The sequence below is a fragment of the Schistocerca piceifrons genome, chromosome 4 (genome assembly GCF_021461385.2).
Source record: "Schistocerca piceifrons isolate TAMUIC-IGC-003096 chromosome 4, iqSchPice1.1, whole genome shotgun sequence".
In the NCBI taxonomy this organism is placed as follows: domain Eukaryota; kingdom Metazoa; phylum Arthropoda; class Insecta; order Orthoptera; family Acrididae; genus Schistocerca; species Schistocerca piceifrons.
In genome coordinates, this window is record NC_060141.1 from 569248164 (window position 1) to 569536521 (window position 288358).

At 42.0% G+C, this 288358-nt stretch overlaps 2 protein-coding genes across 2 annotated transcripts; both read right to left on the bottom strand.

Moving 5' to 3' along the window:
* Positions 1 to 8493: 8493 nt before the first annotated feature.
* LOC124796009 (facilitated trehalose transporter Tret1-like) lies at positions 8494 to 157489 on the bottom strand. The gene is made up of 6 exons (XM_047260091.1): positions 157351 to 157489; positions 92866 to 92922; positions 45338 to 45576; positions 38830 to 39238; positions 25423 to 25817; positions 8494 to 8799 (listed from the first exon to the last, which is right to left on the bottom strand). Exons 1-6 carry the CDS (start codon positions 157487 to 157489, stop codon positions 8494 to 8496), a joined length of 1545 nt encoding a protein of 514 aa, XP_047116047.1.
* An 18907-nt stretch (positions 157490 to 176396) lies between these two features.
* On the bottom strand, positions 176397 to 197670 carry LOC124796010 (facilitated trehalose transporter Tret1-like). Its single transcript, XM_047260092.1, has 4 exons — positions 197590 to 197670; positions 188870 to 189313; positions 184449 to 184826; positions 176397 to 177095 (listed from the first exon to the last, which is right to left on the bottom strand). The coding sequence occupies exons 1-4, from the start codon at positions 197668 to 197670 to the stop codon at positions 176790 to 176792; spliced, it is 1209 nt and encodes a 402-aa protein (XP_047116048.1). The 3' UTR covers positions 176397 to 176789.
* Between the last annotated feature and the right edge of the window lie 90688 nt (positions 197671 to 288358).

Below are 288358 nucleotides of genomic sequence, written 5' to 3' on the forward strand. Positions count from 1 at the left end.
TGAGTGGCCTTGGAAGGACAGCAGGGAGTGCCAGCTACCACCTGTCTCTCAGCAGGTGTCTCGAATGTGGTCCTGGGCAGCCTTTTGTGGGCACAGGGGGGGGGGGGGGAGGGGGGGTAGCAGGAAGTGTCTGGGATGGATTCCACCATCATATATCTGCGAACATTTGCCATTCCTGTGAGGGCGAGGTCTGCGTGGATGGATGTTGGTAAAACCTAGAGCGAAATCCTCGCAGCTACAGCGTGAGTTGCAATTGAAGCCTCACAGTCCTTGCAGCATGGAGGGGGATGGCAGCAGAAAACCACCTGACCATTTGCACCTCACGTGGATGATGGCTCCTGCTGTGTGTGGTTCAAGCGCTGCATGGCTAATAAAAATGTCAAATTGTTTAAATAATAACACCATACTGTTTAAATAAAAATGTCCCTGCTCAGCATTACGGCAATTGTTTGACTCAAATGCTAGGGGAAGTAATCTGTCTCCACCAATTGTGTTTTGAAGAGGGAGAAATGGATGGAGAGGAGGTGGACGGGGAACAGGGAGGGTTGGAAGTGGGAAGAAGGTGCAGATATGATAGGGAGGGGGAGGCGGATGATGACCAAATATTTTGGTTTTTCCAACGCTCCCTTCAAGCGTTATTCTGTCATCGAGCAGCTGTTTGGTGTAAATAGGAACTCTAGGTCGTGCAGTGCCACTACCATTACTACTGCACCCTATGAAGATTGCCACCTTGACCCAGTCTGCTTACCTTAGGCAAATCCTATTCAGATGCCACTACGAAGTCACTTTTGTTACGCCTGTTGCATACAGGCAACATTGAAATTTACAGAAGTGTTTGTTTTTCAGCTATAAGTGGAGCATTTTGGAGTTTTCAAGCAAATAACGGATCCTGTCCACTAAAATTCGTTTATAACGGGCGTTCAAAAAGAAACGACCTACAGTCTGGAATGCGCAAACCGATGACAGGATGGTGGCGTGTGTAACGAGGTGTGGTTCCGACCAGAGCGTGGAAGTTCACAGCCTGTCGCTAGAGGTTCAAATGGAGTTGACTATCGTCATTCAGCGGTTCCTGGTCCATCAAATGGTTCAAATTCCTCTGAGCACTATGGGACTTAGCATCTGAGGTCATCAGTCCCCTAGACTTAGAACTACTTAAACCTAACTAATCTAAAGACATCACACACATCCATGCTCGAGGCAGGATTGTAACCTGAGACCGTGGCAGCAGCGCGGTTCAGGACTGAAGCGTCTAGAACCGCTCGGCCACAGCGGCCGGCTGTCGCTAGAGGGCACATGTGCACGTCACGTGACTATACAGAGCTAGCAGCAGCATCCATAAATCGTCCAACGCTGTCAGTCGCAGCGCAAACAGTTACATGGCGACGTCTACAGAAGAGCAAAGAGGTGTTGTTCGTTTTCTGACAGCGGAAGGAGTAGGAGGAACAGATATTCATCAACAAATGTCACAAGTGTACAGTGAACACTGCATGTCCCTTGCAAGGGTCAAGGTGTGTCATAAGCACTTCAGGGAAGAAAATGTGTCGTTAGCCGATGATGCGCAGTCTGGAGCACCACACTGCATTCCCGATGACGTTGTCCAGCTGGTGGCTGCGCTCATTACTCAGGACCGCTGAGGTACAGTGAAAGCCATAGCCGCCGTGGTCGGATTGAGTGACAGAAGTGTTCACACCATCATGAAGGAACGACTGCACATGCGCAAAGTGTGTGCCCAATGCGTCCTCCACAGTCTTCAACCACACCAGGAAGTATGCCGAATAGCCCAGTGTCTTGCTCATCTGAAGCACTATGCTCGGTAAGGGAATGCATTCGTGGCATGAGTGGTGGCTGGAGATGAGTCATGGTGTCATCACTTCGAATCAGAATCAAAACGACAAAGTCTCCACAGTGGAAGCACCCAGGGTCACCACCACCAAAAAAAGCCAAGGCCATCCACATGAGTGCAGGAAAGGTTATGCTGGCATTCTTCTTTGACCAAGATGGCCCCCCTCTGATTCACTTCCTGCAGCATGGGACAACAGTGAATGCCCAGCGTTGCTCATAAATCTTGATCACCCTTTGCCAAGCAATCAAATCAAAACGACCAGGCAATCTCACCTGTGGGGTCATTTGCTCCACGACAGTGCAAAAGCTCGTACGCCCAACACAGTCGCGGCACTCCAGCAGAAATTCAGATGGGAGGTTCTTGGCCACCTTCCATACAGTCTGGACCTCTCTCCCTGTGATTACGCCATTTTTGGTCCCCTTAAAAAGGCTGTGAGGGACAAACGATACTCCTCAGACAACGACGTCCAGCTGTACGTGCGGAACTGGTTAACTTCGCAGCCCCGGGAATTTTATGAGACAGCCATTCACCACCTTGTGTCACAGTTGGACAAGTGTCTCAACAGCCAGGGCCAATACTTCTAACATACAGGTACTGGTTTCTGTAATTATGCCTCTGGCTCGTTTATTTTTGAATGCCCCTTATAGAAACCATAGAAATAACGTTACACCCAAGAATTTAAAAGGACATAAGGTGTTTATGGGAAAAATAACGATTTAATACCAATCATTCCACATCCTTAAGCTCCATAAAAGAAGTTGAATACAATGGTGTTCAATATCGGTAGATACCAGCTTACGAACATTTTTCTGAACGCTGCTACAGTAATTTACCCTGTTCCCTTCCTTGTTCCATACATCCCCAGCAAGCCCTTAGCAGTGGCAACTGATGCTTGGTATTGTGTTGTTGGGATGACAGATGGCATGGAGCATCAGATAGTGTATACATACAATACTTTAAACATCGCCCGATAAATTTACTAACCAACAGAAATAGATTATTTAATCATGTATGTATGTTTGTATTTATGTATTAAGCCAGGGACCTAGAAACGCTGGAGAGGCTTCGTCCCGCTGTAGCCCTCAGTGGTTCACAACCCCGCAACAGGCCACAGCAGTCCACTCACCCCACCGCCGCCCCACACCGAACCCAGGGTTATTGTGCGGTTGGGCACCCAATGAACCCTCCTGGGAACGTCTCATACCAGACGAGTGTAACCCCAAATGTTTGCATGTTAGAATAATTATGGTGTACACATACGTGGAAATGATGTTTGCACAGCAATCACTGACACAGTGTAACTGAGGCAGAATACTGGGAACCAGCCCGCATTCACCGAGGTAGATGAAAAACCGCCTTAAAGACCATCCACAGACTGGCCGGCACACCTGACCTCGACACTATCCGCCAGGCGGATTTGTGCCTGGGACCGGCACTCCTTCCCGCTCGGGAAGCAGTGCGTTATACTACGCGGCTAGCCGGGTGGCCTTCTTTAATCATTATTTATGTGGTTCTGAAATTCCGACTGTGTCTGTGCTGAATGGAATTCCAGTTGGCAACGGGCTGTAGATCTTTGCTGATATTGTGGACACTTAAACTACTCGTCCTCGCTTCCTGACAACATGCCTACAACATTGGGAACTGTTTCTGTGTTTACTAAATTGTATTGTACAAACACCAGAAGAACATCATACACTTTGCCCTCTTTCAGCCTTTGTACTGGCTTACCCAAGTAGTTACAGCTACAGTTTAAAGCGTCGTCTGAGCCACAGTGCAGCTCGGTTTTCTTTGCATCAACAAGTCATTGCCAAAAGCGAATCAAGGGATAAGTGTCAGAAAAAAATCCTAGGACGGACTAAAGATTGAAATCCATACCAGATATGTAATCTGACTCTTACCCACTGAGCTACCAGCCCTCAGTGTAGAATTTGTGCAGTTCTGCAGTCATAAATATTAAGTTTGTTACGCAGGTTTCTCTGTGGTATCCTTCTTTATGTAGTAATTTTCTTAAATTTTAGCGTCGTAGAACTTCCTCTGATGTTGAATTTCTCTTAAGTCGAGTTTATGAACATCGCAAAAATATTTCATTATGCTTGTATATTAATGTGAACATAAAAATAATCTAGTAAGTACATGTAGTTTGTCTTAATTTTTAACTAAGTGAAAGCTAGAAATTAGAAGAGTATCTTATTTTTATTATTATAGTATGGTATATACTTCTGAGGTTTACATATCTGTTTATAACAATAGAAAATATTTTTGTTGACTTTCATAGATCTCACTTAGTTGCTACAGTGTATGTACTATAGTTTCTTCTGTGAACTAAGTATTGATTGATTTTTGTTTCTTTTAAGGACCACCCATAATATTCATTAAATGTTTTACGAAAGGAATTTTTGATCATTTCCCTGATGGATTCATGGGGAACTGAGTGTTACACTGAGTTACATGAGATGCATTCATTCAAAACTCTTAAGTTACACACATATATCACTTTACAGTTACAGATAAAATCGTTGTAGCCTAAACTAGGACAGAATACTGTCTTCTGTTTCACAAACGTGTGAAGCAGAGGCGAGTAACAGAAAAAGTATGCTCTGAACATCTGAAGCCCTGCTGTCAGAGACGACTTACATAGCACGGAGGTGCTGTAAGCAAACACCACATACACACTCATGTGTAAAGTTCTCGGTGCTACACTGCCAGATTGTTATATCTTTTTGGCACAAAATTTCCACACTGTAGCTCGCTGTCATCTTTGGGGTCTGTCTAGCATATTGAGGTGCCATGGAGCCTGGTCTTTCTGATATACCCGGTATATATATAAAAGGAAGGAGTCATTATCATGTTTGAAAGGATGCACGGCAAGATTACACAACAATCAGGCAGCTTACTCACGAGAACATTATACGCTGTCAACGCCTTCCAGACATGAGATCGGAGACACATTCATGTCGTATACGAACAGTATCTCATTATGTGATCATAAACTTCGCTGCGATGCCACAGTAAATCAGTAAGTGGCCGCGCATTTCGAGCTTTGCAACCAAATGTGCCTTGCTTTTTGCAAGATGACGAGCCTCAGAGTTTAGTCTGTGGGCCATCCTTGGAGTTGTCCCAAAGTCCGAAGACTTTTGTTGTTTATTTATTTATTCTTGTGGCTTTTAGTCAATTGACATACGGGAACGAAACGATCGGGACATTATTTGTCACGCCGTTTAGATGCACCAGTGTCGTTCTTCTTTGTACTGCGTCCTTGTGCGGTGACAAATTTTATCAAAGTCGATCGAGTCAGCAGTTGTGGACGAGTAGTTCATCCCAGATGTAACGTTGCGCTCCTGAGAAAACAAAAAACATTGGAACTGCTGTCAGTCTCGTTCTTATTCGGGAAGTAACTCGTTCCTAATCCATTTCGCCGTATCTCATTCCCGCCTGATCTCGTTCTGTTTCGCGGGTCACTATTCCTCGCTCCAGTTCCACTGTTCCTCGTTCGTACTGAGTTGTAGTTCCTTTCGTTTATTGCGTTCCCCTCTCTTAATCAATCCAAATAGTTTTCAGAATCACAACTTGGAGTTCTAAGTGTATGCCGCTCAGCATCCAAGAACGGTAATTTATAACTGTGTTGTAGTTATATACTAACAGTAAAACAAGAAATCCCAGATTGCTTAACTCGCTTTTCGGCATACAGTACCGTGTTTTTGAAAACAAAGTCATCATTACCTCCACTTTGGCTTTCACAAATAATGTTTCAAAAATGGCTCTGAGCACTATGGGACTCAACTGCTGAGGTCATTAGTCCCCTAGAACTTAGAACTAGTTAAACCTAACTAACCTAAGGACATCACAAACATCCATGCCCGAGGCAGGATTCGAACCTGCGACCGTAGCGGTCTTGCGGTTCCAGACTGCAGCGCCTTTAACCGCACGGCCACTTCGGCCGGCCACAAATAATGTTTATCAATGGAAATGTTTCAGTTTGTAAATACAAGGTTATTAACGAGAATCTCCAGGGTTTCAGAAGACGACTGCACGATAACCGCAAACCATACAGAAAAAGGACACACATCAATGGATAGAGAAGCTCTTCAAGTTTCGATTCGTAATACTCCCCGCAGCATACCTGCACCAGGAGCAGGTATGTCAGAACATGTTGGCAAATCATCCGTTTCGCATTATCGCACTGAATTAGTTCGTGCATACGGAGAGGATAACCAATGAACAGATTTCCAAAGCAAGCTACTGTCGTGTCTTCTCGGGCAACTCGTGTCAGCAGATTCAATATATTGCACGCACGTATTGACTTTTGCCACGACTCAAACGGTGCCCATATTGGGCATCTGCCATGTGAGTTAGAAACTTGGAGGGATGCTCTGTCTATTGGCACGTATCTATTTTCTGCAGATCTTGAAGTTGCACACAGTTGTCTCCTGAGAACCCAGTGGCATTTATGTGCTTCTGAGGCACAGCTGACAATCATTGGAAGGGATTAAAGTGTAATCGTGCTCCCTAGTGACCATTCTCACCTCAGTTTTGTTCGCTCATGCCATCAACATTTTTGATTCGAATTTTGAAAGTTTTTGATCCCTCTTGTTCTTGACATAAAAACGATATTCGTCAAAATATTTCAATTTTTAAAATTACAACTCTTTTAGTTGCTTATATTTACTTGATACTTGGAGTAGAATGCGTGTCACAAAAGAAAGAGATTTTTTCTTGACGTAGATGAATTTTATTTTAAAAAATTCTGCATGAGAGTACCTAGCGATGGCCAGGGACAGTGAGGGAATTGTGTGTGGTTCCCCACCCTTAATAACATCTAACTACCGCCATGCACTGCCACGCAGACAGATGTACAATATAAATCCAGTACGAGTTAGAAGGTAGAATATGTAAGCTAGGATACGCAGAAACATTGATTGTGAAATCTCAAAACTATTTCGTCGCTCAGAGCGAAATCAATGACTTACACCCTCCCCCTCCCACCCAATTCACGTGCTGCATGCGCTGTTGTTACTGGGTACAGGACTTTTCCACTTCGCCTGTTTCAAAATCTATACAAGATCCCACAATTACATAAAAAATGAACGGTAAACGGCAAAAATGAACAGGTGCCTAAAACTACCTATCACGAAAGAAGTAGTTCCACAAAATCAACTAGTTTGTGCATCTCTAATATAGACGGTGACCTCCACTAATAAAAAAGAACACAAATTTTCGATATCTATCTCATTCGTTTTCTGTCACATTTCGTGCAGAGCTTTCGCGTTGGAGAGCTAGAACTGACTTGGTCAGCTTTGATGAAACTTGTCACAGCATAAGGGTACTATTCAAAGACAAAAAACCCTCGTACAAGAGCACATTACATTAAGTGATTCCTTAGTAATTCTATCAGTCTCATTTCCTATGTATTGAGTACTGAGTAACCTGAATTTCTACCCTGAATAGATAACAGATTTCTTAACACAATGTAATATCACATATAGTAACTTCCATGTGAGAAGTGAACAACTGGAATCACAAATATTCATAGACCTTCAACATATACAAGCTTCAAATTAAGAAAAAGTTTTAAACATGTATATAAATAATTTTTAAACTTATTTTAGAACGCTAATAATAGTACAACATATAAAATAGATCTGTGTGCTGATATAATTTACATGATAACATTTCATAACATAAAATAGTATAATGATTAAAATTTTGTTAAGCTTATGTTACTTTCAGATAAGAGCATGGAAGGAGGTCTGTACACCTTATATTTGCAGTTTGGTGAAAGGATATCATTGATAAAGTTACCCTATGACATTGTAGTACTTAGAGAAAGTCAGGATGAATTACAAGCCTCACTGACTAGACCGAAAAGTTCAATAAACACACAATATGGATAGAGTAAACCAAAGAAGGAAGAAAGTCATTAGGAATAGCAGGAACGAAATTTATGATAAACTTGACACCAAAATCAGGTACAACGTAATAGATGAAGTGAAGGAGGAAGAAGATACAAGAAGAAGACTAGCAGTGGCAAAGGGAGTAGTACTTGTCAAAATAGCGCAGCTAATATCAGACGTAGACATGGAGAAAGATATTTTTATGAATGTACATACTGGGCACAGCATTCTATGAAAATGAATCATTGGCGGTGGAAATACGGAACAATAAGAAGACCATTACGTTTGAGACATAGTGTTACAGGGGATGTTGAAAATCAGATGAACAAATATGATCAGAAATGAGGAGGTACTCAAGAGTTTCCACAGAATCAGCGATAGAAGGAATATTTGGAAAACACTGAATTAAAGAAGGGACAGGATGATAGTACAGGTGTTAAGGCATTCACGCTACTAGTGTTAGATATTAGAACATATGTAACAAATAATTCAGGACGTTTGATGAAGGTGCTAATCTGAGATAAAGAGATTGACGCTGGAGAGGATACTGTGCCCGCCCCCACAAAACCAGTCAGATGACTGACTACACAAACGAAACACATACACCTTGCATCGATGTAGAGAGCTTAACAAATATTTTTTTCTTTCTTTGGTTTAATGTTAATACAATAAATTACGTGCAATTTTAATTTCCAACTGAATTTTAGTTGCACTCGGGCAAATTTGAGTTCTTTATTTGAGCCAGAGTCAGAAAAATGGCTACTTTGTCTCTTCGCCTTCTTCGCCCTCGAAGTGCCGTGTGATTTCTATGAAGGTGCGGCCCCTGGTCTCAGGCAGAAAGAAGAATGTGAAGACGAGGCCGGCGAATGCGCTGGCCATGAAGAGGAAGAAGGCGGTGTACATGCCCGTGGCATCGCTGATCACCTGGAAAAGCTTGCTGAGCACTGCGAAAAGGACGGATTGCAACACCGACACGATTGCTATGGCCATGCCCTTCACATCTGACTGGAACACCTCGCCCACGATGGCCCACGGCAGTGGGCCCACCCCTAGGATGTTGAACACCTGTGCAGGCAAAGACTCTCATCAGCCAGAGCCATGTTGGACCGTAGAAATTAATGCGAGGAAGGAGAAAGGGGGGAGCAATATTCTACTGTTATCATTTCTTTAAATAACTGAATCCTTCGGCTTGAAAATGTATTACAGAACTGCGTTTAATAGGAAGAATAAGAAATGTAGGTGAGATACCCAATCAATGTTTTAAGATAGATTATTTTCATACTTAAATGGCATAAATATTTCAATAGTGTGAGCAATGCACATCTTTCCTATTATTAAGGGAGATAGTACGTCAAATGGGCCGACTTGGTGTAGGAGAGGCACCACAGGACATTTTAATTTCCAGTGTCAATACTTTACAAATAAATTCATAAAACTTTCTCAGAATGACCAAGAAGGATTTATGATTCACATCATACCAGTGGAAGTTCAAAAACATAACAAAATAAATTTTTTTACATGCGAAATTTCATCATTTTTTTCACTTACTATTGCCTGCATTTGTTGCTATAGGTACACTTTTCTCCATAAGTAAGAGAGATTCTTGGATGAATTTTGCACAGCATACAAAACGTACAGGTGTACGAAACTCTAAAATTTTCCAAATCTGTTAAAAAATGAGGTAAAAATTGAGATAATAAACTATACAATTTTAGTTTTTCTAAACATGAAGTTTAAAATGTAACAGCTCAGTCATTTTTTCATGAATTAAATAAATTCTAGAGTATAAGAAACCTGTAACTATGGCTTGTATGCTGGGCAAAATTCATCAAAGAACCTCTCATAAAGAAAAGTGTACTTGTAGCAACAAATGCAGCCAATATTAAGTGAAAAAATGATGAAACTTCAAATGTAAAAAAAATTATTTTGTTATGTTTTTGAACTTCCACTGCTATCCGTGTGAATCCTGAACCCTGCCTGGTCATGCTGACAAAGTTTTATGAATTTATTTTTAAAAGTAAAGACGGTGGAAATTAAAATGTCTTGTGGTGCCTCTCCTGCTCCAAGTCAGCCCGTTTGACGTCCTACCCCCCTTAATGCAAACATGAATGCAATCTTTTTGATTCAACAATTTAGAATTGTAAGTTTCCTTTAATTTACGTCTAAGGTCACAAACTTTTTGTTATCAGATTACCGGTTTCGGTCTATAATGACCATCATCAGAGCTGTTTTATAAAAACAAAGTCATAATGTACTGCAGCCATAATGGCATCGTCAAATGTTAAATGAAAAATCAGCGCCAGCATCGTCAAATATATATATATATATATATATATATATATATATATATATATATATATATATATATATATATATACAGGGTGTTTCAAAAATTACCTGTATATTTGAAACGGCAATAAAAACTAAACGAGCAGCGATAGAAATACACCGTTTGTTGCAATATGCTTGGGACAACAGTACATTTTCAGGCAGACAAACTTTCGAAATTACAGTAGTTACAATTTTCAACAACAGATGGCACTGCGGTCTGGGAAACTCTATAGTACGATATTTTCCACATATCCACCATGCGTAGCAATAATATGGCGTAGTCTCTGAATGAAATTACCCGAAACCTTTGACAACGTGTCTGGCGGAATGGCTTCACATGCAGATGAGATGTACTGCTTCAGCTGTTCAATTGTTTCTGGATTCTGGCGGTACACCTGGTCTTTCAAGTGTCCCCACAGAAAGAAGTCACAGGGGTTCATGTCTGGCGAATAGGGAGGCCAATCCACGCCGCCTCCTGTATGTTTCGGATAGCCCAAAGCAATCACACGATCATCGAAATATTCATTCAGGAAATTAAAGACGTCGGCCGTGCGATGTGGCCGGGCACCATCTTGCATAAACCACGAGGTGTTCGCAGTGTCGTCTAAGGCAGTTTGTACCGCCACAAATTCACAAAGAATGTCCAGATAGCGTGATGCAGTAATCGTTTCGGATCTGAAAAATGGGCCAATGATTCCTTTGGAAGAAATGGCGGCCCAGACCAGTACTTTTTGAGGATGCAGGGACGATGGGACTGCAACATGGGGCTTTTCGGTTCCCCATATGCGCCAGTTCTGTTTATTGACGAAGCCGTCCAGGTAAAAATAAGCTTCGTCAGTAAACCAAATGCTGCCCACATGCATATCGCCGTCATCAATCCTGTGCACTATATCGTTAGCGAATGTCTCTCGTGCAGCAACGGTAGCAGCGCTGAGGGGTTGCCGCGTTTGAATTTTGTATGGATAGAGGTGTAAACTCTGGCGCATGAGACGATACGTGGACGTTGGCGTCATTTGGACCGCAGCTGCAACACGGCGAACGGAAACCCGAGGCCGCTGTTGGATCACCTGCTGCACTAGCTGCGCGTTGCCCTCTGTGGTTGCCGTACACGGTCGCCCTACCTTTCCAGCACGTTCATCCGTCACGTTCCCAGTCCGTTGAAATTTTTCAAACAGATCCTTTATTGTATCGCTTTTCGGTCCTTTGGTTACATTAAGCCTCCGTTGAAAACTTCGTCTTGTTGCAACAACACTGTGTTCTAGGCGGTGGAATTTCAACACCAGAAAAATCCTCTGTTCTAAGGAATAAACCATGTTGTCTACAGCACACTTGCACGTTGTGAACAGCACACGCTTACAGCAGAAAGACGACGTACAAAATGGTGCACCCACAGACTGCGTTGTCTTCTATATCGTTCACATTACTTGCAGCGCCATCTGTTGTTGAAAATTGTAACTACTGTAATTTCGAAAGTTTATCCGCCTGAAAATGTACTGTTGTTCCAAGCATATTGCAACAAACGGTGTATTTCTATCGCTGCTCGTTTAGTTTTTATTGCCGTTTCAAATATACTGGTCATTTTTGAAACACCCTGTATAATCTGTTAACAAAACGTTTGTGACCATAGACGTAAATGACTAGTTATTTTCAAAAAAAATATTTTATGCATATACTAACGTTTTAGATTGACACTGAAAACTACAAAAAAATACACAGAATGAGAAAATACTATTGGTTAGCGATAGAAATAACCAGCAAACAGGTGACACATTAATACAGTTAAAGTGGGAAAACATGAAGACAGCAATATGAGTTCACTATCGCACACCTCAAATCACAGTAGCACAATTCTGGCCTTGTGATACGAACCATTATCCTGGTAGATGATGCCATCGCCTTCAGGAAAGAAACCAGGTATGAAGGGGTGCAGATGGTCCACAATAATGTTCACCCAACCCGCAGTTCTCACAGTGCCTTCGATTACTACTAAAGGTCCAATAGAAACCCAGTTGAATGTCACGTGTAGCATAATAAAGCCACCACTGGCCTCTATCTGTGGTACAGTGTGTGTTTAGAGCAAATGGTCTCCTGGATAACGGCGTATCTGACCACTAACATTGACCTGGTGTAACAAGAACCGAGATTCGTCCAACAAGGCGACATATTTCAATTCATACATGGTCGAGCCTTGATGAACTTGTGCCCGCTGCGAATCGCGGGTGAACTTGGTAAAACTAAGGGGTTGTCTCCAGCAGAGCCCCAGTTCAATAATGTGCGCTGAGCGGTGTGTTCCATTAAACTAGACCCTGCACCAGCTTTGTATTCTGTCGCTAGTTTTGCCGTAGATGGCTACACATCCACCTTTATATAGTGGACAGCTCTCCACCTTCACGTTCTGTGATGACACCTGGTCTTTCAACACCTCCTTGCGTACTCATGGTTTCATCGCCCTTCAATTATTTTCCATATACACTTACGGCCGTAACACGAGACAGTCATTCCTAGGTGTCTGACTATCTGCCATTTGCCAAAGCCGCTAATGTCAGTGGATTTCCGTATTTGCAGCCCCTGTCGTTGCTAGAACGATTTCCCATTCGTCTTGGCACCGCATATATACATGGTGCAGTCACATGTGATACCGTATCAAAAAACTAAATAAGAATCTTTTGCAGCACAGACATGCAGTAAGGGAGTGAGCAAGATTCTGACAGGGATGTGCAACCGTTGCGGTTCTAGTGCTGTGACGTGCTGCGGTAGATTTCTCGGTTGAGGATCCATGGCACGAAAAACCCAATCAAGGTGGTCCTTTAGATCCTCGACTGGATTTAAATACAGAGAGTTTGGCGACAGGGAAGTACAGTAAGCTCAGTCTGGTGCTTTTCAAACGACGAACGTATACTGCGAGCTATGTTACAAGTTGTATTGTCCTGCTGGTAGATGCAATCATGCTGAGGAAATACAAACTGCACTTAGGGGTGCAGATGGTCCCCGAGGATAGATGCATGCTAGTGTTGATCAATTGTGCCTTCCAGTATGACAAGATCACCCAAAGAAAGCCACGAAAATATTCCCCAGACCACAATGCTCCCTCCTCCAGCCTGGATGTTTCCGATGATTGCTGCAGTGCTTTACACGCAAACGGCCATCTGTCCCATGGAGCCTTAAACGTGAGTCGTCCGAAAATGGCCACCTCTGTCACCACTCAATGAACGTGCAGTTGCAGTATTGCCGTACCAGTTCTAGCCTTCGTAGCCAGTGAACAGCAGTCAGTATGGGTACTTGAATCAGGTGCCTGCTGCAGTGGTCAGCCGGCCGCGATGGTCTCGCGGTTCTAGGCGCGCCGTCCGGAACCGTGCGACTGCTACGGTCGCAGTTTCGAATCCTGCCTCGGGCATGGATGTGTGTGATGTCCTTAGGTTAGTTAGGTTTAAGTAGTTCTAAGTTCTAGGGGACTGATGACCACAGATGTTAAGTCCCATAGTGCTCAGAACCATTTGAACCATTTTTTTTTTTTTTTTTTTTGCAGTGGTCAATAGAGCAGCATTAACTGAACAATCATTGAAGATACATTGTTGGTAGCCACTTCGTTCGTCGGGTGTGGGGGGGGGGGGGGGGAGGGGTCAGTTGCTTAATAGGTGCACTTCTATTTACCCGTTTACATCTCTGTAACCATCATTCACCCCTGTCATCTATGGACCATGATGCAGTTGCCTCAGCGGCGGTTCTGGATACCACAATTTTACCATTCATGTTGTACTTAAACACGGCAGCATGCGAAAAATCTACAATCTTAGCAATTGGCTCGACAGCTAATTTTCATGCCCTTTTGGACATCAGACAAATCGTTCCAGTTCTGCAATATGATAACACTATTTTCCACATCCCCCCGACACGCTTTACATACCCTTCACAGCTAGTCCTGACGCCTGCCGTCAGTGATTGATTATTGCACATTGACATCAAGCATAGGTGGTGGTCACATTACTGTGACTCGACCGTGTACTTCGAATACTGCAGTACCACCAACAGGTGGTATTCAGTCTGTCGGTGGGTAGTGGTCATAGCGGGCAGTCTCATCAGTATATACTGTATAACATGTCCTTGTTCTTCAGAATATACTAAAGGAGCTCTGACATGTAAGACATAATGTGGATTCAGATAGCCATCAGTGGATAAACGGTAGATAAACGGTAGACTACTGCTGTGATTAACTTGTACAGTAGGGGGAAGTTGTGGGAAATGGGAACGGATGTCGGGCGGATGAAGTCCAGCTACGTTTATGTTGTGCTGGCAATTGCTGCCGCAAACAGCGCGAGAGCTGTCCCAGTCATTTTCTGCGGCTCAATAACGGCTGTACCAGCAAAGTAAGAGATTGGTGATTTTATTCCGACTTTGCTCTGCAAGGATTTGCATCTGCCATAACGGCCGTTGCACCAAGGAGACGGCATAATTTCCCGTGAAGAGCTTGACAACCAAACAAACCCAAGCTACGAGGGCTATCTACAAAGTACATTACGTTTTGGAATTAAAAATAAATAAAGTATTGGAAATTTTTTTATTATATACAGATGAAAGCCACAATTAAATACTACTTTTCTACATAGTTGCCATTTAAATTAAGGCACTTATCGTAGCGATGGACGAGCTTGGAAATTCCTTCGTCGTAAAATTCAGCCGCCTTCTTGAAGCTGTGCGTCGTCATCAAAACGCTGCATAGCCAACCACTTCTTCATTGCTGGGAATAAGTGGAAGTCGCTCGGTGCCAGGTCGGGACTGTACGACGGATGAGGAAATAACTCCCACTTAAAAGATTCGAGAACTTCACGAGTGGCATTTGCCGTGTGGCCCGGGCGTTGTCGTGAATCAGCAAGATCTTTGAGCCCAACGCTTGTTTTGTATTGCTCTTCTGAGGCTGTGCCGAGTTTGGCAATACCTTTGAGAGTTTATTGTAGTGAATCTTTCCAGGAAACCCACAAAAATCACACCTTTTCTGTCCCAAAAGACAGTCGCCACGTGGTTGAAGGCGCAGGCGGCCGAATTTTACGACGAAGGAATTTCCAAGCTCGTCAATCGCTACGATAATTGCCTTAATTTAAACAGCAACTATGTAGAAAAGTAGTATTTAAGTGTGGCTTTCATCTGTATATAATAAAAAAAATTCCAATACTTTATTTATTTATAATTCCAAAACGTAATGTACTTTGTGGATAGCCCTCGTATATACCGATTGCCAAAACCACAGTATTTCACCGCACCAGGCAATGCTAAATTTGTATTATTTTTGGAAACATTACTGGAGAAAGTCAGTGGTTACAATGTAATATTTGAAATTTATTATGCAACAGTTTAGATCGTAAAGCACCTTTAAATGGAACAATGGAACGGCATCTACTATCTCCATAGAAAGCATCAATATCGTAATTATTTTTTTAGCGTGCCCGTAGGGGGCAACCTATACACAATGAATGTCATATTTATTTGTTTCTTTTACAGCCCTTAGAATTTTTATTAGACTATAGCTACATTAACTAGCTTTTTCTTCTTCATCACAAAATTATTCTACGTAATTTTGACGTTCTGTTTGCTAATACGTACATATTTTTGTACATAATTCTCTCGACTTATACCTCATTGGCTAATGCCTTCAGTATTTAAGAAAGAGTTTTACTGCTCTCTGTAGCAGTTGACTATCGTCATTCAGCGGTTCCTGACCCGTGCAGGACCATTGATCATCAATATGGGTATATCTGTGATTTGTAATTTTATAACTAATTTTAAATTCTTTTGATGTATATAGGACCATTGATCATCAATATGGGTATATCTGTGATTTGTAATTTTATAACTAATTTTAAATTCTTTTGATGTATACAGGCCTGAAGATGATCATGATCATGTGATGATCAAAACTGGTGCCCTATTTATAAAGGTGCTTTGTGACCTAGACTATTTTAAATTAATATCGGCTAAATTCGTAGTGTACTAGAAATGTGTGAAAAATTTCTGGTGTATAAAAGGTTCATATTACAGATTCCACGAGGATTCAAATGTCATATCTTTGCCATTTGTCAACACCTCCCCCTTGCTCACGCCTATGACGACTCTGAAACATTACACATTATTAATAACTATGTAGAGAGCAGCTAGAGAAAACCCAGTCCTAATGCCACTATCATCAGCAAGACTTCCTAGGTTCTTTGTTTAGGGATATCTTTCAACTCTCATTTAAATTACCTGTTATGTGACGTTTGTTGCGTGATGCTGTAGCATTTCCGTATCTGCTGTCATCTGGGCCCTGTTTAAGGTTCCATTAGGAAGCAGATTGTCAGCATGGGCAGAGAGCGTTTTTTCCCTCTACAACCAACACAAGTAAATGGGCTACCGGCGAGGTACGACCACTCATGCTACTTAAACAATGGTCTATTTTGTGGAGTATTTGCAGTTCCAGATATTTAACTTTGGGTGATAAGAGCTCCGACTGGAGTGACTAAGTCCCATGGCATGAACTGTCGACTAACAAGTATTAATTTAGCCATGTTAATGGCCGTTGAGCTCTGTAGTTGTGAATTGAATTACATGTACAAATAGGGCCGAATGCTGCGCTGCATAATTGCTGCTCAAAGCATTAATACTACGCATATAAAGCTGGAAAGAGAAACCACAAACTGCAGGATAAAGAGCAGCTGTTCCGTTCAAAATGCAAATCGTAAAAACGCTATACTCACGAAGGTAACAATGTATAACACTCATTGAAGGTGGGTGAAGGTCCTAAACGCGTCTTGGCGTAAATAAAACTCTACAAGGAAGTGACGTTTTGCTGAACACCATTTGATCAAAATTACACGGTCACCTATTACTAGACATTAATTGGAGTGTGTCCACCCTTCGGCTTTATGATGTCTTGAACTCTCTCCCTGCTGGGGAAACTTTTAATGACGTGTCTGAGTACCTGGGGAGAAATGGCAGCCCATTCTCCATCAAGAGCCAAAACCAGAGATTATAATGCAATACGGAGACAGTTAAACACGGACTAGATGTTTTCGATTGCAACACTTTTAAATTTCTATAGAGTATTTCTATAGAGTATATCTAGGTACATGACCATGTTGTACCTTCGAACAGTTTTTCGAATTTGGAAAAACCTTACTTTTCTGGAGTAATTTTTGCAACTTCAGAAAAGGACTGCAGCTCACATAAAGTGAATGCTATTTATCGTAAATATAATGTACTTGGTTTATTATGTAAATCTTTAGGTACTATGTTTTAACTAGAAATATTAAATGTTCTGTAACCTGCATGAATAACTTTTTGTAATGATTTATTTACTCTGGGTTAATGTAGTTAGGGAAAGTTAGGAAAAGCGAAATCATTGGCAGAGAGTAAAGGTCTGTGGACGCGAGTGTGATGTCAGAGCAGAGCTTAGGAGACATACGAGTACTTGTTTGTGAGATGTACAAGTGAACACACGCAAGTGGGTTGCACTGGGCCTGTATGAAGTGCAGTTTTACTACCGAAGTACCAAGAGCATAACGACTGTGGGCAATTGTAGGAGGCTCCAGTAACAGCAAGATCCCGTTCCATATTTGGTCACAGTGGATCAAAGTATGCCCGCGGTATTGCCTGGAGTAGTAGCAGCATTGTAACAACAACAAAGACGACAGCTTAACATCAGTAACGAGCTGTGAGGTGGTTTTATTTGCGTTCACGTTAAAAACTTTCTGATACATAACCCAGTGACATTCTCAATGAATTTTACATCACTTAATAAGTCTTACACGTAAAAACTGCAGGTACTTGGTCTTGTCAGTAGTGCGGCAATGGGGCTCCGACGCCAATTTTGATACCTAATTAATTGATCAATAAGTTACTCCCACCCCCAGATGACGTCATGGGTCTTCCCCAGCTGGCATGTGGGTCCCCACCCTTCGCCCTTCCCTTCCCTCCCCCTCCCCCATCTGCTCTATCGGCGGTAATTTCGAATTTTTGCGATAAATACAAAAAATTGTGGGAACTTAAAAAATGATGGGGATTTCTTCGTCCCCAATCTTTGCTGATGTCCTACCACTGTCTCCACTCAAGAACTGGTGACAAATTAATAAGACAGGTTGCCTTCCCTGGACTCGAATCGCAGTCCTTCTGGGTGGAAAGACCAAGTGCAACACAGAGAAACGGTCGAACTGCAGGAGTGGGAGCTTAGGTTAGTGTATTTTAGTTATTTTGGGTAGGAAACTGAAGTAAAGATCAGTCCTAATTACACATCTATATGCATAGTGCTACACAAGGAGCACATAAAATCGCAATACAGCTCAAAAATTGACGATATCTTACAGCTGGTGTTATCCTGCTGCGAAAAAAGTTCAGAATACCGCTCGAGACTAGTAGCAGACGTAGGACGATTCGTTCACCTACAACCTGGCGGGAAAGAGGCTGGAGTGGAAGCTACTGTCTTTATTTTAGGCGGGAAATGTGTAGAACTGATGAGATGTTGATGTAGGACAGAGAGTAGTTTAAAAAGTGTATTACCTGTAAGCATATAGCCGAGGACTGTGTCTATTGCTGTTTGACATCGAAGTTCGCTACAGACGCCTCCCGCTGCATTGCTCAACGAACATCCCGGTGCTCGAAATTCAAATAAACAGTGCTCTCTTTATTTTTCGAGAACTTCATCCTGTGCCATTGCCCCCGAGAGGCCACTATGGTATAGCTGCTATGTAACTTGTACATAGTAAGAAGAAATAGGGCAGCAAACCTTCTCTCAAGTGTCGATAGGCCACACAACCACAGTTGTTGGAAAATGCTTCACTGTTCTGATTAGACATAGAAACTGTCGTGGAAAAAGTTAGCACTCTTAAACAATGGGTCATAATGCAATACATGCACTGGGGATTGAGAAAAAATCATTGTAATAACCACCGCAAAAACCGACCCCTAAAGAGCGCACCAGGACAGAAGGGCGGCAGCTGCACATGGGTTCAGGGCAATGTGCGCTCATGGACTAACCAGCTTAGAGCCAGTCTTACCTCACCACCCCCCTCCCCCCCCCCACAACACCTCATCCCCCATCTCCTCACCATAGGTGAGGATGCAGGCTTGTTCTACACTGTTGCTCATGGTCTACAAAGGGATCCATGCGGTGGCACTGGTATGCTGTCTCCAGTCTGCGGAAATCAGTCACAGATGCCTCCTGAAAGCTGTTAAATACATTTCTCAGAAAGACTGCCCCCTTCCCTTGGAACAACAACGAAATTCTGAGAACTCTCCTGAATGTTTTTCTAATGTCCGCTGATTGGGAAACGAGGACCCTTTTAACGCCTCTGCTGGCGCTGCCTTATGTAGGAGCATGGTCTTCAGACCACTGCATTTCCAGGAGAACTGGTGGCTGGGGGTGGTCAACACCATCGATGTCGACAAAAGCTACACATACAAAATAGGTTGTGATGCCAGTGAGCCACAGAACAAAGCGAGATAAATGACAGCTATCCCGACCATTTGTTACTTGACTAACAAGTAGGTGCAGCTGCGGCAGCACCCCTCTGCCGGACCTGGCTGCTTCCGGTGGCGTCCACCATTCGGCAAGAAACAATTCACTGTAACATCTGTATTGAATGTCAACGCACCTCTTATGAGCGAGTGTCTATTTAAAAAAACACAACCGTGATCACAATAAAAAACAGTTTTGTTTCAACGAAAATAGGAGCAATCCATTTTCTTTTAGTTTTATGAGCAAAATTGGTACATTAGACAGCATTCCTCATGTTCAAATTAGAAATTGTCATGCACAGGGGCATTACATTCATTTCAGCAGTTGTCTTATCAATGTAGAACGGCATCTATACAGTCATTCTTTTACATTCGAATACAGCATACAGTTTACATCTCTCTCTCTCCCCCGCCACCACATCTCTCTCTCTCTCTCTCTCTCTCTCTCTCTCTCTCCCTCTCTTTCCCCCCACCTCCCGTTATTTTGTGACATCAAACGACGCGAAAAAAAAGCTACTGCACTGCCTTCAATACAGATGAGTAAACAGCAACGGTCAGAGCTCTACAACAATGCATGTGACAGATGTATTAACTTAGCTCTCATCTGCTACACATGTCCCCTCTATGTGAAATCGAAAAAATTTTCACTATTTTGCTGCAAAAACTACCGATCACTGCAGAATGTCCTCATCATTTCGAAACTTTCATTGGAGTAAAGAAAACGAGAATTTAAACTCAGAAGAAAAAAAATACATATACAATCTAACGAAATGTCTATGCTAAGCGATTTCTTTCAGTTCGATGGACCAAATTACATACTTTGGGAACTTCACTGGCGTTTAAATCAGTGTCTGTAAATAAACTGCCATGCATTTCAGACACATGAAATAACAGTGTCTGTAAATAAACTGCCATGCATTTCAGACACACGAAATAACATTTCAGAGTACAGTCCTTCACGTTATCTGCTCACATGTTGGAAAAACAATTATTTTACGTTCAGCAACTGCAAGCTATAATTCAAAAGTATGTTGTTGTTTCATACACTACGGCAGGTCCTGTTTTACCAAGGCAATGGTATACCGTCCTGGCGCTTACGAACTGTGAAAAATAAATCAAGAGAGCATGCCCTGTGATGGAACCACCTAACATCACAAAGTAGAAAATCCTATAATGCTACACCGATACATCAAAAACAAATACCACCTGTGTGCTGAAATCTGACATTTTTGCTCCACAACTCGCCTCTACCGATGTGTGAGTAAGGTTTCTGTCACCCAGCAGATTATAATTCCCAGTAGCAGCATATTCTTGCGTTGTAGTTTCGTAAGCAATATGGTCATCACAGAACAGCCCATTTCGCGCAACCTAATAATATTTCGTGAAAAACACTATCATTTCTACATTCTACAATGAGCTATAATTAACTGATGGCTACTTTATAATTATAGGTTATAAAGTATGAAGTAACACAGGACGTGCAATAATACATATTTTTAAAAATATAATCATGAGAATAATTATGAAACAGTCATGATTCTGTGAGAATAGATACAGTCGATTTCTATTAGTTTTATGAGGAAAATGAGTTAAGTTTGAGAATATTCTGCATGCTCAAAATACAATTTTTCGTGCACAAGGGCAATATATTCATTTAAGATGTATGAAATACCGGTACTTATCAGCATCTACACAGTCATTTGTTACGTTCAAGAGCACTAATAATCATTATTTTGTAACATCTAGAGTAGGTAAAAAAAGGAACTACAAACTATCTGTACCCAAACTTTAACCAGTCATACCACTCCTTGTAATAGAACCTCCCATAACATTTTACTGCATCTCTCACTTCTGATATATTGAAAGACAAATACCGTCTGCAAGCTGACATTGCCCATATTTCATATACACGTATTGGTCCACTGGAGCAAGTGGCCAGTGGTCAAAGTCACTTGCACAGACCTTTGTAAAGTTTTTTCACCTGTACTGACGCCAAAGAAAGCAGGTGTTGACAGATCTGAAAATTACCGAACTATCAGTTTAATAAGTCACAGCTGCAAAATACTAACGCGAATTCTTTACAGACGAATGGAAAAACCGATAAAAGCCAACCTCGGGGAAGATCAGTTTGGATTCCGTAGAAATGTTGGAACACGTGAGGCAATACTGACCTTATCACTTATCTTAGAAGAAAGATTAAGGAAAGGCAAACCTACGTTTCTAGCATTTTTAGACTTAGAGAAAGCTTTTGACAATGTTGACTGGAATACTCTCTTTCAAATTCTAAAGGTGGTAGGGGTAAAATACAGGGAGCGAAAGGCTATTTGCAATTTGTACAGAAACCAGATGGCAGTTATAAGAGTCGAGGGGCATGAAAGGGAAGCAGTGGTTGGGAAGGGAGTGAAACAGGGTTGTAGCCTCTCCCCGATGTTATTCAATCTGTATATTGGGCAAGCAGTAGAGGAAACAAAAGAAAAAATCGGAGTAGGTATTAAAATCCATGGAGAAGAAATAAAAACTTTGAGGTTCGCCGATGACATTGTAATTCTATCAGAGACAGCAAAGGACTTGGAAGAGCAGTTCAACGGAATGGACAGTGTCTTGAAAGAAGGAGATAAGATGAACATCAACAAAAGCAAAACGAGGATAATGGAATGTAGTCGAATTAAGTCGGGTGATGCTGAGCGAATTAGATTAGGAAATGAGGCACTTAAAGTAGTAAAGGAGTTTTGCTATTTGGGGAGCAAAATAACTGATGATGGTCGAAGTAGAGAAGATATCAAATGTAGACTGGCAATGGCAAGAAAAGCGTTTCTGAAGAAGAGAAATTTGTTAACGTCGAGTATAGATTTAAGTGTCAGGAAGTCGTTTCTGAAAGTATTTGTATGTAGTGTAGCTATGTATGGAAGTGAAACATGGACGATAAATAGTTTGGACAAGAAGAGAATAGAAGCTTTCGAAATGTGGTGCTACAGAAGAATGCTGAAGATTAGATGGGTAGACCACATAGCTAATGATGAAGTATTGAATAGAATTAGGGAGAAGAGGAGTATGTGGCATAATCTGACAAAAAGAAGGGACTGGTTAGTAGGACATGTTCTGAGGCATCAAGGGATCACAAATTTAGCATTGGAGGTCAGCGTGGAGGGTAAAAATCGTAGAGGGAGACCAAGAGATGAATACACTAAGCAGATTCAGAAGGATGTGGGTTGCAATAAGTACTGGGAGATGAAGAAGCTTGCACAGGATAGGGTAGCATGGAGAGCTGCATCAAACCAGTCTCAGGACTGAAGACCACAACAACAACAACAACAACTGGAGGAAGGCCGCATCCCACAGACTATCAGTCACAAGAGAGGCTACCTGTGTTGTTCTGTCATAAGCAGTTTGATACGTTGTTTTTCGGCTGTAACACATCCAAGCAGTGTACGACTACAGCTTTGTACACGATCATACACTTTGTTTTTCTATGATGACTTCGAGAGCTGTGTTGTGTGCTAAATCGGATATCATATGGTGTAAACTATGCTGCTCCCACAACACACAGGATGGTAGAAATAAAACACAGGTTATTGGCAAACATGCTGAAGACATTGCCACATATGGTAACTGGAAGAGTTTGAGGGGTTGTGCAGCATTTCCAAATAGCTGTCTGAAGATCATGACCTCTACATTTAATCTCATCTTCCGCAGTGATCGGATAGCAGATCTCTTGGTGTTCCATTTCGAAGAGCATTGTTTCCTTACACTGTAGCCATGCATATGATCATTGTTCCAAAGTTGACAACCCCTGGAAGGTGCTGTTCACAACATGCATGGATAGTAGAAATAAAGTGGTATTGTTATCTTGTTGACAAAAAAAAAAGAAAAATAATGTGGCGGGCATCACAGCATATGGAAATACGATGAGTCTGTAACATTGAGAAACATCTCCAAAAAGCTGTCCAAAAATGATGACCTCTACATTTAATCCCATATTCCACAGTGACAAGTGGTAGATGTCCAGTGTTCTGCCAAGACTCACTCCATCTCAAACAAGTGGTGTCAGTCAGTCATTAGGTGGTAACCAACCGTGCACAAGTGGACAGGTGGCATGGTAAAGACACTGTTGATGTGGGATGATGTACAGTAATAAGCACCGCAGTTGATAGTGCGATCAATTTTACCAGTTTTTCCATAATTTCAATGCCAGCCAATGACACAGCAGAATGCATCCCAATTCCCATATCTCCACTAAACCACCCCTAAACTACTTTACAAGTACCATATACTACCCTAAGACTCTCGATAAATGAATGTGCAGTATGCCCATCGGTTCATAAACACCAAAGTATATCAGAGAGCATCCTATACCAGTGCAGTTAGGTGATCTACATATTTCTAGAACATGACCAGCCATCTTCCCCTATGTGGAGGGGAGTCACAGAGTACTCTCGTGTTCATAGCATAAAGCTGGAGATTGAAAGATCTCCCTGCATTGTCCTTAACCAACCCTCCCTGCACCACTGTCGCCATGTAACTGGCAAGATGTAGGAGCATACTATACCAGCTACCTTCCACGTCTCGTGAAGAAGCAGAGGAAACTTATGCACCAATCTTACTTACAGCACCCACCAAGTGCACAAGATCTCTCCATAAGTGTGCATGTCAAGGAGATTACCACACCTTATTGGTGTATACTAGACATGAGATTGCTGTGGAGATATAACAGACGGTTAAGAAGAAATGTGCGGTTTATGGATGATGGAGCTCCAGACGCATAGAGTTTGAAACATTTTACATAAATCAACTGTGCTATCAATCTGGGGTCTTATTCCAGTGTCGCGAGGCAGCACCAAGAAGGTACCAGCAAGAGGGAAATGATCGCCTTGGGCTACATGCTTCTGCACCTAAAAACGCTGTATTGTGAAAGCCATATGGTTTCTGAAGTATTAGTCGTGTGGACTGCAACACTCTTAATACTCTAATGCAGTACATACATGTCCATATCTGACGTATGAGCACAAGTTTTCTATCCCAATCACTACGGCGACAAACTTTAAGATTGAAAACTACTTCCTTCTACACTATTCAGGGGTCCTAGGAAGTGATGGAGCTGTTGGTGTATATACACCGCTCGAACTGCTTATAAACCAACTAGAATCAAGTCGGGAGACTGCTGATCTGCCTCTTAAGAAGCTGACAGATTTTATAAGTCTTTTTAAGTCGCGAAGGTACATACCCTCAATCACATTTCCCATGGTAACCGTGCTTATTCGAAGTAGTAGGGGTTTTGGCGGATACAGCCATGCCTCACTAGGGAACAGAGCGTGAAAAACGATATGAATAGTCAATACATTATCACCCACGCCCTGTTGCATGAAAATGCACATAAAGAAACAGCGACATCTTACAAGGGAGTAAGCAGGACAATCAACAGCAAGAGGAAATGTAACAGTCTTATTGCTGTTTACAGTAGCATAAACACGGCCCTTGTAGCCTTCCTCTTGCAGCAAACACATTGCATTAAGCTATTATTAAACAAATGGCTATCTAATACTTCCTTTACATTGGCCTGTGTACATCGTAAGCTGGTATTTTGTGGAACTTTCTCAAATCTCTCTGAAAGTGAAGGATCATGACATGAACTTGGGCGTGATTGTCTGCAACATTGTCGATGTCCTGGACAAACATAAACCGAATCGTTGCTGCCATGATGCGAGATATTATGGTGCACTGCAAGAGCATGCGCAGGTTCTGAGCTGACTCAATTAGTTTGTCAGTGGTGTGACGAAATAGTTTTGATTTTTGCAGCGATTCTTTTGTATTAGTGCCATGGAGGGCAGTTGCCGAGTATGCCCTTTGAGCGCAGTCTGTGTGGATTGTGAAGGGACTCACGAGAAATGCGACTGTGGCGGCGAGGGGCAGCCACTGCACAGCGGTGAGGTCTGTGCGCGCCACGTCCTTCAGGTAGAAACAGGTGCCGAGCACGGCCATGGTGGCGCTGCAGCCGGCGAGTGAGAGCAGCATCAGCGGCCGGCGGCCGGCGCGGTCTACCAGCAGCGACGTGGCAACGCTGGTCATCGTCTGCACTGCTGCCACGATGATGGCACACACGTCTGCATCAAGCGCCACGCCCGACTGCCGGAAGATGTCTGTGGCGTAGGCCAAGAGCACAGACAGCCCCGCGAACACCTGCGTCACGATCAGCACCACGCACACCACCAGCGCACGCCAGCTGCCACGCCGAAGCACCAGCTGGCGCAGCAGCTCCAGTTGCGACTGCCTGGCCTCTGACCCAACAATGTACTGTCAGCTCCCACTCCTCTGCAGCTGCACTGCTATCACAAAATTTCACTATTCAACAAAGTTAAAGGATCACTTTCTCGAAAGCCTGCAATTGTCTTCCATTGTGATACATAAGTTTGAAATTTTGCTCAAAGGTGCCTACAACCTCCCTCTGTAATGTTGCACGAGCGAGGCACCCCACGAGCTCCACGGTGGTTCAAACAGCAACGTGTCAATACACACCAGAAAAAGGTCACATCTCAGAAGTTCATGTTAGCTGTAAGGTAGGTTAATGATGTCACTTTGGCACCAAATTTCACCAAAATTCTCCCCAAAGTCACCGTGTATGTATCAAACACCATCGGAAGGTCGTTACAGTTCATCTTATCCACATTTCACCCCTTACTTTGACGCCTCTGCAATGGAGTTCACAACCATGACACCCAGCTTTGAAATCACACGATTTTCTTATAGGTGGCCGAGAAAAACATTTTAGGCACGGAAAGGCCTCAGGGAGTGGCATAAAGGGCGTCAATGAGACCACCAAAGCCCCTGGCGCTGATTCCCTCACATTTCACAGTCTAAAACGACAATTCGCAGTGTGATAAGCAATGGGAAGACATTCTTGATTACCTTTGATTCTGTAGAGTCCCCTGGATGTTGCAATCGTTCTGTAAGGACATTTTGGAGCTACATCTCCACTGAATGTGTTCGCACTCCTTTCGAGTGCAGTGCGATGGAAATTTTTGCTCTCTTGCACAGGTTGTAACTACTAGACGAAAGCATTCGACGAAACTTAAACATGATATGAAGCAGCAAAGTGTACTTCAGCTTTCTTGTCTCTCCTGTTTCACGCTCACCTGTGGTGGGATCATGGTGAAGTCCAACATTAACATGTGCGTGAATAAAATAACAAAGAGTCCATCCCTTAGTTTGCCAACACCTTCAGTGTGTCAACCATGCACTTTTGTTGACTATGTTGCAAATGTACCTGTCACAGAATTCGACACCAATTCTGCCTTGTGACTGCTCTAGCGCCTGAAGGCAAATTCCGCCTAAGAGGTGCCGAAGGTGTTGCCTAACCATCAGGTGCTAGAGTAGTCACAAGGGTGAATCGGCATCGAAATTTGTCAGGTATATTTGTAATCGGGGGGGGGGGGGGGAGAGTTTTAGAGAGATCCTTTGCAGTTTTATTCATGCACTTATTAATGTTGCACTATTCTCCCGTGGTCATGCCACAGGAGGGCAGAAAACAGAAGGACTGAAAAGTGTAAGTAATCTTTGCTGCTTCAGGTCACATTCAGATTTCTTCAAATGATTTTGAGCGGTCTCTAATGGTTCCCCTGTGTAAACAAGACCAAAAATTTCGATTACACTGCACTCTAAATGGTTGCAATCATGTTCAATGGGGAGGCAGCTCCACAGTATCCTTACAGAAGGGTGAAAACGTCTGAGGATGTCAGCGGTTGGTTGGTCATCGCACTGCGAACTGTCGCTTTCGATGAGAAATCTGTGGGAATCAATGCCCCAAGACTTCTACCTCACCATCTATAATCATCCTATCTGATTAACAAAAACATTGAAATACCTTGAACTAACCCTCGAATGTAAACTAACATACAAGCTACACCTACCAACCACTCAACATAAATCCTACAATAAGCTGAGATTAATAAAACTACTAAATGACTGAACATGGAGACTGCATACTTCCACTATCCTTCACACATACAAAGCATTAGTCCAACCAATCCTCTCTTACCCCAACATCACAAGGATTTCTTCTACACATAAACTTTATCAGTCTCTCTGAATCTTGAAATGCTGTGTACTGCTTTAGCCTTCCTTGCCCATCTAATATCTACCAGCGTAATTCTGTATGAACATTCTAATTTCCGCTCTCTTCTCTCCCAAAAAGAAACTATACCTGTTAAGCGTTTCATATATATCCTACGATGGACTGGAACTACTGAAACGCCTGAATGGCTTATTCCTCTCTGTCCTCTCCCACGATGAACACCTCTGAGTTTCCTGTATTTACCAATACCACCACACTCTACACAGAATACCTTGATCAGACTAACCCCCCTTATATCAATGTCACAAGGGTTTCCGAATTACATAAACCGTACCAGTCCCTCCAGACCTTCAAACGCCATGCACTCCTCTCACCTTCCTTGCTCGATTATCACCCCCACCCCCTACGGTGATTCCATGTGAGATTCTTAATTTCCCCTCTCTCCTCTCCTAAACTGAATTACACCTAGTACAGATTCAACTTAAATCCTACAGTGATTGATACTATTGAAATAACCAAGGACACTACTGACCATTAAAATTGCCACACCAAGAAGAAATGCAGATGATAAACGGGTATTCATTGGAGAAATATATTATATTAGAACTGAGATGTGATTACATTTTCACGCAATTTGGTGCATAGATCCTGAGACATCAGTACCCAGAACAACCACCTCTGGCCGTAATAACGGCCTTGATACACCTGGGCATTGAGCCAAACAGAGCTTGGATGGCGTGTACAGGTACAGCTGCCCATGCAGCTACAACACCATACCACAGTTCATCAAGAGTAGTCACTGGCGTATTGTGACGAGCCAGTTGCTTGGCCATCATTGACCACACGTTTTCAGTTGGTGAGATATCTGGAGAATGTGCTGGCCAGTGCAGCAGTCGAACATTTTCTGTAGCCAGAAAGGCCTGCACAGGACCTGCAACATGCGCTCGTGCATTATCCTGCCGAAATGTCGGGTTTCGCAGGGATCGAATGAAGGGTAGAGCCACGGGTCGTAACACATCTGAAATCTAACGTCCACTGTTCAAAGTGCCGTTAATGCCAACAAGAGGTGACCGAGACGTGTAACCAATGGCACCCCATACCATCACGCCGGGTGATACGGCAGTATGGCGATGACGAATACACGCTTCCAATGTATGTTCACCGCGATGTCGCCAAACAAGGATGCGACCATCATGATGCTGTAAACAGAACCGGGATTCATCCGAAAATATGACGTTTTGCCATTCGTGCACCCAGGTTTGTCGTTGAGTACACCATCTCAGGTTCTCCTATCTGTGATTCAGCATCAAGGGTAACCGCAGCCATGGTCTCCGAGCTGATAGTCCATGCTGCTGCAAACACCGTCGAACTGTTCGTGCAGATGGTTGTTGTCTTGCAAACGTGTTGACTCAGGGATCGAGACGTGGCTGCATGATGCGTTACAGCCATGCGGATAAGATGCCTGCCATGTCGACTGCTAGTGATACGAGGCCGTTGGGATCCAGCACGGCGTTCCGTATTACCCTCCTGATCTCGACCAACGCGAGCAGCAATGTCGCGATACGATAAACCGCAATCGCGATAGGCTACAATCCGACCTTTATCAAAGTCGGAAACGTGATGGTACGCATTTCTCCTCCTTGTATTAGGCACCACAACAACGTTTCACCCGGCAACCTTGTGTGAATGCTCTGAAAAGCTAATAATTTGCATATCACAGCATCTTCTTCTTGTCGGTTAAATTTCGCGTCTGTAGCACGTCATCTTCATGGTGTAGCAATTTTAACGGCCAGTAGTATAGTTGCACATGAGGGCTGCATTCCTCCAACATATTCCTTAATCCAACCCATCCTTTCTTAAGCCAATGTTACAAGAATTTCTGCTGCGTATAAATTTCATAATTCCTTTCAAACCCTCAGATGCCATGCACTCCACCTCACCAAGGAGGTGATTCCAAATGGGCTTATCCTCCTCTCTCCTCTCCCACAATGAATGCCTTCAGGTTTACCATATTTACTCCAAACTTTATACCCGAAACGGTGTCATTTCATTCCTGTTGTTAACCCTCTAACTCTATTATACCAACGAATTTCCCCAACTTTACATCTTCACTCTCTCCCCGTCTTGTACCCACAAAAATTTAATTGTTTACCCCTACCATAACCTAAAATTTGCCCAGAGATCTACCCATCCTTCTGGCTTTGACAGAACTCTCCTATTATTCTCCATTTCTTCGTCTTCTCCACCACTTTCCGAACTCCCTTTACAACACTTGGACCAGGCGTCCCCTCCCCAATTCTTCCAACCCACATCCTTTCTAAAGCACACGCTCTCTGACAATTCCCCTCACCCTCAACTCACTTCCCGCAATCCAGTCCAGTAAAATGAGGTGCTTTATCTTTTTGTAGATAATTTTTAGTAATTTTAAAGATCATATATATAATTTTGAATGGAAAGGGTCTCAGTTGCAGAACTATTTTTATTAATAACAATTGTAAGGCATCATCAGATTATGTAATGATGCCTTATAAGGCTAAAAAGCGTAAGTATTATTAATGAAAACAATTCTGGAACAGAGACCGTTTTCGTTCAAAAATATTCATAACCAATTGCTGCATCAATCAGAATGGAGTGGAACCAATATCACGTATATCCTTTACATTTAAAAATTTTTCAGAAGCTCTCCATAGTTTATTAACATTTTCGCTGCCACCTCAGCCTCAGCCTGATGAGCGAAGGAATGAAATAACGAAAAGGAAATGAATTATGTCTGATTACACCACTTTCCTAGTCCTCATCATCACATTACAGAAGTCCTAACAATTCCCCCAACTCCCTCTTAATCAAGTTACATCCTGGTGAAACCAGTGGTTCCTCAAGATTTGTCCTTCCAAAATCTGGGTGATAATTAGAGCACACGCCACTCGCAGCTTCTGTTTTGGAGAAAGGCTATTGAGAAAATTTAGAGACCCGGCATTTGAAGCCAACTGCCGAACGATTTTACTGCCGCCAGCACACATATCGCATAAGGACACGACGATACGAGAAATTAGGACTCATACAGAGATGTACAGACAGTCGTTTTTCCCTCGCTCTGTTTGCGAGTGGAACAAGAAAAGAAATGACAAATAGTGGTACAGGGTACCCTCCGCCACGCACCGTACGGTGGCTTGCGGAGTATCTATGTAGATATAGACGTAGATGTAGATGACTTCTACATAAACATTTATGACTGCCTATTTCATTAATTAACACACTAAAAACTTCAGACTAGCACTACACCATAAACTAACATGAGAATCCCATCTCTTAATCATTCAACAGAAAGACCATAACAATCTATAATTGCTGACTGGTCATGTTGGCTGTATCCCTTCCCTTTCACGATCTCCGTGCCTATTAAACCTAAAGGCAATGGACGTTCAAAAAGGTTTGCATAGTCGTCTCTATTTTTTTTTTTATTTTTTGCGGGAGGAGAATGAATTTTTTTTGAACGTACTTGGAACATTTAGCTATAAGTTGGTATATAAAATTATTTTCTTTTACTTACATGTGGACCATAATGGACCATGTCAGGGTGCTACAACGATCGGTGATGGAGATCCTCTTCAAGACCGGCGATGACTCTGTCACATCGATTCACAGGAAAAAATGGTTCAAATGGCTCTGAGCACTATGGGACTTAACATCTGAGGTCATCAGTCCCCTAGAACTTAGAGCTACTTAAACCTAACTAACCTAAGAACATCACATACATCCATGCCCGAGGCAGGATTCGAACCTGCGACCGTAGCAGTCGCACGGTTCCGTACTGAAGCGCCTAGAACCGCTGGGCCACCACGGCCGGCGATTCACAGGAAGTTGCTCCCTGTTTATGGGCAGGACACAGTGGATCACAGCAGTATCCAGCGGTGATTGCAGAGGTTAAAAGAGAGTGATTTCTCTCTACTGGACAATCCAAGATGCGGTAGACCATTGACGGCAGTGAGTAATGTGAATAAGGAGACCATTGATCAAATCATCCAAAATGACAGATGTGTGACGACACGACAGCTTGCTGAAGTGACTCGTTTGTCATTGGGTAGTGTGGTATCACTGGTACAGTCACTAGTGTACATAAAAATCTGTGCACGTTGGGTGCCTAGGTTATTGACAAGAGGAATGAAAACGATGAAGAAGAAGGTGTGCGAGGGTCTCATGAAGACCAATCCATGGCGTGGCGTCATCCGAGTTCCTCTCGGAAGAAGAAACCAAGACTATCACGAACAGCTGGCCGAAAGGTGATGGTAGTGTAGTGTCATTTTCACTGACTTTTTGGAACCTGGCTCCACAATTAACCATAACCGTTACTGTTTGTCATTAGACAAGCTGCGACGTGCCACCAAGACCAACAGATCACAACATCAGGGTCAGCTCATCAGACTACACCATGACAGTGCCAAACTCCATACAGCCCTTATGACGCAGAAGAAAATCACGAAAGTGGATTGGAAAATTGTTCCTTATCCTCCCTACAGTCCGGACTTGGCTCCATCTCGTTTTTGCCTCTTTGGTCATCTGCAGGTCCACCTGTGCGGTGAAACATTTGTTAGTGAGAAAGACCTTATTTCCTGTGTCAAACGATGGTGTAAAAGTCAGTCCCCAAAATTTTACCAAAGTGCATTTACATCATGAAAAGAACGTTGGGCCAGATGCGTCACAGCTGATGGAGGCTACATTGAGTAGGCTCAATGTATAGCTAAATGTTCCAAGTATGTTCACAAAAAAATTCACTCTTCTCCTACAAAAAATAAAAAACATTAGAGACGACTGTGCAAAACTTTTTGAACGCCCTTTGTATCACCAATCTTGTTCCTTCCTAAATTTGTCTGGATATCTGCTCCGCCAAAGTTTCATCACTCCTTCCAAATCCTTGAACCAAAATTATCCTGTGTTGCAGATAGCATCTGTTTATCTTTCCCCTCATGAATCCTTTAGCATCTCATCAAATTCCCATCCCCTCACTCACATCGAATACCTCTGTGTACTACCTACAATCTCGACTCCAACAAGTGCATTGTTTCCCCTCTAACTTCCCATCCTGGTTTCTTTTTGCTCCTGTTCTGGCACATATTACCAGTCCTACATCTACACACACTCTGTATATCGTCTTTCAAAATTCAACTGCCTCCCTCTCTTAGACAATGGAAACCATACCAATACTTCTTCATGGTAACACCTCTCTTCCCTCCACACCCCACCAGGCTCAGGGTACACACTTCCCTCTCTATCCTTCCCTTCTACTTTCCTCTTCGATCATAGCCGATCAAACACCTTAGTCCCCTGCTCCATTTCTATCGCCGGCGACGGTGGCCGAGCGGTTCTAGGCGCTTCAGTCCTGACCGCGCACCTGCTACAGTCGCAGGTTCGAATCCTGCCTCGAGCATGGATGTGTGTGATGTCCTTAGGTTAGTTAGGTTTAAGTAGTTCTAAGTTCTAGGGGACTGATGACCTCAGATGTTAACTTCCATAGTGCTCAGAGACATTTGAACCATTTCTGTCTCCTGCCGTCAACCTCCATCTATCCTTATGTCAAGAGTTGTAATCCACTGGTCCACTTGGCTTTATCCTGATACACTAAGCACTACAATATGTCTAATGTTCCCTCTCCTATCTCTACCCACAGGAAGTCTATCAATTTCAAGTGAATATGTGGAGTTCCTTTTTAAGATCTTTACCTTTCTGCACCATGGCCACTATATGTCTTAATACCATCTAGAACAATATATCTCATTAGTGTTAAAATCCTATGTAAATGCCTCACTTGTTTTAGTTACATTGCCTGCCAAAAATAGAGTTGCACTCAGAAGGGGAAGAGAAAATGAAATGAAACTTCACAGGTTCAAAGTCTATATGAAATTATTTCAGTGATTATAAAACCGAGTCAGATATACAAAAAAAAAAACTTGGCAGAATGATTCAGCTTTTCAGTATGACATTTCATCCCATTTGGCCTGGATGCATGCCCGCAACTGATATAACAAGCCCTTGAGATCCTGGAAATTGGCACTGGCACAGAGTTGATGCTCCATCTGGTCCTACACCTACCTATCAGGAACTCGTTTGGTGATCTCGCTGACCATGGGAGTGCCTCAACATCACTCAGACAGTTCATATATACAAGTATTGTCATTTTGAAAAATGGAACCACGATACTGCCACATGTTGTGCCTTCAGAGTCCCCTCAATCGCTAGCACCCGTGTCCTGAAGTCATACCCGATGTTGTAGGCAGTCTGTTACTTGTTCTCAGATGACAGGTGTAGATGTGAAAGGGTTACATGTGCTTGGTGCACAGCACAGCCATCCTACCTTGTGGTGGTCAGACGTGGGCGACCACAGCCTTGACGTGGAGTATGGCTGCCCTCACATTCTCATGCAGTCCAATTTCAGGCCACTGTCACATCCGAATTCTCCATAAATCTGGGTAGTGTACGATTCGAACCGCCTGTGAAATGGAGAGCCACAACGAGATCCCTTTCCAACGCTATCAGGTGATGATAATTCTGTCCCACACGAGGACGTGGCACCTCCATGATCTTCACAGTGATAACACATGACGCTGTTCATGCCCTACTGGACCTGGTAACAATACTAAACACGAACGACTGTAATCCAGTCTCGGTACCATTCTACCTTTAACAGAGAACTGCACTCTGATCATTTACATTCCTACTGATGGTGCACTTGCGTACAAAGTTACATTGACATCAGACCATGTCATCTGGGTATTTAACTTTATTCTCAGGCAGTGTACGTTGCATCAACTGTGTGTATTATAATACCAATTTAGATGAAGAGCATGATCCTTGTACCACTGACAGCCCATCACCCCACCTATGTAGATAAGGGGGATAGTCAAATGGTTCAAATGGCTCTGAGCACTATGGGACTTAACATCTGTGGTCATCAGTCCCCTAGAACTTAGAACTACTTAAACCTAACTAACCTAAGGACATCACACACATCCATGCCCGAGGCAGGATTCGAACCTGCGACCGTAGCTGTCGCGCGGTTCCGGACTGCGCGCCTAGAACCGCTAGACCACCGCGGCCGGCGGGGGATAGTCAATAATAAAGATACCTATCTACAAGAAAGTTCGTGTAATATGTCACATGAGCAGTGGAAACGACCTACCTGAGCTGCAAAAAGAATTGTCATTGCTTTATAATTTCAATGGGATCGTATTTGTGGAAGTGACAAGACTAAAAAAACTCTACAGTTAAAGCTTTCGTGAGATGTAACAACTGATCATCTCTTGTGACTGGAAAAAGGAATGGATTATTCTATCTCTTTAAAAGGAATCCTAGGACACATTGACAAAGCCTCGGATCATCATGTAACTGTTGTCAGTTTGGTTTATAGCTATGAAACGTATTTTTTGTTCATGTATAAACATTTTTTGGAGACCCATCATTGCCGTCTCCAAAATATCAACCAATTGCTAGACAACTGTTGCAAATAATTCGAAAGCAGCGAATCGAAATAGTTTACTATAAACACCGAAATTTAAATTGATACTCTTCACTCTGGATAACAGATCATTAATTATTGCCTCACTACTTGAAAAGCAAAGACTGTTGATTTTCCTGACGCAAACAGAAATTCCACCATCACGGTTATCCAATGCACTCCCGGTGACATACTCCGCATACATGTTATATAGATGAGGTGACATTATACAACCTTGTCTGATTCCATTAGTTACATCGAGAAACTCCCGAGTATTCCTCATCCACCTTTTCTGTCGCAGCATGAATCTTATAATGACCTTATCCCTGATTTCTCTTATTGCGATGGTGATTTCTACACATGTAGGTGGAAATGGACAAAATATTTGCACGTTTGGAGAAGAAAGTTGGTGATTGAAATTTCGTGAAAAGATATCACTGCTACAGAAAACGACTTTGTTTCAATAATTGACACGTGTCATACACGTAACAGTCTTTCCCCTATTTTGCGCTAGTAGAAAAGAAGTTCCCTTCTTTGAACCCTTTCGATATCCTCCGTCAGTGCTATAACGTAAGGATATCGCAACCTTAAATCAGCACTCCAGAACAGAATAGACAAGTGTATTGTGGGCAGTCTCTTTAGCAAAGTAATTAATTTTTTAATGGATAACAATCATCAATTCACCCCTGATACACAATACATCAATTTTATGGAAATAAAAGCAGTTACAATAAATTTCAATGAAATTCACACAGCTGGAATACTAAATCCCTTTATTGATTATTGATTAAAAATTCCAACTAAAATTTATTACTTACAATTAGCAAACACAGTTAACATAAATAAGTTTACCGCAGCTGGATTCAAAGACAATAGCCCTTCATAATTATTAAGATCCTCAGGGTAAGAAGACATGACAAAACTGTTCCACACGGTATGTAGGAAACATGTGACGCGCGAAACACCCTTGGACTTCAAGAAGATTGTAATAATGCCAATACTAAACACAGGTGCTGAAAGGTGTGTTCTTAATCGTCATGGTTCCCAAATACCAATACGAATAGTTATCTACAAAAGAATGTAACAAGTGATAGAGGCTGATACAGGGGAAAATCCATTTGGATTTGAGAGAAATGTAGGTACATGTAAAGTAATATTTCCCATATGACTTATCTGAGGAGATAGATTCAAGAGGGGCTAACTCATATTTACAGTGTTTGTATAAGAGCAAAAATTCCTTTTGACAGTGTTGGTAATGTATTCTTCCAAATTCTTAAGTTATAAAGTGTAAAATAAAGAAACCAGACTGCAGTTAGGACATGATGGGAAAGAGGAGGTTTGAAGCTAATCCTCCATGTTATTCATTAATTTAGGAATTAAATTTGAGTAAGAAGAATTCAGTTTCTCGAAGGCATAATAATTCTGCAAGAGATGGCAAAGCATAGAATAAGAGAATAAAGTAGCAAAACTTCTGTTGACGGTGTTGACTGGAATAGTCTTTCCAATTCTGAAGATATGAAGTATAAAATACAGAAATCAGACTGCGGTTAGGACATGATGAGCGTGAAAGAGAGACACTAGTGGCAAAGAAATGGGACAGGTTTTCAGTTTATCAACCATGTTACTCAGTTTCTGTATTGAGCAAGCCGTAAAGAATACCAGATGAAATTATGAAATTTGGGAGGGGGGGGGGGGGGAGAAAGAAGAAGAAGTAAAACAAGATTAGACTTTGCCAATGACATTAAGGAATGGGACATATTTTCAGTTTATCAACCATGTTATTCAGTTCCTATATTGAGCAAGCCGTAAAGAATACTAATGTGATATTTGGGCGGAAGAAGAAGAAAAACAAGATTAGACTTTGCCATTGACATTATAATTGTGCAAGAGATGGCTAATAATTTTATTATCCCTTGAATTGAATCGAAAATGCCTTGAACATGGATTAAGAGATAGACATTAACAAAACTGAAACGAGGATGATGGAGTGTAATCGAAATAAATCATGCAAGGAATGGGACATATTTTCAGTTTATCAACCATGTTATTCAGTTCCTATATTGAGCAAGCCGTAAAGAATACTAAGGTGATATTCGGGGGGAAGAAGAAGTAAAACAAGATTAGACTTTGCCAATGACATTATAATTGTGCAAGAGATGGCAAATAATTTGATTATCCCTTGAATTGACTAGAAAATGCCTTGAACATAGGTTAAGAGGTAGACATCAACAAAACTGAAACGAGGATGATGGAGTGTAATCGAATTAAATCATGCACTATTGAAGGAACTGCGCTAGGAACAGAGGCACAGAAAGTAATGGACGAGTTCTGCTATTTTAGAAGCAAAATAACCAATAATTGAAAAAGTAAAGAGGATGTAAAATACAGACTTGCGACAGCAACAAAAGCGTTCCTGAAAAAGAGACATTTGTTAATATCTAATACAAATGTACATGTTAGAAAGTGGTTTCTGAAAATATATGTCTGGTGAGTAGCTTTGTATGGAAGCAGAATGCGAACGAAGGTTGTGAAATGTGATGTTCCAGAAAAATGCTGAAGGTTAGATGAATATCTTGGGTATTAATAACCGCTTCAGCTGTATTTGGTTCTTTATTACTGTACCAGTACCGGTTTCGTTGCGCTAAAGTCACATCTTCAGGTAACGTATAATTAAAACATTAGAGCGGAAAAGCTCGGAATCTTTTTTCCCAACGTTCGTTGTCTGTCAAAACAAGACACCATAAAAGACGGTATGTCATGGATTAATAACTGCCAGATCCCAATATAGTGGACGGGTCCAAAAAAAAATCGTACCATAGTGATCGCTTCTCCGAATTCGATCAAGCCCGCGCATCATCAGGGCATGCGCGAGGCGTCTGCAGGCAAGCTTTTTATTTTCTTGTCGTCAGTATGACAGAGCACGCGGACGCGTCCCCTGTATGCGGTTCCATATAGATTGGAGAAGTGAGCACTATGGTACTATTTGGTTAGAACCCACCCACTATATGGAATCTGGCAGTTTTTAATCCATGACATACCATCTTTTACCGATGTTTTGTTGGGAAAAAAGATTCCGAGCTTCTCCGCTCTAATGTTTTAATCATATGTCACCTGAAGATGTGACTTTAGCGCCACGAAACCGGTAGTGGTACAGTGATAAAGGAGCAAATACAGCTGAATCTGTTGTTAATACCCGAGATGAATACTCGTAGCTGTGGTTGCACCACCTAAAAGGTAGTCTGCAGTTATATGAATAGATCAGATGGCTAATGACGTGGTAGTGAATCGAATACGGGAGAAAAGAAATGTATCTCATATCTCGAATAAATGTACGGATCCGTTGATGGAACACATCCAGAGACAACAAGGAATCCTCAGTTCGGGAATCGAGATATGTGTGTCTGTTTGGGGACGGGAAGGGGGGCGCGGAGAGTAAAATTTGTATAGGGAGATCAAGTGTGGACTACAATAAATAGGTTTAAGTAAATGTAGGTTGCAATAATTAAGCAGGCTTGCACAGGATGGCCCAGCCTGAAGAACTATAACAAACCAGTCTTTGATTCAGAGACTCGAAAACAACACATTTTGATGGGGTGTAAAACTTACTTTCTGAATAATCCTCGTCGCATATTCAGCCAATGGCATCACATAATTATGTACCAAGAAGCGAGACATCGCTTATAAGTACAGCTGTCTGACGTAAGATGTGAAGTAATCTGCACCCACTCACCTCGCTGCTCCTTGACGTACTTCTGCACAATGTCGAGCTCCTCCTGGATGGCTTCCTCAGACACGGCACCTCGCAATCGCCTCAACACACTCTCAGCTTCCTCGTTCCTGGAACGCAGCGCCAGGAAGTATGGTGATTCGGGCATCCAGAGAAAGCCCAGCATGAAGATGACAGGTACTGCAGCCGACACGATGGCCACAGCCGAGTAGGACATGTAGGGGCCCATGCAGTAGGAGGCGAGCCCACCCGCGCTCAGTGCGAACTGGAAGACGGTGCCCAGCATACCTCGTATCTTGGTCTCGGCAATCTCCGCTACGTACATCGCTACCAGGGACAAACAGGAACCTGTACCCAGACCAGCCACCAGGCGCGATGCTATCAGCATGCCTGCTGAGTCGGCAAACAGCACCTGTCGGCCAAGAGCACATTTCTGTCACTTCTGGCTACCTTTAGCCAAATTGGAAAAACGATTGCTGCCAGGCTGCATGTGGGCCAAGTGACAGCTGTCTGGTGATGTCTTTCTGTTAAAAATTTACAATTTCATTTCCAGAACTTTTTATACAGGATGTCCCAGGAGGACTTGGCAGTATTCAGGGATACGACAGGAAAGATCTCTTGAAGCAAAATACTGTGCATGGACATATGCCCTAATCCGAATGGTTTCTGAGATAGATGACACGTAGTGTACATTTGCTTTTAGGCTAGCAGCGTGCACGTATGTATTTTACGCTCCAAACCTCTTTTACGTTTTATTCTAGCCAAACCTACCTTATCGCCTTCAAACTATTTGCTCAGGATGTCTTTCTGCCAGTAAACTAGCCCATTCAACAAGCAGTTGTCCGTGAAGTGTTAGGAATGATGTAGTCTGAGGGACTGAGAGTGTATCGAATAAAAGCATCAGTTCACTGTATTGGTATACGCGCTGGCTAAAAAGACCCACATCTAATCCAAAGAAGAATATGTAGATTTGATGTATATTTATGGGTTCTTTTATGGCACTGGTCCTACTACTGTAGGAAAACATCATTGGTGCTTTCCGATACATCAAAGTTCTGGTTGTACGAGGGGCGTTTCAAAAGTCTGTGCAAAAATAAAAACCACTTACATTTTGGGGCTAAAACTTTTTTATTTTTCGACATAGTCTCCTTCTAGACTTATACACTTCGTCCAACGCTGTTCTAATTTGTTGATCCCTTCCGAATAATAGGAATTGTCCAAGTCTGCAAAATAGCTATTAGTTGCTGCAATCACTTCTTTGTTTGAATAAAATCTTTCTCCCACCAGCCATTTCTTCAAATTGAGGAACAAATAGTAGTGTGAGGGAGCCAAGTCTGGAGAATATGGGGGATGTGAAACGAGTTGGAATCCTACTTCCATTAATTTTGCGACCACAACTGCTGAGGTGTGTACTGGTGCATTGTCGTGATCGAAAAGGAATTTTTTGCATTCCAATCGCCGACATTTTTCTTGCAGCTCGGTTTTCAATCAAACGGTCCGATAACGATGAATAATATTCACCTGTAACAGTTTCATCCTTTTCTGGATAGTCGATGTGGGTTATCCCTTGCGAATCCCAAAAGACAATCGCCATAAATTTTCCAGCCGAAGGAAGGGTCTTAGCCTTTTTTGGTGCAGATTCTCCCTTGGTAAGCCATTGTTTACATTAATGTTTGGTCTCAGGAGTAGAGTAATGTATCCATGTTTCATCCACAGTGACGAAACGACGCTTAAAGTCCTGCGGCTTCTTCCTCAACAGCTGCAAACCATCCTTGTAACACTTCACACGATTCCGTTTTTCGTCAAGCTTGAGCAATCCGGAACCCATCTAGCGGATAGCTTCCTCATGTCCAAATGTTTATGCAAAATATTATGTACCCGTTCATTTGAGATGTCAACAGCACTAGCAATCTCACGCACCTTACCTCTTCTGTCATCGATCACCATATCATGGATTTTATCAATGATTTCTGGAGTCGTAACCTCCACAGGGCTTCCAGACCGTTCAGCAATACTTGTACCCGTATGGCCACTCCGAAAATTATGAAACCACTTATAAACTCTTCTAATCGAAGGTGCAGAGTCGCCGTAATGTTTATCAAGCTTCTCCTTAGTCTCCTGAGGCGTTTTGCCTTCCATAAATTAATGTTTAATCACCACACGAAATACTTTTTCGTCCATTTTTGACAATGACTCGACTTCCTTGATTCACACGAGGGCCAAACACGAAGAAATAGACCAATATGGTTGAAACGTGGTGTGCATTCTTTCCAAAGATGTTACTAACTAAACATGACCTCGATACGCACCGGTGGTGCCATCTCTCGGACTTTGCACGGACTTTTCAAACGCCCCTCGTAGAGTGTTTTCAGCTCATTGCTTGAAACAGGTATTCTGCCACGTTTCCATTATCCTTCTGAACGTTTTGTTGAACAACCTGCACAGGAACTGCAACATGTTGTTGAAATGGTGCAGCGTACTGACAAGCATGATAATTCTTACAGGTGAATGTGTTAAAATCGCATTTTCCAATTTATACTTTGTGTAATGCATGTTGTCGTGTTTACTAATTGCTGTACATGTGTGCATGAGTAAACCTGACAACTTACTGAATAGTACAGAAAATAAATAACAGTGTTTAGTAGGTGTGTTCTGTTCAGAAGCCATTCGGAATGGGGCAGTTGTCCATATGAAATTTTTTGCCCTAAATGATCGGTCCTGTCATATCTCTGAATATTGACCACCATCTGTTCAGCAACTTGTGTCCCACATGCTTTCTATTTCATAAATGAATATAGTTTTCAGGTGCATTTTTTTCTATTCTTTGGATTAGTAGCTGAATTTAATGGTTATTCAGTGGCTCCGTAACAGTCGCCAAAGTTTCAGGTAAAGGAGACTAGACTGTAATCTAACTAATGAAACTACAACAGATACCACACTTGCCTCTTCCTGCAACATATTGACCTTAGTGCTACTCACTTGTTGGCACCCCCGTCCTTGATGATCCCTAATATTGTGCTGTGGATTTCTCTTGCCATTTTTCTTCCACCTGGAAGTTCGTATATTATTCAACAGTTCAGATCGCATATTCCACACTAAATTCGGGTTAAAATAGTAGAGATACAAAAAGGCTTTAGTAATGCTCGGAGAACGTCGTCATTTTGTTTCAACTGGGTAAAAGACCTTCTTCCCTCTCTTAGTGACCATTTCGAAAAAAATTCGATATTTTTTACGACTTTTCTTCTGTGCCACAATAAATATTTTAAACCATGAAACAAACGATATTTTCAAATTGTTTTAGGGTAAAGAAGTATTTGATAGCTTGATTTACTTGAACAGGAAGATAAATATAGAGGATTGAATTAAATATTTTATTTTCCCATTCACAACCTGCAAGCAAATAAAGAATTCTGTTGTACTTCAATATTGGATTTATGTTAGTACTGTTTATTTTTACGATATTGGAAAAGACAGATCTTTGTCATCTTGCCACACTAATTGGATTCCTTTTTAAAACAAGTTGTCAATTCTTCTGTTACGTGAGACAGCTTTTGAAAGTGCATGTTTCTTTAACAGCATTTCGTTTTTCACACAAGCCCATCAAATGAATGGCAAATGATTTTTGGGTCTCAGAATAAAGGAACTGAGGTAAACGTTACGCAGCATTGAATGACACACCATATAGGCTTAGCATACTAAATTACCTTCTGAATGGAGTTCATGAAGCAGGCACCGAAAATCAGGCAGCAATTTAATTGTATGAGCTAGGGCTAAATGAAAGTCAGGTGGTCTTGAGTGGTATCACTGTGCACTTTTATAGAATTACTATGTAAATTATTGTGGCATATTGACACTGCAATATGACAGGTATCTGGCCAAAAGTGCTGTCTCTGGTAATCTCTGTACTTTAAAATGGCTCATCGACCACATCTCATGAACTGACTTATATCTTCAGTGTGCAGTTTGATCTTGAAGGGAGTCTACTTAACTCTTCTCTTTCTATCACCTCTCAAGTTTTCCATCGTGTGCAAATTGCCACTTGATAAATTTCGCTCTTCTGAACTTGTGGCAAATAGGTAATGGGTGCACCAAATTCTTTGCTGCAATAGTGCTACAGGGTGATGAGGTTACCTCTGTGTTCGCTTCAGCTGTAAACTCTAACAGGAACTAGCTTCGCCCACCATGCACAGCCGTTGAGTGCTACAGACTGGCAAAAGTCGCGCAGAAGTCTGATTCACTATGTTCCTTTTGTTCCTTCCAATCATTCATATTGCCAGTTTTCATGAAAATTATAAATCGAACACCTTGGCATTACAGTGGAATGATCAGAGCAACATTATGAAAGAGAGAAAAATATTAATGTCAATAATACACTCCTGGAAATTGAAATAAGAACACCGTGAATTCATTGTCCCAGGAAGGGGAAACTTTATTGACACATTCCTGGGGTCAGATACATCACATGATCACACTGACAGAACCACAGGCACATAGACACAGGCAACAGAGCATGCACAATGTCGGCACTAGTACAGTGTATATCCACCTTTCGCAGCAATGCAGGCTGCTATTCTCCCATGGAGACGATCGTAGAGATGCTGGATGTAGTCCTGTGGAACGGCTTGCCATGCCATTTTCACCTGGCGCCCCAGTTGGACCAGCGTTCGTGCTGGACGTGCAGACCGCGTGAGACGACGCTTCATCCAGTCCCAAACATGTTCAATGGGGGACAGATTCGGAGATCTTGCTGGCCAGGGTAGCTGACTTACACCTTCTAGAGCACGTTGGGTGGCACGGGATACATGCGGACGTGCATTGTCCTGTTGGAACAGCAAGTTCCCTTGCCGGTCTAGGAATGGTAGAACGATGGGTTCGATGACGGTTTGGATGTACCGTGCACTATTCAGTGTCCCCTCGACGATCACCAGTGGTGTACGGCCAGTGTAGGAGATCGCTCCCCACACCATGATGCCGGGTGTTGGCCCTGTGTGCCTCGATCGTATGCAGTCCTGATTGTGGCGCTCACCTGCATGGCGCCAAACACGCATACGACCATCATTGGCACCAAGGCAGAAGCGACTCTCATCGCTGAAGACGACACGTCTCCATTCGTCCCTCCATTCACGCCTGTCGCGACACCACTGGAGGCGGGCTGCACGATGTTGGGGCGTGAGCGGAAGACGGCCTAACGGTGTGCGGGACCGTAGCCCAGCTTCATGGAGACGGTTGCGAGTGGTCCTCGCCGATACCCCAGGAGCAACAGTGTCCCTAATTTGCTGGGAAGTGGCGGTGCGGTCCCCTACGGCACTGCGTAGGATCCTACGGTCTTGGCGTGCATCCGTGCGTCGCTGCGGTCCGGTCCCAGGTCGACGGGCACGTGCACCTTCCGCCGACCACTGGCGACAACATCGATGTACTGTGGAGACCTCACGCCCCACGTGTTGAGCAATTCGGCGGTACGTCCACCCGGCCTCCCGCATGCCCACTATACGCCCTCGCTCAAAGTCCGTCAACTGCACATACGGTTCACGTTCACGCTGTCGCGGCATGCTACCAGTGTTAAAGACTGCGATGGAGCTCCGTATGCCACGGCAAACTGGCTGACACTGACGGCGGCGGTGCACAAATGCTGCGCAGCTAGCGCCATTCGCCGGCCAACACCGCGGTTCCTGGTGTGTCCATTGTGCCGTGCGTGTGATCATTGCTTGTACAGCCCTCTCGCAGTGTCCGGAGCAAGTATGGTGGGTCTGACACACCGGTGTCAATGTGTTCTTTTTTCCATTTCCAGGAGTGTACTTTCAGGATTTAAACATTCAGTTATTAAACCATAAAATTAATATCAAAGCAACACAGGACCGTCACGCCATTTCAGCACAGCTTATACATATTTTTTCTTATTGTTGGCACTTAAATGCTTCTGTTTGATTAAGTACGTATTGTGGACTCCAGGTTACACTACCTCAGGTGCTAATTTTCTTTGTCAAATTAAGGTGTACGTACTGCTCTTGCTATTTTAATATTTCGATGCAGATGACTTCCCTCATGAAATTTTCATGTGATACGACTTTAAAATCTGAGTCGGTTTTCAAAAAGCATCAGATGAAGCGTCAGAGATAAAAGGAAGATATCTCGTTCTGAGTTCTAGCACATCAACAATATTGATCAGGCAACAAAATACATACGAGGCTTTCTTCGATCTACGGAAAAAGAATTATACATGCATTATTACATTTGAAAGTCTTTAGCTTACAGTACTGCTACATATATTACTCAAAATTTAACTTCCAAAAAAATATCGGCAGAAGTTTCTTCGCTTCATAACATGGAATGATGTAAAATGAACTGAAAAAAGAATCAGAATTAACTGAACAGTAATTAATTGTTATTAAGTAGATCCCTCTACAACACAATTTTATGTGCAATTAAACTCCACAAAGAATATTCTTGTTAAAACATGTACTCCTGCCATTGTGCACATCAGCCGAAGAAACGCATTAAATTAAGTACAGACCATAAGCCAGGAAGCAAACACCGGAAGCCCAGATGTGATGAGCAGCATCTTGCGACCGACGATGTCGACGATTATTGGCACACCTATGATGGGTATCACGGACGAGATAGCCGTGCAGAAGACGATCCAGGAGGCCTCGTCTGCTGTCAGTGGCAGCCATGAACCCGGCTCCTGGAGGCGTGGCAGGATGGGTGACAACCAGCCGGTGACCATGCCGCTCATCACACATGTCAGTGACGCTGTTGAAACACCACACTTTCACACCTCTAAGGAAGATTAGGAGTTCAATGTCCCATTCAAAATGGTATTATTAGAGATGGAGCACAAGCTCGATTTGGGGAAAGGCGGGGATGGAAAACAGGTACACCATTTCAGGGAACCATTCGGAGGCATTAATTTTCAGCATGCCAACATAGTTTCCCTATTTTCTTAAATATTAAACAATTCTAATATATTAATGAGAGCTATAGGTGATTTGTAAACACCTCAGAGGCAATATCAGTCACATTAACTAAATTAAATTACCATGAAATCAATCTTCATTAAAAGTATTTCACCATCAGAAATATTTAACCAGAAATATGGTGCATGTGCAACAGAGCTGTGATGGTCAGACCAGTATTAGTCATTGTCAGTACTGCTGCAGCAGTGGCACAAAATGGTACCTCTCATTCTTTCTACTGCTGACTCCAAGGTTCGAACCATAATAAAAAATTTTAATTAACGAAATACACCGCAGATCGAAGGGCCATTGGTGCATTTTTCAAGTTTCTACACAAGTTGACACTGCAGTTGACAGAAAATCCAAGATGTGTTGGTGGTAAATTAAAAAATTCAGCATGACAGTGACTGGAAATTTTAAAAAAATGCAAGATACAGGTGGTGAGAAAATTGGAAATGCAATATGGTGGGGGTGGGAAATTTAAAAAAAAGTAAAATGATAAGAAATTTAAAAATACAGAGTGGTGAAACTAACCTGTTTGTACTTTGTACTTCTACCTTTTCCCCCTCCCCTCCCACTTGTCCCACATTACCCCTCTCCTCCTCCTTCTCTCCAGTCAGTGGCATCCAATCAACATGTAGCTGTGAAATTATGTAAGGTTCATTTGAACTGACACCAAGTTTGGAGATACATATTCTTGCCAAAAATTTTCTAATCTTCACAAACACACACACACACGCTCTGCATAATGTATCACATCTGTAAATACTGCCCTGTATTGTTACTTGAATTTTATTTTATCTCACGTGTGGACAAAATATTTCAAACTTTGCCTCATCATTAGATATCATCTCATATATTTGTGCACAAAGTACTCCCACACCTGCCTCATCTTTTGTGTGATTTATGTACCACACTAAATTTGATCGCTCCCTCTATCTCCTTCTCTGTTTTCGCCTTTATTTAGTTATTAACTTTCATCTATCGTGTGTGAACAAAATATTTTCATATCTGCATAACCATTATGTCACAGGGGAAATGGAGGGAAAGCAAAGAATACTATAGATATAATATTTATTGTAAAAAATTTTCACACAATAAATCACAGTGAACTTTGATATATTGTCACACATATTGGAAACAGAAATTTATGTTAGAATATCATTTACTACAAACAATAGCTTGTTACAATTTGAGTATATTTTTGAGACAACTTCATTAAACACCCACCTTTTCACTAGTGTTTATAGCTTAATAAAATCGAAATAGCACTAAATTGCATTTTGCAGACAAACTGTATACAGTATAAATAATAAATCCTTAATGCAACAATCAACCAGTTCGTTACACTGGAACAGAAACAGTTAAGTGTAATTAATACGTTCATACCTACGGTACATTTAAAAAACAACAAAGTTTTCAGAATCTTGAAGTACTGCCTCTTAAGCGAGAGTATTATTTTCACTTTCTGTTCTGAAAAAAAAAAAAACCAGTGACTTTGTATGCGAGAAATAAACACTTTTTCAGGTTTAACAACGAGCTACAACAATCTTCTTTTAGAAATCTAATATTAACACATCTTTATTGTTCCATTCCATAGTACTTTGTCTATAGAAACTGACGTTTTTATATTTAGTTTATTCTGGTAGGCATAGATAAAGATCCTGTACCAGTATTTTTGATATCAACTGTGGCACCTCTGTTGGGAAAGTCAAGTTCAGCAGGACTCACGTTCAAGAATGTTAATGGCATATATATCTTGTAGTCTTCCAGATGAACCATCACTGTCACATCAGATTTGATGAGGAAGTGTCTAGCGGTCAACATTTGAAATGCGACCCCAATTCCAGTGCTGATTGTCTTTTATTTCATACTGCGCTTCCTACATGTTCCAAATTCTGTATTCCTGTATTCTTTTAACAAAACGAGTAATTGATGCACAAAATATGTAGAATCTATTAGTAGTAGTAGTAGTAGTAGTAGTAGTAGTAGTAGTAGCAGTATGTAGTGCATGTTGTACTTCCGTGTTCTGAAAAAGTGCTTATAGCGACTATGACGATGATGATGATGACGTCTTCGATGGTGCAGCAGCAACGACAAAGCTTTTGTAGTTATTCTTCTTGCTTTTATAACATGGCGCAATACTGAGCCAGTAGGCAAAAATGTGATTGCTAAGCATTAATCAGCAAGTTCTTTCTTGTTGACGTAACCATCGTATTTCGGGTTTTCCACATTCACAAATAACATGATCTTGAAGAAATACAAGCTCCCTAATACCCACATAATCAAGGAAACTCAACCTCTCTAATAGCGAACAGATTAGCACACTCAAGGGACTGTGTATCTGAGCAACAATTCAGCAATAAAAATTATTTTCGTTCTTTAAATCATGCATAATAATCTGGGTGCGTCTCACAACACTCGTCGGAGCTTGCAGATGTCTGCTGCGATAAGATGCTGCTCAGCTGAAGGCTGTCTCAAGATACTCTTATAATATTTCTGGCTTTACAGTCATCATATTCGGCTACAAGAAGCTCTCTTTGGAGCAGTGGAGAAGGCAGCATTGGGAAGATGAAGTAATATGATATGAGATACCAATGAGAGATGGTATGTTCGGTATGGGTGTTTTGAGAAAGACCGTTTAAACTGTCGTCCTTCTCCGTGATTGGCTGCTGCGTTCGGAAGCTGCGCGCCAAAGTGATAATCTTCTGTTATTAATATTTACAGCGTATTTACTTGTATTTCAAATGAAAGCATCACTCAGCAGCGTGCTATCATTCCATTATTCCACAAGTATTATTCACCAGCAGAATAACAAACAACTGCTAAACAAAAAGGCAGACGAAGCACTTGGGTGATCTTCGAATTGCGGCTAACTTGGATGAGGGGCTCTCAGATTATAGCTGGTTTGGCAGCCTCGAAGAACAGACATGTTGTCTGCCGCGGTTGCTGTCAGTTAAGCCATTATTAGCATTTTCTTTTTATTTGGACATGTAATTGAGAACACTGTGATACTAATTACCGAAGAAGGCAGTTCATTATTTTGTTGAAGACAGGAAATTTTTTGTGACTCTAAAATGGAATGAAATTGTGCCGTTTCTCCTGTACTGCTAATAAAAAGCGAGTGGCATCCAGTATGTTGTTGTTGTTGTTGTCTTCAGTCCTGAGACTGGTTGATGCAGCTCTCCATGCTACTCTATTCTGTGCAAGCTTCTTCATCTCCCAGTACCTACTGCAGCCTACAGCCTTCTGAATCTGCTTAGTGTATTCATTTCTTGGTCTCCCTCTACGATTTTTACCCTCCACGCTGCCCTCCAATACTAAATTGGTGATTCCTTGATGCTCAGAACATGCCCTAACAACCGATCCCTTCTTCTAGTCAAGTTGTGCTACAAATTCCTCTTCTCGCTAATTCTGTTCTGTACTCCTCATTAGTTACGTGATCTACCCATCTAATCTTCAGCATTCTTCTGTAGCACCACATATCTAAACCTTCTATTCTCTTCTTATCTAAGCTATTTATCGGCTTTCTTTCACTTCCATACATGGCTACACTCCATACAAATACTTTTAGAAAAGACTTCGTGACACTTAAATCTATACTCGGTGATAACAAATTTCTCTTCTTCAGGAACGCTTTCCTTGCCGTTGCCAGTCTACATTTTATATCCTCTCTACTTCGACCATCATCAGTCTTTTTGCTTCCCAAAAAGCAAAACTCATTTGCTCCTTTAAGTGTCTCATTTCCTAATCTAATTCCCTCAGCACCAACTGATTTAATTTGACTACATTCCATTACCTTCATTTTGCTGTTGTTGATGATCATCTTATATCCTCCTTTCAAGACGTTGTCCATTCCGTTCAACTGTTCTTCCAGGTCCTTTGCTGTCTCCAACAGAATTGCAATGTCATTGGCAAACCTCAAAGTTTTTGTTTCCTCTACCATAGATTTTAATTCCTACTCCAAATTTTTCTTTTGTTTCCTTTACTGCTTCTCAATATACAGACTGAATAACATCTGCGATAGGCTACAACCCTATCTCACTCCCTCCTTATAGCTGCCATCTTCTTTACAAATTGTAAATAGCCTTTCTCTCCCTGGCTCCAATGGCTCTGAGCACTACGGGACTTAACATCTGAGGTCATTAGTCCCCTAGAACTTAGAACTAGTTTAACCTAACTAACCTATGAACATCACACACATCCATGCCTGAGACAGGATTCGAAACTGTGACCTTAGCAGCAGCGGAGTTCCAGACTGAAGCGCCTACAACCACTTGGCCACACCGGCCAGGTTTCTCTTCATGTATTTTACCCCTGTCACCTTCAGAATTTGAAAGGAGGTGGCATCTAGCATAAACAAACTAATTGGAAAATAAATTATTTTTATAATATTCGTTCGTAGTAAGAGTTGAATACAGCCTCAAGCTAACGGATTCACGACCTACGCGCTGTTTTCTATGTGTGTGTGTGGGGGGGGGGGGGGGGGGCAACTATAGAAGACTGCAGGTTGATGAACATTTATTAGAACTTATTCATTCCACTCATGGCGTTGGAAGCAGAGAAGCACCTCACGTGTTCTGCAATCTTAGTACAAATGAGATCAGTGACACGTCATCTGTGATAACACAGAGGCAGTATGAGGGAGAGAAATTTTCGAGGGAAGGGGTTTATCATACGCACGTATATATCACCCCCCCCCCTCTCTCTCTCTCTCTCTCTCTCTCTTTGTCTCTCTCTCTTTGTCTCTCTCTCACTCTTTTTCATCTTGCCATACATAGCATACCTTTCAGGGATGATCGTTGAAGTCCATATGCTTTGGAATTATGAGGTTAGATTTTATTGGCGAGAACTGTGAACTGTAACCTATCAGGAAACTGTGTAAGGACTGTGATACATGTGAAATGTGAATGACCAGAGAACTGCATGAGAACTGTGAGAAGTTGCTTTGAAGTGTGTTTCAACTGTTTTTGAACTTTAGTTGAACTATATATAATATCTGATGCTGAAAAATCAAATCAAGTACGGGGTTGAGTCAAATGAAAACCTTAAATATTTTCTAGAATACTATTTATTGTTCAGAAGTGGTACAAAGCTGTATCACATTTCAACATAATCTCCCCCACGCTAAATGCAAATTCTCCAGCGCTTACAAAGTGTATAAATTCCTTTAGAAAAAAATTCTTTCGGTGGTCCACGCAACCACTCATGCACCGCGTGGCGTACCTCTTCATCAGAACGGAACTTCTTTCCTCCCATTGCGTCTTCGAGTGGTCCAAACATATGGAAATCACTTGGGGCAAGGTCTGGTGAGTATTATGGATGAGGAAGACACTCAAAAAGCGTGGCCTGTTATTGTTGCAACTGTTGTACGGGCAGTGTGGGGCTTTGCATTGTCATGTTGCAAAAGGACACCTGCTGACAGCAATCGACGTCGCTTTGATTTGATTGCAGGCCGCAGATGATGTTTAGGAGATCTGTGTATGATGCACTGGTAACAGTGGTCCCTCTAGGCATGTAATGTTCCAAAATAACGCCATTTTCGTCCCAAAAGAGAGTCAGCATAACCTTCCCTGCTAATGGTTCTGTTCGAAACTTCTTTGGTTTTGGTGATGAGGAATGGCGCCATTCCTTGTTCGCGCTCTTTGTTTCCGGTTGGTGGAAGTGAACCCATGTTTTGCCCCCAGTAATGATTCTTGCAAGTAAGCTTTCACCTTCTCGTTCAAAGCGCCGAAGAAGTTCTTCACAAGCATCAGCGCGTCGTTCTGTCATTTCAGGAGTTGGCTGCCATGGCACCCATCTTACAGACACTTCGGAAACTGGAGCACATCATGCACAATGTGGGGTGCTGACCCATGAGTAATCGGTAAACATGCTGCAATGTCATTCAGTGTCACTCGGCGGTTTTCCTTCACTATCGCTTCAACTGCTGCAGTGTTCTGTGGAGTCACAACTCGTTGTGCCTGACCTGGACGAGGAGCATCTTCCACTGAAGTCACACCATTTGCGAACTTCCTACTCCATTCGTAGACTTTCTGCTGTGACAAACATGCATCACCGTACTGAACCTTTATTCGTCGATGAATTTCACTACCCAAAAACCGAATAAGAGAACGCTGTTCTTCCCTGGTGCAAGTCTCAAGTGGGGCGACCCTCTTTATACTGATATTGCGACGGTATGTGCACATTTGCACTATGCTGCCACCTACAGGCCGTTCTGCACGCTGTTTGTAGCACGCTTACCAGCTTACAGGATAACGGCCCGAAATTTCGATTTGTTATTACAAATTTAAGGTTTTCATTTGACTCACCCTCGTAGTATCTGTAACTGAGAAATAGGAAATGCCGAATTGCTATGAGAACAAAAAGTTAAGGTTGAGTGCGCGGTCCACGGCATTACGCTATTAGTCATCACTTCTAGATTCTTAATGTTACGAGACGGCGCAGCGTATGGAGCAGCGTGAGGTAGCCACAGACAATAGGTGCGGACGGCGCAGCTAGCGGTACAGAGCGCGCTTGAAGTGCCAGCTTCAGTACCCCACAATTAGCGGAGCTGCCACCAGCGGTGCAGCCCACAGCTTCGGAGGCTCAGGGGCAGTGCGTCGAGGAAGAAAAGTAGGTCTAGTGCAAGTGTTGGATCTCATATAGCAGTCTAAGATTTGTGATCATAACATCAGCATTAGTAAAATGCCTGGGGAAGAGGAAGTAAGATACTCTCTCAGAAGTAGAGGAGTTCAGTCTCACCGTATTAATGACGACCAGGTACAAAATAAATGGTAGTGAAGTCAGGTATGGGTTTACTGATACGTCGCATGTACTAACAAATAACCCAAATCAAAATGTAAATTCAAACTTCGGTGATGAATCAGGAATACTAAATTCATTAACCAAGAATCTCATTGAGAATTCTGAAGTAGCCATTAATGGTTTCACAAGAAATGTAGAGTTAATGATGAAGACAGTGAAAATGTAGATTTAGTGGCAAACACTTATAATGCAAACCAATGATAGTCAATGCCTAGTCAATATGAAATGACTGATTGGAATGACAATGCCAGAGAAAATGACTCCGATGTCGAGATTGCTAATGAGCCAATAGATGAGTTACGTACATTAAGTCATGGTACAGCATCAGCTGACACTTTACCAACTCAGGATGATGATCAGGATCTGAAGTCTATACTAAAATTAATTTTGCGAACACAAAAAGTAGCACAAACAGAGCATAAAGAGGAATCAAGAAAATAGATAAGGAATTAAGTAATAAAGTAGATGAGGGCTTAAAAGAAATTCCTCTAAGAATCGCTCAAATTAACGGTAAATTCGATGCTTTGGAAGAAAAGGCTACAAATCTTGAAGTTATAAATGAGGGATGTAGTAAGGAAATAAATTATGAAACAACTAAATGGAGTAAAAGACTAAAAGTTTGTAAGTCAGATAGGAATCAAAAGGTTAACCATGAAATCAAAACGTTAAAAAAGAATTTGCAGAATCAAACAATAATTAATAAAATTAGTAATATAGGGTATAAGGCAAGAGCAAAGCAAGGCTATCGAAGAATTCAGTGGAATAATTTACAAAGTATCAAAAACGTCTATGAAATACTTAATCTTAATATTTCACATGTAGAATCATCTTGTAAAGGCAACACAATTGCGATTAAGGGTGAACAAAGATAAACAGAGTAAAAAGTGCTTCCTGAGATGCTAAACAAAACAGTAAATTAAGTTAAACAAAAAGTAGAAATTTGGTATGAATGAGGAAGAAAGAAAGGTGTTGTTCACGTAAGTAACGTAGGAAATGACGGTAATTATCATAAATTTGAACATCTCTCTAGTAACGAAACCATGCACCCAGTAGCCTTCACTGAACAGTTTGAGGGCATCACTCCTGAAAACATGACTGAACAACAGAAAACTGAATTCGTGGTAAGTAGGTTAGAAGGAGACGCAAAATCATTGGGAAAAAGTGCCAGAAATACATGTAAAACATACAAAGAATTTGTTAAAGCAATCTTGAATCAAGACTGGTCCTGCATCACAAAAAAACAGCGAAAGGTGAGATATTTATGGACAAAAGGTTTGCTGGTGAAAAATTCATTGTACCAAAAATGGATAGGAGTTAAGTACTGGAAGGCCCCATATTAATGTACAATGGCTTCAAGATGTCAATAAACATGGACTTGACAGCCAGCTTCTGTCAGAGGCCGCCAGCAAATAATGGTGAAATATATTCTGTATTCGTCTATGGGAGACAAAATTATCAAATCAGTTCTAAGAAGCATTATATAGGGGTAGATTACGTGGTTTAATTTGAGAAAGTTTTGAATGAAGTGCCTCTTTCTGCAACGGAAATACCACAAGAACAATTGTTAGATGAAATGCCAATCAATTGTATGAAAAAATATTGTGAATACTATCCTCAAGGGGCAATAATGTTCTTTGTATTCCTAGATAACTGACAATTACCACATGCTCGCGTTAACTGACAGCACACTTCATCTTCTTTTCCTGCTGTTAGTTCTTCCCCTTATTTCATCCAGAACTATATCTGTCTTCCCAAACATTCTTCACTATCAAGGTTAAGACGAGCAAATTTTCTTACACTAAATGTGACAACAAAGAAACGAGCTATGACACAAACAAAGTAACCCAGCAGTATAAACATCTGCATAGCATGGGTGAAAAACAGACATGTATTGGAGTTAGGTGGACAGGCTCGAATATACGAAGTATAGGATTACAGGTACACCAGCAAGAGTACACAGCATATAGTTAAAAATGGAATATTAATGCACATAAGGAAAAAACATAAAGCTTGTAGTGGAACAAGGTTTTTGAATATTTCAACAACGGTAAACAAACCTCATATCTGAAAACATTTTAAGAGTAGGAAAACAAGACGAGGGCTACTATATAAAGGGTGTTACAAAAAGGTACGGCCAAACTTTCAGGAAACATTCCTCACACACAAATAAAGAAAAGATGTTATGTGGACATGTGTCCGGAAACGCTTAATTTCCACGTTAGAGCTCATTTTAGTTTCGTCCACCTACGCTCAATGGAGCACGTTATCATGATTTCATACGGGATACTCTACCTGTGCCGCTAGAACATGTGCCTTTACAAGTGCGACACAACATGTGGTTCATGCGCGATGGAACTCTTGCACATTTCAGTCGAAGTGTTCGTACGCTTCTCAACAACAGATTCGGTGACCGATGGATTGGTAGAGGCGGACCAATTCCATGACCTCAACCCTCTTGACTTTCATTTATGGGGGCATTTGAAAGCTCTTGTCTACGCAACCCCGGTACCAAATGACTCTTCGTGCTCGTATTGTGGACGGCTGTGATACAATACGCCATTCTCCAGGGCTGCATCAGCGCATTAGGGATTCCATGCGACGGAGGGTGGATGCATGTATCCTCGCTAACGGAGGACATTTTGAACATTTCCTGTAACAAAGTGTTTGAAGTCACGCTGGTACGCTCTGTTGCTGTGTGTTTCTATTCCATGATTAATGTGACTTGAAGAGAAGTAATAAAATGAGCTCTAACATGGAAAGTAAGCGTTTCCGGACACATGTCCACATAACATATTTTCTTTCTTTGTGTGTGAGGAATGTTTCCTGAAAGTTTGGCCGTACTTTTTTGTAACACCCTGTATATCAAGATGAAATAGCGCATAAAAATAAGATGAAGGCTACAGAAGAAGTGAACGACGCTAAACCAGGTTAATGAATATGACAATGTACAATAGTAGAAATTCTGGTGTATAAAATAATGGGAATCACTGAATGTTGTCTTGAGATGATGTTCAGATTGTGTCAGAAAAAGACATATCGTTACTCTTTAGTATGAATTGCAATGACGTAGTGGCTTCCGCTGTAATGAATTACGATACACTGATAAACGACTGATAAGTCAGCTAATTATTTACGAAGAGAGAAAAGAGGTAAATTGAGAGTTATATATTACGAAAAGTCGTCCAAGTATTTACATAGAGACAGAAACGAGAAGTATGTTCTCTGGCGACAGGAAAGTCGGCCAATCATTAATGAAGAGTGAGGGACGAAAGGCAAAATCTCTCTCTCCGTCCGAACAGGCCTTGACCCAACGGTACCGACCGGCCGCCGTGTCATCCTCAACCCACAGGCCTCACTGGTTACGGATATGGAGGGGTATGTGCTTTTAAATATGAAAGGAATTTGGAATAAAAGTCTAGCTATTTGTAGCAGTAATGACACTCAAATGCAGAAAGAATGATTCATCATACTGTGGAATGAAGCAAAGATTTGATAAATCAGTGTTTGTGCATTATGTTCAAAGCAAGATTCTAAACAGTTCTCTCACTGTATCTGTGAATTGCAATTGTAAGCCTCCGAAGGTAAGATTAAAAGAGTATAGCTGTATGTAGCTACAGCTGTGACCAAAACAAGAACATCTATGAACCACTGTCGTAGTACGATGTAAACAGTGGCACTATTTGTAAACACCCAAAAACAAAACATTATGTATTTTGCATTTACATTGTAATAGTGTTCAAAAACCTGTTTACTTAAAATTTGTTTAAAATTATTACGAAACCATTTTAAGGCATTTTGTATTGTTTCACGGAGTTGTAGTGGACCTGTGTGCGGAGGTTGTAGATGGGAGAATGAACTGACTGTTGTTGAACTCAACAGCAGTTGGGGAAAGTGTGGAACTTCACAATGGAAGACCACATCGTGGGCATCAGAATAGTTAATATGTGTTGCTTTTGTGGGCTGCTTGTGTGTGATGTGGTAATAGTTGGGAGTGCAATGTTCTTCTGTCTCCATAAGTTTGTGAAATTTATAGGTGTTGTCTTTGTTTTATTTGTAACCATGTGAAGTGGACGTCTTTATGGTGCATTCAGATATAAATAAGCGTAGAACGGCGTGGTGCCGACATAACACTGAGGTAGGTTTCATCGAGTTGAAAGGACGGCAATTTGCCGATAGTAGTGGTATAGCAGTTGGTCTGTTTGGAGAACAGCAATACGCCGAAAGTGAATAACAACGTAAATTCTTCACGAGAAATATTTTGTTGAATTTAATGGACTGTAATGCTCCGATAGTAGCCTAACATCAGTATAAAATTCTGTGGTTGAGAATTATCTGGGAGACAGTGGACTCCTATAGAGTATTCTATCAAAAATGGTAGAGTGTAATTTGACAAGAGACAACCAACATCATAAAGATGCAAAATAATACTGCTTCGAAAATCTTTACTATTAAAAGAATAATGTAATTAGTTAGAAACTGTTAGATATAGATTAATAATTTTGGGATATAACGTTATACACGAATTATTGAGGGTAATACTCAGCTTTTTCTAATCATAAAATTATTAAGTTTACGATTAATAAGTAAATTAATACTCTGTGAATGAAAAAATATAAAGTAGATTCCACTTTTGAAAAACAATAAGATATTACAAGTGTAATGGAATGGAATGGTATGGCTCTTGAGAGATAGTAGTTCAAAAATTTAAAAAACTTGAGTAAAAATTTGTTCATTTCCAAAATTTATTGTTGTCTGTGAAAACATCCCAATTTTTTGAAATATCAAGGGGAGGGGAATGTGTAATATTTCTGGCTTTACAGCCATCATATTCGCCTACAAGAAGCTCTCCTTAGAGCAGTTGAGAAGGCAGCAGTGGGAAGACGACGTAATGTAACGCGAGGTATCGATTATAGACGGTTTGTTCGGTACAGGTATCGTCAGAAAGACCGCCTAAATTATGTTTCTTCTCTGTGATTGGCTGCTGCGTTCGGAATTTGTGCGCCAAAATGTTATTAGTATTAAAACCGTATTTACTTGCATTTCAAATTAAATCACCCTTCAATAGCATGCTATCTTTCCATTATTTCACAAGTATTAGTCAGCTGCAGAATAATAAACAAATGCTAAATAAAAAGGCAGACGAAGCACTTCGGTGACGTTTGGATTGCCCCTAACTTGGATGGTGGGCGAAGTGGTTGGGCTGTAAGATTATAGCTGTTTCTGCAGCCTCAGAGAACAGACATGTTATCTGCTCTGGGTGGTGTCAGTTAAGGCTTTATTAGAATTTTCTGGTTAATTGGACATGCAGCTGGGAACAGTGTGACAGTAATTACCAAAGTACGTAGTTCATTATTTTGTTGAAGACAAAATTTTTTGTGACTCTAAAGTGGAATGAAATTGTGCAGTTTCTCGTGTTCTGCAAATAAAAAGCGAGTGGCATCCCGTATAAACAAACTAATTGGAAATTAAATTATTTCTAAAATATCTGTTCCTTGCTAAGCGTTTATTACAGTCTCAAGATAACGGATTTACCATTAGATTAGATTAGATTAGGTGAGTACTTATTCCATACATCATGAATACGGCACTTCGTAGTGATGTGGAATGTGTCAGGTTCATAAAAGGTGCCTATACAAGATACTACATTACACAAAATATTACATGACACTTAATATTTTTTTGTTTGGGGGGTTGGGAAATTACCCACTCACTCTATCCAGAAATTCATCTAATGAGTGGAAGGAGTTGCCATTAAGAAATTATTTTAATTTCCTTTTAAATGCTATATGGCTATCTGTCAGACTTTTGATGCTATTAGGTAAGTGACCAAAGACTTTAGTAGCAGCATAATTTACCCCCTTCTGAGCCAAAGTTAGATTTAACCTTGAGTAGTGAAGATTATCCTTTCTCCTAGTGTTGTACACTGCTATTACTTTTGAATTCGTTCGGATTGTTAATAACTAATTTCGTAAGTGAATATATATATTGTGAGGCTACAGTGAAGATCTCTAGCTCTTTAAATAAGTGTCTGCAGGATGATCTTGGATGAGCTCCAGCAATTATTCTGATTGCTCGCTTTTGTGCAATGGACACTCTTTCACTCAATGATGAGTTACCCCAGAATATGATGCCATACGAAAGCACAGAATGAAAATAGGCGTGGTGAGCTAATTTGCTGAGATGTATATCGCCAAAATTTGCAATGACCCTAATAGCATAAGTAGTTGAACCCAAACGTTTCAGCAGATCCTCAGTGTGTTTTTTCCAGTTCAACCCCTCATCAATGCATACACCTAGAAATTTTGAATATTCTACCTTAGCTACCGTTTTCTGATCGAAGTCTATATTTATTAATGGTGTCATTCCATTTACTGTGTGGAACTGTATGTACTGTGTTTTGTCAAAGTTTATTGAGGGCCTATTTGCAGAGAACCACTTAAAGATTTTCTGAAAAACATCATTTACAATTTCACCAGTTAATTCTTGTCTGTTGGGTGTGATAGCTACACTTGTATCATCGGCAAAAACTACCAGCTTTGCATCTTCGTGAATATAGATGGCAAGTCATTAGTATGTATTACGAACAGCAGAGGACCCAAGACCAAACCTTGCGGCACTCCGTTCTTGATTGTTCCCCAGTTTGAGAAATCACCAGTTTTTTGCATATTATGTGACCTGCTTATTTCAACTTTCTGCACTCTTCCAGTTATTTATAATATAAACCATTTGAGCGCTGTCCCATTCATATCACAGTACTTGAGCTTATCTAGAAGTATTCCATGACCTACACAATCAAAAGCTTTTGAGAGATCACAAAAAATCCCAACAGATGACTCCGGTTACTCAGAGCATTTAATATTTCATTAGTGAAAGTATATATAGCATTTTCTGTTGAAAAACCTTTCTGGAAACCAGACAGACATATTGTTAAAACTTAATTTTTACAAAGGTTTGAAGCTACTGTACAATACATAACTTTTTCAAGAATTTTGGATAAGGTAGTCAGAAAAAAATGTCTCTGAGCACTATGGGACTTTACTTCTGAGGACATCAGTCCCCTACAACGTAGAACTACTTAAACCTAACTAACCTAAGGACATCACACACATCCATGCCCGAGGCAGGATTCGAACCTCCGACCGGAGCCGTCGCGCGGTTCCAGACTGTAGCGCCTAGAAACGCTCGGCCACACTGGCCGGCAAGGCAGTCAGAAGAGAGACTGGGCGGTAGTTATTGACATCAGACATATCCCCTTTTTTATGCAGTGGTTTAACAATGGCTTACTTCACTCTGTCTGGGAAAATACCCTGCTTCAGAGAGCTATTACATTGTGGCTAAGAATCCCACTTATCTCTTGGGAACAAGATTTTATTATCCTGCTGGAAACGCCATCAATTCCATGTGCGCTTTTACTCTTCAGAGAGTTTATTATCTTTCTCTCCCAAAAGGAGGGGTGGGTGAAATTTCGGTTGTATCAGATGGTGTGGGTAAGGCCTCTTCCATTAACTGCCCTGCTTCTTCTGCTGGACATTTAGATCTATTTTCTCTACAACATTTAAAAATGATTATTCAAAAGGTTTTCGACTTCTGGCTTATTGTTTGTCAAGTTTCCATTTGTTTTGATGGTAATGCCATCATCCTGTACTCTTTGTTGCCCTGTCACCCTTGTAATAATATTCCAAATTGTTTTGATTTTGTTATCAGAGGTATTAATCTCAGACATGATGCATATGCTTCTGGACTTTTTAATAACCTTTCTTATTGTAGCACAGTAGTTTTATAATATTTGGCTTTTTCTGGGACATTAATCTTTCTTGTTGTTAGATACAGTTCCCTTATCTGGTTACAAGATATTTTTATTCCTTTTGTAAGCCAAGGTTTTTTGCATGGTTTCTTATAATTAGATTTAACTAATTTCTTGGGGAAACAGTTTTCAAATTCTCTTACAAGTGTATCATTAAATAAGTTATATTTTAAATTAGCATCGAGTTCCTTCTATACCCCATCCCAGTCTAACTGCTGAAGATTTTCTCTGAATTTCTAATTGTTGAATCATTATTTGAATGCACAACTTTGGAGGGTAGTTTTGAATTGCTGAATGGAGCTATGTCATATACTGTAATTAGCTGAGCACCATGATCAGAAAGGCCAAACTCAGCAGGCCAAGAATGTATGTTTTTAAACTTATCTTGGACTATAAAAGGGTTGTGCATTTTCAACTTCTCGCGGCGTAATGAATAATCCATTAAATTTCGGGCATGCAGCCTCGCAAATAAAATTTCTTCTACTGATATTTCGGCCGCATATCGTCCGGCCATCTTCAGAGCGAGTCTTGGAACTCGCTCTGAAGATGGCCGGACGATATGCGGCCGAAATATCAGTAGAAGAAATTTTATTTGCGCGGCTGCATGCCCGAAATTTAATGGATTATAAAAGGGTTGTCTATCAATGTGCTGCTGTCCTTTACTACCCGAGTAGGAAAATTAATGACAGATGTCAAGTTGAAAGAACCGAGCAAGACTTCCAGGTCATTCTTCCTATTACACTCTTTCAGTGAATCAACATTGAAGTCCCCACAAATAATAACTTGCTTTCCCCTATCTGACAGATAGCACAACAAGGCATCCAAGTTTTCCAAGAATAAATGAAAGTTTCCTGAAGGGGACCTATATACTGTTACAATAATAAAAGATCCCTCCTTCAGTTTAAGTTGACAGGCACATGCTTCTATATATTTCTCTAGACAAAACTTTTTTATATCTAAGCTTTTTACACCGTGATAACTTTTGACATACATGGCAACTCCTCCTCTCATCTTCTTCTCTCTACTCATATGTGCAACTAGTTTAAAACCACTGATATTTACCTTTTCTATATCAGACACAATGTGATGCTCAGACAGCCATAGTATATTTATTACATTATCAGATACAATGTCATCTAAACAAATCAGGAGCTCATCAACTTTATTCTTCAATCCTGGAATATTTTGGTTAAATATGGTAAAATTATTATTTACTTTTCTGTTGTGAGAATTTTGTGGGTTTTTGACCTCTTTAGCACCTGCCTGCCTGAACTTTCATTTGACACTGATGTAAGTCTAAAAAAGAGGTACATCCATGACTACTAGTATCCCCCCTTATGGATTTCGCTAACAACCCTGCCAGTTTACCCTTCCCTTTCCTATTGAGGTGTAGGCCATGCCTAGTGTAATCCCCTCTATAGATAGCATCGACAGGAACCAATCCAATGTCTGACAGATTGGCCACCCTACGCAACTGATCCAACTCCATATTTACCCTTCTGACAGAGCGGTTCAACTGGGGCTGATCATGCCACACGAAAGCAGGCACTAGCCCAACATTCGTATGGGTCGTTGCAGATGCTATTTTCACCAGGTCACACTCAATACTGTAGCCCTGATCCCTATCAATACTGTTTCCCACTCTACCCACTATCATCACATGATCCTGCTTTGTGAAACCCTTGCACGAGGAACCTATATCCTCTACCACCTGGCTAAGACATGCACTTGGCTTGAAAAAGTTTGTGACTGGTACTTGTCACCTAATTTTTCCTGCAAAATTTGGCCCACACCTCTTCCATGGCTGCTACCTAACAACAGAACTTTCCTCTTACTTTCAACTTTTTTTAAAACAGTTGGTTTGCTAGTGATATTCCGTTGCAACTTAACTACATCTACTTCTGCTGGAGCCTCTTCCTTTCTTAACTGTGGTAGCAAGGCAAATCTACTGGTTGTGCCAATTGGGAAACTGTCAGACACTGTCCTCTTTTGTGGCCCCTGTTCCCAGCTATCACTTCCCACAGCTGTTTACCCTCCTCCCCCCTTAACCTCTTCAGTTCCTCCCTCGCTCTGTCCAAATCAGCCTGAAGGGCTCTAATTATCTCCTCCAGTTATAATCCTGTCTCTTGATCAAACCCTGCAAAAGAATGGAAGAGTCTCGTTTGCTACTTGCTGTTTTCTGTGCAGGGGACAACAACTATGGAAGGCTCTAGGTTGGTGAACATTTATTAGAACTTATTCATTCCACTCATGGCATTGGAAGCAGAGAGGCACCTCACGTGTTCTACAATCTTAGTACAAATGAGATCAGTGACACGTCAGGCAGCAGTCAGGCAGCAGTAACAGTCAGGCAGCAGTAGCCGAGCGCGACAGACGCAGCAACAGAGAAGTAAACGCTTTTGTATCATCTGCGTGCTTTAATAGTTTTGTTTCTTGTGTTTCTGCGTGTAAATTTAACATCTAATAGCTACAGTTCTCGCAGGTTTTTTTTGCGTCACAAAGTAAACCGATTTTGTGACATATTAAAAGTCCCTAATCAGGGGAAAATTATTTAGTTTCACTTGAGTGGTTCGGTAGTTAGGTTTTTGAATATCTGCGTATTACTAGACACAGTTCGTGCATTTTCGTCAGGGTCTACAGTAGAGCTGCGCAGGACGTGCCGATAGGCCGTTTATCTGAATAGTTTAGTTTTCCACGGTCTTTAGTATGGACAGGGACTCCGATTGTTGTGTGTGGATGCGAGCCGAGTTGGTGACACTTCGCTCTCAGCTTCAGGCTGTGATGGCTTCGGTTACACAGCTTCAAGCTGCAGTGGATGGGCGCCACTGTTGTGGGCCGGCCGTGGGGATCCAACGGACGTCCAGCACGTCAGAGTCCTCTCATCGGTCCTCACCGGTGGCAAATCCAGTTACTGCTCGCACTGAGGCCGACCCCTCACCTATGGTTGAGTAGGAGGTCGCCCTGGGGCGAAGCAGGCGGCGAAAGACTTCCCAGGCGGCCGCACGTAAGGCCTCCCCGGTTTGTCTGACAAACAGGTTCCAGGTGCTGACTGTGGCTGACACTGTCGCTGAGCCAGATGCTGTCGCCTGTCCTGTTTTAGAAATGGCTCTGAGCACTACGGGACTTAACAGCTGAGGTCATCAGTCCCCTAGAACCTAACTAACCTAAGGACATCACACATATCCATGCCCGAGGCAGGATTCGAACCTACGACCGTAGTGGCCCCATCGGTTCCACACTGAAGCGCCTAGAACTGCTCGGCCACTCTGGCAGGCCCTGTTTTAGAGGAAACCACTCAGCCTGCAAGATCTGGGCAATTGCAGAGGTGGTATTATTGGTAGTTGGGAGCTCCAACGTTAGGTGCGTTATGTGGCCCCTTAGGGACTTGGCTGACTAGGAGGGTAAGAAAACTACTGTGCACTCCGTGTGCATACCGGGTGGAGTCATTCCAGATGTAGAAAGGGTCCTCCTGGATGCTCACGCCGGTACCAATGATGTGTGTCACTTTGGATCAGAAGAGATTCTCTCTGGTTTCGAGCGGCTAACAGAAGTGGTAAGGGCTGCCAGTCTTTCTTGCAAGATGAAAGCAGAGCTGAACATTTGCAGCGTAGTCGACAGAACCTCTGGTACAGAGCCGACTGGAGGGTCTGAATCAGGATGAGACGGTTCTGCGACCGTGTAGGCTGCAGATTCCTCGACTTACGCCAAAGGGTGGTTGGGTTTCGGGTTCCGCTGAATAGGTCAGGTGTCCACTATACGCAGGAAGCGGCTACACGGGTAGCAGGGGCTGTGTGGCGTGGACTGGGCGGATTTTTAGTTTAGAGGGTCTCGGGAAAACACAAGAAGGGCTTCAGTCACAAAGAGTGCAGGCTGAGCACAGCAAGAACGTAGATACAGGAATCATTGATATAACAGTTGTAAATTGTCGTAGCTGTGTTGGGAAGTACCAGAGCTCTAAGCGCTAATAGAAAGCACTGATGCTCAAATCGTTATAGGCACTGAAAGCTGGCTAAAGCCAGATATAAGCTCAGTCGAAATTTTTGCGAAGAACCTAACCGTGTTCAGAAAAGATAGGTTAAACACGGTTGGCGGTGGCTGAGTGCTATTGACAAAAGATTTCAGATCGATTCCGTATTCCTAGATTTCCGGAAGGCTTTTGACACAGTACCACACAAGCGGCTCGTAGTGAAATTGCGTGCTGATGGAATATCGTCTCAGTTATGTGACTGGATATGCGATTTCCTGTCAGAGAGGTCACAGTTCGTAGTAACTGACGGAAAGTCATCGAGTAAAACAGAAGTAATTTCAGGCGTTCTCCAAGGTAGTGTTATAGGTCCTTTGCTGTTCCTTATCTATATAAACGATTTGGGAGACAATCTGGGCAGCCGTCTTTGGTTGTTTGCAGATGACGCTGTCGTTTATCGACTAATAAAGTCATCAGAAGATCAAAACCAACTGCAAAACGATTTAGAAAAAGATATCTGAATGGTGCGAAAAGTGGCAGTTGACCCTCAGTAACGAAAAGTGGGAGGTCATCCACGTGAGTGCTAAAAGGAACTCGTTAAACTTCGGTTACGTAAATTCAACTAAATACCTAGGTATTACAATGACGAACAACTTAAATTGGAAGGAACACATAGAAAATGTTATGGGGAAGGCTAACCAAAGACTGTGTTTTATTGGCAGGACACTTAGAAAATATAACAGACCTACTAAGGAGACTGCCTACACTACGCTTGTCCGTCCTCTTTTAGAATACTGCCGCGCGGTGTGGGATCCTTACCAGATAGGACTGACGGAGTACATCGAAAAAGTTTAAAGAAATTCCAGTGACCAACTTTCTCCTCCGAACGCGAAAATATTTCGTTGAGACCGACCTACATAGGGAGAAACGATCACCACGATAAAATAAGGGAAATCAGAGCTCATACGGAAAGATATAGGTGTTCATTCCTTCCGCGCGCTATACGAGATTGGAATAATAGAGACTTGTGAAGGTGGTTCGATGAACCCTCTGCCAGGCACTTAAATGTGATTTGCAGAGTATCCATGTAGATGTAGATGTAGATGTCATCTGTGGGAACACAGAGGAGGTATGAAGGAGAGAAATTTCCAAGGAAAGAGTTTTATCATACGCACATATATATATATATATATATATATATATATATATATATATATATATATATATATATATATATATATATATCACCCTCTCTTTTTCAACTTTTATTCTGTTATGTTGCAGTTATGTGAACTGTTTCCACACATGTTGCACCAGTCTGTTTCAAGTACAGGAATGTTCTCAAATGCAACAGCAACTAAGTCAATTACAGCGTAAAGTCAGCGCCGGCACACCAGTCGGGAACGATAGAGAAGAGACGGCTGTGAGGAGAGGGGAACCAGTCACGTGCTGACCAAGCTCTCTCCAGGACGACAACGCGAAAGTAGCGGTCCCTAGCGCCACACCCAACTGGTGGCACCCACTACAATAGCAGCTTCAACGTTATCCACTTCGTTAGCTATTGCATCGTAGGCTCTATCATTAGCAATCTCTGCATGGTACAGACTTGTGTTTGTCTATTTGAAGAAGACCGATTATTTTGTATGTCGCCCTTTGCTTGCGATACTTCTATCAAAGTTAAGTATTTGTACTCGTCTTGTTATAATAAAACTCATTAATACTAGTTTTTGATAGTTCGTCAAGCAAACCGAGTATGCAGGATTCCTAGACACAACAACATGTTCAAACAATATGGTGCCGGCGTTATAGGAGCAATAATGAAGCGACAACATGTTAACCCATCGAACTCAGAGCCACAAGCTACCACAGATTATCTTTGTTTTATTTTGTTGTGGGCTTTTGTTTTTTGCTGGTGCATTACTTCTACCTTGTCTTTTCTATGCAGGGGCTTGTGTACATGTTTTAACACTGTCTCTCATAGTGTTTTTTCGATTCAGTGTTTTCAGGCGGGCGTTGCAGAAACTTCTTTGCTTGTGCTTACTTTTATTGCTTGCATTGTCTGTTTATTGCAATTGCCTATTACAAAACGAGCAACCCACCTCTTCCACCCCTTGCTCAGGCGCCGCAGCTGCAAGCGATAGATGCCAAGCAGCTAACACAGATGTGTTCACTTTCAGATGTATCACTTTCAGATGTATCACTTTCAGACCCCTTCTAAACACAATACAGCAGTTACTAGGCAACGAAGCAACAAACGCACCACGACCAACCGACCAACATGCAACAACTGTAGCTCCAAGTGCCATTCCGCCTTTTCGCCAGTTTAACAAAAAAGAAGAGGAATGGCTCGAATGGTTGCAACAATATGAAGCACACATCATTGCTCACCAAACATCAGGCACTGTGTAACTACATAACTTATTGTCAATGCTAGGAAGTGCAATCTTTCGCATCATTCATAAATTGTTCCCTAATGCCACTCTGAGTGAACTTTCCTATTATCAGATTGTAGGTTCTCTAGCTAACTATTATGACCAAGAAGTGAATGTGGTGGCAGATGGGTACCAATTCTTTCATTGCAGGAAAGGTCAGAACAAACTTATCGCAAGTGGGTAACAAATTTGCAGGGTATGACGAGGAAATGCAAATTCAGATGTGCTTGTGGTGCTTTATATTCAGATGTTATGTTGCGTGATGCGATCGTACACATGATGTCAAACTTAGAGAACAGATTTGGAAACAGTGAGATCTATCATTTCATCACAGCTGATGGCTCACGTCTGTAGAAGTAAGTTTACAGTTCATTGTTCCTGTCTTTGTAAGTCTTTTCATTGTTCTAGAGCTGATTTTTCTCTTACATCCACATTTTCCTTTCTGTTTGGCTTGCACTAGCCACCTTTCTGCACTGGAACTTCGATTCTGCTGACAATTTTCTGTGATATTCTCATTCTGTCTGCATTTTCTTGCTGTGTACAACGATTTTCAGCAAGAAATGCTACCACAGCCGTAACTTTCCGAGGTGAAACATCTTTTGTCTTCCCCATAACCTCACTTTCTTTGGAAACACCAAGATTTATTCCTATAGCTAAAAACATGCAAGTTCACAAGCTATATAATGTTTGTTAATGTAACAAGAAGTTGATACAATAAATAACAAGCTGAAGTACACCACACAAACATAAAACATTATTGTAAACACACTTCAAAGCATGTACACAGACAATGAACATTAACACGATTTGGAGGGAAAATGACAAGTGTTAACAACTGTGAAAAATTCAGCGGTCTGTAAGTTACTTGAAAGGGAAATTTCGTGGCATAAATCAAACCATTAAAATAATTCAATTATTACACTTTTCTCTCCTATTTTTACGCCAGAAAACTTAAGAGTATCAAAAATAATCGTTTAGTCTAATAATTTGAACACGTCTGTAGAGAAGAAGGATGAATGTTCATGATGTTGACAACAGTGGGCATACGCCTGTAGTTAACAGCTAACTCATGCTGAAAATTGACAAAAAATTCTTGTAGATCACCGTTTCACTATATTTCAAATGTCCGACAAGTTTCCACAGATAATTAAAGTATTTTTAATGAGATCGTGACCAAACAGTTAGGGAACTTCAAGTTGCGTGCTAACTAGATTTCAAAACTATTTCTGAGAACGACTGAACACAATGGAAGACTGCTACTCTGGACTTTCCTTTTCGTTGCGATGTGGAAGGACGAAATCGTGAGCTGTGACGGGAGGCAGGCTCCTGCGCTAACTTGGAGACGAAACAGACTCAGTATTGTGGAGTCATTCCGCCTAGCGCAAGAAACTAAAGGAAGCGAGATATAGGTTAAGGCTTCAAAATTATCTAACTGAATAAAAATATAATTTGAAGGACTCTGTTTCTTATTGTAAGCGATGAGCTGTAATAATAATTGAACTGACATAATGAAACGTGTACTTTCATAATGTGAAAGCAAAGCTGCACTGTAATAATAATTAATCGTCGTAATGAAAAGAGAAGTCTTTCATACTGTAAAAGTTAGCAATCTGATTGTAAAAATTTTGAACACTATAAACAGCCTGAATAATTAACTGGGATATGAAACCTAGAGTAATTGGTTTTGCAAAATTGATCACAAACGCTTTCTCTGAATAAGTTGGCGTAGATTGAATAAATTAAAAAAATCAAAATATGCGCTCCCATATGCTAAAGTTGCAAATCACTGTATTTACATAGAGAAACTCTAGAGGTGCAATGAGTTCTCTGTTAATTGCAAAACGAACTGTCTTTCGAACACACTTGCTTGGATAATCCATTAAAAAGAATGGTAAATGAAAGGTTGGTATGAAAATGAAATATGCGCATAAATGACGACACTAAGTTTTTTGTATAATGTGAAAAAGTGTTCAAGGCAGACTTTAAATTTAATGAACTTCTTAACATCCAAACAAAACACTTCCCCATGTCTAAAATCTAACAACTTTTAGTACAATAACCAAGATCTTTCGATGACGCAGCAATGGTAAAAAAAAGTAACATCATTATTGTATTTACCTTGAACATTATATTAGACTTTCTCTGTCACATGTTGATTGAACAAATTGATCAAATGAAACTTTCAATTTAAAATATAATTTATTCCATTGCTTCCTCACCTTAACACAGCTTAACATTGTCTATTTTCTAACTCAAACACAGCTAAACATAGTCAACCTAACTTCTAACATAGTTGCACGTTGACTGCTCTCTCTCTCAAAGCTAAACATTGTCAGCTCCACTGCGCCCTCACGCAGCTCAGAGAATACTAGCTTATCTTCTGCGATTCAGCTTACAACATCGCTGCTCGCTCACAATCGATTCGGATACCAATATTATACATGACACCTATCATGCTGTCGTTTTGTAGGGACCTAAAAGAATCTTATTTGTGGATTTTATAGAATGTGGAAGCACGAGAAAATTGAAATACTTTAAAAATGAATTAAAAAGAGTCTTGAAAACAATAAAATAGAGAGACAAATGAGTTTTTTCCGAACATAAAATTCTTTGAATAAATTTTCGCTGCATTACTAGTATCACTTATAGTGAGGAGCGCAGCTCCTATTCGCTTGAGCTAACAAAACGACAGTGACTGAAGACAGGTTGAACAGTATGTGTGACATTTTCTATCGCCGAGTCATATCTGGCAGCCTACAGCGTGTCGAACTTTGCAAAAAAATTGTCACCCAGGACATTTTCTAAGCGTTATATAAAGAAAAGAAAATTTTGTGTGCTTTTTTAGTGTTTACCCTGGTGAAGGCTACCCTCAGCCATGTCAAGTCCCTTCCAAACAGAAATCCTGGATGTGCCACTATCAAAAAACTACTTTAGCCGAGCATGCTCTAGAAAACGGTGACACTTCTATCGTCCGTCGTTCACACTACCGTATTAAGGGGCAATGTAATTTAAGAATTCATTCAAATAAAATTTGCTGACTGCACGCTTAATAGAGATGGAGGGCTACAGTTCAGCGCGGCGTGTGATCCGGCAATCAGGAGACTGAAGCGGGTGCAAGTCTTTATAAGCCGATACTGTGGGCACCTGTGGCGTCACAGCCGGCAACTGGAGTGTAATAACATTTTGCTGAAATGTTGTTTGTGTAAGAAAAAGGGATTAGAAAATATAAAATGTTAGATTTAATGCAAAGATGTACAAATGTAATGATGTTAGCAGCCTAGACCAGAAATTCAATCAAAAATCTATTAAGACCTGCAAGAAGCTTTCTTACAGTGAGGAATCAACGGAAAGCTTTTACTCCACAAGCGAAACGAGAAGCGTAGGGAGAACTGTGACTCCAGGGTTTCGAACAGAAAGACGCTGTTGGACAGTAACCAGATGCACGCTCCACAAAGCACGCCATAACGACGCTGAAAAGATTATATAACTAAGTATTACATTTAACTCTGAATTGACTGCAAGAGGACTATTTGACCAAGCAATAAGGGAGATAACAGGTACTGTCGAAATGGTGTTTAATTTTAGGATGCGTTATAGTTAGTGATCGGACAGAGAATTATCCAATCATCTTGACTTCTTATGTGCACAGAGTAGCTGCTGCACTTGTGTGTTGTCGTAGACGGACAATGAATTGTCAATCACCATTGTGTCGGCGAACAGCCAGGTACCGGCAAATTCACTGAAACTGTATGTAACTTGTAACATTCCCGTCTTAATGATCTGCGAAATTCCAACCAAGTGATCAGATCGCCAGAACAATAGCCAGACATTCCAAACCTTTTAATTGGTTTGGGGCGAATTTCTGTTATTTTTATGATGTGATGCAATACAAAATTTATGACTCCTCAAGATGTACATTTTGATTACAGAGTTTCATTTGCTGAAGGTTAGATAGCATCGAAATCGATCCACGTATGGCGAGTGTATTTGTAACAACTGAGTACAGCAGCAATATTGAAAGATACACTTGAGTCAGCAGATTACAGATTGTATTTGGTGAGCCGACATCCAAGTGAGTGCTTTATACAAGTCAGTGGATGCAGTGATGAATACAGACATTTTCCCCCGGGTGGGATATATAGCTTGACGGGGGAGGGGGAGGGGGGGAGGGGAGAGAGGACAAAGTTATAGACTTAAAATTTAAGTGATAGCGTTCTAAAGACGTAGCAACGCTATTAATATTTTAAAATTTTCAGGAATAGCTGATATATAGTTAAATAATATGTAGGTTAAGTACTAAGCTGTTAGGCTAACCCTAAGTTAATTATATTAAATAATAAAATAATTTTATTGCATGCAAAAAAACTCACATTTACATCAAACTAATACGTCGAGGCTTTTTTACATCATATCTCTTGATGACGTCATCAATAAAACTTTCTGTTGGCTCGTGGTCCCCTTCAGTTGAAATCTTCACACAAGCTTGGAGCGTTTCCTGATCAATCCTATTCCTTAATTTTGTCATCACCCTGTTCATTGTACTAAATGACCTTTTCACACAGCAAGTCGAAACGGGAATGCACAGTACACATTCAGCGAATGAAAGTCTGCAATAACAGCGTCGACGTTTGTCCCAAAATCAAGCACAGTTCTGTACAATCATTATCACTAAACTCTAGAAATTTTTTAAAACTTTCAAAATATGCACTTAGTTCTACCACTTTTATTGCCTTCTCATCAAACTGTTGCTCAATTTCATCAATCATACTTTTAACATATTTCCTTGCACTTTCCGTAGCTTGAATCTGCTCCTTCACGTTCGTGAATAGCACACCTTTAATTTCTGTTACGTCCTCTTGCAGTTTTTTAATTTAAATGAGAGTTTCATTTTCTGCACTATGTCCATCGCAGTCACAGAGACAGTCCATGTGCCTTAGATGTTCCAGAGTTCCAGAAACAAGTAGAGGGATTTGCGAAATTTTAAGTGATTCTCTCTGCAAAACTTTACATAAGTTTGAGACTGCATTTAACGTATCGTCTAAAATCACTAAACCTACGGTGAAACTGGAATTCATCATTTCTAACAAGATTCCTCCAGCTAAACTTGTTAAATCTGCGCCGTCCTTGTGTATATGTTCACATGCCATTATAATGGACTTGTAGGTACTTAACCATCGGATGTCAACAGCTTCGGGTATTTTCAAAACAGGTTGCTCTAAACCACACTGAATTTCATGCAAAACATTTTCTCGTTTGGAAGAACCGTGAACAAGTTTGTAAATGTCTTTAACAACATGTAATGTGCGTTTTATAATGGGGTGTTTATTCCTAGAGTTGATGGCAGCAATTGACAGAACATGTGCTCTACAGTGAATGTATGGCAGCTTATGGCCCTTCCTCTCTGACAACCGAAAGCGGACTCCTGAGATAGAACCACTAAAATTAGCAGCACCGTCGAAAGAACAAGATAATAATCTATCGTAAGAAAGTTTTCTTTTCTTTAGTTCAGTATCAATTGCTGTAAATATGGATTCAGCTGAAGTGCTTTTCAACTCAACGAGACATAAACACCTTTCCCTCACTTCAAACGATGGAGACACATATCGAACTACTAAAGACAGTTCACTTTAGTTGGAAACATTTGTGGATTCGTCTGCCATTAATGAAAAATATTTGTCATGGAGAAGTGTTTCATCTTGAAAGTCTAAAGACTCTCCCAAACAAGTCAACAATTTTGACGCAGTATACTTACTAAGATATGTGGACCTTTCGCTCTGAAATTTTAACCACTTTTCAAGATTAATGTCTCTTTTCAGTACTACCTTACAAATTAGAGGTTCATATTTTGTTGTGTGAGGTATTTCTTCCTTAGTAAGGAAATACAGACTTCGAATTAACGATGACAATGCTTGGCGGTTTAAAGCTTTTTCATTTTCATTTTGTTTAAATATCTGTGTATGAATTGGAGCGTTTAATCCCTGTAATCTACAGTTTTCAAGTGCAACGGCTCTTGCATGTAATTCTGAGTTGTTGCGCTTTTCTAGTTTTCCCGTGCTTCCGGTAGCTTTTCTAAATTTAGTGAAAGGTATGCAAATGAACACTCCTGTTTTCTGTAGAGCTTCGATATCGTTTTTTAAATGCATTTCACAGAATTTGCAGAAAGCCCCACCCGCTCGTGATCGAAGTATAACCAATTGTACTTACACTCCCATTTTTGCTGATACTTAATCTCGCGTTAAATACTTCGTTTAGAACTGCAATTTACGGATGGGCCAGAAATAGCACAATTAAAGTTTGAAAACTATGGAAGGGAAACTGAAGACTTGGGAGACCTACGCAAATCATCGTCACAACCACTAGCACTTCTTTCAGTAGACTCACACTCATCTTTGTCTTTTGCAATACATTATCTTTTATTAGAAAAGAAAGAAATTTAAGTTTGTTGTCTCGACACTGTATCTCGGCACTAACACTTCTTTTTATGTTATAAGTTGACGAACACTGCACATAGTACACTACATAATCACATCAACTTCCATAGTAACCTGTCGACTGACTGTTACAACCTTACAACAGTTTCAACAATGAATTGAGTTTTTATACAACAATGAAAGCTTAGATTATACTCGTAGAGCAGCGTTGCCAAACGTCCCACTCATGCTGGAATGTACCGCTTCTTTAGGCAAAAATTGTGTATCCCCATTGCCACTGCGAAAATCGTTGTCGAGTGTACACAAATATTTGGTTTGAGCTTTGGACTCATCGATTAGGAAAAATCTATATGGCTATTAAATCTTGGAAATATTCACAGTAATGCAATAAATTATAAAAAAAATTAAAACAATCTTTACAATGTCAGATGCTACTTCCAATTCCGGGGACGTGTTTTGTGACATCAGGTTTATTCTAAGTGCAAATAAAGTATAGATGCGAGTGGCGGATAAGAATAAGGTTCGCAGCGAGGGTGGGCTGATTAGCTAAGGAATTAGCTTACACGTTAGGCCGGTTGGAGGTGCGGTGAGGGAAGACATGAGAGAGAAAAGGGTGGCTTATCCCACAATTGGCGTTGCCAACACACCTTGCAACGCTTAGCTTTACCGCACACTTATAATACAACAACTGCTAATTTGTTTGTGTTGGCAATAATAATAATAAAAGCAGGACAATCGACGCTAAGTGTTCCAAACCGAACCGATAAGTAACGAAACCAAACTATAGGGACTCAGCCGCCACCTATTGTGTTACACATTCATTTTGCTTGTAAAAGCTGCATGTCATCACGACTTCTCCATACTTGACTCCAAACTTCGTTAGCAAAAGCAGCTGGCGTAGTTTAAATTTTGTCACATAAGTACAAGTTAACAGACCAGGTGATTTCCAGTTTCCGGGGGGACTCTCCCCCTTGGGCCACCCCCTGAATTCATCACTGAGTGGATGTTCAGTAGTCCAGCAAATAGCCATCATTTTTGTATTAAAGTTAAAAAGATTACTGTCTGGGCACTTGCGTTAAACATAGCAAAAAGCAAAAATGTGATTTTGAATGTCTGTTGAGACTGGTATTTTTGACAATGGCAGACTGATGTTTCGGGGTCTTCATGACAAGGATCGTTCCCATCATAAAATGACTAAAAGCGCATACTTGCCTGCCTATGCTGATGACACAGTAATCTACCAATAGAGAGAAAATTTCTGTAAGAAACTGGTTAAATGTGCGTACTTGCGTGATCGTAATTTGTTATATGGTTTCTACAGGTGACTATGTTGCTAGTCTGTTTGGATGAAATGGCAGTGTTGGACAAGAAACCAGGAGGAGTACTATCAGGAATGCAAAGATAATGCACTGCTTATAACCCAACAATACGGGAACAGACAACTATCTGTGGTATTCAGTAATGCAGTTTATCTCTTTGCAGGAGAGTTTCCTGTAAAACATGGACAAATTTTTATACAAAAAGTGTAAACGCATGTGTTTCTGGAACACTTACGTTGTAATGGGATTTTAATTTAGTGTTTTGTTTATGTATTTGTAATATTTTGTTATGTTTGTAAAATATTTAAAGTTTTGTATTTTTGTTTTGTATGTTTCATGTTTGGAGAGAGCACCGCAACTCGCGGAAACAGCATCTTCATTGCCGGAACCAGAAAGAAAATTGCTGGCCCCTAGACGTCGCGGGTCATTGACCAAAGAGCAGCAGAAGACCCTGTGACCGGGTTGTTGAGTCGAACCTCCAACATTCAAATAAATAAAAAATTGTAATTTTCCATTATAATGACGTCACAGAACGTTTAGTTCATGTTGTATTTTGTTCAGTTCTGATTTGCCGAGTCTTATGTTCACATCTGTATGTAGCATATACGAAGACAATAAAACAGTGTATGCTCTAAAGCTTAAATACGTGTTCGAGAATTATTTATGAAGAGTTATATTGAGGAAGAATTATTACTGAATTTTTTCAAGATATTAAGTTTCAGAAGAGTTTGATTTCGATTTTTGAATCTTAAAGGATTTACAGTCTGGTTTTAATATGGGAAAAATAAGATAACTTGCAAGAATATAATTTCCAAGAAGAAACAAACGACATCTAAATTTCAAAAGTTTGCGCAAATCAGTTGGACTGAGTGACGTAGTTTTGCACAAACGACTCAACTGAAGGTGTTTTAATTACAGTTTCGTTCAAGAATCTTTTATAGAGAACTTTAAAAGAATTTAAATAATTTTTCTGAAGTATTCTGTAAACGACGTAGGTGACGAAGTCTGCACATGGTCATATTTCAAACAAAAAATCATTGAGTCATACGCGTCGTTACACTACAACATATATTAAAACCGAAGCTGCAACGAAAAATATCCTATATTAGCAGTGACCAGTATCGGACACAACGTCCGTCATCAAACCATCGCCTTCTCCTTTAGTATCGAAACGCAGTACAGCAACTCTGTTTCAGTACTAGCAAAGAAGGCGCTGGTTTGATAATGGACGTATCCGAAAATAGTCGCCGCTGACAAAGGATATTTCTCATTGCAACTTCGACGTCTTCGCAAATAGCAGTTTTAATAATACAAAATTAGTTACTGACTTATTTTTTGTATTATTCTACTACATCTAAGCACGCAGCAGGAAAGCAGTTTTAAGCACAAAACAGTGCGTCCTGATTTTGCCAAACGTAAAATATTGTCCATTTCGTAAGTACTGCAAAAGTAAGGACATAAATATAAAAAGTAATGATGTAAATATAATGTGTAAACATGCATCTTAATTGAACCCATTAAAAATGTTGGAAACCTACCGACTGCCGCTAAAACGTACTGAACACCCTAGCTTTGCCTTTATCCGTCATCGTAACAATGGTTGTAACACTGTCAGTCCTGTTTTCCAAGACATTTTCCTAGTCAGTCGGGCTAAAATTACGATGGCTATTCATAAACTGACCTCTGCTACGCTATAAATAAAATAGTGGAATAGTTATAGCAAACACATTGGAGAAATCTTAGAATTAAACCTTTGTACTACACCTCTATGTATCACCATTCAGATTAAACATTTACCATACTCCTTAATCAGTTGACGAAGTCCTTCTGCGTAAAATGCTGTCATCTGAGACTGCAGCTATCCCGTGCCAGCATCTTTATTTTCCTTGGAGTCAAAGCACTGGGAGCTAAGCCACTTTCTCATATGCGTGAATAACTGGAAATCACTGGTGTCAGGTCTGGGATGTTGGGAGGATGTTCAAAACGTCCCGTTTGAATTGATGCCACAGTTCCTGTGTTTGCATCTACATCTACATCTACATCTACATCCATACTCCGCAAGCCACCTGACGGTGTGTGGCGGAGGGTACCTTGAGTGCCTCTATCGGTTCTCCCTTCTATTCCAGTCTCGTATTGTTCGTGGAAAGAAGGATCGTCGGTATGCCTCTGTGTGGGCTCTAATATCTCTGATTTTATCCTCATGGTCTCTTCGCGAGATATACGTAGGAGGGAGCAATATACTGCTTGACTCCTCGGTGAAGGTATATCCTCGAAACTTCAACAAAAGCCCGTACCGAGCTACTGAGCGTCTCTCCTACAGAATCTTCCTCTGGAGTTTATCTATCACCTCCGAAACGCTTTGGCGTTTATTAAATGGTCCTGTAACGAAGCGCGCTGCTCTCCGTTGGATCTTCTCTATCTCTTCTATCAACCCTATCTGGTACGGATCCCACACTGCTGAGCAGTATTCAAGCAGTGGGCGAACAAGCGCACTGTAACCTACTTCCTTTGTTTTCGGATTGCATTTCCTTAGGATTCTTCCAATGAATCTCAGTCTGGCATCTGCCTTACCGACGATCAACTTTATGTGATCATTCCATTTTAAATCACTCCTAATGCGTACTAACAGATAATTTATGAAATTAACTGCTTCCAGTTGCTGACCTGCTATATTGTAGCTAAATGATAAGGAATCTTTCTTTCTATGTATTCGCAGCACATTACACTTGTCTACATTGAGATTCAATTGCCATTCCCTGCACCATGCGTCAATTCGCTGCAGATCCTCCTGCATTTCAGTACAATTTTCCATTGTTACAACCTCTCGATATACCACATCATCCGCAAAAAGCCTCAGTGAACTTCCGATGTCATCCACAAGATCATTTATGTATATTGTGAATAGCAACGGTCCTACGGCTCTCCCCTGCGGCACACATGAAATCACTCTTACTTCGGAAGACTTCTCTCTATTGAGAATGACATGCTGCGTTCTGTTACCTAGGAACTCTTCAATCCAATCACACAATTGGTCTGATGGTCCATATGCTCTTACTTTGTTCATTAAACGACTGTGGCGAAACGGTATCGAAAGCTTGCGGAAGTCAAAAACGCGGCATCTACCTGGGAACCCGTGTCTGCGGCCCTCTGAGTCTCGTGGACGAATAGCGCGAGCTGGGTTTCACACGATCGTCTTTTTCGAAACCCATGCTGATTCCTACAGAGTAGATTTCTTGTTTCCAGAAAATTCATTACGTGTTCCAAAATTCTACAACTGGTAGACGTTAGAGATATAGGTCTATAGTTCTGCACATCTGTTCGACGTCCCTTCTTGAAAACGGGGATGACCAGTGCCCTTTTCCAATCCTTTGGAACGCTACGCTCTTCTAGAGACCTACGGTACACCGCTGCAAGAAGGGGGGCAAGTTCCTTCGCGTACTCTGTGTAAAATCGAACTGGTATCCCATCAGGTCCAGCGGCCTTTCTCTTTTGAGCGATTTTAATTGTTTCTCTATCCCTCTGTCGTCTATTTCGATATCTACCATTTTGTCATCTGTGCGACAATCGAGAGAAGGAACTACAAGGCAGTCTTCCACTGTGAAACAGCTTTGGAAAAAGACATTTAGTATTTCGGCCTTTGGTCTGTCATCCTCTGTTTCAGTACCATTTTGGTCACAGAGTGTCTGGACATTTTGTTTTGATCCACCTACCGCTTTGACATAAGACCAAAATTTCTTAGGATTTTCTGCCAAGTCAGTACATACAACTTTACTTTCGAATTCATTAAACGCCTCTCGCATGGCCCTCCTCACATTACATTTCGCTTCGCGTAATTTTTGTTTGTCTGCAAGGCGTTGGCTATGTTTATGTTTGCTGTGAAGTTCCCTTTGCTTCCGCACCAGTTTTCTAACGTGGTTGTTGTACCACGGTGGCTCTTTTCCATCTCTTACGATCTTGCTTGGCACATACTCATCTAACGCATATTGTACGATGGTTTTGAACTTTGTCCACTGATCCTCATCACAATCTGTACTTAAAACAAATCTTTTGTGTTGAGCCGTCAGGTACTCTGAAATCTGCTTTTTGTCACTTTTGCTAAACAGAAAAATCTTCCTACCCTTTTTAATATTTCTATTTACGGCTGAAATCACCGATGCAGTAACCGCTTTATGATCGCTGATTCCCTGTTCTGATTTAACTCTTTCAAATAGTTCGGGTCTGTTTGTCACCAGAAGGTATAATTTGTTATCGCCACGAGTCGGTTCTCTGTTTAACTGCTCAAGGTAGTTCTCAGATAAAGCACTTAAAAAAATTTCACTGGATTCTTTGTCCCTGCCACCCGTTATGAACGTTTGAGTCTCCCAGTCTATATCCGGCAAATTAAAATCTCCACCCAGAACTATAACATGGTGAGGAAATCTACTCGAAATAGTTTCCAAATTATCCTTCAGGTGCTCAGCCACAACAGCTGCTGAGCCAGGGGGCCTATAGAGACATCCAATTACCATGTCTGAGCCTGCTTTAACCGTGACCTTCACCCAAATTATTTCACATTTCGGATCTCCGTCAATTTCCTTTGATACTATTGCACTTCTTATCGCTATAAACACGCCTCCCCCTTCACTGTCCAGCCTGTCTCTGCGGTATACATTCCAATCTGAGTTTAGAATTTCATTACTGTTTACATCTGGTTTTAGCCAACTTTCTGTCCCTAGTACTATGTGGGCATTATGACAGTTTATTAATGAGAGCAGTTCTGGAACCTTTCTATAGACGCTCCTGCAGTTTACTATTAGCACATTAATATTGTTATTCCCTGTTGCATTTTGCCTACTCCTAGCTTGCCTCGTCTCAGGAGGCATCTTGTCGGGCCTAGGGAGGGAATTCTCTAACCTAAAAAACCCACATGTGCACTCCACACGTACTCCGCTACCCTTGTAGCCGGTTCCTGCGTGTAGTGCACGCCTGACCTATTCAGGGGGACCCTACATTTCTCCACCCGATAGCGGAGGTTGAGAAATTTGCATCCCAGATCTCCGCAGAATCGTCTGAGCCTCTGGTTTAAGCCTTCTACTCGGCTCCAAACCAGAGGACCGCGTTCGGTTCCGGGAACGATACTACAAAGAGTTAGCTCAGCTTACACCCTGCGAGCGAGGCTTTCCGCCTTCACCAACTCCGCCAACCGCCTGTACGAACTGAGGATGACCTCTGAACCCAGACGGCAGGAGTCATTGGTGCCGACATGAGCAACAATTTGGAGTCGGGTGCACCCAGTGCTCTCTATCGCCGCCGGCAGGGCCTCCTCCACATCTCGGATGAGACCCCCCAGCAAGCAGACAGAGTGAACACTGGCCTTCTTCCCCGACCTTTCCGCTATTTCCCTAAGGGGCTCCATCACCCACCTAACGTTGGAGCTCCCAATAACTAATAAATCCCTCCCCCCTGCTCGGACCTTGCTGAAGGAGCGGCCACATGTCCACTCACAGGCAGAGCGGGCAATGCCACACGGCCAGCCTCCACATTGCCCCTCCGCCTCGTGCGCCGCGAACAGCTGAACGTGTTGATGGCCGCGGTCAGCCGTCTTCAGGTTGCTGCCTCGAAGTGTAGCGGCAGTGGGGAGTTTGGTGCGCCGCATGGCGCACCCCAGGTGTTACATGCTTCACCCACTGTCCCTGCTGTCGAGACATCTTCGCGGGTACCGGGCGCGGTACCCGCGAAGATGTCTCGACAGCAGCGACAGTGGGTGAAGCATGTAACACCTGGGGTGCGCCATGCGGCGCACCAAACTCCCCAATGCCGCTACACTCCGAGGCAGCAACCTGAAGACGGCTGACCGCGGCCATCAACACGTTCAGCTGTTCGCGAACAGTGGCCAGCTCCTCCTGCGTCCGTACACAGCAGTCACACATCCTATCCATCCTAAGAAATCAATTTACTGTAGAGAGTTAATCAACTTTTAACTAGACTACTAATTCACTAAAGGCGGCTTATAGTTGACTAAACTGTAGTTACTAAACACTTCTTATAGAAAACAATGAAAATAGCACCACCTGTCTCTGGATTGTATTGCAAACAAACATTAGCACTACTGGAACTATGGCTGACTAAAGGGACTCTCTCTGACTGTATTCAAAACAAACACGAAATCTATGGAACACTATTAATAGCACTCGACAATTAAAGCTTCCTAAAAGCAAAAACACACGGAAGAAGAAGTGACAAGTAAGAAAAATACAGTTAATAGTTAAATTAACGTAGCTCGCTGCACAGCAGACGTGAAGCAGACGGCAGTTACGACGACACTGACATTGTCGTACAAAAACGCAGCAACGGTTGACAAGAGACAGCATCGCTTGTTCTACATCTACATCTACATCCATACTCCGCAAGCCACCTGACGGTGTGTGGCGGAGGGTACCTTGAGTACCTCTATCGGTTCTCCCTTCTATTCCAGTCTCGTATTGTTACGAATGACTATTTCAGATTTAGTAATTTTTGGGAACATATCTCGTGGGGAAACAGCGGTCTCGCCAAAAATACTTTAAGAATGGATTAAAAACAGTTTCGATCGCAATAAAACATTTATTTACAGTGTTTACCGGTTTATACCATAATTGTAGGCGCTGGCGAACAACGGAGCAAGTATTAAGACTCCACGGGCGTCAGCTACCATAATGAAAGACGGTGGCGGTGTAGGGACCAGGTGTCATGAACGGAACAGGTGTAAGTCATAACACCTGCTGTGTACCCCACCACCACCTACCATCATGTTATAAATGATCTGAAGATGGTCACATTCTGAACGAAACCGGTAACCGTTGTAAATAAATGTTTTATTGTGTCGAGACTCTTTTTAATCCATTTTTAAAATATTTCAGTTTTCTTGTGCTTCCACGTTCTATAAACTCCACAAATAAGATTCTTTTAGGTCCCTATAAAACGGCAGCCTGATAGGTGTCATGTATAATTTTGGTATGTTGAAAGGTGGCTACACTGAGTCACAGCGCCAGAGATTGCGCCAAAGATTATTATTCCGCCGCCTCCACTGGTGCAGTAGTAGTTCAGAGGATGTCGAGGGCAGTTGTTGTTCTGTTGGGCGAGAGAGTAGATGCTATTCGGTTGGTGTAATGTATAGATGGAAGATGTTGCAATTATCACAGTGTATTTGAGAAAGGAGATGGGCTTTTGATTTATGATGCTGATGTAAAGGAAAATTTTCGTCAATATATAATGAGGTAAAAAGGTATTACAGTTTTCTTTAATGACAATGCCTCTTGGTCACAGCTACAGTCAACAAAGCATCTGCCTCGTATTCATGTATTAGACTTATAATTCTGGTTTCTATGTGCAATTATAGTATTTCTGGTTTTTCAATTAGTTCATTGTAAATGGTGTTTAAAATATTTTGTCGTTTTGAGAAAGAACCGAGCCAGATACATGTACGTTGAGTCACACTACCACACACAGAACAGTTACACTTGTGCTTTGTTGTTTCGTAGCTTTTATAGTTGCAGGGGACTTAATTAATCAATTGTGTTAATAGAAATTTCTTGTCATTCTTTATTTTTATTTTATGCAGTCAGATTGCGTGCTAATATTAGTCAGGGCCAACCGGTTACGAGCCTTTGTAACCGGTCACACAGCTACTAAAATTATTGCATTTATCTTATTCTATTAATTAAGCCCCCATGCACATGGCGACCGCTGCTTCGGATCGTCCCTTGGAATTCTTTTGATACTAAAAATAGCAGACAGTAGTAGTATTGATGTAGTAATTTGTAGTTTAGTAATTGTAGTCTATATTGCACGTACAGATTTTGTAATTGAACATTTGTAGTTGTCCTGTCACTCTTCTGATGGTATTTTTGTAGAATTTAATTTTTGATGAGTCGTGTACGGGTTTGACAATTTTGTGCAATTGTGAGGGTTTTATTTGTTCGTTAATCGTGTTTGTCGGGAAGCATTTCGTGTGGATGGTATTGTTGATGATAAAGTGTTATATTGTGTGTAATTTTCGTATAGTGTCGAGTTTTATATGTTTTGTAAATGATAACGCGATCGATGAAAAAGGCAAAAATGATGGATAGTCAGAATAACGAAATTGTTAATATGGCGAACTCGCCAACACAGGAGAACAGTATGATGAATAATGAAGTAGAAAACAATTTAATACGCCGGGAAAATAGTCTGGAAACAGTTCAAAATTTTTCACAATAAAAAAATTTTCAGAATACGAGATTAACGACAGAAGATTCTGGAATAGTATCGAACACAGATAGCTTTACAGCTATGACGAAGGAAGTTAGTTTACGGGAAATGTTACGAGCGAAAAGAATTTCGAACCAGTTAATGTGGAGCAGTTGAGTGCAATGTTAAATTTCGGATCACAAATAGGAAGAATTAAAACTGTAATGGGAACAATGGAAACACGGCGAGACTCACGAATAGGGACATGTTTTAAGAACATGAAAGATGAATTAAAGAAAGAAATTAGAGAAGAAGTACAACCGATTTTGAATGCTCACAACAATAGATTAACTTCAATAGAAATTAGACAAAAGGAACAGGATAGAGAACAGGAAGAAAGAGATCGCGTGATAGTACAAAAATTTTCAGAGTTAAATTTACAATGTGCACACGATAAGGAAGAAATATTTGAAAGAATCTAGGAAATCGTACCAAATGACAGAATAAATAGGCTAACACAACAATATGAACAGTTAACTACTAAATGTGTCAATACTGAAATCCGAGTCGCGACACTTAGGGAAGACGTAAATAGACAGAAAGAACAAATAGGTGAATATTGGAAAGAGTTGAGGAGATTTCAGATAAATTGAAAAGTCTTAGTTTAAATGGGGACAGAGGTTCAGATGATACTGCTCCATTGCCATTTGCGGAAACAGAAGAGTACCAGAATATAAATAAACATGTTGAAAATCAGGGAAAATTTAATGAACGCGTTAAAAGGGAATTTGAGGCGTTACGAAAGCAAGTTAAACAAATTGATAGCAGCGGGTTTTGAAGAAAATAATTTATTTCATTTACGAGATGCAACAAGAGAGCGCCAGGCGCGCGAACTTGACAATAATCGACATTCGGACTGGAACAGACGCGGTAAGTCTTTGTCGCCACGAGGCGAAAATTTTGCCTATAAACACTTTTTAACTGTTCGGAAATTTAAGATCTTTCGCAATTCTAATAATGACATACACCCATGTTCCTGGTTAGATCAATTTATGTACGCACTTCCGCCAAATTGGCCATTTATGTGTGGATATTTAGGTCCTCAGGGGATGCACTACACTAAGTGAATATGTGCCGTAGCGTGCACAAGGCCCCGAGCTGTAGTGGTGCTATTTCCCTTTTAGTTTTCTGCACTGCTGCCTACTCTTTTACTATTCTTTGTATCAAAACAACTCTTCAACTATCAATCTATCTAGAAAAGGAGTGAGTAAAGAATAACCGGATATGACTATTTTACCCAAAAGTGACAGTTTTCAGGATATTGATGAAAAACGAACCGGCGACGTGCATGCGCGCAGTTATTAGAGATTGTAATAATTTAAATGATTTTTATCATGCATCTCTATCGGCATATTGGTCCGAAAACACGCCAGACAGAATCAAACATAGTCTTATTATGCAGCGTAATTTTAAACAGTCCGAGTTCCGCACGCCGGCAGAATACTTTGAAGACATGATTCGAAAGAACCAATTCCTTTCCAACCCTTATAGCCCGACTGAATTAATTCGCATTTGTTTACCTAAGCTGCCACAATCGATAAGACACATTGCTTTAGCCGGAAGATGTAAAGACGACATTGAAACTTTTAAGAGTTTGCTACAAGAACTTGAGTATGATGACGACGAAACTTCTTGTAATTTTTGCAGTAACGGTAATCACAATAGATTTTCAGAGAAAAGGGATAATGATCGGAACGGACGGTAATTTTGAAAATGACAGACGAAACAGACAGGACAATAGATACCAGCATTATGACAAAGGAAAGCGTAGCGATTAGACAGTATTATTTAGTTCGCAATGATATTCTTTTTAAACGAAAATCGGTTGACAACTCTGTTTGGTTAGTTTGCATTCCTGATGAGTGGGTTAATAAATTGATTTGGTATACACATTTCAGTTATGCACACTTTGGTTCGAGAAAATGCTTTCCTAAATTCCGAGAACATTGCTGCTTCAGTAATATGGAAAAACGTATTCGATTTGTTCTTGCCAAATGCAAATTATGTCAAAAGGCTAAGCCGCCAACTATTTCTCACACAGCACCATTGTTTCCTATCATTCCAGCGAAAAAGGAGATGGCTGCAGTCAATTTATTCGGTCCAGTGGTTCGTTCTACTAATGGTTTTCCGTACATTTTGGTAGTAGTGGAATTGACATCAAAATATGTGTGTTTTACACCTTTACGCAAAGCAACAGCTCATTCAGTATCTAATGCTTTCATCAAACATTTTCTTGAAGAAGTGGGTCATGTTAATAAAGTTATATCAGATAATAGATCACAGTTTCGCTCTAAAATTTGGCTTCGTGCTCTACGGCGTCGTAAGATTAAACCAATTTTCATTTCACTTTTTCACCCTCACTCTAACGCTTCAGAGAGATGGATGAAGGAAGTCAATAAATTGTGTCGTCTTTATTGTCATCAGAATCACAGAACGTGGGATCAGTATCTTCATATTTTTCAAAACATTCTGAATGAACTCCCTAATGATTCAACTTCTTTACCGCCTATATTGATATTAAAAAATATAGCACCGACAAATCGTATTTCTGAAATCGTTCCTTTTCCGCCTACACGGAAACTGCGGCATTCTGAAGTTGTCAACCTGGCTCTACAAAATATTGCATCTGCGGCTGCTAGAAGAGAGAAATCAGCTAAACGTCCTGGTCCTTTAAAAACTTTGTCAGTTGGTCAAAAGGCGTTAATTAAGTCTCATCGTTTGTCTCACAAAGGAAAAGGCTTGTGTCGCAAATTCTTTCTGCTTTATAACGGTCCATAGAGTTCGCAAAATTATTCATGATAACACTGAAGAAGTAGAAACTCTTGAATCACGGCGCTTTAAGGGAATACATCATACATCGAACGTTAAAATTTTTGTGGAGTGACATACTTTTGAGAAATTAACAGTTACACGTAAACACGCAGAGAATACAGGGATACCGCGCCGTGTTCTAGCGGCAGCACATACACAAAGCGACAGTCAGTCCGCGCGCCGCAAAAGGTAGCCCTTGACCGCAAACAATTGCTTCCTACATCACGCTTACCTACAGCTGATCGACATCCGTAGACAAATACACAGTCCAATTTCTCCGATTAAATTCAGTATAAAGCTATAGTGACTTGATAACTTACGTTGTTAACGTTCAGTTTTTCCAGAATACAATTGTTTAAAATATTTAAGAACTTCAGGTAAATTCTCTGCGTGTCCGACGTTAAGAGGACTTGCTATCGAGAAAATTTCAGGAAGAATGTAATTTCGAAGAAGAAAGTAATAAACTAAAAAGGTAACTATTAATTGTGTTTATTTTTCAGGTAACATATTTCTACTTAGGTATGTGCTTTATACGTAATTTGCTGCTCGCGATTACGTGATTTATACTTTGTGTTAAATTTTATGCTCTATGAATTTACTTGTGAAGCGACATGCTTGCGTACATTTGCTGATTTTGACAATGTTTTATTAATTAACAGGGTTGTTACTTGTGTATATTATACATCGCTTGGCTGCTATGCTTTTTCACTGATGTCATATTTTTTATTATGTGCCTGCTGGCCTATTTATTTAAATTATAATTGTCACCTGATTAGTTGTGCTGATATGGTTATGTATGCTAGTTATACTTTGTGATTTATCTGCTTGCGCCTTCATGTTTACTTATTAAGATTACATATGAACATTTATTTGCTTATGCTGATACGATGCTAATGACCTATTTATTATGTAAGATATGTACTTGTGCTTTGCGTATGGATTGCATATTAGACATTTATGTTTTGTTGTCATAACTACTCTTTAATTTAGCATAGAGAAATACTTATATACTGTGTACAGACATAGAGTTTAGATTGCATTATGGTATTAATTATAGATTGTTCGCTTGGCAGAGCCTCGTTGTAGGGATTGCGCTGCATCCGCTTTTTGACATTCTGTTCTCTGCTGGTATATTTACTCGCTATTCCATGTTTTGCTTACGCTCAGTGCTTTATATTTTAAGATAAGAAAAAGAACTGCTATAATTCTGCGAACTACATGAGTACAAGAAACTTCATTGAAGTCACATGAACTGGAGGTTCTATGGAAGCTGCATTAATTCATTATAATAGAAAGGAAGCTGACGACATGAAATACCAACAGTAGCTTTAGACCATTGACAGTTATTACACTGCCATTCTTCGTGAGCAATTGAAATAGGAAGTGACACTTGACACAAAAAATACTCCACATGTTTGCTCCTGTATTGCCATGATTCTTGAAGTGGTGTACACACTGTGAAATATTACGGTATATTCATTCAAATTCTTATGTGATCATTAATACTGTGCACTCGCACCTACTTACTGAAATTTATTCAAACTGAAGGCTGTTAGAGGTCATGTATGCATTTCTTTTATTTTATGATGGACAACTTAACCAAAATGTATTTTATAATTCATAATGAGTAGAAGATTTGGCTCAGGTGGATTACACATAGGTCGTGTGTGGACACTGTGTCTTCGGATTGTATGGGATGATGAAGTTTGCACTAGGATTTTATCTGTACTTGTTCGAGGAGACTGACTAGAGGCAGGAGTTGTTATGGAAGTGAAATGATATTGGTGATAAAGTTTATATGTATCGACGTATTGAAGAGGTATTATTAAAGTATTGTGATTATGTGATGCTGATGATTATTGGAGTTTTGGTGGATAAGAGGTAAAGTAAGTGAGTAGCATATAATTTTTTTTTGTTGGTTTATATGGAACAAGAATAGATGAAGATGGCAGACTAGAACGCTCCAGTGGGAGGAAGATTGTCTACACACACACTTTGTTAAATCAATAAGCAGTATATACTTTTTTTTTGGAGAGAGGAAGTATTTGCATATCTTGGCACACTGACAGTTGTTCAGCAACCGTACATTTTGATTTGACTTGGCAAACATTGGTCTTGACATGATGACTATGACGTTGACTAACTATTATTGACTATTATACACTGCTGCCAAGACTATTTGATACACATGTTGAACATAAAATTTTGACAGAATTGCATTTATCTTATTCTTTTAATTAAGCCCCCATGCAATGTGAATCGATTGTGATCGAGCAACGATGTTGTAAGCTATATCGCAAAAGTTATGTTAGTATCTCTGAGCTGCGCAAGCGCGCAATGGAGCTGACAATGTTTAACTTTGATAAAGAGAGCAGTGAAAGTTCAGCTATGTTAGGCGCTAGGCTGACTATGTGTAGCTGTGTTTGAGTGAGGAAGCTGTGTTAAGGTGAGGAAACAATGGCATGTATATACACTCCTGGAAATGGAAAAAAGAACACATTGACACCGGTGTGTCAGACCCACCATACTTGCTCCGGACACTGCGAGAGGGCTGTACAAGCAGTGATCACACGCACGGCACAGCGGACACACCAGGAACCGCGGTGTTGGCCGTCGAATGGCGCTAGCTGCGCAGCATTTGTGCACCGCCGCCGTTAGTGTCAGCCAGTTTGCCGTGGCATACGGAGCTCCATCGCAGTCTTTAACACTGGTAGCATGCCGCGACAGCGTGGACGTGAACCGTATGTGCAGTTGACGGACTTTGAGCGAGGGCGTGTAGTGGGCATGCGGGAGGCCGGGTGGACGTACCGCCGAATTGCTCAACACGTGGGGCGTGAGGTCTCCACAGTACATCGATGTTGTCACCAGTGGTCGGCGGAAGGTGCACGTGCCCGTCGACCTGGGACCGGACCGCAGCGACGCACGGATGCACGCCAAGACCGTAGGATCCTACGCAGTGCCGTAGGGGACCGCACCGTCACTTCCCAGCAAATTAGGGACACTGTTGCTCCTGGGGTATCGGCGAGGACCATTCGCAACCGTCTCCATGAAGCTGGGCTACGGTCCCGCACACCGTTAGGCCGTCTTCCGCTCACGCCCCAACATCGTGCAGCCCGCCTCCAGTGGTGTCGCGACAGGCGTGAATGGAGGGACGAATGGAGACGTGTCGTCTTCAGCGATGAGAGTCGCTTCTGCCTTGGTGCCAATGATGGTCGTATGCGTGTTTGGCGCCGTGCAGGTGAGCGCCACAATCAGGACTGCATACGACCGAGGCACACAGGGCCAACACCCGGCATCATGGTGTGGGGAGCGATCTCCTACACTGGCCGTACACCACTGGTGATCGTCGAGGGGACACTGAATAGTGCACGGTACATCCAAACCGTCATCGAACCCATCGTTCTACCATTCCTAGACCGGCAAGGGAACTTGCTGTTCCAACAGGACAATGCACTTCCGCATGTATCCCGTGCCACCCAACGTGCTCTAGAAGGTGTAAGTCAACTACCCTGGCCAGCAAGATCTCCGGATCTGTCCCCCATTGAGCATGTTTGGGACTGGATGAAGCGTCGTCTCACGCGGTCTGCACGTCCAGCACGAACGCTGGTCCAACTGAGGCGCCAGGTGGAAATGGCATGGCAAGCCGTTCCACAGGACTACATCCAGCATCTCTACGATCGTCTCCATGGGAGAATAGCAGCCTGCATTGCTGCGAAAGGTGGATATACACTGTACTAGTGTCGACATTGTGCATGCTCTGTTGCCTGTGTCTATGTGCCTGTGGTTCTGTCAGTGTGATCATGTGATGTATCTGACCCCAGGAATGTGTCAATAAAGTTTCCCCTTCCTGGGACAATGAATTCACGGTGTTCTTATTTCAATTTCCAGGAGTGTATTTCAAATCTAAAGCTTCAATTTATCAATTTGATCAAAGAACATGTGATGGAGGAAGTCTAATATAATGTCCAAGGTAAATACAATAATGATGATACTTTTTTTGACTGCTGACGGCGTCATCGAACTATCTTGGTTATTGTACTAAAAGTTGTTAGATTTTAGAGTTAGGGAAGTGTTTTGTTGGGATGTTAAGAAGTTCATTAAATTTACAGTCTTCCTCGAACACTTTTTCACATTGTACAAAAATCTTAGTGTCGTCATTTATGCACATATTTCATTTTCTTACCAACCTTTCATTTACCATTCTTTTTAATGAATTATCCAACTAATTATGTCCGAAAAACTGTTCGATTTGCAATTAACATAGAACTCATTGCACCTCTCGAGTTTCTCTATGTAAATACAGTAATTTGCAGCTTTAGCATAGCGATGCGCAAGAAGGGCAGTTTTGCGCAGGATAGAGGTAAGGAGAACATATTTTGATTTTTTTTATTTATTCAATTAGGGCCAGCTTATGTTATTCAGAGACAGTTTTTGCGATCAATTTTGCGAAACCAGTTACTCTAGGTTTCATGTCCAAGTTAATTATTAAGGCAGTTTATACTGTTCAAAATTCTTGCAATCAGATTGCTAACTTTTACAGTATGAAATACTTCTCTTTTCATTACGACGATTAATTATTATTACAGTGCAGCATTGCTTTCACATTACGACAGTACACGTTTCATTATGTCAGTTCAATTATTATTACAGCTCAGAGCTTACAATCAGAAACAGAGTCCTTCAGATTATATTTTTATTCAGTTAGATAACTTTGAAGCCATAACCTTTGTCTTGCGCTAGGCGGGATGACTTCACAATACTGACGCCTGTTTCGTCTCCGAGTTAGCGCAGGAGCCTGCCTCCCGTCCCACCTCGCGATTTCGTCCTTCCGCATCGCAACGAAAAGGAAAGTCCAGAGAAGCAGTCTCCCGTTGTGTTCAGTCGTTCTCAGAAAGAGTTTTGAAACCTAGTTAGCACGCAACTTGCAATTCCCTAACTGTTCGCTCACGATCCCATGAAAAATACTTCACAAATCTGTGGAAACTTGTCGGACATTTAAAATATAGTGAAACGCTGATCTTCAAGATTTTTTTCGCAATTTTCAGTACGAGTTCGCTGTTAACTACAGACTTATGTCCACTATTGTTACCATTATGAACATTCGTCCTTCTACTCTACAGACGTTTCCAGATTATTAGAGTAAACTATTATTTTTGATGCTCTTAAGTTTTCTGGCGTAAAAATAGGAGAGAAAAGTGTAATAATTGAATTACTTTAATGGTTTGACTGATGCAACGAAATTTCCCTTCCAAGCAACTCACAGATCACTGAATTTTTCACAGTTGTTAACACTTGTCATTTTCCCTCCAAATCGTGTTAATGTTCATTGTCTGTGTACATGCTTTGAAGTGTGTTTACAATAATGTTTTATGTTTGTGTGGTGTACTTCAGCTTGTTATTTATTGTATCAACTTCTTGTTACATTAACAAACGTTATATAGCTTGTGAACTTGCATGTTTTTAGCTTTAGGGATAAATCGTGGAGTTTCCAAAGAAAGTGAGGTTATGGGGAACACAAAAGATGTTTCACCTCGGAAAGTTACGGCTGTGGTAGCAATTCTTGCTGAAAATCGTTATACACAGCAAAAAATTGCTGACAGAATTAGAATATCACAGAAAATTGTCAGCAGATTCATACTTTCAATGCAGAAGTTGGTGAATACAAGCCAAACGGAAAGGAAAATGCGTACATAAAAGAAAAATCAATCCTAGAACAATGAGAAGACTTACAAACATGGCAACAGTGAACCATGAACTTACTTCTACAGACGTGAGCCATTAGCTGAAAGGTTTGGGTGTTGAAGTTTCACCTGTGACAGTGAGGGGGAGGCCGTTTGAATGTGGTTTAAAGGCATGCCAACCAAGGAAGAAAGAAAATTCTCACCTGCCATAGAAACCAAAAGATTGCTGTGGGTTAACAACTTCAGGAGTGTACAAGTGCAGACTGGGCTAAAGTATGTGCAATGATGTGGTAAATTAAGTGAGTCTGATCTCTAAAGTTAGGAGTTTTGGCAAGAAATTGTGGTGTTTTATTAATACTAATGAAATGCACGTTTGAATTTTGGGACCGTTGAGGTCTTGTGTGCTACTATTCCCAAGTTTCCTAACTTGAAATTTTGTACACGTGCTTCAGGTATGCTTCAGTGATGAATCTGTATTCACTGTGATGGAAGAAAGCAGCCAGTATGTTCGTCGCAAACCTGGAGAACAGTTCAAAGCTGAGTGTGTGCAGCAATGTGTGAAGCATCCAACTTCCGTTATGGTCTAGAGTGTGATGTCCTTGAAAGGTCCTGGCAGATTACACATTGTTGAAGGTCCACAGCTCATGGTCTGTATCACGGGGTCCCAGGTTAGATTCCAGGCTGGGTTGGGGATTTTTCTCTGCCTGCGGATTGGGTGTTTGTGTTGTCCTTATCATTTCATCATCATCATAATCATCATCATCATTCGAGACAGTGGCTTGATTGGATTGCGTGTAAAATTGGACTATGTAAAAATTGGTACTTTGTAAGGGCGCTGATGACCGAGCAGCTGAGCGCCCCTCAAACATCATCATTATCACATTGTTGAAGGGACAAGCAGGCAGGAACAAGCGTTTCCAAGTACTTGGAAGAAGAGTAACTCAAAGTGTTGCCCTGGCCAGAGAATAGCCCTGATATGAACCTAACTTAAAATTTGTGGGCTATTGTGAAACAGAGGATAAGGAAATTTACAATAACCACCAAACAAGATCTCATGGAGAAACAAGAGGAAATCTGTACCATGACAATGATATTAAAATATCATGTGGGAAGTTAATGAAAGCTATGCCAAAAAGCATATAAATGTTGATTAAGAACAAAGGCATGCATACGAAGTATTGAATGTACAAATATAATCTGTATGTGGATGTAAATGTGTAATAAATGTAAAGTTTTGGAAGAAATGTCTTTAGTCTAATAATCTGAAGACGTCTGTATATCAGACGACACCATTGATGCACACCATCTTTATTTATCACATTTTGGTCCTTAGCACAAATTTTGCGATGAATGTCAACAGCCTTCTGCATTAACGAATATGTTTTACTGCTGCTTCTTCGTATTGCAAGTCTCTTTTTGACAGCTACTGTAGATGAACGAGAGGCAATGTGGTTTTCCCATTATAGAATCTATATGTGTAGCACCTGTTCCTCACCCCCCCCCCTTTCCTCATAGCCGTCTCTTTCACTTATGCCCGTAAGATTTGGAGTAACCATAGTCACAGGAGAAGATTCAAAGTGGTAAACTCACCCCAGAAGGCAGCGAGGTACTGCAGGTTTGTGGTGACGAACGGTATCCGCATCTTACCTGTTGAACAAAAACAAATTGAGGTACATAGCAGGACAAAAAGTATATATGCAACAAGACATGGTTTGCAACAATCTAAATGAGTCCTGCAGATCCTAAGGGACTCATGAAGAGTGTTGTAAAGCTCGTAGTTCAACAAGATAACATGTTTCTGAAAGTGTGAGTGTAAACAATCTCATAGCATACAGCTGGACAGATGCTTCGTAGCTATCCTGTTTAGCTGATGGGAGTGGAAGGGGACTGTAACGTACAAGACCAACTCAGCTGTGTAAACGTGCGTCTCTGTATCTGTTTATATGGCACAACTATCAGAAGACAGACTTAAACGATTATCATACAGTTTCCTTTCTGACATGTTTTTCCAAAATATTCAAAAAAGTCATGTACTCAGCAACAGTCGCACAGTTAGGTGTAAGCAATTTACTTAGCATATCACAGTTTGAATAGCAAAATGGTTGATCGATTATGAATGCTTTTTATATAGTCACTCATCAAATAGTACAAGCCTTAAATAATAATATAGCGGCTTTTGGTATTTTTTGTGCTCTTTCCAAAATGTATGGTTGCATAGATCGTGTTACTTTGTTATAAAATCTCAAATTTTGTGGAATTGATAACTTTATGAAGAGCTGGTCTGAATAATACTTAACAAAAAGAATGCAAATGGTCGTGCAGAATAATTCAGACAATTTTGTAGAGGTAGTAAATTTTAGTGACTGGGGGAAATCGCAAAGCTAGACCCACAAAGTTCAGTTTTGGGTCCACTCCTATTCTTCTCTATGTGAACGACCATCCACTTAACATTCAACAAGCAAAACTGGTACTTTTTGCAGACGGTACTACTGTTACAGTAAATCCCATTAGAGACAAAGCAACAGAAGAGTGGTAAATGACATTTTCCAAAAAACTATTAAGTGGTTCTCTGAAAATTGATGTAGCACATGAGCAGGAGTCAATAAATAGCATAGACTGCTCCAAATTTTTGGGTGTTCATATTGATGAAAGTTGAATTGGAAGAAGCATATTACTGAGTTTCTTAAACAACTAATTTCTACTACTTTTGCTCTCCTTATAATTGCTATCCTTGCAATCAAACGTATCAACCTCCTGACATATTTTGCATATTTCCACTCAATGATGTGTTACGGAATAATTTTCTGCGGTAATTCATCACTTAGAAAGGAAGTATTGATTGCACAAAAGCGAGCAGTAATAATAATATGTGGTGATCATCTACGAGCGTCATGTAGATACCTCTTCAAAGAGCTAGGCATTTTAACTGGGCCGGCACAATACGTACTTTCGATAATGAAACTCGTCGTAAATAATCCATCATAATTTGTGAAGAACAGTGACGTTCATACTTGCAACACTAGAGGGAAAAATTACCTTTATTACCCACTGTTAAAGCTATCAGTAGCTACGAAAGGAGTTCAATATGAAGAACCAAAAATGTCTGATCATTTGCCCTGTAACATAAAAGTCTGACAGGTAGCGAAGCAAATTTTAAATCTAATTCAAAATGATATCTTCTGGACAATTCCTTCTGTCCCGCTGATCAATTTCTGCTTACAAACTGGTAGCCAGTTAAACAAAAATTAAGTGTAGTTGCAGGATTAGGACTAAAAGTAATAAAACTGGTAGTCAGTTAAACAAAAATTAAGTGTAGTTGCAGGATTAGGACAAAAATAATAACGTGTCCATTAACGTTAACACTAATTATATGATTCGTTCCTCAACATTTCGATAAAAGAATCGTTCCAGTGGTCTATGGAACATGTAACTAACTAACTAATTAGTTAACTAACATTTTAGTCTTGGCTGAAATGAGGTGTATATCTTCCTTTTGTTTCGTGATGAAAGAAGCCGATAAAAAGAAAGAATGTTCGTAGACCATGACATTGCAAATTGTAATAAAACATTAATGTCAGGTACAGAAAGAGAAAGGCGATTGATTTTATTCTTCCTGGCGCTAACACGTTTTCTAAGTGCTAATGTACTCGATCACTATTTCGTCATTGTGGATACAGCAACAGTTTCTGTGAACGGATGCAATGTCACATGATTCGTCAGACACTTTTTCTGTCAATCGTGGTAACCGCTCTGTGAACTTTTTAAACTTGTTATCAGTCAGAGAAAGGGCTCGCTAATGGCCTTACAAATGTCTGACTTTGAATTTTGATACACAAGAAATCATAAAGAAACGATGACTTACCTTTGTACGAATTGTGATCCTTTTTAAACGATCAACGCTGTGTGGTGTAATAGTTATATTCGAACTCCTTAAAAGCATAATTACAGAGTCAGACAAGTAATGCATGAAAGCTGACTTGCATTAAAGCATGTGAACAGTACAGTTTCGGGTTAAAGAAAGATGAATGGTTATTGTTTTGCCGTTTATATCGTCAAAAAAGGTTTGAGGGAAGCTATACATCATCAAGCAAGAGCATCTCCAGGAACTAAGTTTTCTTTTGAGGTTGGGGGGACCACTCACATTAGACCTCACTGAGGAGATACAATATGCGATAAAACATCACAGAGCAATAGAGATCATTCAACGCTTATCCGCAAGGCACTCATATTCTCGCAGTATCGATACAACAAACAACAAGGCACAGCTGGCGCAATAGCCTCACGTGTAAGGTACTGCTGCTCCTAAGAGGTATGGCTCTCCTTCCAACGTTAGAAACAGTTTAGACATGTTAGCTACATTTCGTAGACAACAATCATCTAAATTGCATCAAACATAAACTGACCGGTGACTACATCTTTTACTGCAAAGTTTCCAACCCACGTGCTGCCTTTTACTTAATTTTGTAGTATCGCAACTGCTATGTGCAATAGCGAAAAGAAAAACCAGCTCATTATCTGCCTGTGATATCAGACTATAAGATAAAATGATAATAATTTTTTGTACGAATATTTTCCTCAAAATCTAATGCAGAAAATTGCATAACAGAGGACATGCACAAATCCCAAAACAGTGCATTTAATTCTTAACGCGAAAAGCAAAAGATTTACTGAGAAACTAACTGCGAAAATGTATGTAGCTTTGCTTTATCTAAGTTCAACAATTTTTTTGAACGCATCAGACGACTTGAAATTTCCATCCCCATGTGTCGTACGGTACAGTAGCTTGAAGCAACCAGCACTTTATATTGCATCAAGGGATAAGACAGAGAATCAAATCGGCGTTGTATCAATGAGTCCTATTGTGAACCAATTAAGTCGGTTACATGCCCTGACAATGCGGGTTGCCTCCGTGTCGTACGTCGGCCGCACTGGGTGTCGCATTGCGTATAGTTTGACTCTTTGCGACACACTTCTAAGAGTGTCTTAAAAAGACATACACAAACTTGTAGGTGAATTTACTCCGTAAACAATTCTTTCAAATAATAACTGTTCCGTTAATAGTCATGTAACATTGATTTTTGATTTTCAAAAAACGACTAACCCAGTAGTGGTGTCAAAAAAATGACAAGTGATAGGAATCACCAGCCATTGAGAAGCAGCAGTTACTGTTGGAACCACTCATCTGAAACTAGCAGTTATTTTGATAACTGCCAACACAGTGTGGCACCATCCATTTACCAAAGTAAGTACTAAGCTTTCGCGTCGCCTGAGGTCTGACTACGGATAACTGAACAGAGGGACAGACCATCTATAAGGTATTCCATAGCTCATGGAAATAACTGACAGGCTGCGTGCCATCTGTTTGTCGAAGTGTGTATTTCGGTTTCGCGCTATCTGAGTAAGCAGAGTGACCATAAGAAATCTGTGATTCTATAGAAATAGGCGTCAGCAGATGAACAGAAGTTGTTTTTCGGTGAAAGATACTGTGAGTTGCGGGCTACCATTACAGGTGACGTGTGAGTTGGTAACTGTGTCACAGACTCCAGCAAGTCGTAGAACACAATAAGGACAAATACCGGAGCGACACAAGTATTTTACGAGGTGCATTCAAGTTCTAAGGCCTCCGATTTTTTTTCTAATTAACTACTCATCCGAAATCGATGAAACTGGCGTTACTTCTCGACGTAATCGCCATGCAGACGTACACATTTTTCACAACCCTGACGCCATGATTCCATGGCAGCGGCGAAGGCTTCTTTAGGAGTCTGTTTTGACCACTGGAAAATCGCTGAGGCAATAGCAGCACGGCATTGTTGGAAAAAGCCAAAAATCACTAGGAGCCAGGTCAGGTGAGTAGGGAGCATGAGGAATCACTTCAAAGTTGTTATCACGAAGAAACTGTTGCGTAACGTTAGCTCGATGTGCGGGTGCGTTGTCTTGGGGAAACAGCACACGCGCAGCCCTTCCCAAACGTTTTTGTTGCAGTGCAGGAAGGAATTTGTTCTTCAAAACATTTTCGTAGGATGCACCTGTTACCGTAGTGCCCTTTGGAACGCAATGGGTAAGGATTACGCCCTCGCTGTCCCAGAACATGGACACCATCATTTTTTCAGCACTGGCGGTTACCCGAAATTTTTTTGGTGGTGGTGAATCTGTGTGCTTCCATTGAGCTGACTGGCGCTTTGTTTCTGGATTGAAAGATGGCATCCACGTCTCATACATTGTCACAACCGACGAAAAGAAAGTCCCATTCATGCTGTCGTTGCGCGTCAACATTGCTTGGCAACATGCCACACGGGCAGCCATGTGGTCATCTGTCAGCATTCGTGGCACCCACCTGGATGACACTTTTTGCATTTTCAGGTCGTCATGCAGGATTGTGTGCACAGAACCCACAGAAATGCCAACTCTGGAGGCAATCTGTTCAACAGTCATTCGGCGATCCCCCAAAACAATTCTCTCCACTTTCTCGATCATGTCGTCAGACCGGCTTGTGCGAGCCCGAGGTTGTTTCGGTTTGTTGTCACATGATGTTCTGCCTTCATTAAACTGTCGCACCCACGAACGCACTTTCGACACATCCGTAACTCCATTACCACATGTCTCCTTCAAGTGTCGATGAATTTCAATTGGTTTCACACCACGCAAATTCAGAAAACGAATGATTGCCCGCTGTTCAAGTAAGGAAAACGTCGCCATTTTAAGTATTTAAAACAGTTCTCATTCTCGCCGCTGGCGGTAAAATTCCATCTGCCGTACAGTGCTGCCATCTCTGGGACGCATTGACAATGAACGCGGCCTCATTTTAAAACAATGCGCATGTTTCTATCTCTTTCCAGTCCGGAGAAAAAAATTCAGAGGCCTTAGAACTTGAATGCACCTTGTACAACTTCTACAGAAAGAACTGCAGCGGCAGTTGACACTGACATAAAGAGCAGAATGTGATATGTGGTCTTACTTCGCTATTCTCTATAACGAGTTCACGAAATGTGACTTAAGTGGCAAGAGATTATCATGTATATCATCTACGACGAGCTTAAAAAACATCTCTGGAATTCACATGTACATGTGAATTTGTTTTCACAGATAAGTTTGGAGCCAGATTTAAGTAAGTAAGTAATGAAAAAATATATTTGTTGTATTTACAATTGTTTCAGGGCATCTGTAACCAATTGCTTAATGTATTTGAAGAAGAATGTACTAGGCAGTGTGAGGTTTTAAACGTTTTTACATGCACATTTTAATTCATTTTTCTAGAATACTTCACCTGTCGATACCATTTGCTTCCTTTGACATTTTTCTTTATCTTATGCCTTTTTGCACTTGTTGCTGGAATACTCAAATCACAATAATTGTCACAGGTGTATTAACGATCGTAGCATCAAACATTAACATATATAAAATTTCACTGTATTGTTTTAACAGTAAATGTATATGGTATCGGGTATCAAGCAATATAAAGTTACCATGATGTACGGAACTCAATCACCACTGAAGGTGCAGTCATTAACGTCGCACCGGTTTGCGGTTCCGTTGTGATTAAATTTAAAACCTGGGAGTACAAAAATCTGTATAATGCATGTATTTAGAAGCTTCTAAACTGAAATCTCGCAATTATTATTGACTAACCCGACAAAACATCACATTAACCATGTTCATTCCTAAATACCATATATATTTAAGGTTGACAGAGAAATATATTCTAATAACAAACGTGAAGCTACGATCGTTACTAGAACTAAGTCAACTGTTAGCTGCTATGAAGTACATATTCAAGCTGCAAGCGCCATGTAGTATATTATACACAAAAATTGTATTTTTATTATCAGAAGTAATATGGCACATTTTTTGCCCCACTTCTACTGTCAACTTAATCTTTGCTTATCTTGATATGGAACTATTTTTCTTCATGTCCAACCACCCCTGTAGAGAAGTTTCTATTGCAGATGACCTTTGGCACCTGCAGCGTGGAATATGTGAACTGTTCCAACCACACCGAAGCAGCAAGCTATACAAAGTCCCATAACAACATATGCCACCAAAGAAATCGGAGTAAACTAGAAAAAAAGATGGATGGGCAATGTCTTGAACTACTCACAAAAGACTTCTAGCCTTTTTCAATTCTAGATATGGGGTTTCGTAATTTTATGCATGCTGTTAATCATGCATAAAATATCCCAAGCAGGAAGTATGTTTCAAATGTACTGCTTCCAGCAGCATACACAATAGCTAAGATCAAAGTGGCAGACAAACTTTTAGCTGTGTAGGTAATTTGTCTGACAGACTGGTGGACATCAGCAGCAACTGAAAACTGTATGGAGATGACAGGGCATTTCATTTCAGAAGATTTTGTCTTGCAGCTTTGGTGCTATGATGTACCCAGTTCACTGGTTCACAACCTGCTGCCAACCTGTCAGAGTCCTTAGTAGGAATTACATATAAGTTTAAACTCAGAGGCTAGATTTTGCTGGCTGAGACAGACAAAACTGCGAGTATTAAAAAATGTTCTCTCTAATGACATGTTAACCTTATTTATTCATGCTTACACAGGGTGGTCGCAAATTCTCGTTACAAACTTCAAGGACATGTAGAGGGTAATGAGAACAGAACATTTTGAATAGGAACCCTTGTCCGGAATCGTATCGTTTCCGTTCTACGACAGTTTCCATTCAGATGTGTACCTCATCAACGTCTGCTTAGGGCAAGAGAAACATCTCAGAGTTCCCTGTCCCGGTATGCAACAGGGTAGACACAATTACGTGTATTACGTCAAACGATCCCCAGATGTCACTTATTGTCCGGTTTGCTGTGTGACCGAGTGAATACCTGTGCATCATCGATAGAGGAAACATTGTGCAGTACACTTTGCGGTATACACAGACACGCTCCTTGTGTATGGCGAAGCTGGAGGTAACGGAAGAGCTGCTAGTCGGCTGTATCACGAACGTTTTCCACACAGTCACACTCCATCGCACAAGCTGTTTGCCCAGGTTACACAACGGCGACGAGAAACGGGTACCTTCACCGTGAGGAGGCAGGACTGTGGTGCTCCACGACGACGCCGCACTCCCGAATTTGAAGAAGGTTTACTGCGTCGCATTGAAGATAGCCCGTCAACGAGATCGCGAACAATTGCGGGTGCAATGGCTGTTAGTCACAGTACCGTCTTGGACGTCCTGCATGAGCAACAATTACACCCGTACCACTTACAAAGGGTACACGCTAAGGGTCCAGCATACTTTCCACAACGCGTCGCCTTCTTCACATAGTTCCTGCACCGTTGCATCGACGCGTCCTGTTTCCACGTCGAGTTCTCTTTACAGATGAATGCACGTTCACAAGGGATTGTGTTCTGAATGCTCGAAATAGCCATGTCTGGGCGGACGAAAACCCTCATGCCACGCATGTTCAGGGATTTCAAGACAGGTTTGGAATTAACGTGTGGGCAGGTGTTCCGGGCGGTCATGTGATTGGACCATACCTCCTTCCGTCCAAGCTCACGGGTCTCGCATACTTAGTCTTCCTACGACACGTAATGGACCCGTTCTTGGAAGCTGTGCCATTGAATGTCCGTCAGAAAAAGTGGTTTCAGCATGATGGAGCACCACTTCACTTTTCACTGGCTGTCCGGAGACATCTCAACAGACGGTACGGTGAAAGATGGATAAGCCGTGGTGGTCCAACCGCGTGGCCGCCACGATCGCCGGATTTAACCCCTGTGGACTACTTCTTGTGGGGTCGTACGAAGAGCCTAATTTATGAGACACCTGTAGAGACAGAGAAAGATCTGATGGCACGAGTTCTGGTCGCTGCACAAGACACTGAAGAGACACCAGGTGGGATGGAGAGAGTGGTCCAGAACATGCTTCGGAGGTACAATGTGTGTAACAACGCCGGTGGTCGCCACATCGAGCCACTGTTGTAATGCATCGGTACGTTGCGGCTGGTGCCGTAGATGCTGGCTTCTTGTTGTTGTCGCCTAATGTAAACCATAAGGAGTAAGTTCTAATGCAAATGCGTAAGTAGCAACGGAACGAGTCAGTATTCTTTTCAAATGGATTGCAACAATGGCACTGGATCACGCCTAAGTACATTCCTCAAGTGGGTATGGATGAGACAATCATCTGCATTGAAACTGTCGTAGAACGGAAACGATACGTTTCCTGACATGGGTTCCTGTTCAAAATGTTATGTACTCACTACCCTCTACATGTCCTAGAAGTTTGTAACGGGAATTTCCGACCACCCTGTATAATACTGTAATTAATTTTCAGCCAGGTGTCCTGATACTTTTGATCACATAGTGTATTTCATAGTGGCGAAGATGAACAGGTGCTTATACTTCTTAAGATACGCCCTTTAGAGCCCATGTTACTTTCGATATTTTGAGAGGTGATACCATGGACCCAAACAAGGAAAAAATATTCAGTAGGCATGGGCTCTAAAACGTGTATATCTTAAGAGCTATGAGCACCCGTTCTTCTTCACTACTGTGCTACACATCTCTTCTGCTGAGCAAATGCTCATAACTCTTAACGCATGCATTTCAGATCCCATGTTTACTAGAATTTTGCTTCGATTGATCGTTCCTTTTATATCCCTGAATATTGACCATTCCTTCTGCGAAACGCTGTATAACAGGCTACTACGTGTAAGAGACAGAGGACCATTCAAAATGAAGGGATAATTTTGGTACACAACAAAACCTTAATCAGTTAATGACTGCACCAGACTGTTGTTATCCAAAATAATAAAGATAAAGCATATGAACTGAAATGGGCTCTTTGAAAACGAAAAAGCATATTTAATACAAAAATATTCTTGTTCACGCACGAATACTAGTAGTGCAAGTAAATTTATGGTGATATATTTGTATTTAAATATAACCAATGAGAGAAAATGAGTGTACACTGTCACAGTATCCAAGTTTTACTAGCTGATCAGATGTGAAAGCGAACAGTTGAGTCGACAGGTTAAGTAAGCCTCAGGAAAGCAAATTTTGTAACACAGAAATTTCTGAACACTTGCTACAGATTCGTATTCCGCGCATCAGTTCTACTCATTCATCTATGGAGAATCTCACAAGCTGGGTGCCCAAAGAAAATGAACACAGTAAAAAGGTATAGTAATGACGTCTGAAGGGTTTAATTCTATTACTCGTACGACAGGCTAATATATTAACCATTTATTCCCCGAAATTTTGCGTACAATAAAGCTAAACGTAAGAGATACATAACGCTCTGAGGACTTGGAGAAATGCAATTAGTCATTCGAACACTAAGCAATTAAGATCCTGTCGGTAGCTGAAGAAATTTTGCTGAAACCGAGCAGTTTTTCAAATTTCACATTACATTTTATTTCTTTACTTTCGCTTATCTTGTTTAGAAGTAAATGAACCTATAATATTACGTCTATTTTTGTGTTTTACATGAAGGCCCTACACACGTGAAGTTCAGTTTCTAAGTTTGCCTACTGTATACAGCTTACATCTTAGTTCATACTTGTAAAAGCACGTCTTTAACATTTCACTTTTAGTGGTGCTGCGGGAAAGTTCCATATGTTTTCTATTGCAACTTCGATAATTATATTTCTGGCAGCGATCGGTAACCTATATACATGTAATACGAAACACCGATAACCCTTCAAATATCAAGTGACATGCAATGGACAGTTAATTATCCCAGTTTATGGAACAGTTCAGACGACATTCCTGCCAGTTTACAATATCAGGAGTTTTAATTATACTGATAAAATAAACTGATGGTTACCGCCTACTTAACTTCTTAACTGTACCCACGTCTGGTGAATTAGGTGATAAAAATAAATGACAGTTATAAACAACTGTTAAAAATAACTGGTAAGAGTGAAGAACCGTAATCACAATAACTGATACTCCAAAGCAACCGTTTGGCCCTGCTCTATATTGCTGTAATATTTCTAAGACTGTTACCTTCATCAGGACAGATCGGCATACAATTACCAGTTCCATATTCTACACTCCCTGGAAAAAGACTGAAGCACCCAGAAGACATGGTCGGATGTCAACACAGGCACGCCATTGACGGGTATGTAAATGATTAGAGTTGCAATTTTAAAAGACAAGTATAACGACCATCAGAGTGTCTTAGTGTTGTTACTGTGGTGTCACCGCCAGACACCACACTTGCTAGGTGGTAGCTTTAAATCGGCCGCGGTCCATTAGTACATGTGGACCCGCGTGTCGCCACTGTCAGTGTTCGCAGACCGAGCGCCACCACACGGCAGGTCTCGAGATACGTACTAGCACTCGCCCCAGTTGTACGGACGACTTAGCTAGCGATGCAACACTGACGAAGCCTCGTTTATTTGCAGAGGAGATAGTTAGAATAGCCTTCAGCTAAGTCAATGGCTACGACCTAGCAAGGCGCCATAGCAATTGATAGTTATCGTATGAAGCATGTCTCATCAAGAACGATGCATACAAATGATGGATTAAAGTTAAGTATTCCAGAAGCTACGTACTTTTCTTTATAGCATTCATTACGTATCCTGTTTCAGACCTCACGCCATCCTGCGTGAGCTCATAGCGTGCATTTCGGCCTTCTCTAGCTATATAACAGTTACCATGCCTGGTAGGGTATCAAAGGGGCGTTGAGAATCTCAGACGTTGGGTGTTCACCGAGAAGAGCACGGAGATGCCGCCGACTTGTGCGAGGGCGCGTTGTCAACAAGTGACAGACTTTGAAAGGGGCCTCATAGTGAGTGCCCAGTTGGGCCGCTGGCAAATTGTGCTATCTCCACATCTGTGGGGCATTCTAATGTGATAGATACTAGCCCCATGTTGGACTGCATGGGAACGTGAAGGCAACATAATCTTTGTCAAGGTTCTGACTCACCATGTCAGACCACCAAGGGGGGGGGGGGAGGGGGGGGATCATCGTATCTTGTATCAAGCACATTCTAAGCACTTTCCATAGGCGCCTGTCATCCTAGAACTAGTAATAGACTCCCTGAAACATTCTGTGTCATCCCATACCATTGACTGGAGACAAGCAGCAGCCGGACAAGAGAATTGCTGTCATGCATAGGCTGCCGTTACACAAACGGCTATGTTTGGAGTGGTGCCATGACCTGTAAGCATGAATTGCTGATGAATGGCATCGCGTTGTGTTCGGCGATGACTCGCGGTTCTGCAATATGTTCCGGAAGACCATCGATGGCGAATAAGACAGCGACCTGGAGGCAGGTAGGTTTCTTCTAGTGTTTTGAAGAGGCAGAGTGATGTTCCTCTTGAGGTCATCGTGTGGGGAGCAATCGAATCTGACATCAGGTCACGGCTGGTGATGATCGGGGGAACGTTGGAGGCATAACAGTACGTCACACACATCCTGCGTCCTCACGTATTACCTCTCATGCGACAATATTGTGGTACCATTTTCTAACAGGACAATGCTTGTCCACACATACCACGTGTCTGTACGAACAGTCTGAATGATGTTGAGCTACTCCTGTAACCACTATGTTCCCCAGATTTGTCTCTACATGGAACATGTGTGGGACCAGTTCGTACGATAACTCAGTCTCTGCACCAGTATACAGGTCATAACGGACTAGTTAATGTTTGTAGGTCGACCTGTGACCACTATGTTCCCCAGATTTGTCTCTACATGGAACGTGTGTGGGACCAGTTCGTACGATAACTCAGTCTCTGCACCAGTATACAGGTCATAACGGACTAGTTAATGTTTGTAGGTCGACCTGTGACCACTATGTTCCCCAGATTTGTCTCTACATGGAACATGTGTGGGACCAGTTCGTACGATAACTCAGTCTCTGCACCAGTATACAGGTCATAACGGACTAGTTAATGTTTGTAGGTCGACTTGCCCCAGGAGAGGATGCAACGGCTTTATGACAGACACCCTTCCCAACCGATTCAGTGCATGTATTCAGGTCGGAGGATGTACGTCATTCTGATAGATGAGGACGTTCTATTCACTGAAATAAGATCACATATCATCTCGTCCGCCTGCTTAGCTGGATGGTAACGTGCTCGGTTCCCATGCAAGCGGACCCGGGTTCGATTCCTGGCCGGGTTGGAGATTTTCTCACCTCGGGGATGGGTTCTGTGTTGTCCTCATCATCATTTCATCCTCGTCACCGGCGCGCAAGTCGCCCAATGTGGCGTCAAATGCCAAGACTTGCATTTGGCAGCCGAACGTCCCTGAATAGGGGCCTCCCGGCCAACGATGCCCTACGCTCGTTTCCGTTTTCACATACCATCTCAACCCATGGAGTTTCATTTTCACCCCTCCTGGGTGCCTCTCCATTTTTGTCAGGCAGTGTACGTGTGCTAGAATCTGCAGAAAACAGCACTTCAAAAAAATACAGAACACGAATAAAGTGGTGTTATTATTACTTTTTTCATTCATTGTTTCCTTGAAATGTTCTTTCTACAGGGTGGAAAAATGCAACCTGATAATAATAATAAGACTTGAGCAGCTTAGGGGGCGTAGAATCAATTAAAATTTTCAGGTAGGCATGGGCTGAAATGTATCGTTGTGGAGCTGCAGGCTGAAAAGACAACCAATCAGCGATGTGTTCGGGGAAGTATGTCCGACAAATGAACGTGAAGTTCAAAAATGGTTCAAATGGCTCTGAGCACTATGCGACTTAACTTCTGAGGTCATCAGTCGCCTAGAACTTAGAACTAATTAAACCTAACTAACCTAAGGACATCACACACATCCATGCCCGAGGCAGGTTTCGAACCTGCGACCGTAGCGGTCGCCCGGTTCCAGACTGTAGCGCCTAGAACCGCACCGCCACTCCGGCAGGCGAACGTGAAGTTTTATCCGCAGAAGCTCCTGATGTGTTGTCATTGTTATCCTCTGTATTCGTCAGAATAAAAGCTCATTCGTACTGTCCATTGGCTAAAATCCACAACGGTAGATTTGCGATGTATAGTTATCTGGAAAATTTTACAGGATTCGACGTCCACAACCGCGCTCTGTATTCACTAACAAGATGTTTTTCTCTGCCCTGAACATTAGCTGTACAATATTATAAACGTCAGGCAACTGTTTGCAACATCATCTGCTACCGGCTCTTCTAATTAAAGAAAAACACCATATTTCCAAATTCGATGAGAATCGTACAACCCCACACAGCGCTGAGGATGATTGTTACCGAAAAATAGACGTACTGGGGATAGCGGAAGTAACTGGAAATATTTCTGTCGGGGACTGAGGACGACGTACAGGGCAACATTACATTCATCTGCGGACTAATAATTATATCTATGTATAGTATGTTTTTAGATTGATTAGTACATCCAAGTACACGTGGCAAGAGCAAGCCATTAATGTTTATTTTCCATTGGGCAGTAGGTCAGTTGTTGAACTGTGGACATATGGACGCAAAACTTTTAGTCTATACTGATAGGCGTTGCCTACTTACAAGGGGAAGTCCTCAGACACGGCCAACCGATTCGGCTCAGATTTGGCAGGTCGCTTGTGTACAACCTAAAACGAAGGAATCTAAGATATTTTGGGTCAACACCTCCACGTTTTTGAGAAAATCACCCCAAAAAGGTTCCGAGGAGCAATCGACCAAAATTGGAGGGATCGATAGATAATTCTAAATAGAGCATTTTTCATCATCAGTAATGGGTCCGCAAACGCATACTTTTCCAGAAATCGAGGTAAGAAACTTTTACAACTGCCGTTCTGTAACCACATGGTAAACGCTTCTCATCGACAGCATTGATATCGCCGACACGGTAGCTCAGCCTGTTCGGTCACAGGGTTAGCTGCCCTCTGTAATAAAAAAACTGAGTTAATCGATCAACAACGAACTTAAACGGATGTCTTACGACGTCCGCCCCGAGCAGATGCAACGAACGAAAGCGAACAACATGAGGTTAAAAATATAGCGCAACGGCCAAGGTAAGTGGCTGGGAATCGGAGAACCCGTGCTCGAATCTCGAAGAAACCTAGCGGATGTTCTTCTTTTCGTTTGTATTTTTCCGTATCTCAATTGATAGGGATAAGAGGGTTAATAAGGTAAGTAAACCAATAAGGAATGATAATAATAAGGTAGGCAAACAAATTTCTCAAACCTTTTGGGATAGTCAACAACTAAAATGTTACTACAGGTCACTTTACAATGGCTCTTCCAGTCACTTTTACGTGTCCTCACTTTTCTTCGAACAACTTGTTGGAAGGTACTTGTCATATAAACATTCGAAACAAATTTACTCACGGCACCAAGAACATGTAATGAATGCAATCTTTCGACAACTACACTGCTTCAGAAGAGTCGGCGAAAGCGTTTACGATGTGGGTACAGAAGCGGCAGTTGTAGAAGTTTCTTTCCTCGATTTCTGGAAAACTTTGCGTTTGCGGACCCCATATCTGACGATGAAAAATGCTCTACTTGCAATTATATATCGATCCCACCAATTTTGAGTCGATTGCTCTTCATAACCTTTAGAGGCGATTTTCTCAAAATTGCGAGGGTGTTGATCCAAAATATCTAAGAGTCCTTCGTTTTAGGTTGTACACAAGAGACCTGCCAAATTTGAGCCGAATCGGTTGGCCGTGTCTGAGGCCTTCCCCTTGTTAGTGGTGTAGTTACGACTATGAAGAAAATATCAAGAAGTAAATTATGTGACGTGTTTGTGGGAAGATTCTTCGACACAGAGAAAAAACAACCGAAGTACAGATGTGTGTACGCGTTGAGGTACCACATACAAAAATATCTGCACTTTTACCCGTTAGTAAACCAAACTACACTTCGTCTCAACATCCCTCGGAATGCCTAACGGTACCGACCGACCCCCGTGTCACCCTCAGACTATAGTCATCACTGGATGCGGATATGGAGGGGCATGCGGTGAGCACACCGCTCTCCCGGTCGTTGTAAGTTTTCGTGGGCGGCACTGCGACTTCTCAATAACGTAACACCAAATTAGCCTCACAAGGGCCGAGTGCACCCCGCTTGCCAACACCGCCGGTAGATCCGAACACTCACCAATCCAAGTGTTAGCCAAGCCCAACAGCGCGTAACTTCGGTGATATGACGGAAACTGGTATTATCACTGAGCTAGACCTTTGACTATACCCGTAATAGCTATATAACTACACTCTAAATCGTAGTTAGGGGAAAATTTTTCGTACATTGGAGCAATTTGCACAGTTTCGCCTCTTATTGTCATATTCCATTTTTAAACGACTGCATTCACTTCATTTACAAAAACTGGTTCCAAAAACTAAGGTTTTCCCAAGCATGAAAATACTTTCCAAGGTACAACATGGTCATATGCCTGGTGGTAGAGGGTGGCCACACCTTCACGCCTTCCCCGAATTTGTGGACTGCGTATACTGTTACCCCCTGTAAAAGAGTGAGAAAGTTTCTGAAATATTTTTTAATCGCGTAACTGAGGCAGGACGAGGTTACCAGCCTAGAACTCACCTAGTCAGATGCGAGAAACCGCTGGCATGCACTTTTATTTACTTCAGTTTAATTGGATCCCTTATAAATTTCTCTTTTTATATGGTCGTGTTTTTATCATTTATTGAATTTGCTACATGTTTTGATTGATTACAAAGTTGTGTCGTAGCACAATAATAGTAATAATAATAATGATTACGTAACAACAAAAAAAAAAAAAAGAAATACACTCCTGGAAATGGAAAAAAGAACACATTGACACCGGTGTGTCAGACCCACCATACTTGCTCCGGACACTGCGAGAGGGCTGTACAAGCAATGATCACACGCACGGCACAGCGGACACACCAGGAACCGCGGTGTTGGTCGTCGAATGGCGCTAGCTGCGCAACATTTGTGCACCGCCGCCGTCAGTGTCAGCCAGTTTGCCGTGGCATACGGAGCTCCATCGCAGTCTTTAACACTGGTAGCATGCCGCGACAGCGTGGACGTGAACCGTATGTGCAGTTGACGGACTTTGAGCGAGGGCGTATAGTGGGCATGCGGGAGACCGGATGGACGTACCGCCGAATTGCTCAACACGTGGGGCGTGAGGTCTCCACAGTACATCGATGTTGTCGCCAGTGGTCGGCGGAAGGTGCACGTGCCTGTCGACCTGGGACCGGACCGCAGCGACGCACGGATGCACGCCAAGACCGTAGGATCCTACGCAGTGCCGTAGGGGACCGCACCTCCACTTCCCAGCAAATTAGGGACACTGTTGCTCCTGGGGTATCGGCGAGGACCATTCGCAACCGTCTCCATGAAGCTGGGCTACGGTCCCGCACACCGTTAGGCCGTCTTCCGCTCACGCCCCAACATCGTGCAGCCCGCCTCCAGTGGTGTCGCGACAGGCGTGAATGGAGGGACGAATGGAGACGTGTCGTCTTCAGCGATGAAAGTCGCTTCTGCCTTGGTGCCAATGATGGTCGTATGCGTGTTTGGCGCCGTGCAGGTGAGCGCCACAATCAGGACTGCATACGACCGAGGCACACAGGGCCAACACCCGGCATCATGGTGTGGGGAGCGATCTCCTACACTGGCCGTACACCACTGGTGATCGTCGAGGGGACACTGAATAGTGCACGGTACATCCAAACCGTCATCGAACCCATCGTTCTACCATTCCTAGACCGGCAAGGGAACTTGCTGTTCCAACAGGACAATGCACGTCCGCATGTATCCCGTGCCACCCAACGTGCTCTAGAAGGTGTAAGTCAACTACCCTGGCCAGCAAGATCTCCGGATCTGTCCCCCATTGAGCATGTTTGGGACTGGATGAAGCGTCGTCTCACGCGGTCTGCACGTCCAGCACGAACGCTGGTCCAACTGAGGCGCCAGGTGGAAATGGCATGGCAAGCCGTTCCACAGGACCACATCCAGCATCTCTACGATCGTCTCCATGGGAGAATAGCAGCCTGCATTGCTGCGAAAGGTGGATATACACTGTACTAGTGCCGACATTGTGCATGCTCTGTTGCCTGTGTCTATGTGCCTGTGGTTCTGTCAGTGTGATCATGTGATGTATCTGACCCCAGGAATGTGTCAATAAAGTTTCCCCTTCCTGGGACAATGAATTCACGGTGTTCTTATTTCAATTTCCAGGAGTGTATTTGCCGGCGGAAAAATCCCAACAGCAAGAAATAATCAATGCACAGTAATAAAATTTCGGACGTGTGTTTCTCTAGGTAATATACGAGTATTTCAGTGAGTACCGTTGCAAGAACAGGTTAATGTAAAGCAAGAAAAGCCATTGAAATTGTGAAATGCTGGTACATTAACCGCCAGAATGTTGAATGCAATCCGGCAAACGTGCATGCATTGTGTTGTAGCTACAGAAGCGGGATATCAGTTTGGGGGATGGAGTTCCGTGCCTGTTGCACTTGGTCGCTCAATACAGGGACGGTTAATGCTGGTTGTGGTTGTCGTCCGATGATGTACCACATGTGCTCGATTGGAGTCAGATCTAGGATCAGACCAAGGCAATATGTGGAAAATCTGCAGAGCATGTTGGGCTACAACAGCAGTATGTGGACAAGCGTTATCCTGTTGGAAAACATTCCCTGCGATGCTGCTCATGAATGGCAGCACAACAGGTCGAATCACCAGACAGACGTACAAGTCTGCAGTCAGGGAGCGCGGAATAACCATGAGAGTGCTCTAGCTGTCTTACGAAATCGCTTCCAGACCATAACTCAAGGTGTTGGTCTAGTGGTCTAACACTCACACAGGTTTGTTGCTGGCGCTTATCTGGCCTCCTTCTAACCAACACACGGCTATCACCGGCACCTAGGAAGGAGCAACTTTCATCAGAAAACACAACAGACCTTCTTCACTCCGTACTCCAATGAGCTCTCGCTTTATACCACTGAAATCTCAAACGGCGATGGTTTGGGGCAGTGGAATGCACACTACAGGGCGTCTGCTCGGGGTTGTCCTCGAAGCAACCGATTTGCAACAGTTCCTTGTGGTGCCAACTGCTGCTCGAATTGCTGCTACAGATGCAGTACTATGCGACAGAGCCATACGCCGAACACGACAGTCTTTCCTCTCGGTAGTGCCATGTGGCACTCCAAAGCCCGGTCTTCGTGCGACCATATCTATCCGTGACAACCGCTGCCGGCAGTCACGTGCCGCGGCTATATTCCAGCTAAGTCTTTGTGCAGTATCACGGAAGGAACATCCAGCTTCTCGTAGCGACATTGTTCAAACTCAGTGATGTGTTGATAATGGTGTCTTTGTCACCTTAAAGGCATTCTCAAAGATAACTAACGCTGACGACCGTTACAGCGCGTATTTAATGAAAACCTGATTTGCATCCTTGTAATGGCGCTAGTAGCGCCACTCAGTATCGACTGGCGTGACATTTAAATAGATAAAATGACTGGATTATTGTTTCTCTCCATCAGTATTGTAAGTAGGCTGTTTATGTTTTCTTATTGGTAACGCCACGTAGCGCTCTGTATGAAAATCACTGGCTGTGCTGTGTGCAGTCTGTGGCTAGTTTGCATTGTTGTCTGCCATTGTAGTGTTGGGCAGCTGGATGTTAACAGCGCGTAGCGTTGCGCAGTTGGAGGTGAGCCGCCAGCAGTGGTGGATGTGGGGAGAGAAATGGCGGAATTTTGAAATTTGTAAGACTGGATGTCATGAACTGCTATATATATTATGATTTTTGATGACTATTAAGGTAAATACGTTGTTTGTCCTCTATCAAAATCTTTCATTTGCTAACTATGCCTATCAGTAGTTAGTGCCTTCCGTAGTTTGAATCTTTTATTTAGCTGGCAGTAGTGGCGCTTGCTGTGTTGCAGTAGTTCGAGTAACCAAGATTTTTGTGAGGTAAGTGATTTGTGAAACGTGTAGGTTAATGATAGTCAGGGCCATTGTTTTGTAGGGATTTTTGAAAGTCAGATTGCGTTGCGCTAAAAATATTGTGTGTCAGTTTAAACACAGTCATGTATAATTTTTCTAAGGGGACGTTTCATAGTATTTTGTACGCTCTACCCCACGCATCGGTCTTAAGTTGGCTTCTTAGGTAACTTTTCCACCACGCCTGTCTGTGCTTATCAAGTAGTTCTCGGCACAGAGTTAAGACTAATGTATTTTGCCAATCGGGCTACTTTGATGGCCGCGGCGGGTAACCTCTGATAGTCGCTTCTAGCTCACCTTGTACGCCGTCTAATGTTCGTCGGCTCAAAGGAGCGCATATTGTTTATTGCCGTAACGGCAAAGTTAGGGATACATTCGGGTTGCCCGTTTTGTGGTATTTTCTTAAATGCTTGAGTCTTTACATCTAGACTGCGTGATATTCGGTTGACACTGGATACTATTTCGCGTAATTTGTTCCAACTTGTTTTCTTAAAGTTTCCGCCGTAGTTCTGCCGTAGTTAGGTTTTGATGGGTGTTATTCCTTTTGTTAATCATAAATGTAGTTATATTGTGATCACTACTGGTCAATCCAGAGTGGATAGTTCACTCCAAAAAATTTTTTATATTCTTTAAAATCCTTGGACTTTTCAGTATTAATCTATCTGCTGCCTCACTTGTTGGGAAGGTGACCGATTTCTCCTACATATGCCCCATTCTTGTCAGGTATGGGAGGGCGATATATAAAATTCTTTCGTCCTATAGTGTATCGTATTTCGCGTTTGAGTCTATGTGGCTATAAATCTGAGTCAGATCTAATGTTTTTAAATGTTGTCTAGTGTCTTTATTTGTTAGTGTGGTTAGGTATTTCGTATATCTGAAGAATTCGCTTCGTCCTTATTCATTTCGTTTTGGTACACTTTTACTGTGCTCACCGGTATGTTGTCTGCTTGTTGGGTGTGCTGCTAATGCGACGGTTGTCAACTGTTACCCTAAGTTGTCCCTCCTGATTCAAACTTCACTTGTTTAATATGTCTCTCACTCTTTCTAGCGTCATAAATCAGTATTGCATTGAACGTGTTACCTATTTCATTTTTTTTCATTGATTGACTTATCCGTCGGTTCTTTGTAGAATATTTTATACAGCGTGTTACAAAAAGGTACGGCCAAACTTTCAGGAAACATTCCTCACACACAGAGAAAGAAAATATGTTATGTGGACATATGTCCGGAAACGCTTACTTTCCATGTTAGAGCTCATTTTATTACTTCTCTTCAAATCACATTAATCATGAAATGGAAACACACAGCAACAGAACGTACCAGCGTGACTTCAAACACTTTGTTACAGGAAATGTTCAAAATGTCCTCCGTTAGCGAGGATACATGCATCCACCCTCCGTCGCATGGAATCCCTGATGCGCTGATGCAGCCCTGGAGAATGGCGTATTGTATCACAGCCGTCAACAATACGAGCACGAAGAGTCTTTACATTTGGTACCGGGGTTACGTAGACAAGAGCTTTCAAATGCCCCCATAAATGAAAGTCAAGAGGGTTGAGGTCAGGAGAGCGTGGAGGCCATCGACTTGGTCCGCCTCTGCTAATCCATCGGTCACCGAATCTGTTGTTGAGAAGCGTACGAACACTTCGACTGAAATGTGCAGGAGCTCCATCGTGCATGAACCACATGTTGTGTCGTACGCGTAAAAGCACATGTTCTAGCAGCACAGGTAGAATATCCCGTATGAAATCATGATAACGTGCTCCATTGAGCGTAGGTGGAAGCACATGGGGCCCAATCAAGACATCACCAACAATGCCTGCCCAAACGTTCACAGAAAATCTGTGTTGTTGTCGTGATTGCACAGTTGCGTGCGGATTCTCGTCAGCCCACACATTCTGACTGTGAAAATTTACAATTTGATCACGTTGGAAGGAATTCTCATTCGTAAAGAGAACATTTGCACTGAAATGAGAATTGACACATTGTCGGATGAACCATTCGCAGAAGTGTACCCGTGGAGGCCAATCAGCTGCTGATAGTGCCTGCACACGCTGTACATGGTACGGAAACAACTGGTTCTCCCGTAGCACTCTCCATACAGTGACGTGGTCAACGTTACCTTGTACAGCAGCAACTTCTCTGACGCTGACATTAGGGTTATCGTCAACTGCACGAAGAATTGCCTCGTCCATTGCAGGTGTCATCGTCGTTCTAGGTCTTCCCCAGTCGCGAGTCGTAGGCTGGAATGTTCCGTGCTCCCTAAGACGCCGATCAATTGCTTCGAACGTCTTCCTGTCAGGACACCTTCGTTCTCGAAATCTGTCTCGACACAAACGTACCGCGCCACGGCTATTGCCCCGTGCTAATCCATACATCAAATGGGCATCTGCCAACTCCGCATTTGTAAACACTGCACTGACTGCAAAACCACTTTCGTGATAACACTAACCTGTTGATGCTACATACTGACGTGCTTGATGCTACTACTGTAGAACAATGAGTCGCATGTCAACACAAGCACCGAAGTCAACATTTCCTTCCTTCACTTGGGCCAACTGGCGGTGAATCGAGGAAGTACATTGAATACTGACGAAACTAAAATGAGTTCTAACATGGAAATTAAAAGTTTCCGGACACATGTCCACATAACATCTTTTCTTTATTTGTGTGTGAGGAATGTTTTCTGAAAGTTTGGCCGTACCTTTTTGTAACGCCCTGTATATTATGAATGAAACATACACGCTTTATTATTTGTTGCACGAGCCGGGTTTCGGCTGTTACGCCATCATCAGATACAAAGATAATTATGTGGTGTAGTGAAATTTTGTTGGACTTTGGTGACATATTCCAGAAATGTGGCTGAACAAAATAATCATGTCTTTAATAGATCCTAAATTACAAACAGATAAGATATAATAGTAATATGAAGCAGGCAAGTGAAGCAGCTGTGATTATATAAAGTAATCTCTTTTATTCATCACATTGAGAGGAATTATTGTAACTGAAATAAAGGAAATGGGGCATGTTAGTAAGAGGAATAATTGTTATTAGTAGAATCTGTAGTTAGAAGTGGCGAGTAAGAGAACTGTGTGTGGTCATTCAGTACTCAGCTTGAGTTGACGAACATGAGTTTATGAATTTCCGTTATTTCAAGATAGTTTATCTTCCTTTATGTATGTGATGTAATACTTCATGATTCACCTTGCAAGTATGGCTTTCTTTAAGTAGGTGATCTGCAATAGTAAGGTTTCTTTTTCTAAGTTCCCAACTTCTGTGTTGTTCCTTCAGGCAGGTAGGTATTACCCTGCCAGTCTGATCTATACAGAATTTCCCACAGTTACAAGTAATTTTATATATTCTGCTCTTTTCCAAAGCTGGAGTGATGTCATTATCAGGGGGGAAAAAAGTGTCCTGCAGTGTTGTGCACATAAAATAAAGTTTTTACGTTCCTGGATTTAAGCTTTCTGGCTACATCCAATGAGACTCTTTCTGTGTGTGTATCAGGTACAGGGGAAAGAAGCGAGTGCAACCTACTGTTTTTGCTTTTTGTGCGTTATGGAGTCTACTGAGGTAGGAGGATAGCCACTGTTTTATGCTATTTGTTTTATTCCATTTAATACAATTTGGAAATAGTCTTCACTTATGAGGATGGATATTAGACGATGTATCATAGAATGAAAAGCAGCATGTTTATGGGTCACTGGGTGGTAAGAACTAGCCAGTATTACTATATTTGTGGTGGTTGGTTTCCTATAAATCTTGAAAATTTAAAATTCTTGAAGAACAAGGACTGGATAAGAAGACACGGAACATCATAGAACAGACATTAACAAATACAAAATGCAAAGTGTAATTCATGGGAAAACTTTCAAAATCATTTGAGATAAAAACTGAGGTTAGACAAGGTGATGGATTATCACCTCTGTTATTTAACTTAGTTCTGGATAGAGTCATGGCAGAATGCGAAAAAGAACTCAAAAAAGAAAAGTACTGGAAACCAATATCACTGGGAACCAAAAAAGATGACCTACAAATCCCCTACTTAGCCTACGCAGACGATATTGCAATAATGGCAGATTCTAGTGAAATGGCAGTCAAACAGATAGAAACCTTAAGAGAGTGTGCAGGAAAAGTTGACCTACAAATATCTTTTGAGAAAGTGGTGTTTACAACAACAAATCTAGAAATTTCTAAGTTACAAACCAAATATGGAGAAATTAAGAGGGTACCATACTTTAAATATTTAGGAGAGATAATTTCTGAAAAATACTCACAACAAGAAAGAATATTAAAAGCTCGTAGGTGTCTAGGGCTGGTCCAAAACATTAAATATAAAAAATGTCTATCTATAAATACAAAAATTAAACATTATAAGTCGGTAATTAAACCAATAATGCTATATGCCAGCGAAACCTTGACACTTAAAAGGAAAACAGATATGGAAAACCTGAAGAAATAGGAAAGGAAAATCATTAGGAAAATTCTGGGACCAAGATGGACCAAAGAGGGGTATAGATTACAGAAAAATTCTAAAATTGAAGAATATTCTAACATAGAGATAGACATGAGGAAGAGGCGTCTAAAATTCTATGGCCACATAATGAGACTTCCCGATCACAGACTTACAAAAAAAATAGTAAGATACGTAGCATCCCTTGTTAATGGAGGAGAATGGATCAAAAATGTAAAGAAAGATCTGGAATTAGCCAACATTACTACTGAAGACATGAACAAAAGATACAATTTCAAACTTAAAGTTGACAAATGGGAGGTCAAACCAGAGACAAAAGCGCCGAGAACTGGAACAAAATGGAGCGAAGAAAGAAAAGCTGAATTCTCGCAAAGAATGAAGACCTGGTGGGCAAACAAGAAGAATAAGAAGCCCCAGAAGTGAACCATCTTTACTTAGCGTCTTCCATGTTGGGAGCTTTACGACTAATAATAATAATAATGATAAATCTTGAAAGTATGAAGATGCTCACCGATGTCTATGATTAGATCTAAATAATTTATGCAGAAATAAAGGAAATCGGGCATGTTAGGGGTAATTTACGACATAGTCTGGATGGGATTATGAGTAGAATCTATAGTTAGAAGTGTCGAGTAAGGGAACTGTGTCAGGTCATCCTGTACTAAGTTTTGGTTGATGGACATGTGTTTACTAATTTCCATTATTTCAATCTAGTTCATCTTCCTTCCTTTTTGGATGTGATGTAATACTTCGTGTTTTACCTAGTAACTATTTTCGGAATATGCCGCCGAAGTTAGTGTTAACTTATGTTCTTTTATGTATAACTGTTGTAATTTGTCTGTAGTTCATTTGATAATGTGTCACATATTTTACCTTAGTCAAATAATTTTATATCGCATTTACACTGAAATAATCCCGCTTGTTTCATCCCTAATTCTATCATTACAGTTTTTCATGCCTGGAAATGGAGATACATGTACATGCATTAGTTTAAATTTCACTGCACAACATACTCACTTTGTACCTAATAAGGGCGTAACAGCCGAAAACCGGTTCGTACAACAAATAGTAAATATCGTAGAATATTACACCAGTGTCCTGTTTGTTTCATTCATACGTTATTTTTCGTCATTTTTATTGCAGGGGTTGAGCGAGGCAATCTTTCGGAGCTGTGTTCACATCAGTTTCCTCTGTGATATTTTGTATGGCATGATTGGTATCAGAGTCTGTTTAACGACCACTGTTCGGCATTTTATTTTTCAGTTTTTTAACATTAGCGGCCAACTGGGTTGACAGCAACGCGGTCTGAAATACTTGTGCCCTCATTTCTGTGGTAGTTCCATTGGCATATGCCCTTGCATGTAACTGAGTTGTCAATGTATTCTGACAGACTTAGGAAATTGTCACTAATTTAAGAAAAGGAATGTTCGTAAAAGGATATTTTACGGTATCCACTTCATTTGTTGGAAATATTCCTAGGGAATTTCACCATGCTATAGTACGTCGTCGATTGCTAAGTACTGTAATGAAGGTTTTCTTTTCGTTTTGTTGTGTGCAATGTGAAATCCGATTTGGTTTTCGTTTTTGAGATTGAATTACTTGTCGTACTTTGCAGTTGTGTATTCGTGTAAGCAAAGATAGCTTTGTTCAATTCGCATCTTTGTTAGTATGTGTGACGATCAGTATCTATTTCTTATTGAGTCGTCTGAGCATATTGGTCGCTTTGCACATTCCCCATACTTTAATACTATGAACGTTATCGTGATTATGGATTTATTTTTCTGTCGTTTGTAAATGTATGGTTCTGTACAACCACGAGGTTGGCCATTGGACAGTTGTGCGTGCCAGTCATGAGGTATGGCTACTTTCTGAATGATAACTGAATTTAAATTCGTCTTCCCTGAATTCTCTTCCTTGCGAAATCATTTTGCAGTCCTTCGATACACTTATTTGCATATGTTCACGTGTAGTCATTTCTGTTTTGTTCATGCCTGCAAGATGTTCAAATGTAATTTATTTCGAATATATTTTAAGTCAGCTGCATTGAGCAGAGGGACGTTGATTTCGGAAGCCACATTGTTTTGCCAATTAGTATGGAATTCTCACAGAGTAATGTAAGTACAAGTCGCAGTTACATCTGCATTGCTCTTATTTTTCCTGTAAGGAAGGAAACGCTTACACTGATAGGTCTTGTTAGAAGAGTTAGAGGATCTCGGTTGCAACTTATCTTGATTTATCTTATGATGAAGGCCGCTTTGTTGTTCGTTGAGCTCTGAAAGTTCGTCCACTACTTCATATTTCACTAAATGTTTTCACATCACGTTGCTGTTCATTTATGGGCCAAATTTCATTCATAAGGGAATATTTTCAGGGTATTAAAACCGGAGACATAATATGGTATATATTCACAAGTTAGGAGACAGTGGCACTCTTTTCGAGATTGTTTTTCACAATATGTAGTGTGGTCAGAAACAGTCTGGGAAATTTGTAAGGGTGTTGCAGGGTAGATAGTGCTGAGAAATCATTGTTAGGAAAAAAATTTTATACATTGATAGTGATAGCGATGATAGCGCAATAGACTGCTCAGTCTTTGGCTCGGGTTTGAGCCTTGCTACCGTCCCATGTCCAATTTTTGTGTCTCTGTCTTGTTCAGTTTTAGGAAGCCAAACGAATAATGTATTTAGAGACAATGTCTTGCGGGCGGCTTGAATCTTCGCTCGCAGCCACCTGTTTGGCCAACTTCAATGCTAATTAATTGTAAAATGGCGCAACGTATCAAATGTTTTTCGTAATAGTTTTTTCTCAGCACAACCTACCCTGGAACGCCCTTAAAGCTTTTGAGAGTGTTTCTGACCACACTGTATTTGAAATATCTTAGCTGTAAACAATCAAAAATGAATACTGGTATTAATGGCTTACGACTGGAAATTTTCTCAGTACAATATGCAATTAATCCTATAAAACACGTTGTAATAAATAAAAGTATAATGATAGACTTCGTAGTTAAATTGGCAACGATAGCTTGAGGTCAGCAGTCAGCGAGGTTAATGCATAGTTGTTGTTGCCATTGTAAAGTTGTGTCTGATGGAGTAACAACTGTTCTGGAGTACTCTTTTCCCGCAGTTGATATTGGTACCTCAATTTAGAACTGTTTTTGAACTCCATAATAGACTCCACAGAATTAATAACTCTCCAAAATTGGCTGAGAATCGAAATGCCAGTGGGTAGGTGGGAGTATGCTTAATTTAAATACTGATCTGCATCCTGGAGCTGCCACTTGCTTGTAACACATATTGTTTGAAAACTGGCTCTTCAGGCATCAACCTAATAAAACTTGTGTCTTTCATAGTGACTTACAACTGTAATTAAAAGCTTTTTTTAAATATAAAATTTTGCTCTGTCACCAGCGCATATATATCATGACAAGGATTATTAAAGCTGTAGATCGATTGGGGTCATTGCATGCATTAATCATAATTTTTTATAATTTTTGAATGCAGATAGTTATTAATCAAATTGTATATTTAACAAATTTTACAATTTTTTGTGCATAAGTACCAGAATAATTACTATTAAAAACAGTCTTGATCACAATTTATTTTATAAGGTGACCGGTTTCGACCACTGCTGTGGTCATCTTCAGACCTACAAGATGTATACAAAGCATTAATTAGAGGGCTACATGCATTAATGAAAATACATAGAGTTATACGGCTATAAAATGTTGAATTACCATTGAGTGGAAACCCCTTTCTGTTGGAGAATCACAACTGGAGAAACCAGTGCACGTCTTACTTTATATAATGGAGGCTCCACCCACTTCTGACTGCATGATGTCATTATTAACCAATGAGTTATAAGTCGAATTACAATTTAAAATTTCTTAGTTAAAAGAACATTGTCAAGAATTAGAAATAAATATACATTAAACTTTGCTTATTTAACAGCTATTGTCAATTAAAAAGCGTTAAAAATATTTAAAAATGTAGGAAAATGAACTTCAGTTTGGCAGTACATGGGTTGCCCTCTCGTGGCCTGTCAGTGAACCATTTGAAACCACTGGTTGCTATGGTGAAGTTAGACGCCGTTACAAAGATGAAGGAGCAAGCTTTTTCCACTGAAGTTGTTGTAGAGTCGATAGTTGGACTAGTGGTTGCCATGGTGAGGACAAACGCCAATGCAAAGATGTGGCAGCAGGCTTCTTTCCAATGAAGTTGTGGCGTCAGACGATGTATTATTGAACAGCAACTTGTCTTTATTGAAACGAAAAGAGTAAGCTACAATAATCTGTAGCTGATATATATAACTCATGCTGCACAAATACGCTATGAAGTAGTTGACTGTATATATAAAATATACTTCATAGATAATATTTTATATATACAGTCAACTACTTCATAGCGTATTTGTGCAGCATGAGTTATATATATCAGCTACAGATTATTGTAGCTTACTCTTTTCGTTTCAATAAAGACAAGTTGCTGCTCAATAATACATCGTCTGACGCCACAACTTCATTGGAAAGAAGCCTGCTGCCACATCTTTGCATTGGCGTTTGTCCTCACCATGGCAACCACTAGTTCAACTATCGACTCTACAACAACTTCAGTGGAAAAAGCTTGCTCCTTCATCTTTGTAACGGCGTCTAACTTCACCATAGCAACCAGTGGTTTCAAATGGTTCACTGACAGGCCACGAGAGGGCAACCCATGTACTGCCAAACTGAAGTTCATTTTCCTACATTTTTAAATATTTTTAACGCTTTTTAATTGACAATAGCTGTTAAATAAGCAAAGTTTAATGTATATTTATTTCTAATTCTTGACAATGTTCTTTTAACTAAGAAATTTTAAATTGTAATTCGACTTATAACTCATTGGTTAATAATGACATCATGCAGTCAGAAGTGGGTGGAGCCTCCATTATATAAAGTAAGACGTGCACTGGTTTCTCCAGTTGTGATTCTCCAACAGAAAGGGGTTTCCACTCAATGGTAATTCAACATTTTATAGCCGTATAACTCTATGTATTTTCATTAATGCATGTAGCCCTCTAATTAATGCTTTGTATACATCTTGTAGGTCTGAAGATGACCACAGCAGTGGTCGAAACCGGTCACCTTATAAAATAAATTGTGATCAAGACTGTTTTTAATAGTAATTATTTACAATTTTATTGATCACTGCTGTTCCCATAATGCATTCAAAAGTAAGTACCAGAATGTTGATGCTAGAAATCTGTATTATTATTACCATTGCTATTGTTATTATTATTACCGTTATTGTTTTCATTAAATTTATGCTCTTTTGTCAGAATGTTTGGATGTGTATGTGAGTTTTATGTTTATCTTTCAACGTTTTTAGTTTATTTTTTCCTTTAATGATGGGCTATGGACAAGTGTTGATAAGTATATTTATCAATACTATTTGATTAGTAATTAAATTTATATTTTTTCCTTTTTCTTCGTGGCAGAAAGTGTAAAATTTCCTCTATGTGAAATACTGCAGTTGCTTGTAACGTTCCAATGAGTACTCTGATACCGTTTACGGTCATAAACGTTGTTACAGAACTAAAAAAGTTTTAATGTTCCATTTATGTTGCACATATCCATCCGCATTCATTTTCATTTGTTGGTATTTAAGTGTCCATTTTGATCTCCAGAGCCTTTTTGACACGAAGTGTTAATTTTCGTAATTTGAAAATGACGATAATGATGGGTTTTTTTTGCTTTGCGAGCACTATAGCTGTGCCATTAGCGGCCATATTAGTGTCGATCATACTAAAATTAGTAAAAAGAGTGGAAACTCTGCAAATCAGCAACCTCAGCTATAAAGGGTTTTAATCTGTCTTTCTACATCTTAAAAGAAATTGTTGCCAAACAGAAAGATTAAAACAGCAAGACAGGTATTGATAGTTTGGTGATCGTCGTGAGATAAAAGGATTAAATAGCCTCCGATATGAATGATGAGAACAAGAGAGTGTTAGTCACTAACTCGCTTTTTGTGCACAGTAGTCATTCCGACTGCATGGTGCTTCAGATCCTTGAACTAAGAGAGAATTGTGCCGTTATTCACAGTTCAACACCGAAAGAAAACAACATGGATTCTTACATTCACGAGGTGTTTGGAAAAAGACATACTTTTTCACTAGGCAACACACGTGTGTGTGTGTGTGTGTGTGTGTGTGTAACACGTTTCGTTACTTACTGGCGTTCTTTGAATTTTCGTTTCACTTTCTATAAATTGCTATCGTCTTCAAATAAGGAGGTCGTTTTATCGAGAAAGGTAACTGATGTTTGTTTTTACACTATGTGGGCGGTAAAACCACGACAGATAGCCACATAGAGCATATATCTCTATGGAGTGAACGTAGTCTACTGCGCATGCTCCCGATATCAAACCGGGCTAGTCACGTGATTTTGGGATGAAGCTGCTTGTCTGCAATTTGTCGCGGTAATAGGGAAATTTGAATATTACACGTATTCGTCTTGTTTTATATTCATTTGCGCACATTTGAGTTTTAGTAACATTTTGCAGTGTTGTTGCCACTACTGATGTGAAGTATTTGAAAGGAGGAGCAGTTAGTTTTCAACTAACTGTTCATTAAATGTATAATTGTAAATGTCATATCACTACGAGGCGCTTTATACGTTGAAAAATATCGAGACACGGTATAATAAAGTCTTGGGCTGTAGAGATAATTTCTGCGACTTTACTGGACAATTGCTATATAAATTTGCAGGCGTACCTGAACAAACTGCCAGTCACTGTATACACACTGGTGCTGTGTTCATATGCAGATAAAATTTATAAATGGGTGTCTGGTTAATTTCTTGTAGTTTTTGCAGATTCTCAAACCCTTCTATGTATCTAAGTATTTCTGCGTAAGACAGTTTCCTACAAATTATCATTGTAACGTAATTAATGAGAACAGATTCGCATACCTGAGCCAGTGCAACGGCAAACCTAAAAAAATGTTGTTGGCATTCTCTTATTTCTCCAAAATTCTAGCATTGATCATGTGCGTAGTGTATGGTGTTTCTTTTCTGATGACATCGTGAAAAAGTGTTATAAAAAGCAGATGGGTAAATAAAGAAAAACTGAAAATAATAATCGACAAGCAGGTGGTGTAAATCGCTTACCGTATTTACTGTAACAATTTTATTGTTCCAAATGTATTGTTTTTTTCGTCACATTTCGGCGCCGTCTACAGTCAGTGTCATTGTAACATAATTAATTACAACAGAAAATATACAATGTGAGTAAGTGTATTGGAAAACGTAAAGAAATGTTGTTGGCTGTCATTTCTTATCCTGTTACAGAAACAACGCAAAAAACGCGCAATACTATTGATCTTCACACCTTTAAACCAACTTGAGTTCATGCTATCAAATGTTAATATGTCTGTAAAATGAGTTTACAAACTTTAACGGTACTTCTGAAGTTGATCTATTTGTAGCAGCGAAGTAACAACACTCAAAATATGTTTAACACTATACGGGCTAAAATGCACCGTCCCATAATCACGTGACTTGAGCGGCAGGAGACGTTGCGTACAGAATTCTCGTTCTGCGCATCCGAATGCACACTCCACAGATATTTATACTCTACGGATAGCCACAAACATGTACTGGAGTTCGGTACACTGTTCTAGGGGAGAGGTATTGCTCTTGCGTTGACCTGTGGGCGGAAGCAAGTAGCGCGAGTTTGTGATAGGTGATCTCCACTTCTGTTCTCCTCATTAACTGTTATCTGATCAGAATCTTGACCTAAGATATCAGCGACTGATTAAAGCAACTCTGCTACATAATGTTGCTGTAGGAAAGCCCTGAACACACGATGACATATCCACATCTCTCAATTTGAATTGCGTTCATGTAAAAAATATACCAACAGTATGGTTATATTTGATGTTACAATGATCATTACTCACTTATTATAATATTATAATATTATATTACGTTCGAAAGATTTTATTCTACTGCTATATATTTATCTGAGTTCATTAGCCGAGAGAAGCTAGTTGTATGACAATCAGTGAAACTTACAGCAGCTATGTACGCAGTTGAACCGGTGATGCAGCCAATCAACTGGAAATGTCCTGACTAAACCAGGCGTTGAAGGGTGCTTCTCAGAGTGGACGCCTGGGGCAGACTGACAGCTGATTTCTGACACAACCTTTTTGAAGTAAATCTTGAGCCCCCACCACATAAAACTGAGACTTATCAGGAAGTTACCAGCAGTGATAATTCAAGCGATCTTTTGGATGAACTTCGGGTTCTTCGCACTGGCGGTGCAAAAATAAGGACATTTAGAAAAGCGACAAGAAACATGTTGAACTTAAGGAATCGTTGTAACGTCACAGAACCGTTTTCGTCGTTTACTGTGATCATTAACGGACTTTTTTGAGCCACATAAAAGATGAGCCAGTTAGCTTTCCCAAGCCTCATTCTCCTAATATGCAAATTACACTTGTCTATAAGTCTGCACTTAGGGGAGAATTTCCTTAAAGGACCATGTGCTAGATAAGGTCTATTTTTACTCTGCAAGCCTACCAATAATCGAAAAGCATATAAGATTTTTCGAATAGTGCGTAATTTCACAAATAATCTTGTCGTAGAGACCAGATTCATGACTGTGCTTGTATAATTCTTTATAAACGAAGAAAACAGTACAAACAGTCGCTGTTTCGTTTCTTCTGTTGGTTCTGCTGATTACAATGCATACGGTAAAAGAATCTCCATCTTTAGATTATAAGCAAGTCGCAGTTCACGTTTAAGACCTTCAGATGCTTTAGTATGTCACATACTCGAAAAATAGTTTCATAATTACTCTCCCAGAAATCGATGTCTATACATATGAAAGTCACAAGTACACTGTAGACACATGGGAAAAAAACTGCAAAAATACATATGAAACATTTTGTGAAATTATTTGTCTAAAAGTAAGAAATAAAATGTAATGCTCGAAATCATGTACAGCAATAAAATCTCAACAGTCAAACATTATCTGGTGTACTGAAAGTTCCTAGCAGATTAAAACTGTGTGCCGTACCGAGACTCAAACTCAGAACTTGGCCTTTCGCAGGCAACTGCTGTACCAACATTTCTTTTTTTTTTTTTTACCCTATCACAAACAACTGAGTCGTGATGGGAAGGACAACCAACTGAGCTTTACATCCGCCAGTACTTTATCCCCTACCTTCCAGACTCCTAGCACTCTTTAAAATTTTAAGTGAAACATTGTAGTTTAAATTTTCAATCGACACCTCATTTGGTGTAAATGATTTCGAACATCATTCAAAGGGGCGTCAACTGTTCCTCTAACATATCTTATGTCTTAGTTTTAGATAAATCATTTCCCGAAATATTTGACTGGATATTTAATTTTTTTGTTTACAAGCCTTGTTCTTGACTTCCCTGATTACTTCCAAGCAATTAAATCTTTTTTCGCAAAACTAAAGCTCTCGTCAGTATGATACCTCATTTGCCCATTTCACTCTTCCTTTGGCTACGAAAATTCTGCCAAAAATGTTCCCTCGAGTCACTAAGTTTTCCTTACTTATTCTCGTTACTTTCAAGTAATTAAATCTTTCTTTGCAAAAGTACACCTCATGCTGGTCAGTATGATATCACATTTGTTCATTTCCTTCTCTTTGTTTGGCTATGGACGCTCGGACAAAGAACTGTGTGTAATTTCTGGGGAGTCATGTTCCCGCTCCGCTCATACATCACACCGATACAAACTTTTACGTTAAAATAGCTAGGCGTTGAAGATAGGAACTTTTTGACACTTCATTTACATAGCTAGGAGCAGCTGTTAGTGAAATATTTCAGTTTTCCCTCGTATCACTAGTTAAGTTTTTCTTAAATATCCTTATTACTTTCAAACAACTAAATACTTTTTTGTACAACTAGATCTCACGCTGGTCAGTTTGATATCCGATTTTTCCATTTCCCACTCTTCGTTTGGATGTAAAATTCAGACAAAAATCCATGGCGTGATTTCTAGAAGTCTTGTTTTCACTCCGCTCAGATATTTGCCCAAAAAGATTCCCAAAGGCATGACGCAGACTAAGCTCATTTGGATGACTCACTGAAAGAATGCAGTAAAGGCAATGATCTATGATGCCGTACTGTGGATGGAGTAGGAACGAGCATAAGAACGTCTAGAAGACAAAAATCTTATTTTTCAAGAGTAAATAATTATTTGTTGTTTTCTGCCGTTGACAACCGGAAGACATTCGACAAACTTCCGCAATGTGGTTTAGTGAACAAAATATCGGATATCAGGCCAGATTTGTGACTTTATTTTGCAGTAGCATATAGAACTCAACGCTTTGCTCTTAACAAGAAGTAATCGGCACTTCTAACCAGACGTTTTCCCACGCAAGTCACACATCTGGCGCCTCCCGCACCCCAATTTTTCCACGCAAGCGACACATCATCTGGCTGGCTGACTTTTCCTATCTGCCACATACGTTAGTTGCCGTTCCTTGGGCTTTTATGTGATCTTTAAAAAAAATATTTATCTAGCGAGTGTGCAAATAGATTCCTTTCACTACTAATTGTGATACACCCAGCGTAGAAGTATTGGAGTTGGGACGCCTCTGGCGCCCCTGCCACCTCGGCGCCCTTTGACCGGTTGTGTCGGTTAGGCCTTAAACCAGCCCTAGATCTCAAAGTGATTTCGGGAGCATCCCAAGGGTATATTATAGCGCGGTTACTGTTAACTATGTATGTAAATTATCCACTGGATAAAATTGAAAACTTCATGAGCATGTTCGCAGATGGTGGAGGTACTGACAACTGATTCTGAAAGTAAGTAAATGTAACGTATTGCACATGAATAAATGAAAAAATCCGTCACTGTCAGATTACACCATTGGCGATATATGACTGGAAACAGAAACTACTGTACATTACCTAAGTCTAGCCGGTCGTTGTGGCCGTGCGGTTCTAAGCGCTTCAGTCCGGCACCGCGCTGGTGCTACTGTCGCAGGTTCGAATCCTGCCTCAGGCATAGATATGTGTGATGTCCTTAGGTTAGTGAAGTTTAAGCAGTTCTAAGTCGAGGGGAATGATGACCTCAGATGTTAAGTCCCATAGTGCTTAGAGCCATTTGAACCTAAGTGCAACCGTTCATAGCGACAACCTAAAGTGGAATGACTACAAACAACAGTAAGAAAAGTAGAGGCCAGGCTGACATTCATTAGAAGAGTCTTAGGGTACATTTAAGCTGAAGCTTCGCTGCTGGGAGTTCAGTCTGAGCAGCTGCAGTCAGCGCAGCGATGCTATTGTGTGCTGTGCTGCCGAAGCTGAAAGAGAGCTGAGAAGGCGTGCTGCTGCTGTGGCCAATGGGAAATTGTCGCTGTGTCGTACTTATGCCTACAGCAAAGTTTGTAGTGGTTTGCGCCACAACATGGACAGACGGGACGGTCGCAAGGGAGCTGACTCAGCCAGGGGGCTGTCGGTAGTGCTCCGAAGCGAGATAGACAATCGGCCCAAGAAGACAGATGGCCATACGCCTGTGCCTCCCCTGTACATCCAGTGCAGAAGCGTAGGTTGGGTAGAGCAATAAGACTGCTGTGAGCTCGAATTCGGCGCCGATTCTGTTGATTCGGATGCCGCAATCGAGATGCAGGCGGCGGGTATGGCCGACTTCCGATCGCGTAAGGTCGCTGTGGCTGTCCATATCGTAGTAGTGCCCATGAAGATGAAGACGCAGCCAAAACAGCGGTAGAAGCCAACCATGACGCTCCTCCGGAGTTTGCCTTCAATTTTGCAACGAAAAGGCAGTCAATGAAGGACTGCTGCGGGTGCTATTGGAGATATAGAAATCAAGCTGCATAACTGGATCAACAACAAGAGGCCATCGCCGCTTATCTTCGCCATGTGAAAACGGCCAGCAATTTTAGCTGCTATAGCGATGAGCTGCGGAAGCTCCTAGGCTTCCCCATCAGGGTGGAAGCTTCCCTCCCCACCCCCTGGCTTGGACTCTAATCACCAGGTGCTAGGGAGAAGGGCTTGCGACAAAGTAGTGCCACTACGCCGTGAGATGTGTCAAGTGCTCAGGTAAGCATGACATCTGTGCCTACGACACAAGGAAAGCAGAAACTCCGATGTGCGCCAGCTGTCCTGGGCCAAATGTTGCAACTAGACCAACGGCAAGATGGCGGCCCCAGTCGCAAAGGTACGTAAGCGAAGAAGGACACGACTTCAAACGGATGACTCGAAGCCGTCTTAGCAGACAGAAGAAACTGCTGCAGCTTCCCCAGTCCGCGAACAGCCGGAATACCCCACCAACAGAGGGAGGAACAGACGCGCCCAGGACAGAAACGCTGCTCGAGCCTAAGAAGACGCAGCAGAGAGACGAACGTGCGCACTACATTGGTCACTGCCATTGGCGAAGCAAATGCGGCCTTCAAAGCAATCATAGTGACAGAGACTCTAATATTTCTGGCTTTACAGCCATCATATTCAGGCACAAGACGTCCTTGTTAGAGCAGTTGGGAAGGCAGAAGTGGCAGGACGACGTAATGTGGTTTGAGGTACGGTGACACGTGGTTTGTTCGGTACGGGTATCGTGAGAAAGACCGCCTAAATTGTTGTCCTTTTCTGAGATTGGTTGCTGCGTTCGGTAGTTGCGTGCCAAAATGACAATATTCTGTTATTAATATTTGATAAACCTAGGTTGGTTAAGACCTACCCCAACTGATAAGCTCTACTGCCTGGCTGGAATAGCGCCACCATGGGTACGCAGAACAGTGGCTGCCAACAAGGAGAGACTGAAAGTGGAACAGGACAGTGCCCATCCACTGCACGGACATAATCCTCCACAGCAACGGCTGATATCGCGAAAGAGCTTCCTGAGAACATCCGAGAAGCTCACCATTTCACCAGAGAAGGCAAGGGTGGAGTTATGGAAGAAGTCGACGCCTCACCTTCAGACCCCGGAAGCTGAAGAACTACCATCTGGACACAACGAGAGCTGGCTGGCGTGGAAATCTTTAAACAGATTACGATCAGGAGTTGGACAATCCAGAGACAAGCTGAAGAGATGGGGCTTCATAACAGAAGATACGTCTTGTGATTGTGGACAAGAACAAACCACAAGCCACATACTCCAGTGCCTTTTGTGCCCTACATCCTGCACGAAGATTGATGTCCTGCAAGCCACTCCAAGCCCTTGGAGGTTGCAAAGTACTGGGCACATGTAATATGAATACTATATAGTTATTCGTGTGTATGGCTACTGTAAATTTGTATGTTTCTGACTCGAGAATAAAATTTGATAAACTAAACAGTGTATTTGGTTACATTTCTAATTAAAGCGTCTCTCTAAAAAGTGTGCTATCATTCCATTATTTCACAAGTATTAATAACAGCAGAATAATAAACAACTGCTAAACGAAAAGGCAGGCGAAGTACTTCGCAGATCTTCGGACCGCGCCTAAATTGGATCGCTCGGCTGTAACATCAGAGCTGGTTTGGCAGTGTTGGAGGACAGACATGTTGTCTACCGCGGTAAGTGTCAGTTAAGATTTCAATTAGCGATGTCTAGTTTGTAAATCAGAGCTGGTTGTGAAGTGTCAGAGGACACACATGTTGTCTGACGCGGTATCAGTTTCAATGTCTAGCTTGTAAATGTGAGAGCTGTAATTGCGAAAATACGCAGCTCAATAATTTTTTGAAGAATAGAAATTATTTGTGACTCTACAGTGGAATGTGCTTGTACAGTTTCTCGTGTTCTGCTAATAAAAAAGCGAGTGGCATCCCCTACAAACAAACAAATAGGAAATTTAATTATTTTTAAAATAACAGTTCGTCGCTAAGAGTTTCTTAGAGCCCCAAGATAACGGATTCATGAGCTACGTGCTATTTTCAGCGCAGAGGACAACTATAGAAGACTGCAGGTTGGTGAACATTTACTAGAACTTGTGCATACCACTCAGAGCGGTGGAAGAAACAGGCGTGTACTGCAGTCTTAGTACAAATGAGATCAGTGACACGTCATCAGTGGTAACACAGAGGAGGTATGAAAGAGAGAAACAGTTTCGAGGGAAAGAGTTTATCATACACACATATATCTTACCCTCTCTCTCTCATTTTCAACTAGCGGTAAGAGGGCTGCGTTCCGAGTCGCCTTGGCTGTCGAGACAGGAGACCTGCCACCAACTACCAACTCCGTGCGGCGCTTGCACGTGACCTCTGAGCGGAAGCAGGAGAATCTACCCCTACCAGCGCTCCACCTACGAAGCGGAAGGTGGAGCAAGGCATCACCAAGCAAGAGATACCGGCCTCCACCTTTCTGCCCAATCAACTAGGATAGCCAAGAAGTCACCAGTTTCAGCAGACAGAAGGCGTCACGAAATCGCAGGAAAACCTGAGCTCGTAGATGCTTGAAGTTAGGCTCAAACTATCTCTTAAAAGAACGCTTACGTCGCAAGCACCGTTATTGAGGAATCTAGAAGTACACTACAGCTCCCTACACTTCGATCTTTTAGTCCTCACAAAGGTAAGTTTAACCCAATTAAGGTTGCACAGTGTTGCTGAGGAAGTAATTTTTCTCGGGCTCCATATCTTATAATATGGTACAATGAGAAGTACCCTCTGCCATGAGCATCAGATTAGTTTACAGAATGTGAATTTAGATGGAGACATAGATTACGCTGTGTGAGAAACCACGCAATGCTAAGAGTGACCTTGACATAGTCAAGTACGCCTCGAGTTTCAGGACTGGCGGCGAAGGTCGTGGGAGAAGCGGGGCGTGCAGCGATGGTGTATGTTAAATGCGCCGTGGTCTCGCTGCTGGCACCTTACCGCTCATTAATGGTGTTGTATCTAGCCAGTACTGCCACCCGAGCCCGCTGCCAAAAGGTTGGCAGCATCGAAGTCCGGACGCCGTCCGCATAAGCAGCGCCAGCGAGACAGGAAATCGCCGCAAGTCTGCGCGCGCCACCGCTGGCTTCTGGGTTCTTAAGCACTGGAGTCGCGAGCGCTAGGACAGTTCTGTATTCGCCGCTCAGTTCTATACTCGCCACCGAATTGTGTACTTGCTAGTCAGTTGTGTGTTCATCGCAGCAGAGTTGTTGTTTGTCGTCAGCCGACGCTGACCTAGCCGCTCCGACTCGAACTAGACAGATTTCTGTAGACACGGAGTTCACTAATGTGTTTCTGTATCTTCGTTAATAAAGATAAGTACCGACTTTTATTTAATCAGAGTGTTTGGGTTTTTATCTTTCTGTTCACTGTTCCAGCGGACCGGTCGGCCCGCTATTAAAAGTGTGGCGGTGACTTCGTAGGCCGTTTCTACAGCGAATTGTTTGTCCCTACGAACGCCGCCACAAAAAATGGTACACTGCATCTCGCTGCTCAACAAAGCCTTGTTGCACCTATTCTGCAACCTTGCTGCTTGCTGATAGTAATTTGCAGCTGTTCACATTGCTAGCAGAGTGAAACACGACACTGCTGGAGTAACCTTGAAGCAGCTAATCATGGCTTAACTTTCAGGACGTATTGCAGTGGTTTTGGCGTAAAACACAAGCCAGCTTGATAACGTCGCGCTGTCGAGCAGTAAACAGTGAGGTGGCAGCATAAACGTATCTTTAAGAAAACGCAATTTAGGCACGAAAGAAGGGACTTACAAAATACTTGTTCAAACAATTTTTGGGGATTGCTCGTTAGTGAGGGTTCCTCATCAGCTTGGATTGAAAGAAGAAATAGAGCCGCATGTTTTGTCACAGATTTTGAGGAGTATAGATGCATATGTGAAAGGGTAGCAAACACGTAGAGATGCCTGTATAGCTTCATGTGAGAAAATTCATGTAATTAATTTATTTTTAGGTGAGTAGTCTTGTGGCACTTTGTACCCACGTTATTTCCTAATTACGCCCTTGTCCATGTCCTGTGGCTGTTGTGCATAATAGCGCAAGTTCCTGGGATCTGCCCTGTCCTGTCTGGTGAGTCTAAAGGACTTGAAGCTTTCCGTGACGGTGTTTTCCAACACCAATTGGAAAGAAGGGCCAGAGGTGGGCCACTACGTTATTGACTTAGTTTGTAAAGTTCGTGCTTTTTAATAAATCATCCAATTTTTCGGAAACTGTAATCATTTCTTTGTCTATACTTGTACATCACATCTACCGATTTTCGTCCCATTCGGATAATTCCTTCATAGTGAGTCATTCTTTTTCGTCGTAGAGTGTATATTTTCCTGTTGCATTTTGAAGTGATAGCATTCATTTTGTGTGTCCTGCAGTCTGTTCCTGAAATTACGAAAACTCCGGAAAAGTCAGGTTCTTTCAAATGCGCAGAACTGTTATAGGCTACAACATAGTCAACTACCTAGAACCAATATGCTATCCAAACTAAAAGTGTTGCAGTCGAGAAAATGTCGTCACCGTTTTTATGTAATGGCCTATATGTTACGTTAATACTCTACTACACACCAATAATCAGTAAGTGAAATCAAATTAAGAAGAAGTAGTTTCAAAAATCAGTTGAAAATAAATGGATTTTCAAATCGAAGCTGCTGGAAACTAACACATATTTCCATTCTGAAGTCAGGAAAAATTGTTAACGCATTAAAGAAACTCTGTTCATCTGCAATTATCTCGTGTTGCACAGTATAAGACCTTCCGTTGTTTCAAGTCCAAGATGGTGTACGACTGATGAAGTATGTGTAGGTTAACTGTCTACACGTTATGTTACTTGTTTTGCTAACATATAGAATTTTGCTCATCATAAAACTCTGCATCTTCAAAATAGCCTTAATATATTGTACACCACTAACGTACTTAAAACTCGTAATGTTTACAAACCTTGCACAAAACACAACCTCGCTTCTGACAGCAACAAAACCAATAGAAAATGCCAGAACTGCTTATGGTGGTCTCTAGGGCGTGTTTCTTCAAGTGATTCTAAAGTCGGTCACTAGATTGGTACAGCGATCAGGAAACTTCTTGTGTTAGAAAGTACAGTAACCCTCAGGGACAACACGCCCACCTACCTCAATGGAGCTGAATCTTAGTCTGTGTTATATGCCAGAGTGCATTTAGTCTTAAGGAGCACATCCGATGTCTCAAACACTGTCCTTATATACCCACCATCCTGTTTCCCCATTCTAGGTTTGTTGGTATTATTGATTATTTTGTGAAATCTGGCCCTGACAGCTGTACGTTCCACCTCATCACAGAGTATATTCCAAGAAGACTGATTGTGTTTGTCAAGGGCCTCCAGATGTTCTGGCCATAGATCTTTCCTTTTTGGAAAACTGAACAATCTTCTTACTTGAGTTTTGTAGGTCCACATTACTGTTCCGCCAAGGTACATTCGCGTTTGTGCACTTTTTGCTGATTGGACAGTTTTGTAAGTACTACGTCATCATGCCAGACGCCACTTCATCTGCCATTTTCCCTAAATCTACTCCTAAATATAATGCATTTCTTGTCTAAGTTTTGACTTCATAAAAGTTTTAGTTTAGGTCTTTTCTATCCGAATCCCAGTCTCTTCTCATAGGAGTTCTGTAGGTCATCCTCCGTTTAACATCCATTTCAACCTCAAATTTAGCACACATATGGTCAGTTACGGATAGCTCCATCGCTACATTCCACTGTCTAATGTAAATATCCATTAGCATGAACGCAAAAGTTACATCAGTTCCTTCTCTCCTTCTTCTATTCTTGAAGGTAGGTTCCCTATTCAAGGTCTGTAAATTGCTCTCCAATTAGTATTTCAATACATACTCACTTCACCTATTGGTGTTAGTGCTTGCCCTCACTAGGTTGTAGCCACTGAGATGACAACCAAATAGTAGCTGCTCATTCAGCTGCAAGCAGCTGTCTACCAATCTAATTTTTTCCTGGGAAAGAGGAACACTGCTCTCGAAAGGCAGGTAACCTGAGCCCAACAGAAATTCCCTCATGTTTCCTTCCTCACGCTATTCCAACCTGATGGTCACTAACACAGCTTTCACGTAACTTCTTCGTCACAGTTTTTCAGAATGTAATGGTCTCACTGTTTAGAAACATAAGAGATAGAGATACTTCCAAAGGAACGCGTATGGTCAAGTTCCCCCGCATAAGCGATGTCACTCATCTCCTTACTGACTTCCCAAGCCACTGGAACTGTTGGGAATCCCTGTCGATCCACTACTGACCAAGAGTCACGTGCAATTCACGGACGATACCATAACGGACAGGCTTTCTAACCAAAGAGCCTCGTTCATCAAATGAAAAGGTTCTTGATTTCGCCTCAGAAAACGTCGTTATGGGATTCATAATCTGTGAGTAACTCATGGTGGAGAAATAATTCAAAAGACAAAATCGCTTAAATACTGTTTACTAGATGACCGGTTTCAACTCACTAAAGGTGCCATCATCAGATCTGTTCAAATGGTTCAAATGGCTCTGAGCACTATGGGACTTAACTTCTGAGGTCATCAGTCCCCTAGAACTTAGAACTACTTAAACCTAACTAACCTAAGGACATCACACACATCCATGCCCAGGGCAGGATTCGAACCTGCGACCGTAGTGGTCGCGCGGTTCCAAACTGTAGCACCTAGAACCGCTCGGTCACCCCGGCCGCCATATCGGCTCTGTGAAGATATAACATGACAGGTTTGAGGGAGGGGTTATATGAGTTACACTCTGTACATTACTATTAGTACAGTACCACATACCTGAATGTAACTTAACATGTTTAAATCATTTGGATATAACGATACATGAGGCAGAGCAGCTAATATAAAATCATTGTCGCAGAAATAAAAATTAAAAAACAACTGCTCTCACGGTCAGTCTATTCCATCAGATGTGTAAAACCGAAGTCACAAGATAAAACGATTCGACACATGACCGCAGCTCGACTAACAACGGTCGGCATCACATTGCCCTCTTCCGCGCCGGTTTGCCTGCTGCGAGCCTAGTGGTTCACAACCGGTCACTGCATAGCGCTGTCCCAGCAGTGTGTAAGTAGGCTGTAGAAAGGTGGCTACACTGAGGCACAGCGCCAGAGATTGCGCCAAAGAGTATTATTCAGCCGCCTCCACTGGCAGTTCTTGTCGAGAAGTCGTGGTGGAGAGTGCTTATTGTGAAGTAGCAGTAGGCAGTGCTTGTTGAGATGTAGCAGTGGTGAGTCGTTGTTGAGAAGTTGCGGTAGTGAGTGCTTGTTCAGAACTTGTAGTATTGTTTTGATGGGCTAGACACCAGATGTTGCTGGATTGGGGATGCTGTATTGATCAGAGTGTGCTTTTCGTCAATATATATGAAGGTAAAAAAATTCCTTTTTTTATTATTTCAATGTCTTAAGCAATAATGCCTCTTGGACACAGGTTCAGTCAACAAAGCATCTGGCTCGTGTTCTTGTATTAGACTGTATTTCTGGTTTCTATGTGCAATTATAGTATTTCTGTTTTTTTTAATTACTTCAGTATAAATGGTGTTTAAAATATCTGGTCTTATTGAGGAAGAACCGTGCCAGATGTGTACGTTGAATCACACTTCCACACACAGAACAGCGACACTTATGCCTTGTTGTTTCGTAGCTTTCATAGTTGCTGGGGACTTAATTAATTAATTGTGTTAACGGAAATTTCCTTTCATTCTTTGTTGTTATTCTATGCAGTCGGATTGCGTACAAATACCAGTCAGGGCCAACCGGTTACGAGACTGCGTAACCGGACAGACAGCGACGAAAATTAAAAAATATTTGCATTATTAATTTCACTAAGCCCCCATGCACGTGGCGACCGCTGCTTCGGATCGTCCCTTGCAATTCTTGATCGTAAAAATAGCAGACAGTAGTATTGTTGTAGTAATTTGTAGTTTAGTAATTGTAGTCTATATTGCATGTGTATATTTGGTAATTGTCATTCTTCTAATGGTATTTTGCAGAATTTAATTTTTGATGTCTTGTATATGCGTTTGACAATTTTGTGCAATTATGAAGATTTCAATTGTTCGTTTATCGTGTTTGAGGGAAACATTTCGTGTGAATGATATTGTTGGTGATAAAGTGTCATTGTGTGTAATTTTCATATAGTGACGAGTTTTGTATGTTTTGTAAATGATTACGCGATCGATGAAAAAGGCAAAAATGATGGATAGTCAGAATGACGAAATTGTTGACATGGCGAACTCGCCAATACAGGAGAACAGTATGATGAATAATGAAGTTGAAAACAATTTAATAAGCAGGGAAAATAGTCCAGAACCATTTCAAACTTTTCACAATCAAAAAATTTTCGGAATACGAGATTAACGACAGAAGATTCTGGAATAGTATCGAACACAGATAGCATTACAGCTATGACGAAGGAAACTGGTTTTGCGGGAAATGTTAGGGGCGAAAAGAATTGCAAACCAGTCAATGTGGAGCAGTTGATGAGTGCAATATTAAATTTGGGATCTGAAATTAAAACAGAGATAGGAACAATTAAAACTGATATGGGAACAATGGAAACACAGTTAAGATCTGAATTAAAAACAGTGGGATCACAAATAGGAACAATTAAAACAGAGATGGGAACTTTGGCAACACGTTTAGAAACTGATATGGGAACAATGGAAACACGGTTAGACTCACGAATAGAGACATGTTTCACAAACATGAAAGATGAATTAAAGAAAGAAATTAGAGAAAAAGTGCAACCGATTTTGAATGCTCACAATAATAGATTAATTTCAATAGAAATCAGACAAAAGGAACAGGATAGAGAACAGGAAGAAAGAGATCGTGTGATAGAACAAAAATTTTCAGAGTTAAATTTACAACGTGCACACGATAAGGAAGAAATATTTGAGAGAATCGAGGAATCCGTACCAAATGACAGAATCAATAACCTAACACAACAATATGAACAATTATCTACCAAATGTGTCAATACTGAAATCCGAGTCGCGACACTTACGGAAGACGTAAATAAACAGAAAGAAAAAATAGGTGACTTATCGGAAAGAGTTGAGGAGATTTCAGATAAATTGACAAATATTAGTTTAAATGGGGACAGAGATTCGGATGATACAGCTCCATTACCATTTGCAGAAACCGAAGAGTACCAGAACATAAATAAGCATGTTGAAAAACAGGGAAAATTTAATGAACGCGTTAAAAGGGAATTTGAGGCATTACAAAAGCAAGTCAAACAAACTGAAGGCGAAATCGTAGGAAAAGACAGCAGAAGACATTAAGAATCACAGATAGCAGAGGGCTTTGAAGACAATAATTTATTTCATTTACGGGATGCAACAAGAGAGCGTCAGGCGCGCGAACTTGACAATAATCGACATTCGGACTGGGACAGACGCGGTAGGTCTTTGTCGCCACGGGGAGAAAACTTTCACTACAAACACTTCTTAACTGTTCGGAAATTTAAGATCTTTCGCAATTCTAAGAATGACATACATCCATGTTCATGGTTACATCAATTTATGTACGCACTTCCACCAAATTGGCCACTAAGTCACAAACTGGAATTTATGTGTGGATATTTAGAAAACGAACCGGCGACGCGCATGCGCGCACTTATTAGAGATTGTAATAATCTAAATGATTTTTATCATGCATTTCTATCGGCATATTGGTCCGAAAACACGCAAGACAGAGTCAAACATAGTCTTATTATGCAGCGTAATTTTAAACAGTTTGAGTTCCACACGCCAGCAGAATACTTTGAAGACATGATTCGAAAGAATCAGTTCCTATCCAGCCCTTATAGCCCGACTGAATTAATTCGCATCTGTTTAACTAAGCTGCCACAATCCATAAGACAAATTGCTTTAGCCGGAAGATGTAAAGACGATATTGAGACTTTTAAGACTTTGCTACAAGAACTTGAGTATGACAACGACGACGGGACTTCTTGTAATTTTTTCAGTAACAGTAATTACAATAGATTTTAAGAGAGAAGGGATAATGATCGGAACGGACGTTATATGGGTAACTTTGAGAATGACGGTCGAAACAGACTGGACAATAGATACCAGCCTTATGACAATAACAGACGTTCTAACAGAAATTACACAGACAATTATAATATCGGAAATTCCTACCGGAATGATCAATCATACGGAAACAGTAATCGGTATTATCAAGACAGAAATTATTCATACAATAATAGAAATTCTTACTACAGAAATAACAAGGGTAGTAGATATAACAATAATTTCAGAAGTGACAGTCGAAATTACACAAAAAGTAGTCATGCAGATAGCCAGGAAAATAGAAATTTTAATAACAGACACAACCAAGAATTTGCATCTAACAGACAGGAGGGACCTATCCTCCACGTGGCAGAACTTCAGAGAGACAAGTGCAAATCGTAGAAATTGATCCGCGAAATGACGCGAATAATCAAAGACGTGACGCAAGCAATCGACAATGACTTGTAGCTTCGGCTTCTGGCAGCAATATAGACGGTTCAGAAAGTAATGACACTACGACTTTACACTACGTACGCCTGGAAGACATGAGAGACATTTTGCTAGACGAAAAGGAACATAATGTAGACACATTTTTACATCCTGTTATTGAAGTATGTGTGGGTAAGAATAAGTTCACTGCAGTTTTAGATTCTGGGAGTCCTTTGAATGTTATTAGTGAATCAGTTTTTCGTATATGTGTAAGAACTATTGCTTGTCCTGTGTTACCTGTTTCTAAAACTACAATTCGAGGAGCTATTTCTGGAAAAAGTGTGGAAGTCAAACAACAGACCAACTTAAATTTCATTTGTCAAGGATAAGAATTTTCTGCTAATTTTATTATTGTTCCATTACTCAGTACACAAATTATATTAGGTATGGAGTTTCTTAACACACATAAGGCAATTTTGAACTTTAAAGAAGGAAGTGTGAATTTGACTGTTGCCGGAATGCCGAAATGTTTGAAATTTTTCGAATGTTTAACAAGATCTGAATCAGATACAAAATGTTTAAGGTTTCTTACTTCTGATGTTTTCGCTGAGTATTATGACGATAATGTGTTCATTCATGACAACGACAATAGATACAGAGACGCGATGGATGATGTAATTAATAGCGAAGAATTAATTAATGAAAAGGTTAAGAAAGCAGAAGTGCCAGATGACGTTGCGAGAGAAGAACTGCACCAAATTTTGACTTCACATGCTACAGTATTTAGTCAACACACAGGAACTATACAAGGCTTACTATATTTATTTAAAGTAAAAGAACAAACACCATTTCGGGGGAAAACGTACGCTATTCCTTCGGCTTACAGAGACAAGGTTAAGAGTGAACTTCAATACATGTTAGATCAAGGCATTATTGAGCCAGCAGTCAGTCCTTATACCAGCCCATTACACGTCGTTCTTAAAAAGGATGGGTCAATTCGTTTGGTTTTGGATTCCAGACAGATAAGTAATATCATCATTCCTGAAACTGACCGCCCACAAAATTTAGATTAACTTCTTCAACATTTCCATGGAATTAAAGTTTTATCCACGACTGATATGCGCGCAAGTTTTTGGCAAATAGAACTCCACCCTGATTGTAGAAAATACACTGCCTTTTTAGCCTTTGGTAACTGTTACCAGTTTCGGAAATTACCGTTTGGACTTACTGTATCTTCAGCAGCATTCATTCGTAGTTTAAACGAAATTTTACCTGATTATCTTCGTGACAATATTACTTCATATGTTGACGATATTCTTATTGCTAAACGTTCTTGGAGTGGGCATAACAAAATTTTGGATTCATTATTACGTATTTTTGCAAGAGTTGGCATTACAGTGAACTTGGAAAAATCTAAATTTGGTCGTTCTCAGGTGAAATTTCTTGGTCATATTATTTCTAAAGAAGGTATTTTTCCTGATCCAGAGAAACTAGATGCTATTCGTAATTATGCTGTTCCTGCTACAAAACGTGATGCTCGTAGTTTCCTTGGTGTCTGTAATTTTCTTAGACGCTTTGTTAGATTGGACGATTTGGCCACACCTCGTTTATGTGAACTATTTGGAAAGAATTCTAATTGGTGTTGGGATGAGGAAGCTCAGTCAGAATTTGAACAACTTCATGATGCTTTAGTTGCTGCTCCACTTCTTTCACATCCGGATTTGTCTAAAGATTTTTGTTTGGCGACGGACTCATCATACAAAGGCCTGGGTGCACACTTATTTCAAGAGATAGAAGAAGACGGCGTTGTAGTACAGAAAACTATTGCATTTGGAAGTCGTGTTCTTTCTAAATCAGAAAAGAATTATTCGATTACGGAACTTGAAGCTTTGGGTGTTGTATGGGCTTTCACAAAATTTCGCATATTTTTGTATGGCAGATATACTAAGGTTTACACCGATCATCGAGCTCTGGAATTTCTTATGTCAACAAAATTAACACATGGAAGATTGTCACGATGGGCGTTGCATCTACAGGAATTTGATTTTAGTATTGTTTACATACAGGGTTCTACAAATATTATTGCTGATGCTTTATCACGTGCACCTATAGGTTTGAAACAAAGTGCTGAAGAGGACTGCAAAGAAAACAATTATTGTTTGATGTATATTCAAGGTGTTGCAATTGAGAATTTTATTTCGTCTTCGCTCCAGGACATCGCTAAGGAGCAAAACAAGGATCCAATCTGGAAGGACATTAAGGAGAAGTGGAGGAGAAAGGAAAGTGTAGCGATTAGACAGTATTATTTAGTTCGCAATGATTTTCTTTTTAAACGAAAATCGGTCGACAACTCTGTTTGGTTAGTTTGCATTCCTGATGAGTGAGTTAATAAATTGATTTGGTACACACATTTCAGTTATGCACACTTTGGTCCCAGAAAATGCTTTCATAAATTACGAGAAAATTGCTACTTCAGTAACATGGAAAAACGTATTCGATCTTTCTTGCCAAATGAAAATTATGTCAAAAGGCTAAGCCGCCAACTATTTCTCACAGAGCACCGTTGTTTCCTATCAATCCAGCGAAATTAAAGGAGATGGCTGCAGTCGATTTGTTCGGTCCAGTGGTTCGTTCTACTAATGGTTTTGTGTACATTTTGTTAGCAGTGGAATTGACATCAACATATGTGTGTTTTACGCCTTTACGCAAAGCAACAGCTCGTTCAGTATCTAACGCTTTCATCAAACATTTTCTTAAAGAAGTGGGTCATGTTGATAAGGTTATATCAGATAATGGATCACAGTTTCGCTCTAAAATTTGGCTTCGTGCTCTACGGCGTCGTAAGATTAAACCAATTTTCATTTTACTTTTTCACCCTCAATCTAACGCTTCAGAGAGATGGATGAAGGAAATCAATAAATTGTGTCGTCTTTACTGTCATCTGAATCACAGAACGTGGGATCAGTATCTTCATATTTTTCAAAACATTCTGAATGAACTCCCTAATGATTCAACTTCTTTACTGCCTATATTGATATTAAAAAATAAAGCACCGACAAATCGCATTTCTGAAATCGTTCCTTTTCCGCCTACACGGAAACTGCGGCATTCTGAAGTTGTCAACCCGGCTCTACGAAATATTGCATCTGCGGCTGCTAGAAGAGAGAAATCAGCTAAACGTCCTGGTCGTTTAAAAACCTTGTCAGTTGGTCAAAACGTGTTAATTAAATCTCACCATTTGTCTCACAAGGGAAAAGAGTTGTGTCGCAATTTTTTTCTGCTTTATAACGGTCCATATAGAGTTCACAAAATTATTCATGATAACACTGTCGAAGTAGAAACTCTTAAATCTCGACGCTCTAAGGGAATACATCATATATCGAACGTTAAAATTTTTATGGAATGACATACTTTTGAGAGACTAACAGTTACATGTAAACACGGAGAGTACAAGGATACCGCGCCGTGTTCCGGCGGCGGCACATACTCAAAGCAACAGTCAAGTCTGCGCGGCGCACAAGGCAGTCGTTGACCGCAAACAACTACTTCCTACGTCACGCGTACCTACAGCTGTTCGAGCGCTCAGTGCAAATGCACTGACAGCCGTAAACAAATACACAGTCTAATTTCTCTGATTCAATTCAGTATAAAGCTATAGTGACTTGATAAATGTTATTAACGTTCAGTATTTTTCAGGATACGGCTGTATAAAATATTTAAGACCTTCAGGTAAATTCTGTGTGTGTCCGACGTTAAGAGGACTTGCTATCGAGAAAATTTTCAGGAAGAATGTAATTTCGAAGAAGAAAGTAATAAACTAAAAAGACAACTATTGATTGAGTTTATTTTTCAGGTAACATATTTCCACTTAGGTACGTACTTTAGACGTAATTTGCTGCTCACGATTACGTGATTCATACTTTGTACTAAATTTCATGTTCTATGAATTTACTTGTGAAGCGACGTGCTTGCATACATTAACTGATTTGACAATGATTGATTAATGAACAGGGTTGTTATTTGTGTATATTATGCATTGCATGGCTACACAGCTTTTTCACTGATGTCATATTTTTCTATTATGTGCCTGCTGTGCCTATTTATTTAAATTATAATTGTCACCTGATAAGTTGTGCTGATATGGTTATGTATGTAAGTTATACTTTGTGATTTATCTGCTTGCGCCTTCATGTTTACTTATTAAGATTACATATGAAAATTTATTTGCTTACGCTGATATGATGCTAATGACCTGTTTATTATGTAAGATACATATTTGCTGCTTTGCGTATGGATTGCATATTTACACATTTCTGTTTGTTGTCATAACTATTCTTTAATTTGGTATATAGAAATGCTCACATACTGTGTATGAACATAGAGTTTAGGTTACACTATGGTATTAATTATAGATTGTTTGCTTGGCACAGCCTCATTGTAGGGATTGTGCTGCATCCACTTGTTGACATTCTGTTCTCTATTGGTATATTTACTCGCTATTAGATGTTTTGCTTACGCTCAGTGCCATATATTTTAAGATAAGAAAATGAACTACTATAATGCTACGAACGACATTAGTACAAGAAACTTCATTGAAGTCACATGAGCTGGAGGTTTTATGGAACCTGTATAAATTTATGCTAATAGGAAGGAAGCTAACGACATGACATACCAACACTAGCTTTAGACCATTGACAGTTATGACACTGCATTCTTCGTGAGCAATTGAAATAGCAAGTGACACTTGACACAAGAAATACTCCACATGTTTGCTTCTGTTTTCCTATGATTCTTGAAGTGGTGTACACACTGTGAAATATTACGATCATTAACACTCCGTACTCGTACTTACTTACTGAAAGTTATTCGAAGTAAAGGCTGTTAGAGGTCATGTATGCATTTCTTTTGTTTAATGATGGACAAAGTAACCAAAATGTATTTTATAATTCATAATGAGTAGAAGATTTGGGTCAGATGGATTACACAGAGGTTGTGTGTGGACATTGTGTCTTCGGATTGTATGGGACGATGAATTGAAGTTTGCACTAGGATTTTATCTGTACTTGTTCGAGGAGACTGACTAGAGGAAAGAGTTGTTTTCGAAGTGAAATGATATTGGTAATAAGGTTTGTATGTATCGACGTATTGAAGAGGTATTGAGATTATGTGAAGTTGATGATTATTGGAGTTTTGGTGGACAAGAGGTAAGGTAAATGATATTGATGATAATGTTTATATGTATCGACGTAAGAGGTATTACTGAAGTTTTAAGATTATGTGATGATAATGTTTATTGGAGTTTTGGTGGATAAGAGGTAAAGTAAGTGAGGAGCATATTTTTCTTGTTGGTTTATATGGAACAAGAAAGATGAAGTTGGCAGACTAGAACACTCAAGTAGAAGGAAGATAGTCTACACACACACTTTGTTAAATCACTAAGCAGTATATACTTTTTTTGGAGAGAGAAAGTATTTGCATATCTTGGAACACTGACAGTTGTTCAGCAACCGTACATTTGATTTGGCTTGGCAAACATTGGTCTTGACATGATGACTATGATGTTGACTAACTATTATTGACTGTTATACATTGCTGCCACTACTACTTGATACACAAGTTGGACATAAAATTTTGGACAGAATTGCATTTACACAGTTAACACTATTCTATTACATAGTAGTACTTAATGTGGATGAAAGATGAGTGAGTGTGTTTTGTGTGTTTTCCTTTCCTAATCCTAAATAATTGGTACCGACCTATCTCCTAAATATTATTTTACTTGTTTGTTGTGGCTTGCACAGACACCCATAAATATTATAGGTTTACGGATATTTGTGTATTTGTAATATTTAATATGACAATTATCTGATATCATTTGTGTGTTTATTATAATTTGCATGTTTAGTGTAAGAGCATTGATAATTATTTTGTAAAAGCAATTGTGCCTTCAAACTGTTGTTCGTGCTTGCACCTATTCAACATTGCTGGGTGCCACTTAGAAATGTTTAATTTATGCTAATGAACTCTGATGAACTGTCTGATTAGTGATAGTGAATATTATGGACTGTTACCTGCACCTGTCAACATTACTGGGTGCCACTGATGGACTGCTTCTACTGAAATTATGTCACCTGTTGGTGTCTGCACCCACTCAACATTACTGGGTGCCACTGATGGACTGCTTCTACTGAAATGATGTCACTTGTTGGTGTCTGCACCTGCTCAACATTGCTGGGTGCCACTGATGGACTGCTTCTACTGAAATGATGTCACTTGTTGGTGTCTGCACCTGTTTAACATTGCTGGGTGCCACTGATGGAACTGCTTCTACTGAAATAATGTCACTTGTTGGTGTCTGCACCTGCTCAACATTACTGAGTGCCACTGATGGACTGCTTCTACTGAAATTATGTCACTTGTTGGTGTCTGCACCTGTTCAATATTACTGGGTGCCACTGATGGACTGCTTCTACTGAAATGATGTCACTTGTTGGTGTCTGCACCTGCTCAACATTTCTGGGTGCCACTGATGGACTGCATCTATTGAAATAATATCACTTGTTGGTGTCTGCACCTGCTCAACATTACTGGGTGCCACTGATGGAACTGCTTCTACTGAAATGATGTCACTTGTTGCTGTCTGCACCTGCTCAACATTGCTGGGTGCCACTGATGGAACTGTTTCTACTGACATAATGTCACTTGTTGCTGTCTGCACCTGCTCAACATTGCTGGGTGCCACTGTTAGAACTGTTTCTACTGAAATGATGTTACTTCTTGCTGTCTGCACCTGTTTAACATTGCTGGGTGCCACTGATGGAACTGTTTCTACTGAAATAATGTCACTCGTTGGTGTCTGCACCTGTTGACCATTGCTGGGTGCTACTGCTGGAATTGTCAACTACTTGTTTATTGAACTATGGAAAGCATTTATGTGAATATTTGTATAAACTGATTTTTTTGTGTATTTACTGTTTGTGAAATGTTATGAGACTCTTACCTACACCTATCTGACATTGCTGGTGCCATTGATTGAATGGTACTTGTGTAAACTATTATGTAAAATCACATGTATGAAAGCATTTGTATTCCTTACTGTATTTTATATATTAGGTTATGGAACGGTCAGTGCAAAGCCAAAATTTATTTAGTTATATGATATTTAATTATTAATATTATCTTTTATTTTTGTTTGTGTTTTTTTTTTTGGACGAATTTGGTGGTATTTTCACCACCAATGCTGGCAAAAATACCATCAAATTCTGGCCCGTGGAGGAGGGGCATATGAAAGGTGGCTACACTGAGCCACTGCGCCAGAGATTGCGCCAAAGAGTATTATTCAGCCGCCTCCACTGGCAGTTCTTGTCGAGAAGTCGTGGTGGAGAGTGCTTATTGTGAAGTAGCAGTAGGCAGTGCTTGTTGAGATGTAGCAGTGGTGAGTCGTTGTTGAGAAGTTGTGGTAGTGAGTGCTTGTTCAGAACTTGTAGTATTGTTTTGATGGGCTAGACACCAGATGTTGTTGGATTGGGGATGCTGTATTGATCAGAGTGTGCTTTTCGTCAATATATATGAAGGTAAAAAAATTCCTTTTTTTTATTATTTCAATGTCTTAAACAATAATGCCTCTTGGACACAGGTTCAGTCAACAAAGCATCTGGCTCGTGTTCTTGTATTAGACTGTATTTCTGGTTTCTATGTGCAATTATAGTATTTCTGTTTTTTTTTAATTACTTCAGTATAAATGGTGTGTAAAATATCTGGTCTTATTGAGGAAGAACCGTGCCAGATGTGTACGTTGAATCACACTTCCACACACAGAACAGCGACACTTGTGCCTTGTTGTTTCGTAGCTTTCATAGTTGCTGGGGACTTAATTAATTAATTGTGTTAACGGAAATTTCCTTTCATTCTTTGTTGTTATTCTATGCAGTCAGATTGCGTACAAATACCAGTCAGGGCCAACCGGTTACGAGACTGCGTAACCGGACAGACAGCGACGAAAATTAAAAAATATTTGCATAATTAATTTAATTAAGCCCCCATGCACTGTTTAGGTTTTTATGTTGGTAACGCCACGTAGCGCTCTATATGAAAATCACTGACTGTGCTGTGTGAAGTCTGTGGCTGGTTTTCATTGTTGGAATTTTCTCTATTGTAGTGTTGGGCGATTGGATGTGAACAGCGCGTAGCGTTGCGCAGTTGAAGGTGAGCCGCCAGCAGTGGTGGATGTGGGGAGGGAAATGGTGGAGTTTTGAGAGCGGATGATCTGGACGTGTGTCCATCAGAAAGAGTAGATTTGTAAGCCTGGATGTCATGAACTGATAATGACTTGTGAACACTATTAAGATAAATACATTGTTTGTTCTCTATCAAAATCTTTCATTTGCTAACTATGCCGATCAGTAGTTAGAATCTTTTATTTAGCTTGCAGTATTGGCGCTCGCTGTATTGCAGTAGTTCGAGTAACGTAGATTTATGTGAGGTAAGTGTTTCATGAAAGGTATAGGTTATTGTTAGTCAGGGTCATTCTTTTGTAGGGATTATTGAAAGTAAGATTGCGTCGCGCTAAAAATATTGTGTGTCAGTTTTGTGTTCATCAGAATAAGTAAAGAGAGAAATGTCTGAGTACGTTCAGTTCTGCTGAGCTGTTTGAAAATCAAATAACGTAAGACGTTTACCAGCACAGTCATTCCTAATTATTCTAAGGGGATGTTTCATATGTCGACCCTTAGCCGAGGATACCTCACTGGAATCTTCTGATTTTTTTCTTGTAGTTTGTCTAATTAGTGTAGCTATTGTTTATTGCTATCGTGTAATTGTAGAAGGAATCTTCTTTGTAGTTGTAGTTGTAGTTTTTCATTGTTGTACAGTAAAACAATTGCGGCATGCATGTAGATTTGCACCGAATATTTCGCAGCTGTGCTTGCAATTAATTAGGTATTATTTTTAGTGCTATTTTAATGTGTTTTCTTATTTTACTGTTCAAATTGTGCTTTTCTGTGTTATCGTGTGAAATATTGTGACAATTATGGCATGTGAAAAACGTAATACTAGGCTCCAAAGTAAATTGAGAAGACAGTGAAGACGAGAGTAGTGTGTTAGCGCCACCGTGTAATGAATTAATTAATGTTCGACATAGTAATTTGGTAATTGCGCAAGGGAAATGGACTAGGCAATAAATAATAGTGTAGGCAGTGAAACAGCTAGTTAACAGGGTAGTAGTGTCGATCGATCGGTCGGCAACAGCCTGCCCCAGGAACTCGAAATGACAGGACAGAATCTTGCAAATACCGTAGATTCAGGTTTTACTTCCTCACCTTTTTCTCAATTAAGTCAAGACACATTTTCCGATTTTCAAAATGCGTATGTTGCCGGTGCAAATGCACTGCCGAAAAGCATAAAGGAACAGATTCCAGACACTAATACATTACTATTGCAATTAATGCAACAAATGAAACAAAATCATAGACAAACACAGCAACAGTTAGACGCAATGGAATAAAATCAAAAACAGTCACAGCAACAAACTGAACAAAATCAGAAACAAATTAAAGAAACACTTCAACAAACACGTGAAGATTTAACTACTGAGTTTCATAAAATCGAATCGAAATGTCAAAAAGTCTGTAATGACGTAAAAACACAAATTTGTAAGCATTTTCAATCTATTTTTTCGCAGCATGAAAATCCATTACAGAATCAGGAAGCAGCCATAAAAGAACTGCAAACCATTGTTCATGAAAATCGCGAGACCTTGCGGGCTAAAATTGACTCAGTTGCATCTACCGATTCGGTTATGTAACTTGCAAAAACTCAGGAAAACTTAAAGGACTCAGTAGATACTCTGAAAATTGGTTCAGAAAGACACATGGAGGAAATTAGTTCATTATCAGAGAAAGTAGTCGATCAGCTAAATAATTTATCTACGAAGGTAGATGATAATCTGAATGACATAAGACCAGTAGTCTTTAATGACACAGAAGAGTACGAACAAATCAGGAAATTCAAACTAAATCAGAATCAAATTAATACGCAACACAAAAGAGAAATCGGGGAAGTACAAGATCAGTTGCCACAAGTAATACAAGAATTAAATGTTTCAGAGGAGACTCGCGCTCCAACACGGGCAGAGGGACTTAGAAATACGGAAAAGCCATAAAATAATAACACAGGGCATTTCAGAAATTATGAAAGAAATTGGCAAGGTGCAGCGAATTTTGAGATGGAACCGCCGACAAGACGTAACAATGACCGATGTGCGGAGATGGAACCGCCAACAAGATGTAACAATGACCGATGTGCGACTCGCCGACACGATGACTTTGACTATAAGCTGTTGAGTACTACACGTAAATTCAAAACATTTAAGAGATCTGGCAACGACATTCATCCACGAGCGTAGCTTCATCAATTCTCTCATTGTTTTCCTCCCAACTGGTCATTAGAGCACAGATTAGAATTTATGTGTGACTACTTAGAGAATGAACCAGGTGTAAGATTACGATCGGTCATTCACGATTGTCACAGTGAAGGAGAATTTTATCATGCCTTCCTCTCAGCGTATTGGTCTCAAGCTACTCAAGACCGAGTAAAACATAGCATCATAATGATGAAACACTTTGAATGATGTAAATTTTCCAGTCTTGTCAAATATTTTGAAGACATGTTGAACAAGAATCAGTACCTGTCAAACCCATACAGCCCCTCAGAACTCATCCGCATTTGCTTAATCAAATTGGCTGAACATTTAAGACATATTATTTTGGCAGGATGTTGCAAAGACGACATTGAAGCTTTTCAGGGTCTCTTACAAGAATTAGAAATTGACACAGACAGTCACGGGATGCGAAAACAGTAAAACAATCATTACAGGTCACATCCGTCACAATTCAGTGACGACAGAAACAATAACTGGACATGACAAGGCTATTCTTACAACGCAAATCGTGACCAACACAGACACCACCCATATGACAACTGTTGACAGAGTAATAATACTTACAGGGAAAGATCACCTCTCCACGGTAATGATTATGACAGAGACAATCAGAGAAATAGACAATATGGGAACCAAGATAATTATTATCAAGGGAGACAGAATAACTTCAGACGAGATGGTCAACCGCGCGGTTACGAGTCCGGTAGAAATACTCCTCACATGACCGACAAAAAAGAAACTGTGGAAACTACCGACATAACGAGAGACCTGAATTTCATCAGAACTGGCCGGATTCAAACAGTGCAGGGCCCCCTCGGCAAGGTGAATTTATAGAAGTTAGGTCTCCTAATCCCAATAACGATGCGTGCCAACAAAGAGCAGTAGGCAATGACTCATACCGCTGGCAGCCACAAAACGTACTTATGAAGCTGACGACGTAGCTGCCGTGGCTAGTAATTACGTAAAAATGAAAAACATTAGGGACATCTTACTCCAGGAACACGATGTAAAACATAACAACATTGCATATCCTGTAATTCACATTACAGTAAATGATGTAAAATTTACGGCAGTACCTGACTCTGGCAGTCCCATTTCAGTAATTCGTGAAACAGCCTTTAGCAAATGCAACAAATCGAACGATTGTCCCACACTCTCATTATGTAAGATTAAATTACAAGGTGCAATCGATGGAAAAAGTGTAGATGTAAGTCAACAAACCAACTTAGAATTCTTTTGTCAAAGCCACAGTTTCTCTATGAACTTTCTTATTGCTCCATTATTGTCGACGGAAACTACACTCCTGGAAATTGAAATAAGAACACCGTGAATTCATTGTCCCAGGAAGGGGAAACTTTATTGACACGTTCCTGGGGTCAGATACATCACATGGTCACACTGACAGAATCACAGGCACATAGACACAGGCAACAGAGCATGCACAATGTCGGCACTAGTACAGTGTATATCCACCTTTCGCAGCAATGCAGGCTGCTATTCTCCCATGGAGACGATCGTAGAGATGCTGGATGTAGTCCTGTGGAACGGCTTGGCATGCCATTTCCACCTGGCGCCTCAGTTGGACCAGCGTTCGTGCTGGATGTGCAGACCGCCTGAGACGACGCTTCATCCAGTCCCAAACATGCTCAATGGGGGACAGATCCGGAGATCTTGCTGGCCAGGGTAGTTGACTTACACCTTCTAGAGCACGTTGGGTGGCACGGGATACATGCGGATGTGCATTGTCCTGTTGGAACAGCAAGTTCCCTTGCCGGTCTAGGAATGGTAGAACGATGGGTTCGATGACGGTTTGGATGTACCGTGCACTATTCAGTGTCCCCTCGACGATCACCAGTGGTGTACGGCCAGTGTAGGAGATCGCTCCCCACACCATGATGCCGGGTGTTGGCCCTGTGTGCCTCGGTCGTATGCAGTCCTGATTGTGGCGCTCACCTGCACGGCGCCAAACACGCATACGACCATCATTGGCACCAAGGCAGAAGCGACTCTCATCGCTGAAGACGACACGTCTCCATTCGTCCCTCCATTCACGCCTGTCGCGACACCACTGGAGGCGGGCTGCACGATGTTGGGGCGTGAGCGGAAGACGGCCTAACGGTGTGCGGGACCGTAGCCCAGCTTCATGGAGACGGTTGCGAATGGTCCTCGCCGATACCCCAGGAGCAACAGTGTCCCTAATTTGCTGGGAAGTGGCGGTGCGGTCCCCTACGGCACTGCGTAGGATCCTACGGTCTTGGCGTGCATCCGTGCGTCGCTGCGGTCCGGTCCCAGGTCGACAGGCACGTGCACCTTCCGCCGACCACTGGCGACAACATCGATGTACTGTGGAGACCTCACGCCCCACGTGTTGAGCAATTCGGCGGTACGTCCACCCGGCCTCCCGCATGCCCACTATACGCCCTCGCTCAAAGTCCGTCAACTGCACATACGGTTCACGTCCACGCTGTCGCGGCATGCTACCAGTGTTAAAGACTGCGATGGAGCTCCGTATGCCACGGCAAACTGGCTGACACTGACGGCGGCGGTGCACAAATGCTGCACAGCTAGCGCCATTCGACGGCCAACACCGTGGTTCCTGGTGTGTTCGCTGTGCCGTGCGTGTGATCATTGCTTGTACAGCCCTCTCGCAGTGTCCGGAGCAAGTATGGTGGGTCTGACACACCGGTGTCAATGTGTTCTTTTTTCCATTTCCAGGAGTGTATATTGGGAGTAGACTTTTTGAATGAATACAAAGCAATCTTAAACTTTCACAATGCTGAAATAAGTTTAGAGAAAGAAGGCAAGTCAATAGCTTTGAATTTTGAAGATTGGCTCTCAAACTATGACAAAGAAATTAATCGGCTTTGCCTCCTGTTAGACAACAGTTCGGAATTTTCGACGGAACTTGACACTAACAATCACTCTGCAAGAATTGACAGGAATGATCTCGGCGGCGTATTTGATACTAATGAGTTAATTCAGAATAAAATTCAAACAATTGAGAAGTGTAATGACCCTGATAGGCAGGATCGTTTTGAGATTTTACAAGCACATTCCTCAGTTTTAACTCACAAAACAAGAACAATCTAGGGATTTCAATACCAATTTCGTGTTCGTGAGCATACTAAATTTTGTGTTAGACCATACGTAATTCCGGCGCATTATAGGGACCGTGTTAGAACAGAAATACAATCTATACATGACGAGGGCATTATTGAGCCTGCAGTATGCTCATACAACAATCCATTATATGTTGTTGAGAAGAAAAATGGATCGATCAGGCTAGACGTAGACTCGAGACAAATCAATACTATCATCACTCCTGAAACAGACAGGCCGCAAACGTTGGAAGATCTTCAAAATTTTAATGGTGTAAAAGTGTTGTCTTCTATTGATCTCAGATCCAGCTTTTATCGGATCGAACTTCATCCAGAATGTAGAAAATACACAGCTTTTCTTTGTCTCGGCATTTGTTATCAATTTCGGAAACTTCCTTTTGGTTTGAACATTTCTTCCGCAGCATTCATTCGTGGGCTAAATTCCATATTACCTGAGTTCTTCAAACGTCACGTCACCTTATATGTGGGCGATATTCTAACAGCAGAAGCCTCATGGAAACAACATAATCGCATCCTCAACAGTGTGTTACGTATTTTTGCAGAATCTGGAATTACAGTTAACTTGGAAAAGTCTGAATTCGGTAGGTCAAAGGTTGAGTTTTTGGGACATATTATTTCTTCTGAAGGCATTCAGCCGGATACTGAAAAGTGAGAAGCAATCAGAGCCATTCCAGTTCCATCCACAATAAAACAAGTCCGCAGTTTCTAGGTCTCGTAAATTTTTACCGTCGTTTTCTGAATATACAAATTCTAGTTACACCAAAACTTTGTTCTCTCACTGGAAAAAATACTGTTTTTAACTGGGATGAACAGCCACAGTTCGAATTCAATTCTTTGAAAGAAGCGCTACTTAACGCGCCAATACTAGCTCATGCAGATCTGTCACAAGATTTCTGCCTTAGCACGGATTTTTCTAAAGTCGGTCTTGGTGCCCCTTTATTTCAAGAGGCCAGAGAAAATGACACTACTGTTTAGAAAACCATTGCTTTTGCTAGCCGAGTGCTTACAAAATCTGAAAAAAATTATTCCGTTACTGAATTAGAAGCTTTAGCTATCGTTTGGGCATTTAACAAATTCCGTTTGGGCATTTAACAAGTCCGTTTCTTTCTTTCTGGTAAACACAGCGATCATGGTGCATTACAATTTCTTATGTCTTCAAAATTAAATCATGACAGGTTAAAACGTTGGGCATTGTTTCTGCAAGAATTCCGCTTCACAATAGTCTACATTTCCGGCAAGGACAACATTGTTGCGGACGCACTATCACTTGCACCGGCTGGGCTTGAGAAAAGTAACACAGAAGGCGGCAACCTCGAAAAAAATTTCAGTATTCTTTACATTCAGTAAGTCGCCTTTTAAAACTTCACCACATCTTTAAAGGACATTGCTCATGAACAAGATAAAGGTCCAATTTGGGAAGACATCAAAAGTAAATGGCACGAAAAGACACACACACAGATTCGGCATTATTATCTGGTTAGAAACAACATACTCTTCAAACGCTGCACTGTTGATGACAAGCTATGGGTACTTTGCATTCCTGACGATTTTGTTAATAAGCTCATTTGGTACATTCATTTCAGCCACGCACATTTTGGTCCACGAAAACGTTATCATATTCTTAGGACAACTTGTTATTTTAACAATATGGAAAAGAGAATTCGAAGAGTCTTGTCTATTTGTAAACTTTGTCAGAAGACTAAACCACCTACTATCTCACATCGTGCTCCGTTGTTTCCTATCATTCCTTCTAAATTAAAAGAATTTGCTGCTGTTGATCTCTTGGGACCCCCTGTCAGAACATCGAATGGATTTTCGTACGTTTTAGTCGCTGTTGAACTTACTTCAAAATTTGTTTCTTTCACACCATTACATAAAGCCACTGGACGGTCTGTATCCAACGCCTTTGTTAAAAATTTCTTACGTGAAGTTGGCCACGTTCCTCAAGTCATTTCAGATAACGGACCGCAATTCATATCTGCTGTTTGGTCACGCATGCTTCGGAATCATAAAATCAAACCTGTTTTTATTTCATTGTACTCACCGCATTGTAACCCGTCTGAACGGATTATGAAACAAATCAATAAGCTTTGCAGAGTTTATTGTCACAGAAAGCATCAGTATTGAGACAGATATTTACACTTATTTCAAAATGTGCTGAATGAAATGCCTCATGACTCCACTGCTTTACCACCTATTCTTGTACTGAAGAATGAAGAACCACCGAGCAGAATCAGAGAGCTTGTACCTTTTCCGAATACACATAAACTTCGACACAAAGACATAATTGATTTGGCTATTAAAAATATAAATTCTGCTGCAGACAAAAGGAGAAAACTACACGTTAAAGCAAATGCAAAGAAACTATATATTTGTCAGAAAGTTCTCATTAAAGCCCATTCATTGTCACATAAGAAGAAACACTTGTGTCACAAATTCTTTCTGATTTACAGTGGACCTTACAGAATCCGACGTATACCACATGATAATTGCGTTGAAGTTGAAACCCTGCGTATTAGGAAGAGTAAAGGTTTACACCACATTTCACATGTAAAACTGTTTATTTAGAGATGATCTGCTTTTTAACTTAGTGTTTGCCATAAAATTCTCATTTTTACTCAGATGGATGTTGCGAAATAAAAAGGACATCCTGCAGTGATCAGTAGTTTTCGCATCAAAAAAATGAAAGTTTACGTATCTTTTAGGATGTGGTATTGATTTTGTACACGGTAGACATGTACAAGAGATGTGTGATGGGTTAATACATGTATCAAACGTATTGTTGTAAAGCTCCGACCTCGGCAGTTTGCTCACCCCTCATCGACAAGAGTACTGTAGACCTAGTTCGTTGTTTTACTCAGCAGGATGTTACGAAATAACGAGGAGGGGGAGCGGGGGTGCGAATTGTTGTTGCATGCTGTCGGGTGTAAATATGACTGTGTCTCTTTCTTCCGATATGCAAATAGACAGCGCTTGTATTGATATTTGCGCATTTTAAATGCATGTAATACCCAAAAGCAGGACAATATATTTACAGGACTTTCACAGACACCAATTTTGAATGCTCGGAGGCCAGGAAGCGGCCGGAAGTGACTAGTGGCAGTTGGCAGAGGATTTGCTGTCAGCGCCAGCGCATTGAATAGCGACAATAGCGACTGCCGCAGCTACCTCAACGGCTACTGGTCACAATGACCGGCCCTCTCGCGAGTGCAGCCGTTCCAGTGCCTCTTCCTACTGTTAGACGTAGCCGAGAGTCTTAGGATACTGTTGGCCGGTCTTCTTTTGGAGCGTTGTCTTTTCCCTATCCGTCACGAATAGCCAAGTATTTCGCTATATGATTTCTGCAGTATATGGTTGTCAACCCATCACCAATCAAAGCAGAGCATCGCCAGCAGATGGATCTCTTTCTGTATCGTCAGTAAGAGGTTAGAACAGGCGTGGGAAAGCAGTATACCTGCCATTGTGAGTATCCAACCACAGACCAGAACAGTATATCATTGTCAACACCAACCAGAGCACAGAACCTGCAGTGGATGGACGTCTTTGTGTACCATCAACAATAGGTTATAACAGGCCTGGAAAATCAGTATTCCTACACATGGGGGATGGGGGTGGGGATGGAGATAAATGGAGAAGGGGAGGTAGGAGGGGAAGTAAGACCGGTTCTAAGCTGCTTAGTCTGTATTCACGCATCGAGGTGAAGACACATGCACTGTTCTGGTGGAAACTTTTTTTTAATAGTTGTATGCCGTTATTACTGTGTTTTGTCTTCCTGTAGAAGCAAGGCTGGAATTCACTCAGAGATAGCGTAACATAGTCCTTGCTATTGTTTGTTTTTTTAATAGTTGCTCACTTCTAAGAGAATTATGTCTGTCTCCTCCTAAGATACACTGGTAGCACTCACAAGTAAAACATGTCTATCCATCTCAGAATGTTCGCTCAACTTTGGTTATTGTGTTGGTGTTTGGTCCTAACAGCATTACTTTATTGGCGAAGTCTTCTACTCACCATACTGTGTAGAACTTGCTAGCTGAATGTAGGTTTAAGGACTGTTGGATTGAGTTAAGTGCTTATATTGTAGTATATTCACCACAAGGTTCAATGTTCTCGGTTCAGTATTCATTGTAGCAAGCGTAAGTTCATACAAGACTGAGTTTACACTTACTTAGCTGGAGATTTTATTGATTTTAGTACTATATCCACTATCTGCACTTTTGCTATTGTATCCCGCCTGGAAGGCGGCTCGTGGATCTGCTCCTGAAAGCTGACAGAGAGGCCAAATGAGAGGAAGCTACTAGGAGCAGGTGAGGTAAAGCACGTCGGTCCAAATGGTTCAAATGGCTCTGAGCACTATGAGACTTAACTGCTGAGGTCATCAGTCCCCTAGAACTTAGAACTACTTAAACCTAACTAACCTAAGGACATCACACACATCCATGCCCGAGGCAGGATTTGAACCTGCGACCGTAGCGGTCGCGCGGCTCCAGACTGTAGCGCCTAAAACCGCTCGGCCACTCTGGCCGGCAAAGCACATCGGTATTGCAAGTAAAGTAAAAGAGGTTTTGACTGATGCATGAATATATATAAATGTATATGTAACTTTGTACAGATGAGCACGTAGGTGTGCAACCAAAGTGCAGGTAAGAAAATCTCAATAGCAAGCTAAGCCAAAGCGATGGTTCTCGGCCGTCTGCTCCTCATGAACTGCGCGAAAGCCGAGCGGCGTTCGTAGGGCTGAACAGCGTCGGCTAGAGGGCGCTGTCGTCGGTGTGGATCGTCCACTATCGTAGTGCCAACCTACGCTGTGGCATCGGAACTATCGATACCACACCCCTCCCCCCTGAAACGGCGTACCGTCGTGGAATAGGGCTTCCGGCGGCGGGCGGAGGGCCCCAGGGGCGGCGCAACTGAGAAACGCCCCGTTGAAAACCTCCCCGGGACGCGCACCGCCACTGGGTATGCTCGGATGAGGAGGCGGAGCAACAACCTCCATGGGCGACGGCGACGGCGGCGGCGGCGGCGGCAATGGCGTGGCGGCAGCCTCAGTGTCCATCGGCTCCGGCACCGCAGAGGAACACGGCGGGGACGGCGACAGCAGCGGTCAGAGGTGGGACCGTTGCGGCTGCGAGAGGTGCCCGCCCGGCGCAGCTGGAGGATGCTAAGTTCACCGGACTTGGATACGATGTGACGTCATTATGACGTATACACGCTACATCGAAAACGATAGAAACCGTATATCGACTATTCGACTTTTGTGAACTTTCGAGAGGTTTTGACAGGGTAGCGCTGTGCTCTGCACCATTCGTTGAAATGTGTTTTGCGTTCCTTGCGTTTAAATCGTGTATTGTACTGTGTTTATGTCCTGTGCGTTGTTTTTCGTTTGCTCGTCTCTAATTATGTGTTCAGCATTCGAGAAACTAACGAGAGAAAATCTGAAAGATTTCAACATCGATGACGACGGGCAATTGCGTGGTTATTGTGAATCTCAAGCAGAAATTGATGTACTTCTGACCCAACTGAAGAGCGTCGGTTATTTGTACTCGGTAAGAAGAAGCACTCAGCAGCCAAAATCTTTAGATGCGTCAAGACACTAACCTTTCGTTAAGATTACATTGAGAAATCCACTTCCCCTCGTATTTCATCTCCGGTCGACGATTTTTCTTCAACAATGCCTCATATTTTTCTTTTTAAGTTCGAAATTCAATCATTCTACACAACAGTCATTACTGGACACTAAGGTACCTGTCTCTGCGGTCCGAGTGTAAAATTACTTGGAATTATGGTTGATAAAAGACTATCTTGGGATGGACATATAAATTACTTAGCTAACAAACTTGCACGAGTTCTCTTTCAGCTATATAAATTAAGAAAAAAAAGTCAGCAAGAGTATGCTGCTACAATCTAATATGTACTGACAAGACCAATTGTATGAAACCATACTAAAATATTGATAATAAATAAATATTATTTTCGGCGTAAGCGTTCAATACAACAATCACACAATCTAATCTGGTCAGGACACAAGAAGACTTCACTTTTTTACGAAACGTGTTGTCCGTGGTGTTTTCAAGGCCACGGCCAGGAATATTTCTATTAATATCCAGCTCTTTTACTTTTATTTTGGCGAAATACATATACGCTGCCACACTGAGCTGTTATCAGAATCGCACGTGTCAAAACAAACCACTAGCTGACGACAGTTTAGAATCTCGAACGTTCGTAAAAGTCGATAGGTGTGTTAATCGACTAAAGCGTGTTACGTCATAATGACGTCACATCATATCCAGGTTGGGTGAACTTAGCATCCTCCGGCGCAGCTGACCAGCCCGGCGGCATGGCGCACGCAGGGGCGCCCGTGCCGGAGGCGCGAGGGCCGAGGCGCCATCGGTGGAGTCGTGGGCTGAGGCGGCGGAAGCTGCGAAGCATCCAATTCTGCCGGATAAAAACCAGCAGCAGAAAACTGAGGGCGGCACGAACGGATCTGGTTCCGGTGTCGCTTGACAGTGCTGGAGACACCTGAAATTAAAAATAAGGTGCGGCCGAGCTGGCGAAGAATGCACCCCTGCTCCCAGCGCTTCCTGCCAGAGAAAATGCGGTAGAACACCAAATCATGCGGCGCCAAGCCAGAACGAGGCGCAGCAGCGGGAGTACGCAGCAGCAGGTGCAATAGCTGCAGGAGCGACCGATGGGCGCGGCAATGTAGCAATTCCGCTGGGGAACGGGCGCCGCGCGGCTGGGAGCAGTAGGAAGCAAGGAAAGTCCAGAGCACGCGCTGTCGACAGTGCGTGGCGCGCTAGTTTTTCATCTGCAACTTAAATGTACACACAAAGTGTTCAGCCTCACCGTTCGACTGGGGGTGGAACGGGGCTGAGGTCAGATGGCGAATGCCATTAGCAGCACAGAACGCTTCAAACTCGGAGGACACAAATTGGGGGCCATTGGGTGGAGACAATAACTTCGGGAAGGCCCTCAATGCAAAAAATAGATGCCAAAGCCCGAATAGCACTGACAGATGTAGTAGAAGACGTAGGCACAACAAAAGGGAAGTTACTGTATGCATCAATAACTATCAACCAGCAGGTGTCCCAGAAAGGAACTGCAAAATCAATATGAACGCGTTGCCAAGGCGCTGTAGGAGTCGGCCACACAAAGAAGCACAGGCGGGAAGCAGATTGATGCTCCGCGCAAGAGCGACAGTTAGCAAGCAAATTCTCAATTTGTTTATCAGTGCCGACCCAAGTGCAGTGACGACGCACTAATTGCTTCGTCCACACTATACCCCAATGACAAGAGTGCAGTAATCGGAGGATTTTCGACTGCAATGAACGAGGTACAACCACACGAGACTGATCATTGTCAGCAAAAAATAACACCGTGGTGTACAGACAAGTTGTGATGCTGCGCAAAGTAACGTCGAACAAGGGGATCACGAATCTACGTAGCAGACGGAGGCCAGTGTGTACGAATATACTGCAAGAGAATCTGCAAAGAAGCATCGGCGGCTGTCGCGGACGCAATGCGACGAAAATCCACCCGACAAACATCAGTTAATTACTTATCCTGCGAATCAATAAACATGCATGATAAGTCGGAAGAATCAAACTCGTCGTCAGTACCGAAAGGGAGGCGAGACAAAGCATCAGCATTGCCTTGCTGGGCCGTAGGCCAAAACAAAATTTCATAATTGTAGTTAGACAAAAACAAAGACCAACGTTGCAACTTCTCTGCAGTACGGGCTGGAACTGGCTTGGACGGGTGAAACAACGACGTCAAAGGCTTATGGTCGGTGACCAAATAGAACTTGCGACCGTACAAAAAATAATGAAACTTGGCCACTCCATAGACAATAGCTAAAGCTTCTTTCTCGATTTGAGAATAGTTGTGCTGGACAGAATTGAGCAACTTAGACGCAAAAGCGATTGGGTGATCGACAGAATTAATGCAGTGTGAGAGGACTTCTCCGATGCCGTGAGAAGATGCATCGACAGCCAAAACAACTGGTTTTGATGGATCGAAAGGAATCAAACAACGATCACTCAACAAAGCAGATTTGAGCTTATGGAAAGCAGCATAATATTCCGAAGACCAACCAAAAGGAACGTTCTTACGCCAAAGGCGATGCAAAGGCGCTGCAATCTGCGCTGCATTTGGTATAAGCCGAACATAATATGTAATTCTGCCCAACACAGACTGAAGTTCTTGCAAGTTCCTGGGTGCTGGCAAGTCTCTAATCGCATGGAGATGTGACGGCGAGGGGTGGATACCCTGTCCATTAGTCATATGTCCTAAATACTGAATCTCAGTTTGAAAAAAATTTGCACTTGTCTCTATGACACTTGAGTCCTGCCTGCAAAAGTACAGTAAATAAGGCACACAAATTCTGCAAATGTTTGTCAGGGGTGCGCCCTGACACGACAATATCGTCCAGATAATTGGAACAACCTGGGTCAGTAGCACACAACTGCTGTAAGTAAGACTGAAAAATAGCAGGAGCCGAAGCACAACCGAACGGAAGGCGGTCAAACTTGAATAATCCAAGGTGGGTGTTGATCACAAAATATCACTGCGACTGTTTGTCGAGCAGAATCTGAAAGTATGTGTCCTGCAAATCAATCGTGGAAAAAAATTTTCCCGCACCAAGCTTATCAAAAATGTCTTCAGGACACAGTATGAGAAATATAGCTACCACTGTCTGGGGATTTACCGTACACTGAAAGTCAGCACAAATACGGATACAACTGTTTGGTTTTTTCACACACGCTAAAGGCGAAGCCCATTGCGAAGCAGAAACAGGTTCAATGACACCACTGTCTTGCAAATGCTTAAGTTAAGCAGCTACGGTGTCACGTAGTGCGTGCGGTACCGGGTATGAGCACCGGAAAATAGGCATGGCATTGTCTTTAACTACATCATGCGCTGTAAAGTCGGTGGCACAACCAAGGCCATCAGAAAAGAGTTCAGCAAAATCATCGCATAGTGCGGCAACACTGTCTGCATGGTCACTAGCGCTGATGCAAAGTACATTGTCCTGAATTGCGAGGCCAAAAAGTTCAAATGCGTCCATGCCAAAAATTTCGCAGCATCACTAGAGTAGAGCACATGGAAACACACAGTACGTCTCATTGCACCATACGTTGCTTGCAAACTACACATGCCGACCACTGAGATTTCCTGTCCAGTAAAAGCAGTCAGCATGGAATGTGAACGATGAAGTGGGGCGAACCAAGCTAGTCATACGTTGATCTGTTCAGTAAAGAAACTGACGCACCAGTGTCCAGCTGCAGGCGAACAGAACATCCACAAATGTTCAAAGTCACAAAAAGTTTCCTTGTATCGCGCTGAATGTGAGAGGAAGTGTCTGGCTAAACTTGTTTATTCACACGACGAGCTGTAGAAGCACAGGAAGCAGAAGGCTGTGAATAAATGGCATTAACGCCCATAAGCTGATGTGAATCATGATCGCGGCGGTTTCTGTTGTGGTGACGCCCACGCAGGTCACGCGAACGGGAGACAGGTTGTGAATTAGAGTTTCTCTTGCCACACACATCTTGCACGTGTCCTTTCTTATTACAAAAAGAACACTGTGTGTGGTGTCACCGCCAGACACCACACTTGCTAGGTGGTAGTTTTAAATCGGCCGCGGTCCATTAGTACATGTCGGACCCGCGTGTCGCCACTGTGTGATCGCAGACCGAGCGCCACCACAAGGCAGGTCTCGAGATACGGAATAGCACTCGCCCCAGTTGTACGGGCGACTTTGCTAGCGACTACACTGACGAAGCCTCGCTCCTTTGCCGAGCAGATAGTTAGAATAGCCTTCAGCTAAGTCCATGGCTACGACCTAGCAAGGCGCCATTAGCCTTACATAGCAATTGATACTTATCGTATAAAGCATGTCTCATCAAGAACGATGTATACAACAAGGATGGATTAAAGTTAAGTATTCCAAAAGCGACGTACCTTTCTTTATAGCATTCATTACGTATCCTGTTTCAGACCTCACGCCATCCTTCGTGTGTTTATAGCGTGCATTGCGGTCCCCTCAAATCACACTGTGTCGGCACTTCTGTCGACACATCACTGTGCTTGATGGGATGGGCAACTGTCCCGTGGGTGGGCACAAAATCAGTTCCGACAAGATTTCAGTTTCTTAGTGGGAGCTTAGCGCCGGCCAGTGTGGCCGAGCGGTTCTAGGCGCTTCAGTCTGGAACCGCCCGACCGCTATGGTCGCAGGTTCGAATCCTGCCTCGGGCATGGATGTGTGTGATGTCCTTAGGTTAGTTAGGTTTAAGTAGTTCTAAGTTCTACCCCTAGACCTCAGATGTTAAGTCCCATAGTGCTCAGAGCCATTTGAACCATTTTTTGGGAGCTTAGCTTGAAACTTGTTTACTTGCGCGCGAGCGGCGCGGCGTGGCTTGCTGTGCCGGGGCCAGGCTAACAGTACACACACCCAGGGTCACATCGAACGCGGGAGTAGCCATATCTAATGTATCTTGTATGTCTAGCAAGTCCACTACTTCCTGCAAAGACGGGTTTTTAAATCTTAAGATTTCCTCGCAGATGCGGTGATCCGCCACATTCTGCACAATAGCATCTCTAATCATGATGTCTGCATATGAGCGTCCATAGGAGCAATTAAAGTCGCAATCAAAAGTTAGTCCCTGAAGGTCAGCTAACCATGATTTATTTGACTGAGTAGGACCACGCCGCAGACGAAAGAATTTGTAGCGCGCAGTTACCACATTTACACTGTCACGGAAGTGGGAGTTCAATGCAGCAATCTCTTCGTCATAAGTCTCTGGGCGGGTGGTGGGAAACAATGTTACGAACACAGTTTTAACACAACACCCGCGTCGGCAATGTTAAAGGCAAGCTGCTCTGTAGCCGGTATGTTGTATGCTGCGAAGTGTGCCCCGAGCTGGGTGATGTATTCTGGCCAGCATTCAACGTCAGGATTGAAGGTAGGAAATGGCGGTGCCGGAGGCGTCGTCGGCGGTAGTACAGGTGGAGGCGTCGGAGGTGCCGTAGTAGCTGCAGTTTGTAGTGTGACCAGTCCATTTACGGCAGTAAGTAGCTGTGTCCTTTGCTGAGCCTGAAACTGTACAAGATCGCATAGTGAAGTCTGTCCCTGTGGTGAAGCCATCGTTTACACAAAATGTCTTATAGCGGAAGGTGGGGGCACTCATACACGCAGGCTCACTGAAAATCGCCTTTACGCCGTGTTTGCGCAATATACGGCCGATTCTGTTCGTCACTCTGGGAATGTATGGCAGAAAGGCTGGAGTAAAGACTATTTTCAAACCGACAAGGAAGATAAAAGAGTGACTTAGATCGGCAAAGGAGAAAAGACGACCCACTTGCAATGTCAGTAATATACCCCATACCATGCACAAAGTGGTTCTTGATGTGCAAAACAATGAATCCCATTCAGATTGTCTGTTGACCTTCATAATTTTTTGCTCTCTCTTCGTGAGCTAAATTAATATATTGTCTTGCATAATTTTTTAATTCAGTTCCATAGCACATTGTCCATATGCGCATTTTTTCTCACTGTTGCTGACACTCGTGTAGTGTATAATGGTGTAATTACTTCCTTCTTTACTGTACATATAATAGTAGACTGTTATTCCTCAAATGCATATTTAATAGTTGCTTAGATATGCTTGTGATTATGTGTCATGTATTTGCCTATGGAGCGCTACGTACCTAAATTATCATTTAAAGAAAAATTTCTTGGATCTTTCGTCTGTATCATCCATCATTCAGTTATCATGTTTTATCATTAACCAAAAACCCATACTTTTGTGATTCCAGCGATCTCTGCATATAGTTTTAAATTCATTGACTGTCATGTCGGTTCCCACGTGTACTCGATAAATGTGTTTTAAATTCGTATTATCTTTTCTTAAAATGACAATAAGTTTTGTGTTATCACTTGCCAACTCTTTTGAAATCCTAAAGTACGTTTGGCTCTAATGAAAAACTTCTATCTCCATGTGACTACCAAAACATAAAAATTTGTGTATTGTTCCTAGTGTTCTGTGGCAGCATCATCAAATATGAACACAGTATTCGGATTTACTCATTCTACAGATGAGATATCGTCGATTTCTCAGACTGTCTTGTAGCTACACCATCAATGACTGACAAGCCTCTTTTAATTGCTGGTATCTGGACTGAAACAACGTTTTCGAAAATAATGTATATGTCCAAAGTGAACTCTATCTGGATGTGTGAGCAATGACATGATGATGTAGATCTTGCCAGAATCAAGAGGACCCACAATGAATGAGAGTATTTTCTCATTCCATTTTTCTGTAGTGTTGCAGGACTTGTCAGTTACTATGAAGTCCCTGTGATGAGGATTTTTGTGTATCCAGTCATGATATTAAGTACGTGTTTGTATTACCATACAGGAGACCTTACAGGGAAATAAAACTCATCACTTACGATTTTTTTATTTATTTAATAGCTCTTTTGTATAGCTTTATATATGAACATGCTTAAATATGAATGTAGTTCTGTGTCTACATCTGGTGTAGTGGATTCATATATATTGTAGGGTATTATTGCACTGCATGTAATAAAATGTAGTATAATGGTTTCTCCTGTAGGTTATATATTATGACATGCAAGCTCCATTACATTCCTCCACAATTTCCCATAGCAGCTATTTATATATGGTTGCCAGCTGATGCTGATAGTCTCATTATATATGTCTCATTATATATTTTGTGTCACTATATATTTCATTATGTCTCATTATATGTCTCATTATATATTTTGAACGTTTTTAGGTAGCTGCTGCTGCAAATTGTGTGATCATCCAATATCAATGATGGGGTTCAAATATTTCTATTAACAACAGTTAACATCGAGCTATTACATAGATGGAGCTACTCATTTCAGGATAATTTCAGTGTTGTATTGCAATATTGAGGATTTTCGTAAATCGCAAATGCACTGAATAGGTGATCCAAAGCCATTCCCACACTAACCCACTTACTGTCACTACCATTCAAACAGTATGTAGTATTAAAAAGCGGTATTTTCGCCATTGATGATTCAGGTTGTGACTTTTTCAGCAGATACTCAATTATGCCACCTGCAATAAAAACAAAATTATGAATTAAACATATGCATACATGTATACACATCACCAATACTTACATCACCAATACTTACATGACTATTCTTCTATTTCTGCAGTGACGAAAATGTTAATGGTGATGAACTTTTTTTTTAAAAAAAAAGTATAATAAATTGTTTTCCACCAACTGTTGGAGAGTTGGTTGTCACACATGTCATCTCAATGATATATCCGCCACAGCCTCTGCTGTCTTAACAGGAGGTCGCTGGAGCCGCTACTCAGTGGTTCGGTACAGCCCTGGGTGAGCTAGATATGACCAGCTGCTCAGCAGGTGGCTGTACGTCTGGGTGGCACTGGGAGAGCGACGCAAAATACTACCTTACGCCTCTCAGCAAGAAGTGTGTAGAACACCCTGGAAGGTAGATGTTATGTCTCTGTGCCCATCTGTAGCATATCTGGTTGGTCTTTAAGGGGGTCAGGGAATGTGGGCTATTGCCTGTCTCTCAGCTGGAGGTTTCAGGAGTGGAGTGGAAGGCAGTCATGGGAGGACGACAGGTAATGCAGAATACCATCTGTCTCCCAGCAGGATGCGTATGGACTCCCTACTGTGTCTAAATGACTATCTGTGATGCATCCAGACAGACTTGGGATGGCAGTAAGTAATGCTTACTATCATCTGCCTCTCGGAAGAATGTGCCTGGGAGAGGCCCTGGGCACGTTTGGGAGGGTGGTAGAGTCAGGAATGGGTGTCTGAGATGTTTGCCACCATCACACAAGTGGAGAAAGTTGTTACCAGCTTGAGGACAGTCTCTGTGGGTAGGTGGGATCTCACTGTTCTATGGAATGTTTGTGGGGTGGGGTAAGTTTAGGCTATGTCAGAGTTCTCAAAGTTACAGCACGGGTGGAAGCCAATGAAACCAACCAGCCATGTGTGCCTCTGATGTATGACAGCTGTCACTGTCTGGACATCAGCTGGTGCATGGCTTATAAGAAATTCAGATTGTTTAAATGAATAACTTCAGACTATTTAAATAAATAAAATCACCCCTGCTTCAGCCTAATTGTTTAAATAAAATGTCATAATAAAATGTAAGACACATGAGTTAAATTTCCCATGTTGTTCTGGAGAGAGAGTTTGGTAGGGAATGAGGTGGAGGAGGAAGAGCAAGGAGATGGGGGAGGGATGAGGTGGCAGAGGGGAGGGGGAGTAAGATGTAGACTAAATCACTTTGTCTGTCCCTGTACTGCACTTCGCCCAATACTCTTGTCACTGGAGCAGTTATCTGCTGTAAATAATAACTTAAGATCAAGCAGCACCACTGCCTGTACTGCAGTACCATCCGAGGATGCCTACATTGAGCCAGTTTTCTTACTCTAGCCAGATGCTGTTGTGTCTAGGAATCCCGCATACTCGGTTCGCTAGACAAACAATCAAACAACTCGTTTTAAAGAGTTTTATTAGAAAAGACAATTACAATTACTTAACTCTGATATGTGTCATAAGTTAATGGCGACATGCAAATAATCAGTCTTCTTCAGAATAGACAAACACAAGTGTGTGCTTCATAGAGATAGCTAACAAAGTGGCTAACGTTGAAGCTGCTATCGATGTGGGCTGCCACCAGTTGGGTGCAGCGCTTGTGTCCTCTTCATATAGGGGCCGCTGTTGTCACCTGGAGGGAGGTCGGTCAGTGTGCGATTGGCTGACCTCTTGTCACAGCCGTCTCTTCTCTATCGTTCCCGACAGGCGTGCAGGCGCTCACTTTATGCCGTAAAGATGCTATACAGATGTCACGCGGAAGTTAATTTCATTGAGGCGGTTGCAGAAAGGCTTAAAATTCAGTCTGCAAAAGTGTCCATTTTTTTCAGATGTAAGTGGAAGATTTAGGTCTTGTCAAATAAATAAGGCATCTTGCCCACAAAATTTCATGTAGAAACCACAGAAATAATGCCGTCGCTACGACTGTATAAGAATGTAAGTTATTCATGGGAAAATCAACAGTTATTTCAATTTAATTACGAATATTGCACTCCCTTCAGCTCCATAGATGCACTTTAGCGCAGAGGTGTCCAGCTTCAGCAGACAGCAGCTTGTGAACATGGTGTCCAAAAGCTGCTGTAAAAATTAATCCTGTACCCTGCCTTCTTTCATACATTCCTAGCAAGCCCTTTGCAGTAGCAACTGATACTCCAGATTATAGCATTGGGATGGTTCTCACTCATAGGAAAATCAGCTGGCTTGGAGTATCACATAGCTTGTACAACTATCAGATTAAACTTACCATAACGCATTTACCCATCGATAGAGAAAGATACTTCAGTTATCATTTAAGAGGTCAGAAATTCCTCTTGCGTGTATAAAGATTCCAGCAGGCCACAGGCTTATGAAGACAATATTTGGTACTCGCAGTATGATTCCAGACAAAATTCGTGCAACATTGGTTTTTTTTTTCTATGTTTAATAAATCGTATTACTCAGACACCACAGGGACAGTACACCCATTGCATTCCACCATCCTTTGAACTGGCTCACCCAGCTAGTCATAGTTACAGTTTCATGTGACTTCCTAGCTACAGTGCAGCTCGGCAGTCTTCCCATAACACATCATTACCAAAGACGAACCAAGAAATGACTGAAAAAAAACCTGTAACTGACTGAAGATTGAAACCAGCACCAGATACAGAATCTTACACCTACCCACAGAGCTGCCAAGCAACAGTGTAGGCTATGTACACTTCTGAAATCTTAAAATTAGTATTCTGTTATTTACTTTTCCTTTGACATCCTTCTTTATGTGGTAATTTTCTTAAATTTTAGTACATGAAATTTCCTCTAATGTTGAATTTCTCCAAAGGTCAGCCTATACACGTGGCGAAATATTGAATTATGTTTGTATAGTAATGTGAACATAGAAATCATAGATAATATCCTTAGCACACAGATTAGTTGCAACTGGAAATTAGAATATTATCTCATTTTCATCAGTGCAACATAGTATATACTTCCGACATATTGATAATATAATACAAATATTTTCTTTGACTTTCGAAAGACTGAGAGAACGTAATAGTGGACCATAACTGGTTTGCTACAGAATATATACTGTGTTTTTTCTGTGAACTTGGTATCATAGTACTGATCTCTAATTCTTTTAAGGGCAATCTGTGGCTTCCGACAAATATGTTAGGACCAGATTTTTTATCATTTCTCTACTGTTTTGTTCGGGAACTGAATGTTACACTGAGTAACGCGAAATACATTTATTCAAGATTCTTAAGTTACACACGTATATCACTTTACAGTCACAGATACATACGTTGTAGCCTAAAGTATGACCAGCGTACTCAATGTGTTTGACAAGCGTGTGAAGCAGAAGCTGGTAAGAGCACAACTCTGGGCTAATTATCTGAAATACTGGTGCTGTCAGAAACGGCTTACACAGTGTGAAGTTGATGTAAACAAATATAACGGACACATTCATGTGAAAAGTTGAAGGGGTACGCTGCCAGATTGTTGCATCTTCTTGGCACAATATTTTGATATCGTAGCTCGTTGTCGTCATCTCCCTGATTCCCTGATGTTCTAAAGAGACGGGGAGACTGCTTTTTTTTAATGCATTGGAGATGTATAAGAGGTAGGAGTAATTTCCATGTGTGAAAGTTCGCGCGGCAAGAGAACACAACAATCTTGCAGCCGAGAGAAAATTATTCATCATCAACGCCCTCCAAACATGAGATCTTTGATACATTCATGTCACATCCTAACAATACGTCATTATTTTATCATTCTGTAATAATAAATGGTGCTACGATATCAAGGCAGAATCAGTAAATAACATCAGATTTTGACATTATAAGCAATTATGAGTCCTTGTGCTGCGACAGATTTTATCGATACAATGTTGATTGCGTTCGCCCATTCTTGTTTCAATGTCAAGCCGTTCTCGACATCCAGAATTCTAGTTCTATGCATATGCCACTTAGTGTCTACTACTGATAATTTATAATATTGTTATAATTACATATTGAAAGAAGAAATCCCAGTTTGCTGGAACTCGCTTTTCAACTTGCAAAACCGTGTTTTTGAAAACAAAGTACCCATAATTTGCACATTAGCTTTCACAAATAATATGTACCAACGGCAGTGTTTCAATTTGTGAATATACACTACGTGATCAAAAGTATCCGGACACTACCAAAAACACACAGGAATTCCAAACTGCAAGTACTATGACCGGTGGGCGGGAGGCGAGAAAACTTGGATTTCATGGTCGAGCGGCTCCTCATAAGCCACACATCACGCCAGTAAATGCCAAACGACGCGTCGCTTGGTGTAAGGAGCGTAAACATTGGACGATTGAACAGCGGAAAAACGTGTGCAGTGACGAATCACGGTACACAATGTGGCGATCCGACGGCAGGGCGTGGGTATAGCGAATGCTCGGTGAACGTCATCTGCGAGCGTGTGTTGTGCCAACAGTAAAATTCGGAAGTGGTGGTGTTATGGTGTGATCGCGTTTTTCATGGAGGGGGCTTATACCCCTTGTTATTTTGAGTGGCACTATCACAGCACAGGCCTACATTGATGTTTTAAGCACCTTCATGATTCCCACTGTTGAAGAGTAATTCGGGGATGGCGATTGCAACTTTCAACACGATCGAGTACCTGTTCATAATGCACGGCCTGTGGCGGAGTGGTTACACGACAGTAACATCCCTGTAATGGACTGGCCTGCACAGAGTCCTGACTTGGATTATATAGATCACCTTTGGGGTGTTTTGGAACGCCGACTTCGTGCTAGGCCTCACCTACTGACATCGATACCTCTCCTCAGTGCAGCACTCCTTGAATAATGGGCTGCCATTCCCCTAGAAACCTTCCAGCACGTGACTTAACGTTGCCTGCGAGAGTGGAAGCTGTCATCAAGGCTAAGGGTGGGCCAACAACATACTGAATTCCAGCATTACCGATGGAGGGTGCCACGAACTTGTAAGTCATTTTCAGCCAGGTGACCGGATACTTTTAATCACATAGTGTATGCTCTACGAGTTATAAAAAAATAAAAGTCAAAATGAAATTAAATAAATTTGCAAAACAATTTCTTTCATTATTTCATTTTTCAACTTTTGAGGCACACGTGATAATCATTCGAATGGATTAAAAGGCAGTCGGACTAGGTACGTAGAGTCCTAGGTACCTTAAGCGACAAACGTTTTAGTCTGAATTCTCAAAATTTTCAACCCACTTCAGTTTGCCATGTATACGATATTCACCCAAGTATTTCAGTTTTTAAAGTCACAAATTTATCATTCCATATGCATATTTTGTTTATGAATGGAGTAAATGTCAGGTGAGAAACAGTTTTCATTAGAAACATTTTATGAATTTTGATTTTTAAAAAATTTGTGCATGTGTCTACCTAGAGGGGGAAATAACGATCCTCTCTCCTTCAAAAATGAAAGTAATCTACAAAAATCAAATTTGCATCATGCCCTGCCACAGAGACAGATATGTACAGTAAGAATTCAGTACAGTTTGAAGTAAAGTGGAAACATATTCCTAGCAAATGTTCCCAAAGCCATTTGTCGTGAAATCTAAAACTACTTCGTCGTTCACCGCGAAACTATTGACCTACACCCCTCCCCTCCTACCACTCCAGCTCCCAAGTACGCATTTGTTATTGGGGACAGTACTTCTGGGCCGTCCGGAGTGGCCGTGCGGTTCTAGGTGCTACAGTCTGGAGCCGGGCGACCGCTACGGTCGCAGGTTCGAATCCTGCCTCGGGCATGGATGTGTGTGATGTCCTTAGGTTAGTTAGGTTTAATTAGTTCTAAGTTCTAGGCGATTGATGACCTCAGAAGTTAAGTCGCATAGTGCTCAGAGCCATTTGAACCATTTGAAGTACTTCTGGATTTCTGTTTTCACGTTTTTTAAAATCCGTACATCGTTCCCCGATGGGATAAAAAAGGGTACGGTGAACGAATAACATTAACGGGTCCCTAAGATGTCTGGTTACTAATGAACTAGTACTCACAATGAGTTTGCCCGTCTGTAATGAAGATGCATGTGAAGTCAGAGGGCTCCTACTATCGAGTTCATTTCCACATACAGGGTGAACAATAATAACACCAGCAAACTGCAGGGACGAATTCCTGGCTAGAAATAAAGGAACAAAAGGGTCTACGAACATGTGTTCGGAAATGCATCGTTGCCACGGTAGATGGCGCTGACGAATGACAGTTCCTCTGACCATGTGCCGTGTGTTCCTTGTGTGTTGCAGGCTGTGTGATTGACGTAACGCACCGTAGGCAGCAGAAGGGTCTGATATTCGTGTTGGGAACCACCCGAAACTTAATAGAACAAACAGTCTTTGCGCCGCCAAAACCTGAAGGTTCACAGCAAGTACCTCTGCGGGGAGGAGATGTTTTTATGTGTTCGACGATTGGATAAGCTTCGGCACTTGAGAGAAATATTACTGAGCTCTTTAAGAGGGAGATTTCTTGCGGCTGCACGCCCGAAACTTAATGGAAGAAGCCGAGATAGTAATTGTGAACGGCCAAGCAGGTGGAAACGGTCGAGAGGCAACACGGCTGTGCCAGAAAAAAGTACCCTCACAGACACCAACTACATCACACAACATTTCAAGCCCTTTTTGGGGGTTAGTGTGATCATGGATCCTTGCAGACAGACGAACGTGCAGGGAGGCGGCGGTCTGTGCGTACACCAGATTTGGAGGACCGAATCCTCAGGATACTGAGACAAAACATAGTACAATCTCCAGCCAAATGGCCCGCCAATATGGTGTAGGCGAGAGTACGATTACGTGTATCCTGCATGACAACCGCTACTAACCCTGTCATCTGCAATATCATGGCGACTATTTTGAACATCTGTTGTAACACTGACGCGATGCAGCTCTGTACTGTGTTCCGGGACTATTTGCTGTCATTGCACGCACACCATCCATTTCCGGACACATGTTCATAGGACCTTTTTACCTCAAATTCCAGTCAAGAATCCGTCCATGCAGTTTGTCAGTTTTATCAATGTTTATCCTGTATAAAGCAAATGCTCAAATATGCAATGCCTGACTCATTCTTCTCCTGTCATTCTCTGTCACATTTCATACATGACGTTTCATGGTGTAGAGCTAGAACTCGTCAACTGCCTCCGTGTTGGTTGGTTTTAATGAAACTCGTTGCAGCGTAAGAGCACTACGCAAAGCAAAAACTCTGCCGGGCAAGAGCACGCTGAGATAATTCTTGAATAATGTTATCAGTTGTATTTCTCTTGTGTCGAGTGCAGACTGACTTGCAGATCTACGATACATTGGAAAGATAACCGAGTTTTTAACACAACATTTCGCGCATGTGAGAACTGAACAACATACATCACACACAAAGTGTTCATAAACAGTCTGAAAACCGTGAAGAGTGTTGCGAGGTGGTTTGTGCTGAAAAGTAATTCGATACGTAATTTGATTCGTTGCGCCGAGTTAAGTTAGCATTGAAGTTAGCCATTCACGGCGTTGTGCTAGCAAATTCAGGGGACCCGCCGGATTTGATTGATTGATTGATTTTAACAGGAGAGCTAAAACACCTTAGGTCTAACCCGCCACTGCCCGCACCGAAACTAGGTTTATTGTGCGGTATCGCTCCCTGTATATCTAGTAAAGCCAACCAGTGCCCTTAAATAGTGCAAGGTGTCACTCCACCAGTTTTTTGTTAGACACAATTTATTCAGGTCTAGTTGTCCCGAAGATTCTGTATCTTTTACTCTCCAATGCCATGCATTCAAAGATTAGGTGTGACGCAGTTTCTTCACCCTCATCACAGATCCTACATTTAGGGTCCTCTTCCATTATACCCATTGTGTGTAGGTGTTTTTTGAAGTTCCTATGGGCGGTCATCAATCCAGTCATGAGTTCGATCTCTTTCCTGTTCAATCCCAGGATTACGGAGCTTCTTTTCAAACATGGCTTGGGCATCATTACCTTACCATGTTTTTGTTTATAGACCTTGGTCCCATATCCTACGTGCTGTTTCCTAAGCCAGTTCCGTAGTTCTAATTTGATCATAGCCTTGGTGATTGTCAAGACACGTTCCGGTCCAATAAATGGAGTTGTTGCCCCCATCCTAGCCAATCTATCGGCTTGTTCATTGCCACAGATCCCTGAGTGGCCAGGGACCCACACTAGGTACACCCTATTGCTTCCCCCTAGCTCCACCAGACCCTTGAGGCAATCTGCGACAATCTTAGTTGTTGCAGGACCCGCCGGATACAAGAATTGAGTCAGTTGTTCTTATAGCGTAGAATGTAGATGATAGCGCACGAGAGAGCTCCCTCTTTGGCTCGGGTTCGATCCCTACTACTTTCCCATGCCTAGTTTTTGGATCGTGTTGTTTGATTTTAGGCAACCAACCGAAGACGAAGTTTGACGACACCGTCTCTGATGGGCCACTTGAACTTGCTCGCGCAACGGCCTGAGCGGCTCGCTTCAATGCCAGTCAATTTGGAAACGGAGCAATGTATCGGGTTATTTTCTTAATAGTTATTTCTCAGGACAACCTGTCCTGCAACACCCTTACAAGCTTTCTAGATTGTTTCTGACATCCCTGTATATGCACAGACCTACATTATGTACAAATATCAGATTCAGAAATTTTTTTGAAAGTTTATTAAATAATTTTAAACATGTTTTAAAAGTACATTAAGACGGTAATAGATATAGAAAATGAAAGTGTTGTTATTGATTAAATGAAAACTTTTTATAAAATAAAATAGCAGAAAGGGTATTAACAAATTCATAAGCATATGTATGTTATTTCCAGACAAGTACGTGGAAGGAGCACTATATACTTTCTACAGGCAGTTTGCTAGACTACATCAAAGAACGGAAGAGCAACAGAAGCGGATTCAAAAGGGGAACCGGAAGCATTGACAGAAATGTAAGGAAGATTCACTGGTCCCATCCTCTGTGAAGTGAGATAGTTGTATAGGATCTGTTAAACTGGATGAAGAGTCGGCTGGGCATAGAAAACGGTTCGAAAGTAAACCAAAGCAAGATGAAAATGTTGAGGAGCAGAGTAAATGTGGTTAGGCAAAAACTTCCCAATGACCTCGTGATCGAAAGAAAGTTAAACCCTAATCTATAAACTTGCTCGTGAGAAAGTCGACCTCAGAACTGGAGCCACTTAGCAGAGGAACTGAAAGAGTTCTTGTACCTTGGAAGCAAATAAACCCGTGGCAGACGTAGCACGGAGGATGCAAGAAGTGTAGCTCCAGAAAAGAAAATATTAGTTGTCAGAAGAAAGCCGCTAGTATCACACACAGGTCTTAACCTGAAACGATTACTAGCATTTACTTAAGGAAACAGTGGAAGTGAATCGCAGATGTTAGGAAAATCGGAGGGTAACAGAAACGAAGCGTTTGAGGGGATGAAGATGTAGGGGACTGATAAATACTCCACTGTCGCCCAACTTCTGCTCAACTGTAACGATAAGATTACACATTTAGAACAGGAAGGAATTTATGGGATTTCCTGCAATCTGTATAGCAGGTAGGGCTGTAACTACTAGACTGGCTGACTGACAGTGTGAAAGGAGTTGGAGACTGAAAAAGAAAGATTTAACATTTGCTACACATGCTCTGAATTTATATCGTTCATGTGATACGACATGTGATGTTCACCATAGAGGAACTAAAGGCAGAAAACCAAAATTACTCGAAATTCTGGCAGTAAACAATGGAAATGCCGTGTGGCTAGGGCCTCCCGTCGGGTAGACGGTTCGCCTGGTGCAAGTCTTTCGAGTTGACGCCACTTCGGCGATTTGCGTGTCGATGGGTATGAAAGGACGATGATAAGGACAACACAACACCCAGTCCCTGAGCGGAGAAAACCTCCGACCCAGCCGGGAATCGAACACGGGCCGTTAGGTATGACATTCCGTCACGCTGACCGCTCAGCTACCAGGGGCGGACATTCTGGTGGTTAATAAACACCAATTAAAGAATCCTGATCTGGTCTGTAATGACCAAATACAGTTCCATTACTCACCCTCACTAAAGTAGCAGCAGCCACTTATTATTTCTCTCACAGTTAGATAATAAGCTTTTATAACTGTTTCACACCAATATACCATGCATTTCTTCCCGCCACCCCCGCCCCCCTCTTTTTTCGGCCTGTTAATGACTTTCACCAGTTTGTCCATATGACGTAGTAAGCTATGGTGTTACTGACTGGTACAACATATTATTTGGCTTATACATTCATATAGTTTTAATATTTGAACATACTGTAAAATAAGATTTATTTGTCCAGAGTATCCTTGGGTATTACATTATACTTGTGTTTTGTATCGATATAGTCATAAAATGTTACATATCTTTGTACAACAATCTTTATACAGATCTTCAGTGCTAAGTTATCTGACGATGGCCTACAATCCTGATAGCCGGTTCATAACGAACTATTAAACAAATATTTTTGTGGAACTTTAATACTGAGGATTCCAATTTTTAATACGTCAGTAGTCCGCCAAGAAGTGACAGAATATTCCATAAATATTAATGATGAGGCACTGTAGAGAATAATCGGCAAGAAAAGAAATATATGGAAAACACTAACTGGGAGAAGGATAAAACGAAAGGACATGGAGAATACCCCTCTTGCCGCAAGTGGAACGGTATACGAGAAGAAAGAAGACTGGGGCGTAGCATTCCGTAGACGACGAAGCACAAGGTCGGAATGAAAAAGGACGGGGAAGAAAATTAGCTGTGTTCTTTCAAAGAAAACTTCCCGGCATTCTCCTTAAGTAACGGGGGTTTGAGCCGCCATCATCCCGAATCCGATTCCCGTGTCTTACCTCTGCGCCAAGATCTGTAGTAGCAACAGAGAGCAAGAACTGCAGGGGAAGACAGGGATTAGAATATACCTAGCAAATAATTGAGGACGTTGCGGGTGGGTGCTACTCAAGGATGAAGAGGATGGTACAGAAAGGAAGTAAAGGTGGGTTGCCTCAGACCACTCACAAGACACAAAAAGCTTCCACTTTATATCGATGTGGGGGTTAATGAACAACTTTTGTATGTTTGTTGATTCTTAATGCAAAGAATACCTTGCAGTTTAAATATTAATTTACAGTCACACTCGTACAAACTGGAGTGCTTTTCTGAGCCTTTCCCAGAGAGCCAAAAAAATGGCTACTTTGACTCTTCATGTTCTTCACCCTCGAAGTGCCGCGTGATCTCGACGAAGGTGCGGCCCTTTGTCTCTGGCAGAAAGAAGAAGGTGAAGACGAGGCCGACGAAGGCGCTGGCAGTGAAGAGGAAGAAGACGGAGTAGATGCCCGCGGCGTCGCTCATCACCTGGAAGAGCTTGCCCATCAGTGTGAAGGTGACCGCCTGCACCACCGACACGACCGCCGTGGCCACGCCCTTCACCTCCGAGGGGAACACCTCACCGACGATGGCCCACGGCAGCGGGCCCACCCCCAGGATGTTGAACACCTGTGCGAGCAAAGCCACCCGTTAGTCACAACCATCGGTATCGCAGAAATTTTTGTAAGACGGAACAAGTTTCTAAAGTTGTCGTTTTTTATATAACTGATTTGGTGTGTTTGAGAACATGTCGTACCACAGGTAGTACAGAAAATGTACTGAATGACGAAAAATAGCTAAAATTCAGTATTTTTTGATGCATAAAAGACAGATACGAGGGGTGGACTCAAAAATAACCGGAATTTCTTTCTAGAAAGCATATACTTTATTATTTTCAAATACAACCTTAATCTCCTTCGAAGTACTCTCCTTTAGCATTAATACACTTGTCCAAACGTTCATTCCAGTGTTCGAAGCACCTTTTAAATTCGTCCTCTTTGATACCTGCTAGCACTTTCATGACATTTCGTTTTACGTCTTCCACATCGGCAAAACGCCTCCCTCTCAAGTCTCTTTTCATCCTCGGGAGTAGGAAGAAGTCCGAGGGTGCTAAATCCGGCGAATAGGGCGCTTGGGTCAAGGTAGTCGTCTTCGTTGAGGCCAAAAACTGGCGAACGCTGAGAGCCGTGTGCGCGGGAGCATTGTCGTGCTGCAGGAACCACACGCCAGAATCCCACAAAGCCGGACGTTTCCACAAAGCCGGACGTTTTCGCGACAAGCTTCTGCGAAGCCATTTCATAACCTCCTACCAGAATTGTTGGTTTACTGTCTGGTTTTCAGGGACAAATTCAGAGTGTACAATCCCTTTGATGTCAAAAAACAGATCAACATCTTTTTCACATTCAATTTCACTTGTCGAGCTCTTTTGGTCAAGGTGAGCCAGGTGACTTCCACTGTGATGACTGTTGTTTACTTTCTGGATCGTACCCATAGCACCATGACTCATCACCTGTAATGATTTTGTTGAAAAAAATGTGGATCATCTTTGAACGCGTCCTTCATTTCGAGACAGGCTTGAACGCGACGATCCCTTTGATCTCTGGTAAGAAGTTCCGGCACGAATTTTGCTGCCACTCTTTGCATCCCCAAATCGATGGTTAAGATGCGCTGAATTGAGCTCCAGGACAACCCAGAGAAATTCTCGAGTTGGTCGATTGTCCTGCGTCGATCTTCACTGATGAGATCACGGATTTTGTCGATGTTATCTTTGCTTCGAGCTGTTGAAAGTCGACCGGAACGGCGCTGATCCTCAACCTTCATTTCTCCCTTTTTAAACCCAGAAAACCATTCGTACACTTGCGTTTTACTAAGAGCATGGTCTTTGTAGGCTGTCTGAATCATCGCGACAGTTTCTGCTGCGTTCTTGCCGAGCAAGAAACAAAACTTCACTGCCGCACGTTGTTCGTAAGAACTAGCCATTTCCTCATGTCACGTCTGCACTGTATGCACACTCAAAGAACTGCCAAAGAAACCACACTTCTCACTGTTGGGTGACGCCGGTGGCAGAATGACTCAGCAGTGCTCCTACTGTAACTCTCTGGTGGCGCAACCTGCTACTATAAGTACACAATATGCAGCATTACGATTCCGGTTACTTTTGGGTCCCCCCTCGTATACTTAATTAGTATATGCAGATATGTCTTTTTGTGACTTTCAGGTTTCCTTGGTGGATTTGTTCAGTATATGGCTATCAGGTGTGCTACCAGAACTCGTATTATAAATGTCACAATATTTATTCGAAACAGCATCGCCTCCTTCATTGCACAGTATCAGAAAGACGAACCTAAGGATATATCTTCTCGCACATCATGCGGTGTCCTCTACTCAGGCAGCGTTCTGCTATTGCAGGTTTCTGTGGTTGACCTGGACGTGTATGAAGATGTGTGTTCATCACATCAGTTGTGCATCGTATGACATGTCTGGCCAATATACGCCATTCCACGCTCATAGCGAATCTCTTATAAGCCTTTTTCCATGAGGTCAAGGAAACTGCGATAAAGGGTGCCTCCGTTTCTTTAATTTTGACTCCTCAGCAGGTATGCTGGATGAATTTGTCCCTCAGAATAACCACTCTGGGCAAACTATACGAACGTGTTGAAGCTCACCTGGTAGGCTATCAGAATTGAACACGACGTTTGCTCTGTGAATCAGAGTGTGCAGTACACTTTCACTTTGTACGGCGTGTTGTCGCCTGTCAGCCAAGGCAGATACTTGCCAAATTCCCCAGTTTGTGGCATAGGAAGTGGTGTCGTTGATGCCTTCAAACGCAATCTGGACAGAACTTGACCACACTAATATTCCTGGGGCTCTTTGACAACGGTGTGGAGAAAACTTACGTATGAGCACCCGCTCGCTTCCGGACATGCTGATTGGAAACAAAGCGCTTCTGCTTGTGTGGGTTTACCAGTGACGATGATGGTGGTGGACTGCTAAGTACTGCTCTGACTACTGAATCCTAACTTGCTAGACAACTGGACGATGAGTTTCTCGGCATATCGGATAGTGACATATCTGATTGTCATCAGTTGATTGTAGAACACAATAACGACTACTACTACTATTGATACTATGAAATATGACACCAAAAGTACCGTGAAACTGAGCTTGCATTGCAGCTGTTACTTCGTGAGCTCTGGCAATTTCTAGCACATCGCTCAAGAGTTGGATCAGGTGGCTCTAAAGCCTTCTCACTACTCGATCAGGAGCTAAGCTACTTACTGGAAAAATCACACTCGTGTGCTAAGACTGGAAAGTCAGTAGCTCATACAGCATATGGTTTTCTACATTGCTTAACACACTGATTAAGTCTGAGACTATATGCAGCTACATTGGTTTGGTGACCGTAATAATCAGCCAACAAACCAGCAGCACCAGAAAAGCTTAGACTGCTGAGGTCCGAGGGTGTCTGTAGTTTTTTTGTGCTAATTTTATACATTTCATTACTGGAAGACAATAAGAGTGCAATCTGACATTCGTGATTAATAATATGGCGTGCCTTATAATAAAGAACAAAAAACAGTAGTTCCTGCTGTTGCTGTTACTGTTGTGGCCATTGGAATTCCCACTGCTTTTGTTACTATTGCTGTTTCTGCAGTTGTTGTTGGTGTTTCAGCTGCAGTTGTGGCTGCCCTCAGAGTGAATAGGTGCCCGGTGAGAAAGTCCTCGTCGCCACTTTTCTATCCTACATAGGTCGAACACAACTGGTGATACTCCCCCTCGCAGTGACGTAAGAGACCAGGAACAAACAGGTGGTTCCTATGGTAAATGGCGGTGGTGTTCATGAAGTGAACAGCTAACCTGAAGCAAGGATAAGAGCGCAAAGTAAGTTATCATTCAAGTGAGTGTAAACAGTTCAGGGAGTGATCTGCATCTGAAAACATAAATACGGGCGAGTTCAATTATTTTACTATCAATCCATGTATATCTGATCTTTCTTTCATGTCCGTAGTTGGGCTGGTCAGGAAATCTGAGTCACCATCACATACTTAAAAAAACGATTTTAAAACATTGTAAAGAGTGGGCGAAGATTATGAAATGAATGTATTTAAGGAACTACACTACTGGCCATTAAAATTGCTCCACCAAGAAGAAATGCAGATGATAAACGGCTATTTATTGGACAAATATATTATACTGGAACTGACATGTGATTACATTTTCCCGCAATTTGGGTGCGTAGATCCTGAGAAATCAGTACTCAGAACAACCACCTCTGGCCCTAGTAGCGGCCTTGATACACCTGGGCATTGAGTCCAACAGAGCTTGGATGGCGTGTACAGGTACAGCTGCCCATGCAACACGATACCACAGTTCATCAAGAGTAGTGACTGGCATATTGTGACGAGCCAGTTGCTCGACCACCATTGACCAGACGTTTTCAATTGGTGGGAGATCTGGAGAATGTGCTGGTCACAGCCGCAGTCGAACATTTCCTGTATCCAGAAAGGCCCGTACAACATGCTGAAATGTAGGGTTTCGCAGGGATCGAATGAAGGGTAGAGCCACGGGTCGTAACACATCTGAAATGTAACGTCCACTGTTCAAAGTGCTGTCAATGCGAACAAGAGGTGACCGAGACGTGTAACCAATGGCACCTCATACCATCACGCTGGGTGATACGCCAGTATGGCGATGACGAATACACGCTTCCAATGCTCGTACACCGAGATGTCGCCAAACACGGATGCGACCATCCTGATGCTGTAAGAAGAACCTGAATCCATCCGAAAAAATGGCGTTTTGCCATTCGTGCACCCAGGTTCGTCGTTGAATACACCATCGCAGGCGCTCCTGTCTGTGATGCGGCGTCAAGGGTAACCGCAGCCACGGTCTCCGATGTGATAGTCCATCTGCTCCAAACGTCGTCGAACTGTTCATGCAGATGGTTGTTGTCTTGCAGACGTCCCCATCTGTTGACTGAGGGATCGAGACGTGGCTGCACGATCCGTTACAGCCATGTGGATAAGATGCCTGTCATCTCGACTGCTAGTGATACGAGGCCGTTGGGATCCAGCACGGCATTCCGTATTACCCTCCTGAACCCACCGATTCCATATTCTGCTAACAGTCATTGGATCTCGACCAACGCGAGCAGCAATGTCACGATACGATAAACCGCAATCGCGATAGGCTGCAATCCGAGCTTTATCAAAGTCGGAAACGTGATGGTACACATTTCTCCTCCTTACACGAGGCATCACAACAATGTTTCACCAGGCAACGCCGGTCAACTGCTGTTTGAGTATCAGAAATCGGTTGGAAACTTTCCTCATGTCAGCACGTTGTAGGTGTCACCACCGGCGCCAACCTTCTGTGAATGCTCTGAAAAGCTAGTCATTTGCATATCACAGCATCTTCTTCCTGTCAGTTGAATTTTGCGTCTGTAGCACGTCATCTTCGTGGTGTAGCAATTTTAATGGCCAGTAGCGTAGAAATATTCATAAATGGCTCCACGTATGGAACTATGTTACTGAATGACAAGCTAAAAACCAATAATGTAAGTTTTTTATAATTTTATCACAGTTGACGTCGGTTTTACCAACTACATAAACACCTATTGGCTCCCTGAGCCTTTCCTTAAAAAAAAAAAAAAAACTCTGTTGTAGCATACACTGACGATCCAAAACATTACGACCACCTGCTTAATGGCGTGCTGGCTCACCTTTGTAACGCAATATATCACCGACTCTGCGTATCATCGGTTATAAAGGTCTTCGATAGACTACTGGACCTATGTGGCATCAAGCGTCATGTAATTCCCGTAAACAACTGGCCTCTGATTTGTGTACTCGACGATGGTACTCGATAGCAACCCAGATGGGAACCATCAGAATCACGTCAGGCGAATTTGGTGGATAAAAATTAACACGATTTCACTATCATACTCCTCGAACCATTGTAGAACGATTCTGGCTTCGAGACACAGTCAACTGTACTCCCTAAAGATGACGTCTCGTCAGTGAAGACATCAAGCATGAAGGGATACCGGTGGTTTGCAGCCGACATGGTGTCTTCGATTACTACCACAGGCCCCATGGAAGAGCAGGAAAGTGTCTATCACAACATAATACTGCTCCCACCAGCCTATGTCTGTGGTCCGCTGCACGTTTCTAGCAGCCGTTCGCCTTGATGACAGCGTTTGAGGAGACGACCGTCGATCTGGTGTAGCAAAAATGTGATTCATCCGACTAGTTGACGCGTCTCCAGTGATACACGGTCCAATCTCGATGATTTCGAGCCCACTGCAATCATAGCTGACGACGTCGTTGGGCCAACAGGTGAACAGGCAAGGGTCGTCCGCTGTGGAGTCCCTTGTTTAACAATGTGCGCTGAATGACGTGCTCTGAAACACATTTGCGTCCACCGACATTGTGCTCTTTCGCAAGAGGTGTCATACATCGCCATCTATCCTACTTTACAGTGCAGACAACCGTCCAAATCCCACGTTCTATGAAGAGTCGTGAACGTCCAACGGCTTTGAACCTAGTGCAGTGTCACTGCCCTCCTACCACTTTCTGTAGATGATCCCGACAATAGCAAATGGACATTCGACCAGCTTCGCCGTTTTCGAGATACTCGTTCACAGTCTCTGCGTAATAATAACCTGCCCTTTGACAAAATCGCTTATTTCAATGAATTTCTCCATTTACAGGCAATATCTTCGCTCGGGTAAACCCCCATCCGTCTGTGCTCGGCTTACATACTTTTCTGACTGCATTACGTCCCCACAACGCCACCAGTAGGTATCCAGTCTTGCAGTGGGCAGTGGTCACAATGTTTTAGCTGATCAATGTACGTACTACAGTCTGTGGTTGCCATTAAAAAACACTCAGTCTTTGATAACAGTTGTTTTATAGTTCAGATATCGGTTTGCAATTGCAATAGCGTACCACTCTAGGCTAGCTAGCTCTGTGGAACTGTAAACAATATTATTGTTTTTGTTTACAGAAGAAGTAATGTCTATTCACCATATACGCAAGTAACAGGCTATTTCTCTACATATATGCCACATTAAAATATTTATGGTTCATAACCCAAGCTCTTAAATAGCAAAAATACATTTGAAATACAAATTTTCGATTAGGTCGCATCTAATTGGACTGAAATTTCACCTGTGGTCCACCTTAACAAGAAATGCCATATTACTTCAGTACATTACATGTAACTATTTTCTCTATGCTTTTATCTGTTAAAAAGGGTGTTCCATGTGTCACTCGCATGAATAATTCGCTGCTCTAGTTCTTCTATGTTATCAAAGGGAATGCCGTACATTTCACATCTGAGATGAGTCCACATAGAAAAATGCAGAGGATTGAGGTCTGGTGATCTTGGAGGTAAGGGTACAGACCCTTCTCAACCTGTCTGTCCTAAGACCACACTGGAACATTGGGTGACTTCTTTCAGCAGCAGTGATATATGCTTGTGCCTCATTATGCATGTACTGCATTTCCTGACCATGTGTAACCTAACGTTTTAAATCTGATGGGAATTTAATAAAAAAATTTTACATTTCTAACACATGTGTACTAACTACAACAATGTTGTATACTAAAATCCCTGGTGTCTCGTAACTATATATTCACAAATATATCTTGCGTAAAGCTCATTGCACACTGATATTTACTGGAAAATTTTTTGTTCTTCTATCATATATTTTCACACATATTAGTTTTTGCTATGAATTATAATATACCCTGTAAACAAAATGAAAATCAAGTGTTCCAATGCACTTCCCTGTCACATGCATGAAGTTAATTCTACAAGATAACATGGTGTATCTCCCTAAAGTCAATGAATGCAGCACTAAACTAGATCCCATTGTGTATGATCACCTTGATCTCATGGGTGAACAGAGGATGATTTTATTGTTCCTTGAGTCTGGGATATTATGGCACATTATGTACATACTGAGACGACACTCACAGGAAAAGCAATCATGGCGGCGAGTGGCAGCCACTGCACAGCAGTAAGATCTGTGTGCACCACATCCTTGAGGTAGAAGAGGATGCTGAGTGTAGCCATGGTGAGGACACAGCCAGCAAATGAGAGTAGCATCAGCAGCCGGCGGCCAGCTCGGTCTGCCAACAGAGACGTGGCAACACTGCTTGCTGTTTGCACTGCTGCCACGATGATGGCGCACACATCTGCATCCAGCGCCACACCCGATTGCTGAAAGGTGTCAGTGGTGTAGCCCGTGAGCACGGAAAGCCCCGTGAACACCTGTGTCAGGATGAGCACCACACACACCACCAGCGCCCGCCGGCTGCCACGCCTTCGCACCAGCTGGCCCATCAGTTCCAGCTGTGACCGTTGGGCCTCTGTCATAACAATGTATAGTCAGTTTCTGTTCCTCTGCTGCTGCACTGCTGCATCACTATTTTAATCAATTCCTTAATACGACATCTAATGATCATCATTTCCCTATCCTTCCACCTTACAGTGTAGGAAACCAAACGATCCCTCCAATTGCACATCAATCATGTTACATCTTGATATAACCAATGGTTCCTCAAGATAAACCCTTCAAATATTCCAGCAATACTTATGCAATGAAATGCACACAAATTCTGTCATTAAGTCACACACCTATCTAACTATCACAGTAATACACCTCAGACTTGCACTTGACTGGCAACTGATATAGAAACTCTCATCGTGTGATGATCCAACAGAAAGTCCCCAGCAGATTAAAACTAATAACTGACTGAATATGGAAATTGCACCCTATGCTATTGTTGTCTGGATAGCTGTACCACCAAAGTTCTATCAGTTCCTCTAAAACATTTAGCACAGTGCTGTCTGTCTTACATTCTTTATCCATTTATCTTCCCCCATTTGGATCCTTTACCATCCAATCAAATTTCCACTGCCCATCACTCACATGAAAGGCATTAGAAAGTCTGACACTATTCACAAATGCGACTAGAACAACACCACTGTTTCCCTTCTAACAACTGATCCTGATTTCCTGCTGCTCCAGTAACAATACATCTACATATACTCTCTATACCCTGCCCCAACTTCAACCAATTCTATTTCCTATACTATGAAACGTCTCCTAACATTTATTCATCCTGCCACCTGAGTCGTGGTAAAAATTGCTGTTTTGAAGAGCGCGCCACAGCGCGTTGTGTGAAGCAGTCGCCCTCCGTTTCTGTCGGTGGCGACACTGTGGCAATCGCAGCTTTGGTGTCTCCCTCTGGTGGGAAAGCGGAAAGGTTGCCTGTTCACGTGCATTTAAGAGGCGCTATCAGCTCGGTGGTTGGGCAGTCGGAGTGAGTCTGGGTCAGTCACGCGTCACCAGTTGCTGGTCTGTCTCCCGTTCGCATTTGTGCAGCAGTTAGTGTCTGTCTGTCGTCAGAGTGCTAGTATGTCTGTCGTTTGGATCAAACTTTAAAGCTGGCAAATGAGAGTCTTGCCACTCCGCCAGTAGCAGAACTCAGCTAGTGGTCGCCCGGTCGGGGCTGAGTTGCTGCATCTGAGTCTGCGCGTTAGGCCACCAGTCTGCTCGAGTTGCTCGGGCCTTAAGCGTTGGCGCATGTGAGGTCGCCACGTGAGTCCAGTGGGCTGCGCCGTATAGCAAGAGGTAGTGGCTTCGCGGTCGACACGAGAGCGACAGGAGTCAACCCACGACATCGGGCTGGCCGGTTCGAGCTGCGACGCCGTGAGACGGGAGATCGGCGCCCCTTCCTGCGTCCGTTGAAGCGGCTGGCAGCGGACGGTTCGGGAGAGCGTTTTGGGGGGTGCTGCGCCAGGTCTTCGCCAGACATCGAAGTTTATTAGAAGTTAAGTGTTTCGTGATATGTTGTTTCATTTACTTGTTAAATTCTACTTATTTTCTTGGTCAGTCTCTCGTCCGCAGTTTGCTCGTCTGTCTCTCGTCAGCATTTGTTAGGCAGTTAGTGTCTGTCTGTCTGTCGGTCTGCCGTACGTTAATAGCTGCCTCTGTCATGTTTGTCGGTTTTGGTGTTAACGAATTTATTGCTTGAAGTGTAACGGCCGAATTCCAGAATATGTTTTTATCTTGCCTATCATCTTGAGAGGCGGTATATGTGTAATGTTGAGCATGTTTGTATATTTTATGTAAGATTGCATTTCATAGGTTTTTATTTAAATCGTCATTTTAGTATATAAAGTTGCCACCCTTCCACCGTAAGAGGTTTTTTTTTAATCAAGTTGCACCTTCGGTGACAATTTAATTTTTTTAATGTTAGTTTTTTTGTACCATTTCCATCCCTCCTACGGGGTGCATAGTTTATGTGCTAGTGTGAGTTGTTAAAATTTTTAGTTTAAAGTAATCTGGCGTGTTGCAGATTTGCACCAGTGTAGTGTTTCAGAGGTTGTTGTGAGCGGTGGTGACTACGGCCATGTCAAAAGGGAGTGGCAAGGTTCTCAGCCCGAAAGCTCATACTATCAAAATTTGTTCTTTCTGCCTCTGAATAAATTGTAACTTGATTTTTAGAGGGTGCTTTCTGATTGTAATTTTAAATCTGTTTAAAAAAAGGGCTTTTAAGAATAAAATTTCCATTTGTTGAAAGAAATTTAATTTTTTTTTCATCAGTTACCCTCTGGCAACTACTTCCATGCTCACATATGTGATTAAATGTGTTAATGTTCTTGATGAATCGCTAGTAAATAAAGTACATTCTTAAGAAAATTTTGAAGGTAAGTTCACGGTTCACCACCTCTAACTCATCTCTCCCTATCGTATCCCATATCGGGGCTCTCTATCTCCATCTCTATCTTTCACTGCTCCTTTTCTCTTCATATCACAGGCAGGCCCACAGCCCAGTCCCTTCTTCATTTCTGTCTCTTACCGTCAGTTCCACAGTTACCATCATCTCTACATCATACACTTTTTTTATACCTCCATACATCCTATAACACTACAGAACATGTAACCTTCCCTGTTTAACTAGCACTTTACTATGGAAGTCCTTGAGCCATCAGTGAATATGTTGTCATTCTTTTTAAGACCATCATATTTCTGCACCATCTTATTATTTTTATTGTGTTTTATTATATATCTTTTAAATTATAAAATGAAAATGTGAACAATTTATTTTAATATCATACATGATAGTTATATTTTAATAATTTTAAAAGCCTTTGTGAAATTATCTAATTTCAAATAATATTGTATCGAATTTATGTACTTTAATACCTTTTTACTAAAGAGGGAGTGGTTGTGCCACAAGCCCCACCTCCCCATCCCCTTCTACCCCAAACACATGTAAGGCAAAGGGAGGTGAAATAACATTAAGAAACGTTTGTTGTCTATAACCATTAGTTAATGACATGTCACATGAGTGGTGGAAAACTACTTAACTCAGTTGCAAAAGAGATTATCATAGCTTCTTAATATAAGAGGATCCTGTTTACAAAAGAACATGTTTCAAAAATTGTTCATATGGCTGTTTAGCCCAAGTTTATCTTGAGCCGGAACGACTGTTCATCTCATGAATTCGAAACTCAAATATCTCTCACTGACGTCGATTTTCTGTAGATAATGGTACATATTTGCGTCTTGCTTATAATAACTTTTTTGGAGACTCATTTCTGGTGTCTCCAAAGTTTTCAATAGATTATAGACATTGTTGGTGATAATTCTGAGGAAGTGAATCGGAAGAGTTAACTACAGATAATAAACAGCATATGTCTGTGACTGCTTTCCTGGGATACAATATCATGCAGACAGCATAAAAGCCACGAGTCACTGGATGGCAGCACATTAGCCTGGTACCATCTGGCAGTGTTATGCGTTAAGCCATCTGAGGAAAAGTCAATTCATTTCAACATAGTGAGTCATACCCAACAAAGCAACCTTGAAGTTGTTATTAGCAAAATGGACATAATGTTGTAAAACCTTACTGTGTGATATAAATATATATTAGATCTTGTCATTTAAAGGCTTCAGAGGATATTAGTAATTAATTTTGTAAAGATTAATTACCATCAGCTTAGCTGTGGTCCAGAAGAGATAAATCATGTGGAAATAAAAGCTGTTATGATGTACTTGCAGCTGAGATACCTAATCCCATATTGAATACTGATCTCAGATAGAGTACTTAAAAACATCATTTATAATTATCAATTTAAATTAATATTAATAACCTAACAACAAGAACGAAATCTATCGCTAAATAAAATAGCCTCTCAACATGGAATTGCAATCTTCATTGCAATTTCTCTCACAAGATCAGGCAGCATTCCTAATTTACAGTGTGCTATCTTTTGATGGGGTGGACAACTTGCTTTTTCTGTGATAGTCATTGCATGTCTAATCAATGGTGCCATATAATTTTGTACTAATAAGCAAAGCATCTTTAATAAATACAGCTGACTGACGTGAGATCCAAAGTAAGGTTGGGCCTTTCACCTCGCTGCTCCTCGACATATTTCTGTACAATTCCGAGCTCCTCCTGGATCGCTTCCTCGGACACAGCACCTCGCAGCCGCCTCAAGGCACTCTTGGCTTCCTTGTCCCTGCCACGCAGCGCCAGGAAGTACGGTGACTCGGGCATCCAGAGAAAGCCCAGCATGAAGAGGACTGGCACGGCGGCCGACACGATGGCCACTGCCGAGTAGGACATGTAGGGGCCCATGCAGTAGGAGGCGAGCGAGCCCAGGCACATGGCGAACTGGAAGACGGTGGCCAGCATACCCCGCACTTTGGCCTCCGCCACTTCCCCCACGTACATCGGTACCAGGCACACGCTGGCGCCGATGCTCAGACCAGCCACCACACGCGACGCTATCAGCATTCCCGCCGAGTCTGCAAACAGCACCTGTCAACCAAGAACACTGGTCACTATATTTCTGTTACCTCTTGTCAGATTCGCTCCTGTTTCTGACAAGTCTGAAGAACGATCGCTGCCAGACGTTATGTGGTCCAGATAATTGCTGCCTGATGAGTTCTTCCTGTTACAAATACAGAATTTCAGACAGTATGTTTTATGATATTCGACAGTACTTTCAAAAACTTGCCTCCCCCATGCTGTCTACTTTACAGTCTAGTCTAGTTACCAGGTATTTTCCCTTCTTTGGTCCAGTACGTGACCTTAACGATTAGTCAGTGTTCCTTAACAATCACTAAAGATTCAAGTAATGGAATCAGACAGAATGCTAACTAATTTAACTACCAGTTCTAGAATATTGCTCAAGTATGTGGGACCCGCACTAGATAGTATTAATAGCGGATATTGAATTTATACAGAGAAGGGCAGCACGAATGGCCACAGATTTGTTTAATCTGTGGGAGAATGTCGCAGAGATACTGAGTGAACTGAACTGGAAGACTCTTGAAGACTCTTGAAGATAGACATAAACTACCCCGAGAAAGTCTGTTAACAAAGTTTCAAGAACCAGCGTTAAATGATTATTCTAGGAATATACTACAACCCCCTACGTACCCCTCACATACGGATCGTGAGGATAAGATAAGAATAAATACCGCGCGAACAAAGGCATTCAAACAATCATTCTTTCCCTCGCTCTACACGAGAATGGAACATGAAGAAACCCTAATAATTGGTACAACGGGACGTACCCTCTGCCATGCACTTCACTGTGGTTTTGCAGAGTATAGAGATAGATGCAGATTTCGCCTGATGTTATGCAACATCACATAACTTATCTGTCATGCAGTTCCTTCTTCATGACAATTTTCGGCCGCACACTGCAGGGGCAATGAAGACGCCCCTGCAACGTTTTCGTTGAGAAATGTTTGATCACCCATCATACAGCCCGACCCCTGCTCTCTCCGAGTCTCATCTCTGCTCAAACGGACCGCTGGATATGAAGACAACATTTTGGCACGGAGAACGAGCTGCAGTACAGCGTAGAAAATTGACGAAAAACACAGGAGGCAACCTTCTATGACGAGGGTGTAGAAAAGTTGGTACAACGTTACGACAGATGTCTAAGTGTGAGCGGCGACTATGCAGATACGTAACTGGAAAGTTTAGCTAACTGTGGAAAAAAACCGTCTGGATTTCTACTGTAGTTTCCATTTCGCTACCAATCGTTCCTTACTTTCCGAATAGCCCTAGTATGAAGGACGTTCAATGAGTAATACAACACTTTTTTTCTGAAAACAGGTTGGTTTTATTCAGGATTCCAGTGCACCATATTATTCTCCACTCTTTTTTCTACAAAAACCTAGTTTTCAACATAATCTCCTTTCAATGCGATGGGTCTTACGCCAGCTTACTGGGAGGGCCTTATGCCCGCATGGTACCACTCTATTGGTCGACATCGGAGCCAGCGTCTTGCAGCATCAGTAACCTCCCCATTACCCAGATACTGCTTCCCATGGAGTGGATCCTTCATTGGGCCAAACATATGGAAGGTGGAATGTTGAGCTCCTGGCTGTGGGGCGGATGAGGAAGAAAAGTCCAGTGACGTTTTGTGAGCTCGTCTCAGGTGTGCAGACTTGAGTGAAGCATTGAGCTGTCACTGAGAAGGAAAAGTTCGTTTGCTTGTTTGTGGCAACGAACACGCTGATGTTGTTTCTTCATTTTAACAGCTGTGTGAGGCCGGCTGGCACGCGGGAGATCGGAAAGGTTTGTGCGACCTCATTCCGATGGTGACAGAAGCCTCACCCAACGACTCGTCGTGCTTTTGTGCACTGTCAGGTCTCCGTAGACCTCCTGCAAGGGCCTGTGAATATCTGCGATGCTCTAGGTTTCCACCAAAAGAAATTCGATGATAATTCTCTGCTTAGAACGCAACTCCGTTACAGACGCCACTCTCAAGGCTACATGCAGCGCAGGAACTTCATGAAACAAGAGGAGCGAAGCGGGAATATTCCACGGTCTCCCACAACAAAGTCCGCATTTTTCAACCGAAACTGGCCGCAAATAAATGTGTTGCATTATTTATTAAACGCCCTTCGTATTACTCAACCACTCAGCAAAGTGTATATTTCAGAAATTCTTCCAATCCATATGTGGCATACAGCAAACCAGTTCTTAACAGTATTGGTTAAAAACAGTCTTGGTTGCAACTTTAGTTTTTTTTATTTTTCATCGACGCGTTTCGCCTTATTTAGGCCTGAAGATGCCTAAATAAGGCGAAACTCATCGTTGAAAAATAAAAAAAACTAAAATTGCAACCAAGACAGTTTTTAACCAATAAAGTATATATTTCAAACTAACGTCAGGTTATGACAGTAGTGTTACAAAGAGTATGTATTAGTGCTAGGATAATATTATCAGCCTATTTCAGCTATGTATGAGACTTTCTTATAATTTTTAGTGACTATTTCGAAAGGTACTTCATAATTTTTACACTATTCCTTCTGTGCTACGATTATACAGATTTTAATCCATGAAACATAGGATATTTCTAAATTTAACATTTTAATTTCCCATTTCGAAGCTACAAAAAAAATAACTGTGCTGTATTTATATTAAAGTAACTCCATTTATTTTTATAGTATATCAAAAAACAGTTCTTGGCGTTCTCATACGCGAAATGGAATCTTTTCTAAAACAAATAACTCACTATTCTACTACGTGAGATAGCTGTTCAAAGTGCACGCTTCTTGAACAAAAATTCATATCTCATACGAGCCCATCAAACGAATGCCAAATAATTTCAATGTTTTAAAATGAACGAACTGTTGTAAATGTTAACCACACATTGCCACTGCTTACTGTACTACAAGAGGTGGAGAAAAATATGGAAACACGAAAGGCAACATCTTACCATACCTAATTAATATGGTGTAGGAAACCTGTTGAATTGAACAGCTTCCAGCCATCTCACAATGGATAAATACAGGTCCTGTGTAGCTTTCAAGAGAATGTTATACCCCTCCTCCTGCAAAACAGTGGCAAGTTTAGGTAACGATGATGGAGGTGGATAGTAGACCACAGCGGTCCAATAATATTGAGATCTGGTAACTGTGATGGCCACTTCATCCTCACAAAGCCAGTTCTGGATGATGACAGCTATGTGAACAGAGGTCCTGCCATACTGGAACACATCACCACTGGAAAAAAAATATTGTACCATGAGATGGACTTGATCAGCCAAAATGGTCACATAGTCCTTGGTAGTAATGTGACCTTGCATACTAACCATGAGGTCCACGAAAACCACGATATGGCTGTCCAAATCGTCGCTCACCCTCGCCATGCTTCACTCTTCGGGCATAAACTCGGCCAGAAGTTGGAAAAGTGTGAAACAAGACTAATCCAGCCAAATGACCTTCTTCCACGGGGCTTCTTTCCTTTCTTTGGTGGTGACAGGGTTCGCGAGTGCGACATTCATTTCCGCAGTGATTTTTACAGCTACCGTTCTCGTATTTTTCGTCCCAGTCCTCTTCAACGAACGTCTATTACGATCACTCAGCACACACTTTCGACCGTGCTGTGTGTTAAATAGCAGATGATGTTTTTCCGCTTTTCATGTATGCGGTACAAATCTTTAATGCGGTGCTTCTTGAAACACCAAAAACATCAGCTGCCTTAGTTACAGAAGCACCGACCATACGATCACCAACAATTTACCCAAGTTCTGATTCACTCCGGTCCGATATAAGGCACTCACAACTACGAAGAAGACTGTTGTGAACACAACTGACACTTGCAATGTATTGATGGCATTGCATATTTACCATTGGTGATCAAAGACAACAGCGCAACATGCAGGCCTGGTTAGCATCTCTATTTCTGTTCAAGCGGGCATTTCTTGCTATGTTACAATATTTTTGTCCAAGCCCTGTATGACCGTCATGTATTAGATACATATTTTACGGTTTTTACTGGCACTTTATTTCTTCTGATCCATCAAGCTGAAATGTGTCAGGCTGGAGCCAACACATCTGTTTCTTTTTTAATTATAAATACTAGTTACCTAGTCATGTGGTGGAGAGATTTTTAGCATTTTCGTGTTCCGTGTAATGAAGGTTCTAATATTCAAATGAATTGGACATAATAACTGCAGAAGTTAGTTCTTTACTCTAATAAAATACACTCCTGGAAATTGAAATAAGAACACCGTGAATTCATTGTCCCAGGAAGGGGAAACTTTATTGACACATTCCTGGGGTCAGATACATCACATGATCACACTGACAGAACCACAGGCACATAGACACAGGCAACAGAGCATGCACAATGTCGGCACTAGTACAGTGTATATCCACCTTTCGCAGCAATGCAGGCTGCTATTCTCCCATGGAGACGATCCTAGAGATGCTGGATGTAGTCCTGTGGAACGGCTTGCCATGCCATTTCCACCTGGCGCCTCAGTTGGACCAGCGTTCGTGCTGGACGTGCAGACCGCGTGAGACGACGCTTCATCCAGTCCCAAACATGCTCAATGGGGGACAGATCCGGAGATCTTGCTGGCCAGGGTGGTTGACCTACACCTTCTAGAGCACGTTGGGTGGCACGGGATACATGCGGACGTGCATTGTCCTGTTGGAACAGCAAGTTCCCTTGCCGGTCTAGAAATGGTAGAACGATGGGTTCGATGACGGTTTGGATGTACTGTGCACTATTCAGTGTCCCCTCGACGATCACCAGTGGTGTACGGCCAGTGTAGGAGATCGCTCCCCACACCATGATGCCGGGTGTTGGCCCTGTGTGACTCGGTCGTATGCAGTCCTGATTGTGGCGCTCACCTGCACGGCGCCAAACACGCATACGACCATCATTGGCACCAAGGCAGAAGCGACTCTCATCGCTGAAGACGACACGTCTCCATTCGTCCCTCCATTCACGCCTGTCGCGACACCACTGGAGGCGGGCTGCACGATGTTGGAGCGTGAGCGGAAGACGGCCTAACGGTGTGCGGGACCGTAGCCCAGCTTCATGGAGACGGTTGCGAATGGTCCTCGCCGATACCCCAGGAGCAACAGTGTCCCAAATTTGCTGGGAAGTGGCGGTGCGGTCCCCTACGGCACTGCGTAGGATCCTACGGTCTTGGCGTGCATCCGTGCGTCGCTGCGGTCCGGTCCCAGGTCGACGGGCACGTGCACCTTCCGCCGACCACTGGCGACAACATCGATGTACTGTGGACACCTCACGCCCCACGTGTTGAGCAATTCGGCGGTACGTCCACCCGGCCTCCCGCATGCCCACTATACGCCCTCGCTCAAAGTCCGTCAACTGCACATACGGTTCACGTCCACGCTGTCGCGGCATGCTACCAGTGTTAAAGACTGCGATGGAGCTCCGTATGCCACGGCAAACTGGCTGACACTGACGGCGGCGGTGCACAAATGCTGCGCAGCTAGCGCCATTCGACGGCCAACACCGCGGTTCCTGGTGTGTCCGCTGTGCCGTGCGTGTGATCATTGCTTGTACAGCCCTCTCGCAGTGTCCGGAGCAAGTATGGTGGGTCTCACACACCGGTGTCAATGTGTTCTTTTTTCCATTTCCAGGAGTGTATTTGTCTTTGATTCGTGTTCTGGGTTTCCCTGTGGTATCTGGCTGGTGTACTTGCTGACTGGTGGCGAATACATCAGACTGAGCCTTTCCTTTTGTGGGTAGAGGCCCTGGGAAGCGTTTAGCTGGAATCTATCACCTCAGGGGTGATGTGCAGCCCCCGATCCCCACCTCCTGTGGGGCACTCCCGTGGGTTACAGACCACCCTTGCAGTATCGCGCATGGTGCGGCTTTGGCGAGTGAAGAGAATGTTTCTGGAGAGTCTGGTCAGTCATGTGGGCTGCAGGTAAGCTCATGCGTGCCTCAGGGGAGTGCAGTCACGCGCGCATTAGGATCGGTTTGGGAGCTTCACCATACCTCACATGGCGCCGTTTTAGTGAGAGAAGAGGACGCTTCTTGAGAATCGGGGCAGTCGCTTGGGCTGCAGATAAGATTTTGCGGAAGACGTGGGTGCGCAATGACGCATAAATTAGGCCCGCTTTGGAATTTCGCGGCTATGTCACACAGTCGCCAAGACTCGGAGATAGTTGACCCGAACTATGGTGCGGGAAACAGAGTACATGTGTGATTGGATGGTGTCTAAAAAAACGAGACAGAGTGAGAAAATAAGTGTTGTCTTTCGTAGAGGAGGAAGCTCGAGTTTGGTCGCACTGGCCCGAGCTACCACTTTTTTCCAGTGTGAGGGTCTTCTACCAAATTGTTCCAAATTTGTTTAAAGTGAAATTTAGGAAATTGGCGTATGTAGCCGAGAATGGTCATGAGTTAGATGTCACCGTTTATAGCCTGAGCGAAATCATATTTGTTGCTCAGGACATTTATCAAACATGAAATGTAATTAAACTATAATCTGCGTTGCGATTAAAGAGTTAAAGCTCGCTAGATGCATTTCGATTATAGGGGCGAAAGAAGCCGCCATTCGCAAGGAAATATGACGTTGTGTAATCATTTCGATATGCGTTGCACGAGGTAATGATGACTGTATTGTGACAAATGTTGGGACACGAATGGCACTAGCGGAATAAATTTATGGAATCACTTTAAAAATTTTGTGTGTTCATTACTGGAGAGTGAACATGCATTTTTCCCAAACAGTTTCGGGGCAAAATTAAAAATGGAACAACGACTGTGCATAATCTTCTGCGACAGGGACTTCAGCTTCAGAAGACTCGAGGTGAGCAGTTAGAATGCTAGTGACGTGTGCTTGAGATCAAGAGAAGCAACATTTCTAAATCCTCTTAGCTTCCGAAAATGACTCTGACGTGAACCGCCAGGCTGTTAATACTAGCCGTACTCTCACGTCAGTAATAGAGGTGCACATTTCAGCTTACAATAAAATGTCGCAGAAAGTTCATCGCTTTATAACATGGAATGATGTAAAACACGTTGAGGTGACAAGTCATGGAAGAGTGATAGGCACATACACAGATGGCGGTGGTATCGCGTACGCAAGGTGTAACACGGCAATGCATTGTCGGAGCCGCCGTTTGTACTCACGTGATTCATATGAAAAGGTTCCGAAGTGATTATGGTCGCACAAGGGGAATTAATAGACTTTGAAACCGGAATAGTAGTTGGGGCTAGACACATGGGACATGGTCAAGAGTGTGCCGGGTGTACCATACTTCATGCATTACGTCTCACCATGAACAACGCAGTGGCCGACGGCCTTCGCTTAACGACCGAGAGCAGCGGAATTTGCGTAGAGTTGCCAGTGCTGACAGACAAGCAACACTGAGTGAAATAACAATGGAAATTAATGTCAGACGTATGACGAACGTATCCGTTAGGATAGGAAATTTGGCGTTAAAGAGCTATGACCGAAGCGAGTGCCTTGCTAACAGCACGACATCGCCTGCAGCTACTCTCCTGGGCTCGTGACCGTATCAGATTGACGACTAGAAAACCGTGGGCTGGTCAGATGAGTTTCAATTTCAGTTGGTAAGAGCTGACGGTAGGGTTCGAGTGTTGCACAGAGCCCACGAACCATAGGACCAAGTTGTCAACAAGGGCCGGCCAGAATGGCCGAGCGGTTCTAGGCGCTACAGTCTGGAACCGCGCGCTGCTACGGTCGCAGGTTCGAATCCTGCCTCGGGCATGGATGTGTGTGATGTGCTTAGGATAGTTAGGTTTAAGCAGCTCTAAGTTCTAGGGGACTGATGACCAGAGCAGTTAAGTCCCATAGTGCTCAGAGCCATTTTTGTCAACAAGGCACTGTGCAGGCTGGTGTGATGGCTCCATAATGGTGTGGGCTGTGTTTACAGAGAATGGACTGGATCAGCACAAAATCCTGCACCTCAACACTTTCGCATTTACGGGCTCTTATAGACGGGCGCTTATACAGGCAGCATTGCTCAATATTCCTGCAGGGGACTTCCAACTTCCAAAGACTTGTTGAGACCAGATCACGTCAATCTGCTGCATATGCCGGGCAAAAGGAGGTCCGACACGATTTTTGGAAGTAGCCAATGACTTCTGTCACCAGAGCGTATAACATGAAATGATCCAAATTGAACTCTAAAATAATTAAGCTATTTTTAAAATTGATCCCCCTAGCGTAAAATTTCACGTGCGGTTTAACTCCACAAAGAATATTTTTGTTAAAACATGAAGCGCTGCTTGAGCCCGAAAGATAACTGAAGGGACGGTTTAGATGCAGTACAGACCATGAGCCAGGAAGCGAACGCCGGCAGCCCTGATGCGATGAGCAGCATCTTGCGGCCGACGACGTCGACGATGAGGGGCATGGCTATGATGGGCAGCACGGACGAGATGGTGACGCAGGACACGATCCAGGAGGCGTCGTCAGCCGTCAGCGGCAGCCAGGAGCCCGGCTGCTGCAGCTGTGGCAGGATGGGCGACGGCCAGCCGTACATCATGCCGCTCGTCAGGCTCGTCAGCGCCGCTGTGGAAACACCCCGCATCCACTCACCCACTGCTGTGTCGTAAAGCTAATCGTTTCTTACAAGGAGAGGTGAAACTCTGCGACCAGCTGAATTTAACCAGCTTCGGTATTCTGTAGTCAGAAGGAAGACAAGTGCTCAGCGTGCTGTTGACGACGACGTCGTTGTAGATGGAGCAAAAGCCCGATTTGGGGAAGATGTGAAGAAAATCAATCATACCCTTTCACAGAAACCATCCCAAAATTTCGCTTGAGCGATTTAGTAGAACTGCGGAAGACTTAAGTCTAGATGGCCAGATGGGGATTTTAACAGGCGTTCTCCTTAATACCAATAGAATGCCTTACGATGGCGCCACCTCGCTGGATAAACTACGAGGGTTGTCCAGAAATTTAGTTTCATTATTTTCTTTTAAGTAAACATATGTAGCCAGAATCACAGCACACGCGATGCAGAGCGACGACGTGACTATCGTACACTGAAGAGCCAGAGAAACTGGAACAACTGCCTAATATCGCGTTGGGCTCCTGCGAGCAAGCAGAAGTGTCGCAACACGACGTGGGATGGTCTCGAATAATGTGCGAAGTAGTGCTGGAGGGAATTGACACCATCAATCCTGCGGGACTGTCCATAAATCCGTAAGAGTGCGACGGGGTGGAGATCTCTCCTGAACAGCACGTTACAAACATCCCAGATATGCTCAATAATGTTCATGTCCGGGGAGTTTGGTAGCCAACGGATGTGTTTAAACTCAGAAGAGTGTTCCTGGAGCCACTCTGTAGCAATAATGGACGTGTGGGGTGTCGTATTATCCTGCTGCAATTGCTCAAATCCGTCGGACTGCACAATGGAGCCGGCCGGAGTGGCTGTGCGGTTCTAGGCGCTATAGTCTGGAACCGAGCGAGTGCTACGGTCGCACGTTCGAATCCTGCCCCGGGCATGGATGTGTGTGATGTCCTTAGGTTAGTTAGGTTTAATTAGTTCTAAGTTCTAGGTGACTGATGACCTCAGAAGTTAAGTCGCATAGTGCTCAGAGCCATTTGAACCATTTGCTCAATGGACATAGATGGATTCAGATGATCAGACAAGATGCTTACATACGTGTCATCTGTCAGAGTCGTATCTATGCGTGTCAGGGGAGGGGGGGGGGGACCACGTTTTGGGGGGGGGGAGAGCACGAATCATGACAAGACGACTCAGACCGTGTGGCTACCCCGTGTGGCTGCCTCCCATGTGCTAACCAGGTACACTCAGGATCTTCCTTACCTCTTTCTGGCAACTGTACCTGCCATCTTCTCAAAAGATTTTCCAGTACATGTGTTTCGCTTACTTAACGGCAAGGTCGTATTTAGAAAGGACCTCCCAATGTTTTGATAATTGTCCTTTCCATCTTGCAAAGTTAAATAGTCCTCTTACCTGCTTTCTTTGCAATTAGAGACTGTTATTCCACCAAGGTATGTTCCCTTTTGTGTAATTCTTGGTGATTGTATAGTTTTTAAAAGTATGACGTCATATATGAAGATTGTAACTGTTCTCGAAAAAACAGATACCGATGATGACCGTGCAGCATTCTCTAGAATGAAATGAAATTAATCGAAATCCTCAGCTGCCGACAGGTTTTGTTGAAATGACATCATAATGCCATCTGTTACTTCATCCACCATTCCCTGTAACTGGATATGGTATCGAAGCTTTAACTTCAGATAGAGGCGAATTAGGTTTTTCGTGTACGAATCCCAGTCTGTCTTCCTAGGAATACTAAGCCTATGGTCTGTTTAACACCCATTTCTGTCATAAATCTAACTGTGGTCAGATAAGGAGAGTTCCACTGCAACATGCCATTGTTTGACGTAACGACCCATTAAGATGTTTCCAAAAGTTATGTCAGTTGCTTCTTCCTGGGTTCTACTCCTGAAGGTAGGTTCCTTAGCCATATTCAAGATCTCTAGGTTACTCCCCAATAGATGTTCAAGTAGGCACTCATCTCTGCTGTAGGTGTCACTGATTCCTCACGCCAGGTTGTGGGCACTGGTATCGCAACTAACCAGCAGTTGTTCTTTCAGCTGTAAGCAGCTGTCTATCAGTCTGGCTTCTTTCTGGGATGAAGGAATACCGTCCTCATAATGAAAGTAGGCTGAAGCCAATACCACTTTCCTCGCGACTCCCTAACACTGTTTCATTTTGTTGGTCACTAACCTCCTACAACAGCAGTTCGCCATCAACATGAATGAAATGCCATTTTTAAGATAGTTGCATGTTCTCAGGATTTTTAGATTTCTCGCGTGAATCAACTTACCTCCATTCTCTGTGAGGCCTGATATGCCCACTTTGTACATGGAGGATTCTTGGATCAAGGCCATGTTCACCTTATTTCTTTCCTGAACCAAATGCAAGGACGCAGCTGCCTCCTTACTGCTCTCCAGGTTTATCTTCAGCACTTCCAGCCCCCAACTTGCCGGCATCGTCGTCTTTGGTCACGATGTCAATAACCTGTGAGAACCCTAAATACAGTTTTAAGTCTTGCACAGTCATTGCCCTCAGGGATGTTTCTCCAACTGCCATCACAAGGCTATAGCTGTCAGTTTCTACCTTTCGGTAAATGATACTCCAGCCCTCTGGGCGAACATCCATCAGTAGTTTTGGAACCCAGATTGATATTTTAACGATCTTGAATAATACCACTGCTATCCTGGCCAGCTTTGCTTCATCCTATGGAAATATCTTGGCACCGCCTCCTTTGGTCGATCCACTGTCCCTATACCCTCACAGAAAAAGTTCAGAGCACCTGTATTCCGAAAGATCCTCCTGTATTTGGAGTCTCGGCTTGTGTCCTTTCAATTTTTTCTAGATAGGGTCATCTCCACTAGCTCCTCCTGCTGTGAGGTGATGCTAACAAGAAGGAAACCTTTTTAGGTAACTACCATTCTAAAGAACAAGACTTCGGTACTGTAGGTCTGATTCACTTTTTCCTACCTTGGCTTTTTCTGGATGTGTTTGTCCTGAGAACTGGGAGCAACAGACTCCTCCCTCATTTCTTACTACTTGTCTTAGAAGTAGAAGGGGCTTGTTTACCCCCTTCACTTTGAGTCAATCTTTTCTTGGGTGTCTTAGGTTCAAGGTCCTTTAGTGCCCTCTATTTGTTCTTAGAAAGACATTCCTAACCTTCTGTTTCTCTTTGATCTCTAAGAGGTTTCCGCCTCTGTGCTCCAGGTAAGGCGTTAATCTTGACCACATTCAGTTTCTCAGTAACATTTTCAGCTCCCGGAACTGGTCCCTCCAATGACCCAGTTGCGGAAACAGCTTCCATCGGCTCAATGCCCAATGTTTGACTGTTTGAGGTATCTTGAACATCAAGTCACTCATTTTTTTGTTTAGTTCTGTGTTCTCCATTCTCGGTCCCACGTTCATAACGAAAATATCTGTCCACACCAGTGTGGTCGCCCAATATCCCTGAGGCTCCATCCACGACACATCATCCTATATGCCATGCACCCATTGACACAGATCGCTTCACGCCTTGAGTTGGGCGATTGCTTTCGTTTCAACCCCCTATTCCGTCCGATACACATTCTCATGTGCATCGGATGGCTTAAGAGGAAGTACTTATCCTCCTTCAGATCTGAAAGGATCTATTAATTCGATTAAAATTACTTGACAGTTGACACTTCATGTGCTGGAACTGTTTTTCTCCAATCGGAGCACTCAACGTCACGCCTGAACCGATCGACGTTGCCAGATTGTGGCAAAAATTGCTCAGTTCACTTACAATTCCTCGTTCAGCATTCTTTCTTGGTGTGTTTGTATCCCACATCATAGGTCAGCATTTTTATTTCATACTTCATAAAACATGATGACCACACCCACACACACACACACACACACACACACACACACACACACACACATATGATGCTAACAAAGTACTCACGTTTCATATACGGCACCAACCAAAGACTAATGAAATCTTCCACAAAAGACGCAATTCAGCATGTCATAAACACTTATCATAATCACAGAGATCCGCTTGCATTAGATAAGTATCGCTTGACACCGTTTGAAGCCGAATTTTTGGAGGCTGCAGTTCATCATTGCGACTGGGTCACCACAGTCATAAATGTAACTACTCAGCACAGTGTAGTGGCATAACACAATGGTTAGTGTATAAACTTGACGTGTAGAAAGTCGCATGTCCGAATGTCGTCAAATTAATTGATTTTTTTATTTTTAAATGTAATCAAAAATGTTGATTATTATTTTTATTTGGTTAATTGGTTTAAATGTAATTTTTTGTTTCTGATTCTTTGTCACATCATTTTCATAATCGTATTGACTTTCTTGTTTGCTCTTATTTTTCTTGCTACCATTCTTCCTTACTTTGGAATCTGTGTGTTACGTCTATAATCCGAAACTAACAGCCAATGAGGACCTGTCTTTGGCTGGTAATGTGGCAGCTTGTGTGACAGTGTGAGTATAGTTTCAGGTGACCAAAGATAGCGAGACATTATAGTTGCTTTCAGCACTGAAACTGAATTTTTTCTGTCTTGAGTTTGCTCATGGAGATTAGCTTGAATCGTCATGAACAAAGTGATCGTGATTTTAGTTCCGCCACAGATTATTGACCATCCTTTACTCAGATATATTGCACAGCATGAAGTTGTGGTTAGCTTAGGACATGAGTTTAAATTCAGGGCTACAAAACATGTCGTCTGCCGCAGTTCAGTCATCGGTCACCTAACATCAGCTTTCGACGGAGCATCTCGCATTTCCCTCATACCTCGTGGTGGCCACTCCCAACGTTGCTCCGCATTACACTTTAACAGCATTTGTGAAGTGACTCGCGACATTTGTGTTACACCTGTAACTGAGCGGTAGCCGGCGGCCGATGTGGCAACACTGTAGCAGCAAGTGACAGCCGTCAACTACCAAGTAATTTTAATTGGATTATACTTTCCCACAGAGTGAAGCTTAGCAGATAAAAGTAGACGAAGTCATGAGTGGATGGCACCCATTTCCCTGAATACTAAATGCTTAGTAACAGTTTCATGCAACAAGAATCGCAATATGTTTGGAGATTGGCTGCTGAGATCTGTGATCATGGAGCGACACTACTACACAATCTCCATAATCCGCAGCTGTACCAGCTCCACAAGATCGTGATTGGTGAAGGCCGTTGCACATGGCCCTCTTCAGTATTGCCTAAACTATTGACCCACTGTCTATTTGCTCATGACCTTCAGCTAGTACACTGATACAGTCGACAAAGAATTTCGATCGGTGCTATGTTTTGTACATGTTGTGTACGTAGTTCTGCGTAGTCAGCGACTACACAACTTTCCCACTGGAGCGCACCCCGCTAAGCACAACAGCACAGGCGCAGCACTCATCCGTCTCCGCACTATGAGATGGCGCTGCCATAGAGACGGACCAAATTCTGCTTCCGCCGATCCACGCATTAATATGTAATGCAGCCAATAAGATTGCTGCTTACGTAGAACCTTTTCTCCTCACGGATCACACTCGCGCAGTGATACATGAATGCGCGAGGTATTATAACAAGTGTGCAGACCTCTGATTAGTCAGTCTGCATTTGCCTGCACCAGTCTGTACCAGTCTGCATTTGTCTGCACCAGTCTGTACCAGTCTGCATTAGTCTGTACCAGTCTGTACGAGTTCTACATTTATCTGTACCAGTCTATAGTCAAGTTTGAGTCTGCGCCTAAGATTACCATATTCCTGTACATAGCCATGAAGATAAATGTATAGAAACTTTTGTCAAGTATCAGAGATATATGTGAGAATAAGATTAACGTACCAATACCAAAGGAACTTCAGATTGTCAATTGTAAATAGCACCCAGAATCAAGTTAAGTACATCTACATCTACATCTACATATACACTCCGCAAGCCACCCAACCGTGTGTGGCGGAGGGCACTTTACATGCCACTGTCATTACCTCCCTTTTCTGTTCCAGTCGCGTATGGTTCGCGGGAAGAAAGCCTCCGTGCGCGCTCGAATCTCTCTAATTTTACATTCGTGATCTCCTCGGGAGATATAAGTAGGGGGAAGCAATATATTCGATACCTCATCCAGAAACGCACCCTCTCGAAACCTGGCGAGCAAGCTACAACGCGATGCAGAGCGCCTCTCTTGCAGAGTCTGCCACTTGAGTTTGCCAAACAGCTCCATAACGCTATCACGGTTACCAAATAACCCTTAGACGAAACGCACCACTCTTCTTTGGATCTTCTCTATCTCCTCCGTCAACCCAATCTGGTATGGATCCCACATTGATGAGCAATACTCAAGTATAGGTCGAACGAGTGTTTTGTAAGCCACCTCCTTTGTTGATGGACTACAGTTTCTAAGGACTCTCCCAATGAATCTCATCCTGGTACCCGCCTTACCAACAATTAATTTTATGTGATCATTCCACTTCAAATCGTTCTGCACGCATACTCCCAGATATTTTACAGAAGTAACTGCTACCAGTGTTTGTTCCGCTAGCATATAATCATACAATAAAGGATCCTTCTTTCTATGTATTCGCAATACATTACATTTATCTATGTTAAGGGTCAGTTGCCACTCCCTGCACCAAGTGCCTATCCGCTGCAGATCTTCCTGCATTTCGCAACAATTTTCTAATGCTGCAACTTCTCTGCATACTACAGCATCATCCGCGAAAAGCCGCATGGAACTTCCGACAGTATGTACTAGGTCATTTATATACACTCCTGGAAATTGAAATAAGAACACCGTGAATTCATTGTCCCAGGAAGGGGAAACTTTATTGACACATTCCTGGGGTCAGATACATCACATGATCACACTGACAGAACCACAGGCACATAGACACAGGCAACAGAGCATGCACAATGTCGGCACTAGTACAGTGTATATCCACCTTTCGCAGCAATGCAGGCTGCTATTCTCCCATGGAAACGATCGTAGAGATGCTGGATGTAGTCCTGTGGAACGGCTTGCCATGCCATTTCCACCTGGCGCCTCAGTTGGACCAGCGTTCGTGCTGGACGTGCAGACCGCGTGAGACGACGCTTCATCCAGTCCCAAACATGCTCAATGGGGGACAGATCCGGAGATCTTGCTGGCCAGGGTAGTTGACCTACACCTTCTAGAGCACGTTGGGTGGCACGGGATACATGCGGACGTGCATTGTCCTGTTGGAACAGCAAGTTCCCTTGCCGGTCTAGGAATGGTAGAACGATGGGTTCGATGACGGTTTGGATGTACCGTGCACTATTCAGTGTCCCCTCGACGATCACCAGTGGTGTACGGCCAGTGTAGGAGATCGCTCCCCACGCCATGATGCCGGGTCTTGGCCCTGTGTGCCTCGGTCGTATGCAGTCCTGATTGTGGCGCTCACCTGCACGGCGCCAAACACGCATACGACCATCATTGGCACCAAGGCAGAAGCGACTCTCATCGCTGAAGACGACACGTCTCCATTCGTCCCTCCATTCACGCCTGTCGCGACACCACTGGAGGCGGGCTGCACGATGTTGGGGCGTGATCGGAAGACGGCCTAACGGTGTGCGGGACCGTAGCCCAGCTTCATGGAGACGGTTGCGAATGGTCCTCGCCGATACCCCAGGAGCAACAGTGTCCCTAATTTGCTGGGAAGTGGCGGTGCGGTCCCCTACGGCACTGCGTAGGATCCTACGGTCTTGGCGTGCATCCGTGCGTCGCTGCGGTCCGGTCCCAGGTCGACGGGCACGTGCACCTTCCGCCGACCACTGGCGACAACATCGATGTACTGTGGACACCTCACGCCCCACGTGTTGAGCAATTCGGCGGTACGTCCACCCGGCCTCCCGCATGCCCACTATACGCCCTCGCTCAAAGTCCGTCAACTGCACATACGGTTCACGTCCACGCTGTCGCGGCATGCTACCAGTGTTAAAGACTGCGATGGAGCTCCGTATGCCACGGCAAACTGGCTGACACTGACGGCGGCGGTGCACAAATGCTGCGCAGCTAGCGCCATTCGACGGCCAACACCGCGGTTCCTGGTGTGTCCGCTGTGCCGTGCGTGTGATCATTGCTTGTACAGCCCTCTCGCAGTGTCCGGAGCAAGTATGGTGGGTCTGACACACCGGTGTCAATGTGTTCTTTTTTCCATTTCCAGGAGTGTATATTGTGAAAAGCAATGGTCCCATAACACTCCCCTGTGGCACGCCAGAGGTTACTTATCGTCTGTAGACGTCTCTCCATTGATAACAACATGCTGTGTAATTTTTATGCTTGTTATTATTTTAATAAATGTGTGTGAAAATTAATCAAGTTCTGTTTAAAGTTGGTCACCGTCAATCTGCTACTCTGCAAGTGGCATTTCTATCGTCTGACCTAATGGCAGAAGATAAACACGCCACGATAAGACCACGAGAGGTATTGCTGACACTCTCCTACTTTTAGAGCGGCAAGTAAAATAATCTGGTGGTGTGTGTGCTGAAGGCCTTACAGTACGCACACCACAGTACATTAAGAAATTTTAGTACAGACCGAACTTCACAGACGATGGGAGAAAGAATACGAGCTAGCATTTTCAGGCAGTGCTGCAGTGCTACTGGCAACAGTCAAAACTTGTCCGGCCACCATACACTGAAGTGTCAAAGAAACTGCTATAGATATGCGTATTCAAATACAGAGATATATAAAGAGGTAGAATACGGCGCTGTGGTCAGCAACGCCTTTATAAGACAACTAGTGTCTGGGGCAGCTGTTCAATCGCTTACTGCTGCTACAGTGGTAGGCTATCAAGATATAAATGAGTTTGATCATGGTGTTATAGTCGGCGCACGAGCGAAGGGGCACAGCATCTCCAAGATAACGATGAAATGGGGATTTTCCAGTACGACCATTTCACGGGTGTAGCCTGAATATCAGGAATCTGGTAAAACATCACTGCGGTTGGAAAAAGATCCTGCAAGAATGTGACCAACGACGACCGAAGAGGATCATTCAGCATGATGGATGTGCAACCTTTCTGCAAATTGCTGCAGATTTCAACCAGTGTCAGTGAGCCAAGCATTCAATGAAACATCATCGATATGGGCTTTTGGAGCCTAAGGCTCACGAGTGTACCCTTTATGCCTCCATGACACAAAGCTTTATGCCTTGTCTGGGCCCGTCAACAGTGACATTGGACTGTTGATGACTGGAAACACGTTACCTGGTTGGACGAGTCTCGTTTCAAATTGTATCGAACAGATGGACGTGTATAGGTATGGAGACAACCTCGTGAATCCGTGAGCCCTGAATGTCAGCAGGGGACTGTTCAACTTGGTGGAGGCTCCAAATGGTGTGGGGCGTGTGTAGTTGGAGAAATATGGGACTTGTCAGCTGATTCAGTTCAAGATTCAGATCCTGTGAGGTACTGGTTTACAGGTCAGCAATGCGAAAGTTGGGAATCGACCAAGGAATGTGTAGAGTTCAACAGCATCCAGTGGGCTGTGAGAATGTTTCAATCATTCAAGTAGCCACATCCATGTATTATCTTTATGGCTTAGTTGCAACAAGCAGAAGAGGTGTTGGTCAGACCCCTATGGAGACACTTCACAGTCAGTTCAATAGGATGAGTCACTTCTAAGGACAGAGAAGGTTATCTTCATTCTGAAGCCAGAAAGAATTGATCATACCAAGGCCAAGGACATGAGACCAACCAGTCTGTCCAGCTTTCTGCTAAAGACATTAGAAAAACTAGTTAACGTCCACTTTAGGGAAAGGAGGTTAACTGTGGTTCCTCTCCATTAAAACCAGCTAGCATACAAACCAGGCAAATCACGCGAAACAGCACTTCACTATCGTGTTGGGAAGTATTAAAAGCACACACATGAAATGGAGCCCTGCATCTTCTTGCATACCGAGGTGGCTTTCAGCAATACGAACTTTATTAAAGCTGCAGAATAGCATAGCATTCATCTATCTGTATGTGGATCACTAGCATGCTGAGTAGACGATGGATGTGAAAATGGTGATCAACACCACTAGACAGTGTCTGCAAGGTGGGGTTTTGTTCCTGCCACTGTGGGACCTTATGGTGAATAAACTCATTAAAGAGATAAATGCTAGAGGCTACTACTGCCAAGGGGACACAGTCGATTTAATCGTATCTCTTCGACAAAATTATACCAGTAGCGAGGATAGTGAAGACCTATGGACCACACTGGATGCGAAACGAATATGGACCTCTCATACAATGAATGTTTCTTCTAAGGCAAAAGGTGCTTCATGTATGTGCACTAGGAGGCTGGTGGTAAACTGGGTTATTAGTCCCAAGAGCATGCAATGGATTTACACTTCTGCAACAAGACGAATGGTGGGGCAACAGTATGGCGGAATAAAGCAGAACAGAAGGTGACTGCTAAGGAGCTCGAGGTGGTGCAGACTGACCTGCCTACCCATAACGGGTGGTATTATCAGCATTCCCATGGCTGGGATGGAGACCATGCAAGACTTGTTCCCATTACGTCTTTGAGTCATAATGGAGGCAGTAGCTGGCGCACACAGGTTAAATACTGGAAACAATTGGAGATCTTTAGGATATCCAGAATTCCACACTAATACAATGCATGTCGAAAATATTGGGATAGTTGGGAAAATGCCTGCTGCTGGCTGACTGTGTGATAATTTCCACCTGCTTCAACAAACCATTCTAGTAGTCATAGGAACTGGCCAGCAACAGAAAAAAGAATCATGATTCAGATGACATTGTCTAGTTTACTGACGTTCGTTCCAGATCATTACCAATAATTCCTAATACACTACCTCCCCCTGTTAGTGGACCTTAATATCCCCATATTTCAGCCCTTTTCCTTCTTAATACCTGGAAATATGATGAGAACAATTTCAATAAGATATCAAAACTCTTTGGAGATATATTAGTCCATTCTCATGCAAAAGCTGAAAGCAGAGAAAGTAGTGATGTTGAATGCTGGAATCTGGAGTGGAGGTCGCATTTTGCTCAACCCAGAGGTCTTCCACTGGGTCCAGTTTGGGTCACTGGCAAGTCAGTCCATTTCCAGAATTTTACTGTCCACAAATCATTGCCTCGCAGATGCTGCTTTCAGATATGGTGCGCTGTCAAGTTGATACAAATTATCATCGTCTCCAAACTATTGCTCTAGTGTGTGCAGTACACAATCCTGTAAGATGTGTTCATGTGCTTCCGTATTTAGCAGTTTCTTGAGCTCAATAAGACGACCATACACTAACCTCTGAAAGCACCCCCATACCATAACACTATCTTCTCCATACTCTCTGTTGGTACAACACATAATGGCAGGTAACGTTCTCCAGGCATTCACCAAACCCAAACCCTTCCATAGGACTGCCTCATTGCATAGTGTGATTCATCACATCACTTCTGATCACTCGTTTGCAGCCATCCTCTGTCCACTGGCGTCTCTCCGTACAACACCTCAAGCGTCTCTTAGAAATTGACAGAAATGTGTGATTCACGACGAACTGATCGACCATTGTACCCTATCCCTTTTAACATCCTACGCAGAGAGAGTCTGGCTATATTATTGTTTGTAATATTAAAAGCAGCGACTTGTGAATACATTGGAGTATGCTTGAATGCTCCGATGTCGACACATGATCACTAAGGATTTTCTTAAACGTGGAACTATGAATTGTACTTGCCAGACGACAAGAAGCTAGGTCAGTAAATATATTTTTTACTGTACCTCTCGACTTCCGTGACCTAGGACGCCCATGATGATGATTCCTGAAAATTTAGCAAAACAGATTAGTATTTCAAGTTTGCTAGCCTTCTCGACTTATCTCAACACGGGGAAGAGACTATCCTCCCTGCTTCAAGTACGCACATCATTCAGAAGTAATGAAACACAGAGCCTTACAATCGTAATTTCTCTGTTGTTTGCATATTTGTTGTGAGGTGATTGATAATGACAATCGACTGGACAGTCCCCCAGAAACAAAGAACCATCATAAAGTAGCCTCCAGTGCCCGCCAATGCTGACGATGCAGTAATCTATGAAGGAAATACCATCATGAGCTGGTTAAAAACGCTTACTTGCGTGATCATACTTTATGGTAGAGTGCTCAGATAACCTTCCAAGATTTTTAACAGGTGCCTGTGCTGTTGATGGCTTGAATCCAGTCTCTTTAACATGCCATGGTAGTTGCAGACAAGAAGGCAAGATAAGTATTAGCGCGAGTGCGAAGATAATGCACATCTTATAACTCAACGATACAGGCGTAGATACCCATTTGTGGTATTTAGTAATGTAGGTTCTCCCTCACAGGAGACCTTCCTGTATACCATGGAGATCTTTTTGTGTAAAATACGAAAATGTGTAAGTTTCTTCGAACATTTACATCTTGTCACTCGGCAGGAAAACAGTGTAATCTACGAAATAGTTCGCCCTGACGTTCTCAAATGTAAAACATTGCCCGTTCCTAAATATTCTAGAGGTAATAAGCAAGAACATACACATGAAAAGCAAACTTGCATCTTCAGCGAACCAATAAATAATGTTAGACACATAGCGGCAGCCTCAAAGTAACGCCACAACATTGAGATGCTGGACACTTGAGCTTTACTATTATCCGTTATTGCAACGACGAGCGTAACAATGATTCCCAATATGACAGAAGGAGAGAAGGAGAAAACGTGCAGAGAGTGGGGAGGAGGGGGAGATGCAAGAGGCAGAGACTGAAAGAGAGATCCAAAGGAGGATATGGTCAGAGGAGCAGAGAAGGAAGATATGGTGCAAGAGAGGGGGTGGAGAAAACGGACAAGAGAGGGTGAGGAGGGAATAAGGAGAGACAGAGGAGTGGGGAGGAGGATTAAAGACAGACATAAGAGGGAGGAAGAAGTGGACACAGAGAGGCGGAGGAGGTGTGTTCGATATATATGATGAACCATGGGCAAAAGGCTAGTAACAAATACAAACTGTTGTACACGTATGTTTGTTGTTCTCACTGTGACTCTGTTATCATTGTGTGGAGTCGCCAAACTCATGATGTGTTATTATTTAGAGAGTGTAATGAGCATCACGCTTGCTCGTCTTGTGTGATTATAGATTTCCTTATGGTTTATGGAGAGTTGTGTCAGTTTCGCCTAGGATTAAAAGTTTGCTGTATGTTGTTTAACGATAACTTTGCTAACGACCTTGCAGTATTCAGCAACAATATTTTTGTAGCAATATCATACCATAAGGCAGGCCTAGGGCACGCTACCTACACAGCAAATCAACACACAACATTAAACTCTTAATCAAATGACACCACTGACGCACATTATCTTCACCCATCAGATTCGGTCTGCATATATTTCAAATTTTGCGATGAATGTCAAACGTATGGTTGCCTGGTCTCCCGTATTTCACGGAGTCTCGCGTGTTTTATTCACATTTTCTCCTATCTCCCGTATTTTAGACAAGTCTCCCTTATTTCACGAGTTTTCTCGTCTTTTACCCATCTCACATATTTGGTGATGATTTTCCTCGTTTTTCGTAAAGTTTTATTGATTTACTGATGCTCAAATTTCCGTAACATTCGAAGATTGTCCTTACCAAATCAAATATTTCCAGTTTATCATCTCTGAATTTTCTCTTTTTCATGTTAGTAAGCTTGAAGCTCCCGTGACGAAACTTTCGTTGTGTGCTTTGGTAGAGTTTAGACAAGCAGCTAGATGTCAGTGCAGTGTGCAGTTTGTATTGTGTTTAGTACGTCTATTTCGCTATGGGTAGGGGAAGTGAAGACGATGGTCACTCGAAGACACCACTAAATAGAAGACTCACTATACGGGCTTGTATCTTCCCCATTTGGAAGAAACTTATATTTGGTTTTGGTCAGTAAAAAATAACAAGCATAAAACTTCTTGTTCTTAATGCAGAGAGAAATTCAGCGTAGCACAAGGAGGGGCAAGAGATGGTCTACAGCATGCATCAACAACAGGTAAAGTAATGATTTATTGCATTGGTAGACTGGTAGAATGCAACAATTACATTAATTTTTTAGTTAAATCCTAGGCCTAGGCCAACATTGCCAAAGTAAAAGAATTACGAAAGCCTATAAGTTAAAGCAAATTAGTAATATTAAGTCCTTAACTTTTGTAAGTCATAGAAACAAAGAATGAGATTCAAAGAGAAGCAGTAACAGCTACAAAATTTTGAATACCGGCAGTATATTACCATTAAGTGACAAAATGATGCCTGCTGAAGTAACTATAATCTCCCATATTGTGAAGCATAATTTAAGCTATAACAGCACGACTGCAGAAATAAACTATTTAAAGAAATACTCAACGATTCTGATGTAGCTTGTAAAGTGTCATGTGGTCTTATGAAAGGGGAACTGATAGTAAAGAAAGTCTTAGCCCCAAAGAGCGTAAAGGATTTTGTAATCATTCTTAGAGATCCATTTACCTAAGAAACATTCTTTTCAATGTTCTGAACATGGCTACACTATAACAACATTTACAGAATAGCAGGAATAAAGGACAGCCAACCAGTTGCAAAGAATGGTGGTTTTCAAATAACCTTGACCACGGTTTCGATGGATCTAAACCTGTCTTTTTCAGGACAGACAGCTTCACATAAGCAACTCACTCAGTACAAGCTGTCTCCACATGCCATTTATCGGTAACGGTCTGTATGTCCAGACGTAAAAATTAAGGCCCCTAGAACCAAGGGCTTGTCACAGCAGTAAAAATAATCACTCAGAATAACAGATCATGTTAGTAGCTACATGGCGGCTATTTGATTCCATGCCACGACGTCTAGCGGCTCTGATTGCAACACGTCTTGACTCTACTCCGAACTGAATTTCCACAGTCGCAGTACATGTACAAGTCTGTAGCGCTAATCATTTGTGTAGTATCATGTCCCTAATCGGTGGAATAAATTTCATTGTGATCACATCTCTGGGTCTTGGTGTTTCACTTTGCCCAAACAGTAGTGTTACTGTGTCTTGCTATTATGGACTTAACATTCGGAGTAGGCATGCATGCAGAAGAAGATTCAAATTGGTAAACTCACCCCAGAAGGCAGCGAGGTACTGCAGGTTTGTGGTGACGAACAGAATCCGCATCTTACCTGTTGAGAAAAAGCTGAATTGAGACAATGTGCAAGAATAAAGCATCTACGCCGTAGAACATGCTTTACAACACTGTAAATGAGTTCCGCAGATCCTGCGGGGTTCGTGGAGGGTGTTGTGAAGCTTGTAGTTCTACAAAACAATATGTTTTTGAAACTGTGAGTGTAAACATTCTTATTGCACATAACATGACAGAAGCATTTTAGCTGCCCCCTTTAACTGAAGGGAGACATACAACATCAGTTCAACTGTGTAAACATGTATCACCGTATCTGTTTGTTCGATACAATTACCACCAAAAGATTTTCGGTCTTGACTGAAATGTAGTGTGTGTTTCCCTTTTTTCTTTTGGGCTGATATAGTTCGATAAAAAGGAAGGATGTTCGTAGACCATGAAATTTCAGATTATAGGAAAAAACAACGCTGAAGACGGGAATAGAAAAGCGATTGGTTTTACTCTTTCTGACGCTATCCAGTTTACTTAACTCATGAGGCCCTCTGACCGCTACTCTGTTAACTGTTCTGTGTACTTTCTTTTAACCTTTTCACAATCGGAGATAAAGTTCTGCAACTGCCTTACAAGTGTCAGATCTTGCCCTTTGAAACGTGGAAATAATAAAGAAATATGACTCACCCTTATACGACTTATTAATCTCTTGAAGTGATCGACGCTACGGGGTGAAAAGATCATATTTGAAGCACTTAGAAGGATAAAGCAGAGATTTAGTGTGAGATTTGTGACCTTATTTTGCTGTCAGGCAGTTAACGCTTAGATACATACGAATACCTTTTATATCATTTTAGTAGTTTTTATATAGCAAGGTTGTTGTTGTTCTGGTCTTCAAACGGAATACTGATTTGATGCAACTCTCCATGCTACCGTATCCTGTGCAAGGGTGTCCATCTGCGAATAACTACTTCAGCCTACCTACACCCATTTGAACCCGCTTACTGAATTCATCTTTTGGTCTTCCTCTAAATTTTTTAACCCCCACATTTCTTCTAACACTAAATTGACGATTCCTTGATGTCTCAGAACGTGTCCTATTAACCGATCTCGTCTTATAGTCAAGTTATACCACAAATTTCTTTTCTCCACAGCTCTATTCTGTGCCTCCTTTAGCCGGCCGCGGTGGTCTCGCGGTTCTAGGCGCGCAGTCCGGAACCGTGCGACTGCTACGGTCGCAGGTTCGAATCCTGCCTCGGGCATGGATGTGTGTGATGTCCTTAGGTTAGTTAGGTTTAAGTAGTTCTAAGTTCTAGGGGACTAATGACCACAGCAGTTGAGTCCCATAGTGCTCAGAGCCATTTGAACCATTTTTTGTGCCTCCTCATTAGTTACATGATCCACCCATCTAATACTAAGCACATTTCAAAAATTCTATTCTATTCTCTTCTTGTCGAAACTGTTTATCGTCCATGTTTCACTTTCATACTTGGCTACACTCCATACAAATACTTTCAGAAAAGACCGCGTGACACTTAAATCTATGCTCGATGTTAGTAAATTTCTCTTCTTCACAAACGCTTTCCTTGGCGTTGCTCGTCTACAATCTATATCCTCTCTACTTGGGCATCTTCGGTTATTTTGCTGCCCAAATAGGAAGACTCGGTCTGCTACTTTAAGTGTTTCATTCCTAATCTAATTCCATAAACATCGCTTGATTTAATTAGACTACAGATCATTACCCTTGATTTGCTTTTGTTGATCTTCATCTTATATCCTCCATTCAAGACACTGTCTGTACCGTTCTTCCCTCTGACAGACTTACAATGTCATCGGCAAACCTTAAAGTTTTTATTTTATCTCCCTGACCTGTAATTCGTACTGCAGTTTTTTCCCCTTTATTACTTGCTCAGTCTACAGATTGAACAACTACAGGGATAGGCTACAAATCGGTCTTAGTCCCTTCTCAACCACTGCATACCTTTTATTCTGTACGTCTCATATAACTGCCGTCTGGTTTCTGCACAATTTGTAAATGTCATTTTCCTCTCTGTATTTTACCCCTGCCACCTTCAGAACGCAAGGCAAGAAGATATCCTGAAGCGAAAGTACAACGCTACTGATTGCTTCTGCAAACCAGAATCATCTGGCATCTTCAGCTGCAATGAGAACAGCCGGAAACGACGAATATTCTGACTTCTTCAAACAAATGCTGAATTTATACGACTGTCTGTCTTGAGAGATATGAAGCGAGTTCAGTTTACGAAGATCACAATAGTTTTTTTTTTCCTGGGAGGGGGGAGAGGGTGTTCTCCCAATAAAAATGCAAGGACAACAAAAAAAATGGCTCTGAGCACTATGGGACTTAATATCTAAGGTCATCAGTCCCCTAGAACTTAGAACTACTTAAACCTAACTAACCTAAGGACATCACACACATCCATGCCCGAGGCAGGATTCGAACTTGCGACCGTAGCAGTCGCACGGTTCTGGACTGAAGCGCCTAGAACCGCTCGGCCACCGTGGCGGGCGCAAGGACAACAGATAACAACGTTAAGATCCGTAAAGGACGTACTCCTTCTGGTCAAAAATAAGTATCATTCATGAAATCTACTCATAACTAAGTAACGTGGGGGAGGGATTCTACCAGCTCATGACGTTATTTGTAAGAGCGTACAATACCAAAACTATCTTCTTCAAGAACAGACTGGCCTCTTCTAATAATTCGACAGCTCTAATCTCTAAATGAGAGACAAAGACAGAACATGACTACAGAGAGAGAAAACTCTGGCAGTTTGCCCTGAAATGCACCGTCGTGGAGCTACAGCATTAAAAGACGAGCTCACGAAAGTTTGTACGGCAAGCGAACGTTTTTGGGTGTATCTAAGAGTGCTGTTTTCTCCGACTAAGCTGCTGCTGTGTAAAGTTGTCGTTTGTTGTTGTGCACTATACTTATTAGAATAAAAATTAATTCGCGGTCTCTGAACATGTGGCCTTTAGATTACATTATTAATTACCGGACTTTATCGTCGCACCTTGAGGGAGGATGTCAAACAGAATAACGCCTTCAGAGTCCAATAAGACCGTCGCCACGACTTTACCGCCTTTGGTTGCGGCTTTGAACTTTTTCCTCGGAGCAGAGGTGGTATGGCGTCACTGCATGGATTGCCCTTCTGTTTCCGATTCGAGGTGATGAACCCATGTTTCATCGCCTATGATTGTGTTTGACAAAAAATTGTCACGATCAGCCTTGTAACGCGCAAGTAGTTCCGCACAGACGGTCCTTCGTTGCATCTTACGGTCTTCTGTTAGACAGCTAGGAACCCATCGGCACAAACCTTGGAGTGCTCCAACTGGTGGACAAGTGTGTCAGCACTATCGACAGAGACGTGCAGTTGTGCAGCGTGGTGTCTGATTGAGATCCACGCAGTCGTGTGCGGGCAGTCTGCGTCTGGGAGATCGGACAGCCTTGTGCGACGATGACAGAGGCTTCGCCCAACGACTCACTGTGCTTTTGTTCGCTGCCAGATCTCTGCAGATATTCTCCAAGCGGCTATGATGCTCTGGTTTTCTACCAAATGAAGTTTATTGACAGCTCTCTGCTTGGAAAGCACCTCCATTACAGACCAATTTTGATGGCTACGTATAGTGCTCCCACATATCGGAACTTCATGAAACTACAGGGGCTGAAGCGGGAATATTCCACAATGTCCCACAACAAAGACTGCATTTTTAAGCCGAAAGTGGTCTAGAAAAAAATGTATTGCGTTACTTATTGAACTCCCCTCGTACACTGCACCTTACAATACCACTTGTCTAGTATCTTTATGCAGTGCGGCTTCTGCTGCAGTTCATTACTCGTACCTTAACAAATTAATGCCACTACGAATATTTTAGCGAAGTTGATTTATACTACCTGGTAAAAAAAGTGAAGCACTCAAAAATAGAGAAATAAACGAAACGTAACTTCACTGGTTGAGAGGGCATGTGATATTGTTTCAGCGATTACAAACTGAGTCAAGTTTACAAATAAATTGATAGGATGAGTCCACTTGTCAGTATGACGTCGAATCTCCCTCTGTCCTTGATGCTGGCACTGATTTGGTTGTAACCTCTCCTAAGCCAAACTGGCTCACAGCTACTGTAATTGCTCATTAATATCCTGGATATTGTATCCTGTCTACTCCTCAAATGTGCGGTGCCTAGGAAACCAGTCTTCCCAGATCGCTAGACAACAATTCAAGCAAATCGTATAAATGAAGTTCATTACAAAAGGATATGATTACAATACTTAACTTTTGAAACACAGGTGTGTCACAGGCAAAGTGCAACAGACAAAATAAGAAATCTCTTCATTGTAGACAATGTTACATAGTAGAAGAGACGACTAGTCTCGATGCTATTCTTGAACACGTTGCTGTAGAACTCGGTGAATTGGGCTGCGGCCAGATGGCACAGAGCTTACGTCCTCTTCGTGTAGAGGGCGCTACTGTAGCGTTGTCGTCCTGGAGAGGAATCGGTAAGCATGCAGTTGGCTGGCGTCATCTCACAGCCCTCTCCGCTCTAACGTTCCCGCCTGGTGTGCCGGAGCTTGACTTTGCACTGGAACAGTGGACACCGCCACTGGGACGGAGTGGACATCCGAGCTGATCCCACATATGTCCTGGCGGGGACAAATCTGGGGCTCTTTTGGCCATGGGAGTACCTCAATGTTACTCAGACAGGTTATAAGGACACGTACCATATCTGGGGAGCATTGTTCTATTGAAGAATCGCACCACAATACCGTCGTGCATAAGGTAATACATGGGACAAAGGATATGCCTGACGTGCCGTTGTGCTGTCAGAGTGCCCTCAGTCGCAGCAGTCGTGACCAGAGGTCACACCCCAGTGGCTCCCCAGAACAGAATGGGCCTTCTGCCCAGGTCGCCGCCATACTCGCCGACGATTGTCATCCAGTGTAGTGCAGAACCGCGAGTCATCGCCGAACACAATGAGGCTACTTTCAAACACCGTCAGGTCCTAATAACGCTGTCTCTCACAAGTACGTGGCATCTCCGTGTCCTTCACAGTGATCACTCAACATCTGACCCTGTTCAAGCCTCTTATATAGGCTACTAGATCTAGTAAGGAGACTAAACGTGAACAACGTCAATGCACCCTTGTAGCCGTTCTACCTGCCACATAGAATTTAACTATTATCATTTACATGTCTGCGGTATGTGTGCACGTGCACGAAGTACCATTGATGTCCGAGAATGTGCTCTGGATGCTTTAGTTTGTAAGGCAGTGTGATAATCAAGATCAGGGTTGCCGTAGCCCAAGGACGAAAATCAAGGACAAATTCGGTGATTATGAAGATGTGGTTGAAACACGGACCGATACGTTGTGCAAGTGACCATTGGTTTGCATTTCAATTGACTCTTCATAATTACCATAATTCAAACAGTAATTCTGTCAGCAAAGAAGTTGTAATTAACAAGGAAAATTAATCCAAGCATTAATGGTGTCTATAAAGGAGTGCTCAATGATGAAGCAAATTAATTGCAATTGACATTAAATAACTTTTTAACTAAAGTACTGAACACAAATTATTAACATGTACACAATCATGCTGCTAGAATTGATATATATCTTTCACTTTATGCTTTAAACCAGTCATATTCCTCTGAGCCCTGGACAGAAGAAAGAAACTCGCACCTATTCTGAATCAGTCTATGAAAATCTGTGCAATTTGTGTTTTTCATCTTATATTGGATTTGGAGCTTTGCATTGACTGATGTTAAAGCTAGCCTGTTTCTTTCTTCTGTTCACTGTGCATTCAGTAGGGAAAACACTCTGTCCACATTGGCAATATGCTCTGGAATGGAGAAATAGTACTGCAAAATAGCAAGCGCTTCTGAATACTGCTCTTTAGAAACACAGTCCTCAAAAAATTTAACGCACTTTTTATGAGGCATCATCCCCAAATTCTGGTTATCTTCCTGTGTAAGAAAACATTTCAGTTTCACTATCTGGTCAAATAGCAAACTCTCATCCACTTTGCAAGTTGTGTTTTCTTGCATCCACTTCAGTGTACATTCAACTTTTTCTCAATCAGGTAAAGCCTTCAACAGTATCCAGTCAAAATGTTCAAGTTCGGATAAAGGCTTACTCCATTTTATCGGATAATCTGTAACTGTCTGATAAAATGCCATGACATCCTCTTGAAATTTTGACTGCTGATACTGGCAGAGATCTGACATTAACTCTTTACTTTCGCAGTCATGAATTTACATTTCTTTCTTTCCTCTAAAACATACACGAAGTTTTTAAGTTCCAACCTAACCTCATTCACAGAGATGTTCTCTTTCTCGATGTTGGCGATAGCCTTTTGAAATTGACTCATCTGAGCAAGCAGAAAGTGTGAATACATCTCTCAACAAGCATCAGAAGAAAGAGACTTGAGAAGACTTGGACACTTATCGAGAGACAGGAAGTATGATTTAATATCAGCACAGGTTTCAACGGCTATCGTCAAGTTTGCAGGAGTTATGAAACACTTGATCGGTGGCCAGTGGCAAAACTTGCGAAAAAAATTTTTTTTACTTACTAGCCACTTTTTTCGCGGACATTTTCCTCTTCGTCCAGGACACCCGTCTTCGAGCATAAAATCGCGGACTGTCCGCGAAATCCGCGACATATGGCGACCAGATTTACATCACAGAAAATCCGCATCTAACGTAAACAGCCATGGGTACGATTTTTAAGCTGGTGTCGTTCTGACTGTTCAGTTGAAACTATTATCTTCAGATAATTTAATTACATCTGCATCTACATCTACATTTATACTCCACAAGCCACCCAACGGTGTGTGGCGGAGGGCACTTTACGTGCCACTGTCATTACCTCCCTTTTCTGTTCCAGTCGCGTATGGTTCGCGGGAAGAACGACTGTCTGAAAGCCTCCGTGCGCGCTCGAGTCTCTGTAATTTTACATTCGTGATCTCCTCGGGAGGTATAAGTAGGGGGAAGCAATATATTCGATACCTCATCCAGAAACGCACCCTCTCGAAACCTGGCGAGCCAGCTACACCGCGATGCAGAGCGCCTCTCTTGTAGAGTCTGCCACTTGAGTTTGCTAAACATCTCCGTAACGCTATCACGGTTACCAAATAACCCTGTGACGAAACGCGCCGCTCTTCTTTGGATCTTCTCTATCTCCTCCGTCAACCCGATCTGATACGGATCCCACACTGTTGAGCAATACTCAAGTATAGGTCGAACGAGTGGTTTGTAAGTCACCTCCTTTGTTGATGGACTACAATTTCTAAGGACTCTCCTAATGAATCTCAACCTGGTACCCGCCTTACCAACAATTAATTTTATATGATCATTCCACTTCAAATCGTTCCGCACACATACTCCCAGATATTTTACAGAAGTAACTGCTACCAGTGTTTGTTCCGCTATCATATAATCGTACAATAAAGGATCCTTCTTTCTATGTATTCGCAATACATTACATTTGTCTATGTTAAGGGTCAGCTGCCACTCCGTGCACCAAGTGCCTATCCGCTGCAGATCTTCCTGCATTTCGCTGCAGTTTTCTAATGCTGCCACTTCTCTGTATACTACAGCGTCATCCGCGAAAAGCCGCATGGAACTTCCGACAGTATCTACTAGGTCATTTATATATATTGTGAAAAGCAATGGTCCCATAACAGTCCCCTGTGGCACGCCAGAGGTTACTTTAACGTCTGTAGACGTCTCTCCATTGATAACAGCATGCTATGGTCTGTTTGCTAAAAACTCTTCAATCCAGCCACACAGCTGGTCTGATATTCCGTAGGCCCTTACTTTGTTTATCAAGCGACCGTGCGGAACTGTATCGAACGCCTTCCGGAAGTCAACGAAAATAGCATCTACCTGGGAACCTCTATCTAATATTTTCTGGGTCTCATGAACAAATAAAGCGAGTTGGGTCTCACACGATCGCTGTTTCCGGAATCCATGTCGATTCGTACAGAGTAGATTCTGGGTTTCCAAAAACGACATGATACTCGAGCAAAAAACATGTTCTAAAATTCTACAACAGATCGACGTCAGAGATATAGGTCTATAGTTTTGCGCATCTGCTCGACGACCCTTGTTGAAGACTGGGACTACCTGTGCTCTTTTCCAATCATTTGGAACCTTCCGTTCCTCTAGAGACTTGCGGTACATGGCTGTCAGAAGGGGGGCAAGTTGTTTCGCGTACTCTGTGTAGAAACCAATTGGTATCCCGTCAGGTCCAGTGGACTTTCCTCTGTTGAGTGATTCCAGTTGCTTTTCTATTCCTTGGACACTTATTTCGATGTCAGCCATTTTTTCGTTTGTGCGAGGATTTAGAGAAGGAACTGCAGTGTGGTCTTCCTCTGTGAAACAGCTTTGGAAAAAGGTGTTTAGTATTTCAGCTTTACGCGTGTCATCCTCTGTTTCAATGCCATCATCATCCCAGAGTGTCTGGATATGCTGTTTCGAGCCACTTACTGATTTAACGTAAGACCAGAACTTCCTAGGATTTTCTGTTAAGTCGGTACAGAAAATTTTACTTTCGAATTCACTGAACGCTTCACGCATAGCCCTCCTTACGCTAACTTTGACATCGTTTAGCTTCTGTTTGTCTGAGAGGTTTTGGCTGCGTTTAAACTTGGAGCGAAGCCCTCTTTGCTTTCGCAGTAGTTTCCTAACTCTGTTGTTGAACCACGGTGGGTTTTTCCCGTTTTTCCCTCGGCACGTACCTGTCTAAAACGCATTTTACAATTGCCTTAAACTTTTTCCATAAACACTCAACATTGTCAGTGTCGGAACAGAAATTTTCGTTTTGATCTGTTAGGTAGTCTGAAATCTGCCTTCTATTACTCTTGCTAAACAGATAAACCTTCCTCCCTTTTTTTATATTCCTATTTACTTCCATATTCAGGGATGCTGCAACGGCCTTATGATCACTGATTCCCTGTTCTGCGCTTACAGAGTCGAAAAGTTCGGGTCTGTTTGTTATCAGTAGGTCCAAGATGTTATCTCCACGAGTCGGTTCTCTGTTTAATTGCTCGAGGTAATTTTCGGATAGTGCACTCAGTATAATGTCACTCGATGCTCTGTCCCTACCACCCGTCCTAAACATCTGAGTGTCCCAGTCTATATCTGGTAAATTGAAATCTCCACCTAAGACTATAACATGCTGAGAAAATTTATGTGAAATGTATTTCAGTTGTTCTGCCACTAATGCTGCTGAGTCGGGAGGTCGGTAAAAGGAGCCAATTATTAACCTAGCTCGGTTGTTGAGTGTAACCTCCACCCATAATATTTCACAGGAACTATCCACTTCTACTACACTACAGGATAAACTACTACTAAACAGCGACAAACACGCCACCACCGGTTGCATGCAATCTATCCTTTCTATACACCGTCTGTGCCTTTGTAAAAATTTCGGCTGAATTTATCTCTGGCTTCAGCCAGCTTTCTGTACCTATAACGATTTCAGCTTCGGTGGTTTCTATCAGCGCTTGAAGTTCCGGTACTTTACCAATGCAGCTTCGACAGTTTACCGGTTGCTGTTTGGTCCCCGCATGTCCTAACTTTGCCCCGCACCCTTTGAGGCTGTTGCCCTTTCTGTACTTGCCCGAGGCCATCTAACCTAAAAAACCGCCCAGTCCACGCCACACAACCCCTGCTACCCGTGTAGCCGCTTGCTGCGTGTAGTGGACTCCTGACCTATCCAGCGGAACCCGAAACCCCACCACCCTATGGCGCAAGTCGAGGAATCCGCAGCCCACACGGTCGCAGAACCGTCTCAGCCTCTGATTCAGACCCTCCACTCGGCTCTGTACCAAAGGTCCGCAGTCAGTCCTGTCGACGATGCTGCAGATGGTGAGCTCTGCTTTCATCCCGCTAGCGAGACTGGCAGTCTTCACCAAATCAGATAGCCGCCGGAAGCCAGAGAGGATTTCCTCCGATCCATAGCGACACACATCATTGGTGCCGACATGAGCGACCACCTGCAAATGGGTGCACCCTGTACCCTTCATGGCATCCGGAAGGATCCTTTCCACATCTGGAATGACTCCCCACGGTATGCACACGGAGTGCACATTGGTTTTCTTCCCCTCTCTTGCTGCCATATCCCTAAGGGGCCCCATTACGCACCTGACGTTGGAGCTCCCAACTACCAGTAAGCCCACCCTCTACGACTGCCCGGATCTTGCAGACTGAGGGGCAACCTCTGGAACAGGGCAAGCAGCCATCTCCGGCCGAACATCAGTATCAGCCGGAGACAGAGCCTGAAACCGGTTCGTCAGACAAACTGGAGAGGCCTTCTATTCAGCCCTCCGGAATGTCTTTCGCCCCCTGCCACACCTCGAGATGACCTCCCACTCTACCACAGGTGAGGGATCAGCCTCAATGTGAGCAGTATCCCGGGCAGCCACAGTCGTAGTCCGATCGGGGGATGCATGGGACGAGCTGGCCGTCCCCGACAAACCCCCATTCGGACCCCCACAGTGATGCCCATTGGCAACAGCCTCAAGCTGTGTGACCGAAGCCAACACTGCCTGAAGCTGGGAGCGAAGGGATGCCAACTCAGCCTGCATCCGAACACAGCAGTTGCAGTCCCTATCCATGCTAAAAACTGTTGTGCGAAGAACGTCTGAACTAATCTACAGAGAGCACAAACAAATCGACACAAAATTCAAACGGTTATTGAAATACAAGATTGCCTACTAAATGCAGTAATGCTGCTACTTGCGCACTGCTGACACACTGCTTGGCGGCGGAAAGAGACAACGCGATTTTACACTATTCAGGTACTAAAACGCGATGCTACAACTCTCAAATACTATAATACGCCCGAAATTTATGAATTTAAACAATGCAAGTACCAAAAACACGCAAAGAAATTAAGAATTAAACTATGTAACAAATGAGTTAGCTAGGAGTATACGACTTTCTGCTGGCAGCTGTTTATCCAACGGCGGCAGGGAGCACACTGTCTGTGACCAACCGACACTGGCCGTTCAAAACAAAACCAGAAGACAGACGACTACGCGAATTTACACTATTCAGGTACTAAAACGCGATGCTACAACTCTCTAATACTATAATACGCCCGAAATTTATGAATTTAAACAATGCAAGTACCAAAAACACGCAAAGAAATTAAGAATTAAACTATGTAACAAATGAATGAGCTAGGAGTATACGACTTTCTGCTGGCAGCTGCTTATCCAAAGGTGGCAGGGAGCACACTCACTAACTACCGTCTGAAGCACAACATATTGTAGCTGGGGCAGGGTAGTTTAAATACACACCTCCCCGCGCTCGTCGCTGAAAGGCTGTTGTTTGGTGACCGTAGCTCCACAACGGTGCATTTTAGACATACTATGGTTATGTGGTGGAAAATTTTTCACCATTCCATGTCCGGTAGCCCGCCCTCTGCGCATTAGCGGGTTGTTTTTCCACACACCGTACATTAGAAGTTCAAATTTATCAACGAAAAAGAAACGGTTTACAAGAACACCTCTCGCTGGCTCTTCTGCTTAAAGGAAAATACCACATTTCTAATTTGGTAATCTTACGATTCTGCCAACGCTGGAAACGGATGTAAGCGGAAACGTACAAATGTGTAACTACACTCCGTTCAATTAAGTATTTTATCCTAAATGGAAATGCCGTGTGGCTAGGGCCGTCCGCCGCGTAGACCGTTCCCCTGGTAAAAGACTTGCGAGTTGACGCCACTTCGGCGACTTGCGTGTCGATGGGGATGAAATGATGATGACAAGGACAGCTCAACACCCAGTCCCTGAGCGGAGAAAATCTCCGACCCAGCCGGGAATCGAACCCGGGCCGCTAGGTATGACATTCCGTCGCGCTGACCACTCTTCTACCAGGGGCGGACATCCTAAATGAACGATGTTAATTCAAAAACTCAGTCTTCCAGCCCAGAAGAAGATGGTCCGCAAATAATCCTTGTACAGGTACTTCTCTGCGAGTCCCTGAACCTTTGTCGAGAATTATATGTTATGCGAGGGGCGTTGGGAAATGATTTACAGTAGTAGTTTTTTAACCTTATTCAATGATGAACGTGAGTCAGCATGGGATCTCTTAATCTACTCCCCGCCGATGTCAGTACACTGCTGCCACCTTCCTAACAACTTCACTATTGCGTAACGGGACCATTGTTTGTAGGCACTACGCACCAACTCGTGAACAGCTGCTTGCAGTGCTTCGTTGTTGCCGAAGCTCTTACTTCGCACCGATCCTTCATATTATCGCATGAAACATAATCAGTTGGTGCGAGATCAGGTGAAGTGGTGAGTGAAATGAAGAAAAAAAGTGAAGTGATCGTATGGCATTGATGGCCGGGAGTCCTCACCCAGGAGGAACTTCGGCCACCGAGTTCCAAGGCTTTTCACGTGATGTCACATTCCGTGACTTGCGTGTCGATGTCCATGAAATGATGATCAGGACAATACAACACCCAGTCCCCGAGCGGAGAAAATCTCCGCCCTACCCGGGAATCGAAACTGGGCCCACTGACTACTCAGTGTCAGCTAAGGGAACGGACAATATGGGGGTTTAGCACAACAATGAACCCCATTGATGTCAACTTCGTTCTTCATGCCACTGTTGACGGCAGTCATCAGCCCCATAAGCAGGAGTTTCTTACCACACACCACAGTTAAACGTTTATGAATATCTGTTGCTTTGACTCCTTGATTCCATAAACACCGTGCGCTCCATCTCTGTCCACAGTAGCCGCCTCCTTTTTTGTCCATAGCTTTCTCTACTTAACAACAAACAAACGCTGCTTTTCCACTAGAGACAGTGTTCACAGTTCCCATCTAGTGTCCGAATAGCGTATCAGAAGCCGCTCATCGCCCTACGAGAGGACGTAACCGTAATATCAGCGACTGTTAAGTCGTTTCCGAACGCTCTCCTACATTCTGAACTAAATTGCCTATAATGCGCTACGACCTTCTTAAAGAATCCAAGGAACTTCACTATCCGGCCGCGGTGGCCGAGCGGTTCTAGGCGCTTCAGTCCGGAACCGCGCGACTGATACGGTCGCAAGTTCGAATCCTGCCTCGGGCATGGATGTGTGCGATGTCCTTAGCTTAGTTAGGTTTAAGTAGTCCTAAGTTCTAGTGGACTGATGACCTTAGATGTTAAGTCCCAAAGTGCTCAGAGCCATTTGAATCATTTTTTTTAACTTCACGCTGTAGTCTCTGCAAAAATTTAGCACAAAATAATGTTTTCAGCTCTAATGTAATACCCTGTTCTAGCTAGTATCTCTCTCCCAGCACAAAGTCACAAGTGACTTGAAAATAGCGTAGGTAACTCCTGTATATAAGAGGGGTAAAAGAACGGATTGGCAGAATTACACACCAGTATCAGTATCGTCGGTTTCCTGCAGAATTCTTGAACATATTCTTAGTACGAATATGACAAATTTCATTGAGACCTAAAAGCTAATGTCCACGAATCAGCACGGTTTAGGAAAGAATCGCTCGTAGGAAACTCAGCTTGCGGTTTTCTCACATGATGTATTGTGAACTGTTGATGAAGGGCAACAGGCAGATTCTATGTTTCTAAATTTCCGAAAAGCGCTGACGCAGTGCCACGCTGCTGGCTGTCAACGAAGGTATGAGCATACAGTACAATAGGTATCCAGATATGTAAGTCACTCGAAGATCTCTGAAGTAATAGAACCCAGTATGTTGTCCTCGACGTCGAGTGTTCATCAGAAACAAGGATGTCATGCGATGTGCCCCAGGGAAGTGTGATAGGACCACTCTTATTTTCTATACACGAGGGTCACTCCAAAAGAAATCCATATTTTTTTGTAAAAATACAGTTTTCATTCCGCATGTGTGAAAGTTTTACAGTGTGTAAATACATCCTTCCCGCTTGTTTTCAAACTTAATTCAACCTGTTCTCGCGAGTGGCGCCGTCACAGCATGTCTTCAAGATGCCTGCTACACTTGACGTTCGTCAGAAGCAACGGGCTGTCATAGAATTCCTGAGCTGTGAAAACGAGACAGTGGGAAACATCCACAAGAGGTTGAAAAAGATGTATGAAGATGCTGCTGTCGATCGCAGTACAGTTAGTCGGTGGGCCGGCGATGAAAGCGGGCACGGCAATATTGAGGATTGTCCTCGCAGCGGCAAGCCTCGTACTGCACACACTCCAGACAATGTGCAGAGAGTTAACGAATTGGTGACTGCTGACAGATGCATCACAGTGAACGAATTGTCACGCTACGTTGGGACAGGGGAAGGAACTGTTCGCAGAATACCGAAAGTGTTGGCGTTAAAAAAGGTTTGTGCCAGGTGGGTTCCCAGGATGTTGGCAGTGGCTCACAAAGAAACAAAAAAAAAAAAAAAAAAAAAAAAACGGTATGCAGCGAACCTCTAGAGCAGTACGGGAATGGTGGAGATAAATTTCTTGGAAGAATTGTGACAGGTGGTGAAACATGGCTCCATCATTTTTCACCAGAGACGAAGAGGCAATCAATGGAGTGGCATCATACAAATTTACCCAAGAAAAAAAATTCAAAACCACACATTCTGCTGAAAAGTTATGGCTACCGTATTTTTCGATTCCGAAGGACTCTTGTTTGTGAACATCATGCCAAGTGGAACCACCATAAATATGTGACGACACTGAAGAAACTTCAAGCTCGACAGAGTCGTGTTGGACCACATCGGCAAAAGGAGGATGTTTTGCTGTTGCACGACAATGCACGGCCACATGTCAGTCAAAAAACCATGGAAGCGATCACAAAACACTCAAACACCCGCCTTACAGTCCTGACCTGGCTCCATTTGCCTATCATCGCTTTGGGAAACTGAAAGACTCACTTCGTGGAACAAGGTTTGAAGATGATGACTCCCTTGTGCATGTTCCCAAAGAGTGGCTCCAACAGGTTGATCCAGAATTTTACGGTGCGGGTATACAGGCGTTGGTTCCAAAATGGCGTAAGGCAGTTGAGAGGGATGGAAATTATGTGGATAAATGAAAATATTGTTCCTAAAGGATGTATCTACACAATGTAAAACTTTAAAACATGTAGAATAAAAGACGGATTTAAAAGAAAATAGTGTGTACCCTCGTATATAAACGACCTGATGGCCAGGGTAAGCAGCAGTCTGCAGCTGTTTGTTGATGACGCTGTGGTGTACGGGAAGGTGTCGAATGAGTGACCGTATGGGGACACAAGATGACTCAGACAAAATTTCTAGTTAATGTGATGAATGGCAGCTAATTCTAAATCTGTAAAAATGAAAGTTAATGCGAATGAGTATTAAAAGCAATTCCGTAACGTTCGGATTCAGTATTCGTGGTGTCCTGCTTGTCAGAGTCTTCTGGCGTAACATTGCAAAGCAGTATGAGTGGTACGAGCAAGTGAGGGCTGTGGTAGGAAAGGCGAATGGGCGACATCAGTTTATTGGGAGAATTTTGGGAAAGTGTGGTTCATCCGTAAAAGAGACCGAATATGTGACACTAGTGCGACTTATATTTGAGTACCGCTCGAGTGCTTTGAATCCGCACTAGGTCAGATTAAAGGAAGACATAGAATCAATTCAGAGGTGGGCTGCTAGATTTGCTGCTAGTAGGTTCAAACAACACGCAGGTATTATGGAGATGCTTTGAGGACTCAAATGGGAATCGAATGAAAGTATGGTTCCAAAGATCTTTTCAAGTCTCAAACTTCTATGATGTTCACATACAGACTGAAGCAACGAATAGAAATTTGCACCAAGGCCGGGATTCGCACCAGGGTCTCCTGCTTGCTAGGCAGATTAGCTAATCACTATGTCACCTTGGCATAGTGGCTTATCATAACTGCACGGACTCCCCTGTTGTGCCTACCTCGTCATCCCAAACTCCCATTCGCGCCTCAGCCCACTTGGTATTCTCCCTAAACACGAAGATCATTGCAGAGGTTGCAGATGTTCACTATTGGAATAGCACCTCAGCATTGAACGAAATGGGTGGAGGAGGAGGGACGCTGCCTAAAACACCAGCATAAGTGTTTTAATGCAATGAATATGGTTTCAGAAGCTTTTTCAAGTCTTAAACGTCTATGATGTATGTACACAGACTGAAGATACGAATGCTAATGCCTGGTGAGAAGAGACGTGGGTTTGAATCCCAGGCTTGGTACAAATTTTCATTCATTGCATCAGTCTTCATATACAAGTCACAGTTCGGGACTTGAAAAAGTCTCTGGAACCATAGTTTCATTTGATTAAAGCACCTATACCTGCGTTTCAGGCAGGATCCACCGTTTCGTTTGACACTGAGGTGCTTTTCCAATACAGCTGGTGAGCCCCTGGAATGCTGTTCGAGCTTAGAGGGAATACCAAGTGGACTGAAGCGTGAACGTGACTTTGGGTTGAGGAGGGAGATGTGTTAGGGTAGTCTGTGCAGTTGCGCAAAGTCTCTGTGCGAGGGTGTCGTAGCAAAATAAATGTAAATGCCGTGTGGCTAGGGCCTCCCGTCGGGTAGACCGTTCGCCTGGTGCAAGTCTTTAGAGTTGACACCACTTCGGTGACTTGCGTGTCGATGGGGATGAAATGATGATGATTAGGACAAGACAACACCCAGTCCCTGAGCGAAGAAAATCTTCTACCCAGCCGTGAATCGAACCCGGGCCGTTAGGAATGACATTCCGTCGCACTGACCATTCAGCTACCAGGGGCGGACTCAGTGTAGCAAATGCTTTTAAATGAGAGATGTTGAACTCACCACATGCCTAAACTCCACATTCGTTATGGCAGTGGCTGTGAGTCTGCTGGCAAAAGCGGTTATATTGGGCAGTGCAGCCTCAGGGACTCTCTCCACCTAATCCAGGTATTCGTGTGGGAAGACTCCTTCTTCATTACAAGCTGAAACTTCGCATCATGGGGAATACAGCTCGGGTGATAACTATATCCTCCTAACGCATTGTCTCCGTAAGTTTCTGAAGAGGTGCCTGCATAAATCATTGTGAATCCAGGAAGCGCAGCGCTCTTCGTGGCGTGGTTCTCTTGGAGAGTGAAATTTATTTGTCTACATTGTCAGATACGATACTAGCTTTATCATTCTCCAATCTGTAATCAGCCAAGTGCTCAACAAGAAAGTGGGCATCGTAACCACTCAAATAACGGAAAAAGACTGGTATATGTTATGGCAGTTTGTACTTTAAGTTATATGCATTGTGAGCTGCACTGCATTCACCAGTTCTAGTGGTTTATCCAATATCATTCCGTTAATGCTGTGAAATACATATTGTAAAATTCATAGCCATGGTCGGTTTGAAAATTGTAAAGACACTGATTCGCTCAACTCTGTAACAAGTGTTCAAAAACCTCTGCAACCCCATTTCTTGTCCTCACCTTCATTGGTAGAGCCAAAGCAAATTCGGAATACGTGTCTACGATCATTAGCATGTACTTGAAACCTTTATTAATTTGTGAATATTCTTGCATATCTATGAGATCAGCCTGCCGTAAATAGCTCAGTCTTCGCATTATCATACGTCTGCATGGCAGTGTTTTGCATATTGATCTGTGCACCTCATGAACACACATCTCCATAATTACTTAACGATGTGTCTTTTTCGTAGTCTAATATGGCTGATATCATTTCGTTCATGTGACCTGTATTGCCCCCAACAGTTGGTGCTGTAAGTAGTCCTAATCGATCTATAATTTTATTCAGGTCATTGTATATACTCTAGAGCAGGGCCGCACAAGGTGCATGCACCGGTGCATCGCACAGTGCAGAGTGCAGAAGACGGCTGCGCTATGTTGACGACGGTGCAGACCCCCCACTCCTCGGCTTTGCGCAACAGCGCTGCCTCTCACTTCCCTAGATTGTGTCGCTCGCGCCGCCTGTCTCGACCTGTTTCACAGCTTTTACCCTGTTGTCTTCGTCATTGCCAAATACTAATGTACACTAGGTGGAGAGCTTAGTTTGGTGTACCGGCACAAAAGAGATTTGTATAATAACTGTAATGGTAACAATTTTGAATTTGATTTCAACACAAATGTATCTTCCTACGTGCTCTTTATTTTATTTGCAATTATGCTACTAAGATCTGGAACAAGAGATTGGCTGACAGCAATTCTGAGAGAATTTTTTAAATTACAATTAGAAATACTCGCACACAATCTAGTTTTTGTACAAGACAAAACAGAAAAAAACCTTTCACATACACAAGTGGAACCAAACATAGAAATAATCTTCGCTGTTTCTCTGTGTAACTTGGGAAATTCTTCCTTCGGCAAATTCTGGTAGAATTGGAGCAAACCTTTTGTAGTGTAATACACATCCTTTCAGTGAACATCCCTTTGCAAATCAGTTAGTTCGAAATGTAAATCTGAAGGCGCACTTTCAATATCCATCGAAAAAGGTTTCACAAAAACATCGAGATTGGCTGCAGGTAGGTAATTTCCTGAAACAATAACAAAGCCAATGTTAATAAATGAAAGTAATGTAAGCGGTTGTTTCGAAGTACTAAAATGCGGTAGATTTTAAGAAATACATGTAATGTGTACTATTGGTTTTAATGTAATGTTACACTTGCATATGTAACGCAATCTCCTTTGTTTAGCTGTACGTCATACACCGGCACAGTACCTGGAATCGGTCGTTAAACGCATTTTCAAGGGATTGTAGCACCTCGACGTATTTTTCAAAGTGCACTCCTTCCTGCACAGATGCTGTCAAACAAGAACATAGTACCGTTTTGATTAGAGCGGTTATAAAAATTAGGCTGTTTTAATAAAGGTAAAATGTCTATCTCGCATACGTAGTTCAGGAAAGTGTTGCGTATTTTTCTCTGAAAGGTTGTTTTTGAGGAGCCTCAGTTTATACTGGAAATCGTTTATTTTTCTGATCATATCGTTGATGAGATTGTTTTCTTTTTGGAGTTTCAGACTTAAATCGTTTAGGAGAGCCATAATGTCTGCTAAAAATCCCAAATCAGCTACCCATTCAGGGTCATGAAAAGGTGGCTCCGGACTTCTTTCGCTCTCCAAAAACTGAGCCACAATGTGGCGTAGTCGATGAATTCGGGAAATCACTTTCCCTTTGCTCAGCCAGCGCACCTCAGCGTGGTAGGGAATATCTGGATACTCCTCTTCAAAGAAAATCAAAAATTCTTTGAATTGACGATGAGTGAGTCCATGAGAACGAATGTAGTTCACGATACGCACCACTACCTTCATCATATCTTGAAGACCGATAACTTTCGCACAAAGAGCCTCTTGGTGTGCAAAACAATGAACGGAAGGTAAATTCGGCATGTTAAGTTTTTTCCGCAGTAGACCAATAAACCCTTTTGCTTTACCGCACATTGCTGGTGCCCCGTCTGTAGTTACGGAAAACAGCTTTTCCCAAGGGAGTCCTATTCCTTCAGCTGCCATTTCAGCGGCTGCTAAAATATCCGCCCATGTAACAGTGTCCTTCTACGAAATCATATCCAGGAGCTCTTCCGTTACATGTAGGTCGTCGTCCACGCCACGCAAAAACATTGCTAACTGAGCCGAGTCGCTAATGTCCGTGGACTCAAGTGCGATGGAGTACGCTAGGAAGTTTTCAATTTTGGCTGCCAGTTGTTCATGCAAATTCTCAGCAATGTCGTTGATTCTCCGATGTATTGTCATTCTGGAAAGTTGTATTCTGCTGTACGCGGGAGCTAATGTGGGATTCATTGTCTCTACTACGTCCAACATAATGTTTTTTATTAATGGCCCGTCCATAAACGGCCTCCCAGCTCTTGCTAAACGTAGAGCAACTTTGTAACTAGCTCTGAGAGTCCTTTCGCAACACCCCTCATTTTCTTCACCCTAAAGTAGAGAAAAAAAGATATGTTAGAAATAATTTATGCGAAAACGAAAACTAAGGAATCTAAACAAATGTTATTTCGTTTCGCATGACCTTTAACCAAAATATACATGCTAAAGTACTTGCAACAAACCTCGTTTGTACATACAGAATTCTCTTCTGCAAGAGTTCGCAACTTCCGTAATTCTTCCTCTCTGGCAGCCCCTGTTATATCACTATACTTTTCTGAATGCAATTTGCTGTAGTGCCTTTCAATAGACGATTTTCTGACACACGTAATTAGTGTACCGCATATTAGACATTTGGCTTTATCGTCACAACGCACAAAAAAGTAGGAGAGTTCCCATTCCGGTTTAAATTGACTTTCGGCAATTTTTCCTTTTTTTGGAGCAGATGGTTCCATTACTCCGGTAATTGTCTTGCGCTTACGTATTCCAATGTTGACTAAGCCGTCTGGCAGCGCACAGCGTCGGCCTCACCTAGCAAGCCGAGTTGAGGCGAAGTATGCCGAGTTGAACCGATGCACTGTGCAGGCAATCGCTGTACCTCGCTTTGCACGCGTGCTGTTTTCCGCGTTTGTGCGGCCCTGCTCTAGAGATAGACTCTTCAGTCTTTTATTCTGGCATCAACGCCTTTGCCTGTGCTATGTGCAGCTGCTAATGCTGGTGTAATTATATTCTTGCCACTCTGAGGCTTTCATTCATCCTTGTACGGTGTTCCCCTTCCTATGCGTCTTTACCATACGCTTTTTCGGGATATGCTCTTTGAGGTTCAAAGTTTTTAAGCATGTTAGCTCTAATAAATTGGACTTTCTTTCAGCTTCCTTATGCCCAACTCGAATTCTTGGTTAAGCATGCTGGTTCTTACCTACCATATATGGTTTCTTCCTGCTGACCCTGTATGTTCTGTCTAACACAGTATTGGCTGGTTCAAATGGCTCTGAGCACTATGGGACTTAACAGCTGTGGTCATCAGTCCCCTAGAACTTAGAACTACTTAAACCTAGCTAACCTAAGGACATCACACACATCCATGCCCGAGGCAGGATTCGAACCTGCGACCGTAGCAGCCGCACGGTTCCGGACGGCGCGCCTAGAACCGCGAGACCATCGCGGCCGGCTAACACAGTATTACTGTAATGGTTAATAAATAGCATGTACGTCCAGTTCTTTTCTGCCTCCATCCACAGCGTGTGGCAGCCTTTTTCAGTTGTCAGTTATGGCTTCTGAGAGAGAGAGTGATCTTGTTCCAATTGCCGTAACAGTAACGGTCATATCTTCCATCGAATAGCCTTCTGCAATTGAATAACTTTACACTTTGTTGACGAATGCTGCTGTAGACTAAGTCATTTCTGAAATAGGATACAACTAACAGATTCTCTCAGACTACTGGTGTTGATGGAATCACATATCTTAGCTAACGTCTTCATACATCCCTTACATATCCATTAGGTTTATGTTGACATCTTCGATTTTCTCATTGACATCTTCAGTTTTCTCATTGACATATAGCTCACATTGCTGTATTCTAGGATTCAATGCCTCGCCATTTCTAGCCAATGTCTCGACAAGCAGTTCCTTTAATTTAGCGTCGGGTAAATAGATTTTTCTGTCAATGCGTTCACGTGTAAATTTGTCCATTCTCTACAATATACTGATGTAATTATGTTTTGGCACATTGCCTTTTATGCAGAATGTCTTCGAAGTTTTATTTGTATTTACCCTCTTTCAGTTTCCAGAAATCAATATTGCGAGTTATTGCAGCAATCCCTGCATATGGTAACGAATTCATTGACTGACGTGTTGAGTCCTACAAATGCTTGGTAAACATGCTTTACATTCAGACAGTCTTGTTTGAAAGCAATAATAGTGTTTGCATTATCTCAGACCAACTGCTTCATGAACACTGAGTACGTCTGGCTCAAATAAAACATATCGATTTGCATATGGCGACCAAAGCAGAAGTATCTCCAGATCTATTCCTAATTTTCCACTGCAATGTCATCAAATACGAATATACTATTTGGGTTTACTTCTTCAGGCGGTGGATTATCGCTGCTTTTGTTGAATGTCTGGTGTTTTTCTCCTTCATTGCCGTGCAAAACCTCCTGCAATAGCTAATATTCTGCCTGAAACAGGGATTTTGAAAAATATATACATACTCAGAACGGATTCCCTCAGGATATGTTAACGGTGTTAGAACAAGATTAGTCTTCCCACAACCTGAAGGCCTCATAATTAAAGCATGTATGTTATTGGAACGTAATGGTCCATATGTCTTTTCTTCTGGTTTCCCACATCATCATTGCAAGACTGGTCACTTACTACAAGGTCCTCGTTTTGGGGTTGATTTGCTCACTCAGTCTTGGTGGTAACTGTTAGTTTACATTAGGATACAGGACGTTTTATAGGGAAATAAATAACATATATGGCTCTTCAACTTCATAATCTCTTACATGCAAGTGGGTGTAGAAATCAAGTAAAATCGCAGTGCTGTGTTAAATGTGCTGGTACATGTCAGTTTTTTCCAAAACTGCCCCATAGCCTGTTTAATAACCCAAGGTGCATATCCAACTAGTAAATCAAATCACTAACACTACATGAGAACAACAAGCAATTATAAGAACTACAAATGATTCCTGCCCCACAGCCTGTTTAATAACCCAAGGTGCATATCCAGCTAGTAAATGAAATCAAATCACTAACACTACATGAAAACTACTAGCAATTATAACAACTACCAATGATTCCAGTTCTAATTAACTCTATATCTTTTCGTGAAGGTGTCGCATAATGTGCAGCAGCCTGGGGCTTTTAGCTGGCTGACGATACATGAGAGTCACTGGGTTACCAGCACAGGTCATAAAAATGTTTTCTGTTGAAAGCCAAAGTCACGGGAGGGAAACACAGGGAAGAGCCAGCCAAATGCAGAAGGAGTGACTAGCGAGAGTGGACAGGCCTTTATAAAGCTTCATTGTGTGTGAAACCAAAAGAATACCTTTCAGCTAAGATAAAGAGCCGAGAGAGGAGAAAACACAGCACTGTTAGTGTGGATCCTGGTGTTAGGCCCGATGGAGGCCAGTAGGAAAGTTTGTTCAACATTTCGTAAGCGCTCTCTGATTGGCTCAGAGTAATTATTGTGGTAGTGGGTGACAATCCTGCTTGTGTGCACATGCACATCTTCTCATTGACTATAACTAGAAATATGTTAGATAGTGGGGTATATTTTCTGCCTTCTAGCCCACTGCAGAACACAAGTATATTGATTGACCACTGTAAAATCTAAAAGAGTAGGGAATTTGTTAGCTTGATTACTAAATTATAATGGGTCATAACTCACAAGATGTGTTGCAGACCATCTTCTGCGACTATCTTCTGCTCTTGTACAACATTAGAGTGGTATAAATGGGCTGTAATCATACTGACCTAGATGAAGTGAGCGTGATGTCATTTATCTTGCATCAAGATTTCGTTTTGCTCATTTAATTTCACAGCCAGCTAGCTACACCCATAATGCATTTAGAAGGGGGAATTTGTGTTTGTTAATGCTTTTTCAGCTCTTTTCTTGAACTTATTAACTTATCTGCAATCATTATTAATATTCATGAACACAGGTTTACGTCGTTTCTATCATGTATTCACGCATCTGTCACAAGGCATGTTTTCAATCCCTTATTTTCTCGATAATTGATTGTCTTCTTGATTAAGTGGGTGAAACGTTCTCGATACCTTTTAGCAATAAATCAGACTGTTATAGTGACAGTTTCTTTTACATAGTTTGATGGATCCCATTATCCATCCAACTGTTCCGGCTGTGGCACTGATATTTACATCCTCAGTTGGGTCAGCACTGGAAATTAATTAGAGAAGCGATTATCCATTGCATGAACTTGTTTTCTGTTATTTTGCATGATCTTAAGGCGAGTTATCTATCACTGTAGTTAACTAGAGACAGATTCTGTAGCACCTCACAGGTTGCTCAACTGAAACCTCACATAGGAGTTTGTCTGGGATAAATTTCCGAAAATCTGATTCTCTGTTTTACACTTTCATAGGTCTAAACACAGGAATTTGTCGCCTACAAATGGAATAATTTGTTTATTGATTACATTTTTTACTGGAAAAATACATGCAAACACCACAAGAATAACGAACATCAAGCAAATAAATTAGACTTAAGTTGCATGTGCTGTTCTAACTCGTGCTTCTCTTACAGCAAGAAGAGGGCGTGTGAGCAGAGTCAGTCGTTACACTTTTAGGGGAAAATTTTTTGGGTGTCTGTGCGTTTAGAAGGTTTTCATTGTGTTTCGTAGAGTGTGTAAGTTACAGTTTCTGTAATGGGAGGGGGCAGGGGGGGGGGGGAATGCTTTACTTGTACCAGTGCATGGGTAAGTCGAGGTTGAGCAGTGGTCTTGCAGTTAGTTTGGTAACATGAGCAAATCAGAAAGTGAGTTAGCAAGTCCATCAGTAACTGCCGGCAGAAGTTAGGGAATATCAAAATAATAATTTGCAACGTTCACTCGTAATAGATAGTGAATAAAATAACATGCATATTAGTAAGGAACAGTCCGAAGTTGTGTCGTGAGAGGTGAACGTGACTATGTCACAGACTACAGAAAACTCCGTAGTCGTAGGAAGTGACACGGAGGGTTACGAATCGTGCGCCAATTCCTTCATCATCACCCCAGTTTGATCTCCAATCCTTTGTGACTGAAATGGCGTTGTAAAATAAGGAACTGCACGATAGACAGCTCAAAAGATCGGAAGAGCAGTGCAAAAAGCCAGAAGAGCATTTCAAAAAGATGGAAGGGAGTTTCAAAGGACTCGCATTTACCAATAAGCAACAAAATGAGAAGAACGAGGTGTGCTACACAAAAACAGAAGAGCAGTTCCTACAAAATGGGCAACATATCGTGAAGACAGAACGACAGTTAGCGGTTCACGTAAAAGCGTGTGACGAAAAGATCGTAGAAATGGAAAAGAAGACGGGAGGTGAAATGAAAACGTCTGAGGACAAAATGAATCAAATGACTGATCAACAAGTGAGCAGTTGCGTCAATAAGCTAGATGTGTTGTCTCAAGAAGTGAAGGGCGTGACTGATGAATTGTGCAAGGACCTAGATGTTATCAAAGAATGGAAGAACGAAGCAATGGACGATGTAACGCAGGTGAAGAAACAAGTCGAGCAACGAAGCGACACGGCTTTGGATAGGAGTGCACCAATGACCGTGACAGACCAGGAAGAAACAGGGATGTTATTCCGATCCAAGGAAATCCTGGTGAACGTCAACTGTCGTAATCGTGAAACATTAGCAGAATTATTCAGGGAAAGAGAATGAAGTAGTGGTTCAGGGAATGGCACAACTTTGAAATAAAGAAAGTTCTTGAACGCATAATTCTATATTAAGCGTCAGTGCTCTGGGACAGCATTTAAAAACGAAGAAGCGTGCCTTGTTTCCGATAACTGAAGGACTTGAGATTTTGCATGTCGCTCCTCACAGTCGTCTGTTAGACATTTTGGAAGGGTTTGCAATATATACACATCGAATCTGTCAGTCACATCGATTACTTAATAAGCAGGAGTTTTTCAGGGGGAGTTAGTTCTTAGATTTATTCGAAGACTATACGAAATGTATCTGGGACTTGACCCAGTTGTTTTCCGATTTCTTAGATTTAACCATTATAGCTGAATGTACGTTAGTATCTTCCGCCCTGTCAGATGCTGCCACCATTTTCACGGGCCGATCTGATGTGGCTGCCTTGCAAGGCTTCCCCTGTAGGTTCACTCCACCACAAGAGAGAGAGCCATCGCCAAGATTAATACTTCGTGCCATTCATTTGACTTACTCTACGTTTTTATCGCAACACGTGCATGCGTCCTCGCCATGCATTCCATGCTATGGGCATAGTACATTTAACTTCTCGTACTGAATATACTTACAATACATGTACATTACATTGTGGTTAACATTACGAAAGTTAAACGTCTGAGTTTTGCTACCATTTCAAAGAGCTTATTTTGTTAGACGTAGTTCGGTATTTTCATACTGTTACACACAATTGCATTGTATTCAGTATGTCCAAACGGAATCCATTGATTCCGAAGTAGTATGACCACTATTTGAGCATTACGATAGCTCAGGCATCACTTTTCGTCAAATAATGATCCTAACTCTACATCCTTAACTGCAATACGCTAATATATTTTTGGGGTATCCATATGCATCTACTTCAAGCTAAGCTGTTAGACATTCTGATATTATAAATTTATGCTTTTAATATAAAATATAGAAAAAGAGAAAAAAAGAGAGGAAAAAAGAAAACAATTGTAAAACTAGCTTCTGTTTTATTTCAAATTGTTGCCACTGATCTAGGCTTACCAAATGGTTATACTGTACGTCATCCATTATTTGTTTGAGTATTGTAATATGGCTTCACTTGATCACACTATTTTAACATTTCATCGTTGATCGTTGTAAATTGGTAACAGCCCAACTGTTATACTACCTAATACTTATGATAAGTTTTTTTAATTACAAAAATCCCTTTTATTGTAATAATTGTTCATTTTTATTTCAAGTTAATGCCGCCAATTTAGGCTCACCGAAATGGTTCTGTTGTATGTTGTTTACTATATGTTTGTGTATTGTAATATGACTAGATTTGGTGATACTTAAGTGACATTTTATTTAATGATGGTAGTAAACGTATTGTTTCACAACTTATATTTTATTTCTGTATTGGCTTTATGTTTAGATTGTACCATGTCAGTTATTCAGTTATTGGTAGCAAATATGTCTTCTGTTTTGATTATTGACAAACAGCTATCTCTGTAAGGTTGTTTACAATGCTGCCTAACGGCGAACGTTTCATGCTGTAAATACATGAGTTTCTCCTCCATAAAAGTAGCATAACTGTATCTTTGTCAAGTTGTTCACGATGTTCTGACATGTAGTTAATCACAATGCATACTTGTTTCAGAGTTACCCTTTGACTTCATTTCTGTGAGCAATTCTAGCGCCACCTACCACTCTTCATTTACTTCTTTGATAGCTTAATCGCCACAGTCGATTTGGCATTGGTTGTCTTTGAACAGACAATGACACTCTCAAATATGCCTACATGAGATGAGATCTGTATTATATTCAGTCTACGTGCTCTCTTTCATGGGCTTTTTATTAAAGTTTGATTTAAATGTAAGTATGACTTCGAAATTTCTGTTTATGGAATACTATGTTACTATGTATATATTTGTCATCGTTAATTTTCTCGTAAATTTTATTCCACAGCTTCAGTTTGATGATGAAATTTTGAAACGTGTAATGCTTAATGAAGAATTGTGTGATCAAGACAGTGCAAATCTGAATGGTCGCTTCTAGAATGAGTAAAACAGTAATGAGCAAAGAAGGTAGGCAGAAGGAGGAAGAAGAGTTATGTCAGCTAACTGACAGACTCAGCTGTATGCGGGGTGATCCAGAACAATCATCTGCTAATGTACAGTCAGCGGTACTCATAGGAATAGGATACCAAGAATTCTCAGAGGATGAAGTTCGGAAACACACTGTATCAGTACAGAAATATGCGCTATTCCTAGCCCAACCGAACAGTCGGCATCCCAAAGATTTGGATCGAACATTTCAAGACGGATTTCCGAAATCCTGGTCTGCAAGGTACAAACTAAACTTCATACTGTCTGTACACATCCCCAAGAAGAAGCTGCAGCTAAATCACAATCACGTGAAGAACTTGTAAAGAATTCAAACAGGCATATTTACACGAATACTTGACATAATAAAAATAGTAGTGCATGAAATTGGGAATGTCAAAGATGGAGTCTTATGCTAAATCATTGGTGAATGCGACCTCCGCCCCGCAAGAACAAGAATAAATGGCGTAAGAACAATCATCATGGATCATGGTTGCCGCTACATCAAACAGACGATAGACAGAATAACGGAGAATGCAACGACCAGCAAAGAGAGGGCACTGAAGTTGTAGAGGTAGGCGGACCCTATCAGTGAAGAAAATAGTGAGACAGTGATCGAAGTAGAAATCCTAGGACTGACTGACTAGCATCTAAGGCTCCAACATCGCCATTAAATGGTATACAACTTCCCAGAACCTTATTTCTAAATTGTGAGGAATGAAAAAAGGAATTGTCAGAGAGTGTCGCAAAGTTCGATAGCTAAACATTGGATACTGCACATTCTGTGTCTGATGCAATGTTGGGTGGCAGAATAGTGACACATATTCTGGACTCAGGTAGTCAAGTCTTGGTACTAGATAAGGAAGTCTACGGAATGTGTGGTAATGAAAAGAAATGGCCAATGTTGAGAATACAAGGAATGGGAGAATGTGATGTAGTACACTGGTAGTGCATGGACGTTAAAGAACAGGTGAGGGCCAACTTCGTTTGTCAGTCACGCACATTTAGTGATAATTTTCTAGTTTTGTGTAACATGACAGTGAAGATAATTCTAGAGCCCGACTTTTTGAAATTTTACTGAGCTATATCTGAAGTGAAGATACACATTGATACATGCAAGCAAGAGAAAAATTAAACTAATCTTCACCGACAATTCCGACAGTTTGACAGACAAGAACATTGAAATATTAGGTGTCATACTAAGGGAGATTTTTGTGTTGTTGTTTTTTACTAGGAGCTGTAGTAGGAAGCACTAAGGTTTGATTACTGGTAACATTGTAGCACAGAGCCCTTGATGATTTGCCAGTTGCGACGGAGCGCCATGAGAGTGATGATTTTTTGAAATATATGTAAGAGAGACAGTAGCGTGAAGCACTGAGCAATGAAGAGGGGAGGATAGAATATAGCCATTCCAAGTCGCGCAAATGTATGGGAGTCCGATTAACAGATGGTGCGACATCCCAAAGTCGCGCAAATGTATGAGTGTCCGATTAACAGATGGTGCAGGTTTTTTTGTGTTTTGATTTTACTGTTCACAGAAGATTCGACTGCCACTGGCTACCTGCATTAAGTCCTTATTTGTAACAATGAATATCATGGAGAAATTTAGATACAGCCCGAGGAAGAAACGAATAAGTAAAGACTAAAATAGTCATCTTGAGTTTGAAGCTCTTCTATCCGTGTTTTCTTACAAATAGATTTGTTTCTGGAGAGGTCCGCCTTGAGCAAAACACAATTTTATCTTTACCCCTGTTTCCCAGAAATCTTTCGCAGAAGTTTAAGCATCATCAGTAGGGTTTTATTATCTTTCTGGTAAGCAGAAAAAATGCTCTTTACTGCTTGCACGTATATAAATTTGCGTTTTTAAGGCAGTGTTTACAAATTTGAAAAACAGACAAAGTTTTATGTTTATACCTTGTTACCACATGCCTGTGGTTTTCCTAGGTTTTTATGTTCCGTATTGCGCTTGTTTCTTTCACAGTTCGTCATCTGCAGCCAAAACGTAATGCAGACAAGTTATTTACTACGAAATTCCACGACTGGGAATGTTACGGTTACGCCTAACATTACTTAATTCTGTGTGGAAGATTTTGTGTGTGTTTGTAATATATTTAACTTTTTCTCGTTTCCCCATTATCTCCACTGTGAGGAGTCGTACTACGTAACTTACACAGTCACTGTTGACAAACTATGAAAAGAAGATAGTTGAATAGTTGAATATGTTCTGAGCTGGTGTTTTGAATCTTTGCGAAGTTTGTTTATTATTTGGTTTTTTTATGTTAAATAATAGTGAAACAAAAACTCACAAACCTTTAGCTACTTTCTCTCTCTCTCTCTCTCTCTCTCTCTCTCTCTCTCTCTCTCACACACACACACACACACACACACACACACACACACAATCTTCCACATAAAATTAGTTCATGTTAGGCATAACCATAACATTTCCAGTCATAAAATCCAAAGTAAATATCTTTTCTACTTTACGTTCTGGTTGCAGAAGACAAAATATGAAAGAAAACAAGTGCAATAAAGAAATATAAACACCAGGGCAACTACAGCACGTGGTAACGTGGTATATCCACAAAACTTTGTTTTTCAAATTTGTAAATACTGTCTTTAAAATGCAAATTTATGAGAATACAAATAGTAAAGACCATTCTTCCTGTTTAACAGAAAGAAAATAAAACCGCACTGATGATTGTGAAGCTTCATCTAAGCACGTCTGGGAAATAGACGAAAAAATAAAATTGTATTTTTCTCAAGGTGGACCCTCGCCAAAGCAAATCTAAAATATATTATAATCTGAAAAGAGGGAAGGTAAATGTGAGAGCTCAGGTATGGAAATAAATTAATGTAATATGTAGTTATGTTGAATATCATACGAGAGGGTTTTCTGTTTTTCTGCATTGTCTCTCATGTGTTACGCTTTTATGTCTCGTATGTTTCAGCGTATACAATGCAAATTAACCCGGAAACGGCGCGACGTATCGTTTAATTTCTCAGCACAACCTACACCAGGCTGAGGCGACAAAAGTCATGGGACACCACTTAATATCGCGTCGGCACTCATGGACTCAACAAGTCTTTGGAAGTCTCCTCTAGAGGTATTGAGCCATGTTACCTCTACAGTCGTTCATTATTGAAAAAGTTTTGCAGGTAAACGATTTTGTGCACAAACTGATGTCTCGATTATGTCCCATAAATATTGGATGGGACTCGTGTCGAGTAGTCTGTCTTTCCAAATCATTTGCTCGTATCGTCCAGAACCTCCTTCAAACCAATTGCGAACAACTGCGGCCTGGTGACATGTCACATTGTCATCCAGAAAAATTACATCGTTCTTTGGGAATATGAAGCAATGAATGGCTGCAAATGGTCTCCAACTAACCGAACGTAACCATTTCTAGTCAATGATAGGTTCAGTTGGACCAGAGGATCTTGTCCATTCTATGTAAACACAGTCCACACCATCGTGAAACCACTAAACTGCACAATGCCTTGTTGACAACCTAGGTCATGGCTTTGTGAGGTCTGCGCCACACGCAAACCCTACCATCAGCTCTTATCAACTGGAATTGAGACTTATCTGACCAGGCTACGGTTTTCCAGTCGTCTGAGATCCAACTGATGTGATCACGAACGCTGGAGAGGCGCTGCAGACGATGTCGTGCTGTTACCAAAGACACTCGCGTCCCTCGTCTGTTGCCTTTTAACTCGAAATTTCGCCCCACCGTCCTAACGGATACGTTCATCGTACGTCGCACATTGATTTCAGCGTTATTTCACACAGTGTTGCTTGTCTGTTAGCACTGACAACTCTAGGCAGATCTGCTGCTCACGGTCGCTAAGTGAAGACCGCCGGTCGCTACCTTGTCCTTGGTGAGATGTAATGCCTGAAATTTGGTGTTCTCGACACACTCTTTACCCTGTGGATATCGGAGTACCGAATTCCATAAAGATCCGAAATAGAATGTCCCATGCGTCTAGCTCCAACTACCATTCCGCCTTCAAAGTCTGTTAATTTCCGTCGTCTGTTTATAATCATATCGGAAACTTTTCACGTGACTCACCTCAGTACAAATGACAGTAGCGCCAGTGCAGTACCATTTGTACTTGTGTAGGCGACACTACCGCCATCTGCGTATGTCTGTATACCTATCTCATGATTTTTGTCACCTCAGCGCATAGCAAATAATACCGATTAGTTATAAGGCACTGTGGAAGCCGTACACATGGAACGAAAATGATTCAGTCGACTTACCTCACATCAGCGTGCTGCGGCGAAAGCAAAGAAGTCACCTGAATAAATATTCCGTAAATCAGAAATGCATCTGAGAATTCAGACCATCAGCTCCAAAACCATCACTAGCTCCTCATTTTATTTAGTGGTAACAGAAATACCAGGCCATTATGTGACCGGTAGCGAAAAGTCTTATTGCTGCTTCTTCCGGGTCAACACGCCCGGCACCTAGCAGTTGACAGTAGTTTACATCTGGTATGACGCTAGGCATGCGTAGCACTGGCCACTGCGTCGTGTTTAGAACTACGGCCCCGCTCACACCACTGCACTGCCAAACAACTTGTTATCTTCACTTAAAGCCCCTTCACACGCACCAATTTATCGGGCGACCGACCGACCGACCAATTTCGTGGCAGCCTACGCACATCCCGACCGACTGCGTGCCCTCAGCGATTACAGCGCAGCCCTGTTGTTGTGATTTGGTTTTCTTAAGTTCATTGTGTTTATGCTCTACTAGATCCCGCTTGGCTTTATACAGAAACAAAAACGAGGGTTTGCCTTCACTGTTTTAGAGGTAAAAAAAAAAAAAAACTGAGAGAAAGCTCTGAGCAAAGAGGTGGCTAATCCAAGGAAAGAAATTCACATACTTTCTGTTACTTAAGCAGCTGGGAGCCAATTACTTTCGTAATTATCTAAGAATTGGGAAATAATGCATATCGTAGCTACTGAACATCAACAAACGATTCTTAACGAAAAAGCATACAGCCACAACAGAGACTGCAAGCTACGAAGGAGAGGCTATTAGGCTATTAGCTACTTTAAGATTTCTAGCCACTGGCAGAAGTTAAGAGGACTTCAAATTCACTGCTGTTGTATCTCCATAATTGTAACCCCACAATTATTATCTGAAATGATTACAGAAACTTGCATCGTGTTTTGTAGTTGACTTAGGAAATACATCGGGATAAAACAAAACAAATAAAAGAAAAGTACTTCACGTAAACCTTATTAATTTATCGTTAGTGCGTAGAAGCGCTGTAACAAATAGTGTACGAAAAGTCCGGGCTCATAATCGCTATTTGCCGGTCTTGATGGTCGGTTCCTATTTGAGCTAGGAACATGGGGTAAAAAGGTTTTGGTTTAGTCCGAACCAGCGGCCTTTTTTGCAGCCATTCGAACATCTGTTTTACTGTAGCCATAGAAATTCTTCCAATCCATATGTCGCATACAGCAAACGGGTGCTTAACAGTATTGGTTAAAAACAGTCTTGGTTGCAATTTTAGTTTTTTATTTTTCAACTACGCGTTTCGCCTTATTTAGGCATCTACAGGTTGATCTTAATTTGGTATTCCTTAGAACGATCCTTTAGACAGTGTAACCAAAGAGCATCGTCGAATACATCAGGCCAACATCGCCTTCGTTAAACTCAGTAAAAACTTTTCTAGATGGACGCGAGTGACTCCAAGACCTGCATAACGCATCCCCGTTCACAGGAGCGAGTAACAGAATAAGATGGGGCTCAGGTAGTAAGCTTCTTTCCTCATTGCACACGTTTATGGACAAACAAAGAACACGTAGGTGAGATTTTTGGAAAACCTGGACATTAAAAATGTTGTGCGTCTGAGTTGAAAGCTGAAAATGTGACGAACAAGAAGCAGTGCCAGGAAGCAAACAAGTACTGGTGTCGGAGTTCCAACTTCATTTGCTATCTATACAAATACAGTAAAACTCGAATAAAATGCATTACGAAAGCATTATTTTCACATCACATCCTTCTCTTATTGATTATTCGAAATATGTCAACAAAAACAAGTTCCAATAACAAGGCCAAATGTGTCGTATTACTAGAGCAAATACGCATTCGCGAACAGAAAAACGTTCGAATGGTTCAAATGGCTCTGAGCACTATGGCACTTAACATCTGAGATCATCAGTCCCCTGGAACTTAGAACTGATTAAACCTAACTAACCTAAGGACATCACACACGTCCATGACCGAGACAGGATTCGAACCTGCGACCGTAGCAGTCCCGCGGTTCCGGACTGAAGCGCCTAGAACCGCTCGGTCACCGCGGCCGGCTAAAAACGTTCGAAATTGCCTTCCTTACACTATATTATTCAAATAAGCACTGTAATTTTTACTATTTAAGACATCTGTCGCGTGCACACGACAGAAATAATGAACAAGGAGCAATCGCAAACAGTAGTCTGTTAATGTTTTGGGCTATTTAAGATGGCGGCAGCCCCCGCCCAATGTGGCTTGAAAACAACGTACAGCGTAAGTCTATAGCACAATGTCCCTTCTTTTTTTTATCTCCTTGCTTAAAATCATCGAAAAATCTTTGAACGTGCAAAAAGATATATGTACCAAACCAGAATTATGCCCAGCACTGTACAAAAAGATATACCGTTCGATCGCTGACCAAACATAAAATTGAACGAACATTGTTATAAAAATAATTGTCAGAAAAATACTCACCTTATTTCTAACCGATATAAAATGTTTTACTGTATTTGCTCCAAAAACAACTATTCTATCTTGTAGAAAATCTATTTCCGAACAAAACAAGCTTAAGATCGTCAGTTCTCGCAAAGTGTTCAAAAGTTGATAGTATCTTGTCGCCCGTACATTGTCTCGCAGTTCTTCTCCTTATTTCAGCCAGTCATAATCAGACTTAATTCGGATTGTTTGTTGCAGTATTTCGTGCGAAAATTATCCAAGTGAGTTTTTATAGCGGGGGTTTCTTAATTTTCAGTTTTATGTTATTTCGTAGTTTATATAAACAACGACAAGAATTTTAAGATAAGAGATAATAACAAAATGTATGATTTTCAGCAGTTTATTATTTGTTGCGCGAATCGTTTAGCTTGCGATATAATATGCGTTTAAATTGGCTTATCTATAATATAGGGTCGTATTGTGAGTTTCTTTACCTAATATAAACTGGCGTGAGGTCAGTCGCTTGACGGCGCGTTTCGGCGCGGGCCCGCCCGTTGCCGGCGCGCCGTAAGGCACGGAGGCTCGCACTGGGGCGTATCGCTTTCCAGTCGGGCGTGCCGCGGCAGTCTTCACTCGGGGAAGTGAAGCGTCTCTTACAGCCTCTCCTTCCCAAGTAGCTCTTTCCGCCTTCCCGTGGTGCCAGACGTCAAGCTCGGCATTCTGCCTTGCGTCAAAAGGGAGAGCTGCGACCCAACCCGATGCGAAAGCGAAGGGTGCGTGGCACAGGGGGAGCTGTGTCGAGGGACCGAACACCAGTCCCTTTCTGTTCGCAGGGCACAGACCAGCAGGTGCTCTGCATGCCGGCGACCTCGTTTGTCGGCGTGGGATCACGGCGCGAGTCGGCAAGGGTGCTTCGCCGCGCCCCTGGGTAACCGGGGCGTGTTCTGCCAAACCCAGGTGGTGGTGACATCGCCTGGGCCAGGTTAGATGGGCCCAGACCGCCGAACGACTGGGGGACCGACCCACCACCTGAGTAGGAGTGGGTCCTCGGCCTTCAGGTGGAAACTCGGGCTAGTAGGCGGCGAAGGGCGAGGGGTGCATCCGCCTCTCCGGAGTGCGGGGTGCACTTGCCGAGGAGCGTCGGGTGAAATCGTCGACGACGAGGCCTTCGATGGGGACCAGTGCGCTGGCAACGGCGCGTTGAACCCTGCAGCTCTGGAGTGCCCTTGACCTAGGGGCGAGGTCGGTGGGCGAGCTGCAATAGTCCCCCCCCATGCCAGAGGAGCCGGTCCGGGGCAAGAGACGGGCTCCCACCTTATTTTCACTCGTTAACAATATGGCTACACCTGAGACGAGTGAATCGAGTGCGCTTAAGCGAGCATCTGCGATGCTTGATCCCTCTCCACAAGACGAGATGGGACTAGCAGAGGATGAAACTGTTACGCAACGACATGCACGTGTTACGCTGCTCTTGGAGCAGAATATTAAGAACGGCAAGATAAGTCAGGCGGCTTTGTCCACTATAAAGAACGAGCTGGCTGCATGGGCCATCGCCCACGCCAAGCTCGAAGGCCGCGTAGAGGAGCTAGAAAAAGAAAATGAACGTTTGAGAAGGCAACCGACAAAAACCTGGGCTGGAGTGGTCGCGCAAGCACCGCCAAAGCCCCAAACCACAAAAGAAACGATCGCCAAGATGACCAAGCGGTCAGATACGGCGGTCTTTCTCAGAACCCTACCAGGCGAAGACACAAGCGTAAAAAAGATACAAGAACTGCTGACTAAAAGTGTTGACCCAGTAAAAGACAAAATACGAATAAATAAAGTAAAACCCAGTAGAAACTCGGTAATTGTGGAAGTGGCCACAGACGAGGACAAAGAAAAATTGTTAAAACATCCTAAACTGAACTCGGTGGTAAAGTGTGAACCGCCAAGAAAAAGAAACCCACTGGTCATTCTATACGATGTACCAGCAACAATAACGAATGAAGAATTACACCAAAGTATAAAGGATCAAAATTTCGATCACATGAATGAGAATGAATTTAAGGATTCTTTTAAGCTAAGATTCAAAACGGGACCTCGGGATCGTGATGTCGTGCATCACGTCGCTGAGGTCACAGCACCAATGTGGAAACAAATCATAACAATGGGCAGACTGTACATTGGCTTTCATGCCATCAATATTAGAGACTACCTTGTGGTACCTCGTTGCCACAATTGCGGAGACTTGGACCATGTTCTAAGGCACTGCACCAGGGGGTCGGCTTGCTCCAGGTGCGGCGAAGATGGACACACACGCAAAGAATGCAAAGCTGCAAGCGTGTGCATTCCCTGCAAAAGGCGTGGGAAGAGAAACTGTGGAGCCTCAGGACGAAATTGCCCTACATACCGCATGTTAGAGCAAAGACTAATATCAAGAACGGACTATGGCTGAGTATGTACAACAAAACAGGATGCCAAAGCGAAAGTCCCCTAGCAAAAGGAGGAGGGACGCCATTAGGGCAAGCAGATTCAAAGAGTTCATAAAGTCTCTTTCGAGGGATCCGGTACCAGAAACAGTCGACAAAGGCATTCAAACAGATCCACCAAAAATAGATAAATGCATACAGACAGAAACCATCCCTATGGCTACTCCCTCCTCTCTCAGCAGGGGAGTAAAGCCGACTATACACCTGCAACGGCAAAAGCATCCTGTGCCTGAGGTCTCAGCAAATATAGATAATCAAAAAGAACAAAAGCCTGTACAAGAGAACACCATAACTAGTTCGGTAGAAACCTCAGTGGTAAGACTACCGCCAATAGACCCAGTTCGGATATATCCGAACCTAGAATTCACCATGCAACTGGCGAGATTAGAGCAGCCGGCTACCCTGACCACTGCCTTACGACATGTGGTCCGCGTGGGGCACGAATACGGAAGAAGAGTCACCTTCTCGGTAATGGAGGCTGTGGACAGGATACAGCTAAAGTCAGTGAATCTCCCCACTGACTTCGGAGCCCTGCGAGACTTACTAAAGAAAGTTTTCGAAAGACGAGGAGAAAAGTTTGACCTAAACGACATATACGAACAGTCAGTGTTGGCAAATGGACGTCTTACGTATGACTGGAACAAGACTTGGCCAAACGATCACATACATACATACTTTCCATAGATGACAAAAATTACAATTGGCCAACTTAACACACACAACAGTCGACTCGTAATGCAGGAGCTCCGAAAGTTAGTGGAGGAGAGGAGGCTCGATGTGCTCTGTCTACAGGAGCCGTACTCCCTGGATGGAAAAATCACATTCACAGCCGCGACGTGGCAAGTAATCAGCCAAGGAGATAATCCGAAAGCGGCAATAATCATCACGAACAAAGCCCTGAAAGTGACTATACTATCACAATTTAATAACAGTCACTGCAATGTCGTGGAGCTGCTATCTCCTAATGAAACAGTCATATTAATTAACATGTACTTTCAGTACGGAGATAATATTGAAGTACATCTTGACCATCTGGCAGCAGTAACCACGGCACTGCAGGGACGAAGAATCATAATCACGGCTGATGTCAATGCAAAATCCCCCCTATGGCACAGCGGCACAAGGGACACCAATGGAGAAAAAGTAGAAGATTACATCATGGCATCACAGCTAGTGATAGCCAACAAACCTGGTAATCCTCCAACCTATGCGGCGGGAGGAGGACCAGGCACGAATATTGACATAACTTTAGCAACCCCTAATGCAATCAACACGATACAGGAGTGGAAAGTGGAGGAAAACGCCACTACAAGTGACCACAATTTAATTACTTTCATTATAGGTGGAAAAGAGTCCTGCTGGGCCATGGGGTGGGAGATGCAGTTTAATTACAGAAGGGCTAATTGGGAACGACTAGCCAGGGAGTGCGTCATTCCTGCCTTACCAGAGGGTGGAGCAGACTTTGACATAGACGTAAATGACCGAGCAGAAGAACTGACCAACGCAATAACGAACGCGGTGAAAGCTGCCGTACCGACCAGGAGGAAGGCCATTGCAGTCTCTCCATCGCCATGGTCGCCCGAACTAGAAACTATGCGCCAGTCTGTTAGGAGGCTGAGAAGGTACTACCAGCGCAGTGTCGTCTGGCTGGAACGGCAAAGATGGCTGATACAATATCGGGAGGCTAAACGTCTTTTTCAGAAAGAACTCCAGGATGTTAGGATAAAAAGCTGGGAAAACTTCGTCCAGAGCCAATTGGCACAGGACCCCTGGGGTACACCGTACAAACTAGTTCGAGAGAAGATCCGCTCTCCACTAGAATTGTCAACAGTTAGGCACGGGGACAGGATGACGGAGTCTTGGCAGGAAACTGCTGAGGTCCTCCTCCAGTCCCTGTTGCCTGACGATAGTGCGGATGGAGAATCCGACCAGCAACAACAATTAAGACATGAAGACCAAAATGAGTACATAAATAATACGGCAGTCTACCCTTTCTCGGAGGAAGAGGTAGCTGCCCACATAAAAGCACTTAAAAGGGGAAAAGCTCCCGGGCCAGACGGCATTGTGGCTGAGGTGGTGCAGTTCCTGGCCCCCCAGCTAACTGCACCACTCACTCACCTATACAATGAGTGTCTGATACGGCAAAAAATTCCTAGGGTGTGGAAATCAGCAAACGTAGTCATTATTCGGAAAGGGTTAGATAAAGATCCTACAAATGTAAAATCTTATAGACCTATTTGCTTAATCAACATACTAGGGAAAATATTAGAGAAGTTACTAGCTGACAGACTGGCTGCACATAGAGTGCTGCGTGGGGTGAGCGACAGACAGTTCGGCTTCAGGCCTGGGCGATCGACATCTGATGCGATCGCCCTGGCTGCTGAGGTCTGTGGCTCTACCCCGCATAAGTACGTGGTGGGCATTATGGTTGACATCAGTGGCGCCTTCGACAACCTGTGGTGGCCTTCGCTCTTCTCCTGCTTGCGGGAGAAGGAGTGTCCAGGGCCGCTATATGGATGCCTGAGGAGCTATTGTGAAGAACGGGAGGTCTGGCTATCATCCTCTAGCAAGAGAATTGGAAAAGTTATAACAAAGGGATGTCCTCAGGGTTCCGTACTCGGGCCCCTGTTCTGGGACATCCATATGGAGCCTTTATTGGACACCCTACAACAAAGTGAGGAAGTGCTAGAGGTGATAGCGTATGCAGATGACCTCCTCCTGCTGGTCGGCGGCCGAAGCCGCGAAGACATTGAACCTAAAATAGAGACTGCCTTAAATAAACTACAGCTATGGTGTCAAAACACCAAAATGACGGTGTCGCCAAGTAAGTCCACCTACTTGCTATTAAAGGGACAATTACTACGTAACCCGACCGTACGTATCAACCGCTCGCCGGTTCTTCGGAGACGTGACGCACGTTACTTGGGCATCATCATTGATGAGAGGTGGAATTTTGGGAAACACATTGAAACCGTGACCCAGAAAGCTATTCAAACACTGAATAACCTCATATCCATAGGACACAGAAGATTTCATCTACCACCTCACCTTATAAAACTTTATCACAATAGTATACTAACATCGATAGTGGGTTACGGCTCGGGGGTCTGGGCACACAGGCTCACGAGGGTGGTGCCCGCCATGACAGTGAGAAGGGTTCAAAGAAACATGATTCTAAGATCGGTAGGTGCTTATCGTACAACACCTGGAGGAGCATTAACAGTTATAATGGGGCTTTGCCCCCTGGATATTAAAATCAGGGAGCAAGCTGCATGGTTCTGGAGTAAAAAGGGAAACATAACAAAAATAGAGGAAATCTTAGGTATCAGGGCTGGGGATAAGGGCGAGATTAGGAAAAGAGGAGTACAACTATGGCAAGAACTATGGGATACTGATGAAACAGGGCGCAGGACACATGAATTGTTACCAAGTATTACAGAACGGCTGAAAATGAAATACTTCGAACCAACCAGAGGGCTAATCCATTTTCTCACTGGACATGGACCTTATCCGGCATACTTATGCCGGTTTGGGAAAAGGGCGACACCCGCGTGTGAATGTGGTGAACCGGAGGGCACTCCCGATCATGTGATTTACGAGTGCCCTCTCTTCAATGATGTTGCCTCTACACTACGAGACCAACTACCTGACTATGACACTTATAACCTAATTAGACATGAAGATACCTTCCAAATGATAAATAAACTTGCCAACGAGGTATCACAAAAGGTGCTAAGAGAATACATGAGGGAACTAGACTAAATAGCACAAATTGCGACTAATACGCCCTACTCCCATTCCGCCTGCGCGTGGATAGGCCGACTCTTAGTCTGGAATCCGCCACGCGCGGGAATAGGGGGGGTGGGGAATAGGAATTACCCGGAATTGACATTACACTGGAAATGACGTAGGTTAAAATTAGATAGTAGGAATTAGATTAGAAATTTAGATATAGGAACCTGCAGCGATTAAAATCCTGGCCTGCCCAGTGTCAGGGGCACGCCCATCGGGGTTAGCTCGATGGGCAAGGCATATAAGTAGGTTTGTATATTGCTGACACACTTGTGACGCTGCAGGAAGTAAATGTAGGTTTAGTTTTTAAAATATTAGAAGTTTAATTAAGTAGTTTATTGTATAGCTGCCCATTGCAATTAGAAAGCTGTAGCTCACAACTTAACACATATTGTAATTAGCTGCAAATTGTAACTAACAGTAGTAAGTAAGACCCACTAATGTAATAAGGTGGTGGGTTAGATGTATAAATATTATTGTAAAGTAAATAAAGATTTTTTTTTTTTTTAAAAAAAAAAAAAAAAAAAAAAAAAAAAACTACTTACAAACATTATTCTCATAAACTTCGCACAGTATTTAATATTTCTTTTTGTGTAGTATATATGTTTTCTGGTATTTTGTGAAAAGTATTAAGTATTTATAGTTACTTTTCACAGGTTGGCGCATACAGTATCGTGCATATATGAATAAAATGCGTCTAACAAAAAAAATAAAGAACTAAGCAAAACTTTAAACGATAAAAAAATAAAACAAAAAAATATCAAAAAATAAAAATAAAAGAAATCCACCTGGGGACATGTTTGTTACGTTGACTTTTTGGTGGTGAGGCTTGTACGCTCACAGGACACAGTAGGCTATACTGGACAGGTTCAACCGTACCAGGCAGGTAATTGTAGAGGAGCCATACTAATGATTCCCAAGTCAAGTTTCGAAAGACAATAAAAAATTCATGTGGTAAATACACTTATAATAATGAAGCAAGTATATTTTATGAATTAAGATCCACCGAATGTCGATGCTTCGGTTCTTAGATTTCCATTTCCGATAGAATCGGAAGTAAAACCTAAAAACGGGAATACAAAAGGCCGACGGACTTTTATTCTCACTATGTGCATCACGAAACCATTACGGACCCGTTAAAAAAATGAAACAGTGCTTCATTTCTTGCATCCGTATTGCTACACTCCTCGCCCGACGTGTTCCATAATGATCTGCTGCTTTTAAATTTCTCTAGAAACTCTGTCCTTAAAGATTCGTCGGCCTCGCACCCTGTAACGTTTATTAGAACAGCATTTAATACCGCGTGCAGTGACAAAAGACAAACTTTTGTCAGGCGATTGGCGCGAAATTTGGGGGAGGGGGGGGGGGGGGAGGATGTTCGGCTGTCGTATGGTCTCAGTCGCTCGACATCCCGACAAGGAAAGTTAGTCGTTCGGTCGGTGAAAACACCAATATACGTCAAATATGTCGGTCGGTTAGTACTTGTGTAGGGCTCTTTTTAGGGACGAAGCCTGTAGTGCTCATCGCTCACATACCAACTGCCACGCTGCTCAGAAAACCCTACCCCCTTCCCCCACGGTTGTTGGTTGAAGGAAAAACTCCAAAGATTTTGTCTATCACATAAGGAAAACCCTAACAAACGACGATGACATATCAGTATTGATCATCACGGAGATGGGATCACTGGCACACACCAAAAATTAGACAGCAAGCATCTTCCAAAATCCTCCTTTCAGAGGCACTGGGCGGCGTCTTCTGTAATGTCAGATCATTGAAAATATTATTTTGCGCCAGGACACATAGTTACTCAGCTGTCCAGCGGCACCCCCTTTATGACGTCATTTTTCTGAGTCGATCACAAGGATTATCCACTTCTCCAAAAGGAACCAAGGGGCATCACTTAACTGCTATTCAGACATATAGAAAACTTATTCGTTGAGTTACTGACTAACTCGTCGACCTCACTTTCCTTAAATTCACTATTAAATATTGGTTACATTTACATTGTGCAAAATTCCGTTCATTACCTGCTTTATAAATCTAGACTACAGATTACTAAGTGCTTAACGGAAATCAATTACCACAGGTACTGCTTTGTAATTACCACAGTTCCTGGCCGTTCCTCCTACATTTTCATCTCTACCAATTTCTCTTCCCTGTGATCATTTCCTTTCCTGAACCCTGATCTCTCCCTCAGACATGTCAATAGCATCAACTGATGCGACGCTAGGGTGCGTTTCAGAAGCTAACTTCAGTCTTATCACTTGAAAATAACCTCATTCGCAGGTCTCTTAACTCGAAGCTGCACAATCTGTTTTATCCATATCAGTATAAGATTAGTGACTGTAATAACATTTAGCTGAAATGGAAGGAATCAGATATAAAGAAGACCTGTAATCTTATTGAGAAAATATTAGCACTTATGTCATTGGCTGTGTTATTTGAAACTGTAATAATGACAGAATACTTTGAAGGCATCGAACTTTGTAATGCGCGAACTAAACGTTCGAGAAAACGAGTTTCTTATACCCAAACCTCCAGATGTCAGACACTCAGACCGGTACCAAACGTTGTTTGTCGATAGGGCATAAAGCAAAACACCGATTTAGTTCGTGATGTGTCTGTCGTCTAGTACAAACTCCGAAAAGTCGTTTTACATGTCAGGAAAATGTTCTCCCATGTAACAGGTCCACGCGCAAAAAGAAAAGAAGAAAAAGAAACTGTCATCAGTGAGTTTCGAACTCAGGACTTTTGGTACGAAGATCCGACGCTCTATCTACTCACCTATCAGTGATCTTCAGAGCAATAGCTCACAGATACTCTTTTTCTATACTTCGTAGTTCTGCTGTTACTTTTAATTTCCGTTTACGCATGTTCTACTGGACGAAAGCCCACAGCACGAACTAAATCGGTGTTTTGGTTAATAGTCTATCGACACACAACGTTTGATACCGATCTGAGTGTCTGACATCTGCAAGTCTGGATGTTAAATATTTTGGCCGTGCAATTTGTGCCGGCCAAATGCATCTCTGTGTCATCGACATATGGCGACAGTCGCACAGGCAATCTAAAGCTCTAATGATCAAAATGGATAAATATTTAATACAGTGATGATTAATGTTAATGAAATTACACTACTGGCCATTAAAATTGCTACACCATGAAGATGATGTGCTACAGGCGCGAAATTTAAACGACAGGAAGAAGATGCTGTGATATGCAAATGATTAGCTTTTCAGAGCATTCACACAAAATTGGCGCCGGTGGCGACACCTACAACGTTCTGACATGAAGAAAGTTTCCAACCGATTTCTCATACACAAACAGCGGTTGACCGGCGTTGCCTGGTGAAACGTTGTTGTGATGCCTCGTGTAAGGAGGAGAAATGCGTATCATCACGTTTCCGACTTTGACAAAGGTCGGATTGTAGCCTATCGCGATTGCGGTTTATCGTATCGCGATATTGCTGCTCGCGTTGGTCGAGATCCAATGACTGTTAGCAGAATATGGAATCGGTGGGTTTATGAGGGTAATACGGGACGCCGTGCTGGATCCCAACGGCCTCGTATCACTAGCAGTTGAGATGATAGGCATCTTATCCGCATGACTGTATCAGATCGTGCAGCCACGTCTCGATCCCTGAGTCAACAGATATGGACGTTTGCAAGAGAACAACCATCTGCACGAACAGTTCGACGACGTTTGCAGCATCATGGACTATCATCTCGGAGACCATGGCTGCCGTTACCCTTGACGCTGCATCACAGACAGGAGCGCCTGGGATGGTGTACTCAACGACGAACCTGGGTGCACGAATGGCAAAACGTAATTTTTTCGGATGGATCCAGGTTCTGTTTACAGCATCATGATGGTCGCATCCGTGTTTGGCGACATCACGGTGAACGCACATTGGAAGCGTGTATTCGTCATCCCCATACTGGCGTATCACCCGGCGTGATGGTATGGGGTGCCATTGGTTACACGTCTCGGTCACCTTCGCATTGACGGCACTTTGAACAGTGGACGTTACTTTTCAGATGTATTACGACCCGTGGCTCTACCCTTCACTCGATCCCTGCGAATCCCTACATTTCATCAGGATAATGCACGACCGCAAGTTGCAGGTCCTGTACGGGCCTTTCTGGATACAGGAAATGTTCGACTGCTGCCCTGGCCAGCACATTCTCCAGATCTCCCATCAATTCAAAACGTCTGATCAATGGTGGCCGAGCAACTGGCTCATCACAATACGCCAGTCACTACTCTTGATGAACTGTGATATCGTGTTGAAGCTGCACGGGCAGCTGTGCCTGTACACGCCATCCAAGCTCTGTTTGACTCAAGGCCGTTATTACGGCCAGAGGTGGTTGTTCTGGGTACTGATTTCTCAGAATCTATGCACCCAAATTGCGTGAAAATGTAATCACATGTCACTTCTAGTATAATATATTTGTCCAATGAATACCCGTTTATCATCTGCGTTTCTTCTTGGTGTAGCAATTTTAATGGCCAGTAGTGTAGTAGAACAACTGACTGAATAAATGTATTTTACGATATCTACGTAAAATGCTATATATTACAAAATGGTACCGCACCTGTAATGGTAAACACGTCTAATTATAACTAGAGCTAAAAGAGAAGTGTGTCTCCTTCGCGACAGCAAGGGAGACGTAAAGCAGTTATTCATTTATTTAAATAAAACATATCACAGAGATTAGTTAAATGTTCTTAAACGCAGCTCATCGCTGCTTTATCTACATGGGGTTGTTACACTAGCTCGCTCTGGTCGTCCACGAGACTCAGTAAATACCGGCGTACAGGTCGATGTCGCATTCCTTGATTTCCAGAGGGCGTTCAGTACAATGCCGCACTGTCGCCTAAAGAATAAAATACGAGCATATGGAACATGAGACCAGGTTTACTGCTCCGTTGAAGAGTTCCTAGTAAACAGAACAAAGCATGTCGTTCGTAACGGAAAGAACACTTCAGATGTAAAAATGATTTCGGGCGTACTCCAAGGAAGTGTCAAAGGACCATTAATCTTCACACTATACATAAATGATTTAGTGGATAACGTCTGAAATTCCACGAGACTGCTCCAGGCCGTTGCTGTCGTGTAGGCCTACAGAGAAGTCACAAAGCTTAAAAAAAAAAATTTATAGCGTAATGCAGTAAGAGGGGACTGATGACTTCAGATGTTAAGTGCCATAGAGCTCAGAGCCATTTAAACCATTTGCAGTAAGACGTGCAAAGGACCGACACTTGGTGCAGTTAACCCTCAACATAAACAAATATGTTGAACGGGTCGCAAATAGGCAAAAATATCCATTATCACATGATTACACTATTGCAAAACGATCCTTGGAAACAGTCACAGCCACGACCTCATAAAACTAACTGCGGGTAATGCAGATGCCAGTTGAGGTTCACTGGAGGAATCTTCAGGAACTGTAGTCCACCCGCGAATCATGCAGCCGTCAAATAGGCCTCATTCGATCAGTACTTGAATATTGCTCGTCAGTCTGGGATCTCTACTAGATAGGAGTGATGAAACAAATAGAGAAGATTGTAACCTCCCCACAAAAATTTTTAAAGAACAGAAACATTAAATGAATAGGAGCCAAGAAGCAATATTGTCCCCACAAAAATATTTAAATAAAAAATATAATAATAAATGGGAGCCAAGTGTAACCTCCCCACCGTAATTTAAATGACAATATTTAATAGAAATGGGACCAAAGCGTAACCTCCCTAGCAATTAAATTTAATGACAATAAAAGTGAGAATCGCAATCTGACCCAAGTATAAGTTCCTCACAAAAATAATGAAAAACAATTCAGTGCTAATGCAACTTCAGTGACAATGAAAATTCAATTAAACCGAAATATCGGTCTTTGGCCCTTGTGCAAAAATCAGAATTAATTTCTTACCTCATTGAAACTGCTTGTCAAATTTCTGCTCTTATTGTTAGCCACGGCTTGGAGGAACTGCATTGCAAATAATATATATATATTTTTTTAAATTTAACTGAAACTTTTCTTTAAGGGAAATAAAGGAAATCGTAATAAAAATGATTTTTTTTGTTAAAAATTGCTTTGAAATCAAAATTATTATTGGGGCATTTGTTGGAAATTAATTACAATAAATAAACTTTACATTATCTGATGATTACCTTAATTAACAATATACCTCATTCAGCATCTTGACCAGAATGCCATGTCGACGCTCGCCGACTGCGTCCCGCTCGCGACCGTGACAGGACTAGACCACTACTGCCGACAGACTACATCACACAACTGCACTGGGCTGCTACTACTGACCGACTGCTCTGCATGACGACTACTGCTACTCGCGTACTGCTCGCAACACTCGCGCGGTCAAGCGCAGACTAACCACGATAATAGGCTCTCTGGTCAAAGATTTTAACGTGCCTCACCATCGCTGCTACGTTACATACGTGTTTCAAGATCCAAAGAAGAGCAGCGTGTTTCGTTACAGGTTTATTCAGTAAGTGCGCAAGCGCCACGGAGATGCTTAGCCAACTCCAGTGGCAGACGCTGCAGGAGAGTCTTTCTGCATCACGGTGCGGTTTACTATAAAAATTCCAAGAGCATACGTGTTTAGAAGTGTTAACCAATGTATTGCTTCCTCATATCTCACGAAAGCATTAAGAAAGTAAAATTAGAGAAATTCTAACTCCCACGAAGATTTACCAACAATTGTTCTTCCTGCGGACCTTTCCTGACTGGAACAGGAAAGTCGGGAAATGATGGTTTTTGTGTCATCTCGTTGTCACTGTATGCTTGTACCACGAAAAGCGAGGGGAGGACGTTGTTTGGTGGCCGGTATTCAATTTCTATAAAACAATTGCTCGTGTGTATTAACAGGGTTTTTTATTCATAAGAAAAGAAGATAGTACGGGTGTTATGGTACAGGCTCTTCCGCAATACTCCAGGTTAGGCACGTAGCTGGTGAAGTAAAGGTCCCGCTATGTACACTACCATGGACGCTAGGTACCGACTGACTCTGAGCTGGAGGAGGCTGAGCTAAGTACGACTGCGACTTCCACTGTGCTGCGACTGGTGACTCGACTCGTTGACTCACTGGATGACTGATTGGCCTTTTGGTCTGCGGCGGCGATCCAAATACGGGCGGCTGAGAGGCCGCTGGCGGCGCGTTTCTTGTGAGTCTGCCTTTGGCCTCTTTCCTTAGAGGCTCGCTTGCTCACGTGCTTACTATCGATCTTCTCGCGACCTTTTAGACGCCTGGTGTGCTGGCGACGGCTTATGACAGCACAACAGTGGTACACAAGGTGCCATTCGACACACACCTCAGGGCAGCTTGTGCATTGTAGATGTGGATATAATTTAACTGAAATTAATGGCGTTCTGGAAGCTTCTAAAAATACTAAAACATGGAAACTACATTTTCTATAAATATTTCATTTATTTTGTAACCTCCCCACCGAAATTTTATAAATAGACAATATTTAATAGAAATGGACCCAAAGAAGCAATATCGTGCCCACAGAAATATTTAAATAAACAATATAATAATAAATGGGAGCCAAGCGTAACCTCCCTAGCAATTAAATTTAATGACAATAAAAATGAGAATCGCAATCTGACTCAAAGTGTAAGCTCTCACGAAAATGATGAAAAACAATTCAATGCTATTGAGACTTCAGTGACAATGAAAATTCAATTAAACCGAAATATCGGTCTTTGGCCCTGTGCAAAAAAAATCAGAATTAAATTCTTACCTCATTGAAACTGCTTGTCAAATTTCTGCTCTTATTGTTAGCCACGGCTTGGAGGAACTGCATTGCAAATAATATATATTTTTTTTTTAAATTTAACTGAAACTTTTCTTTAAGGGAAGTGGAACGAAATCGTTAGTTCAATTAAATAAATTTTTTTTTTGTAAAAATTGCTTTGAAATCAAAATTATTATTGGGGCACTTGTTGGAAATTAATTACAATAAATAAACTTTACATTATCTGATGATTACCTACATTAACAATATACCCCATTCAGCATCTTGACCAGAATGCCATGTCGACGCTCGCCGACTGCGTCCCGCTCGCGACCGTGACAGGACTAGACCACTACTGCCGACAGACTACATCACACAACTGCACTGGGCTGCTACTACTGACCGACTGCTCTGCATGACGACTACTAGCGTACTGCTGGACGCAACTGAACTGAGCTACTGCTATCGACAGACTGTACTGCACGACGACTACTAGCGTATTGCTCGCAACACTCGTGCGGTCAAGCGCAGACTAACCACGATAATAGGCTCTCTGGTCAAAGATTTTAACGTGCCTCACCATCGCTGCTACGTTACATACGTGTTTCAATTTTTAAAATTGTGTGACTAGTTATACATTTTATTCTTGCAAGAAATAAAACTTCTACAAAACTTGCTTTCGCCTAAATCCTAAATTAATATCCCAATAAAATTTTAAATACTAGCTAGTCAATCTAACTTCAGCATCAAGTGGGGGCACCAAGGTAGTCCATTTTTTAAACCTTTTTGATTTTTATTTGTCTATGTGTTTGTAGTCAGGAAATCCAATATTCAGTCTGGCTGCCGATTTGTTCTGGGAAACACTATATATTCATTGGGAAATACTCTTTGCCGTAACAAGTAACCTAAGTACCTTGGTGTCGCCCTTTCCCGTAAAATACATCTTGAAAATACCACTGCCAAGATAAAAACTCGTAACTATATTTTTCTAAACTTGTGTGGAATGACATGGGGAGCTGTATCAGACACCTTTCGCCTATCATCCATTGCGCTGGTCTTTTTACCAGTCGAGAACTGTGCCTCTGTGTGGGTAAATAGCTGCCACACCAACTTTATCGACGTCCAGTTGAATCACACTATACAGTTAATAACTGGGACAGTCCGACCAACACCATTTGTTGGCTTTCTCTGCTGAGCAACATCTATGCACCCGCAATACATAGAAATGAGACCTTGCTTAGGGAATATCGCAAGCTACAGGAGAACCTGAAACTACCCATACAGCAAGACATACCAAGTCTACGAAGAAATTGACTCCGTTCAAGAAACCCATCGTTATGGCAAGCAGACAGGTAGATGCCACTAATATCAAGAAGAGAGATCCGTGAAATCAGAACTGTCAACTTATTGAAAATCTTGGAGAGCATCATTGGTTCCGAAAGTATATTTGTGATACTGCTGGCACCAAAGTCGACGGGACACTATGGATCAAACTGAACAGAGCTCACACTGGGCATGCTCTATGCACAGACTCACTTTACAGATGCTGAGCTACAGAGTCTCCATTTTGTGACTGTGGGGCTCTGAACCAGTCAATCAAGCACATTACAGATGAATGCCTCTTGCGTTCCTGAAAGAGGAATTGCAGCTACTTCATGAAATCTGACGATACAGCTCTTATATAGATTAGGAACTTAGAGATTCACATTTAGTTAGTTTTATATGTAGTTTTGCCTTTCTGTATTCCTGTCACATGCATATACTAAAGTTATATACCTGTATTTTTACACTGCATGTGAGCCATATGAATAAATAAATTAAGAAAACGAAGGTAGTGCTCAGAGCATGACTATAGAAAAGATAGGTCTTTATCTGGTCAAAATACTCGTAAATTAAAGGTGGTGTTAGTAGTAGTAGTAGTAGTAATAATAATTCCTTCATGAATTGTTCGGTAGTACCTGCAGATGTTCCATCTAATGATAAACATCACGTCGATTCTCAATCAAGCTTGTTTACTGATCAGAGCATAATAATACGTTCTCTTCAAAGCACATCTGGAATTGAATTCGAATAAACATATTGTGTCCAAGGAGCGCTATGACACCCGGATCCGCAGACAGACAGAGCGGGAAAATGGCTGTCAGTGCCGGCCCCCCCCCCCCCCCCCCGCCCCCCGGGCAGTATCACCAGCTTTGGATGATAAAATGAAATGAGTGTATGGCATAGTTACCCGGGAGGCGCCATCCGGGCAAGTTCGGCCGCCAAGTACAAGTCTTATATCAGTCGACGCCACAATGGACGACTTGCGCGCAAGAGATGAGAATGAAATGATGATGAGGACAACACAACACCCAGTCCCCGAGCGGAGAAACTCTCCAAACCCGGCCGAGAATCGAAGCCGGACCCAGTTGCATGGGAGACGAGGACGTTATCACCCAGCTAAGCACGCAGACAGCTTTGGATGATGGCGCATGATTACTAGACTGCCTGGCTCGTGTTGTCTCTAATTTACGGCAGCATCAGTGGTGGCCGTCGAAGGGACCTCACAAATTAACTACCCTGCAGAACACAATACTTTGCAAAAACTGGTAAAGTAAATGCTATCTAAGAAATGCTTTCATATAGGATACTTTTGGCGAGTGTATTTGTCTGTATCTTTCATACCACAGCAACGGAAAGTTGCTATCGTATATTGCGACTAACAAGATGAAGCAGCTGATCTGGCCAGGCCAGTACTCCTCTCTCAATTGCTTCAATATCTTCCTTCAATCTGATGTGACGGAGATCACGAATACTTTTAGATGTACTCTGCTGTGGGCTGCACAAGCATTCTGTATGCGGTCATCTCTAAGTGTCATTACACTAACTAAAATTGTTTTTCTCATTTCGCATCTGTACCGTAAATAAATCTTCAATCGAGCTCCCTTTCAGTAACCACCAACATCAAACGAAGCATGCGCTTAAGAAATGAATGATTTATAATTTTGCACACTATCTTTTAAATATTCTAGTTATAAACAATCAAAAATTAATAATGTTTAAATAGCATATGACTGGATAATTTTGTTAGTACAGTATGCAAAATATTAATCACAAAACGCATGTTTTTGTAAACAGATTGTGTAATGAAATATTTCGTACTTAAACTGGCAACTATAATTTGTGGTTTGCGAGATTAATGTAGAGTAGTTGTTACTACAACTATGTTGCATCTAATCTCCATCACGCTGAGCACGGCAGCTGATTGGCACTAATATTAATGATTAATGAGAACCAACTCATCTATATTGTTAAACATTTATTGTGCTACCACCGGTTTTGTTCTTAGAACATCTTCGTGTTGCCTGCAGTTAAACAAAACAAGAAAATTTGACTGCAGCAAAGCATCTTAACGACTAAACTAAGCAACTCAAACATCCAACAATCTTATACTAAATCCTCACCGAGTTGTGCCAAAATCATGACGTAAATTGTCTGGTTATTGTTTATAATGTTAAACGCCAAATGCGGAGACAATGATCACAAACATTCTACCGACCGTCTGCCGGAAGAATGGCGCGTGCACACTAGATGGCGCAGATAAGATCGCTCCAGGAGACCGGTAAACACAGTACTTGGCCACTGTCGGGAGCGATAATGGACTGTGCGATTATAATCGCTATGAGCAAAGACGGCCCTAAGTACAGAAATGACATTTAAGTGTAAACAACAACTTCACATTTATTCAAAACAATTCCAAAAATAGATACAAATTAAGGCAAAGAAAACAACATATCCTTCAGGCGACTGTTAACAGCATATATTCGCTTGGAAAAATGCATGACACAATGCAGTCTTATAAAATTATTTATTTACGACCGGTTACGTTCATTGGACATCCGCACGGTAGAAATATTTTACAATGGTAACGTCACGTGTCATATATCTCACCATATTTGAAGGTTAACATGGTCGTAATCAAACTGTGAAAGTTTTTAATATAAGTTTCCAGTATCAAAGCAATGGTTCGATCAACAGCAAACAAGATACTCATGGCAATTTTTTTCTACCGTGATGATGGTCAGTGACCGAAACTTGTAGCAAATGAAGAATTTTATAGGACACCATTGTGTGGTGTATTTTTGCAAGTTAACAAAACAACCGTGCACAATAGCAAGGGAGCAGATGACAGTGCTTCTAAAAAACTGTATCGTCAATCGACAAGTATGACAGTACATGAATTATTATAATTTACAGGATACGGTAATTACGATCTCATGGGATGTTCATAACACACGAATAAGGTATTTGCAAAAGATACATTGTCACTGAACACGTGAAAGAGCTAAACAGCTGGGTTTCGCCGTAATCACAATCAACCTACAACTATTTACAATAGAAGAGAGACAAATGCAAAGGGATACACAAAGCTGTATCGTTATTGCCTTCGAACAGGATGTCGATGAGACTATTAACTTTCTGGATTTAAAAATACGTAATAGTGACGGTATGCATGGCTTCAGCATTTACAGGAAAGTGCCCACTACAGACAGTATCATTCATGCCATCTCGTGTTGTCAGTGCATTCATAAATGTACGTACAGTAGAACCACGGTATAGAGAATTCTTCGACTTCCTTTATCGGATCACGTTGTACGTGAAGAATTAAAGTCCCGAAAGTTCGATATGAGCCAACGATAGTCGCAAAATGTACAATAGGAAAGTGCGCTGTTTAGTTTACAAGGATTACAGAGAAGTTACTTTGAAGCATATTCCACCTTACGAAAGCAAAAAGGAACCTCGCAGACCTGTGCATGGGCGAAGTATCTGAGAAAACAGCATATATCTTTCGTAAACTAAAGTTAATATTGATTTAACTTCTAATAATACATTAAATTCGCGCCTTTTCCACAAATAAGACGTAGTCATTTCATCATTCTGGCAGGCATAAGCTAAAATACAGTGATTGCCAAAGATGTTACATTGGCTAGACGAGACAAAAATTCGTTACAAGATGCAGGGAACACGTCAGTTTAAGCGAGAATAATACCCCGTCCTTTGGTGCGCACTTAGGCGAGAATGATCATATTGTCAGTAGTATATAACATAACCTTACTGTTCTCCACAAAGCTGAAAAAAGTACATATATGAATATATTGGAAGAGCTAAAAGTATACACACTTTTAAAGAGACAACCACAAGTGTGCTAATGTATACAGGAAGTAATTTGACAACTTGAAAGGGTTCCTTAATGAATTTTAATGTGCATGTCTTGCCTTGAACTTTACACCCATTTCTTCCCTTTTTCATATATGACTTTTAGGTTTTTGCACTTTCTTCTGTGCGTTAAGATCGCGTTAGAAGACGTTGTTTTAAGGGTAGTATACTCTGATGACACAAATCATGTAATATATTTGTGAATTCTTATTTGTGATTTTGCTTGATATATTTGGTTGTTTTGTAAGTGTACCTCCAATTTATCACTCCTCAGTGTATGTTATTCTACTAAAAGTGCCGTTTCACCTTATTTATGAAGTTTATTTTTCAGCACAGTTTGCTCCCCTGATCAGAAACAAGATATAAAACTCGTCTGCTTTAGAATGTTTAATTATAATTTTATTTCTTTGCATAATGATATGTTAAAATTGTCACTTTTATATGTCAGTTTCCTTTAGACTTTTACATCTGAGTCATGGCTGTCTCATATGACTGCTATGTACATAGTGATGCGAGCACAAGAGTATTTGTACATTTCTTAGTTGTTATGTTTGTCTAACATGAGTCTTTCAAAAGTCTGGCTTTTTCGAGCGGGAGTCATTGAACTCATTTCCCCTGATGTGCCATTTTTTATTCTGATATGTTGTAAACAGATCTTATAATGTTATCTACTGTATAATGGCGCCAACTCTAATGCACACACTGATAAAACAAGTTGTATGATAATCAGTGAAACTTACAGCAGGTATGTACACAGCTGAACAGGTGTTGCAGCAGAATTAAACGGACATGTCTTGACTAAACGAAGCTCTGAGGGGTGCTTCGCAGAGTGGATGCTTGGTACAGACTGACAGCTGGTTTGTGACACTGAGCCCCCACCACACAAAACTGAGACTTATCAGAAAGTTAACTAGAAGTGATAATTCATACATTCTTCTGGATGAACTTTGGTTTCTTGACACTGGTGCGGTCCTCTCACAGTCAACTGGAATGGCAATGCGATGATAAACGATTTTTAGTGACAACTGCAAGAAACACGTTAGACTGAAGAAGTCGTTTTCACATCATAGTACCAACTACGGAGTTTGCCCTCGTGATTGGTGGAACTAATAGACCCACAAACAAGAGGAATCGGTTAGCTTTCCCGTGTCTTATCTGCATAATACGCACATTACACTTGTCTATAAGTTTGCACTTATGGGTCAGTTTCGTGGAGGACCATGTGCTGCTCAGTAAACCTGCTAATACTGACATTCAGTTAGTATTTAATTTCATACGTAAACTTGTTGTGTAGAGCATATTCATTAATGTGCTTTTATAACGCTTTGTAAATGTAGAAGACTTTGTAAACTATCATTGTTTTGATCCATCTATTGATCACAGTGCGTACGCTAAAAGAATCCCCATCTCAGATTATGCTCTCGTTACAGTTCACGTTTAGAGCCTTTAGTATCCCACTTATACGAAAGAAAGATGTCGTAAGTCTCTCTCAGAGATCGAGATCTATACACATGAAAATAACGGTTACACTAGAGACGTATGAAAAAATATACTCTGAAAAATATGACGCAGACTAAGTTCATTTAGATGAGTCACTGACAGGAAGCAAGAAAGGCAATGATCCTAAGCGCCGTGATTTGTGCGGAGTAGGAACCAGCATGAGGGCGTCTACCAGGCAACAACAGTATTGGTCTTGCGAAAAACTGATTTGTTGTTTCCTGCAGTTGACTTCCGGAAAGCATTGGATAAACTTGAGCATTCTCGTTTAGTTCCTAACATTCCATCCCTGACGACTTAAATGCGGAAAACATCGTGTAAAGTTGACAGAAAAGTATGTGTGCTCACTGGAGATATTGATACTTCTATTTCTACTCATCTACGCAAACTATGGTATCCACAGTACTTCTAGACTAGCTCTGAAATATTTTTTTTTGTTTAGTTGTTTGTTCTTTGCACCAATTACATGCTAAACGCTATCTTTGTTCACTCAGTGTTCACAAAATGTGATGGTGCATGTGGTGCAGCACGACAGGGAAAGCCTGTGACTACTGGAGGTATTTTTATTTTTATTTCTTTTTCTGTAGGCTATCATTTATATTTTCGCGTATCGTTTCATTCAAAGACCTCCATAAAACAGTGAGCAATTTACTGAAATAAAGTTTTGTTTTTCTCTACCAGACAGTGCCAGAAGTTACTCCAAAATATTAACATAACAGATACATGCGATATTAATCAACATAATTCCACCTGATGATGGGAGGTAAATCTCCGAACCACTTTTTGGAAACACAGAAACAGAAACTGGTAAGAGTAAACGAGTTGCTCCATTCGAAATTTTACTTATGTCGAATTCAAATACAATATTTTCTCGAGTAATTAACCTCAAAGTGAAAGTTTTAATAAAATCTTATTGTCTAATTGGGTCGCGCTTACACTTCGTACTAATGAAGATAATCATAAAGTTTTCATAACTTAACTGTCTGAAACTAAAGAGCCACTAGTTAGACCGTCTGCCACGGGGAACTTGGCACGACGGAGGGCGGGCTTTAAAACGTGTGCTCATATGGGCTATCCAAATAATTACGTCTACGTCTTTTACAAGTATTAGGGGGCCTTCAGAACAGTTTAAAAAGAAAATACATTTATTTTGCAAGGGACTTTTTTTCAAAGATGAACATAATCTCACCTTGAGAGCTTGCGAATGTGATGCCACCACAGTTCTTTTCTGTCACTGATGGCGTATGCACTTCGTTACGATTGTTTCAGCCGTAGTCATCTTCAGATCTGTTACAGCAGATGTAAAAGAAGAACTACTATCTTTTCGAGGAAAACAAACTTCCCAAGCAGCACAGGGCTGTTATCTTATTAAAGCATGGACGAAGAAAATAAAACCTCATCGTTAACAACATATAAAAAAGAAGAAAATTTATGTAATCAAATGCCTAAATTAATTTTGTGCCATAGAGTTTGGACGACAGTCCCTCAGAATTATTGATATCCTTGGAAGAGTCAGCCTTGACAAAATTATTCACCCTGATGTGCAAGATATATGAGACAGAAGAAGAATACAATAATTCCAGTTCGAAAGAAGACAGGTGCTGACAGATGTGAATACTGCCAATCCATGAGTTTAATAAGTCATAGTTGCAAAACACTGACACCATTTTTTTTTACAATTGATTGGAAAAACTGGCAGAAGTCGACCTCAAGGAAGATTAGTTTGGGTCCAGACAAATGCAGGAACACGTGAGGTAATACTCGTTCTACGATGTATCATACAAGATATGTTTATGCTATTTGTAGATTTAGAGAAAGCTTTTTACTTTGATGACTGGGCTACAGTCTATGAAATTTAGTAGGTAGCAGCGATAAAATACAGGGAGCGAAAAGTTATGTACAACTTGTTCAGAAACCAGATTGCAGTTATAGGAGTCAAGGAACATGAAGGGGAAGCAATTGTTGTGAAAAGAGTAAGAAGGAGCTGTAACCTATCCCCAACGTTCTTCAGTCTGTACATTGAACAAACAGTGAACGAAATTAAGGAATAAATTTGGAAATAGAAATGAAGTTCGGGGTGAAGAAATAAAACGGTTGACCTCTGCTGATGACGTTATAATTCTGTTAGAAACAACAAGGGACTTCGAGGAGCAGATGGAATGGAATGAATGGTGTCTTGAAAACATGTTATAAGATAAGCGTCAACAATTGTGATACAAGTGTAACGGAACGCAGTCGAATTAAGGTGGTGTTGACGGAATTATATTAGGTAATGTGACACTACATGTAGTATTCTTGTCTTTTCGGTAAGATTTTCACCGTTTTCTCCACTATTTCTCACATACTTTGACACTCGATTCACGAAATACGAAACTAACATTTAACTTTCTAGTGACAGGAAAATGTCATTTATCTCACTTAAGAACAAATGTGAATATGTATTAAACGACATGTACTTGAACAGATCGACCCACATGGTACGAAATCCATCGTGTAATTTAATAAAACGCGAAAAAATTATGGTTGAAGGAGTTTTTATTGAAACTTCCTGAGTAGTAGACGAGTTTTGCTATCGATGATGGCCGAAGAAGAGAAGATATAAAATGCAGTCTGGCCTACTACAGAAAATTACTGAAGACTGGGTGGATAGACCCGACAACTGATGGGGAGGTACTGCATCGGATTCGGGAGAAGGGAAATTTATGCCACAACTTGACTAAAAGGAGAGATCGGTTGATAGGACACAGTCTGAGGCATCAAGATACAGTCAGTTTGGTCATAATGTGTACGCTTTCATGGCTGGCGTCTTCATTAGTTAAAACTTCCGGACTGAGAGGCCGTGGTCGATCTGCAAAAATTCTTCTTCCTGACGTTTCGTTGCCAACTGCGGGCAACATCTTCTGAGGTGAGTCAACGACTGACTGCAGGGCCGTGGAGATCCCATTTATATAGGGTGCTGCAAATGTGAGCTCTATCCAAGTGGGGAGGGAAGTGGAGGAGCCCTGTTTCCTGGGTTTATTTAAAGAATATGGAAGTTGAACTGAACAATATATCATTATGTCAGCTGACATTTATTTGGATTTCGTGTTGCGGGATCCTTCCACACCAACAGATCAGCAGAGATTGAGTCTTCTATCGGCAATTGATCTTCTTGAATTTAAAAGAATCACTGTTACAGTTTTGATTAATGCTACGTTGTTAGATAATGTCGATCGTTGATTCATTGACACACCATTCTGCAGGATCATCACTAACGAGGTTATTTCTTTTTGTAATGTCTAACTCGACACTTAGTTTTTCGTGAAAGTCGAAATCAGGAACAATTTGCTTTTCTTCATTTTTAATTTTTGTTTCGTCTGTATTTACTGCCTTTACAGCAGCCGCAGTGCCAGAAATATCATCCGTACTACTTGAACTCGAAGTCGAACCAGCAACATTTTTTGCGAAAAATTTATCTACTCTGCCAAGCGTTTTTAGAACATTGGCTTCTCGTTCTCGTCTTTCCTTCGACAGTTTCCGAAATGCCACCCCTACTTAATTCTGCACGTTTGCTTTTTTCACTGTTATTCATGTTAAGGCACTTACACAATTGTCAACCAACAGTCAAAGCAAAAGAAAAAATTTGTAACAGGAAACAGAGAAAGACTGCGTCCAGCTCCAATCGTACTACACCGCACATGAGCACAAAGCTTTTTACTTTAAACACGGCACACGAGCACAAAGACTTCCTTTAAACACTGAGCGATGAACTGGCCAACTGGGATTACTCGACGTAACTGTGCTATGAAAGAACGACAACGCAGATTAATTTAATTTCATTGTCGCCTGTTTCTCTGTTGTCAGTGAACAATAAAGCACACCTGCCGGCTAGAATTCGTCTCGTAAAGAATGCGGGACAGTCCCTTTTTGAGCTTCTGTTTCCCGTGTCGCCGAAATTTTAGCTGGGACGCAAATATGTTCTGAATATTCTTGACACTGTCTTTCTAATTTTAAAAGTAAATAATTTTTGCAATTTCTTGCAGTGAGGTGTGCTGGATCGACTCTTATCCCACTTATTCTTACAACGTTTTAGCGGTTTCTGTGGGCAGAGAAGACAGACTACAAAGTTTAGGTAGTTTTGTTGGCAGTTGATGAGGTTTGTTGTCATTTGTGTGAACACTGCTGTTATGTCTACACGAAAATGCACGTTCCAACATAAAATAAAAATAATCTTTCCTCGAAGAAAAAAGCTCAGTTAAGAGGATTAATAAAAAATGTTTCAAATGGTTCTGAGCTCTATGAGACTTAACATCTGAGGTCATCAGTTCCCTAGAACTTAGAACTACTTAAACCTAACTAACCTAAGGACATCACACACATCCATGCCCGAGGCAGGATTCGAAACTGCGACGGTAGCGGTCGCGCGGTTGAAAATTAATATAAAATTTGCAATGCCACTTGCTATTCGATTGCACAGACGGAACTTTGGTATCGTGCAGGCTGCAGCACAATAAATGAGACAAACGAAAGTTGGTTTCTTCTACTTTTTCGCCAAAAAAAAATAACAAGGTATATAAATAAATAAAAATTTAAACTGTTGTGAAGTGTATTTCACACATTAATAGGTATTCTGCTTATGCTCTTTTCGTAAAAAATGTGTTTAAGAATGTAAAACATTCCCAGTATCAACATGTTTTGTTAAACGGGTGTCATTAAATCAAAGCTCAGATACTAAAGACCACAGAGCTTTCACATTGATTACAGTAATAGGGGGTTGAGTTGATACTTCCCCGTAATTTCTACAAGAAATTTGAGTAGGGTTTTACATACTGAGGCCCACACATGTTACAGTATTTAAGGAACTGCTCATTAGTTTATCACAGCTTAACAAGGCTCCCGGTATTTTCGCTGGGAAAATATGGTAGGGTTAAGTAGAAGCCGACAACATTATCGGAATAATAACGTTTCAAACATTGTATTGTAGACTGCCGTCCTGACAGCTTACTTCAAAATATTTTGAACAATCATGAAGATCGTACCAGACAGAAACCCAGTGTTAAATTTCCATTCAGCCACCAAGTAAACTACGTATATTTTTAAGCTTCAATTGTCGAATTTCGTTCTTAAGGCTTGTTTAAACTAGCAAGTTGTTTAACAATATCAAAAAATTTTGTCGTTTGTAAGCGCAGTTATTTTAAAACAATGTCAATGTCCATTTTTTTTTTCTTTCTCACTGGTCATACCGGACTCGAGAGTCCATTACCGCAGCAACGTATTTTCGCCATCTGTCCCGGCCTTGGGCTATTTCCTTCCATTCACCTTCAATACCTAGGCTCTTCAATCAGCCTTCACACTGTCCTCCCATCTACGCCTCGGTCTCCCCACAGGACGTTTTCCCTCTAAGTGCCCTCCCTACCAGTATTCTGCTTTCTGTCCTGCCCTCATCCATTCGAGCTACGTGACCCGCCCATCGCAGCCTACGTAATTTAATAATACTGATTATGTCAGGGCTTGAATAGAGTTCGTGAACCTCTTCGTTATGCAGTTTTCGGCACTCTCCGCTAATGTCATCCCTTCTTGCTCCGAAAATTTTCCTCAAAATTTTATTTTCAAATACTCGAAACGGCTTTTCATTTTTCATAGTGAGAGACCAAGACTCACACGCATACAGCATAACGTAGAATTATAGTTTTGTATATTATAATCTTTAAATTCCTAGACAATATCCGTGATGAAAGTAATCTATTCAGTGAGAAGTAGCACGCATTTCCCGCCCGTAATCTCTTCTTCAGTTCGGATTCAATCTCATTTCTCGAAGTGATGCCCACGCCTATATACTTAAATGTGTTCACTTTTTCAAACTGCATGTCTCCAACTCTTAACATTTCCTGATCTACTGCTATTGGCATTCTAGTAGTAACCAGGTATTTACTTTTATGTTCACTTATCCTTAGACCTACATCTTCACTACCTTTGATTAACGCATTCGCATTTGCTGTTACAGATTCTTTCCTATCGCTAATGATGTTTACATCATCTGCATACCCTAATATCTTAATATTTCCATCTAACGCCACACCCTCTGAATTATCTGCTGCCATTCGTACAATATATTCTAGGATTAAATTAAAAAGGAGCGGAGTCAGGGCATCTCCCTGCTTAAGTCCGTTCTTTATACAAATTCTTCTGACTCCAATTTCCCCACGCGTACTCTACCTTTTGTGTTTTTCAAACTCGTTTCTATAAGTCTAACATACTTCTTTGGTATTCCAAGTTCCAAATGAATTCTATACAAATGTCCACATTAGGTTTCTCAAATACTGTCATCGCCGTGCCTGCAATTACTAAAAAATGGTTCAAATGGCTCTGAGCACCATGGGACTTAACATCTGAGGTCATCAGTCCCCCAGAACTTAGAACTACTTAAGCCTAACAAACCTGAGGACATCAGACACATCCATGCCCGAGGCAGGATTCGAACCTGCGACCGTAGCGGTCGCGTGGCTCCAGACTGAAGCGCCTAGAACCGCACGGCCACACCGTGCAGTTACTAAAGGCACCTTTGGCTTTCTCTCCTTGAATTTATTTCTTTGACACTTGTCTCACTTCCTAATGTAATCTTCTACGTCTCGTTTCGTGCCTTTCCACTGCTTATAATTATTTATTCTGTGCATTACTTTTTGGCTATCCGTGCACGACCCACGGCCACATACAAATTCCTTATGTCACCGTTCCTGCGTCACGACCAGTACTCATACACACTTTATATCATTCCTGCACAGAGGAGGACCTTTTAATTAAAAGTCGCTGCCCGATATCTGCGGATAAATACGGCATTGCAATGCCTGTGTTGTTAAGAACAATGCAATGATCAATCAGACAAAATTCATCATATGAATAGTTTTCACATGTAAGCTTATCAAAATACACAGCACCTTCTGAGCTAAATGTTATTCCTTTCTAGAGAAGCAAAAATTTCACTTGAATCAAAGCAGACGAAGAGAGTAGTTTCGCGATCACGCAGTTGTCAGTCAATTAACAGTCATACCAAAGACTCGGATTATAGTTCAGTAATCACTTGTGCAGATCTTCCACCGATTCCGAGATGCAATATCGCACTGAAACATGAGCATCAAACAATTTAATTTTCCAGCATAACAGCTACGCTGCAGGCACGTTGGTTAAGAACTTATCTCACCAATAATAATGTTATTGCAACCTGGTGCGCCAGCTGAAAGTTCATACTGTTTTGAATAGTTACGTGAAACCTTTCACACAAGGAAGCCAATTTACAGTAAAGTTGGCTTAACAATGCGTATAACTTGTTATTAACCAATTGGGGAACTTTTGCAGTGTTGGTCAAGATACCGAGAGCATAATCCTAAAAGCCAGAAAAAGTTATTTCTTTCACCTTTATCCATGTGTCTTAGCGCACATACCTATTCATTTTGCTTTGTTAGAAAACACACGCAGCTGACATTACAAGAAAACACACACATTAGATTACACACTGTCGAAAATTACGTCGTCGATGTAATGTAAACTACTCCCACTCACTATATTTTTGACAGAGTCTTCTACTCTAGTAATTGTAATAATTTCCTCATTCCAAAAGTGTTACAAGAATTAGAACACCTTGGAAGTATGGTGGGGCACCAAGTGCATGACCGTATTATTCATCGTTATTTCGTTTACTTGCTCTACATCCGATATCTTGAATCAAATTTCAGTATTATTTACAAATTACAGTCAAATTTTTGTACGTATAAAGTACCTCAGAATTTTAACATTTCGTAATAAGACGCTTATAAGCATAAGTCATAAGCAACTGCCATTTTTTGTTGTCAGAAGTTGCTCTGCTTTGTACGCGTGCCATCTTAAAACGCGTTGTTTTTATTCAGCAAGAAGTGTCAGAGGCCAGCTTCCAGGCTATACGAGAGCCGGTATCACCGCTTAGTTTCTATTGTATCGCAAGTTAACTGCTTTTGTGGTTACTGCCAACAGACATCAGTTACTTCAGAAAGCCTCACGCAACAAGTCTTTCTTACGAGATAAACGCAGGAGACCCATTAACTACTCCAGGGCAGCGGAAGTCCAATTAACTTCCATTCATCCTCTCAGTAGATCTATTGTTGTCCGAGGCAGGATCTGATTCATTACAATGGCAAAAAAAATCGTACACAAACTTGTATGATTTTGGGACAACCAGGAGATCACTGAAAAGTTTATCGTGATGGGAAAATGTTCCATTAGTTTACCTCTTTTGAAAGTCAGATTACTGTTGATTTCATGACGAAATGTAGATTGGTGACACACGCAGTGGTTACGGTTACTACAAGCCACACCACAATTTGGGAAACGGGGCCAAATTTCTGGCAGTTTACTGTCGAGTTGAGATTTTCACACAAATGTTTTATTCATATCCTAGAGAAACCATTTATAGCAATACAACAATTTTACAAAAATTTATTTAAAAAAAATAGAAGTAACAGTACGGCAATCAACAACCTTTCAAAACACGCCGCTAACGACAATCAAGTAATTTACAGCAATGCAACAGTTTAAAAATTTCTTTTAAAAACGGCAATCAAGTCATTTATAGCAATACAAAAGTTTAAAAAATTAAAAAAAAACACAGAAGCTAACAGTACGGCAATTAACAACCTTTCAAAACACGCCACTAACGGCAATCAAGTAATTTATAGCAATACAACAGTTTAAAAAAATTAAAGAACATTAGTAAACAGGCTACTAAAGTAAATACAGAAATAAGGTACGGTGAGGTAGTGAAGCTACCAACACCGCCATTAAAACAAAAAAAATCAAAGGTCTTAGCAAACACACGATTAATAGCAATAAAGGAATGGTGGAATTTAAAAAAGTTTTTAAACAAAAGTGTCCTGGAATATCATTAGAACATAACAGATATGACGGACCCGTGTAAGGCGGCCACAAATCACCCACTCAGGGATGCTCAGGCTAGGCAGAATACTGACCAAGTGAAATATGCCCGTAAACACAATTGCCACTCTCGGGCTGGTCACTGCACCAACTTTTAGCCAGCGAAAACTTGTAATAAGATGGCTTAACTTGCTGACAGAATTAGAGCTAACCTCGTGCAAGGAAACATTACACCACACAGTCCTGAATGAGCGGCCATGTGATCAACGAACAAGAAGCATGAATTTATTCATACCACACGACAGGATAGCGAAACAATTAAACTGCCAAAACTACACCTCCTATCGGGCAGTAACGAGAGGAGGATGAAAGATCACTCTCTTCTCTTCAATTACACCGGTTCCGGGGACAGGAAATCCGATTAAGTTTTGCGCTTAGGTGACATCAGCTTCCAGTACTCCTGCCAAAACGTGTTCAGACTTGCAAAACAACTTAGTTGCCGTTCCTGACGTGTGACACGTTGGCTCAAGAGTCTTCCTGGCATGTGGCCAGTTGTCTCAGGAGTCAGCAGAGGTTAAAATCCAAGTACTTTGAGGGCCAGTCCACCTGTATGCTTCCCAATATTCCTCGGCCCAAAGAACTATAGTTTTGTCCCTGTTGTACAGGTGTCTCAAAGGGAAAGGGGGGAGGTGAAGAGGAGGCACTTACTCCTGCCTGAAATGTAGAGTGCAGTGTTTTTACTCGTAACAGAATTCTCATACACTTCTAGAAGCGAATTCCCGTGGTTCCGCTTAAACACTCGTTTTAGCAATTGTTTGACAGTCACAATGTTCATGGAAAGTTATGCGATTTCTTTCGGCGCAACTGAGCTTTTGTACTGACCTAAACTCAAAGCAGAAGTGCTGAAATAGAGTCCTCAAACTTTTTCTTGTCGATTCCTCACACACGTTCTTGCCCCGCTACCGAAACGGTTTACTGTGAAAATAATCATGAAATTATGTTTATTATTAAAGTATTAAGTATTAAAGTATTTTACTATTATTCGAGTCCCTGCCACGTCGTACAGACGGTGTGCGGACATTTGCCACGCTGGACATTTGCCGCGATTTTACTTGCTCCGAAGGGTTGGATCCCTTGTCTCTCCCTCCTCCTCCTCCTTCCAATCGCTTACTGAGCCTTTCCGCTGGTTTACTTAATACAGGACCAGAATCTGCTTGGATTTTCCGCCACATGTCTAGAGAGAGTTTCGTTGTGGAAACTATTAAATGCATCTCGCATTGAAATCCGCACCAAATTTCGAGCCGCAGTAGGACTTCGCCAATCTTGGAGATTTTGCGTTCGTCTAAATTATACTTGCCTTTTTCGGCGCTCCTGCAGCAGCTTTCTGCCGTGTTTTGTGTACCATGGAGGACGAGTTCCGTCTCTTATTAATTTATGTGGTATGAATCTCTCGAGTGCTGTTGATACTATTTCTTTGAACTTAAGCCACATATGGTCTTCACTTACATAGTTTGGAACGATTGGAGACTGTCTCTTAGAAAGACGTCAACCGAATTTTTAGTTGCTTTTATTAATAGATATAGTTCTGGTGAATTTCTTTGTTATGGATTTGAGCCGACACACGACTGTGTGTTCACTAATCCCTGTAACCGTCGTGATGCTCAGGATTATTTGTGGCTAAGAGGTCAAGTGTGTTTTCGTAACCATTTACAATTTGAATGACTTCGTGAACTAATTCTTCAAAATGATTTGAAAAAAAAAAAAGGCATTTAGAACAATTACGGAAGTTGTTTTCTATCTACACTAGGGTCTGAAAATTTATTTTTGTCAGCATACGGAAGGTAGATTGAAGTCACTGCCAACTATAATTATATGAGTAGGGTACCTATTTGTGATGAGACTCAAGTTTTCTTTGAACTGTTCAGCAACTGTTTCATCTGAGACGGGGGGTCGGTAAAAGAAGCCAGTTATTAATTTATTCCGGTTGTCGAATATAACCTCTGCCCATACTAAGTCACAGGAACTATCTGCTTTAGTGTCGCTTGTGAGCTGGAACACATATTACATTATTTTTCCTTAAGTTGTGCTTCTTGTTTCTGTTGTAGTGCAGATCATTACAATTACGGCTTTTCCCTCCAAAATCTTGAATGCTTTCTCTGTGAGCCTGTAAATACCAGAGCTAAACAATGTAGAACAACAACGTACGTTACAAGCATAGCATCCTGTATTACTTCATTTCCGTATTTCTAATATTTTAAAATTGTACGTCGACTTTAGATGACATGTCAATCATAGATGTTCTTATCTCTATTTACTGAACGTATTTTCAGCCATGTTTTGAACATTGTCCCGCTACACTTTATTAACTAATGTTTCGCCGCAAGTGATATCACATTTTAGAGAGTAAATTAATATGGAGTATGTCGTTCTTCTTTTCAAACATTCACATACCCATTTCTTCTTTTCTTGTTGCTTTCGTTTCCCAAAAGTTATAAATATTTCGATTTCGGGAAAGAAGCTCTATATTTCGGCAAGATGTCGAAGAAGAAGGTCCATTACGTTCTGGTTGTATCGAGTAAGATGTGGAGACGGCGGTTTGAAAGCGGACAGAAGAAGTACGAGGAAGGGCGTCCCTTACCTGATGGATCGCTACTCAAGCTACCTGGCGCAGATACTTTTCTAACATGTTACTTGATTTCATCTAGGGATCTTTTCACGGTCCCTGCAAACTTTTCTTGCTTCAGTAGAATGCGTTTGGAAATTAGAAGTCTATAACCTCTTCTTTTCAACTCGACACGCGTGTAGTATTTGTGTGCTTACTTTTATGCAAGGAAGATGTTCTCGATCTTCTTTACAACTTGTCTGATTTTAGTTATGAAACTAGCGAGGAAAATTACTGAAATGTGTCGTTAATTACTGCAAGTTACATACATTTTACACTGACTATCCTTCTTACCATATGGCATACTCAAGAGAAGGGTAAGTGCTCTCGGTAACACGGCCTTCATTCAGAAATGTGTGGCTCTTTCGGACAGAGTAGCGCAGACGTTCTGAATGAATTAAACTATGATACAGGACATCCAAAAGTTTACCTGCAGCCTCCTCACGCATGACTTGATTTAATAAGTAGTAAAACGCACTGTCTGAAATACATTAATCTGTAGTAAGAGGGAAATATTTTCGTCCACGTTTCAAGCGAAACTGAAAGTTTAGTTTAAAGACCAAGGAATATTTAGCAAATATTGTTTTTACAACAAATTGTGAAGTACGCATTCTCATCGCCACAGAATATTCATTACTAGTCTGTAAAAAATACAAAGGAAATGAATAATCGAAATTGTAAATATTCTAACCTACAGTATAACCTTTCTGTTCCTTGTGACTACCCTCAGTTACTGTACTACAACCAATTACAAAAATGGTTCAAATGGCTCTGAGCACTATGCGACTTAACTTCTGAGGTCATCAGTCGCCTAGAACTTAGAACTAATTAAACCCAACTAACCTAAGGACATCACACACATCCATGCTAGCGGTCGCTCGGTTCCAGACTGTAGCGCCTAGAAACGCAAGGCCGCTCCGGCCGGTCAACCAATTACACAACAGGAAGTAAATCTGTGATGCGTGGCGTACTGTAAATAGCTTTCAAACAGCAATTAAATAAACGAGTAAGAAAACCTGAAATTCCTGATTTTCTTCTTCTTTAATTCTGTTGCGACCAAGAACTATCAGGAAATCAGCTTTTAAACATTAATGAAAATCATGATAGTGCTCACATTTCCCACTCCCCACGCCTCTGATGGGCTGAGGAAAGGAAATGCCTGATGTTCCCAGTCCACAAATTGTGGATTGTATTCCGTGACAGTTGATAGAAGCTCGATTTAATCTATGTCTCGTCGAGAACGAAACAACAGATATCACAAATCGATATATTTTTTCCGAGATGCTGTTTCACTGAATACGAAGCGCAAATTTAAAATCCTAAGCACGAAGAAAACTCTGAGAGCATGGTTGGATCTGTTATGATGTTTTAGTCAGACGTTGGCGGTCTGAAAACGAAAAAGTGTGGTCATCACGAGTTACACAAAGTGGAGAAAAGGTGACAATTGCTTGGGAAAAAAAGCAAGAGAACAGCAGTAAACACCGCGAAGGACGCACTGTTTAAGGTTAATAAGAGAACTTCCGCTGAGTTTGACTACTGGGATAACGACTGCTGATGACTAGCAGGTTTTTCCAGCGAGAACAAGTACGAAGACATCAGCCGCACATATTTTGAAGCATTCAAAAAACTATATTTTGGCATGGATATGAACTCTTATCGATAAACTTTCAGAGTTCTGTCATTTATCGGTACTGACTGATTTGATGCAAAGAAACCATGATGTCCGTTTACTCATCGTCAAGTAACTAAATTTCGCTCTGCTTGTCACTTCAGAGTACTTCCTTGTAGTAGTGCCCATGTATGTTACATATGAAAATCCGTGGACTATTGGTATTCGCTGTTCAAGATGAATTTCAATGACCCTCTTTCCCTTTCGCTGTGATGCGCATTTGTGTCATCGATGAATTAGTAGTAATTTCTAGGGCCACCTCACAACCTACATATAGGGTGTTCGAGATATACCGTATCGGCTGCCCTTTTTGCCGAAAACAGTAGGTCCTGTCTTCTACGGGTGAAATGTGTTTCAGGCAAACCGATAATGACGAATCGAACGGAGGAACTTATGTTGCCTTGCAACGCTGAAAAAATGGAGAAAACGAACGTAGCTTCAGAATTTCAAATTATTCTCAGTACAAAATCAGCACCATTGAAAAGATTTCTGATACTGAACATTTTTACCGAAGAAAGATATGCAGCACCCAGTTATTATTCAGATAATCGATTATTTTGTTGCCTTTTAATTGTTTCAAGTGTTTACACATCCATGTGCAGAAGTTATTTAGTGTATTATCTAAAACAAATAAGAGGTCTGGCACTTCTTCCAACACTCGCATATTATTCTTTCTCTTCATAGATGTGGCTATCGACATATTAACACAATTAAGAGTACTTTTCACGACTCCTGCAGGTGCGGCTATACTCCGGCAGGAACTGAAATTTATTGTACTATCTCTCTCTCTCTCTCTCTTTTATTTTCTTTTGACTTGTATACTTCTACCTGGTTTATTTCAACTTCGTGGATACGAACTGGTACACGAGGGATACTATAACATCTGTGTTCAAAGATTAAGAACTGAAACAACGTATTCAGAACTCTCTAGGAAGGCTCCTTTGTACCTACACGCACAGATATTTGCACCAACTTTCTGTACAAACAGCGGTTACACAGACATGTCGTTGCGTGTAAATGAATCGCCAACTGAAAAATTTTTCTGTGTTAATGTCTATATTCGGCCTGTGCGAAGTCTGGCTGCTCTTGAATTGTGCAGACCAGATGAAGTGCTTTAGTATTTCATGTGTGACGCTACATGTTTCCTGAATGATGTGTCTCGGCGATGAATTTGACAAAACAACAGATAATTTCATATCAGCATAGCTCTTACCAATTGCCAATATCAATGGTGCTGTAACTCTTTCATAAGCGTTTATCTATTTGCTCATTACAATGTCGTTTCTCCTTGTTTATGGTTTATCATGCTGCAACAACACGAAGAATGTCTCTTCGTTCTAGGTAGTTGAATTAGTTCCCTTTTTCAATATTTAGCGCCTACAAAAGATTAACATGTGAAAGCATTATACGTTTTAGAAGCCAGTCTTTTGTTCGTCTTCTCCAAACAATTTTTTTTAATAACTTCTGAAATAATAGCACTAGACAGAATAATTATCTTATAAGCAAATTTAATTAACTTGGCCATGGCCGAGAAACTCTCTACACTTTCGGTCTATTGATCCAGGATTGTGTGAAAGCGGCATTATCGTTAAGAGCTGTAAATCCAAATTGAATACTGCAGACTAGATGTGCAGGCAGTCGTTGCGAACATGTTCCGCTCAGGCAAAACTGAGAATGTAATACAAATTTCCTCACCAGTTTATTCAAAGTATAACAATATTACGTATTAGTTTAGGCCGTAGGTCATATTTTGTTTGTATTTTAATCAATGTGATTAAAGAAAATAGTTATGCACGAGTTTTATTCGCTTAAACGTATAGTTTCAGCACATTAAAACAACATTTAGCTGAAAGTTGGTTTATTTTACGTAAAATCTATGAGAAACGAAATTTATAATATTGTTGAATAAGATTGGTTGTTATCAGAGCATCACTAGTGAGGATAGGCATTATTAGCTGTCCCAAGTGAAAGATGTACTTTGTTGGTGCTACACGATATTCGGTGGTTTGACTGACATTACAGTGTTCTCCTTTGGCACGTTAGTGTAGGAGGTGTCAATTTCAGCTAAGTAAAAAATCTGCTCACTTCGCACGTTTGTTTACGGGTATAAATCGATTTACAGTTTTTATTATGTGTGAGGCCGCGTGTGCCAGTTAAGTTCAGTTCGGCATTCTAGACTCTAATATTTTACTGTTCGTGTAATTTTTCCATTACTTTTCATTGATCATGTCAAGGCTTATTTATTTTCAAACTCTGTGAGTACCCTTACAAAACCCGTACGGTACTATACCCTCCGTTGTAAACTACATTTGTGCTTCTTAGAAATGTTGGCAGTAGTATCTTCGTTCAGTTGTTGCCCCCCAATTTGCCGGCCGGAGTGGCCGAGCGGTTAAAGGCGCTACAGTCTGGAACCGCACGACCGCTACGGTCGCAGGTTCGAATCCTGCCTCGGGCATGGATGTGTGTGATGTCATTAGGTTAGTTAGGTTTAAGTAGTTCTAAGTTCTAGGGGACTTATGACCACAGCAGTTGAGTCCCATAGTGCTCAGAGCCATTTGCACCATTTTTTTTTTGCCCCCCAATTTAATTGAGTATTTACGTGATAAAAGGACTGAGAATTTTCTGACAGTTCTGAATGTTGTCAGTAACGTATTCCGTAGTAAATTGTGAACTACAGTTGTATATTCAAACTTTGACTGCGATGTTGTTGTTGTTGTGGTCTTCAATCCTGAGACTGGTTTGATGCAGCTCTCCATGCTACTCTATCCTGTGCAAGCTTGTTCATCTCCCAGTACGTACTGCAGCCTACATCCTTCTGAATCTGCTTAGTGTATTCATCTCTTGGTCTCCCTCTACGATTTTTACCCTCCACACTGCCCCCCAATACTAAATTGGTGATCCCTTGACGCCTCAGAACATGTCCTACCAACCGATCCCTTCTTCTAGCCAAGTTGTGCCACAAACTCCTCTTCTCCCCAATCCTGTTCAGTACCTCCTCATTAGTTATGTGATATACCCATCTAATCTTCAGCATTCTTCTGTAGCACCACATTTCGAAAGCTTCTATTCTCTTCTTGTCCAAACTATACACTTCCATACATGGCCACACTCCATACAAATACTTTCAGAACCGACTTCCTGACACTTAAATCTATACCCGATGTTAACAAATTTCTCTTCTTAAAAAACGATTTCCTTGTCATTGCCAGTCTACATTTTATATTCTCTCTACTTCGACCATCATCAGTTATTTTGCTCCCCAAATAGCAAAACTCCTTCACTACTTTAAGTGTCTCATTTTCTAATCTAATTCCCTCAGCATCACCCGACTTAATTCGACTACATTCTATTATTCTCGTTTTGCTTTTATTGATGTTCGTCTTATATCCTCCTTTCAAGACACTGTCCATTCCGTTCAACTGTTCATCCAAGTCCTTTGCTGTCTCTGACAGAATTACAATGTCATCGACGAACCTTAACGTTTTTATTTCTTCTCCATGGATTTTAATACCTACTCCGAATTTTTCTTTTGTTTCCTTTATTGCTTGCTCAATAAACAGATTGAACAACGTTGGGGAGAGGCTACAACCCTGTCTCACTCCCTTCCCAACCACTGCTTCCCTTTTATGTCCCTCGACCCTTGTAACTGCCATCTGGTTTCTGCACAAATTGTAAATAGCCTTTCGCTCCCTGTATTTTACCCCTGCCAGCATTGACTGCGATATAATTTCAAAAAATCAATTTCCCTAATTGCAGTATAGGTACTTATGTAGTTAGTGCAATATTTCCATACTTCCCGCTTCTTTTACTTTTTTTTGTAAGAATTTATTGTAAAAAAGGCGACTTCTTTTCGTCTTACAGTGTGTTGTTTTTGAAGTGGTAACTTCAGATTTCAGTACATACTCACTACACAGATATGTGGGTTTGATCGTATGTGTGAAATGCATGATATTGCGGTGCAGAAAATTTGTATTACTTCACGCAACACAATTACACATTGAATGAATGATAAGTAAGCATTACTACTAATAGAGATAAAGGGACAGTGCCTGAATTAATGTTTTTGTAAAGCAGGAAGAAAGTAATCTAGTAAGATGTGAAATGTGTCATCGTTTGTTTACTACAAACGTAGGTGTTCATTATTCTGAATCAGTGTTTGAAATTGTATAATCACTACATAAACTTAGCTCTTACAGAGTCAACTGCAGCAGGGTGTAATATTGTTTTCTGCAAATTACCGTATACGACTATCTTCGCGTAACTCTGTGCTTGGGTACTATGAACGTCACATTTCTTGCAGGTATATTTAGTTAGGTAAGTGTATATAAGTGTTACATTGAAGAGTCAAAGCAGTTGCTCAATAGTTTATTTGTCCGTCTTTGGAACGAAAGATACCACTGATTTGCGTATGTGGTGATGGTGTCCGATAGCGACCTACATGTGTTCCATAGGATTCACATCAGGCGAATTAGGTCACCGAGACATCAAAGTGAGTTTACTAAAAGCATCTCAATTCACTGTAGAACGGTTCTGACTCCGAGACACGGTCAATATTAAACTGCTGAGTGGTGACAACGCCGTCGGGGAAGACATCAGGCATGAAGGAATGCCGGTGGTTCACAGCTGTCAGCGTGTCTTAGATTACTACCACAGGTCCCATGCAAGCGCAGGAGAATGTCTCCCATAGCATAATACTGCTCGCACCAGCCTGCATCCGTGGCGCGCTGCACGTTTCGAGCCGCCCCTCACCTCAATAACCGCGCTTGGGGAAGCGACCGTCGTCCTAGTGTAGCAAAAATGTGATTCATCCGAATAGCCGACACGGTTCCCTTGATCGAAGGTCGAAATCTGATGGTCCCATGCCCACTACCATAGTGACTGACGATGTCGTTGGTTCAACATTCGAACACGTATGGGTGGTCTGCTGAGGTGGCTCCTTATTCAACAACGTACGATGAACGGTGTGCTCCGAAACACCTGTGCGTGCACCAGCATTGTGCTGTTTCGGCAGAGATGCCTCAGATTATCATCTACCCTACTTTACACGGCGGACAAGCCTCTGAACCCCACGTTCTGTGACGTCCAACCACTTAGCACCTAGTGGCAGTTTCACTGTCCTTGTCCGTCTTTGCATATATGCTCGCGAATGTAGCAAGTGAGCATTCGACCAGCTTCGCTAATTTCGAGTTACTCGTTCTCGGACTCTGCGTGATAATAATAATCTGGCCTTTGTCAAAGTCGTTTCTCTCAATGGATTTCCCCATTTGCAGTCATATCTTGGCGAGGCTGACCCGCCGCTCGTGTCTGCTCCGCTTTCGTATTTTTGCTACTGCGCCACGTGCCCGCAAAGTCACTAGGCGGCATCAAACGAGGTCAAGTTCTAGCTTATGAGTTTATACCCCTTTGTTCGCAGATTACTGCCGGGAATACTTACTACTAGCAGCCAGAAGTGCGACGACGTAGGACAACAGTATCAGAATAATGGTTCCCTTTTCGTTGCTGTAACGTCAAAAAGAAACGGCAGTTTTGCTAGAGATTATCAAGAAGCCTAAAGGACCGCCACACACGAGCGACTGATGGCAGCGATCCGCTGCTTGGGCGATTAGTCTCTTCGTACATCACACGTGTGTCGGCAAATTGCAGCAGTCGGTCGCTAATCACATGGAATTCCCACATATGGTTGCCAGACTTTGTAAAACAAACAAAAAAACCAGGGTGACTACTAATTATTTCTTTATAACAATATTTTCAAAACTAAAGTGCACATACATATCACACAAAAATTACATGGCCTTTCACATATTTAGTAGAGCGCACGAAATATTAATAGTGTAAAAGTATACACCTAAGAACAAAAAAAAGTGCATATTTATCATTTCCAAGGGCTAGTCAGTGAGATTAAGACTGATTTAATTTATTTCACTGAACTTTTGTCATTTTTTAATAATTAAATATCAGTTTTTCACAAAAGAGTCCTTAATGGATCTTCTTCGCATCAAAATTTTTAATTTGAAACTAATTTCCTAGCGAAGACCAACGGATTAAGAACACACTCCGAACCACACTTGAATCGGACTGGAGATGCTAGAGAAAGCAATGTAAATTACTATCGTTGGTTGTTGCTTTGGTTTAGAAGCTCAAACGTTGCCAACTACATGAAATGCAGCATAACTAAATAAGCTATAAGGAAGTCATTTTTCAAGAAGATAAGTTTCAAGATTATACTTATTCTATAAAATATATTTGTAATACACTTCAACACAAAAATGGAGAATTATTCACTTTGAAAATAAACTGAGGAAGAAAAGTTGGGCGAAAAAACGGAAGAATCCGTTTATAACAGTGTCTGGTAACCCTAATCCCAGGCAGTCTGATAGATCGCACAAACGATTCGTGTGTGCAGTATGGCTGCCTTGTTGTTTAGCAACAATGTCTGGCGATATACTCAAGGGTGAAATTCATATACGGTCTTCTGATAATACCACCTTGGTTCACTGCCAGGCTACTTGAAGCGCTGCAGTTTGTTAATGATTTCAAGTTTTGTTGTAGTGAGATCTTTAGTCTTCCATATATAGTAAACAAAAGTTGGTTTCATCGCATTGTGCCTCTAATTACGGCTTATTATGTGTAGACTCTCTCTGAACATTGTAAATGTGTTGCTCGTATTGTGCTTACTTTTTGCTGGCATCAGTACTATTAGGTGTGGTAAATGATTCCATATTTGCTTTCGTTTCGTATGCAAGAAGCTGGTGTCATCATATGACTATTGTACCGGGTGATTACAATTAAACTTTCCCAATTTAACACGTTATAACGCGTAAACTAATTACCGTACGAGTATCAGAGTTGGTAGCGTTTATGTCCAGAGTATGTGGTGCGTGATTTCCATGCGTCACAGGGTCACCGTCCAGTTCCAACTATGGCCACCAGGTCTCGCGACCAGTCATCGTGATTCATGGTCTCACACACCTCAACAGTCGCATTGCACTTGTGACGAGTCAATATGAGCTTGGAGAAAACGAGCAGGGCGTTATTGGTGAAGCTCTGTTATCAAAACAACAGTAATGCTGCAGCTGTACTTCTAGAATATAGCCGGCTGAAAGGATTACGGAAGGGTCCTCTTTCTCCACCGGCTGTGCGGAGCATGATGTAGAAGTTTTCGAATCGACTGGAGAACTGGGCGTCGTTCCGGGAAGAGGCCGACGACCGGTTGCACCACAGGTGGCTAATGAAATCGTTGTTGCTATGAAGACAACGCTGCGCGAAATTCCCGATCATCAGGCACTGCGCGTGCTTTGACACGACAGTTGAACATCCCGTGGTCTACTGTACGGAAGGTGCTTCGAACCATTCTCAGGTGGTATCCGTACAAGATCCATATCGTACAGCAGCTTGCACCACACGACACACAATGACGTGTTCTCTCTCCAGTTTCCCGTGACGATTGAAGTTGACGAGGGATCCTGGACGATCCTATATACAGACGAAGTTCCTTTTTCACTGATGGGTGAGGTGGACAAACAGAATTGCCGAATGTGGGGAACTTCACCTCCAGTCACCACACATGAAGTTCCTCTGTATGATGAACGTATGATCGTATGGTCTGGCTTCACG

Coding starts and splice junctions, on each gene's coding strand:
- LOC124796009 (XM_047260091.1), bottom strand. CDS start 157,489: ATGGAGGTTGTTGCTCCGCCTCCTCATCCGAGCATACCCAGTGGCGGT. Junction 92,923..157,350: donor GGAAGCCCTATTCCACGACG/GTACGCCGTTTC, acceptor TTTGTTCAACAG/GTAAGATGCGGATACCGTTC. Junction 39,239..45,337: donor TGTTTGCTTCCTGGCTTATG/GTCTGTACTTAA, acceptor CTTGGCCGACAG/GTGCTGTTTGCCGACTCAGC.
- LOC124796010 (XM_047260092.1), bottom strand. CDS start 197,670: ATGCCCCTCATCGTCGACGTCGTCGGCCGCAAGATGCTGCTCATCGCA. Junction 189,314..197,589: donor CGTTCGCTTCCTGGCTCATG/GTCTGTACTGCA, acceptor CTTGGTTGACAG/GTGCTGTTTGCAGACTCGGC. Junction 184,827..188,869: donor TTACTTTGGATCTCACGTCA/GTCAGCTGTATT, acceptor CAACGGTCACAG/CTGGAACTGATGGGCCAGCT.